General features: G+C 56.0%; 1 protein-coding gene across 13 annotated transcripts; it reads right to left on the bottom strand.

Moving 5' to 3' along the window:
• Positions 1 to 76,717: 76,717 nt before the first annotated feature.
• Positions 76,718 to 253,630, bottom strand: TNS1 (tensin 1). Of its 13 annotated transcripts, XM_070489750.1 has the most exons (35): positions 253,516 to 253,630; positions 242,234 to 242,271; positions 187,607 to 187,648; positions 175,035 to 175,076; positions 174,243 to 174,293; positions 168,464 to 168,513; positions 166,038 to 166,209; positions 163,768 to 163,818; positions 162,567 to 162,689; positions 162,076 to 162,140; positions 160,492 to 160,575; positions 157,589 to 157,701; positions 157,125 to 157,185; positions 156,825 to 156,900; positions 156,099 to 156,228; positions 154,378 to 154,443; positions 153,123 to 153,239; positions 120,599 to 122,200; positions 114,745 to 114,831; positions 109,666 to 109,862; positions 108,640 to 108,715; positions 105,115 to 105,207; positions 104,494 to 104,517; positions 103,956 to 103,994; positions 96,954 to 97,152; positions 92,957 to 94,098; positions 90,305 to 90,391; positions 89,444 to 89,575; positions 88,960 to 89,052; positions 88,186 to 88,263; positions 86,334 to 86,405; positions 85,921 to 86,089; positions 85,099 to 85,167; positions 84,624 to 84,656; positions 76,718 to 81,423 (listed from the first exon to the last, which is right to left on the bottom strand). In XM_070489750.1, exons 7-35 carry the CDS (start codon positions 166,203 to 166,205, stop codon positions 81,279 to 81,281), a joined length of 5,391 nt encoding a protein of 1,796 aa, XP_070345851.1. In that variant the 5' UTR covers positions 166,206 to 166,209; positions 168,464 to 168,513; positions 174,243 to 174,293; positions 175,035 to 175,076; positions 187,607 to 187,648; positions 242,234 to 242,271; positions 253,516 to 253,630; the 3' UTR covers positions 76,718 to 81,278. The 13 variants fall into 13 exon arrangements, with proteins under 13 accessions (XP_070345851.1, XP_070345858.1, XP_070345860.1 ...); XM_070489757.1 differs by lacking the exons at positions 242,234 to 242,271; positions 253,516 to 253,630 and adding an exon at positions 209,903 to 210,110; XM_070489759.1 differs by lacking the exons at positions 114,745 to 114,831; positions 242,234 to 242,271; positions 253,516 to 253,630 and adding an exon at positions 209,903 to 210,109.
• Between the last annotated feature and the right edge of the window lie 31,302 nt (positions 253,631 to 284,932).

The raw sequence follows: 284,932 nt of genomic DNA, 5'->3' as shown, positions 1-284,932 counted from the left end.
ACCTGATCAACCTTAATCATAGGCCGTTAATAGAAAAAAGAGAGTAGGAAGGAGACAAGAGGAGTCCATCCCCGTCAAAGAACAAGAATTAGAAGGAACGTGAAAAGCAAGAAATCCCCCCAACGGGAGGAGAGGAGGCATTGGAAGGTGACTTTGGTTCTGACAATTTGCTGGGCCTTTGCCAGTTGGTGTCTGGAATCGAGAACTCTCAGCGCCATCCACCGTGGCAGGAAGCCATGTGCCACTGGTTGGTCTTGTAGCCCAATTCAAGGGATGTGTGTGCTCAACTTGCAGACTGCATACACTTGAGCACAGTCGTATTTGCTTGGTCTACCCAAGAAAAATGTTGGAGATACTCAAAGGAGAACTGAGCTGTGTCCTTACCTAATATGGGCCGCCAGCCCTTCCATTGATTAGCAACTGTGTTAACAACACTCCCAGAACTCCCAACCCCCAAATACTAAACAGTTGTTGGGCCCCAGGTGAAAGAAATGACAACATTTTTTGAAGGGCTTCTCCTATGCTCGTAATTTTCTTTCTTTTGCATTTCCCATGCATAATCTCTTTTAATTCTCACAACAAACTTTTGAGGGAGTTTTCACTATTTTTCCCACTGAACAGATGAATAAGCTGAAGCTCAGAGCACCGTGACAAAGGCAGAACTTGAACCCAGGTCCTCTAATTCCTACCTCATGCCCTTTACACTATCATCGCCTGGCAGGGTCTGTAGTAACACGACTCGCTTCCAGGACTGTTGGAGCGAAGTTCAAACAAGAGTCCAAAGGTGGGAAAACTTCTTGTGGCACCAGATGAGAAAGAAAACAGTAGTGTGGTGACAACACTCAAAGTCCCTTTCAAGTTCTGGGCACAAGAGAAGGGTATCTCCCTTCATAGGAGAATAGATCAGATGCTCAAAGGACTTCTGAGAGATGCTGAAAATCAATCCCTTTTAGACAAGTTAAGTTGGAATGAATAACACCCAATCTGCTTCTCCCTGGAAAAGCTCATAGCAGGCCCATATGGCTCAGGAGGAGCGGCTTAGAAATCGTAAAGATCATGTAGGAACACAGGATGCTCACACAAGACACCCATCATTTGGTCTCCTCCTTTCCAGAGCAGCTGCCCTCCAGGAGGCGGTGAGAAGGTCACGGCCACCAGATGTTGCTGAGGGTAAGGAAACTGGTGCCTGAGCTTTGCCAGAAGCCCAGCCCTGACCCTGCCGCACCCATGGGGCCCCCTGACCATCCCTGGGGCTCACATCCAGAGCAGCTTCTCCGCTACTTTCGACCAGGCTCAGGGCTCAGGGGGCGCGACAGAGAGACGCAGATCATCTGGTGGGAAGTGTTTGTCGAGGCTGAGCTGAGTCTGGTATGCTGGTTTGAGGGCTGCTGTCTGAAACATCAAAGCAATGAACAAATTAAACAAATAAGCCATTTTAAGATGTTTTCCGAGGTGGGTGAGCTCTCATAAGCAAAAGCTGGTAGAATTTTCTCATCCCGACTTCCTCTCCTTTTGCCCTGCTCTCTGCATACTTGGCTGGCTCCTCTGCTGTCAGCCTCTTTCAGCCTAAATTAAACTTTCTAGATGGAGCTTCAAAGCGCTCCAGCTCCTGCCTCCCCCTTCTTCTTGAACTTCTTTGAAAGGACCATAAAACACCACCTCCACTCCCACAAAGATGAATGCACACGGCTCCACTCTCCAGCCTTCCAGTCCTTTCTCAGACCATCCCACATAGAGCAGAAGTCCAGCTTCCGCTACCTGAAGTGCTGGAATCAGCCTGAACCCCCAACTCTGGGGAACGTTCTCAGATACTCCTGTATCCCACACACCCACACCAGCTGCCCTTACAACCACGCACTCGAGCTCGCATTCCAGGACAGGCGCTGACCGCAAATGCCCCGGAGCCACATCTGCTCATCTACAGGCTCACACATCACATTGCAGGAGCTCAATTACTTTGCGACTCAAATCCAGCTCAGAAATCTTCTCTGCATTCAGTAGATGCTCTCTTCCTCACTCATCAAACTGCTTCCTTCCAGCAGATTCTGAGACCCTCTATGTTCTAAGAACTCAGAGATCCTCCTTAGCTCTCCGGAACAATAGGTAGGTTAACTATCGTTACCCGCATCTTACAGGAGAACAAATTGGGGTTCAGAAAGGTTGAGTGATTTGCCCAGATTAGCACAGCTGGCTGGAGCCTGCCCGCTGAGATTCCAGCTCAGATCTGTCAAAAGCGCATCTCGTCCTCTAGGAACTACAGCCTACAGCCCAAGGGACAGGCCCAAGATCATACCATTGTTCAATGCGGTTAGAAAAATACAAACAAGAGGAAGATGGAGGCTCGAGGAAGGGAGTGGCAGGACGAGCTAAGCAAGTAGCCTTGTTGTCAAGGTAAATAGTTGGAGTTTTATATTATGGGCAGTTAGCCACAGCACTTTTTAAGCAGAAAAGCAAAACTAGGCAGAGGAGGGGAAATTTAAGGAGAAAGTAATCTCTAAAAATCATTATGTCCAGGCCTCTAGGAAAGACCTTCCTTAAGCCACCCAGACCAGGCGGAATGGCTTCTGGGAATCTCAGTTGCTCCATGCCCGTGTGGAATGAAACCCCATGCAAACCCAGGCGGCCCGAGCCCGAGCCACGCCCCCCCCCCCCCAGCTGTCCAGTCTCCAGCCGCCCCAGGACGCTGGGCTGCAGCAGCGGTGTGGTGGGCAGCCCTGGCACAAAGCACCCAGCTGAGCACTTCCACTTGGCTCTCAGCCCAGACGCAGGGCCTGGCTGTGGTTCTGGGGGAAGGCCAGGGGCCCTTATACCAGGCCACACCAGTGTGGGATGAAGCCCTCAGAACCTCCAGCCCAAACCCGCAGCAGGACCGAAATCTGGATGCGAGCACCCTGGGCGGTTCCTGGCCAAGGCAGGGCTGGGCCTCGGGCACAAGTTCGCCCAGAACTCCCAGGAGCTCAAGTACCCACAGGTCAAGACCCTTATGGCTGGGAAGCCAGCTCCCCTGGTCCCACTGGCCAGGCCGGCGCTCCCTTCCTGGGGGGGCCTTGTTGTGGCCGACAGGACTCTCTGACCAAGAGTCAGAAGACCTGGGTTCTTATCCCGCCAGTCACCAACCAGCTGTGGAACCTTGAACCAGGCCCTGGCCTTCGCCAGCTCGGCTCCCCCATGTCAGGGATACCAGCCCTCCCTACCCTGCAGGGCTGGTGAAGCAGCAGGTGAGAATATGGACGTAGACTCATAACCTACTTCAGGCCTTTTACATTCCCCGCTTGGCGGGATACTGAGAGAGAGAGAGAATATCGTAGATTTCTGGGAACGATGTGGATAGAAGATATTCTTCCTCAGACACCTCACAAACACATTCCTACTTATAAGATGGCATGTCCTAATTTCTGGTCCAGAGAACAGGAAAAATAATCCAATCCCGAACAGACACAGCCTAGAGGAGTGAATAGGGAGGCTTGCTTTGCAATCCTAACTCTACCTCTGGTGTTCTGTGTGACCTTGCACTAATTATTCAACCTCTCTGGGGCTCAAGTTCTTCATCTGTAAAATGGGAATATTGACAGTAACACCCGGTTGACTTGGCCCCCAAGGACGGTGGTTGGTGACTTTATAAAGGAATTCTGACTGTCGGGCTCTCTCTGAGCTGCTCTTGTCCTCCCGTTGCTCCGGGACCACACGGCCCAAGTGCATCTCATAGGTCTGACACTGGGTGTGCCTGGGAGAGTTCACCTCTGCCTTTGCCCAATGTCCACCTCTTGGAAAAGAGCTGATCTCCCGAGACAGCCATAGAGATGCTTGTGCTGGGCTGTAAGGGCTGCTGGAGAGACTGAGCAGAAAGAGCGAGAGCCCTGGAGGAGCACGCTGCCCACCCCCCACCACTACCCCCCCCCACCGCCCCCCCCCCCACCCCCCGCACCAGCATCTGACAGCGAGCTTCCAAGTGCTGGGCTCCAGTGGGCACGGCTGCTAACTGTCATCCGTGTACACTGACACATGGTCCACATCGCTTGTCAGCATGAGGAATGACCCCGTGTGGTTCATCTGACTCCCAAGCCCTGGGAGACAAAGGCTGCGTCACCGCATGGAAACAGCCAGTTGAAATGTCAAGAGTTTGGACAGACTCATAATTCAAATTCCCATAGCGCCTCCACCCCACTGCCCTTCGAGGTTTTACTCTTCAGTTCCATCAGCTGACTTGTAATCGGGGACACAGCCCAAACATGGGACCACGGAAGGTCAAGGTGCCAAGCCACCTTAGAGACCTCATTTTCCTGATGGAGAGAGCAAATCCCAGAAAGGAAGTGACCAGCCCAAGATTACATGGTTGAGCAGAGAGCAGCCCAAGAGTCCGGGAGGGAGGAGAGGCATCCTCTCACTTCTCAATTTGGAGAAACGGAACCACGCAGACGGGGAGGGTCCTTCCGGAGTTGGGGTGGTGCTGGTTGAATTTCGGGGGCACCACAGAGCGGTGGAACGAACACCAGACCCAGGGTTAGAAGATCAGGGTCCCTGATGTGTCTGCCTCTCCCCAGCCTCAGCTGTCACTTACTACCCTGTGCTGTCACTCACCTCTCCTTGGGGCTCAGCAATCTTTCATAAAATGGCGCACCCTACCCTTTCTCAGAGCTGTTGAAAGGAGTGGATGAGGACGTGTCTGCAGAACTGTAAGGCTCTGCCTGTGTACAACCGACTTCTGCCCATCTACACAGCCACCGTTAGGATTTGGGTCGGGTGTAGGGACCAGGAAATAGGCAGAAGGTAGGCATGCTCTCTGAGCAGACCTAAAGCTGGGGGGCTTCTCTCAGCAAAGGGGACCAGAGCACCAGGCTAAATCCACGTCATTCAAGCCGGGCTCAGGCTGCGTGTGTCCAAGCAGCTTGGGTTTGAAAAGCTTAGGAGCGCGGTGGGGCGGAAAGGAAGTTGACGAGGCAGTGGAGTCCCGCCTGCAGTACCACACTGCCCCCTGCAGGGCGCCGGGGAGAAGGCACCTGGGCTGGGGAGGTCGGGAGGATTCGATTCAGACCGCCCGCCCGCCGAGGGTCGGGGATCCATTCCCCGGCCTGCGCAGCGCAGTCCTGTCCAGGTTGAAGCCCCGGCCCTCGCCCCAGCAATCTGTTCTGCCTGGCCCGGATTTTTCTCGGGTCCTGATGCTCCCCGCCCTCCCACCTGCCCTTAGCGTTTCTCACTTTGAAGCCAGGGAAGGTTCTGGGAAACAGAGCAGCCTCTGGCTCCTGCGCGACTCGCTGTCTCCTCTCTGCACCAGAATACAGTGAGTTCTCCATACTCTGGACGTATGCCAGGTCTTGGGGAAAGCCCCCTGAGCTGAGGGAGTCGTGACCTCCCTGCATCCAGCGGCGAGCCGGATCCCTGCAGATTTCAGGGGCGAACCAGAAATTCATGACTCACATCAGACACAGACCCCGCAACTGGTCTGGGATTTGGAGGGAGACATGGGTACCCAGCACCTGCACCGTGAGCGTGCCCTCTACGGCCCCTGCTGGGCCAGACCTTCCCCCACCCCCACCCCTACCCCTACCCCATTCTCCATCTTTTCCCCGCCTGTGCGGTTCAGAGCAGGGCACCCTGCAGCTGGTGACCAACCCCCAGGCGTGGGCTCGGGCCACGCTCCCCGTGTGCCCTTGTGTGGACCGGGCAGCCGCTGCAGCCGGCCCAGCCATGTGACGTGAATGATTCACACACGCAGACGCCCAAACCAGCTTCTCCATTCTTCCTCTCCCAGGCCATCACAAAAGGCACAGTCTCGGCTGCTCGGGCTGGAAACCCTTCGGCACAGAGCTGCATTGTTCCCAGGGTCAGGAGGGGCTGGAGGCTGAAGGGAATTAGGAAGACTGGGGCCGCGCGGGGTGGTTTTCCAGGCAGCATATGCCCCTGGTGCGGCCAAGCCCACTTCCTGCCTTGGCTCCAGCCTGGGAGCTCGGGTTTACCTCTCCCTCCTTTAGAACTGACTTCGGGTTGCGTTGTTGGCTTCTTTTCTTTTCCACTCTCTGCACGTGTGCATTTTTTTTTTAAATATGCACGTGCTGGTTTTTTTCCCTCTGCAACACACATCGTCCTTTACAGACCATAATATGAATTTGGAGCCCAGCAACCCTTGTCTTTGGGGGCAGCTTCGTCCTTTCTCTTCTGCTCTCTACCCTCAACCAGAGCCCAGGTGGGAGGATGGGACTGAAGGGTGTAATTATGGGTGACAGGGACAGAGAGGAACCTGGTCGGCATTCAGGGGGTGACAGCGGGGGAAGGGGACGTGGTCAAGATTGGAGCTATCAGGGATTTGGGGAATTATTCCAGTTCTTCTGATTCTCAAATTATGAAAATCTTCTACTCCAGGTTGTTGGAAATAAGTTCCTAGTAAATAAACTGTTGGAATTGGAAGCATTTGGGAGGCCAGGGGGTCCTGTTCTGATCCCATGAGAGGTAATCCTTCGTCCAGAGCAAGCCCATGGCAGGCAAGTCCATCTGTCCCGCTGCTGGGCGCCTCCGACTCGTTAGAAAGTTCTTCTGAGTAATATCGAGTCAAAATCTGCCTCATGTGGCAGACCGTAAAGACGGCCGCCATTCTCCACTCCTGCTTGTTTCCATAAGGGGTAATCTTTAAAGGGAGACGTCCCTTTAAATATCATCCAAATAGCCAGTTCTCATTGCCTCTGAGCACAAGAATGGCTCTTGGGGAGGTCATGCATGCTAGCCTCTGCCTGAGGGGCAGACCACACCCCAAGGCGTCCTTTGCCACTTCTTTCCCACCCAGAGCCAGCCCCAGGAGCTGCAGAAGAAGCTCTTCACAGCTGGTGTGAGCATCCCTCGGCAGCCTCCTGCTCACTCACCAGGGACGTGGAGAGCCCGGGCCCTCAAATATCCTGGTCCTTCCAGCACATCTCATTGTCACTTAAGAGAAATTGAGAGATGGAGCTGAGGAGGGTGCTAAAAGTACAATGAAAATACTCAAATTCAATTAGGTTTCCTGAAGCCACTTCTGACCCAAATCTAAACTGCCAAAAAGCCTCCAAAACAAATGTCCTTGGCAGGTTTCCGGTGCAGCCCTGGCTCCTGGGCCACAGCAGTGGGGGGGGGTGGTCAGACGCTGCTGGCTTCCAGAATCGGCCACGTGGAGCGAACAGCAAATGCGCTGCACTTGGTCTTGGGGTCTGATGGGGAAGGTCACCATCCCTACCACAGGAGACGGATGGGGCCAATCGCAGCCCCTGTTCTTAACCAGACACGGAGGGAAGTGGTGTTGTGGGAAATGGCCGCCATCTGTGGATTTTCTGGCTGAAAACTTTGCTGCAAAGTTTGCCAGTTTCCAACGAGCCCTTGCAGCCCGGCTTCCTGTTTTCCATTTGCGCTCCCCACGTGTCACAGCACAATTATTCTGGGACACGTTCTCAAAATGGACGTGGTCTCCAATTTTCCTTCCCTAATAACAGTGCGGGATATAGGGGTGAGGAAGGCAGAGAGAGAGAGAGAAACCCCAAACCTCAGAAAAGGATGAAAACACTTCTAAACTCTGTTTCAAAAATGAGAAAATCAAATTCGCCAAATCACAGTACACAACCCTCTTAGCTGGGCAGGCTACGGGAGAGGAGACACTTTGGGGAAATGAGGAGCATGAGGACTTTCATGGCATCAAGAATATTTTGAAATTTCCTCCCCCAGGAACCTGAAAACCATCAGCGTGGCACCAGTGGCAACAGGGTCAAGTGGCTGGTGGCAGGCTCCTGGAAAGATGCTGTCCACCAGCAATTATTTTTCAACCACCTGAATGATACTGGCCACGGCTCAAAGTAGAACAAAGAAAGGGCCAGTCTCTTCCAACTCTTTTCTGTCTTCCACCAGACAAACACATCGGTCCTAGACCCCAAACCCATTTTATTCGTGGCCATGACTGAAGTTCGAAGTCTAGAGATGAGTAATTTAAAGGTCTTCTGAGCTGTCTTGCTTTGGATTTGGGTTTAAAAAATTAGGATCCGTCTGTGTGTCTCTGGGTGGGTGTGTGTGGGTGTGCCTGTGTGTATGAGCCTGAGTTTATCCTTGCTTTGATCCATGTGCATATGGAGATACATTTGTGTTTGTGAGAGTGCCTGCCAGTGTGTGAGTGTACGTTTACATAAATAAATACACCCGTAACACGTAAACTTGGAACAAATGCCTGTTTGCTCCCGGGAGTGCACACCCTTGTTCGCCAGCATGTGCATGAAGTTGCACGTGTGTGTGTGTGCATACAAGTGTGTGCACACTCCACACGTATTTCTCCCCAGCATGTCTGCAGGTCTGTGTTGGAGGTGAGGTTGCATGCATGTACATGCATGCCGGCCTGTGAGAAGGTGTGCCTGCGTGCGTGAATGTGTCCTTTGCACAAGCAGGGCCCCTTGCCGGCCTCATCTCCTCTTTCCTTCCCATGAGCCACAGTGGCCTTTGTTCGCCTTCCTTTGGGATCTGCCAGCTAATGGCAGGGGTCCCTCTCCCAGGAAACAACACTCCTCCCGCTCATTTGTGTCTCATCAGAGGGCTCCAGGCTCCAGCCCGTAAATGGCAGCCCACGACTGCAACGGACAACGTTCTTAATTGCCCATGCTGTTTGTGGGCACAGGCAAATGGGACGGTGGCTATTAGGCTGCGCGGCTGAACAGGGCTGCATTTTGCACCGTGTGAATTTAGTGTTCCTGGGAGCTGAGAGGCCAGAGCGGGTTAGAGCCACCGAGAGGCTGTCATTATGGCCTGGCATGGGCCTGCCATTAGCTTCTTGAGGCCCCGAGGCGACTTCACCACACTGCAGAATTGCAACACCCCTAGGCTTTCCAAACCAGGGCACCCCTGTACACATGCTTTCTCTTTCTCTCTGTCTCTCTGCCCTCTTCTTTTTCTTTCTCTCTCTCGTTCTTTCTCCTGATGTCTTTCTCTGTCTCTACCTCTCTTTCCCTCTCTCTCTCTTGCTTCCTCCCTTCTCTCTTCTCCCTTTCTCTCCTCTCTCTTTGCCTCTCCTCTAGCTTGGAGCTCACAGCAGCAGTCTTAAAGCTGGGCAATGAGAGGAGCATCAGCCCCCACCCAGCTGCCTCTTCTCTTTCTCCTGCCTGCCCCACCCCAGCCTCTCTCTGCAGCCCCCACCCAGCACATTCCTTCAGAGCTCTGGATCCCCAGGGGAGGTTGTTATTTACACTAATCTCCAAGGCTTTGGGGAGGTCGGGGGTGGGGGGGGACCAGCAAAGGGCTGTCTTGTTTCCTTATTCCCCTCTGCTCACGCCCTCCCAGGCGCCCATGACAGCAGTGCTCAGCCCCTCATTTCATGCCTTCACGGCTTCAGCTCACATGGGGAAAGTGAAGATCCGGAGAGACCCAGAAAGTCAGAGGAAAGGCTGTGGGCACCCGAACTCTTGGCTCCCAGGTCCGCAGCTTGAGGCACAAACTGTTCCTCCCTCGGCACAGATTGGAAGGGCATAGGTTTGAATCCTCCAGTTGTGGCGTCTGAAGGATTTGGAGCAAAGACAGCAGACTGTGGATTGCCTCCTGAGAACTGGGCGGAGCGGGTCAGGGAAGAGCTGTAGGCGCGGTTTCGTAAATGGCTCTAAGTACCCTCATTCAGATGGTTCTTCAGAACATGTTGCTTGGCTCAATAAATGTTTACAAGAGAGTGAATGAATGAATGATGAGTGAGTGAGTGAATGAATGAACAAGTGAGAGGCTACTAGCTGTCCCTCTCTAGAGATTCCTGGGGACTACAGTGATACGAAATCTGGGTGATCTCTCCTCAAAGTAAGGGAAGGCATGAGGTGACATCAACAAGGTTTTCCAACAGGAGGGACGAGCAGTCCTGGGGGAAGACCCCTGCCCTCATTGCACTCAAGTTTCCACGTCTATGAAATGGGCCTCCTCTGATGATCTCAATTGATCTTCCCACCAACAAAGTCTTGGAGATGAGGAAGCTGTGATGTTGTCAGGTTGAGGGAGTTTCGGACTCTTTCTTAGTTTTGATCCCATGAACACAGCATCCTCTGGTCCTCATCCCAGGCAGGACCACTGGCAGCTCCCAGATGGCCCTGCTCAGCCTCCTCCGCACAGCTGTAAGAGCGTGGAATTGACAATGCCGATGCCTAGTCCTATTGCCCTCCCCGTTTTGCTCACCTTGCCGGGTGTGGGGCACATGATCTGACCACTTGGAGGGGAAGTAAGAAAGTTTGGGTCCCTTCCTTCTAGTTGGACAAACTCTGAGGTGTAACTCGCTTTCCCTCATTCCTAGGTGGGATCAAGCTAGAGCTCTCCTCCACGAGTCTTTGCCTGGAATTCCGTGTTCGCTTGACTCCTTCCCCTGCTCTGTCCTGCATGCCCCATGCCCTCACAAGTTTCTCCCGGGAGCCCTTTATTAATGGGTCACTTTACACCAACATTCATCTCAGGGGCTGCTTCTGGAAAACTGATCTCAGACAACAGGTGCTCAAACTAGAAGGCCTACAGTTAGAGGAAGTAAAAAGGCGGAGAGGCCCCATCCATCCAATGAGGCTGGCCACTCACCACTGCTCGCTCCCAGCAGGAATGGCAGCCACGCTGCAAGATAGCCTGATTTTTTTTTTAATTTTTTTAAATAAATCCATGGTTTGGCATGAGCTCATTATTTTTAAGTGTGAGAAACATCTGAGGTCATTTTTAAAACACTGTGCACAAGCAAAACACATCCACAGACTGGATTCCACATTCCGACTACTAGATGCCAACCTCTGATCTACTGGTTCAAGGACTCCAGTGAAGAAAGGGTTGGAGGTGACTTCTCTATCCAGCTGAGACGGCATCCAGTCAAAAATCACCATGTATTTAAAAGAGCAGGAAAACATTTCCCCATAATGAGAAGATCAATAATTTATCAAACCAATCTGGAACTGACACAGCTGTTAGAATTAGCAAACAAGGAAATTGAAACCATTATTATAGCTGATTCTGTATGTTCAAAAAGTTCAGTGGAAACATGTAAGATATCTAAAAAGACCCAAATCAAACTTTTAAAGATGAAGACCAAAATATCCGAGATGAAAAATACACTAATTAGAATAAATGGGCAATCAGGCATTGCAGAAGAAAAGATTAGTAAAGTTGAAGACACAGCAATAGGAACTGTCCAAAAGGACAGAGAGAGAGAAAAGATAATTTTAGAAAAACGAGCAAAGCATCAGTGGGCTATGGGACATCTTCAAGCAGCCTCATATGTGTATAATTGGAGTCATAGAATTTGGAGGCGAGAGGACAGAAAAAATATTGGAAGCAAAACTAGCTAAAACTTTTCCAAATTTGATGAAAACTGTACACCCACAAATCCAGGAAGCTCAATGAATGCCAAGCAAAAGAAACATGAAGAAAATCCCGCCACATAATTAAATTACCAAAAGCCAGTGATAAAGAGAGGATCCTAAAAGCAGTCAGAGAAAAAAGACACATTACATACAAAGAAACAAAGATCAAGATGTGAACAGATGTGTCATCCGTGACAGTTCAAGGCAGAAGGTGGTGGAACAGCATCTTTAAAGTACTGAAAGAAAAAAACCAGAATTTTATACCTAGCGAAAATCTTTTTCAAAAAAGGTGAAATAGGGGCCGGCCCCATGCCTGAGTGGTTGAGTTCGTGCGCTCCGCTTCAGTGGCCCAGGGTTTCGCCGGTTTGAATCCTGGGTGCGGACATGGCACCGCTCATGAAGCCATGCTGAGGCGGCGTCCCACATGCCACAACTGGAGGGACCCACAGCTAAAAATACACAACTATGTCTATATACTGGGGGGCTTTGGGAGAAAAAGGAAAAATTTTTTAAAATCTTAAAAAAAAAAAAAGGTGAAATAAAGATGTTTTCAGGCATAAAAAGTTAGAAGAATCCATCACGAGCAGACTCACACAAGAAGAAATGTTGAAGAAAGTCCATCAGACACAGGGAACATGAAACCAGATGGAAAAAGGCTCTCACAAAGGAATGAAGAGCAGAATTATGACCTTGCACCATACAAAAACAATTAACTCAAAACAAATTATGGACCTAAACGTAAAACCGTAAAACCATACATAGAGAAATCTCGAAGAAAATGTTTATGATTTCTTAAATCCAATAATAAAAGTACGAGTGATAGAGCAAATCGATCCTCTGGACCCCATCAAAATTAAACACATCTGCTCTTCAAAATCAGAATAAAAAGAGAAGTCACGTGCTGAGAGAAAATATTTGCAAATCATCTATCTGATAAAGGCAGATTTATACAGAGAACTCTCGAAACTCAATAACAAGAAAATAAACAGCTTCATAGATAAAATGGGTGAAAGATTCAAACAGACGCCTTCCCAAAGAAGATATGTGGACGACAAATAAGCACGGGAAGAGAAGTTCAACATCATTAGTCATTAGGGAAGAGCAAATTAGAACCACAGTGACGTACCGCTCCTTAAGTGAATTAAACATGGACGCCGTTAGACCCAGGCGGCTCTCGTGCCCTGGCGGCCTGTGTAAGCAAACCAAAGTCTGGGCCTGTAAATGCCTCAGGGTTGTGCCATTTAAACCTAAAAACCACCTATCACAAATAGCCAACCAGTCTTAAAGCTCGAGCCAGTCATTGGTGCTCTGACTTAACTTCCACCTTTTCACTATAAATGTCTCCCCCACCCCCTGTCAATGGAGCACTCCTAACCACCTCCGGTTTGGCACAGCCCAATTCAAATCCATTTTTGTTGCAAAAAATTCTCAAAATTTTGAATATGCCTCAACATATCTTTTAACACACTGAACAGCTATTAGAACAGATAAAGTTAAAAAGAGTGACCACATCAAGTGTTGGTGAGGATGAGGAGGAATTGGAATTTCCATGAACTGCTAGAGGGATTGTAAAATAGGACAAGAACTTTGGAAAGCAGTTTGGCAGTTTCTTAAAAAAATTAAATAGGGGCCAGCCCAGTGGCATAGCGGATAAGAGCATGTGACCTGCTCCAGTGGCCCAGGGTTCGTGGGTTTGGATCCTAGGCATGGACCTACACACGGCTCATCAAGCCATGCTGTGGCAGCACCCCACATACAAAATAGAGGAAGGTTGGCACAGATGTTAGCTCAGCAACAATCTTCCTCACACACACACAAAAAATTAAATATATACCTACCATAGGATCCAGCCATTTCACTCTTGAGTATTTACCCAAGAGAAATGAAAGCATATGTCCACACAAAGACCTGTACATGGATTTTTACATAGCAGCTTTATTTGTAATAGCCAGAAACTTGACACAATCCTTCAACAGGTGAGTGGATAAATATACTGTGGTATATCCATTCAACCGCACACTACTCAGCAATCCCCAAGGAGTGAACTCTTGATATGCACTACAACATGGATGAATCCTCAAATAAGTATGCTGAGGAAAGGAAGCCAGACAAGAGAGTATGTAATGTACTATTCTATTTATATAAAATTGTGGGAAATTCAAGCGAACCTGCAGAGACATGAAGCAGATCAGTGATTGCCCGGGGGAGAAGAGCAAGAGAGAAAGATTACCAGGGGGCCCACAGAGAACCTTGGGGGATTGTGGACAGGTTCACAAATGGATGGTGGGGATGGTCTCACAGGTGTATACACGTGTCAACACCTGCCAAAATGTACACCTTAAATACATGCAATTTATTGTATGCCAATTATACCTCAATAAAGCTATTTTCAAAAACAATGTCTGGCAGATAGTGGATGCTCAGTAAATATTTGTTGAATGCAAAACAAAAAGAAAAGTAAAGGTTACAAAGAGGGAAGCGTTCCTCGCCAGGACCTCCAGGAGGAGGAGGGGGTACCGCTGCCCACGAGCCAGCCCCCTCCCCCCCATCGTCCCTAGGTTCACTCATTCCCTCTGCACACGTCTTCCAGGAATCCAGCTGACAGTACGTTTACTCATTTAATTAATATTCGTGAAGAAATGAGGATGTGTGTGAACTTCCACCAGGGGCCAGAGCCGCATCAACTCTTCATTTTGTATAATCCATATAAAAGTTTGTCTTTTATCCAGGCGTAATACCTTACTTAGGCTGAAAAAAAGTGCTTATCCTTTAGAATAGAAGCATAAATATACTATAAGCCAAATAGGACGCCTGAGTGGGCTATTTGTTCTTAACTGCTCTGCACCATGACCTTAATTATTAAGAACCTAATAATAATTTTTCAATATATTTCTATTAACTGCATTTTCCTCTAGGAAGAAACCCTCAAATGGCCACTTCAGGGTCCAATTCATGACCCTGTAGCCAACAGCGACTTGATCTGTGTTCATTTACATTTACAGCAGTTCCCACCATCAACACTTGTTTCTTATCTCACAAGGATTCTCACAGCGCCCCTGCGGGAGCCAGTGGAGCAGACACATCACCCGTGCACACAGAGGAGAAAGCCCAGGCACAAAGCGAAGGGATTGCTCTGTGTGACACAGCCCGTCCCAGACGGAGCCGCAGGTGCCGGTCCACATGGCGTCCACGTGGCCTCCCAGCGAAGAGAAGGGGAGGAAGTGCTGTCTGAGCCAGTGCCTCAGTGGCCATGACCTTCACCAGCACCCTGGGGTCGGAGGTCATCCATGGGAGTCCCAAGGCCTGAGTGTCCCAAGCCCTATCAGCCACAGCGACTGACCCCACCGCCTTTACTCACTCATCAGCTGAGAGAGGACATGAATCTGATTACCGAAGGGGCCAGAAGAGTCCATGGGTCTGGAAGCCAACGTGGATGCCTTTTGTCCAACTCATCTCTGTGCCCAGAGCCAACAGCCAGTTTAAAGAGCTCTCAAATGGCAGCTGTGCTGGGAGCCAAGGTCAGGGGCAACTTCCTACCTCCCGTATTCCACCGCCAGGAGCCCTGCTACGTAGGGTGGGGTCCTGACACAGGAGGCAAAGGGGGGCGGGGCTTCTCCAAGGAGAAAAGGGAGAATGGAGGGCTGACCCCTCAGCATGAGCCCGGGGAAGCCCCTCCCCAGCCTGCATTTCAGTATTACAGCTTCTCTCCCCTAAAGTAAGGCCACAAGCCCAAGAGGTCAGTCAAAATGCCAAAGGCCAGCAATTAAGTGCCAGACCCCTTATCTCCAAATGGCTTTAAAATCAACCAGCCAGACACCAACAGGGATCTGCGGCTCCAGAATTCAAGATTGGGAAGTAATTTGGGAAGCTGATGGAGTGTGGTGGTGAACGTCAGACAGACCTGCTTTCAGACCCAGCTCCTCAGCTTCCTCGCTGTGCAACCTCAGGCAAGTTCCTTTACCTCTCTGAGCCTCAGTTTCCTCATTTAAAGAATGAGGGTGATGGAAATTCCTACCTCATTGGGTCGCCATGAGGATTAAATGGGTTAATGCACATAGAGAGCTTAGCAGAGGGCAGGGTACACAGTAAATGCCCACTCAGTGCTAGTTGCTGTTGTTATTATAGTTCCGACTGGAGACAGAAGAAAAGGAAGGGGAGAGGCTGGCCTGTGGGAGGTTTGCCGGGTGGGTCCCCATGGAGGAGGGGTAGAATGAGAACCCGGGGGACCTGAGGCAAAGGGAGCAGGAAAGAGCAGGTGGATGCTAAAAGAGGACACAGGAGGCCGCCAAACCCTCTGTCTCCTTCTTCTGTTGTCTGATTATTGTTCTCATTTGACAGATGATGAAATTGGACTCAGCTGGTTGCCTGGCAGGAAACCCAGCAGCTCTAGTTTCATCATGGGCCCTGTTCCTGTGGTCACTCTGCCACTCTTTGTCAGGACTGGGTCCCTTCCCATCTGGAGAGCCAGTGGGGACAGGATGTGCCTTTCAACAAGGCTCTTCCAGCACAGCTCAGAAAACAGCTGACCTGCCCATGATCACTCGTGGCCTCCGTGCCGTGGCACTTGTGGACACGCATTGTGATGCTGCACCACGAGACCCTGATGAGTGCCACCCTGCCACAGGGAGAGCCCCCCACGCCCAGCAGCCCACCTGCCTTGTGTTAGAAGCAGAGGACACAGACTTTCCAGCCTTCATTCCACCGACGTGTGTTGCAAGCCAGACCCAGGCCTCTGGGCTAAATAAGCCCTCGGGATGAGAGTGTGGAAAGGTGCTCAGAGATAAATCATTCAGGCCCTACTTACTGGGAGAACAAACACCACCCAAGTCACAAGGCTGGCTGCGACAAATGTCTGAGAGGCTGAGGCACAGATGAAAGGCCCTGGGAGTTGCAAGAAGGGAGTGGAGCCCTCCAGCTGGAGGGCAGGGAGCAGCCATCTGACCCAGGTGGCATTTCTGAGCCCCAGACAGCCAAATCCATGGGGATTCAGCTCCCGACTTTCCCTGGTGAGGCGCGGGAACAGGTGCTGGAGGCGGCTGGGAGCGCCTCTCTAAGACCTGGAAGGGGAGCCAGAGCCGAAATGTGGGCCCCTTCCTCCAACCCTGCGCCATCCTCAGGCTCTGAGACATCCCCTGCAAACACCTGGGAGCAGCCAGATAGAGCCTGGCTGGATCTGCATGCAGAAAGGTGTCACTCAGAATCGGCGGGTGACTTTGGAGTGGGCGTGACAAGGAGAGAGCTCTGAGATCTCGTCCCTCTCTGCCCTCAATTCACCATGAGTCCTTGGGCTCTGGGGGACCTCGCTCATACCTCCCTCATTCAACAAGCATGGACTGCATCCCTCTGCTCCCCAGCACCGAGAAAAGGGCTGGGAATGACTTAAGAGATAGAAAGGGATGAGGTACGTAGGACTGGACGGGAAGCTCAAACTTCACCTCTCCCTGAAACCTCCAGGCTTCTCGAATCCTCTTTCTTTCTTTAATTCATTCACGCATTCATTGATTTAACAAATATTTATCAAGCCCCTGCTAGGCCCATGGTCCCTCCCTCCTTTCACAGTTGGCTTTCTCTGCAGCAATCCTTCCCCACTGAGGTGGGTTGACCTTGTGCGGCAGAAGCACGAGGCGGGTGTAAGGTAAGGATTTCTGAGGACTCCTCTCACTCCCACCCCTTATGGCATCAGAATTGCACCAGTAAATCTAGGTTTTAGCTGGTGATTCAGGGGATTCTGATGGACATCTATGTCCTAGAGCCACTGACCTAGAGCCACAACTTAACTCAAAACTTAACTCTTTCTCGTTTTGTCCTGTGTTGTTGTTTCTCATTTCCATGCAAGATGATTCTCCATCCCAACTAAACTCAATGTTTCCGCAGGGCAGGGACAGGGTCCCATTCTTCTCCTTCTGTCCCAGGATACCTCACCCTGAACCTGACACATTTCACCCGAGAAGCAACTGAGAGACAAGAGTGAGGGTTCTAAAAGTATTCTGGGTCCCCAAAAGGAAAAATCCCTGGGAAAGCCTGAATATTCAAGTAGCTGTTAACATGCGATGGAGGCCAGGCAATGGCCAATCAGAATGGAGCCCAACACAAGCAATGGTTCACCCAAGTCCCACTTCCTGGACGTGTGGCCTGGGCAAGCTCACGGGGCCCTGAACGCAGAGAGGCCCATGTTGGGTTGGATGCTCTGCTGTCACCATCCTGAAAGTCTTAATTTTATGCTCGTGTTTTGTAAGTGAAGTCCAATGGGACACTGGAGCACGCACAGAGGCATTATGCTTACGCTATTATGGGCATTACACTTGTTCACCATTCTTTAAGCCGCCATATGCAATACCCATGAATGCACGACAGTTTCGCAAGACCCAAAGAGAGTCCAAAGTAAGTGCATTACATCTCCGAACTAAGTAACATGGGAGCTGACAGCCTCAAGAAGCTACGTTTTCCATTCAAACCAGAACTTGCTTTGAAGACAGAAGGAAATGGCTTCTAGGAAACACAAACCACCAAGGAACCTATCACATCCTTTCTTCCTTGTCTTCATTCCTTATGTGAGCCAACCATTTATTTATGCCGAAAAGGATGTCAGAGAAATCAAAGGGGAAGATAGAGCAATTCAGAGATGCCTTTCTTTCCGTCTTTCCTTCCCCATCAGTGAGCAGAAGTAGAGAGTGCTGGCAGACTGTGCGCACATCTGAAGGTGAAAGAAAAACAGGAGGGTTTGTTTTGTGAGAATTTCCACTCTTCATGGATGAGCTATGAAATACAATTGTGTAATTTTGGTAGTTCCACTAGTTAAACGCTCTTATATTTCCAGCCAAAACTGGCATTGTGCAATATAAAGAGAAACAGTAAAATTCATGCTAATGATTTTATTTTTAAATTTTCATTTACTTAGAACTACGTTAAAGAGCAAATTAAAAACACACTGAGAGACCTTGGAGGAAAGCAAAAAGCTGTATGTTTTAGTAGCTTTAACAGCTTTTTTCCGTGCCATTTGAACAGGGGGCTGCGTTTTCATTTTGCGCTGAGGCCCACAAATTGTGTAGCCAGCCCTGGGTGCACCTGGACAGGCGCATAGCAGATGAATGTACAATAATGTGCAGCTGGACAACAGAGGGAGCGTTGTGCAGGTGCCAGAGTTAGAAGCATCCATGTGCTCGACTGGGTCTTCCAGCTGGTACCAGCCCTTAACAGTCACTTGGGATCCCAAGTCTGCATGCAACAGGACATCATAGCTTGCCATCTGCCGTGGCAGCAGTATTTACACCTTAGCAATGAGCAGATTGCTCCAGATCAGGGCTTTTTTTCCAGAGAGCTGATGTTAAACTTTTACCAGCACAGGACTGGTCAGAGGCCATCTGTCTCAACCTTCTCGTGATACCAAAACCCAGAGGCTGTGGTGGTTCAACGTCCCACGGCTCCTAATGAGGGTTTCTGAGGTCCTGACATGGAAAAGAGTGATCCCAGAGAGTCCACTGGAGACCAAGGGCCAGATCCTGGCAGATACCCCCGTGCCGGGGATGGTGCAGGCTCTCCTGGGGTATTATAGGGGTTAACTGGGACTGGCTGTGTCCTCCCTGGGCTGTCCTGTCACCAGGCAGGAAGGGTAACCTTTGTTTATAAATGCTGAGTCTCGCTCCAGAACATGCCTCCCGGCCCATAATTACTCTCAGAGCATGCTGTTTCCACTTCGGGAAACCTGAGCTTCCTTCCAAATGGCACCGGGCATGACCTGAAATTATATGTTTGCCTTCCAAAATGGACACACAAGTCAAGCCCGCTGCCCTCAAGTCAAAGCGGACTAGGATGCAGGAGGCGCTGGAAGGGAGCTGTCTGAGGCACGAGAAGCCACAGCCCCTGGGGAAGCCGAACTGGAAGCAGGGCCTCCTCCGGGCTCAGCTGCAGCGCAGAAGCCCGCGTGCATCCCGTCCATCGCCACCCCTGCCTGGACCCACCCAGGGTGCGGCTCTGCTGCCTGGGCCACCAGGGGCTGCTCAGTGCCACTCTCTGCCTAAAGTCTTCATTCATTAATGCAAAACGCATTTGCCAATCGCCCTTCCTGCAGCAGGCCATGGAGATGGAATCCTGAATGAAGCATTTATCCTGTCTTTACGGGCCTCACAGTCCGGTGAGGAAAACAGACATGGAAGCAAATAATGACAGTTTAAAGGAGACTGTGATGGGATCCTCGAGAGAAGGAGGAAATGTTATGGCTATTTCAGCCCAGCAGGGCAGGGTGGGGTCCAGGGTGGTGTGTCAGAAAAGATGATACTCGATCTTGACATTGCAGGACGGGCGGAATTAAACACTGCACGGTTTCAAAGCACTAGCGTGAACATGGGTTGATTTGATTCGAATAGCCATGCTATCAAAGAGAACAAGAAAGATAATACTAGCTGCACTTTCTAGAGGGGGAAATTAAGGCTCAAGGTGATTTTCCCATGATCATATTAAAAGGGAAGGAAGAAAAAGGCTGAAAATAGAATGGATGGGAAAAGAGGTTAGACACCAGTTCCTATCCAGCAGGAGGAGAAGCCCATCCTGAAACGCACGTGAGAGAGGGCTGGTTCTCATCTCCCCAGATCCTGGTACAAGGGTGTCCTCTGTATTTTTCCCACTGGCAGTTACTGCCTCTGACCTCTCTCCCACTCCGGCTTCTCTCTTCTCCACATTGCCCACCCAGCTTCTGGCCACTAGCAGCCCCTGGGTCCTGAGCCCCCTCCATCCCATTTGCCCTCCTGGCCACACAGCATGCTGGACAGTGTGTGGTGTGGAGCTGGATCCTGGATGGAAGCCCAGGGGCTCTTAGGCACAATCCAGCAGCTCTGTTGGCTCCATCCACAGGGGCGCCCTCTCCCTCTGGGCACACAGAGCCCCCTGAAGAACCTGTGAAATGCAGAGTCCTGGGCCCCACCTCTGGTGACTGGCTCAGCAGGGCTGGGAAATCTCTATGATTTTTATAGTCCCCAAGCTACAAATGAGAGGCGTACACAGATCAGTTCCAACTGTGCTGTTTCCTCTAAGCCACACCTGTAGGAACAAGGTGTTCACTGGAGTGTTTGGCCTAATCATTAACATAAAAGGGGAATGAAAAATTTATAAAGCCCTCTAAGTAATCTGATATACCCAGATCTTGGAACTAGTCTTCAGGCTCCTGGGGGTCACTTACCCGTCGACTCTGTCTTCAGGCAGAGCGGCCCTTTTGTCAAGCCTCGGAGACTGTGGCCCACTTTTCCTCCAGATCTCCAGGGAAGAAGTGGTGATGGGCGTCCTCTCCCCTAGGTCCCCGTGGTCTCACCTCCCTCCCTGGACTCCCCTGCATCCCTCCTTCTGCACCTGCATCCCTATTGTTGATGGACCCCTGACACCAATGAAGAGGCATTTCTTTCTATATTTAAGGGGGGGTAGAAGTTTGAAGAGTTGAAGGCACAGAAGTGACAACAAATTTTTTAGATGAAAATAATGCAGGGCTTTGACCTGAGTTTGCTAGGGTGATACAAGAGTGCATTGGGAAAGAAGAAGGAGAGGGGGGAAAAGGAATAGGGATGCTCCTGACCCTCCATGATGAGAAGAGACATTAGGCTAGGGCATTCATTGCTTGGGCTGGAGGTGAGAAGTGGCAAACCAAGGAGTTGGCAGGGTTGGCTCCTTCTGAGGACCGTGAGAGAGACTGCGCCCCAGGGCTCCCTGGCTCGCAGATGGCCATCTTCACATCGTCTTCCCTGTGGGTGTCTGTGTCCAAATTTCCCCTTTTTATAAGGACACCAGTCATATGGGATCGGGGCCCACCCTAATGACCTCATTATGACGTGTTCACCTCTGTAAAGACCCTATTACCAAATAAGGTCACATTCCGGGGGACTAGGGGTTAGGACTTCAACACAGGAATTTGAGGCGGACACACTTCAACCTACAACACCAAGGTAAAATTTCATCTCTTCTTTCAACACCCGCTGACCCCCGTCCCTCCGCCTAGGGCAACACTGAGGCCGAGGCCCCGCACGCCGCCCGTCCACTGGATCCACAGTGAATCATCGGCAGGAGCCAGAAGCTGGGTCAGCAGCCTGGCCTCCCAACCCGGAGTGGTCACCACAGCCTCTTGTAAAGAAAGCCAGAAAGCAGAGGCTTCGGAACTGGAACCCCAGTCCATCCAACGCCGTGTGGTTTCCTCGGGGGGCCTTTTACTGACTTTAAAATACAGATGCGTAGAGAGCTGCATGCCCTCCCGCATGTGAAACGACCTCGGCTCAGATGAGCCGCAAAACCCCAAATTGTCCCCATTAGGTTCCCAGGAACTTCTTTGCTGAGCACAACTGGACCTCAAACCCCACTTTCTGGCCGAGTTCCAGTTACTCATTCCGGTCACTCTGGAGTCTAAGATCCCTCCCATGCCCCCGTCCCTGCCCAGCCTTTGCCACATCATCAGAATTCACTAAGTCAGCACTCAGTTCAAATTCAAAAATATTTTCCTGCTTTTTTTCAAAATCCTGAATGATCTCCTAGATAAGAGGAGGCACTCACGTCCCCGGTGTCCCCAAGGTCCTCTGACAATTCAGAGACAGGAATTTAGGCTGGACACTGGGGAGAACTTCCAAGTGTGCCCAGCATCGCTCCAACAGCTCTGAGCAGCCCAAGCGGGGCTCCAGGAGATGCTCCCCTCGGCTGTGCTGGAAGGAGATTACTGGCTGTGGAAATTCTGAGGCTCTCCCTGGTTCTCACCGCGGCTCAGTCGAGTCCCTAAGTAATAAACTCAACTTCCTGTGGATTCCCCATGCAGGTGTAGAGGCATTAAAACACCTACTAGGAGAACCATTCCTCCTAGGGAGCAGGACCTCTCAGGGACGGCCAACACAGCCGCTGTCGTCGCCGGTCCTTTATGAAGAACTTCTAGGGTATGACACAGTACCCTTTGGGGTTCACAGTCAAAAGCAAACACAGGGGAATAAACTGACTCTTTGACCACCAATATGTCGGCCATTCGCCTGTTTGCTCCCGCTCTCTGGCTCCGCTCTGCTCTGCTCTGCATCATAGAAAACTTCATTCCCAGGCTCCTTTGCCCTCTGCCTGGGGACAGCTTTGACACGGAGGCATGATAGAAGGCTGAGGGGCAGAAGGAAGAGTGAGCTCACACTAGTCCTGCCCCTCTCTTTCTGCTCTGGGCAGCATCTCAACAGTGGCCGCCTCCATTCTGTGGCTCTAGTTCCCATCACGTGGGCTGCCCATGGTTTCAGCTTCTGCCGGGTGGCCCCAGTCCTGGTTGTCAGTAATGCCACTGCCCCCTTATCCCTCCAGCTCCAGGGGGGTTAGCAGCTCCCTGGTGTTGTTAATTCCTGTTTGGTTTCTCAGCTCTCTCATCTCTGGGCAGCCAGTTCCCTGTGTTCAACTCCATGTAAAATACTCCTAGTGGCTTCTGTGTTCCATCTGGACCCTGACTAATACGGCAAATGATGGAAATCCAATTCAAACGAGCCAGGAAAGAGGAGGAATGTGCTGCCTCACAGAAGGAAGCCGTGGACAGGCAGGGGTGCAGCTGGCTCTCAGGAGCAGTTGGACGCAGAATGCTCTCATTGCTCATCTCTGCCTCTGTCTGCAGGCCAGCTTCCTGCCCCCAGCCAGATTCCTCCCTGTTCCCTGGGGCTGGCCCCCAGCTGTTCTCAGGCTCACATCTTCAGGTTCAAAGACTGTTCCTTCAGTCCCAACTAAAAAGACACCAGGTAAGGACTTCCAGTGGCCTCGCTGGGGACACATGCCCACCTCTGTGACGAGGGAACAGGAACTGGTTGACAGAGCCCATTAGAATCACGTGGTTGGGGGCACCCAAGACAATGAGGCGTGAGGCACCCCTTAAGCAATCAGGCTTGTTGGGAGGTGCAGTCTTGAGGCAATGAGAGTGCGGGAAAAGGACAGAAGGACAGAGAAGAAAAGGAAGCAAACACAAGGAGTGCAGCACCATGTGGTCCACAGCTTCAAGAAAGGTTGTAGCCAGGTTCTTATTCGCATAGGACATCGACACATCCGAGGCATAATCACCATGCTGAGAACATCTCACCAGACAGAGGAAGGGAGAAAAATGTATCTGCTGCATCCCCCATCTCCTTTCTCTCATAGGTCAAACCGTCCACAAGAGGCCTTACCTCTCCCCACTTCTGGGCTGTTGCATCACTTGGCGTCTCAGGGAGCCCCTGCTGAAGTCAGATGCCGTGCTCTGCTGTGTGGTCCTTCCTCAGAGACCAGAATGGGGGGAAATGAGGGCCTCTGGGGATCAGGGCTGGTCAGATCCCTCGTGGCAGGAGTGAAGGAGGCCATGTTGGAGCCCAGAATTTGTCCCAGGGGAGGGAACCGCTGGTCGTACTTGTAGCTGTGGCTGCAAGGGTGAGGATCTCTATGAGCAGGGGGTGAGGGCCTAGGAGAGAGGAAAAGCCAAGCAAAGCTGAGGTGACGCAGCCATGAAGGTGATGGGAGGGGGGTGTGGACAGATCCCAAAGAAGGAAGCGCTGTCCCAAGAAGAGGGACAAAACAATAGATTTAGGGATAGGAGCTGCCAGTTTGAACAACGAAAGGATGAACAGATACAGGTATTTCTATCACACACATGAGGGCAACAAGAGGTACGGGACACGCAGAGAGAGACTCAGGGTTGAGCTCTCTGGAGCTCAGCGTGCCCTACAATTCTCTCCACGTGCTCCACCTTCTTCAACGATGCTCCTCGCTCCTTCTTTCCCTTTTCTGAGCACCTGCTCTGGGCCCCATACCATTTCAGGTGACGAATACGTGGTCTGTGCCCACCTGCACAACCCTGAATGCAAGTACTTCTCACCTCCTGCCCCGTGACCAAGCCGTCGCCATCTCCCCACCGTTCTCCCATGGTCACCTCCTAATGCTTTTCTGTCTTGGTTTCTCTTCTATACACAGCCACCAGATGGTCTTTTTGAAACCCAAATCAGACCGTTTTTGCTTTGTCCCCGTCTTCAAATCCCCCAAAGGCTTCCCATCACACTTCAGACAAAAGCCATACTCATCGCGCCCCCAACGGGATCAGACTGCGAAGCCTCCACCTCCTACCGAGGCTTCTCCCCTTCTCCTGCCCCAGCTGCAGTCGCACTGGCCATTTTGCTGTTCCCAGAGCCCCGCCGGCCAGCTCCACCTCAGGCGCTTTGCCCTTGCTGTGCCCTCTCCATGAAGCACTCTTCCCCGAGTGCTTACATCTCGGCGCACGTCTCGCTGCTGGCAGGTCTCTGCTGGAAGTCACCCTCCGTCATCACCTGAGCCAACACAACACTTCTGCTTCACGTGCTTATCACTTTCCCACGTCACACTGTGTGTGTGTGTGTGTGTGTGTGTGTGTACTTCTCCTCCCCATTAGAATGTAACCTCAGGCAATTAGGGGCTTTGTTACATTCCTACTGTAGCTAAAACCATCCCCGGCACGACCAGGCTTCCCAATAAATATCTGTGCAATGAACAGACCGATCCGGTGGGGGACAGACTGATCACCGTGGCATGTCGAATGCTAAAACAGACGGCAGAACAAGTGGGCATCACCACGAAAGCCTGGGGCTGGTTCTCCAGCCGGAGGGGTCTGGGAAGTCCCAGAGGCCATCAGCAGCTGGCACCCATCCCGCCTGCAGGTTCCAAAGGAGTTCAAGGACGAGAGAAGATGCTGACCAGACAAAGACGGCTGGCAGAGAGAGGCCGGACGGCCCCAGTGTGGGGCGGCTCAGGGCGAGCACAGCAAAGACACTTAGGGCCCCTGCTTAAAGCACTGCTTATTTTCTATTCTTAAAACGATTGTCATAGAACATCATCGTGGAAGAGGAGATGGAAATCATCTCGGCCAGCTCTCCTGCGACAGAGGTCAGGAAACTGAGTCTCAGAGAAAGTAAATGACTGCTCTCCAACTGACACGGTGAGTTGGTGGCCAAGCCTGTTGTGACAGATCTTCAGACACTCTGGGGCTCTCAGCTGCTTAAAGAATTTGGTTCTAGGGACACTCCTCCTTTCGGACGGAAGACTCTGAGAAACGTCACCCCACTTATTGCTAAGGGGAAGCTCGGCTATTAAAAGTTTCATTGCGTTTAAGTTTAAAGCATCAGAGTAATATGTCAGGAGAGTGAGGACTTTCTTACTCTTAAAAAAGTAGGTTTTGTCAACATCACGAGGGCCAGGACCACACTCGCCTGCTTCACCATTGCATTCCAAGCACCAACCAGGTGCCTGGCACGTGCCCGACACTCAGTAATCGGGGCTGACTTAATGGGCTAAGGAGACTGGGAATTGATTCCTCCAGAGGAAGAGTCGGGCAGGAAGTTTGGCATTCTCTCCACTCTGCGTCCATATGGGGGGAAGATGCGAGGGGGTTTAAATTTCCGACTGGCGGTGGGAGTGTTAGAATGGCAAACCAGGGGATTTCTCTGATTCCAATAATTCAGTTACGGATTGAAAAGCAACGACAGTCACCACTCAGCACTCAGGATATTTTCTTTCAATTTAGAGAGTAAGAAGAGCTGGTGTGAAACTTGGGAATTATTTGTACCCTTGTCGAGTGTGACCTCTGTGGGTAGGTCACAAGAAATGGCCTACTAAAGCTTCAATTATGACATTGTTGACATTTCAAATTGCCATCAATATTAGGGAGAACGCTACCTCATTGTACTTTGGGGTTGTCTCTTTTCAAACTTGCTTTTTAATACTTCAAGTTACTCATAATGGCTTTATTGAAGAGTTCTGCTCACTTCCAACATGTGGGGGTCAATCATGCATAATAAAGGACCGCCAGGGCCACGTGCCCGAATGGCAGCCCACTTCTTCTAAGACATGAGCAAGCTTCTCACCAGCTGAGGCAGCAAAGATAAATATATGCCAGACAGCAAGTATCGCAGAGGAAGCTGGGGACAGTACCACCCTCATGCCAGGCAAGAGGGACCCCACCCTAGGCCACTCTTTAAAGGCCCTATTCTGGCCTCAACGTTCTCCACAGGGCAAGGATGTGGGGGGCAAAGGGAATATGCCAGCGCAAACACCAGCACTTCCTTCTGAACCACACTCCGGGTGTCCACGCAGGCCCCTGCCCAGAGTTCCTCCTCCCCGGACTGGACCAGCCAACTCCCCAAGCAAGCACACCCCAAAGCTTGAGAGGTGGCCGAGCTTGGCTGCACACGCTGGTGCGGACCCCCGCATGCACACAGGAAGGCCAGCAGGTTGGAGCTGGGGGCAGGAAGGGCAGGTGGCGGGGAGTGGCCGGGGGCCAGGCCTCCCTGCCCCGTATGTCCAGGGCGGGCCTCTGAAAAGTCTGAAGCTGTAAATTAGAAGCTGCTTTCCAGGTTGTTATAAAGGCATTTTGTTTGTCAGGGACGGAAGAAAGAAGATACGTGTGCACAGCTCTGTTTGTAACTTTTGAACACTTAGCCCCGCACCAGATGGATCCCCGTCTCTACTCCCACCCGGGGCCCCACCAACATTAGGGCTGGGCCCGGCTGAGAAGGCATTTCTCCCCGTCAAGGCCCTGGGGCCCACTGCTTTGGGGTATAAGGCCTGCAAGGGGGGGACTGGAGAGCCCAAACCCCAGGGCAGCGAGCACTTCCTCAGGATTCAGCCCTGAATTCCAGCTTCCACCTTCCTGTGACAGATGGAAAAGGAGACTTTTCTTGGGGTGCAATGAGTTACCAAGGTCCCCGCAGTCGAGTCAGCCATTCCCGAAGGGGGGACGAGACGGAATCAAAGAACTTGTGCTGGGGCGAGGGGAGAGGGGCTAAAGGGACTTTGAAAGGGCCTGGACAGGCTACTTTCTCCAGAGTGCAACTCTCTACAAGCCTTGGAAGACTGTTGAGAGATGGGGAAGAGGATGAGGGAAGACGGTGGAGGCAATCCAGGTTTTCTGGAACCCCAGAGCCGGGTGGTGGAAGGAGCCGGGTTCCACTCTACGTCAGGCGTCAGGCGACAGCAGGGTCAGCTGAGCCCGGGGAAATTCTGGGAGCCCGCGAGCCGCACACGACGGCTGCCGCATCGCTTACAGCACTGCAGGGCCAACTCCTCCATTAGGCTCAGCCCACACTATTTTGGAGGTCTGTCCAAAATGTTTTTATGTTATTTTCTTTAAAATTCACAAGACAAAAATGAATATACAATCGTAAATCCAGCCTGAATTATATTTGTCTTTATACCAATTTAGCCATAAAATATAATTTTGAATATTTTTCTAAGAAGGAAGGGGCCCACGAGGGTAAAGTGCCCCAGGTCCGCAGAAATCACACCGGGTCCCCAACAGCAAGAGGCCCCGAGGGGGCTGCAGCCCGTGGGGAGACAGGACCAGCTCTGAGGACCTCCTCAGTGTTGGTCAAGCCCACCCAAGCCAGGAGCGGAGCAGCAGTGGACCAGATGTGGGAGGGAGATCACTTGGCGGCAGTCGGACACAGAGAAGGCATCAAAAAATATCAGGACTTCCTGGTAGGTGCTCGTGTCCACCGGCCTGAGAGACAGCTGAGCGTACTATTGAGAGCAGACTCTGAGTCAGACAAGACTAGGTTCCAATTCCTGCTTTGCATCTCACCAAAGGCATGACTTTGGGCAAGAACTGTCCACTGTGGAAAATACCCTCAGAGGACAGCGGTAGCCCACCCGTCAGAGCTGCTCCGTTCACGGTAACAATGAACACGGACCGTTTCCGGACCAGAGAAGAGGCAGGTACCCACAGCGTAAAGGAGAGGCCGCTCCTGTCTCAGAATCCACCCCTCCCTGGTCTGTCCCTCCTGTCTTCAACCTGCCATTCAAACTCTTGTTTGTGAAAAGGAAGACCCAAGCCTCAAGGACAAGACAAGACAGTGAGCTTGGGGACAAGCGATGTGGGAACTGGTGACCAAACCTCACAAAGCCTATCCCTCAGCATCCTAAAGGCACAAAGAGCAGTGAGGGAGGGCCTGTGGAAGAATCCGAACAGACTCCCGATCCAGGATGGAGAGGAAAGGGAAGAGAAGGAAAGAGCTGAGAACCCCGCCCCCAGGGAGAAACAACTTGTGCAGCCTCCCATCCGGCAAGCTGGAGGCTGTAATCTTGTGACTTGGCCAGATAGGCTGGCTCGTCTCATCTCCCTCTTTGCATTGGAATGACCCTCCGGAGGTCATTCCATCCATCCCTCTGCCTCCGGGCAGAACTAATCCTGAGGACAGCAGGGCATCCTCTTGCTTTTAGGGTCTCTAGGAAAGGGGGACATCGCAGCCCCTTCCTCTCTTCCTGCAGATTTTAGTTCACAACTGTGTCTCAGAAATGGTGTCAAACCCACAGAACTTCCCGGCCATGGGAAAATCCCACGTTGGCCCCTGTGTCCCACTTCTTTTCCTCTTCATCTGACTTGCACCTTCCAGCTCCCACCTACGGAAGACTCTCTTAGCAGGTGCTTAATTCACAGAGGCCATTTTGCAAACCTTTTTTTTAATCACCGATTCGTCTTTTTCACCATTTTATGTTAGAGCAAAAACAAAAATCAGCTATATCCAGACCAACAACCTATCTTTCTAAAAAATTACTTTATGAGACTAAAATCAACCAAATGCGTTGTTTTCAATTTCCCAAACCAAACAACACGTGCAGATCCAGCCTCTAAGTTTCATCCCCTTCTCCCAACCAGCCCACCCCTGAGGCAGAAAACAAGTAAAACCAAACCCAGAGGAGAGGTCCTTCCAGGCCAGCTGCCTGATTCCATGAGGCCGAGCCGGAGACTTCTGTGGTCCAGACACACGGCTGAGGATGATTTGGAGGCTGGCAGGGCTGCACAGGCATCTGCAGAAGCTAGAACCTTCTGATGGCTGCCCACACATGGAGGGAAGCAGGACTCATTTCAAACAAAAATCACATCATGAGACTGAAGCCCCGCTCAGCCCGCATCAGACCTGTGCCTAAAGAACCTTAGAAATTATTTATTCAAAGGATCCAGCTTTAGAAATTAACGAATAGGTTCAGAGAGATAAACACCTTGAGCAGCGGGGCCGTGCGGTGGGACCCATCCTAGCCAGGCCTAGAACCCAACGGGTCCCCACCCCCCACCCTGAGCTGTTTCTGTGACACCGCTTTCCTCCATCGCCCCAGTTGAGACCCCGAGCAGCCAAGGGGAAATTCTTTCATTTGAAGTATCAAAAATAAGCGGAAGCCAGATTGTCCCCCCCACCCCCTTCTCGCACTCAACAACAGCTAAATGAACTCAGATGAAAGCCTCCAGAGAATGTGACTTTGGGGCCAAGCCCAGAGATGGAAACTTTTAGCCTGGGAAGCAAATGTAGCAGGAAGCAGAACAAGTGAAAACAGAAGGGCCGAATTAGGAGGTAATGAGAGGGCCATCACAGCTTCCGCACATCCGCCCGCAAGGCCCAGCAGTACCTGGTCCAACCTGCAGTTCTCCCTCACGCAGGGCCTGCGATGCCGAGTTGCAGGACGTGACTACAGTGCCCTGGCAGGTCGGCACTGGCCGCCTACCCCTAGGGCCTGAGTAACGGGGGCTCTGGCCTTGGTCCTCTGTACCGGGCCAGCTCACCATCACCCTGGACCTTTTCTTTTGGAGATATCACTGAGCGCTCTGAGCAGGGCTTCCTCTGGGGGCCTACCCAGGCCTTACCTAAGGTGGAGGCCACTGGTGGCTGCAGGAGGGGGTGCCGGGGGTCTACAGAGCCTCTCACTGGCCCCATAGGAGACACTCAGATGACCAAAGCCTTTCAGGCACGAAGCCCCCCACTAAGTGGGAAAGATGGAACTGGAGGGAAATATCATTTCTGGGCCTCCAGATGTCCCATTCGCACCTCCAAATAGACTCAGCCATCTTCCCTTCCCGAGAATGCTTCTCTAAAGGAGGGTGAGAGCCCACAGCACCAGCCAGGGCCGCTGGCGGAGCCAACTGCAATCGTGCATGTGGGGCGCTCACTCAGGGCCTGGCGCTCGAAATCGACCGCCGACCACTCAGATGAAAGCCTTTGAAGGCGGGGCGCCTTCCGGCTCCAGATGCCCGGTGCCCAGCACTCTGCCTGGCACACAGTGGTGCCTAATTAATACTAGATGGACATGCAGTCACACGCTGAGAGCAGGCGAAGTGCTGGGGTAACCGGGAGGACCAGCAGCCAGGCCCCAGGAAGGTGTGGGAGACAGCGCATCTCTGTGACACAGAGGCTGCGTCCTCCAAGGCTGGGGACCCAGTTACCCAAGGGACCCCCCAAGGCTGGCAGAGAAGAGCGTCCCTCAGGGGTCCCGAGCAGGGGGTGGGCCGGTTCAGAGTTCACTGTCGGGTGCAGTTTCAGAAGCCAGGCCGAGGCCAGGAGCTCCACACTCTGACTTGCACGAAGCCCCTGCACCCCAGCCTCCACCTGCAGGAGTTAGAAAAATCCCGTAAGGAGAGTGCTCCTTCACCCGGGGCCCTTCCAGACACAACCCATCAAGCGGCCAGGACACGGCTGTGGAAGCACAAAGCACCCCACAACTGGCCGGGGGTGTTGTCCTCAGTACAACCAGCAGACACACATGTGATCCCCATCTTACATACAAGGAAACTGAGGCACAGCGCAGTCACTTGGCCAGGTTCACGGAGCTGCTGGGAGGCAGAGTTTGGGTTTGAGCCCAGCCTGCCCCTCCGGCCCCAGAGTTTAGGCGCCTTGTCACCATACTCTTCTGCTCTAAGAGGATGAGAGCTGAACTTGATGGCAGTTGGATGGATTCAGTGGTCTGCCATTGGCTTAGCCCAGAGGGCTTCCTGGAGGAGGCAGGCCCTGATGAGTTCTGAGAAAGCAGAGGGGAGTCACTAAGGAATCCAGGAGGGAACAGGCTTCCTGGAGCAAAACCCTCAGAGACAATGGCCAAGAGGAGATCAGACAGCCCATGACCACCTTGGGATGAGGGAGAAAGACTTGGATGTCCGCCAAACGTCACCCACAGGCTTGTCCTCATGCCTAGAATGGTCCCACTTGAAAAAAGACAATTCACTTTCCTTGAGGCCCAGGACAGCAGTATCCTCGGATCTGAGGAGAGAGGAGAGGTTGGCCCTTCAGCCATCAGTCTGGCCCCCAGATCTTCAGAGCTGTCAACTGCCCTGGCTCAGTCCCCCGGGGCCCCACAATGTGGCCCCCACCTCCCTTTCCAGTGTCGTTTCCTCCGCTCCCCCAGCTTCCCACAGTCCAGCCACACAGAGGGACTGGCAGCCTCAACTCTGCGTGACTTCACACTCTCCAGGCCTTTCCTCCTCCCCAGGAGCCTGAGCTGAAAACTCCTACTCATCCTTCAAAGCCCAGCTCAGATGTCACCATCCTGCTCTAGACAGACTTTCTAGTCTCCCCTGGGCTTCCCAAAAATTCTTTCTCAGGGCTAGAGTGAGTCTTTAATACGTAGCACCGTGGTTACTGCTTACACATCTATTCCTTGTCCTAAAGTCCCTCCAGGACTAATTCACCTTCACGCCCCGGCAGGGCATGAGCACTTTATTGTGAGTGTTCCTATCTGAGTGTCTCCATGAGCAATTTTTTTATTGATTTTTTTTTTAATTTATGCCTTTTTTTACCGTGGTAAACTATATATAACATAGCATTTACCATTTTAGCCATTCGTAAGGGTACTATTCATCGGCAGTTAGTACACTCACGTCATTTTCAACCATCACCACCATCCGTCTCCAGAACTTTCTCATCACGCCAAACCGAAACTCTGTCCCCGTTCAACAGGGACCCCACCCGCCCCCAGCCCAGGTACTACCATTCTACGTCCTCTCTCTGAATATAACCACTCCAGGGACCTCCGATAAATAAAATCGTACATCTGTCCTTTTGTGCCTGGCTCATTTCATTTATCATAATGCCTTCAAGGTTCAGCACATGTCCGAATTTCATAATATTCCATTTGTATGGCATATTAAATAAATATCATGCATATAATATTTATAAATATTATAAATAGCACATTTCCTTTATCCATTCATTCATTTCTTGGTGACACGGGCTGCTCCCCCCTTGTGGTTGTTGTGACCAGGCATGCTACACACAGACGCACAAGTAGAAAGGCAGTTTCTGAGGAGGAGGGGGCACTCGGGGCAGAGGGCCGAGCCAAGGCAGGGAGCCCCGACCTCAGGGCCGGGCGAGGATGAGAAGAGGCCCCACGGGACCCTGCTGTACCTGTCTTCCTTGGCCAGCTAAAAGGAACGGGCTGTGACTACAGAGGGTCTAACAGCACCGCCAGACACACGCCTAGACACAGAGGAACAGGACACGTGCACAGGAACAAAGGAAAACATCACGGGAAGCTTATTTCACGCCAGATAACGGTCCAACCACTCTACGCATGTGAACCCCTCAACCTTCGCAGCAGCCTGCTGTGCAGATACTACCAACGTGCTCTCTCCGGGGAAAGAGCACAAGGCACAGAGAGGCGAGGCGGCCGCCCACATCGCCAGCTAGCAAGAGACAGAGCCAGCATTAGATCTCAAAAAATATGGCTTCGTGTCTACACTGGGGACCCTTACAGAGACCTCCTTTGGGACCAGGGGGCAGTGGGGCACAGAGGATGGGGAAGGAGAGGCAGAGAAAATGTCCTCCTGCCCCGATCTGCTTCAGCATCCTCCCCAAACAGAGAGAAAGAGCAATTGGAGGTGAGGGATGGGGGAAACTGGCGGAGAGATGCCTGGACCGCCCGGGCTGGAGTCTTGAGGGGTTTAAGAAGTTGAGGGCTGGAGGGGAAGGCTGGTCCCCAGAGGAGAAAGGGTGCAATTCTGAGGCCCAGAGGACTCCTGGATGGGGAGCCCTCTTGGCAGCCTGGGTTTCTGCGGGCCCCACTTGCCTTGGGAACCACAAAGCCAAAATGTAAAGGAATGTCTTTTCTAAGGAAAACACATACTTATACATTCTGAGTAATTTCCCGTGGAACTAGGAAAAAATAAGCACAACACCCCAAATGGTTTTACGCTAACAAATGGTTTCAAGTAAAGAGAAGTGGGAGAAGAAAATATAGGGCGGGGGGAAACTCTTGCGGGTTCCAAACCTCAGACACAGCCTGGAGGCTCGAGGGGCCGGAGGGACAAGGAGGGAGGGGTGGGGTGGGGGTGAGGCACCCGGCCCGGGGGCTGCCGGCTCCCGTTCCAGGAACTGCTCACCCACCCTCAGAGGACTGGTGACTCGAGTCTCACACACGCAGGGGGTTGCCAGCTAGAGGGGGAGACGGAGGAATCACAGGCCATGCGCTCCAGACTGGGTTCGAGGGCCAAGTGCGTGCGGGAGTTAGCCAACCAGCGGTGGTGCGGGCAGGATACAGAGGGAAGCAGGGGTCGCGTTGCCGTAGACGGAGGGTCAAGGAAGAATGGGCTGGGGAGGGCCCGGGGGCTGAGGAACGACCGTCACGTGGCACAAGCATCACTCCAAAGAGATCAGGAAAGAGGGAATGGCGAGTAGAGGACAGCGTCATCCTGGACCAATCCTCCACTTTCCCGGGCCTCGCTCAGTCTCTCCCGTGAAACAACGGGCACACTCTGATTTCTAACACCCCTTCCATAGAGCTCCACTTTAGCCAGGGAGACGATGTGGGAGGAAGATTCATGGAACTGGGAGCACGGAGTAGGGGCCTGGAGGAGGGGCAACGAGAGCTGGGACAGCTTGGAACAGCCGAGAGCCCATTGCGCTGCAAGTCAGACCCAGGGGGCCATCCTGACGGGCAGGGGTCCCGGGTTATTGAAAGTTTGGCAGCTCCAGCGTTCTGAGCAGGTGGCCTGGATCTGCTCTAGCAGAAGATTCACACCATGTCAGGATTTCGGGGCCCCAAAGGCCCCATTCTCAGGGACACCCTGAGAGCTTGCCTTCCCCCAGCCAGCAGTGACTTCCCTGCTCCGTCTATACAGCACTTCACTGGTGACAAGCCCTCGGGCCTCTCAGACCTCATGTGACCCTCACACTGGTCCGCTGAGGAGGGATGAATTCTCATTCCCACTTTACAGATGAGGAAACTGAGGCTCAGCCCAGTCGCACGCCCAGCAGAGGCAGGAATGAGCCCAAGTCTGCTGCCTGCTTCCCAGAGGAAGCACCTCAGGGGCCCGTGGAGGGGTGTCATCATCCTCAGTGAGCCTGGTTGGGGGCAGAGCACCAAGGGCAGGGACCCATCTCCTCCTCTGCATAGCTCCCAACTCTCTTCCCAGGGCCCACTGGAAGGTGCTGGAGCCAGGGAGGCTCAGCGACAAGAACACCAGTCTGGGGCCCAGAGACCTCTGCCCAAGGCTATCTGCCCTTGGGCAAGCCACTTTGCCTACCTGAGCCTCAGTTTCCTCATCTGTAAAAAATGGGGATTGCACCAGGTGAGTAGTTTGCAATATTTTAAAATCAGATCCTTGCTTTTCTCTAAATGAATCTTTCTCTAAACCCCAATCTGAAAACAGAAAGCAAGGCCATCCCAGAGGAATCAGACCAGAGGCTGGCAGGGTAGCTGCCCATCAGCCTGCATGTGCCCCCAGAGGCCCCTCCACAGGACCAGAGACAGCGCAAAACACAATCTGAGAGCCATTTCTCCTTCTCCGGGGGCCACTAAGGGAGGGAACTGCTCAAAGCCCAATCTGGGCCTCCTCTCTCTTCTTATGTCTTCCTGAATGTTCAACCACCATCGAAATGCTGTCAACATTTTAATTCCAAACCACAACAGATGCCTACCCAACACCTCCCACTGGCTGTCTGTATTAGTTACCTACTGCTGCGTAATAAGTTACCCCAAAACTTGGCAGCTCAAAAACAAACATTTATCACGTCACACAGTTTCTGAGAGTCAGGAATCCAGGAGAAGCTTAGCTGGGCGGTTCTGGCCCAAAGTGTCTCATGCAGTAGAAGTCAAGATGTCAGCTGAGACTGCAGTCATCCGAAGGCTTGACCAGGGCTGGAAGATCCGTTTCCAAGATGGCGCACTCATATGGCTGTGGGCTGGAGGCCTCAGCTCCTTGCCACACAGACCTCTCATGACATGGTCAGTGACCCAAGGGAGAGTCACAAGATGGAAGCTGCAATGCTTGTTATGACCTAGTCTTGGAAGTCACACCCCATCATTGTCATCATAGTGTATTTATTAGAAGCAAGTTACTCAATCCAGCCCACAATTAAGGGGAGGGGCACCAAGCCCCACCTCTTGGAAAGAATATCAGAGACTTATTCTGGATATCAGAGAATTCAAAATCATATAATCTCTCATATCAGAGAACATCATGGACTTATTTTAAAACCACTACACTGTCCAAGACGAGACTTGTGAACTCCTCTCCTAAGCCTGGTCCCATTCATCTGGCGCCTATTAGAGTAAGTGGTACCCACTAAACAAGCCAGGAGCCTGGCACACCTCCTCTTCTATGCTAATACATCTCCACATCCAAGTGAATACCCAGTCATCTCGTGTTCACCCGGCCTCCACAGAGCGGCCAAGAAGAGCTTTGCAAATTGCACATTTGATCACATTCAACACCCACCCTCCACCATCACTGCTTAAAAACCTCCAAAAGTTTTCTATTGCTCTCAGGATAGAGACAAAAGCCCTACTCTGGCCTGCATGGCCCTACACGGCTGGGCCCTCGCCTGTAGCTCCAGCCTCCTCCCAGGCTCTCTCTCTGCTTTTGAGCTATTCCTTAAATGCACCATACTCCTGCCCACCACAGGGCCTTTGCCCCTGCTGTTTCCACAGGAGGAAAACACATCCTCCCTCATACCACTTTCCCTCACCAGTCAGAGTCTGATTGTCCTTCCACTCTCAACTCAAGTGCTGTTTTCCAAGGAGACCCTCCCTGACCTCCGAATTTCCTTAGAACACACCCACGAATCTGATTACTTGATCAATTCCTCCCTCTCCCGCTTGACACGGAGCTCCTTGCCGGCAGAGACCAGACCTGCCCTCCTCACCACTGCTCACCGAGCTCCCGAACCAGCGCCTGGCACTCGGTTGGTTTTCAGGAAGTATCTCTGAAATTAATAACTGGAATGCTCTCTCAGGTTCTGCAGCAAGGGTTCCAAGACCCAGGGACCGGCTGACAGAAAACAGGCCACGCTCCTCAGCTTGCCTCACCCTTCCTCGCCCACCCTGAAGATGCTGACCTATCAGCTTGCCCCCTTAGCTGGACCATCCGTCACACCCTGAAGCCTGTACAAGCGTAAACAGATCCGGGACCCCTTGTGGGAGCACCAGAAGCGGGGCGTCCTGCCTCCCTCTGGGGCTGGCTGGGGCTCCACACCTCCAAGAAGGTGCGGGATGGACTTCAGCCAGGTTTCCTTGGATGCTGGGAAAGGCTCATATTTGCCCGGCTTCCTCAAGCCTAGAGCTCCTGGCGGTCCAAAACCCTGGTTCCCACTCGGCTGCCCTCCCGGAAAGCGGGGCCAGGAAGCACGGTCTCTCTCCATTACTGTCCTTCTTTGCTCCACTTCAGCCACATTGCAAGGATGCTTTCTTCCCCCAACTCTTCCCCCCAGGTACTTTGAGAGGCAGCGTAGGGTGGCAGAAAGAGACCGTCACCTGCGTTTCTGACCAGCTGGCTTGTGGCCTTGGGAAAGTCCCTTCTTTAACCTGAGAAAATGCTCTGACTCCTGCCTGCTTCCTCCACCGCCAGCTACTCCTCCCGCAGACACTCAATGCTCGGCGTCTGCAATGATTCCCGGTCGCTTCATTCATCCCTTTCCCCAGCCATCCTCTGGTGCTGCAGACACTCTCTGTCACACAGAAAGCACTGCTCCTCCCTGGAAAGACTGTGCCCTTGTTCCGAGCTGAACACAGAAACCCAAGTGAGGCCCACGAGAGAGAGGAGAGCCGCTTCCCACATCACAAGAAGACCCTCAGTTTTGCCCACGGCCTCCACCACTGCCCTCTTCAGCATTCCTTGTCCACAGAGCTGACCTCTTCATTTTGGCTCTCTCCACCCCCATGCCTGCTGATGGGGTGCCCCATGTGAAGACCTCTCTGGTTCCTACTGTCTGAGGCTCTCCTGTTGCCGCCACTAGAGTCACGTGACCCCCACCTGCAACTCACCTTGTCCCAAGTCCTACAATGAATCCTAACAGGAAGCCAAAACCAGAGGAGCTTGAGCCCCTCCCCTGGGGACACAGCTTCCTGTGCAGCCATCAGCGCTGCGTCGCTTGACCAGGTCTGCTGGCTGGCCTCTCTCCTGCCTCGAGCCCGCCCTGAGCCCGTCTTAGCATCCTGCTTTGAAAGCAGCCCAATGGCCCAGAGCCCTTGCCTCACTCTCGCTCCTGCTCTTTCCCCAAGGCCCTGCTGTCAGCTGGCAGATATCTCTGGACCACCCGAACTTCAGAAGCTCACCTGCCCCAGAGCCCCAGGAGGTGGGTCGAGCCCCCGTGGTGTGAGAGCCAACTCCCTACCCTGGTCCTCTCTCCACGCACCTGGACCGTGACCCTCTATCACTGTCTTCCAGCCTGGCTTGCCCCCAGCGCATTCGACCTGCAGTTTTCTCTCTGCTTTCTCCCTCAATTACAGGCCTCCCTCAGTTTGTTCCCTACGGTGGAATGACTCAAAATATTCCCCGAAATACCCCTCAGGAGCATTTCTAGGACCCCAGAGGAGAATTGGAAGAGACTTTTAGCTCTTTCTCTAAGATATAATTCTCTTTTCCTTATATCCCTGTGCTCAAATTACTTATTCACTCAACAAACTTTTTTTTGAGAACCTAATCTGTGCTTGCCTCTATTGCCTCGCACTGGGGTTGAAGCAATGAACAAAATAGACAGGAGCCCCTGCCCTCTGGGGTTTGCATTCTAGTGAAAGCCCAGCAGAGATGGAGCCCAAGTCCAAGCAGAGAATTCCCTCTGCCTGGTCCTGAGGGCCCTCCACTTACCAAGTGGAGTCAACCTTTCTGGTGCCGCCATCTTGGGTCCCAAATCATCTCGCCCATTACTGTCTCCTTTCAAGCTCAACTCGAGTTCTAGCTGTTGTTGTCCACGGCCTCCCTTCCAGGGAGGGACAACGGTGCCCCCTTGGACTCTTTCAATATCTCCATTGTTTTTCCTCCCTGTTTCCTGCCACCTCCCCTCTTCCTGGGTCAGATTTACTACTCAGCATTTTTACCCGAAAGGGGCTGTCCCCTCTCCAGTAACCCACCCCCCTTTTGTTTTGTCTCATCAGCACGTCTAGCCTGCTCTGCCCTCCACGAAGATCTTCTCCTCCCCAGAGGCTGCTGCTGGGGTCCACAGGGACAGGGGAGCCGGGCCTTTCCCAGTCACTGCCAGCCCTCAGCAGAGCTTGGCCTGGGGCCCAGGCCAGCATCTCAGGAGATGAAAATCAACTTTCCTGGACCCAGCCCTGGCTTTCCAGTGACAGCCCACAGCCTCCAGAAGCCTCTGGCATACCTTCTCGAAAGGACATATGGGATGGTAAACAGGACCAGGTATGTCCTGCAGCCTGCAGGCTCCACGTGGCAAAGGCCTGGCCCTTTCCATTGGAGTGGCCCTAAACACACACTCTGCCTATGGTTCCCATGTGAACTTGGTGAGTACCCAACCTGGACCAAGGTATCGCCTTTGGGACCCCTGACTCCCAGGGGAGTCAGAGGAGTTCTGAGGGCTCTGAGGCTGTGACAAGGGCTGAGACCTGCAGTGCCACATACCACGATGCCCTGTTCCATTGGCTCCTCCCTCCCATGCGGGGAACTCTCCTGTACGGCCTGACCCCTCAGGGTCATATGGCCCTGGCATGGACAATAAGAAATTGCATACTTCCACCCTCCTCCTGATGCACACTCTCAAAATAGAGTCACCCACACTCATAAGTCAGGCAACCAGCCAGATGCCAGTTCCCAGGTGAATGGGTCGGCTGGGGCCAGCCTCGCCAGAGTCTGGACTTTCTTAGGCCCCTCTGCTATGTCAGGGCCCTCAGACTTAGTTTTGAACCATCACTAGCATCTGGCTACCCTCTGCAGGGGGCTAAGACCCCATGTGGGTGGAGAAGACAGGCTGGGCAGAGAGGGGTGCCTCTCCCAGTCAGTCACGAGAACGCCCCACAAGTCAACAGTTGGGTCAAGGCAAAGAAGGGCTACAGAAATCTCCGTGGCCCTCTGCTCCTGGGGGTCAAACTCGAGCCCGTGGAAGAAAGCCTGTCTGAGGATTGCATCTTCCATCAGCAGGCTTCTCCTTCCCCTGCAGAAGTTTTGAATGAAGGAACGCGGGTTAATTCCAGTGCAGACCAGCTCAGAGCTATTACCCAGGGTATCTCAGAAACATAAGCTAAGGAGAGAACAGCAGCTTTAGGAGACCAGCTGTACTGGCAGAAAAAAGGGGCCAAAAGTAAAATAATGATGCTCCCATTGGCCTTGGGAACCTAGTAAGACTCTGGCTGAGATAAGGCTGCCAGGACAGCAGGAATGGTATTCAGAAGCCACAGCTGAAATGATGGCGGCTAAAGCATTGGAGGCGGGATTTAGGAGGAGCTGGTGAGCAGGCATCATCTTTCCTGGAGATCCCCTGGAGTGCCAAGGGGATCACCATCCAGACGGAGGAGGGAGCAATTCCAGCTTCCAGACTCCAGACTCGGGGCCAGAGATGGTCGGCGACTCTGAGAAGCCTGGCAGCTCTCCCTTTAGCAGAGAAGGTCCCACCATGGAAATGCTAGGAAGGCGTGAGGACCAGCTCAGGAGGAAAAAGAGTCCAGCCAGCTCTTCTGCGTTTGCCCAGACAGCTTAGGCCTTGAGCCTCAGCAGCCCCCAGCCCTAGCAGAGGGGCCCCAGCGGTGGCTCCCAGAAGAGGAGCCACTGCACAAAGAGCACAGGCGAGTGGACAGGATCTGAGCACACGGCTCTGAATGAGCACCGTCACCTGGAGCAGGGAGGGGTGGACGGAGATCATTGTTCTTCCAGCCTCCCTACACACATTTCAACAAGAACGCTTTACTTTCATCTTTTTTTTTTTTTTCATCCAGTGGCATTCCATTTTAGCTTTCATTCAAAGAAAAAGTTACATGGCTGATGAGAATCTCTGGACCCAGTGATGCCCCAGGACCCTTCCATATCTGAGTGTGTCATCTCCCTCTGCTGGGCCCCCCCCCACCCCGCCCCAGCAGCCCCAGGTCCTGGGAATAAGAGTTGACCAGCTAAACTGGCCCCTCCCCTAACATCCACTTTCACCAGCAGCCGTTAACCCATCCTGGAGGGTTTGCGCAGGGCCTCGCCGTGGCTGCTAGGTCATTTTCACAAAGGGAGCACACTGCCATGCCTCGTGGCCCTTTCCAGATGCCCCGGAAAAAGACTGGCTGCGGAGGCTCCTGGGAGCACAACAGGATGCTCTTGGCACAATCTTGGGGCCAAGTTTAGCCTGCTCCCCAAGCTGGAGCAGACGTCCCTGATCCTGAGCCCCAGCCAGTCCCCAGTGACCGGGGAGGGGCCCTCCCTTCTCTCTGGCTGTGAAAATGAGGGATTTGATTAGCAGTATTCCCCAGAATATGATCTGAGGAACTCTAATCCCATTAGACACTCCACAGAAAGAGGCTGCCCTGGACAAACAATCCCAAGAAGGAGGAGCGGGAGGCATTGGTGGTTCAGTGGTAGAATTCTCGCCTCCCTCCCCCCCAAGAAGGAGGGCCACAAACCCACCCTCTTGGAGCGTCTGGTTCCCCTTAGCGCATCCAAGGCTTCGGAGATCCTACTGCGAGGAGCGGGTGCAACTAACTTAGCTTCAGGTGATGTTTTGTTTGTTTGTCTTATTATTATTATTTTACTGAGTCACATTGGTTTATAACATTGTGTGAATTTCAGGTGTACATTATTATATTTCCGTTTCTGTAGAGGCTGCATTGGGCTCACCACCAATAGTCTAGTTTTCATAAGTCACCATACATATATGCTCCTTTACTCCTGTTGCCCTCCCCCGAACCCCTTCCCCTCCGGTAACCATGTGTTGGTTTATCTTCCACATATGAGAGAAATCATACAGGGTTTGTCTTTCTCTGTCTGACTTATTTTGCTCAGCATAATACCCTCGAGGTCCATCCATGTTGTTGCAAATGGTACAATTTTGTCTTTTTTATGGCTGAGTAGTATTCCATTGTATATATATATATATATATATATATATATATATATATATATATACCACCTCTTCTTTATCCGTTCACCCACTGATGTGCACTTGGGTTGCTTCCACATCTTGGCCATTGTGAATAGTGCTGTGATGAACATTATCTACAGGTCTCTTTGAATTGTTGATTTCATGTTCTTTGGATAAATACCCAGTAGTGGGATAGCTGTGTCAAATGGCACGATTTCATCTTTTTTATAGCTGAGCGGTATTCCATTGTACATATCATCAGCTCCCACGCACAGGTTCTGCTCTAAATGCTTTGTCTCCAACCCTTTGGGGAGGCACCACGATTAACTGCATTTTACAGAGGAAGAAACTGAGGCACAGGTTTTCAGGTTTTTAACGGGCAGAAACACCAATCCTGGCAGTCTGGCTCCAGAGCGGGCACTCCCAGCCCCCACTCCACAGCGCTGAGCTCGCTGGTGGCCAAGTTGTGAAGTGGGACAAACGTGGCCTGAACAAATGTGGCACCACCACCTGGGGTCAGCTCTCTTTTCCCCAAACCGGAGGGACTGGGGCTTCAGGCAGAAGGTTATGCTCTTTCCACTCTCCAAACTCGAACATTCTCTGATGTCACCCTCATGGTCAGGCTCTGAGACAGGCTGCGAGGGAGGGGAGTCTGGGGACAGGTGGCCTATCTGGGCACCTCTCAGAGTCGGTCCAGGCAGGTGACTGCTGCTTCCTCCTGCTCACCGTGTGGCTGTCACTAAGGCGGCACAGACACAGAGAGGAGACCAAACAAGCCCCTTTGAAGACAAATGACCTGGACGAGGGTAGGGTGTGAATTCAAATGCTCCTGAGTGGTAATCTCTGTGTCTCTGGGGCAGGTGGGGGCTGGAGCTGGGGTGGGGGTCAGAGGCAGGAAGGTGGGGAATGTGAGTGGGTGGGGGAACACCGGTTCGAGGGGAAGGAGCATACTTCTGGTCAGCCCCGGTCTCGGTCTCCTCGGGGAGCAGCAGGGGCTCCCATCCTCCTCCAGTTCTGGCCCTCGGCCTCCACCCTGACTGCTCCCCAGAGTCCAGAGCCCATCCCATAGGCAGGGGCCAGAGACCTCCCGGCTCCCACTCAGCTGCCTCCTCACCCAGGCCCAGGGCTCACAGAATCCGACGGACATGACGATGGACTTGTCTCTTCTTTGGGGGTCCTCCTCACACGGCAGGGGCACAGCCACCCCAGCCTGGGGAGCAAAACACACACTCAGAGAGGGTACGGGCTTGGCCCGGGCCAAACCTGAGAGGCCTCCCTCTTGTCCCCTTCCTCTGCCTAGCAGAGCTCCACTGCAGGACCAAACTACCCCAGCTGGGTCTCTGTGAGAGCAAAGGTGCCTCCCTCTCTGTCTCTGTATCCCTCAGTCTCTCTCCCCCCATATGTCTCTCCATCAGACTCTGTCTCCCTCAGTCCCTCTCTCTGTCTCTTCTCTAATCTCTCTCCCTTCATCTCTGTCTCTCAGTCTCTCTCAATCTCTCTCACTGGTTTAACGGGGCCTATCTCGTGGGAGGCCAGCCGCTCGCTGGTCTCAGTGATGCTCCTGTTTGGGCTCTGGAGCTGTGTTCCAGAATGTTTGTAAGTGTCTTATGACAAGGCTCCAGCTTCACGCCCACCCTCTGGGCAGCTCAAGGCAGAGAGGAGCAGCTCCGAGCCTGCACGGTGGTTCCTCCTGTGGGCTCTGCAGACTGCTGGCGGCTGGTGCTGGGCTCCTCCCTTTCTTTTCTGCGCCTCCATGGTCAGAATCTTGTCAACTGACAATGAGCATCTAGAAGGTCCCTCATCCGTTTGTTGGGTACATTCAGTAAGATGCATCGCAGTCACTTAGCACATGGCGTTCCATATTAGTAGCTCTTGTCATCCTTCTGATTTTAGGCCAGAGGAGGCCTCTAGGCCCCAAAATAGTGACCATACCATCAGCAGACACCCCGGCCTTTGTGGTCTGGCCCGAAGACAGTGAGGAGTGGTGCAAACTCCAGGCAGGCAAGAGAGACATGTGGCCCCATCACCAGGCTCAGGGGAGACCCTCGGGGGCAGGTCCTTCTCTATCCTCTTTTGCAAATGAGGAAACCAAGGTGAGAGCACCAAGGTTCTCAGCCAGCTGAGCTCTACCCAGCCCAGTGCTCTTGCCGCTCCAGCAAGCCGAGGTGGAGTTCAGCAGAAATCACCAGGGGATGCTGCTGATCACGGCCTGGAGAAGGAGGCAGGAGGGACTCAGAAACACCTCTGTGGTCCCCGGGGTCTCCACCTGGTTCCAGGCCTCCACACTGACCAGTCCTGTGATTTCCCCAGCTTTGGGTTTTTCTGCCCCTCTCCTCCCCCTCCCCTGGAAGCCATGGCAGGCAGGCCTCTCCCAAGCCTCCGTTTACAAAATTATAAGCTTCCTTTGTCCCCAGACTCCTCTGGTTACAATAATACGCATCAGCTCTCCGGAGCTTTCAGGGGCATGGAAAATGTGACTTCACTCCTCAAGGATTTTCAGCTTTAACAAAATGGCATTGGGGAAAGTAAAAGAACGTCTCTGTCCATCCTTGGCAGAAAAGGCACCGGGGCTCCGGCCTCCCAGCCAGGAGTCAGCACCAGAACCCCAGAGGGTCCTGCAGAGATGGACAAGGGACCCTCGCTGTCCTGTGGGCTCTAACGGGAGCCGAGAGAAAGGGTGACTAAAGAGAAGTGTCAAGGCAAGACATAAACTTGGCCTGCCTGCCAGGCCCTGAGTTACCAATTTATTATTTCTGTGCTTAGTTTTTGTTCAATCAGTCAACTGCTTACTCCATCCAGGTGCTTCAAGGGAGGTGCCCTGGAGTCCCTCCGCCCAGGTGAGCATCCGGGCTCTGCCACCTGCTGGCTTCCTTTCTTTGGGTGACGGACTCCACCTCTCCAAGCCTGTTTTCTCATCTGTAAAATGCAGACAACACAAGACCAACCTCACAGGGCTGTTGTGAGGACTGAGGAGATAACTTACTCAAAGGGCTAGAAACACACCCAGCAGGTGGTGAGCACTCAGTAAACGGTGGCTCTCCTTATTGTCATTCATTCCAGCATACCTGTCCCAAGAAGACCAACGGTCCCATGCTGGACTGTTGGGGGTACCAACCTCAGTGCCCCTGCAGTCTAGAGATTGCAGCCCCGGACCTCCTGGCCACGCCCATCCTCTAGGCCCTGAGCGTGGCTGACGCTGCTGGGCAGGCCGGCAGATAATGACAAGGGCTCGGTGAGCAGCTGCTGCGGACAGGCTGTGCGGGAGCCATGGGAAATTCAGAAATAGCAACTATAAATCGTCTCCACTATTTCAGGTGAGCAAGAAATGTTATTTTTAAAAATGTCTTTGGGGGGCTGGCCCTGTGGCCGAGTGGTGGAGTTTGCGTGCTCTGCTGCAGGCGGCCCAGTGTTTCGTTGGTTCCAATCCTGGGCACAGACGTGGCACTGCTCATCAGACCACGCTGAGGCGGCATCCCACATGCCACAACTAGAAGGACCCACAACGAAGAATATACAACTATGTACCGGGGGGCTTTGGGGAGAAAAAGGAAAAAAAATAAAATCTTAAAAAAAAAAAAAATGTCTTTGGATCATGTTCCGTCTGTCTCTGAGCCCCGTCTCTCCCGGAGGCAGGAGATCCAGTCTCCATCGCTAATGACGCCCACCTCTCTCTCCCCAGCGTTCATGGGGACGGGAGCACGCGTGGTCACTGTCCACTTGTCCCCACTGGTCACTGCTGAGACATCTGCTCCAAGGCCACACAGTCCTCCGGAGCCCAGAGGCTCTGTTTCCAAGCCAGCTGGAGCCGGACACACCACACAGACCAGCCAGAGCTCCAGCCCGCCGTGGGCACTGCCGAGGGAGAGGGCACCGGGCCTCGGGCCCTCTTCCCTCAAAGGGCTCACTTCTTAAAGCAACTGGGCTTCCAGGGAAAAAAGAAAAAGCCAGAAAAGACCGGTATCTGTATGCAATTCCTGCTCCCCGCCCCACAGCAGCAGCATCCCAAAGCAGAGCAGGCCGTCGACGCGGGAGTTGGGGGCCCCGCAGAGAAGACTCCCGCGAGAACAGAGAGGAAGCCCCTTTCTCACGGAGATAGACCACATGGCCCCACCTCCACAGAGGTGGCCTCCAGGGGACTGACATCCGGCCCCCTCCAAGCCCCAGCCCTTACGCACCGGCAGAGGAGCGGCATGCCGCGTGGTCCCCCCGGGATGGGATTCCGGAGTGGAAGCCCCCCAGGAAGCCAGCCAGGCCCCCCTGAGCCTTCCTGAACACCTGCACTCCGCTGTCCCGTGAGCTCAGATGTTCTGGAAAGGTCTCTGCCAAGTGAGACCCGTTGACTTTTCACTGTGACCTGGCGGAGGTCAGGGGGACAGGGCAGAGTGCGTTTTGATCAGGAGGCAGAGCCGGTCCAGGGAAGGAACTTGGACTTTATTTAGGACCTACTGGAGACCAGAGGTTGCCACAAACACCCTCCCTTTTCATCGCAACTGCACAAAATGAGCACCGTCACCCCCTGTTGAGGATGAGGAAACAGAAGCTCCCCCCGGAGAAGGGTCAAGGTCCCAGAGCCATAGGATCACAGAGCTGAGCCTAGAACACTCAACCAATACTTAGGAACAGTGTAATAACGCCACGACACCCGTTGCTATGACTACTCCCATCCTACAGAGGACACCCGGGCCAGTGATGAAATGACCAGCGAGGGTGGGGAAGGCTGAGCCGGCTGCTGAGCTCTCCACCACTCCTCTGTTCTCTGGGTGAGAGGCACTTGGGTGGAAAGTCCCAACAGTTCTGAGAATTTTGGTGGGACCAGATTCCTGACAATGAGGAGAGCTCCATCCGAGGGCATTAGTGCCTCTGCATAGGACTTACAGACTCTCGTTATTTTGAAATAGAACTTCTGTGAAAATGAAAATATGGATTTTTTTTTTTTAATCAATTAAAGCATTGCTTTTGGGAGCAGAACACAAACCCTCTCCATTCCTCTGTCTCTCCTCCCGACCCTGACCCCCGCCTCAAATCAGTGGCTGGAATCCTTAACTCGTAGATAAGCACAGAGATTCCCACAGAGACGGCCCACCGGGGCTGAGTGACACGAGAACAGAGACTGTGAGAGGGAAGACCCCTCTGTTGGGCAGATGAGGAACACTGAGGTCCAGAGGACGGGAGCGACTTGCCCAGGGTCAGGCACCTGGGCACACACGCGGGTGCACACACGCAGGCAGTGCACCCTCGGGCTCTGGCTGCACAGCCCACATGTGCCCTCCTGCACGTATGCAGGACGTCACCCTCCCCTGGAGCCCACCCCTCACCCTCCCTGGGACGCCTGTTCTGCTCACACATGGGTAAAGACTGCCCCCTGGCGGGCATCGCAGCCGTCTCAAGACCTGCATTCAGGTCCTTCTGAAATAAACCCCAGGCCCTGGAGCCAGGACCGAGGCTGCTCTGAGAGCTGGACCTCCACCAGCGTGGGTCAGGGGTCTTAGCACCAGGGTAAGAATGAAGCAGAGCCTTGACATGGCAGGCCAGGTCTCCTGGGAGGTAGAGATGAGCAAGCAAGAAGTTTGTTGGGGACCTTTTTAGGGATCAACCCCTGTGCGGAGGAACCAAGCAGGGCTGGGCTTGGGGACCGGCACCTGAAGACCTCGGGTGACCCGGCGGGAACACTAAAGTTGACATGACTCTTCAGGAGGGCTACCAGATTTAGCAAATAAAAGTACAGGAAGCCCAGTTAAATTGGAATTTCAGATAAGCAGTGAATAATTTTTTAGTGTAAGTGTGTCCCATCAAGATGAGGAGGGTTTCTGGCCAGAAGGGGTGGGAGTTGAAGAGCAGGAGTGGAGGAGATGGGTTACATAGAGAGACGGACCGAATGGGGCATATGCTAAGGACAATGGGAGCCCAGGGTCTCAGTATTGGAGACCCCGCAGGAAATATGGAAAGACAGAAAACAAGAATAAACCCCATGGAATTAGAGATATTGATGGGAAGTCAGCTTTCAATATATAGAGATATAAACATAAATATAGACGTAAATGTGTGTATGTGTGTTTCACTATAGATGTAACGTTCAAATATAGATAAGTGAGTGTAGAAATGCATATATATATATGCACATATATGTTAGGTTTTTTGAATATGGTTAAAAAGATAAACTGAAGGGGTGGACCGTGGTGGAGTGGTTGAGGTTCCGTGGACTCTGCTTTGGCAGCCTGGGGTTCACAGGTTGGGATCCCAGCTGGACCTACTCCACTCATCAGCCATGCTGTGGCAGGGACCCACATACAAAATAGAGCAAGATTGGCACAGGTGTTAGCTCAGGGACACTCTTCCTCAAGCAAAAAAAAAAAAAAAAAAGGGGAATTGGCAGCAGATGTTAGCTCAGGATGAATTTTGCACGTACATGAAAGAAAGATAAACTGAAGCACGTAGAATTTTCCAGAGTTTATCTGAGCACATCGACTGGACCCCACCAAACTGGAGGTGGTCCAGAGCCTCTGCCTGCAGGAGCTGGGCTGGGTGTTTACAGAGAAGACCAGACCCAAAGTGAGGACACTGATTGGCTGTGGTGGGCTGATTAGGGAAAGCCTAGTTGGCTTTGATTGGTTGTTCTTAAGTTTCATTTCCTCGGATTTGAGTGTGTTGCCTCTGACATAGGTTTTGGTTTGCTTATGTGGGCTATCAAGGTATTAGAGCCCCTCAGTCCCATGGCCTCCCAGTTTAACGACTTGAACAATGTATCTACATGTGTTCCTACCTCCAGCGAGAAGGCTTGGAGAGAGCAACACCCCAACAAATGCGAGCACCCAGGGCTCCCTGCAGAAATGGCCACTTCTAAGACCAGAGCAGAAAAAGGACTGTCCATTACTGAGTGCCAGGTGTTAAAACATCCATCCCATTGTCACGTGAAAGTGCTGGATGTGAAGCTTTGGATTGCCGAGGCACCCATTTCAAAGACATCTACCTCGAATAAACACATTGCAGGTGTATAACATGGCTATAGCGAAACAACTAGATAAGGAACCAGGCCACCCATCCGTGAAGTTTCCCTTTTAGAAAGCCCTGGATGATCTATATGACTGACTGACTGAGTGACCCCACTTCTCCCTTCCCAGGCCTCATCTCTGCTCTTATGCTTTAAAGTAACCAATAAAGAGTGAACCCATGAAACCCTGGACACCCGGCCCTTAGATCCTAATAAAGGCAGAGCCCCAGGTCCACACTCCATCTCTCGATCTCTGCCTGAGACCTCACCATGTGGCCCTTGGGTGTTCCCTGTGCCCTCTAGGACCTGTGAGTCATAAATCTTGATCTTCAAAGTGCTTTGATGGTCTTGCTGAGGTGCATCCAGTAGGAACCACAAGGGCCAGTCCAGTCACAACACTGGCCCTGGTTGGTGGGTTGGGGATGTCTGTGGGTCTTGCTATGAGTAAATAAGGGCCAAGGTGAGTGCCTCAGGCCCCCTTGGCCAAGAACATCACTATCAATAGACTGAGACCTCCATAAGACCAACGATGATTATCTATTTCTCCCTTTAGTTCTATGACTTTCTTCTTCATGTATTTTGAAGCATTGCTATTAGATATATACACATTTAGAATTGATATCTCTTTTTAATGAATTGACCCACTTATCATCAGTATTAGGCAGCTAGGGCTGCCATAACAAAATACCATAGAATTGGTGACTTAAACAACAGGAGGTTACTTTCTCACGGTCCTGGAGGCTGGAAGGCCAAGATCAAGGTTCTGTCCAGTTCGGTTTCTGCTGCGAGCTCTCTTCCTGGCATGTAGATGGCCACCTTCTCGCTGTGTCCTCTCCTTGGGGCATGAAAGTTGGGGGAGGTAGGGGGAGTAGAGGGAGAGCGAGCTCTCTGGTGTCTCCTCTTATCAGGACACTAATCCTATCAGATCAGGGCCCCACCCTATGACCACGTTTAAACTTACTTACATCCTAAAAGCCCCACCTCCAAACAGGGTCACATCGGGAGTTTAGGGCTTAAACATATGAATGGGGTGGAAGGGGACACAATTCAGTCCACAGCATGAGCCAGAAAAATAAGGCTCAATAAATTTTAAAAGATTCAAGAAATACAAAGTTTGTTCTCTGACCACAATGAAATTAAATTAAAAATCAAAAAACAAAAATAACTAGAAGATCTCCAAGCATTTGGAAACTAAATAATGCATGTCTAAATAATCCATGGGTCAAAGAATAAATCAAAAGGGAAATTTTAAAGCATTTTTAATTGAATAAAAATGTAAGGTAGCAAAATCTATGGGATACCACTAAAGCAGCATTTCGGAGGAAATATGTAGAACTAAGTGCCTATATTAGTATCAAATCGAGGACCTCATCTTTCACCTTAAGAAACTAGAAAAGTTCATTCACCCCAGTGTAAGAAGGATAAGGCAAATAATAAAGAACAGAGTAGAATTGAATAAATTAGAAATTAAAAAAGCAATGGGGAAAATTATGAAACCAAAAGTTGTCTGTTTGATACTATTAATAAAATTAACATACCTCTAACAAGGAAAACGGAAACAGAGAAGACACAAATTACCAATATGAAGAATGAGAGGGTGACATCACCATGGCATTTACAGACATTAAAATGAAAATAAGGGAATATTATTAACAACTTCATGCCAAACATCAACAAGATAGATGTAATGGACAAATTTTTTGAAAGACATAAACTAATAAGCTTCACTAAAGGAGAAATAAATAATATTTATGCTGATAGCCTTACATTTTTTAAGCTAATTTTTTCTTCTTTTTCTTCCTTTTTTTTTTTTTTGAGGAAGATTAGCCCTGCCCTAACATCTGCTGCCAATCTTCCTCTTTTTGTTGAGGAAGACTGGCCCTGAGCTAACAGCTGTGCCCATCTTCCTCTACTTTATATGTGGAATGCCTGCCACAGCATGGCTTGCCATGCAGTGCAGATGTCTGCACCTGGGATCCAAACCAGTGAACCTTGGGCTGCCAGAGCAAAATGTGAGAACTTAGCCACTAAGCCACTGGGCTGGCCCCTTTTAAGCTAATTTAATTTATCATTTAAAATTTTGCCACACAAAAAAAAACCCTCCAGGTCCAGAAAATGACAAAGGTAAAGGAACTTCATAAAAAGTGTTTAATATAAGAAATTATTTCCAAAATTATTTGCAAACAGATTAAAAACTTAGAAGAAATGACTAATTTTGAAGAATTTATAATTTATCATAATTGGCATGAGAAATGAGAGAAAGTTAAAATAAACCAGTTTCCCAAGAAGAAATGAAGTAGTAAAATATTGCCCCTCCCAAAAAAAGTCACAGCCTAGAGAGTATTCCAGAGAGATTGTATCCAAATTTTAAAGAGGAGATGACAAAAATTTTGTTTAAAATGTTCCAAGACATTAGGAAAAGAAGGAAATTTTTCCTTGTTTGAAGAAAAAATTTAAAAATTCTTTTTATGGGTGATGTCAGCAATGTGGCAGAGTGAGGTGTTCCCTTTATCTCTCTCCCTTTGAATTGCAACTAAATGGAGATTCATTGATCCACAGAGGACGCCCACACATCACAGCAGGCACCTGAGAGACCCACGCAGCCACACACCTGAAGGTGGATGGACTGGGTCCCTGGGAAGTGGTGGAGATGGGTGAGCACTCCCCTACCCTTCTCTAGCAGGCCTGCACATGCACATGAACACTTTCCCAGCAGGCAGGAGTGCCCACAGTGCCACTGCGGCCCCACACATGGGAATGCACCTCAGCACAACCATAAGAAGAGGTGGCAGCCCTGAGCCCACATGTGAATGATATCCCGGCCAGCAGGAGCACCCACCATGCCGCTGCACTCCCAGTGAACGGCCCCAGCTCGGACCCTGCGAAGACCCACCCACCAAGCACAGAGGCTGGCACAACCATCAGAAGAGGCACAGCAGCCCTGAGCCCACACGTGAACGCTTTCCCAGCCAGCAGGAGTGCCCACCATACCCACACAACTTCCAGCAGATGGGGTGGGATGAGAACACAGCTCCTGCTTCCCCCCAGCTGTGGCAGGTGGAATCTGAACCTGATATTACATAAATGTGCCGGCAAAGGATCACTTCATCCAACGCCAGGAGAAACTACAGCAACATTTCAGAGCAGAAGGAGAATGACGAGTCTCCAGAAACCAACCCTGAAGTCACAGAAATTTACAATCTAAATGACAGAGAATTCAAAATAGCTGTCATAAAGAAACTCACTGAGGGGATGGCCCAGCGGCATAGTGGTTAGCTTTGTGCCCTTTGCTTTGGCAGGCCAGGATTCACAGATTTGGATCTCAGGTGCAGACCTGCACATCACTCATCAAGCCACACCGTGGTGGTGTCCCACATAAAATAGAGGATTGGTACAGATGTTACCTCAATGACAATCTTCCTCAAGCAAAAAGAGGAAGATTGACAACAGATGTTAGCTCAGGGCCAAACTTCCTCACCAAAAAAAAAAAGAGAAACTTAATGAGTTACAAGAAAACTCAGAAAGACAGTTCAATGAGCTCAGGAATAAAATTAATGAGAAGAAGGAATACTCACCAAAGAGATGAAAACTATTTTTAAAAAGCAAGCATAAATTCTGGATATGAAGAACACAATTAATGTGATAATAAATAACCTAGAATACTTTTAAAATAGAGCTGACATTATGGAGGAAAGAATTAGTGATTTCGAGGATAAAAATATAGAAATGCTTCAGGTGGAGGAGGAGAGAGAACTAAGATTTTTTTTTTTAAATGAGGGAATTCTTTGAGAAATCCCAGACTCAGTTAGGAAAAGGAACATAAGGATTATAGGTATTCCAGATGGAAATGAGAGGGAGAAAGGAGCAGACAGCTTGTTCAAAGAAATAACAGCTGAGAACTTCCCAATCCTCGAGAAAGAACTGGACTTACAAATACATGAAGATAATAGAACTCCTAGTTACATCAATACAAAAAGACCTTCTCCAAGGCATATAATAGTAAAATTGGCAAAAGTCAATAACAAAGAAAAAATATTAAGGGCAGTAAGGTAGAAGAAAATCATCTACAAAGGAATTCTTATCAGGCTTTCAGTGGACTTCTCAGCAGGAGAGAATGGAATAATATATTCAAAACACTGAAAGACAAAAACTTTCAGCCAAGAATACTCTAGCCAGTGAAACTATCTTTCAGATACACTGGAGAAATGAAAGCTTTACCAGATAAACAAAAATTGAGGGAGTTCATTGCCACTAGACCCCCCTTACAAGAAATGATGAAGGGAGCCCTCATACCTGAAACAAAAAGGCAAAAATCTGCAAAGCTTTGAGCAAGGAGATAAAGAGACAGACAAAATCAGAAAATCACAGCTCTGGAGCCAGCACCATGGCCAAGTGGTTAAGTTCGCACGATCCGCTTCGATGGCCCAGGGTTTCACCGGTTCAGATCCTGGGCACAGACATGGCATCACTCATCAGGCACTGCTGAGGCAGCATCCCACATAGCACAACCAGAGGAACCTACAACTAGAATATGCAAGTATGTACTGGGGGGCTTTGGGGAGAAGAAAAAAAAATTGGCAACGGATGTTAGTTCAGTTGCCACTCTTTAAAAAACAGAAAACCACAGCTCTCTTTCAGAACGGGGTAGCAAATATTTAATTATAACTTAAAAGATAAAGGGAAGGAAAGCATCCAGAGTAACTATAAACACTGAAACTTAATCACAGACTCACAAGACAAAACACAATAATTTGTGACAACAGTAACTCAGAAGGGGAAGAGAAAGGGGATGGAACATGCTTAGGCAAATGGAGACAAGAGGCTGTCAAAAAATGGACTATCTCACCTACAGGATCTTTTATACAAACTTCACAGTAACCTCTAAACAAAAAATCAGAGCAGAGCCACAATTCATAAATAAAGAGAAAAATGAGAAAACCACCAAACTGAAATGGCAGTCAGAAATAAAAAGGAAGAGAAACAATGGAAATATAGAACAATCAGAAAACAAGAGATAAAATGGCAGCATTAAGCCCTCATATATCAATAATCAGTCTAAATGGAAATGGATTGAATTCTCCAATCAAAAGACATAGGGTGGCTGGATGGACTGAAAAACAAGACTCAACAATTTGCTGCCTCCAGGAAATACATCTCAGCTCTAAAAACAAACACAGGCTCAGAGTGAAGGGATGGAAGATGATACTCTAAGGAAATGGCAAACAAAAGAAAGCAGGTGTTGCCATACTTACATCAGACAAAGCAGATTTCAAGATAAAAAAAAGACAATGAGAGACAAAGAGGGGCAGTATAATGAAAAAAGGGACTTTCCGCCAAGAGGACATCACACTTATGAATATATATGCACCTAACACATGAGTACCAAAGTATACAAAAGCAACTATTAACAGACCTACAGGGAGAAATTCGCAATAATAGCAGGGGACCTCAACACCCCAGTTACATCAATGGATAGATCATCCAGACAGAAAGTCAACAAGGAGATATGGGATTTAAATGAAACACTTGATCAGGCGGACTTAACAGATATATAGAGAGCATTCTATCCAAAAAACAATAGAATACACATTCCTCTCAAGTGCACATGGAACATTCCCAAAGATAGACCATATGTTGGGAAACAAGGCAAGCTTCAATACATTTAAGAAGATTGAAATCATATCAAGCATCTTCTCCAAACACAATGCTATGAAGCCAGAAATCAAGATCAAGAAAAAAGCTGGGAAAATCACAAATGTGTGGAGACTAAACAACACGCTACTGAACAACCATTGGATCAATGAAGAAATCAAATGAGAAATTTAAAAATACCTGGAGACAAATGAAAATGAAAATATAACATATCAACTCTTATGAGATGCAGCAAAAGTGGTTATAAGAGGGAAATTCATAGAATAGAGGCCCACCTCAACAAAAAAGAAAAGTCTCAAATAAGTAACCTCAAACTACTCCTGACTGAACTAGAAAAAGAAGAACAAAGCCCAAAGTCAGCAGATGGAGGGAAATAATAAAGATTAGAGCATAAATAAATGAAATAGAGATTAAAAAACAGTAGAAAGGATCAATGAAACTAAGAGCTGGTTCTCTGAGAAGATAAACAAAACTGACAAACCCGTAGCCAGGCTCACTAAGAAAAAAGAGAGAAAGCTCAAATAAATAAAATTAGAAATGAAAGAGGAGAAATTACAATGGGTACCACAGAAATATAAAGAATTATAAGAGAATACTAGGAAAAACTATATGCCCACAAATTGGATAATCTAGAAGAAATGGATAAATTCTTAGACTTATACAACTTCCCAAAACTGAATCAAGAAGAAACAGAGAATCTGAATAGACCAACCACAAGTAAAGAGATTGAAATGGTAGTCATAAATCTCCCAAGAAACAAAAGTCCAGGACCAGATAGCTTCTCCTGAGAATTCTGCTAAACATTCAAAGAAGATTTAATACCTATCCTTCTCAAACTATTCCAAAAACTGAAGAACACGGAACACTTCCTAACCCACTAAAAGCAGCTATTATAACTAGCCTCAGTTGGGCAAAAGAAAATCTGCTCAAAAGAAATGAAAAGATAAGGAAGCTCAGAGAAGAAACAAAAGAATAATTAAACCAAAAAGAAATTTTATCTGAAAAATTCTCCCCAAAGTTGTCACTTATGGAAAGATTGATTTGTTAAATGCTTTATTCTTTCATATCAGAAGTAGAAATGATAACGTTTTATTTTTAATGTGCTTATGATGTTTGCTAACTTTTCATTTCAGATTTGGGTATCTATATCCATAAGTGAAACTGACATGGAATTTTCTTTTTTTGTGTTCCAGTTCTTCTCAGGTTTTGATATTGATGTTATACACACTTCATAAGAAGATTTTTTTCAATAATTTTATTGAGGCCATAATGGTTTACAACAGTGTGTAATTTCAGTGTACATCATTATTTATCAGTTTCTGTACAGATTGCATCATGCTCACCCCAGTAGTCTAATTTTTATCCATCACCATACATATGTGTCCCTTTAACCCTTTTGCCCATCCCTCAGCCCCCTTCCCATCTGGTAACCACTAATCTGTGGGGGTACACAAACATTTGGACCATAGCAGATGATTAATATTTAATGTAATTATTGATATCTTGGGATTTGGGTCTACCACTTTATATTTGTCTTGCCTATTTTTTGTTCCTCTGTTCCTCCTTTTTCTGTTTTCTGCTGGATTGTTTGAGCATTTTTTGAATTCATTTTAACTTACCTATTGACTTTTATATTTCTTGATTTTTTTTTTTTAGTCATTGCTGGAAGGATTACAATACCCTTAACTTTTCTCACTCAGCCTATTTAAGACTACAATGGTGCTACTTCACACAAAACATAGGACCCTTCAATTGTATGGATCAATTTACAACCTCACCCACCTGTATGTTACAGTTATTGTATGTATCATATCTAGATACACTGTAAACCCCACAAGAGAATATCGGAATTTTTCTTTGTTCATATATATTTGAAAGAAATGAATAGAAAAAGTTGACCTTTATATTTACTCAGATATTCAAAATTTCTGATGTTCCTGATTTCTTTTTTTTTTTTTTTTAGAGCAGGAGTTTTGTGTTTTTTAGTTTTTTTGTGTTTTTTTTGTCCTTAAAGATTGGCACCTGAGGGGCCGGCCCGGTGGCGCAGCGGTTAAGTTCGCACGTTCCGCTTCTCAGCGGCCCGGGGCTCGCTGGTTCGGATCCCGGGTGCGGACATGGCACTGCTTGGCAGCCATGCTGTGGTAGGCGTCCCACGTATAAAAACTAGAGGAAGATGGGCACGGATGTTAGCTCAGAGCCAGGCTTCCTCAGCAAAAAGAGGAGGACTGGCAGTAGTTAGCTGAGGGCTAATCTTCCTCCCCAAAAAAAAAAAGATTGGCACCTGAGCCAACAACTGTGGCCAATCTTTTTTTTTTTTTTCCTGCTTTATCTTCCCAAATCCCCCCGGTACATAGTTGTATATCTTAGTTGTAGGTCCTTCTAGTTGTGGCATATAGGATGCCGCCTCAACGTGGCTTGACGAGCGGTGCCATGTCCGCGCCCAGGATCCAAACAAAAGAAACCCTGGGCCACCAGAGCGGAGCACGCGAACTTAACCACTCGGCCACGGGGCCGGCCCCTCATTTCTAAAGACAGGAATTTCCATCCAGTCTCATCTCCCTTCAGCCAGAAGAACTGACTTCAGCGTTTCTTGCAGCACAGGTCTTTTGTCAACAAAATCTATTGCTTTCGTCTGAAAATGTGTTTTGTTTTCAATTTTGAAGCTTGTTTTCTCTGGATTAGAATTCTGGGTTGATAGTTTGTTTTCTTTTCACACTTTAATGATGTTATTTCCCAACTTCTGACCTCCACGATATCTGAGAAGCCTGAGATGGTTCAGACCGTTGTTGTCCAACTGAAAATGTAATATTTCCTTTTTCTCTGGCTATTTTCAAGATTTCCTCTTTTTCTTGGATTCAGCAGGTTGACCATGATGTAACCAGGAATGGTTTTATTCGAATTTATCCTGTGCAGTGTTTGCTGAACTTCTTGAGTCTGCACATTCATGTATTTCACCATATTTGGGGAGTTCCCAGACATTTTTCTTTAAATAGTTGCTTTGCTCCGTTCTCTCTCTCCTCTCCTTTGGGAACTCCGCGACTATATGTTAGACCTTTTGAAATTGTTCCACACATCTTGGAGGCACTGCTCATTTATTTCTCTCTCCTCCCCCTTCTTCATCAGACTGGTTGATTTCCTCAAGTTCACTGTTTCTTTCCTCTGTTATTTCCATCCTGCAAGTAAGCCCATCCAGTGAATTTTTTATTTCACACGATGCACTTTGTCTTTTTTTAATGGTTGAGTAGTATTCCATTGTATATATATACCACATCTTCTTTATCCATCCATCCATCCATAGCAGGGCACTTGGGTTGCTTCCATGTCTTGGCTATTGCGAATAATGCTGCAGTGAACACAGGGGCACGTAAATCTCTTTGAATTGTTGATTTCAAGTTCTCTGGATAAATACTCAGTAGTGGAATGGCTGGGCCCGATGGTATTTCCACAATAAGTCTTGTACAGAAATATTCATCGCAGCTTTATTCTTACTAGCCAAAACACTGGTAACAACCTAAATATCCGTCACTTAAGTGAATGATAAACAAAAATGTGGTATCTTCATGCAAGGGAATTCAATACAAGGGAATCAGCAAAAAAAATGGAGCAAACTACTCATGAACACAAAAACGTGAATGAAAATCAAAATCAGTGTGCAAGGTGAAAGAAGACAAAACAAGAGTACATAAGGTATTACTTCATGTATATAAAGTTGTAGAAAATTCACACTAATGTATAAGGATAGAATTAGTGGCTGCCTGAGAGTGGGGGCAGGGGGAGGGGGTGTATTATAAGGGGCATGAGGAATCTTTCAGGCTGATGGAAAAACACTATGTCTTGATTATGATCATAATTTCACAGCTACAGACAACTGACCAAATAGTATACACTTGGTGGATTCACTTTATTGGGTGTTACTTATACCTCAAAGTTGATATTTTTAAATTTCAGCATAAAAAATTAAAAATATGCTCAAATGAGACTCTTCTAGAAACACCAGGTTAACTTGTTAGATATGCCATTAATGCATTCATCACATTTAAAGATGATTAAAAATATGTGATTATCCCTATAGACTCTGGAAAGGCTTTTGACCCCATTCTAGACCCATTCTTGATTTAAAATGTTTAAATTAAATAAAATAGAAATACATAGATATTTCCTTCACACGATAAAATATCTTTAATAGAGAGCCACCGAAGACATTGAGGATTAAGTCAGCAATAAAGCCAGTGTTACTATATTCACTTCTTATGGCTGCTGTAAAAAATTAGCACAAACTTCATGGCTTAAAACAACACAAATTTGGGGCTGGCCCTGTGGCCGAGTGGTTAAGTTCACGCACTCAGCTGCAGGCGGCCCAGTGTTTCCGTTGGTTCGAATCCTGGGCGCGGACATGGCACTGCTCATCAAACCACGCTGAGGCAGCATCCCACATGCCACAACTAGAAGGACCCACAACGAAGAATATACAACTATGTACTGGGGGGCTTTGGGGAGAAAAAGGAAAAAATAAAAAATCTAAAAAAAAACACACAAATTTATTATCTAACAATTCTGAAGCCTGAAATGAGTCACACTGAGCTAAAATCAAGGTGTCGGCAGCTCTGCGTGTCTTCTGAAGGCTGTAGGAAAGAATCCGCTCCTGCCTTTTCCAGCTTCTAGAGCCTGTTGCAGTCCTGGGCTCATGGCCCTCTTCCATCTTCGAAGCCAGCAATCACTCTGACTTCTGCTTCCGTCCTCACATCTCCTTGTCTGAGCTTCTTGCCTCCTTCTTATTGGTCCCACCCAGATAATCCAGGATAATCTGTCTCATGATCTTTAACTTAATCATATCTGCAAAGTCCCTTTCACCATGTAAGGTAACACATTCACAGATTCTAAAGACTAGGATGTGGACATCTTCAGGAAGCCGTTATTCTGCCTACCAAACTTAGCAAATGCGTTCTCTGCAGACCAGGCTTCTGATGATTAGGTGGACAAGATGATCTGCTCAGTGGATATCAGCCAGCCTCTTTATCCAGACACGCCAGCAATTACTCAGTGGGCTCATGAACAAGGCGAGCATACAGCAGGTGGATGCAAGCTTTCCGATTTCCCTTCACCAAGATTGATTCAGCTTCCTCCTCTACTGAGCACCCAACAGCAGAGACCAATACACCCAGTACAATAGTTCACCCTCTACCAGACACCTTTCATCATGGAAGGGGAGGCAGCTTGTCCTCACTAGACTAGACACTTCCTGGAACATGGATTTGCCTTCTCTGCCTGTTGTACCTCTGCCAGCAGCAGCATCTACAGACTTTCTGAATACGTCCCTTACCCTTACATTATCCCTCTCAGCATTTTTTCTGTCCAGGAAAATTATTGTAGACCAATAGATTATAGTCTCTTTCCACAGGATACACTGGACTTCTCATGGATCTCATCACCGCACAGCAGCTGGAGTAATAGAACAGTGGGGTAACATGTTGAAGGTTTAATTATAACTTCAACTTGGAGCCAACAGCTTATGAGAGTGGGGTGTCATTTGCCAAATGCAGTCCATGCTCAGAACTGGGGACTAAGAACTCTTGCTCTTATAGCCATAAATACATATATGTAGGAACTAAGGGATAGAAATAGGAACGGTGCCCCTCACTGTTAACCCTAATGGTCCCTTACACTTTTTCCCATTCTTGGGCTCAACTGACATAGAGATCTCAGTGCCCAAGTGAGAAACACTTCCTCTAGGAGACCAAAGTGGATCTGCTAAGCATAGTAGTAGGAACCAGTTCCCTAGCCTCTGGGGTCTTTCTATGCCATTGGTCAATGGGCAAAGACATAAGGAGTGAGGCAAAGAGGGAACAGGGTTGCTATACTCTGTGTGGCAGCAGGGAGATTATGTCAAGAACCCAAGAGATCTTCTGGAGCATCTCTAAATATGGTCATGTTCAGTGGCAAAATGGATGGAACGCTATAGCAACCCAATAGGGTCAAGACCATCGATGACTCAGAACCCTCAGGAGTAGTCTTGGGCCACTCACCAGGGAGATACCCAAAAGACAACTACAACCTCAAGACCACTTGCATAAAGGAAGACTCTAACAGCAGCCTGTATTCTCCGGCTTGTTTTATTATTTAAATAATAATAATAATAATTTCCTGTGTTCCCCTTTTCCCTACCAGTTTTGTTGTTGTTGCTGGCTCATTCTTTTTTAATTGAGATGTAATTGACATATAACATTATATAGCTTTCAGATGTACAACATAATGATTCAATATTTGTATATATTGTGAAATAATTGCCACAGTATGTCTCATTAACATCCATCATCATACACAGTTACAAAACTTTTTTCCTTGTGATGAGAACTTTTAAGATCTACTCTCTTAGCAACTTTCAAACATACAATAAATACAATTATTAACTAAAGTCATCTTGCTGTACCTTACCATTTTTAATAGAATGTGTTTTGGTGGTTAATTTTATAATTTAGCCCACGGGCTATGGAATATCAAGATGGCATTGCCACTAAATAAGAGGGGGAAGCCTCATCCTCAAGTGATGGCTGAAATAACTAATGGGACTTTGGGTGTCTCCTCAGCTTTGGGGGAGATAAGGAATGTGTTTCAGTTTTTTATAAGAGATGACTATATTACAGTCATGTGTCACTTAACGATGAGGATATGTTCTGAGAAATACATTGGTAGGTGATTCATCATTGTGCAAACATCAGATAGCGTACTCACACAAACCTAGGCGCTATAGCCTACTACACACCTAGGCTCTATGATGCTAATCTTATGGGACCACCATCGTATGCGTGGTCCGTCATTGACAGAAACATCATTATCCGATGCATGACTGTACGTTCAAAAAGAGACTATTGTTGCTGGTGAGGTTGTTTGTAAATTTAAGTATGGGTGAAAGACTACGCTCAGGCAAGGGATGGAGTTTGATAGACGGCGTGGGTTGGTGCTCAGTCTCCATTGCCCCCTCTCTCTAGCATGCTTTTCTGCGTGGCAGAGGCTAGAAAACTGAGCACTACATTTCCCAGGCTCCCTTGCAGCCAGAGTTTTAGATGTCACTTATGTTCTGTCAATCAGATGCTCTCAAGGTTTTGGAAGCAGAGGTGGTGTTTTTACTATTGGTGCTCTTTCCGGCTGGCATACACAGCGGTGGACGCACTGGTTTTCGGGGACAGCATTAATAGAAGTCCAAGTATCCAACCAGATGCTCCCAGAGCGCTGAGGCAGGGCTTAGAGCAGTCATGTGTCTGGTCCACTTAGAGCCGCTCTGTGTGGTTCTAGAGCCAGCAGTGGTGGCTTCCTCCTCAGGACAGCATCCTGTTCACAGAATTGGCCAGTGCGGTTCCGGAGATGGCAGCTCCCTGACCGTGGGAGAGGCACAGGTATCTCAGGGACTATTTCTGAAGCAGTTCCTGAAATCTTAACCCAGCATCTGTGTTTTCAGCCCTCCTGATAACGTTGAAGTCTGTTTAATAAATTCCTTCCCACTCAAACTGGCTACAGTGGGTTTGTTCTGCGCCAGAATCCTGACCATACGGTTGTGTTCATGTAAACCCTGGACATTGATTTTCAGCTCTTAGAATCAACCTGTAAATAAATCACTGAAAACAATATCAAGACCACAAACTCAATGATACACGAGTGAAGAAGACTCCGGTTATTAACCAAAATTAATTGTATTGTTTTCCTCTCCTTCCTGGGCACCTAAGTGGACTACACCCACAAACTCCCCGGCAGTGAAGTGTGTCCACACGGCTGGGTTCTAGCCAGGGGCACGGGAGTGAAGTGATCTGTGCCACTTCCACGCCGGGCCCATAAACACCTCCCAGGTGCTCTTGTCCATGGTCCTCATTCTCTCCAGCTGGCTGAAAAGCAGATTGTCACCATGGAAACCCTATCGATTTATCGTTGAACTCATGAGGCTTCCATCGGACTAAATCAACTGACTTCCAACCTGTTCTGCTCCCAGGGCTGTTGCATGAGCAGCAAGCAAACTTTTATTGTGTCTGAGCCATGTTTGTTTCAGCATCTAGTTTTTGGTAGGGAGCAGAAGGCAAAGGGAGGCGATTACATGAGTTAGTTCTCATCCATCATAGCAGAGAATGACTGGATAATCTCTAAAATGATAATCAAGCAACAGGAATATATCGCTGAAGTGAGAATCACAAAAAAAAAAAAAACCCAGAAAGTTAAATCCCATCTGGTTAAGGGGCTTGGGAGAAGGGAGGGTGGAGGGGGGCTCGGCGTCGGCATCATGAGCTGTGAGCTGTGCAGGTGCGCAGGGCCTGCACCCAAAAGGGCCTCACACTTATTTAGTGTTCTGCTGTCAATGTCGTGAAACTCTTGATGAGTTTATCTCTGAACTCGCGTTTTGTAAGTGAAGTCCAGTGGGCCAGTGCAGCATGGCCATGAGCGGAGAAGATGCGGCAATGAGCTCATGCACGCTCCTTTGCCACCCACGCACATACAGCTGCTGGCAACGCCCTGTGAGCACAGACTCCAGCAGATGCGCTATGCGTGGGAACGAGGCAAGGCTCAAAGTGAGTACAAGGCAAGCGTGTTGTATCTACGAGTGGGTAAGCAGGACACTGACAGCCCACAGAGGCCACACTTCCCATTTGAACCAGAACTTGCTTTAAACTCAGGAAAAAGGCGTCAGTGTTCTAAGAAACACAAACAACCAAGGGACCTATCACATTCTTTCCTGTTTGTGTTACTGTGCTGTGTTAGCCAGCCTCTTATGCTGAAAACGATGACACAGGAGGAAAGAGAGGACGAGAGAAGAGCCCCTCAAAGCCGTTCTTCATTTCTGTTACTGTGTTTTCTATTTCTAGCATTTCCATTTGATTTTTCCAATACTTTCCATCTCACTTTTGAAGTAACACTTCAACACTTCATGCAAGAAGTGGGATAAATTTCAAAAACATTGCTAAGTGAAAGTAGCCAAACTCAAAAGGCCACATACTTTATGATTCCATTTATACGGCGTTCTGGAAAAGGCAAAACTAGTAACTCAGCAAACAGATCAGTGGTCACTAGGTACTGGGGGTGACAGGAGAGGAGTGACCATAAATAGGAGCAGGGAAATTCGGGGGGGGGGGGCGGGTGATAGAAATAGTATATATTTTGATTACAAAAATGTATAAATTAGTGAAAATACATAGACCTATATACCTAAAATAGTGAATTTTACTGTATACAAATAACTATCAATAAACCTTATTTTTTTTTAAAAAAAAAGGGCAATAAAATGTCTGCCATTACACATACTCCAGAAGAGCTAAAATTTAAGAAACTGCCAATATCAAGTGTTGGTGAAGATGGTGAGCAATGGGAATTCTCTTGCACAATCGGTCAGAGTGTAGATTCCTACAAGAACTTTGGAAAATCACTTGACAATATCAACTAAAGGTGAACATATGCATACCCCATGACCCTGCCATTCCATCACTAGGTTTATGCCCAAAAAGAAATTCATAAGAACGAACCCCAAGAGACATGTACAAAAATGCTTATGGAGCTTTATTCATAGTAGCTGAAAACTGGAAACATCATATAATTGATCATTCATTTAGCTCTATGCTTATATATATTTGTGCTGCGTGCATTTTTCTGAATGGATTTTGTGCTTTTTTACACTTTATAGAAACATACTCCATGGCAAAGTATGCACAGCCCTTCATGCTTGGCCCCACCCACCTCTACAGCCTGATCTCCCTGTTTCCAGCCTCTGCCCCAGACATTCTCATCAGGATGCTCCACGGCCTCCCACCTCCATGCCTTTGCACACCCTGTTCCTGCAGCCTGGATGTCCTTCCACATGTCCCACTTTGACACACTTCATCTGCATGGAAATCTCCTACTTATACTTCAAAACCCAAGTCAGAGATTACCTCCTTCCAGAAGCCTTCTTTAAACTCCCACTTCACACAACCTCACCCCCTCAAGGCTGAATTAGAAACATCTATTTTAATTTCACGTAACACCCTACCCTTTAGGTCAGAGTTTATCAACCAGGCACTATTGACATTTTGAGTTGGATAATTCTCATTGTGAGGGGCTGTCTTGTGTATTTTAGGATCTTTTTAGCATCCCTGGCCTCTACCCACTAGATGCCAGGAGCACGCCCTGCACCCCCAATTGTGACATGTCACTGGGCAGGCAAAACCACCCCTGGTTGAGAACCACTGCTCTGGGGCTTTAGAGGACCAATAAATAATACCTTCTTTCCAAACCCAAACTCAGAAACAATTGGGAGATTAACCAAAGTCAGGAAGATGAAAAGCAAATGCAGTGATAGAGCTGACAGGAGAATGTGACTTTAGAGCTGTGGCCACAAGACCTTGCTCAGACGTCACTCAAGATTAGACCCTCCATCCCAGAGATGAGCAGTGCTGAGCAACCACAGGGCTCTTGCACAGGACAGGCCCCCGGCCACATGGCAGAGAGGAGATGGGGATGCACATGTCCTGAGGCCATGCTGGCTCTGAGGGGGCAGAGGGCAAGCAGAAGGAGCAGGACAACTTGCTCGATTTCTCCTTGCAGACTCCCCAGCCCGATGAGTCACTCCTCCTGGGATGAAAAAGTGGGAGGGGGTGAGGAGAGGGGTCAGGGTGTTACTCAGGAACCCCTCCGTGGGGGAAATAGCCGTGCCCCTGACACTGTGTCCCTCCATCCTGGAGATGGCTGCGTCACTGTCACCTGCCTCTCGTCTGAGTCCTGCATAGACCGTGGAGGGCGTGGGCCAGGTGCTGCTCATGTATGCTTCCTCACTGGCCAGCACAGGCCTGGCTCACGCTCGGAGCTCAGTGCATGGCCTTTTGTTCTTCTAGCCCCCGCCATTGCCGCTCCTGTCGTGTGCCTGGGACCCTCAAGCCCCTCTGGAGAAAACGACTCACAGCACTGAACCCTGAAAGCTGCTCCATCTCCCACGCACCCTGCGCCTGGGCATCACTCACAAAGGGAGCCTGACACATACCAGGAGCTCCAAAGGGTTTCCTCAACTGGGACCACTATGACTGCATCCAGCACTCTCTCTGGTCCTCCAGCCTGGGCTTTGCAGTATCACGACCACGGCCACAAGGGGGCGACATCCCCCTGCCAATGTCTCTACCAGCTCCATCTTTAAAGGCAACCACTTCCCGGGACCAGGGCTGCGGTGGGAAGGAGGCAGAATGCCCACTTCCCTCTTTTAAAGGAGGGGTGGGATTCCAGGCCCGGTGACTGGCCTCGCTGGCCACATCTGGACGCCCGGCGGACCCAGATGCTAAACCGTGACGCCCTTGGACGCGAGCTGCCTCTCTGCAGCTTCTTCTCCCCTCCTGGCCTGCATTTGCTGGAGGCTGGTGCTTTCCTACTGACCCAGGAGCTCCCAGCCGCTCCAGAGCCAGGGGAGGTGACCCTCCCCTCAGCGCTGCCTCGGGTTCTCCCAGCTCTGGCTGGGCAGGATGGCCCCATACCAACCCTGAGGCTCCCCACCACCTCCTCTTTGAGGGTGCCACCACCACCTCTGCAGTCCTGCTTCCCTGTGCCGTCATGGCCAGGTCCCCATTCTTCCCTGGAGATGCATCCTGGAGACCATGTCCTGTCTTGTCAGCCTTTGGTGACAGTTCCGGGACTGCCCATTACTGATCTTTGGAGCAGCCAGCTCTAAGAGGGCAAGTGACCTGTGGAAAGTCCCTTCCCGCTCCAAGCTCAGCTGTTCCTCGCAAAGGGAGCCGAGATGGTCACCAGGTCTCAGGAGCCCCGCCCTCTCTGAGGCCTGTCTGCTGCCTCCTTCCCTCCTGTCTTGCCCTTCTCCCATCTCACAGGGACTCCTGGCTTCTAAGGACCCCACCTTCAGCAGGCTCCTGCCTCCACCCCATCTACACATTTCTGGATACACCCATCGTCTTCAGAAGCAGACAGATGTGGGTCCAATCTTTACGCTAGCTCTTCTGAACTGAACTGTTACCTTCTCCCAGCCTCGGTTTGCTCCTCTGTGAAATGGAGTGATAATGAGCAGTTTGCTGAGTTTTTTGTAAATGAGGGCCTATGCCTCTCACATTGGGCCTGGCCCATCGTAGGCAGTCAGTAAACGCTACCTCCCTCCCGATTCCCCCAGGCTAGACAATCTGCACATGCAGTCCCTAATACTCACAGGACTTTGTCAGTTCGTCATTGGCATCCCATTGCACAGACCAGGAAACTGAGACACAGAGCAGTCCAATAACTGACCTGCGGTCCTGAGCTTTGGTCCCGCCTCTGCAAAGGGCCCTCCACCTCTCCTTTTCAGGGAAAAGAGGCTTATCCATGTATTTTAATTTTCAATCCGATTCAGCCTCTCTTTCACAAAGCCCTGGGGCAGCATGGTGAGCTCAGAGGCCTGAGAGTCCTCAAGAGAAATGTGCGTGTTCGTTCCAGCTCTCTCGTGGGGGTCACTGACCTCGAAGGAGCAGGAAGTAAACTAAGTGGAGGAATGCAGCCATCTCAGGCCCAGATCCCCGAGGGCCGGAAGCAGCTGTTCTCCATCTCTGTGGGGGCTGCTATTGGGGGGGCGGGGCAAAGGGTGAGCAGATGGAATTTGCAGAGTGTCGGGTCGTACTAACGGGCAAGGGGTCCTGAACACTGTACTGTCCCCCTAGGAGACGCTCTCCTGCCCTGCCAGCGTGATGGAGAGGCTGGCTGCAGGGGATGGCCAGACTGGCCTTGCAGACCCAGGGAGTGAGAACAGGGGGCTGGAACCCTTGGGGCTGCGAGTGGGCACCCAGAGACATCATCTGTCCAGAGGCCTACGGTGGAGAAGGGGACACGGAGGGCTTGGGAGGGAAGTTTCTTGGCCATCCCTAGTGCACCCCTCCTGCTAGTCCAGTGCCCCTTCCACTGAGCCACCCCCTGGAGCCAGGCCCTCACGGGTGCCACTGCTGCTGGCCACCCAGGCAGACCACTGAGGAGCTCTGGACCAGCACCAATCCGCCAGGAAGGGTGATTGATAATGGGAACAGAGGGTGCCAGATCTCTGTCCCCATCACTCCCCTGGAGCTTTTAATAAGCAGCATGCCTCTAAGTGCCCAATTACTCTCAGCTTCCAGCTCTCAATTAACCGTGTCTCTCAGGCCCTTGGAAGCTGGCTCAGTCCGCTGCCCGCTGTGACCTCTAGAAGCCATGACGGGTGCCTGCAGTGCCCCTGTGGGCCACTGGAGGGGGCCTGAGGCCCACGACGGGATGGAAAGCTGGCGGAGAAAACCACAGCTCACAGAATTCCAGCCGGGTCTGAACCTCCACAGTCCTCCCTTAGCGCCCACCCCACACCTGCGTCCCTCCTGAGCTCCCAGGCGCCCTGGTCGCCATCCTTTGTCAGCAGCTGCAGCCTGTCTACTGCTGACTCCTCTGGGTGGGGCTGGGGGAGGCCATCCCAGAAACATCAAGAAAGCGATGAGATGGGAAGTCACGGGACAGAAAACAGGAAGGAAGAGGGAAAGAGCGGCTAGGAAAGGAATGGTGGAGCAGCGGGACAGAGGAAGAGCAAAAGAAGAAGGGAGTCCCCCCCCCACCCCCAGAAAACCTTCCATGAAAAATCCAGCCCGGCCTCCTGCAGCCTGCCCCCTGAGGGTCCCAAACACCCGCCAACACCAACGTGGGGCGAGGCCCTTCTCTGGTGCCTGCGTCCGCCCCCCACCTTGTCTGCTGCCCCGCTGGTCTCTGTACCACCCCAGGACCAGGGTTATCAGAGGCTGGGCCACAAGCTCTGGGAGCAGGAAGTGGAGATGAGGAAGTCAGGGGAGATGGCAGTAACGTGAGGCCAGGACGCACAAAGGCTACCACTGCCGCTCTCACCTGACTCTCGCCTCCTTATCTGCCCTGGGGTAGGGTTCCATGGTCTCAGTCCGTCTGAAGGTGTGTCATTCAGACAAGGCCTCTCCCAGCCGCAGCCGACACCTGCTGATAGCTCAGAGGAGCAGGAAGGATCGGGTCAGGTGGCACAGCGCCCTCTGAGAGGCCACCCCCAGGGGGCCTCAGATTTCCAGGACAAATCACCTTCTTTCCTGGTGCCCGCCCACCCTGGCCCGAGCTCATGCAGGTGAAACCTAGGCCAGCATGACCGCCTGACCATGGAGAGCGGGCTCCGGGGAAGAAGTTCACAGCGTGGGTAGCAGCCGAGGTTTTTGAAAGACTGTCCACACCTGCTGTCCCCCTTCACCTCCTTCACTCATCTAGTCATCCAGTCTCCAAATCTTCTGAGTCTTTTTGAGCCAGACACTGGGCTAAGCCACTTCCTGCCACCCACTGCCCCCATCACTCAGCTGTCACCCTTTTCCCAAAGGAAAAAACAAGGATGACTTCCTTGTGGTCACATTCGATGACCTTCTCCCAGGGCTCACGTGACTTGATCCCAAGGGGGTGGCTGGACTGTTAGCCAGGCATTCCCTTCTTCCAGAAGCTCTCGCTCCCCTTGCCTACCAAGACACTGTCCTTCCAGGCTCTCCTCCTTCCTTTCTGAGGACTCCATCTCCTTCACAGCACCCTCTCCCTCTACTCCCCTCCTGCCCCACACACTGCCGCCCGCCTCCTCCCATCCCTGACCCTCGCCTCTCCACGATGCCTTTCCATCAGGATGCCTCTCAACCCACAAATGCAAACAATCTTTCTGTGACTCCACTTATTTTCAAAGTCACACAACCTTCTCCACTGAAGTTGCAAGAAACTTGAAGTTGTGTTCGGTCCTTGGAGGTTAGGTGGTGCCAAGGCATTGAGACAGGCCCATCTGGACCTCAAGTCCCCTGTCTCCAGAGGTCATCATCTGATCTGAGAGGTCCATCATCTGGTCTGCGTGGCCCCATGAGGTAGAGTGCTCTCTCTGCAGTTTCCAGCCACACGTGGAGCACAGGGACCTCTGCCTGCTGCCCCGGTCCTCGTCCTCTGAGCTGAGACACAGGACAATCCTCTCCTGTGTCCTGTCACCTCTGTGGAGATATTGTTGAGAAGCCCATGCAGCCGCCCACTTTCTTTTCTGCTTTCTCCAGGCCAGGAAGAACTTGGACTATCCCAGCTTGAGTCAGATACTCACCCCTGGCCAGCCTGCTGTGTCAATGGGGGAAGAGGGCAGGGTGCCCCACACACAGACCTGCCGCTGGGGCAACTTGTATGCCAGGCCCTGCCTGGAGAGGGGACCACCGGGCCATCAGCCTCCCGATGTGGTATCTGCTGTGACTCCCCAATCCGGCCTTGACCCTTTGCTTCTGATTTCCAGGGGAACATTCCACATGGAATTCCCCCAGATCCTTCTCTCGACATCCCCAACTCCAAACACACCCCTTCCGCTCAAACCAGGACTTCTCAGTTCAGCGCGTTCTCAGTGTGCCAGCAGCCACCTCAGCTCTTCCTCCATCGCCCCTACATCCGATCACTGATGGAGCTTCTCCAGTTCCACCTGTGCAGCAGCCCTGAGTGAGGCCCCAGAAAGAAGCAGGTGTCGGTCCCCGCCTCCCGCCTCTGCAGCCCCGGGGGGTCTCCTCCCCGCTGGCCCGGAGCGAGCCAGAAACTAGCAGTTGCTCCCAATGCGCACTCCCCCTTCCTCCTTTAGTAATAATTCCCCAGTAATACGGTCGGGCTCGTGGCTGCACAGTATAAAGGTGACACTTCCTGGCAGTTAGTTGAGGCCATGTGACAGCCTGGGCCATTGCAATGTGAGCAGAAACAATGTGCACAATGTAAACAATGTATTGTGTCCTTAAAAAGAAAGGTATGTCCTGGCCGGCCTGATGGCAGCAGTTAAGTTCGCACGTTCCGCTTTGGCGGCCCGGGGTTCCCCGGTTCAGATCCCGGGTGTGGACATGGCACCGCTTGGCAAGCCATGCTGTGGCAGGCATGCTACATATAAAGTAGAGGAAGATGGCACAGATGTTAGCTCAGGGCCAGTCTTCCTCAGCAAAAAGAGGAGGATTAGCAGTGGATGTTAGCTCAGGGCTCATCTTCCTCAAAAAAAAAAAGAAAGAAAGAAAGGTATGCCCTTCCCTTCCTCTTCTCCTGCTTTCCACTGACTGGAATGCAGTTGCAATGGCAGGAGCTGGAGCACCATAATGGACTGCACGTTGAGGATGGCCGAGGAACAATCCTGAAGGACCCAGGGTTCCTGAACAATTTCATGGGAAAGCTGCAACACAAGCCAGAGCCTTTCCCCAAGAGAGAAATAAAATTCCATCACATTTAAGAGTTTGGTAAGTTGGAATTTTGTTCTAGAAGCTGAACCAACATTCCAACTGATACAGAGCTAAAGAGATCATAAGTCCATTCGTCCAGCATTTTCCCGCTCTGAGATCTCGGGCAAACTACCTACTCTGTATAAGCTGTAAGTTTCCTTAGCTGTAGACCTATTTCCCAGGGTCATTTTATAAATAAATAAATGAGATAACATTCCATAAAACACCTAACACAACATCTCACACATAGTCGGGGTTCCACAGACGTTGAAACAGACACCCCAGTCGTCTTAGCAAAATGCCAGCCTGATCCCACCACCCTCTTGGTTAAGAAGCTTCAAAAACTTCCACTGCTCTTACAACAAACACCAAACCCTTCGCATGACCCAAAAAGCCCGTCTACCTCCCCTGGCCCTCTAGCACAACACCCCCCACCGCCCCCCCACTCCGGATCCCTTCCTCCCTTGACCTTGGAGTCACCTCCCTCCTTCCACAAACTATCACATGCCAGACCCTGTGCTGGGGCTTCAGGTGCAGACCTGGGTCCTTGCTCTTGGGGACTTTATAGTCTAGCATGAGAGGGAAAAAAAGACCAAATAAATCAATAATAAGCATTTATTGAGCATTTACTATTTGCCAGGTGCTGTCCCAAGCTGTTTTCACTGGTCTAGACCCTCAATTCGTCCAACAACGCCCTGGGTGAGGTACCACCATCACCATCCCACACTTACGGATGTGGGAACAGAAGCAGAACAAGGTCAGGCATCGTGCCCAGGGCCACACAGCTTGAGGGGATGGAGCCAGAATTCGAACCCAGGCAGTCTGACTACACAGCCCAACACTGAACCGCTATTCTACCCGGCCTTCAAACGAATGTCAAAGGACAACTGTCAAACGTGCTACTCAGCAAGGTACACGGGGTTCAGACATGCCGTGCCCCTCCTGCCCCTGGACCTTGGCACGTGCTGGTCCCTCTGCCCAAAACACCCTTTCTTCTCTCTGCACAATCAACTCCTGTTCACCCTTTGGACCCTAGTATTTCAAAAGTGTCACTTCCCAGGGGACACCTTCTCTGCCCTCCGCAGACCATCCAGATCCATTTACAAACTTGCTGCAAATGTACCTTCCTCCAGGGCACTTATCACCCTGTAATTCTGTATTTGCTGATTCTTTATATATTTTCCCTGCTCTCCCTTTCCCACTGCCATTAGCCCAGATGCTGCCAGAGACACAAACACCCCATTGCCCAGCGCCAAGCACAGTGCCTGCCATGTCGGTGCTCAACGTATCTGGTGAGTTGATTGATGGGTTCACTTTCCAAGGCAGCCCCGAGTCTCCACCAGCCTGAAGCTCCATGGCTGTAGGGTTTTCTCCGTCTCTCCCTGCTGGTCTCCTGCCCTCCCCAAGGACCCCTGCCCACGTGGCCCTGCTCCTGACATCCCCACCCAGCCCAAGTCCCCTGAGGGACGGGTCACAGTGCCCCAGGTCAGATTCTGCTCATGCAGGATATGGGGCTGGGGGATGGCAGGCGGCTGGTGACCTCAGGGTCACCCCCTGGCTTCCCAGGACCCCCGCCCCGGGAATGGGAGGTTTCCTAGGACCAACAGGGGAGTCAGGAAACGGAGCTGAGGCTGAGAAGAGGGGCCCAGAACCCGGACATCCTGTCTTGATGGCCAGAGATGATCTTGAAGCCCCATAAAAGCTGGAGCCGTGGAGGCGGCCGCACCACCGTCCCCACGCGCTGTGGTCTGGAGTCAGGAGCTGGCGAGATCGATATCGTCCGGGAGCTTTCAGCTACAACTCCTCTCTGCTGCCAAGTCTCCCCGGAGGCCTGGGGAGATGGTGGGAGGAAGCGAGGGGCCAAGAAAAGGGAAGGAAGTGCATATTCCCGAAGGGCCTCAGCCCAGCAGGAGACCAGGGCCGCTGGGTGCTGGGTGGTCTCACTGCTCACACCGGCCCTCCCCTCCGGGATAGCTGTTATCTGTTTTACAGATGAGGACACTGGGGCCCAGAGAGGGAAAACACTTCCCCGAGGTCTCAGCAAAGCAGAAGCAAACCAGGGGGTGCCTGTTCTGAGGCGGGCACTGTCCAGGGCAGGCCACACCGAGGGGGCTTTGCTGGGGTCGGGCCCAGCCCCGTCTGCACTCTCTGCTCGGGCCGGGCTCTCCCAGGCTGTGCCGGCAGCCACGCCCAGGATGGAGGCGGACAGGTCTTCTGCGGGCCTCCTCTGACACCTGCAGGGACGGGAGCTCACTCCTCCCAGAGCATCCCTCTGACCGCCGACCTCCCTGCAGGCCTCACCGATGTTGGTGTGGAGCCCAGAGAGTGCTGACTCTCTTGTCCACGAGAGGCCATGGGACCTCGGAGAGCCAGCATCCCATGCTCATCTGCCTCCTCTTCTCCAAGCCAGGCTCTCCTGGGGCCTTCGGGCACTCGAGGCTCCAGCCCATAGGCCCTTTTCCACCGACCCCAGTTTGCCCACGTCCTGCTGGGTCCAGTGTGCCCCAGGCCTCCAGTGGGTCTGACCCACAGGACCCCCATGGGTGCCGTCTCTGCTCCTCTGATGGTGCTGCTTGCCTAATTCATGCAGCCAGGGGTCAGCTCACCATGGGGGCAGCTCCGCCCATAGCTGGCCTGATGCCCCTGGGCCTGAGTCAGCTGGCTCAACCCCAGAATGTGGGCAGGAAGAAGGCAGGAAAGCAGACGCCTACGTGGAGACACAGCACAACCCAAGGGGCTAGATCTGTGCATGCGTGCGTTTGTGGGTATGTGCGCATGCACGTGTGTTTGTGTTTACGTGTGTGCATGGACCATATACACACACACATGGATGCATTTGGTCCATACCTACTGTCTGTGTTTTAGAACCAGCCGCATCTCCGCACATATTGAACTTCTTAGAAACTGTTGAGACTAATAATCAATGGATGAGGAAACCCCAGTTCTTCAAAGGGGAAGGCAGAGTTTCATTTACTCCCCGTGAGGAGACAGTGCAGAGCTCCGGGAGTTGGATTTTCCAGGACCTTCCCTCCCCCACTGTCCCGTCTACAGGCCCCGTGAGAGAACCTTAGCGAGACTCCCACAGCTCCTCCTCCCCAGTGAGCTCTGCCCTGGGGGTGCTCGGGCCAGGGCCCCGCCTACGTGCAGGAGAAGGGACCTTTGGGCTGCTGCTGAGGCAAGAAGACAGCATTCTCCCCCAACAGGAGGAGAGACAGGGGAGGGCTGGCGTGGGGATGCCCCAGACAATCCAGAGGGCACTTCTTCCGGCTCTGCCCTCCTCCTGGGCCACTCAGCCCTGGCCCCCTCCAGTGGTGTGCACGCACCCCGCCCTGGGAGACTCGATCTGAAGAGAGCTCTTACCCCGTCGCCCTGGGACCCTGGGGAGAAGTGAAAACTCCCGGCGCCCTGGCTGGACGCAGACTGATTCCCTCGGATGCTGGGGTGGGACCAGGCCTCAGGACTTTGGTACCTTGGAGCTGAGTGTGAGAAGGAGCCAGAGACTTGTCCCCTCCCGGCCCCAACCCCACCCCTCTGCCCCACCTGCCCTCACTCAGCGGATGCTCCTGCCCCTCCCGGCTTGGACGCTGCTCACATCCTGCACATCTGCTACAACCAGAGTTCCTGCTCGCCAGAGCCAGGCCTCGCCCCTACCTGGCCCTGGCCGGCCTGGGCTGCAGACTCTGAATCCCATCAGCAGGATGGGCACCCAGGTGAGACCCAGGCCCCCCATCTCGGCACTCCTACTCAACCAGGTGGTGCTGAGGCAGGCCCTGGCCGAGCAACTGGCCCGCGGGTGCGGGTCCCGCTGTGCAGGCTCCGCAGGCTGGCTACCCTGGCTTCAGGGCACGTGCATGCTTCCTGGGCTCTTGTCAACGTGCAGACTCTGAGCTGTGGGCCCGCGCTGGGGCCAGGGGCTCCATCTTTCCAGCAAGTTCCCGGGAAAGGCCGATGCTGACTGTGCGGGGATCACACTTTGTGCAAGAAATGAGAAGGTCCCTTGGGTTTCTGGTGTGGAAGGTGTGTTGTGAGCACTCACCTCCGCAATCCAAGGTCCTCCTGCTGCAGCTCTGGCGCATGTCCTCCTCTCAGGGCCCCGCGGCACGGCTGGCCCCCGCCCCCTCACTGTTTAGTCCCTCCAAGCCAGGCAGGATGAGCCCAGCTCAGAGGCCCAGCCTGGCTCTCTCGCCCCCTGCACCAGGCCCAGCCCAGGGCATCCACATCACTCCACGCCGGGTGGCATCACACACCAGGAGCCCTGGTCCACTCCCCAGGAAGCCAGCCTGACTGGCAAACCCCCTGCCCTCCTGCCTGACTGAAGCCATCAGTCTGGCCTCCTGCCCATGCAGCACTCATCAGAGTCTTTCCCTTCTAAGCAAACCCTGAGCACAGAGGAAGGGGTGCAAACCAGGAAGGGCCTGGGCGGGGAAGTCGGCTTGCCTGGGTTCCTAGCCTGGCCCTGCCACTTACCAGCTCTGTGATTTCGAACAATCTCAGAACCTCTCTGAACCTCAGTGTCTTTCTCTGTTAAACGAGGACAAGGACAGCTCCTGTCTCACAGGGTGCATGTGCATGAAAAAGTACACACGTGTGCTCAGCATGGTCTCTGGCACTTAGTGGGTCTGCTAAATGCCAGCTGTCACAGTAGTGACAAGCACAAACTCTGCAATTAGAAGCTGTGACCTCTCACAGCCTCAGTTTCCTCATTTGTCACTTGGGCATAACACCCACCCATGGCTTTACTGGGAGATTAGACGTGACAATGCCCAGTGCACAGTAGGTGTGGGACACGTGTCACTCCTCCACCACAGGTGGGGTCTGTGCTCCCCATGTCTCTGTGTCCTCTACAGTAGCAGTTCTCAAACTATGGTCTGGGGACCCCGGGGGTCCCTGAGGCCCTTTCATGGGTCGTGTGAGGTCAAAACTATTTTCTAAATACTAAGCTGTCCTTTGTCTTCTCCACGCTCATTTCTCCCGAGTGTACAGTGGAGTCTGCAGGTACCCAGCTGAGCCATCATAACAGGTGGGTGCAGACGCAGACAGGAGAAGTCAGGCCCTTCCGTTACGCCAGGAAGGAAAGAGCCTTCCAAAACATACAAAACAGAGCCGGCCCTGTGGCACAGTGGTTAAGCTCAGTGCACTCCACTTCAGCAGCCCAGGTCCACAGGTTCAGATCCCAGGTGTGGACATACACCACTCATCAGCCATACTGTGGCGGTGACCCACATACAAAGTAGAGGAAGACTGGCATAAATGTTAGCTCAGGGCTAATCTTCCTCAAGCCAAAAAAAAAAAAGAAGACTGGCAACAGATACTAGCTCTAGGCTAATCTTCCTCAAGAAAAAAAAATGCAAAACAGCATTACCCTTCTCACTCACTCTTTTTTGTTTTAGAAAAATATCATCATTCTCCATAAAAATGGTATTTATGTTAACATGTAGTGAGGTTATTGGTGCTATGGAGGTAAATTGATAAACATGTCTTAAATGTCCTCAGTCTTACTTTATAATATGGTAAAGATGGAAAGATAGAACCCGTATGAACGAAAGCTCTTTGCGGTCCTCATCACGTGTAAGGCGTAAAGGAGTCCAGTAACCACAGTGTGAGGAGCCGCCCAGGTGCTCACTGTACTGGCTGCATGGGGGACTCAGCTCCCGCCTGCTCCAATCAGCTCCTAGGGGCCTCTCGCCAGCTGCGCTGCAGGCCCGATGGGGCGCTGGAGCCGTGTCTGGTGAGCAATCCAGATCGCCCAGGGAACCCTGTAAGGCACTAGGCACACCTCAGTGGGCAGCCCCCCAACTTCCTGAACTGCAAAGATTTCACCCAAGACCACTGGCCTGGTGTACAGGTGAGCTACACACGTGTCACCTGATGGGCACCCATAGATTTGCCAGGAAGCCTCTATTCCCCCTTCCTCTGATAAACCTCACCCGCTCAGGGACCAGCCACGGCCCCATTCTCAGTCTCCACAGTTCAGAAGGCTCCGGAAGCAGGCATGTGACCCAGATCCAGACAGAATAGTTGGTTCAGAGTCGGTTATACAACCAAAGCAGGGTCTATCAAAGCCAATGAGCATCTGTCCCAGGTTTTTGTTGAAAACACTGGGGAAAAAAGGAGCTCTCTTTCTACTGGGGCTGCCACGCTGGTAGGAGAAAGCCAGGAGCATCGATCGGGTGGCCACATCCTGGAGCATCTGGTGGGGCCACCACTGGGATAGAGTTTGCCTGAGAATCAGGCCAACGCAGAATCAAGTGATGGAGACAAACTCCTGCTTCTCCCATTTGAGCCCCTAGATGCAGCTGTGCCTGCCCTTCTTGGCCACATGTGAAAATAAATTCCTTTTTTATCTTAAACCAGTTTGAGTTGAGTTTCTCTTCTAGCTGAAAGGGTCCAGATAAAGAAGTCATGGTATCAGAACCACGACCAGGATGGTGGGGAAGCTGCTAGGAGCATCTGGGGTGAGTCGCCCACCAGAGGCGTCCCTAATGCCCACCACGTACCTGGAGCCTGGGCGAGGCCCCTTTTTGCCCACCGGAGACCTGGAAGACCCCTTTCCAAACAACACAGCTAGATAACAGCACGGATTTTTCTTTCACTTTATCATTTATAAAGCCATACAATGGATCGCAAAGAAACAAAGCAGCTGTACAGGAGCGACACAGCCTCAGTGTACAATACATTCGTATCCAGGATAAGGAGCATACACCAGGGTTTATACAAGGTGGCAGAGGTTATAGGCATGATGATACAAAATAGAAAGTATATTTCCATCTATATAAATACACAGCCGGGGGCAGGGAGGATGCTGGGGGAGCCTGCTTCTCCTGCAGAGGGCCTGGGAGACGGGGTGGGGAGCGGTAGGGAATTCCTTACACTTGTTTCGAATGACACGTCAGAGGGAGGAGAGAAACGCAGCGTGCACACACCGAAGGGCTTTCTCTCTTACACACAAACCAAACATGGACACACAGGAGAGTCTCGAACTGCTTAACACTGCCTGGGAGGCAAACCTGGGACGTCCCTCTGCAATCCCCTCGCTGCTGGGAAGAGCCCGGGACGGGGAAGAAACAGAGGTGCTCCCACACTCCCGACACCTGAGGTCAGAGGAGCCCCACCCCATGTGCCCTATCCCCACCCTCGCCATCACCAAGATTCCACCAATCGGGGGCCCTACAGGCCTCGCCTCCTGATTCCTTCTGCTGCTGGGTGATACTGAACTTGACTTCGCGTTGCCCATCACCTCCAACCCAACCCCTCAGTTCCCTAAAGAGACAAGCAGATACACACACACATCCACACTTGCACAGGCATGCACACACATCCTGGGTTACCACTGGCCAGGGGACTCTAGTCTCAGGATTCCGGGGCCTCCAGGAATCCGCCCCCCCACCTGTCCAAGGACCCCGAGTGTGGGGAGATGCAGGGACGGGAAAGAGCCCCCAGATGGGGCATTGGCCCACTTGATCTCCTAAAGCATGTCCTGAAGCTGGGAAAAGCTGAAGAAGGGGAGGAGGCCAAGGAGGTGGGAGTGGTGGACAAAGGTCCGTGGCACAGATGTTCCACTTACAGACTCCTCCACACCCCAGATGGCATGAGGGGCCTGTCCAGTCTCTGCTCGGGCCACCAGGTGGGGCAGAAGAAGGCTCCCTCCTAGAAGCCCCTTTATAGAAGGATCGCCCTTGTCCAGCCGCTGCTCCCTGTCACGGTCACGCGGCCACCAGGCTCCACCACCCCTATCCTGCCAGCCTCTGACATACCAGGGATTCCTCAACACCCAGGCAGAGGAACCCTAGCAGCCCGCGAGCCTTTGGAGCTGCTGTGGGAGAGGCTGCTCCAGTGAGGACCAGGGTCCTAAGGCCTTTCCCAAACTCAGATGGGACGTACGGCTGGCTAGATGAAAGAGCCAGAACACAGGACCGCACGGCAGAGACATTCCAGTCAACTCCAAACAGCTCACTTCCTCCCCATTTCCCCTCTGGGGTCACCTCTCCATTGTTCCCAAGCCCAGTCCTCCCCGCTGGTTCCTCCTGGGAAAAGCCACACAGACCTCACTGGGCTTCCCTTCCTGCTGATCAGAGAGATGTCACTTCCCAGCTCCGTCCCTCCGGATGCCATCCAGAGGCCCAGCTGGACAGCTAGAGGCAGGCTGGCCTGGGGCAGGGACCTGAGCCTACCCGGGGCCTGCATCGCTGCATCGCAAGCCCGCCCTACCTCTTGCCCTTTCCCGCCAACTTCTCCCAGACACTCCCTGCCCGCCTGTTTTCAAGACCAGTCAGCACTCTCCTGGCTGACAGACAGATTCAACAACAAACAACAGCAAAAAAGGTAGAGGGAGGGAAGAAAGGATAAACATTTATACAATAATAACAATAATTATTAAAAGTGCTTTCTTTTAAAGGAAATCTTTGGCAAGAATATACTGCAGTGCTGTGGGGGGTGTGTGTGTGCGCACGCGTGTGCATGCGTGCACAGACCTAACCTGCGAGACCCGGGAGGGCTACGCTGTCTTCCCAACCAGTGTCTGACGCAAAGGCAGGGCCGCTGTGGGGACGGGGGCACCCTGCCCCATCGTTCTTTGGAAAGGCCAAATTCAGGGAAACCACTCCCTCCAGAAGGATGCTGGGGAGCGAGTGGATGGGCTTCCCAGCACCCCTGGGTCCTCCCCGCAGGCTCTCGCCCAGCTCAGGCCTGAGTGCAGTGGGCTGGCCGTGCCTGGGCGGTGGGCTGCAGGTGGGCGGTGGGAAAGCATGTGGGAAGGCTGACCCCAGACCTGGCCCCGGGTCTGGCTGCCGGAGGTCTGTGGCTCGGCCCGGCCTCAAGCGTGGAGAGGGCATCCAGACCAGGAGGAGAGAGGCCGGGCCATCCTGTGGGAGATTGAGACATTCACAGAGGAAGCAGGGGGCACCGCCTTCTGTCTGGGAAGAGAGTGGGGTGAGGGAGGGAGTGAGGAGAGGGAAGATGGGTGTCTGGCTTGAATGCCTTGGAAGGAAGAGCACTCTGGATAACCTTGGGCACCAGGCACAGGTGTCAATCTTTGGGAATGGGGGGCTGCTCCCCACCTTCTTCAGACACTCTCCTTCCCAACTCCCTGATGTCCACACTGATACAGCTTCTTGGAGGTGAAAAGACAGAGAAGTCGCACATGTCACCCACGCCCGCCACAGTCATGCACGTCGCCCACAGGCTCACCTGCTCCCTCGGACCCACGGTGAGGGGGCGGCTCCCCTCTCATCTCTGGGAGCTGACAGCCAGGCTGGGCTTGCCAGGAAATAAGGGGGCCCCAGGGGAGGGACCACGGGGACCATCCCCACTGAGGTCCAGAGTCTAGGGCAGGCTGAGGCCCAGGTGAGGAGCCCCCAGCTGCTCCAAGGACAGAGGCCCCCACATTTCGGGCCTCACTTATACATATAAAGGGAGTGGGGATCAGCTTCTGCCCAGGGAGGCAATAAGGCAATATGGGAAACAATAAATACTTCTTGTCAATTTACCTATTCTTTTTTTAACCTTTTCTTATATTTTATTAGCTTACAGATTCTGTCAGTATGTCTCACATATATATTATATATATTTATATATCAGTACAAGGCCTCTCTCTAGGGGACCCCCACAGGCCTAAGAAGCTATGCAAGAATGGAGCCCGGGTGAATTTTCCCTGCCAGCTTAGACCCTTGCCTGGCGGGAATGGGGTTTCGCGACTGCCCAAATGGACTCAGCCGTTTGGCCTCTGCTCCACGGGCAGCTCGGCTCTGCTGGGGAGACTGAGGCAGAAGGGGGAAGAGCAAAGCTTTGGTATTGTCGGCAAGCCATATGGGGTACAGGTGGCAGCCCCCAGCACTCTGCTGATGTCACCCTGGGCAGCCCAGCAAAAGTCAGACCCACAACACCTGCAGAGGGAACACAAGGATGGGAGGCGTCTCCCCTGGGCCTCACCCAGCAGGCTCCCCAGGGTAAGTCCCGACATGGGGAGCCTACAGGACAGCACAGGGCAGGGCAGGGCAGAGCAGGACAGCTCGATGCCGAGCAGCCCCAAAGGCATTATGCAGATGAGCAAGTCTGAGATAAGGCCGGTCGGGGCCCAGACCTCGAGGAGGCGCTGAGGGCTGGGAGCTGGCGGGAGCCACCTGCCCACCTGACCGCAGGGCCACACACTTGGGGAAGACACCCGGAGCTCAAGAGCCACTCTTGCTGATGGTTCTCATCCCCAAGGCTGTGGACACGCCTGCCCCCATCTCCTTGAACCAATGCTCCAGCCTCTGGGTCAAGGCAGAACAGGAGTAATGCTGCAGAGTGGCCAGACCCCACTGGGGTCTTTGCGGAAGAGAAGGGGCTGGTGGCACCCAGGGCCACAGGTGCAGGGACCAAGAGAGAGTCTGCCACCCATAATCTTGGGTGTTCCTGGGGAAGAGGGCTTATGTCCCTCTCTGCTGCCCTCTCACCCCAACTCTGACCTTCTTTGGACAGTGTGCATGTGTGTGCACAAACACATGAGAGCTGGACATGTATATCTGTTTCTAATTCTGGCTGAGAGGCAGACACAAATCAGTGTGTGAGCAGGTGGTGCGGACATACATATACCGCATACATACACCCACACGAACTATGCACTGGAGGCAGAACAGAGACACGCAGGGGCCTCGGGAATGAGACACTTCCAACAGCAAAAGCTGATGTCCCCTGCTGGCTCTTTTTGGTTTGGCAATCTACCCTAGAGGTGGCCAGAAAAAGACTCGCTCAACTTGATTTCTTCTTGCAAAGCGGTTAGGTTAGGGGGACAGAGCTTTTCCATTTCCCCCCAAAATATGGACCCCCAGGAGGCTGGGTCTGTCTCCTCGGAGGAGCTCGGCCTCCCAGAGGGAGAGGGGGAGCTGGGCGGACCTGGTTGGTCTGGAGGCTTCGGGAGTTTCACAGTGTCCATCTACCCAGGGGAATCCGAGTTATTCTCCTCCGTCTCTTTCTTTCTCTCTCTCTCTCTCGCCCCCTCCCCTCTGCATTTCACTTCCCTCTCCCCACATCGCACTTTCTTCTCTCCTTCTCCAAAATTGGCCCAAAGTCCTCCTTCTGGATTCAAGGGTGGTCAGGATTCATGGGTCCCCTCCCCACGTGCCCCATCCCCACGGCCCTGGCCCGGGGCCAGGGACGGGGCTCATCTCTTCTGGCCGGCGCTCAGCATGACCTTGGAGACGAAGTTGACAATGGCGGAGGCAGGCTGGTTGGGGTCAAGCTCAGCGAAGAGGTGGCAGGCGTTGTCCGTGGTGCTGCCCTGCTTCCGGGCCACGAAGCCGAAGAGCCTGCAGGGGCAGGAGAGGGGTGACAGGCATGAGGGGGCAGCAGGGACCCCAGGCCTTGGAGAGCCGCCCAGGTGAGCGAGCTCATCTTCAGGCCGCCACTGCTCCCCGTCTCTCCAGTCTCCCTGAGCGTCGGGGACTAGGGTTGGAGTGGAAGAGAGTCCTCTCTTTTGCACTGACAAGAAAGCCAAGTCCTGGAGACGACAGTGTCATCTGTCTCAGGGTGGACATAAATTCCTCCCTGGGGGCACAGGGGGAGGAGGCAAATGACAAGACTGGACAGTAAGAGGTGGGGATGAGACCAAAAATAAAACAGGAACATTCTTAGACGAGTTTCTCAGTCCATCCCAGCCCCACCCCTACCCCTCGGCTCTTACCCAGGATGCACAACACAGGAATAAAATGCTGCTTGCCTGTCAAAGGGCTTGGCCTTCTCACACACCGGGAGAAGGTCAGGGAGACAAAAGGACAAGGGGTCACCACCCCCCAGCACACACAGACATTTCTCTGGGGCTCCAGAGAACGGGAAGGGGAGGGGGGCCTCACACCTGTTCCCCCACCCCCACTGCCTCCATCGAGCTACTGGAGCGACCTGGCATTCTCTCCGTGCAAAACAGAGTTAAAAATATGAGAGCAGAGAACAGAATGTGAACTCGGGTCCCCTCCCCGCCGGGCACGTTGCTAATTAGAGCGAGATGGGGAAATCAGGACAGCTGGAGATTCCGATGGAAACCCCTGTCCTAAGACTTGACCACAACAGCTAAAATTAGCAAAGGTGGGTCCAGCTTGCCACAGCGTGCCCCCATGCGTGTACACGCACACACACACTGGGCTTCCTACAGCGTTGTCTCCCAACTTGGTTTCAGGGACTGCCTGGGACAATCCTGTCAGAGCCTGGGGTAATGGTCTGCTCAAGACCAGCCCCCAGAACCACCTTCCCATGGGGCTTGCTTGGGCTCCTTGGTGCAGTGACAAGCGATAAGGGTGGAAGGAGGGAGTGGCTCCGAGCTGCCTGCGTGACAGCACCAACCCTGGCTGCCTGGTTCTGCCAGGATGCAAGCTTGCCAGCCTCGCCGGCCTAAACACTGCCCGCCTGCCCTCCCCTGCAATGTTTATTTCAGCTCCATGCTCCCAAGGCCCGTTCAACAATAGCCAAGTCCTTGCTCTGCTTGGGGGAGTGGATGCAGGCAAGAAACCTCAGGCTCCCTGGGCAGGAGGAGCCTTTGCAAGAACCTGAAGACAGGGGCTGGCCCCGTGGCCGAGTGGTTCAGTTCACGCGCCCTGCTTCGGCAGCCCAGGGTTTCGCCAGTTTGGATTCTGGGTACAGATATGGCACCACTCATCAAGCCATGCTGAGGCAGCATCCCACATGCCACAACTAGAAGGACCCACAACTAAAAGTACACAACTATGTACCGGGGGGCTTTGGGAAGAAAAAGGAAAAATTAAAAAAATCTTTAAAAACAAAGAACCCGAGGGCAGTGCCTCCTTAAGTTCGGCTGAGGCGTCTCGCTGGCCTCGCCCTGGTCCTGGCCCTGAGCTCTCCTGAGCCGCCACCACACCCAGCAAGGCTGAGCATCAGAAGGAACTCAGCACAAAACCCACTGCTGAACGTGGAGCAGGCTTCCAGGCCTGGGAGCACCCGACTCCTGTCCCTGACCCGTCTCCCCGTCTCTCTCCTCCCAGTGGTGAGTGAACTTCTGCAAGTAGGAAGCTCCGGCCCCCTGGCTGGTGGCAGGGACTTGGCCACCCTAATGACCCCGAGAGCCAGGAGAAGGCGGAGGTCAGTGTGAGGCAAGGTTTGAGAGGCTGGACGCCTGGGTCCTCCTCTCAGCTGGGCTGCTAACCCTTACGTGACCTCAGGGAAGGTGAGGTGCCCTCATCCCTCTGGACACCCCCAATGCTCACTGTGCTGACAGCTGTCAGTCCCATTAATTCCTGACTCAGGTGGCCTCACTGTGCGTCCTCCTGCCTCTCCTCCCTGCCTCCATCCTCTTGTTTCTTCTTTGGACAAGTATTTATCAACCCCAGCCATGTGACAGTCCCGCCCTCAGGGAGTCTGGTGGCCAGGCCTCCCGCCCCCTCGAAATGGTCTCTCTCCTGCCCCCACACCCATTTCTACCTGTCCAGACAGTACTTTTAAGACCCATTTCAAACCCAAGTCCTTTCCCCAATCTCGCCCTGCCCAGCCGTGCCCCCTCTGTCACACCCACACACGTGAGCTGTCCCTCTTGGCAGCGCTCACCCAGCAGCAGTTTTAATTTACTTTTTTAATAGTGAAAATTTTCTTTTTCTAAAACAATCTTATATATAAAGTCTGCATATATAAAGGTGAAATCAGTATTTATGGCTCTAAATGTACCAATTCAGCAGCATAACATCCACCTATTATAAGTCAACCAGTGAGAAAAATGGGCTGTTTGGAAGAGCCCAAGAAAGTGCTAGAATTATAGACAGTAGGGACAGTCTATGTCAGCTTCAGGACCCAGGTTATTCCTGCACTTTGTGTTGTTTTGTGATGTTGAAAAAACCCTGGTTCCTACTGATAAACAACTGCAGGTCCTAACAGGGCTTTTCCTCCCTCTTTACAGCTCAGGTGCAGCCTGAGGACCCAAGGGTTCCTTGGGACACAGTCTGAAAACCACTGTAGCACGTCAAGTGCTGCTGACACGCGTGCCCCACCCGCTGTGCCAGGGTCAGGCCCCACTCTGAGTCCTCCCGGGGCCGAGTTCTCACAGGCACTTGGGAAATGCCAAACAGATGGAAGAGTCGACCAAAAGGCCCCAGGGCCGCCCCTGGAATTTGGACTTGCTGGGCTCCCGGCATCCTGAGGAAGAAGTGGAGCCCAGCCACACCATTCACAGAAGCCCACCCACAGGGCAAGAACACAATCAAGGAAGCCAGGACTGGGGCAGAAAAGATCGTCTGAACAAGCCCACTGCTCTTGCCTCCAGTAAACTCGGCTTTCTGTCCACTTCCTCAGCTCCCTGCCGGGCTTGTCCTGGGAGCAGGGAGGTGACAAGACCAGAGGCAGGAGACGGCAAAAGACCTGGCTGCCTGTCAAGCTTTTCTCCAAAGCTGAGCGACCCTCAATGCCCTTTGCCTCCCCCATGGCCCAGTGCCAGATTCTAACCCTGACCCCGCTCCCCTGTGCCACAGAGCACAGAGACCTGCCAGCTGGGTCGGGGAGAAGCCACACTTACTTAGCAGGGGCACCTCCGTCCGTCTTCATCCACCTACAGAGAGAAAGACGGCACAGTGTAAACTCCGCCTTCTCCTCCAAGCCCAGCCCTGGGTGTGCCCAGACCTTCCGGGGAAGGCGGGGGAGGCCCTGTTCCAGGGGGATGGGAGCCTCCGAACCACGGGGGGAACCCCAGGTGGAGAGAGAACACTGTGTCTGCCCCCCAAGGAGCTTTCCCCAACATGGAGAGGAGGAGCAGATTCCAGGGGGGGGGACACAGCAGAGCGAGTGGAAGCAGGCATGTGAGTCCCTGGGAGGAGCTCCAAATTTGTGGCGGGGAAAACTCAGAAAGATGCCCAGTATAGTTACTCAGAGTCCCCCACACTCAGGCAGATCTTCAAGCTGAACCAAGACTACACACATGCACACACACAAGCTTGCACACACACAGACTTCAGTGTTCCAGAGCCAGCTGGTGGTGTTTACAAGAGACTTACTTTCTCTCCTGTGGATCCAGGTCACAGAAGGTGACAGTGTTGAGGGGGTAGTGTCGTCTGAAGAAGAGCCTGTGGCACAGACATTAGATAAACACAGTGAGTGCTGGAGTGACTGCTCTTCTCTACCTTCCACCTGCAGGTCAGGCCACCATCTGTGGCTGTCATAGGTTAGCCTGGGCTGCTCACAGTGGGAACATAATCAATGCACAGGAACAGAGAGATGTGTCATAGAAACACGTCCCAAATGCTGGAGGCTAGTAAAAGAAGGAAGAAACCGGCACTGAGGAAGGATAAATGGGAGGGAGCCCGGAGGAGGAAAGACAGGGGCTGGGGGACATGTTAAGAGAGAGCCTGAGAGAAAAGGCTCTTCTCTAGAAAGCAGGTGATTTTATCAATTGCATTTGCAGGTGTATACTCAACAAAGGCATGTCTGTAGAGGGATGGATGGATGGACGGATGGGAGACTGATGGATGGATGGATGGGTAGATGGATGAGTGGGTGGATGAATGGGGGATGGATGGATGGGTAGATGGATGAGTGGATGGATGGATGAGTGAGTGGATGAATGGGGGATGAATGGATGGGTAGATGGATGAGTGGATGGATGGATGAGTGGATGGATGAATGGGGGATGGATGGACGGATGGCTGGATGAGTGGATGGATGGATGGATCACTGGATGGATGGGAGATAGATGGATGGGTCGATGGGTGGATAGATGGGTACAAGGGATGAATCAATTGGTAAAAGAGTGGGTAAGTGGATGCATAAATGGGTCACAAAGGGAGAGCCCAATACAGAAGCAGGCAGAAGAGTCTTACTTTCTCTGGTTGTCAGTCAGTGTAATTCCCTGGGCAGAAACTTTGAAGTGAACAATAGTGGCGGTTGGTGTGGGGTCAGCAGCCAGTGTCTCAGAAGTGGCTTTGGAGATGGCCTGTGGCCCAGTGAGTGACTCCATGTCCACAGAGTTGATGAAGAGCACGTTGCAGGCTGGAAGAAACCCACCCAAGGAGGAGTCATGGGGGCTGAGTAGGTGGGGACAATCCCCAGGTCCTCTCCTCAGGAGAAGGAAGCAGGTCAATCAGGCTAGCCTCAGGCCAAGGCATCTGCACACAGACATGCGGACTGCCCAGAGAGATATGAGTCTGGGTGACGTCCAGCCTGCCCCTGCAGGAGGGGACAGGGTGGGGAAGAGGAAAGGCCTGGGTGGGGACAGGCTGGGGCGGCCACTCACCTGCCCCTTGCTTCAGCAGGTCAGTGGTGGAGTTGGCGGGGCCTGAGCTATCTTTGGATTCATCTGTGGGATCTGAGACAAAAATTTAATTCAGCTGGTGATCAAAACTCCAGAGCTGGAAAGAAGGACAAGCTTGGCCGGGCCTAAGCCCGGCTCTGCAAATACTGTGCAATGGATATGCTTTTCATAACAGGCCTGGCGGTCGGCACGTGCGCGTCCAGTCTGAAGGTTCAGTGATTAAGTCCAGCACACTGGCTGGGAGCTCTGGAGTCCAACAGAGCTGGCTTCAGACCCTTGCCCCAGCACGCGCTAAGTCTCTATAAAACGCAGAGGATGATGACAGCACCCATCTCACTGGGCTTTTGAGATGCTCCACGGCCAATGTCAGCCCGGTGCTCGGCATAAAGCAAGCCTTCAAGTGACAATTGCTGCTGTTCTGCATTGACGCCTCTGTGTAGAGGATAAACGCCCCGGTTCGGTAAAGCATTAACACAGCACAACCACAATTTCAATATTAATAAGAACTGAGCACTGTTTATGCCAGTGTTTCTCAGTATTTGGCATGCAGGCTTATTCAAATACAGGTGGCAGGGCCCCACCCCGAGTTTCTGATTGGAGGGGCTTAAGAAGATCTGTATTTTCAACGAGTTCCCGAAGGTGCTGATGCTGCTGGCCTGGGGACCAGACTTTGAGAACCACCGGTTTCTACAACGTAAATATCAAACAGCTTTATAATTGCTGAATTACTTTGGTAAAGTCCATAGAAATACAATTTAATCAGTGCCTAAATTGTGTGGTTAATAATGCTATTTAAGTTGCATTTGAACTTTTAAGCTAACAATGGTGGTCAATTACCATTAATAATTCAATGAATTGAATTGGATACATAGAAACCGTCAAATAAGCTTGGAGGTTTTATGTGTGGGCATAACCCCAGGAGCTCCAAGGGAGACTGGAAGAACGTCTGAGGGCCACTTCCGAGTATCCCATTATTGAACAGAGAGGGTAGGGAGAAGGCATCCCAGTTGCCAGTTCCTAGACCTCAAGTTCAGGGCTGGACATGTTCCCCCGGTGTGGGCGCTGTGTATCCAGGGGCTGGGCTGCAAAAGGCTGTGCTGTGAAAAGTTTGTGGCGTCCATCTGCCACGCCCCAAGGCTGGGACACCTCTCCGAGAGAAGCTAAAATCTCCTTTGCAGGCCCTGCTGTCTCACTCGAATTTTCGCCCTGTCCTGAGGCTCTTGGTTTCCATTTTAATTTCCCACAATCAAAGGAGGGCTTGCTCATCCCCAACACCTCCATGGCCCCTCGGTCAGGGAACACCGTCTCAGCCACGCAGACCAGAAACTCCAGAGACATCTTGGCACCCCACTTTTTCCTTCCCACGCCATACAGAGCCCCCTCTTCCTCTGAGAGCTCCCTCCTCTCCATTCAACCAACCTCCAACCCCTGGGCACCCCCATCACCCAAATCCGTCTTCCCTCCCCCCTCCCTCGGCCCTGTCCACGGATGCCCAGCTCATCCTCTGGACACGATCCTCCCCGTGACTGCCTCCTACTTCCAGTGCATCCTCTGGGATGAGGCTTATTCTGAGGATTCAGGATCAGTTTCTTAAAGCCTCCAGAAAATGTTCCAGAACAATCTGGCAAGTCAATTATGTATGTTCCCAGAGTCAAGCTTTTAAATGAACTTTACCCTTTTTTTTAATAGAAAAAAAAAGAGAGTGGTTTTGAGTTTCCCCAGATTGGCAAAATGATCTGTGTCCTCCAGCCCTGGCCCACGTTCTGGAGCAGCTGGCAGGGCTGAGACGCGGATCCAGGGTGCGCTCGCGGATCTAGGCGTTTCAGGTTCCTACCTCGGTTTGGAATGACCAGCCTACAGGGCAGAGCCAAGGGGATGATGGAGTGCTGGTAGACCAGGGCGGACAGAGATCCTGCAGGAGGGAGACGGCACGTCAGGGGCAGCAGTACCGGGAGCCGCCCCACCCCACGCTGCTCTCCAGAACCTTCAGCCACCTTATTACCTTGCCCTCATCCCACTGACGAGCTGAAAATCCCTCCCTCTTTGTTGGAAGGATCCAAGGGAGGAGACTCCAAAGGCTCACGCTAGTCCTAAGATCACCTAACCACTTCCTTTGAAGGAAAGTTCCTCCTGCCATCTCTCCTACGTCTCTCCCGTGGCCGGGGCCCCTCCCGGGACAGTGCAGGGAGGCCTCAGAGAAACGTGGGATCGAATCCCAGCTCCGGCACTTACTAGCTGTCTGTTCTTGAGTAAGTCTATCTTCCATGAACCTGTTTCCTCATGCGCAAAATGGGACGATAACACCTACCATGCGGGGTTGCCGTGAGCCCAGAAGTAACCTGAGGTACCTAGACAGTGACCTTCACAGGGTGGGTGGTCAAGAAAGGCAGCTGTGGTTGCAGATGTTATTCACATTGTGAGGATACAAGTCTCAGTGAGCGGGACCAATATAGGGAGGAACCTGGCAGAGCTAAGGAGCCACCGTGCAGAGGAAGGGAAGCCACCGTTCCTCTTCTCTGCTGCGTCTATGACGAGGGGACTGGCAGAACTGTGACAGCGGATTTGAGATGGGCCTGAGACACCGGAGACAGGCAGGGGGACAGCTCACCGAAGTTCGGCTCATTGGGGCACCCTTTGAGCTTGACTCCTCTGGGGCCGGTCTCTATCAGGAAGTGCCTCACCAGCTCATGGGTCATGTCCCCTGGGATGAAGAGAAAGACATGAGGACTGGTCACGTCTCATGGCGTCCTCCCACCACCTCCCAGACCGCTTCATAACTTCCCCAGGGCGGGGTTGTGATGGGAAAAGCGTCATAGGGGTCACGTGGCCAGAAGCCTGGAACACGGACACCACCACTCCGATCCCACCCCTCAAGGAAACACAGTCAGAATCCCAGTAATCTTGCTTCCCTGTTCTCTGATCCCAACCGTCACCAAGTCCAAGACTTCCTTATCTGAAGACTGACTTAGCAAGGACCAGCCCCCGCGACAACAGAGCCCTGCCCAGCCTCTGGGTCCCTGCGGCACCCCAGGGTCTGAAGAGCCTGCACCGACCGCCTAGTCCCAAGGCCCCGCTCGAGGAGACAGCGGTACCTTTCTTATTCTGCTGCATGATGGTCGGAGGCGGGGAAGACACTTTCATGGCCAGCCCATAGGCTCCTCGGAAGGAGTGGCTGTCCCGGATGATGAAGGCTCCAGGCTCCTGGTCCTTCAGGAGTGCGATGGCTGAATTGGGAGGGGGGCGGGGGGAGAGAAGAGAAAATAAATAAGCAATTGATGGCCCTGGGTTTACTTAAGTCTCACCAGGCCCATCAGATTCTCTAAATTCAAACTCTCCTCACTTGGTAAACTTTTTCCATAAATAGCCACATAGTAAATGTTTCAGGCTTTGCAAACCATGCAGTCTCTATTGCAACTATTCAACTCTGCCGCGGCAGCCTGAAAGCAGTCACAGACAGTGTGCAAACGCACAGACACGGCTGCGTTCGATACAAGTATTCACAAAAACAGGCAGCAGTCAGGACTGGGCCCGGGGCCATGTCCCCCTGTCCTACACTACTTTCCCAGGGTCCTGAAGCTGGCCTCTTCTCCATCCCCACAATCCCAACTTTGTTTTTTCTGTAAAATATGCAACAATCTCCCACGTCACGCAGATGGAGAGCCGTTTCCTATTATCTTGGCTGATCTTTTACTTTGCCCTGGAAAACTGAGTCTTTCTTGCTTTTAAGGATCTTTCAAAGGGGCATCTACGACCACTGCTTCTGCTCCCCACGCCTCACTGCAGGGAGGTGCCTCCTGCTGTCTGACCTTGATCCCAGGCCCTCCCTGTGACCGCCACCTACAGGGCAAAGGGGAAGGAGCCTGCTTAGGATCCTCGCCCAGGGAAGACGCGGCGGCAGCAGCCAGCTGTGACCGCGGAGGGACCCCAGGACCCTGGGTGCGCCCGGCACTCACCCTGCTCCCTGGAGATCTCAGGTTTGTACCAATACTTGGAAGTGTCCTGGACGAACTTCACCTTGGCCCGCGTCTCGGGGCTGTTGTCTAAAAAACAAGGCAAGGAAAAGGAAGTGTTATGGGTTGAATTGTGAACCCGAGAAAGATACGTTGGAGTCCTGACCCCTGGTACTGTGACTGTGATTTTCTTGGGAAATTGGGTCTCCACAGAGGTAACCAAGTTAGGATGAGGTCATGCTGGATGAGGGTGGGCCCCAAGCCAATGTGACTGGTGTCCTTACAAGAAGAGGGAAGGAGACAGAGACACACAGGGAGAGCGCCGTGTGAAGGTGGAGGAAGAGATGGGAGTGATGCGTCTACAAGCCACGGGACACCACGGACAGCCAGCGACCACGGAGAAGCTGAGAGAAAGGCCTGGAACCGACTTTCCCTCAGAACTTCCAGAAGGGGCCAACCCTGCCAACACCTTGATTTTGGACTTCTGGCCTCCAGAACTGGGAGAGAATAAATTCTGTTGTCATAAGCCACCCAGTTTGTGATACTTTGTTATGGCTGTCCTAGGACACTAGCACAGTGTCCTCGTGTCCTCAGACATCAGAGCACGGCTGAGGGGGCCTGAGTAGCTTCCTCATCCTCTCCCTGTCTCCTGCCGACCACCGTGGGTCACGGAGCTGCTCCTGTCGGAGGGCCTGGCACAGCATTCTCCCTGAGACGACTGAAGCCCTGCTCCACCCCATCAACCCTTTCTCCAGAAGATTCAGCTAAGCCCTCCCTGCAGCTTCCCTCCCACAGGCCTAAGCACCCACCTCCAGCCTCTTCTCCACAGGCTGAATCTCCCGACTTTATCAGAACAGCCTTGAGGATGAGGGCAGAAAGATGCGTTTCTGTCCACTTCCCCCAACCCCCTCCTCACTCCCCTTATGGACAGCCCGTGTTCTGCATCACCTGGGACAAACTGAGGAAGGGCTTGCCTAGAACCAAGAGGCCATCTACTGCGTGTCATGCACCCCACTTTTGGGCAGACACCCCCAACCGAGGCCCTTTGCAGACCAGGGATGCTTCACAGAACATCAGCTTCCGGAAGGAGCTCGGAGAGCTTCCGGTCCAACTGCTTAACTTCACAGTGAGGAAGGTGAGGTCTGCACATCTCCTCTCCTTTCTGCAGAGAAAGGCTGGAGCAGAGGGAGCCTGGCTGACGATGCTGCAGAGTTCAGGGAGCAGACCAGAGATGGGCCGGGCTGTGTGTCCAGGGCCCAGTCAACTTCAACGTGTCATTTACACTCTGCTTGGATTCTGGGATGTCTCTGGAGCTAGTGAGGGGGGAGGTCAGCTCCTTTGCTGGCAGCTGTGCATGGAAGAGGGCCTCCAGGCGAGGCGGCGGGGCCGTGCGACTGCTGGGAGCTGCCTCTCTCTGCTCTGAAGCCCCAGGCCCCAGCTCCTGTTGGGACCTGTGTCATGAGCTGCCAGAGGCGGCTGCAGCCCCATGTGCTTTCCTGTGTTGACTTCAATAGCTATTTTAAGCAAGGAAGATGGTGGGAAACAGGAAATGTCCCCACTCTAGAAGTTTCGATCCTCCAAGGAGAGAGGCTGGGAACCAGATGTCTCTGGTGGGCAGCAGGAAGTCGGGGTGGGCGGGCTGGCTCTAGGTGTCCCAGTTTCACAGGCCCAGGGCAGGACCTGGGAGGGACACACTGAGAACCAGGCAGCCTGGGCCCATCTGAGGCTAAACACTCTACATCTTCCTCAGATGCCTCCGGGCCCCATGCCTGCTGTGCACAGTCAGGTTGAAGTCTGGCTGAGAAGCTGCAGACCAGCTGAGGCCCCGAGCTCTGCGTTCAGATGCTGAGTCCTCTAAGGGGGGCAAAGATGCCAAGTTCCGGTGGTGAGTGGAGTCAGGGTGCGAGCCTCACGGGCTTCGGTGAAGCCAGGTGGGTAGAAACCAGACTCCAGAGGAAACGCCCAACCCCTGGCCTTGGCCCCTAGCACATGGGGCTGCCAGACCCATTATCAGCGATGTGCACACAGTAGGGAGGAGAAGGTGGGAACAAAGGGCTGGCAAAAGGCATGGAGGTCCTGGTTTGAAGGCATATTTTCGAGGTTACGCTAAATCACGATAACCCTCAAGATATGGAAACGTGATGAGACAACCCCAATAATGCTTGAAGAGCACTAGCTGAGGGTGGCATGGGCCTGGACTGAAGCCCGGCTCTGCCGTTTCTTATCTGTGTGACCCTGGACAAACGGTGAGCCTCTCTAAACCTCAGTTTGCTCGGGTGTAAAATGGGGTCATAATCCCTACTTTGCCAGGTGGCATGGGATGAATGAACAGTGCTTAGCTCAGAGCCTGCACACAGCACGTGCTCAACAAGGCATAGTGGCTAATACAGCGAAGATAATCATAACAGTAACGCCACCATTATTATTACTTGCAGCAGCAGCAGCATCCACACCCTCATCACCTACCACAATCACTGTGCATCCACTTTGAGGATGGCTCCAACTCTCGTAACACAGAGAAGGAAACAGGCCCAGAAGCCAGTGATCCCCCCACCATTGCCTGCCAAGCAGATGTCAGAACAGAGACCAGGACAGACGGCCTGACTCGTGGACCTAATCCGTCAGCCAGAGAATGGAAGTGGAGGAGGGGCCCACCTGGCATGGAGTACTTGGAGAAGTCAGGCAAAGTGTGGGAGAAGGAGACGGTGCTGCCTCCACTGGGACTGGACATGCCGCTGGCGACAGGCGAGGAGGACACCTTCCCGTTGACCGTGGCGTAGTTGGGGAGGCTGCCCGCTCGGTCTCCCACCGACATCCTCCGCTTCTCCGGCAAGGCTGGTGTTGGGCTCCCTTGCCGGAAGGCTGCTGAATCCGGCGACGGGGAGGTGGCAGGGCTGCTCAGGCCGGGGTAGAAGGCAGGGGACACAGGGAAGGAGGGCGTGGAAGGAGCCTGGTAGCCGGAGGCACTGCTCTGCCGGGACAGCGTGGGTCTCCGGTCCTCAGGGGTAGAGTAGCCGCCATAGGCCACGTGCCGGTCCAAGCTGGGGCTGCCGGGAACCACAGACCCAGAGCCTCCCAGGTGCCGGCCCAGGCTGGGGCTGCCGGGGCTGGCTATGGCACTGCCATGGAGACCGGAGGCAAGGTTGCCTTGATGGGCCCCAGGGTGCCGGCCCAGGCTGGGGCTCCCTGGAGTGGTCACCACGTTGCCATGGAGGCCTGAGGCCTGGTGGGCCCCAGGGTGCCGGCTCAGGCTGGGGCTCCCTGGAGTGGTGGCCACATTGCTGTGGAGACCTGAAACCTGGTGGGCCCCCGGATGCCGGCCCAGGCTGGGGCTCCCTGGCGTGGTCGCTGCACTGCCCTGGGGGCTGGAGATGGTGTTACCATGGAAACCAGTTCCTGGTGGACCCATCACCTGGCGGTGGCTCAAACTGGGGCTGCCAGGGGCAGCCATGCCAGAGTTGACGGCCCGGCGGCCGAAGCCAGGGCTAGGGGGCGTGTTGGTGCCCACTGTCCTGTGGCGTGCCTGTGGGCTCCCGGGCACCGTGTGGACGCTGGCCACGCTGAACTGAGACGGGGCCTGGCTTTCCGGGGAGCTGAACTGCTGAAGTGAGTAGTCGGGGCTGCTGTAGCTGCTGCCCACGGTTGCAAGAGGAGAAGGGCTCTGGAAGCTTCTCTGGGCTGAAGGGCTGGGCTGGCCCAGGCTGCCGGAGCGGAAGCCAGAATCCAGCAGAGGCTGTGTGGGTGTCCGGCGGCCCTGGTCACTGCTCTCGCCTGATGGGAAACTCCCCACTGAAGTGCTGGAGAGAGGGGGCAGGTGGAGATGTCAGCAGACGGCACCAAAGGAAGGAGAGGCTTTCCCTGAGCACTCGTCCGCCCCCAGCCACCAATGACGACAAGAGCTCCATTCACATGCCTGGGAATGTACATTACCTTATGGAACCATCAGAAGAAGAGACTGAGGCCCAGAGAGGTTAACCAACAGGCTTGCAACCACACAGCTCATAAAAGACCAGGGTTTCAACTTAGCTGTGTCTGATTCCAAAGCCCACGATTTTCCCACTGCACCACACTGACTCCTGAACCCCAAGGAAAGCGAGAAGGTCTCCTGTTGAACTGAAGGTGGCTGTCCGGTTGTCACCTCCAGCATCACAGAAACTGAACACTGGAGAGGAGGTCGAACGACTTGGATCCTGTTCCTATTGGAAGTAGTCCCACCTTGACTCAGTTTCCCCAGGTGTGCCGACATCATCTTTAGACACTGAGAGCATTAGACTTGGGCTTTCACTCCTGGGTAGCTCCAGAAAGCAAAGACAAGGCGGTCTTACGGGAGGAGATTTCGGCCTATTCTAAGGTTCGCTTTCCAGCCGCTGTATCTGGCCACTGATGGAGCAAGCTGCCTTGCATGATAATGAGACACCCGTCACTAGCAGCATTTAAGCAGAGGCTGACCAACCTCTTGACCTGAATGTTGTGGAGGGAATACCTTGAACCGGGGGGTTAGATTAGATGGGCTCGGAGATCATTCCCAATTCTAAGACTGATAAAATTCCATTCAGAGAGGACTATCTCTGGGGAAACAGCCACAATGACAGGTTCTCCTGTGAAGTTAAGGACAAGTCCTACAGCAGGACAATGCAACGGCCTGTGAGGTGGGAAAGCTGGATTTTCTGCTTGTTAAAGTTTTCCCACAGGGAAAACGAGGGGCTGGGTTAGACGACCCGGATTCCCTCCAGATGCAACCTTCTAAGCATGGATGAGATAGCAGGAGACACGACGGCAGCCAGGGCCTTGCCTGAGCAGCAGCTGCAAGGAGGGAGCAGCCAGGCTCCGCACCAGGAGGCCTGGGGAGTCCTTACACGAGGCAGGGGCCAAAGCCTGGGCGGCAGGCTGGGAGAGTCTCCAGGCCGGCCGGCCCCACCCTGGATGCGTCAGATCAGCCCAGGGCCCCTGGGTGGTGTGAGGGGTGCATCCAGGCAAGAGCCAAGGGCAGGGAGAAGGTCAGGGGCCGCAACTAAGTCTCCCTCGCAGCCAAGAAGGGGCCAGAGTGGAACGCCACTCCTGGGTCCAGAATAACCTGGCCCCTGAGGAACAGGGGGAAACTGAGATGGAATTCTGGAAGACAACCCCGGAGGGGGAACAGTAGTTTCCTGAGTCCTGAAAAGAGGCGACACGAGGGCAGGAGCAACCTGAGTGAGAAAGAGCAAACCCTTCCTAACGCCAGGGCCCCCAAGCCTCAGTGGGGGTGGCTGGGTGGGCAGGACGATCCCCTTTTCTTACAAAGAACAGGCTCTCCGCCCAGAAGCAGACCTCCCGGTCCGGAGGCTGGGAGGTGCAAGGTGGGCTGGGGGCACGCTTGGCTTGAGGTTTCAGAATCCTTCGAAGCCAGAATAAAACTGCCCCTGCTGGCCCCGCCCCCCCCACCCTGACCCGGGGTGGGGCGCAAACACCAGGCAAACTCAGCCCCCGCGGCCTGGCCTGCGGGAGTGAGAAGGGGGCTGGAGAGGTTCCGGGCCCCAGCGGATCCCAGGCTAGCGAGGGCAGCGGACATGGGCAGGGATGGTCAGCCCAGGGTCTCCCTTCCTGGGGGCAAGTTCCAGCCAGGGCAGGCTACCTGGGCCTCCTCCTGTGCCTGGCGCCCTGCCTGAGCTGATCCCAGCCTCCCCCTCCGGTGTCCTCTTCTCCTTCCCTGTCCTACAGACTACACCCCAGTGAACAGCTCCCCACTGCACCCCAAACATGGGGCCCTCTTTGGAGCCTCCTCCCTGCCAATCCAGGGCCTTCCTCTCCATCTGACCCACTCAGAAGGCCAGCTGCCCAGCCACCAGACACACCTCCTCACACCCTACAGCCACTCTTCTGCAGCTGCCCGCCCTCGACCCCACACAACCAACACGCCACTCCCGGCCCTCTGTCCTGGCTGTGCTGTCCTGCCAGGATGTCCTCTCCCTCCTTCCTCGCCTTTCAACATCCTGCTCATCCTTCTGGCCTCACCGCAGATACCTCCAGCCCCCAGAAATCCCCTCTGCGTCTCTGGCCAGAAATGAAGGCCCCTGCTCTGACTCCAAGTCCTTCGCTTACACGTCCGCACTGGCACCTCTCACTCTCATCCTGGGACGGGCGGGACCGTAACGCAGTTCTGGGGGCTAGATGCGTGGGCCCCAGAACCACACACCTTTGGTCTGAACCCTATTTCTGCTGCCATTTAGGACTCTGAGCAAGCTACCTCACCCCTCTGTGCCTCAGTTTCCTCTTCTGAAAAGTGGACATGACAATAGGACTTACCTCAGAGGATTGCTGTGAGGATTAAATAAAATAACCATACAAAGCATTCAGCAAAGGGTCTGGCGCACAGGAAGCACTCAGCACAAGGCAATTACTGCCGCCAGACTTTGAACTCAGGGGACAGACTGCGCCTGGTTCATCTTTCAGTGCAGTCCGGATGACGGAATTAAATTCGGCCTGGGAATTATAGCTCATCCATCCCCATGTTCCCCAAGGGATTGGGCACTCGGGGGATGCTCCCTCAGTGTACCCGGAGGAGCCGGTCTCCCAGGGCCAGCAATCTGGATGTGACGAGGCAGGTCCCAGAGGCCTCACGCATGCTGTTCCAGGCCTGATTCTCATCCCCCATGCATCCCTCCTCCCCACGTACCTGTCGGCGCTGAGGATGGGGCTGCTAGTGGAGAGGGGGCTGGGGGACACAAAGGAGCCGCCCAGGGTCCCGTTCCTCAGGGGCGTCTCGTGGCCATAGGCCTGAGCGGCGGGGGCACTAAAGCTCTTGGGCTCAGGATCCTGAACTCGGGGCCCAGCCACTGCCGTCCGCACCACCGACTCGACATAGCTCCGGGGCTCTGGAAGGGGCGAGAGGACAGAGACTGAGCCTGGACCCTCGCGGCTGCAGTGTGGACCCCAACCAACTTGCCAGGGAACCACCCTCCCAGAGCCCACCCTGTGGAGACAGCCCCAAAAGGACAGCCAAGCATGCAAAGGCCACTTCTCCTGGGGGTCCAGCTGCCACACCCACCCCTCTTCCCAGGGTCCCGGAGAAGCTGCGAGAGCCCCCACAGCCCCCTCTAACCGGGCCTTGCTCAGCAACGCTTCCCAGAAATGGACCCTGCTCTGCCTCCGAAGGTGGCCGTCACAGAGTCTTGCCTCCTAGAACTGGGACGCCCGTCGGTGCCTGGCACCCCCATTAGCTGCTTCTTTCCTTTGACGACCCAGCCCCCCAGACCCTCCTAGGTTCCCTGGCATCCTGGAGCCTGGGCTCTTCGTGGACCCAGAGCCCCAATCCCGGCCTCAATGGTGTCTCAGGACAGCACTGGGGTTCGTCCGAATGCCTCCACCCACAGCCAGGACCCAGAAGCAGGCCTGCTGGTGAGTCACGCCCAGACCCTTCAACTCCAAGACACACCCACCCCCCACCCCCACGCCTGACACACTTAGCATTCCTCCCGAGTCTGACACCACTGTGCCCGCTGGGTGTTCAGAGCAGCCGAAGAGGAAGGGAGGTGGGGGGACAAGTGCCGGAAAGGCCATTTGACACATGGGGACACCAAGACCTGGAGGACCAAACGACCGGAGGCACGGCCGGGACCCGACCTCCCGACTCCCAGCCAGGGCTTGTGCACCGCTCCCCAAGGCCAGCCCTGAAACTAACTCGGGATTCAACAGGAAGAAGCAGCAGGCACCCTGGGCTTCTCCAGGGGCGGGATCCGGGAGGCGATCCTTCCTGCCACCTCCAGACCCGGCACTGCCTCCCCCAGGAGGGACGTGACCCGAGCGCGGACCCACACTCTGTCCACAGTTAGGGCATTGCGGGAACCAGCCTGAGAAACTGAAGAGCCAGGAGTCTGGGCAGCTGTGGGGAGCCCGGTCCCCTAGCCTTTGCTGGCCAGGACGGTGCCGGTCACCAAGTCAGAGAACAACCTCCTCCTCTCAGCCCAGAGGAAACCTGATTTTGGGAGGACCCCATCGCCAGGGCATTATCCGTTATCCCGCACAGCCTCCCGGGTGTGGCTTTGAAAGTGACATCCTGCCCCCAGGCCTAGAGGTCTGGACACAAGGAGAGGACGGTCCGTCTGAGCCGGGCCCCTCACAAGGTCTGGAGCCTGCGCTGGGGTCTGTGTACAACTCCAGCCAGAGGCTGCCAGTCTATCCTTTAGTCCCACAGAAGTCCCTCCAACCGACAGCAGGGACAGTGGGTGGGGTGGGGCAGAATGCTACAGTCTATTCCAGGTACAGGGCGCAGGGTGATGGAGAACCCGCCACCTCGGCACCCAAGGCTGGAGCCCACGTGGGCAGAAGCCAGCAAGGCCTTCTGAAAAGCCCCCTGGTCCAGCCCAGGCCACTCGCCCACCTCAGGGGAGCCCCAGGCCACACGCACTCCAATGGTGCTGCTTCTGTGCCCTCTGTGCCCGAGGCCCCACTGGAGCCAGAGGAGGCTGTGGAGATCCTCTGACGGGGGCAGGCATGCTGCTTTGTAAAGGACCCGATAGCAAATATTTCAGGCTTGGTGGGCCAGCCTCTGTCGCAACGACTCAATTCTGCTATTGTCACGTAGCCATAGACAACACATAAACAAATGAGCATGGCTGTGTTGCAATAAAACTTTCTTTACAAAAATAGGCAGCAGGCTGGATTTGGCAATACTTTGCTGACCCCTGATCTACCCATCTCTTCAGCCGAGAGAGGCGGAGTGACTTGCCCCAGAACACACAGCCAATCAGCAGTCGTGGATACTAGCACCACAGTCTCCTGACTCTCAATGCTGGCTCCAGATGACCTACACAGGGGCACAGGCTCATGGGGACACCCACAGCTGGCTGCTCCAGCCCATCAGCCAGAGCAGAGCCAACTCCATTGGGTTATTAACAACGATAAAAACAGCAAACAATTATAAGAGGACAGTAGAATTTGGAGAATGTAAGGACCTTGCCCGGGGCACACAGTGGCAAGTGGCAGAGTCAACCTAGAAACCCATACAGCTGGCCCGGAGCCTGCCCCGGGGCCACTGCACGCATGGCCAGCTGGAAATCAGGGAGCCGAGAGTCTCCATGTGTCTTCAGTCTGGGGGGCTGGTCTGTGCCCCAGGGTGACCATTAAATGGGGCCTCACACCCCCGGAAATGGCAACTGAGACCCGAGGCCAGAGCACCTATCTGCTCCCTGGCTGCCCTGGGCTCCCCGCTGACCTGCACTGGGTCCCTCACGTAGTGCCTGGCACATAGCAGGCCCCGGATATGCATCTGTCCCACAAGCTGTTAAGTGCACGAGCTCTACACTCCAGCCACACAGACTCAGAGGTGTACGTTGGTTCGTCTCGTTCCCTGGAGTCCTTGCTGACCTGGAACCCACATGGATGCCCCTGACGCCTGGCCCTTCTCCCGCCCGCAGTGTCCTCCTGACCCGGCCAGAGGGGAGCCCTTTCACTCAGTCTCTGCTCCTCGGGAACCCAGAGTGGGAGGGACCTTTGGGAAGTCATCTGACTTTCTGAGTCCATCTCCAGAACTGTTCAAAACCAACCTTTGGAGCCAAAACATTAGTTTTCTCAAGGTTTCAGACTCAGATTTCTCTAAGGAAAATGCCTCCTTTGTCTATTCATCTCCTCTTCACCCCTCCCCATCTCAGGACCACATACGACTCGTGGGCGCCCCCTTCTTTCACTTACTGGACGGGTGACCTGGGACAGGTTGCTGGATCTTTCTGGGACTCAGTTTCCTCATCTGTAAAATGGGAATGAGAACGCCCACCTGCCCAGCCAGGATGGAGTGATAACAGATGGGAAGTTCCTTCCAATTCTTTCTCACCCGTTCCAGCGCCAGCGCCTCTAAGCAGCCCCCCGTTGCCCGCCCATGCCCCGGCCGTGCCTGCTCCTGCCCCCTCCGCTCTTCTTTTACACAACCCTCCCTCCTCCCCTCCAATCCTGGAGCAGCTGCACCCAGAGGACTTGGAAAGAGCAGGAGAGGTGGGGCCAGGGAGGGTGCTGCATGGAGAACATTCCAGGCGCCCACACCCATTCCAAGTGGCTGTTGGCGGCTGAGAGCAGCTGGAGGCACAAGAGTGACTTGGCCCCACCAGGCCCAGGGCACCGTCAGCTCTTCACGGGCACCGGAAGTGCATTTTCTGCCTCCCAGCAAAGGCTCTCTGCCTGGAGAGAAGGCGCTGCCCACTCCAAGGAAAGTGAAGACATGGGGGTGGGGAGAGGCAGTCCAGAGACCCCCAAGTCCCAATCCAGGAGCCAAAAGTTGGAATTTCAAACCTTAGGTGGGGCCACACCCGCTCAGCACTTCTCCCTCACACTGACGTGACCGGTGGTGTCTCGCCCTCACCAGCCGTCTGTGACGTCTTTATCCCCCAGTGCCGAGCACAGGGCCTGGGACAGAGAGGTGCTCCACACACCTGCACTGCACAGCACTGCCTGACAGCCCAGAGGCCCAGCAAGCCCATCGCCAGGGACCCCGGAGCAGGAAGAATCCCAGAGGGGCCATTTCTAGCAAAGCCTCCCTGAAGCGTAGACGCCAAGTCTGTCTGCGCCCAGCCACCTGGACAAACAGACCCCAACCTGAACGTCCCCTGTCCCCTTCTCCCAGTCCCTGCTCCACCACCAGGAAGACATTCTGCTGCTGACCCCACGTCTTCACAGCTGCAGGCTTTCTTCCTCTGCTTACTTCACGCGGAGGGGTACCTAGACTCCGCGCCCAGTCAAGACCGCATTTAGAGGTTGTGCCCAGCACCATCACATGGCAGGGGCGGCCTCCACATGCTGATTGGGTGCAGGCTCTGGGCTGAGCCCCTGACGGACTGTGCAGGCCTGGACAAGTCATTTAACTCCCTAAACATCATCTCCTCACTGATAAAATGGGGTCCTACCACCTTCCACTCAGTGCTTCTGTGATTATCAAACAAGAAGATGTGGCAATGACCCACACAGACCCACTCCCGCCTGCTGAACCCCTCTCTGTACCATACTCCCCCTCCTCCAGCCTTCAGCTCCCCTTTGCTCTCAGCCTCACTGATTGCAGTTCCTTGAAAAAACATGCTGCTCCCTCCAACCCCAGGGCCTTTGCACATGCCCTTTCTCTCTACATAGAATGCTCTTCTCCCATGCCAGTTTCACCAAGTTACTGTCACTCACCCTCACATCTTAATTCTTCAGCCAAGGTCAGGTTCTTTGCCGTAAGATCTCATAAAACTGTATCCATTCCCTTGGGAGTACTTATCTCAATATGTAATTCTGAGTGATAATTTAATCCTGGCTCTAGTTCATGCATATGCGCCATGAGATTAGGAATCATATCTCCTACTGCTCATCATTATATCCCCAGAGGCTGGCACAGCGCCTGACACAGAGTCAGCACACAAAGTATTTACTGAACCAACGAATCAATGAACAGCAGAATGAATGAATGTAAAGCACGTAGCACAGGGCCCTGAACAGAGCAGACGCCCCTAACATCTTTTCCTCTGGCTGAATATTCTGCCTCCCATCTCTTTCCTCAAAGGCATCTTTTTCTGAACTTGCTGTCAAAGTGGGAAATGGAACAGAGCTTCAGAGAGGCAGTAAGAATGTGCTCTGGTGTCCCCAGGGTGGGGGCGGGTGCACAAGCCAGGGACCACGGAAGGGGCTGCCCATGGCCCATGGCCCATGGCCCAGGCCATGACAGCAAGGCGGGCCCCCATGCTGGAATCCAGGGCACGGCGCCCGGCGACAGGAGGAGGGCTTGGAAACGGCCAGCTGACTAGGAGACAGGGGACCCACGGGTCCAGTCTTGGTCCTCTGCCTTCTGTGACCTCGGACAGAGCCCCCACCCCACCCCACAACATGGACCTCGGCACCTGTGAAAACGATGGGTGCAGCTGAGCTGACCCCTAAGAACCTTCCCTCCATACCCCATGGATCCGGGACAGACGGAGGCAGGTTGGAGGACTCGGGGCCCTGTAGGCCGAGTCATTCGTGGGCCGCGAGGGGCAGGTCTCAGTTCAGTTCTATCCATACTCGCTCCTATGATGTGTCACCCCAAAGTGAGGAAAACAGCAGCCAAAGCAGCCCCCCAGCCTGTGGGGAAAATCTAGCCCTCACACACACAGCCCACCCACCCCCCGCCCCAGGAAAGTGCTGGAGGCCTCGCCAGCCTAGCTCAGTCTAGCAGCCACAAGCAGAGCCAAGAGCACTGCGCGGCTGGTTCCGGGCCCCAGCTCCTGCCAGACGCCTGTCCCAGCCTCACTGCCCTGGTGGGGACCAGCAGCCTGGGGGAACCCCCTTCCCGGGCATGAGGCTGGTGGGCAGCAGCAGCCAGGAGTGCTCGGATATGCTGCTGGGGCCGCTTTGTTCTGGGCGCCCCAGGCAGCCTGGTGTGGTTGCCTGATCTCTGGCTGGCTGAGGTGAGCAAAGCCTTACGGGAAGCTCAGCCATCTTCCCTGGGGTGGCAGATTCAGAGGGCACAGCCCATGCCTGCCTTGGGGGTAGAGAATGAAGGTATTGAGCGCAGAAGCAAGTGAGAAGCGGGCCTAAGAAAGCCAGACAGAGTCTTTACAGAAACCAGGCTCTACGGAGCCAGGGCCCAGGTGGGAAGCCAGAACACCGAACGTGTCAGAGCTGGAAGGCGCCTCACGCCACCTCGTCCATCCCTCCTGGTGGAGATGGGGACTCAGATGCCCAGAACGACACCAAGGACACCCTGGCCGGCACCCTCTTTGTTTCACCTGCTGCTTTGAGTTATTGTTGAATATACTGAATTCTGTTCCCAGTGAGTGAAAGGCCTTCAGCCAGATTACGTCCACCTCCCCCCGCACATCCCCCCACACAACGTGGAGTTCATCTAAGTCAGAGGGGGGATGGGGAGTAAGCTGGGACACACACATGCTAAACCCTTGAAACGCTTTGTCACAATTCCATGCATGGGTGCCCCGATGCATCTGTGGGGGACGGGTCCACAGCTTTTCTGAAACGCCCGAAGGCATCAAGATCCCAGAAAGACAGACGTCCTACCATCCCTGCTGACATGAAACCAGGGGAGGGCTCCAGGAGGGCACCTGTGACTCTAAGACAACCACTCTGCACTGAGGGGGACTGTCCCCCCAGGCGACATTTGCAATGTTGGGGACATTTTTCACTGTCATGACTATGTACATGCTGCTGACGTGCAGCAGGCAGAGGCCAGGGACGCTGCGAAACACCCCACAAGGCACAGGGCAGCCCCACAACTCAGAGCCGTCTGGCCCCAAACATCAGCAGTGCTGAGCTGAGAACTCTGCTCTGTGCTGTGTGTGGGAGCACACCCGGGAGACGAGAGACGAGCCCGCTCCCTGGGTGTGAGACCTGCCCTGCCCTCCGAGCGGCTGCTGCGCCCAGGCGGGCTGGCAGACACGCCGCAAGGGGGACGTGGCAGGAGGGGCCTTCTGTCAGCAAGGTGGCACCACACCAGGGCCTGGACACTAGACCCATGCCCTGCGGCCTCGAGCTCCTCTGTCAGGACTCAGGGGGCCTCCAGGGTGACAGTTCATCACCACGGGGTGGGGCCAGGAGGCTCCGTGCCTGGTCACTTGAGACCTGGCCACAAAAAAGCACTGTCCCCGAGGCAGCCAGGGCAAGCTCCGCACGCAAGCCATCCCCAGCCCAGAGCGCAGACGCGGCCACACAGCAAACCCGCACTCACCTGCGGAGGCCTCCGTCACCCCCTTCCCCTCCTCTTCCTCTGCGGGAAGATGAGGAACAAGGCAGGAGGAAGGAGAGGCAGGAGAGAGGGGCAGGTGGTGAGCAGGAAGAGCAAAAAGGAGAGAGAGAGACTGATTAACAGGGCTGAGCTCCTGAGAGAGAACCGGTGAGCAAAGGCTGGTGGGAAAGCAGAGGGAGAACAGGGCAGAGGCGGGCTCTCTGCAGAAGAGCGGGGCGGGCACGGCCTCTGACGGACCCCGGGGCTCGCGGGGCGCTCGAGGCCCCGGTGAAGGAGGTTCTGGCTCTCAGGAGCAGCAGGCCCGGCCGCACGGCTCCCGGCTGGCCCCTGTCACCACCCCCGCGCCCAGGCCTGCACAGGCCGCGTCTCAAGCAGGAGTGCGCTGGCCTGGTGAGGGGCAGCCCCCACTGCTTCTCCCCGGTGACTCGGTGTCCCTGACCATGCAGACACCTCCTGAGTGGGAGGCTGTGCCCGGCCGCGTGTCCGTGTGGGCCACACCTGCATGCCCGTGCCCTCCTACCTGGCTGGATCAGTCTTCTGGTGACTAAGGAAAAGAAGTAAAGTTGGCCCCCAGAGCCCAGCCCGGCCCTAAACCAGAGTCTAGGGAGCAACTTCCTGGGCTCAGCCTGCTTGAAAGGGTCACCAAGGACCCAGGGCGCCCCTTTTCTGCTCCTCCCGCAGGAAGGAGAGATGGGAAATGTATGGAGGAAGGGGGAGGTGTGAATCTGGGTGTGTGCGTGCATGTCCGCCTGTCTGTGTACACAAGTGCCTGGACTCTGGGGAGATGGGGAGCCAGGCTTCTGGCTGAGAGCTGACCAACTCCAAGGAGACTGAGGCCAGGCCTCCAGATCCCCGAGGCAGAGGATGCTGGGAGTGGCACTGACCCCACAAGTCAATGGGCAGGAAGGCTGCAGAGGGACCTGTCCCCCTCAACCCCGTGCAGAGAGCGCCACCCAGACCTGACGTCAGTGTGGGCACAAAGCCAGGCTGCCACATTGTTTCCAGGAGGGTCCCGAGAACCCACCACCTCGGGGCGTTTCTGCTCAGATCCCTAGGCCCGGCCCAGGAAGGCAGGGTCCTCTGAGCCCCGCTCCTCCCGCTGGCCTCCCCCACCACCTCCCTTTCAGCCAGTCTCACTCACCGCCCGTGGGGTGCAGCAGGATGTCTGCTGGGTTGTGGGGCTTCAGGCCCAGAGCAGACAGGGGAGTCTTGGCCAGACCTGGAGGGGAGCGCACTGTGCAGGAAAGAAGAGGGGAGACACGGGGGTGAGCCACGGGTGGCGGAGGCCCAGGGAGGGGGAGGGGGCGGGGGCAGCCACGAGTGAGGGCGTGGGGGACAGGTGGGTTTGGGGACCAGCAGAGAACCAGCTCCCGTCCCAGGGTGCTGCTCCAGCTGCACCGCCCTGTCCTGTCTCCTGGCTTCTCCACACTTTAAAGGGCAAGCGGAAGAGTCAGGACGGGCACTGCCTCTCCAGCCTGACAAATAACCTCTGTCCAGGGGGCCCGAGTTTCTTCGCTACGGACCCCTTACATCGGCACATGCAGGGTCCCGGGCTCTCTCTGACTCTCTCTGCACTGTTATCTTGCCCCTCCCACACACACATACAGTCTTTCTAAGATGGATAGAGGAGAACAAAAGAAAACGGAGTGTGAAGATGGCGCTCCCGCAAGGGACAGAGGGAGAAGAGATGCCCGGCAGCACCATGCCAACCCTGAGACCCCAGGCCGGCCCTCGGCCAAAGGCCTCTGACCCCCAGCCAAGCGTGTCCCTTATAAACCCCAGGAGGAGAGAATTTCTCAGTGTGGGGGGGCTGTGTCCCCCAAACTTCAGTGCTCTGGAAGAGGGGGAAGCCCAATCTCCACAGTCCTGGGCCCAGACCACCGGCTCCCTGCACCGACCCCAGGGCCCTCCCAGCCGCCGGCCAGGCTACGAGTGTCATGTAACACACAAGGTCAGAAAAGCTCTTGGGCTCTTTCCCAGCAGCCAAGGACGTGGCCAGGCTCCGAGCTGACCTGCAGGGCGGCGGTGAGGCCCAGTCATGAGATGTCTCAGGGGCGGCTGCCACATCTCCTAGCACACCTCCGAGGAGAAGCAAAGAAATGAGCTCTGTCTCCTATGTGGCCACGGCCTGAGGACACACAGCCGCCCAGACCAGCCAGGGTCCCAGGTTGCCTGCCCCACACCAATGGCCTCAACTGACCAGCTATAGCCCTCGGGTGCCCAGGATACAGACAGCAGCTCCAGGACCTGCCCTGGCCCCTCCACCTTTCCCAAAAGAGTGAGACCTACAGGAAACCAACAAAAAATATAATCTTGCAATGCGAGCAACATACACAAATTACTTGCGCACGTGCAGGTGTGCACAGAGGTGCACGTGGGGATAGAGAGACATCACAGGGGTCCAGATGGGTTGCCCAGCCCTGCACTCCACCCTCACTCCATCCTTGGGTGCCCAAGAGACAGATACAGTGGAGGGCACACGTGTACACACACACATCCAGGTACGGGGTAGGCCTAGGCCTGCGCGTCTGTCTGTCCCTCCCCTCTCTTGACAGACACACACACATGCAGATGTCTTGCAACAGACTCTCATCGAGCATTTACTAATGTCTAGCCAGTGAATGGATGGTTGAACGTAATTAACTATGCAAGAAGGAGCCCAGCCTCCGAGACCGCTATCCATGGAATGACCGTGAAGGCCCCCAGCCCACACGGGTGCATATGTTTGTCCGACGGGTGCAGCAGAGGCACACGTGCAGAAGCGGGAGAAGGTGAAGGGGACGAGGGGACAAGAGGCGGTGGGAGGTTTCCCTCGGCTCCTCGTCAGCACCTCCAGCTCCCTAACGGCTCAGGCCCCCTGCCCCCAGGCCTCTGGCCCTTCTGCTGGGGCAGACGAGTGGGTGGCCCTGAAGCCAGGCAAGGCTTTTGCTTCCTGAGAGAAGAATTCCTCACATTTTTCCGCCTCTAGCCTCTCCCCCATTTCTGTGCATTGATGAAACCTCTGACTTACTCTCCCTGCTGGGCCCCACCCCCCCGGGGCTGGCCAAGGGGTGGGAGAAGAGAATAGGAACAGGAACACGGGGCACAACACAACTCGAGCTCCGCCCAGAGGGCTTCCATCCCAAACAGGGTGATGGCCAAGATCCTGGCTGTTGGGACCGACAGGGAATTGGAGCAGGTGTGAAGGCAGAGGGTTAAGACCAGGGAGAGAGACACCACGGAGTCATAAAAGGCCACGGAGCTGCCTCTGGAGCAGACTGCCCTGGACGCACACTATCCAACATGGTACCACACATGCCTACTGAGCACCCACTGTGTGGCCAATCAGAACCAAGATGTGCTGTACGCGTCAGACACACTGGGTGTCAAAGATCTGGTATGAAACAAGAACGCAAAATACCTCAATACACCACTACATGTTGAAATGACAGTATTTTAGACCTTTGAGGTTACGTAAAATCTATTACTAAAATTAGTTTAGCGGATCTCTTTTTACTTTTTTTAAAAGACTGTAAATATCTCATTGCTATTTTTATATGATTTACCTATTGAAACCATAATATTTTGGACAAAGGGGTTAAATAAAAAATATCATTAAAGTTAATTTCTCCCCAGTTATGGTTTTCAATACAGCTACTAGAAAATTTAAAATCACAAATGTGGCTCGTGTTCTCTTTCCACCGGACAGCGCTGTTCAGGGAGAGCCATGGCTTCCAGTCACGGCTTCAGCCTCCACGAGCCCAAGATGGCAGCCAACACAAGTTCTGCTGGCACAGGGGCCAGGCACTGGTGCCACATTCCTCCCCTCCGCAGGACAGTCAGCCACCAGGAGGACGCACAGCCAGCTCCAGCTCTCCTGGCCAACCCTCCTCCCTTCTCTATATGGGGCACGTGGAGAGCTGGGGCTCGGCCCAGCCAACCGACCCCGGAGCACCAGCAGCCTCTCCCTCCTCGGTCAACCCAGGCCTCTAAGAGAAGGACCTGAGTCCTTCACAGCCTGGGAGTGGTCCATCCTATGGCCTCCTCCAGCAACTCCTCCTGTCTCTTCTACCACAAAGGAACGCTGCCCGACGCCTGGGCTTATCTGGGTCTTCTCTTTGAGTGGAAGCACCTCTGCCCTTTAAGGGTCTGCCTCTCCAGCGAGCACATGCTGTTGCCTGGAGGCCAAAATTGGAGGAGATGGGGACTCGGGCAGTCTGAGCATTCTGGACCTTTCTTTCCTCGGTGGGAACTAAATAGAAACGGAAGAGGTGCCTGGACACAGACAGAAACGGGGTCAGAAGCAAGAAGGTCGGCGTATCTCGGAGACACTTGGCCAGTCACAGAGACTCTCTTTAGGATGGGGGATGCTTTACACGCAAGATGCAGAAACTCTCAGCAACTGGGGAAACTCCGTAATAAGGGAGCCCAGGGGCCCCACGGTTGGTCAGTCCGGATCCTAAGACCGTGGCTGTTGCCTCCTTAGATGTGTGAGCATGGACAACGGATGAGAAGAAGCGGGGGAGGGAAGGTGAAGTGAAATGAGATGCAGGATGAGAAGCCGCAGACTCTGAGCCCTGCCCAAGTCTGCCTCACGCCCCCCAAGCCTGGGGTGCTTACACAGACCAGGGTTGAGACAGGGGCTGGAGGGAACCCGGGGAAGGCAGGCTTAGTGGGGAGCTCTTACCCCCACTGGGTGGTGGGCTGCTCGGGGAGGTTCCCTCCATCTCCTCGAAGGCCTCCTTGTAGCTGTGCAGATGCGGCTGCAGGACAAGAACAAGGGGAGGGAGAGAGGGACATCCACTGTGGCTGTGCCCTTGAGAAGGAGGGGTTTCCCAGCTAACCAGCCCACAAGCCCCTCCCCAGCCTGACCAGCGCCCCCTCCTCAGGAAACACAGTGGTCCAAGCTGGCCATTCGCAGCTCCAACAACTCCTTGTGGCTGAGAGAATGGGGAAGCGGCTGTTTGCAAGGCCACGGTCCAGCAAGGGTAGAATTCAGACCTGCCTTGGAAATATCTCACTACAGGGCCAAAGCAAAGGGGCTGGGGGCAGGGGTCATGGGTCCTGCCAGAAGGCAGGAGAGAAAAGATGTCCTAAAGCCACTTATATCCAGAATGACTCAGCCTGGATTTTATCGGACATGGAGTATTTGGATCAGAATCTTCCGGGGTGCACACTTAAGACGCAGCTTCCTGGGCCCCAGCAGGATCTAAGATGCTGGAATCTGGGGAAGCTATATTTTTAACAAACTCCTGCTGACAGTTAAGCTCACCAACATCTAAGAGCTCCTGCCTCCAACTACCGAAATATCTCAGAATGCAAACATTTTGGCATTGAAATTAGATCTGCCAAGAACACCCCCTATCTAGAAAGGGCTCCAAACACCCTTGTCAGTTACAAGATCTGGACTGGAGTTTAGAAGTGTGGTCACCTACATCACACCAGGCTCCTTACCACCCCACTCAGGGGCGCCCTTGAGCCAAGAAGGGAACTTCCACCTCAGTGTTAATGTAAGAAGTGGGTGCCTAACAGCTATTTAGGGAGGAAAACGGGCTTCCGATTCCACACAGCAGAGGAGACCTCGGGTGAGGATGCAGAGAGGGGAATTCCTGGGTTCACTGACAGGTCAGTGCCCCAGCTGATCATCAGGGTCCTAAGAGGTCAGGGGGCTCTGCGACCCTCTGTGGCCCTAGGATGTGGCCCAAGGACTCACCTCTTTGGGCCGCCCTCCAGGATTGAGAGCGATGGTGAGAGCCAGCTCCGGGGAGACGCACTGGACTGGCGAGCGGACCCCAGGGCTACGGGGGGATGGGGGTTCTGGAGACTGGTTCTCATACTGTCCATCGCTGGCCGCCCGCCTCCGGAGAGGGGCCGGGGGCTCTGCAGGCTGCTTCTCCCGAGCCTGCACCCCTGGGAGGAACGGGGGCATAGAGTGTGATGAGCATATTGTGCAAGAAAGCATCGATCAGGCCTAATTCCCCCAGAGAAGGCAGCGCATCTTAGCTCAGGAGCCAAGCCCGGGCTGGGCCTGTCTCCCGCAGCCCCGCCCCCAGCCTCCCCCTGCCCACACCCCGGGTTCTCTGCAGGGTGGGGAGATCTGCTTAGGTTGGGCCGGCCTCCACCAGGAATCTCTACTCCGCACAGGGTTGGGGCCCAGAGCACAAAGGACTGATACAAGAAACAGATGTCAACTCCTTCCAAGCCCTGGAGGCAGAGGGCCAGAGCTTCCAGGCAAAGGAGGGAAGGTGGAGGGAGGAGAGACGGTCTCCAAGGCGACCTCATCAACCAACAAGCAACATCAAGGCCCATGGGGAAGAACTTTTGGAAAGAGCGAATAATGCATCATCTTGCAAACAGTGGTCCGGAGAAGAAGCAGAGGAATGGCTAAGGCTCGTGAGGCAGCCCCAGCCCCGGCAGGTCCTGGCATATTGCTGGCCTTCTCTGGGGTTCCAGCGCACCTCTGAAACCTCTTACCAACTTGCCTGATGCCGGCCCCTCATCTAATCTCACCTTTTCATGCCCTAAGGATGGCCCAGGTCCCCACCTGGGCGCTCCCAGCAGAGCAGCAGCCCAGAGCCTGAAGTCATGTGCTCCAGCTGTTTTTCTGTCCTTCCCTTCCACTCCACAGGCCTGGGGATGCTGTTAACCTCACCCGCCTTCCTCCCCACTCCCTCTTCCCACAGCTGGGCTGGGGCACAGAACCCATGGCCTCATCGAGCTGGCTCCAGAATCCTAGAAAACTCACTCCCTACATCCCAGAAGCCGAGACCCAGCCTGAGGGCGTGCTCCTGGCCCTCATTATCCTGCAGGAGGAGAAGATTCTCAGGCGGCCATCGCTACCACCCAAGGGCAGATTAGGTGAGAGGAGGTGCAGGGACTTACCAAAGTTCACGGGGGACCCTGGCTGTGCCAGCCTCATGCCGGCACATCTGGGAACACTGTCCCCTGGCACATGTACACACACACACATGCACACACTCACTGCTGGCCCCCAGGAATGTGCCAGGGCAGCCAAGCAGAAATCACCCTCATTCAGACCGAATCACCACTGCCATTTCCAGGGGGGTCTGCACGCCCCTAGGTGGCCGCCAGCTCCCACCTGACACAGCCACTAAGGCTGCCATGCCCAGCACATGCTGGGAAGCTGTTCTACTCATCATCAACAGCCGGCTGCCAAGTCTAGAGACAGACACACAGAGTCACTCCGGGACACGCGTTCACACTAGCCCATAACTAGGGCCCCTCTGGAGAGCAGCACGACTAGCCGGCAATTACAACTGCAGCAGGTCTGGGGCGTGTTCTGAGTCCCCACTTACTCAGAGGCCTACCTGCCACCTCAACCTAGAGAGAAGAGCCCGAACGAGGACAGTAAACTGGACTCCAACTGCTTTACTTAAAGCAAATAAGTCCTTCGCCCTGAAGGGTTTTTCCAAACAGAAATGTGGGGATCGCATCACCCTAACCAGGGGCTGCATGAGCAGCACCCCGGAGGGCAGACAGGGCTGGGCCTTGGAAGGGCTGGGCAGCAGCCCTACAGCAAGCCAGACTCTCAGTCCTCAGAGAAGGGAGCACCTGCACCTCCCACCACACCCGCCACCCCTGCCCTCTGCCACCTTCTCCCACCACCACCGACCCCCGTCCCCTCAGGCCTCCTGAGCAGCCTGGTCCAGAGCTGCTGCTTGTTTCACTCCTGGCAAAAACATTAGAGAGAAACAGACTTAGCCATTGATTTTCTAATAATAATTGTGACAAAGGAGGCCCATTCGGGAAAGGCTCTTGGGGTTTGGAACCAAGTTCAGCCCCAAGGTTAACAGAAATGCATTAGGCCCGGTCTCAGTTCCGGCTCGCCCAGCCCCACAGCCTATTTCTGGCAGAGCCCCGTGCCTTTGCAAGGGGTGGCCAGTTTCCCTGCTTGGGGATCTGATGTCTGCCCTTGAAAAGTGGGTTTGTTTCAATTTAAGGCCCTGAATCTCCCAGGGGGACAGAGAACATTCTCCCCAACGTGCCCAGAACAGCCTCCACATTCAGGTGCCGCAAACAGTGGCAGCTGCCCAGAGAGGGCGCTGGACGGCTGGAGGGGCTTCCCAGCTGTGGAGGATGCGAGACCCTGGCCCAGGGCAGCAGGACGTCTGAGAGCGATCACCCCTCCTCCAGTCCCCTCTCTACCGTCACCAGACAGACACAGGAGGGTAAAGGAATGACCTCCATGGAGCTGGGCGCTGCAGAAGGGGGAGACCCCACATTCCACTCCCACGGGGACAGCTCCACCCTGTGCAGAGCGCCCCATGGCACTGGTGGCCAGCCAAGGCCTCTCACATTCTTTGAACACAGTGTCTCACTGTTGTCCCCCTTGGCAGGCCCAGATCCGCCCCGGAGCGCCTGGAGAGCCATGTTCCGTCTCTCTTGTCTTTCTCTACGGGCGGGGAGATGGGGGACGGCAGCGGGGAGAGAAGAGAGCCCCACTGTTCCGCAGCCAAGCTGGGACTTCTGGACACAAGCTGACAGCCAGTGTCAGAGAGAGAACACCCCTCCCTCATGTCCCAGAGGCTGACCGAGAATAAAAATAGGCCTGCTCCCCAACATGCCCCCCTCCCCTCCACCACCCTCGACCCCAGCCGCTCTCAGCTCTCAGCCCAGTTTTCTCTGTCTCTCAGGGCTTCTGTTTCTACGCGCTCTGCTGCCTGCATGCACAGGCACACACATGGGCGCACATACACATGTGTGCACACCCCCCCCCCCCCAACAGGAATGGCAGTAGGTCAGAGCCGCCCTCAGAACCTCTACAGTCAGCCCCCACCCAGCAGGAGGCCACGGGGCTGGCGGAGGCTCACGAAGGAAGGAGGAAGCAGAGGTGGCCTGGGGTTCTGGAAGGTCCTCCCTGCGAAGCCGACCGGCCAGCCTGCCAGCCCCAGGAGAGTGAGGAGCCGGAGGCCCTTATGGCAGGAAAGCGGCCGTGAGGATAACAAGACGCTGCGCTCAGAAGCCCTTTCTCATCCCCTGAGGGCTCCTCACACACTGTGGGCATCGGCCATCCTCGCGGCCCCCAGGGAACACGGTCACCTCAGCCCGTGCCTCCAGACCCAAGGAGCAGGGTGCCACAGCGGCCCTTTCCTGAGGTCCTCACTCTGCCCCCCAGGATGGTGCTGTGCTTGGGGAGCAGCTGGTTCTGAGGCTCCCCTTCATCTAACACACACACACACACACACACACACAATTCTGGGGCTGTAGCCTAGCGCACGCCAATACCCGCATTTTGGCAGACACAGCCGCCCACCACCCCTGGGTCTCATGAACGAATGCCCTGGGGTCAGGCCTCACCATATGCCTCCCCCACACCCCCCAGACCGGCCGCTTCCACCCCACAGACCCAGCTCTTCTTTCCAGCCTTCCAATTTCCAGCTGAGACTGGACTCCTCAGCTCCAGGTGGCAGGGCTGGGTGTCCGACTGCACGCCTGGGGCTCCGGAAGCGAGGGGATCCAGGAGGCCACCTGCTGGGCCAGGGCACCAGAAAGCCACACGGCGATCACACTAGCAGCCCCAGGGCAAGCCATGCCAGCTCCCCGCAGGACGGGCCCACCTCCCCAGAACTGTCCCCAAACCCCCAAGGCCCAGCTGAACACTGCGCTCCCCACCACTGGGCCGAGGAGAGGGTGGAGGAGAGGGGAGGAGGCAGACAGGGGCATTCTGCTCGAGCATCTCCCCGTTATCCATGGACTGGGAGCAGGACGGGCCATGACGGCACCAGATGTTGCCATTGGGAGTCAAAGCTCCCACCACGCCCAAGGCTTTCCGGGAACTGCTCAAGGCCACAGCTGGGGCCAGTCTGAGCACATGGTCTCAGAACCGGGCCTCCAGGCTCCAAGGAGCAGGGAGAGGATGAGGTGACTCCCTCCCCAGAGCAAAAAGCCTATAGGCCTGTAGGTCCAAGAGACCAGGGCAGACATCAGTGACTACCTCATCCCAAATGGAGCAACGTGACCCTTGATGAAGGGGCCACCATGTAGGGGACATGAAGCCACCATGCAGGACTATGACCCCTCCATTGTTCACATTGGGACTTTGAGCTCTGAGTAATTAAGAGAGTTGCCCAAGGTCACAGAGGTGGTCACAGCAGAGCCAGGACCACCCCCAGGGCTTCTGACTCGTGGCCATGGGTCCTAGGTTCAGAGACTCAGAATGAGGTCAGGGGGGTGCTCTGTCCCCAGGGAGGGCCGGACTCAAGAAGGGGAGCAGCAACTGCTGGGGAAGCCCTCTGTCTTGTGCCTGGTGGCCCACGCAAAGCACAGCCTGGCTCCTGCTGAGGCCCTGGCCCGGCAGCCTGGGGGGTCTGGCCAGGGTGGCCGGAGAGCTGGGCTGTCCCACCCTCACTGAGAACCCTCATGGCAAAGGTCTGTGTGTCCACACACCTAAGACCCTGTTCCCAGCAGGTAAGGCCAAAGCTGGAAGCATCAGGCCTGTGTCCATGCGGAAGTGGGAGCACTCGCTCATGCAGAACGGAAGGAGAGAGGGTGTGCAGAGAGGGAGGAGGGAGGGGGGGCAGGGAGAGAGAGTGGGGCAGTGAGAAAAGGTGTGGGGCAGAAGAGGATAAGGAAGAGATGGAGAGAAGAGAACAGAAGAGGAAGAAGAAGAGAAGTGAGGAGGAAATGGAAAAATGAGGAGAGGGGAAGGAAGCGGGCAGATGTTTGCAAGGAACGCACATGAAGGAGAGAGGGAAGAGAGAAACTGAGAGCTAAGGTGAGGGCCAGAGAGTGATAAGGGCGGCGGGGTCGGGGTCGGGGAGGGGGGACCAACCAGAGAGGGAGGCAGATCGGAGCCGGTGGGGAGGAGGGTGCCAGAAGCTGCCACTGCGCCCGATGCCCTCCAGTTTAGCATTGTACGCTGCCCACCCCGCCCAGGGGAGCCGGCAGGGGCGAGGCAAGCAGGATGGGGAGGCAGGGTGGAGGGGAGGACACCAGGCAAGGAAGGCACCACGCCCACGGCACATGGGACAGATGGACAGGGACACACAGAGAACGCAAGGGACGAGGCATTCCACAAGACAAAACGAAACAAACACAAAGAGAAAATCAAGATTAATCGGTGTTCTGAGTCTGGATCTGTCCACACTCGGGAGGGAGGTAGGGAGGGTGTCAGACAGGAAGGGAGGGAGCACCCCACTCTGCTCCTCAGGGCAGGTGGGCCTCCCGCTGTCTGGCCGGACACCTCGTCTCTCTTTCTAACCCCGGCATGGAGGAAGGTGCGGGCCTGGGACCAGGAGGTTTCAATCCTGGAGCTCCACACCTCACCCGCGCCCTCTCCGCTGATGGTCACCTGCCTCCTCCTGGCCTCGGTCTGAGCCCCAGGGTCACCCTCCCTAGCACCAGCTCCTCTGCTGATGCCCCCTCAGGTCTCCAACCCCTGAATGTGCGAGGCTGCAGGATTCCATCCTGGGGCCTTTCTCCGTCTGTGCTCAGCGCCCGGGGCCGTCATGCAAGGTCGTGCTCTCCATGACACCCAGGCACAGACAACGCCCACACTTCTAAGCCCCGACCTTGCCCCCTTGAACTCCTGACTCACATATCCAATCATCATGGATGTTTCGTGGACATCTCAAATCTAATGTGGCCAAGACCACACTTCTGATCTCCCCTCCAAGCCGGCTCTTCCCACCAGAGTGAAGAGCACCTCCCTCCTTTAGTCACTCTGGCCAAAAACCCTGTCTTTTCTTTCTCTCACATCCCGTGTCTGGTCTATCTGTAAATCTTGATGGCTCCACCTCCAAAATAGGTCCATAATCTGAGCACTTCTCACCATCTCCACAGATACCAGCCTGGTCAATAGCAGCAGCCCCCTAACTGGTCTCCCCCGTTCCACTCTGGTCACACTAATCCTTTTAGAACAAGTCAGATGACGTCACTCTTCTGCCCATATCCTTCCTAAGGCTTCTCACACCACGAAGAGTAAAAGCCAAAGTTCCTATGATCACCAGGCCCACTGCAAGCTGGCCCCCATTCTCATCACCTCTCTGACTTCGTGTCCCACTACACTCCACCTCAGGGCCTTTGCACTTGCTGTTCCATCTGGCACGTTCCCTCACCGCCCAGCGAAGCTTTTTCCCTGGCCACTCACCCACCTTCAACCCCTCACTGGCACTTCACTGCGTTATTTTATCTCCAAGGCACTTATCACCCATCTGATACACTATATATGTAGTCACTTATTTGTTCATTCTCCATCTCCACCATGAAGGCCAGGATTTTTCACCTCGTTTGCTTACCTCCAGAACCTAGACCAGCATGTAGCACAGGTTGGGAGCTCATGTTGAATGAATGATTACATGGGCCTTCATCTCATCCCCTGTTTCCATAATAGAATGTAAACACTGGGTTTTCGAGTCAAGCTCCCGAAGCTTGACACTGCTATCCCCTTATATCTGTCTCCATCTTTATCCTCATTTCACAAAGCCTCTTACCTCCTGGTGGGGCCTCAATTACCCACCCGGAGCCCCATCCCCTCTCACCTCCTTAGAAAACCTTATTCTATCAATTTCTTTCTTCCTGTTATATTTTTTCTCCCTCTTCCCTCCATATTCAAGCGTGCTCTCTCTTCTCTAAAAACATTCTCATGGTTCCTATATTTACAAAAAGAAGTTCTCAATAGCTTGCTGACCTCTTTAACTACCATCCTCTCCCCTTTTATCACAAAACCACTCAAAAGAGTAGTTGACATGTTGTCTGTGCTCCCTCTCCGGTCACTCCTCCCTCCCTCACAGTCTGGCTTCTGTCACCACCACTCTGCGAAAATATGCCTTTGAAAATCACTGGGGCCACCTAATTGGCAAGCTCAATGAATTTTTCTCAACCCTCCTCCTCACGATCTCTCATAGTGACATTGCAACCCCCGCCCCTCCTGCTGGGAGCCCTTTATCATCCGGCCTTCTGTGATGGCCCACCATACGGGTCTCTCACCACCCTGAACATTGGTTCTCAGTCCCCTTATGGCCTCCATCCACTTCCGGTCCATCTCACCCCGTGTTCTTTTCTCTCCGTGCCCTCTGGCATGTACACCTCATCCACGCCCAAAGTTTTAACCTTCAACTTTTGTGAGGATGACTCTAAAATCCAGAACTCTTTCCACTCTGTCAAGCTCCAATTCCAGATGGTCAACTGCCTCCCACACATCTCTGCCTGGAGGCTGCCCCGTCACCTCAAAGTCAGCATCTCCAACGCGGAGGTCTCCACCTGACACCAAACCTGCTCCTCCTCCTGACTCCTGGTTTGTTCATGGAACCAGCATCCTGTTTCTTTTCATGGAGCCTCAGAATCGTCTTCGATGCCACCCTCTCCTTCAGCCACCACATTCCATCAACTTGTAAATGCAGCGTTTCTACTCCCACAGCGTCCTCGGCATCCATCTCCTCCTTTTCATTTCCACGGGCAGCACCCCGACCCAGTCCCCATCACCTCGGCTAACTAATAAGCTCCCAGCTCAAAGTCTCTCCCTTCTTGCACCCTTCCTGCCTAGACCCACCAGATACATCTTCCTAAACAATCGTGCTGATCACGGTGGATTCTCCTGAGTACAGCACACTGCTTCCTACATCGCCACTAGGAAAGGCTCAAGCTCCTTAGTCCGGTATTGAAGACCAACCCGAGGCAGGCCCCAGGCTACCCTCCTAACTCTCTCTCACACAGTCTGTGGGCTCTCAACCTGCTTCATTCTTCAAACATGTCCTACGCCTTCCTGTCTTCATTATGAACCCTCTCTCTCCAACGACCCCACCCACTTTCAAAATCCTCCCCATCGTCCAAGGCTCTGTTTAAAACCCACCCTCAGCACAGAGCCTCTCCATTCTCTGCTGATGATGATCTCTCCTTCTTCCTCACTCCCACAGAAACTTATTTCCATACCACTCATGACAAATGACCTCATTTTAAAGATCTTGCTCTCTTTTTTCCTCACCAAACTCTAGACTCCTTAAGGACAAGATTCACATCTATTTCCAACATGCATTGAAATCTCTACCTCTAGAGACATCTGAGACCAGGCTGGTCACAGAATAAGGATCATAAGATAACTGAATTGGACTCACCAACACCAACTCCTATTTCTTTTTCTTGTCTTATTGCACTGGCTGGGACATCCAAGACAACGTTAAATGATGGCGGCGATAACAGGCATTCTTATTTTGTCCCTGGCTATAACAGGAATTCTTCTAAGGTTTCACAAGAAGGTATGATCTCCTACAAGTTTCTGGTACCTAGCCTTAATCAAGTTAGGAAAACTACCCCTAAACTCTCTGACATCTAAGCTGAAATAAAACATAAGGAGTGGTGGGATCAAGGTGGAATGAAGCAGGAACAGAGTCCTGAGATGGAGGAGAGCCAAGAAGGAAAAGGCAGACCTGAGGGAGAAAAGCCCAGAGAGGCCAGATCAAGTCCATGGCCATGAATAGGTTCTCTCTCAGACCTGCGCTTCCTAGGTTACTCATGTTGAAGCTTATGTTCCAGCTTCTTGCAGAAGACTGCAGAACAAGCAGAAAGAGGAGGTACAGGAAATGTGTGCTCCCTGCCTCCCAGACTCTGCTGCACACCGATCCTGCCCGTGCACCTTTATCGACACAAGCATCGCAGACACCCTGAAGGGCTCCTAAGAAGTTGCGCAAGCAGGACCTGCTGATGGAAGAAATGCTGTTCACGACACAGCATGGGCCAGGGAGGCCCCTTTATAGCTCTGGGAACCAAATATAACTGTCTCCTCTACACATCTCATCCCTTCTCCTGACAGTCACTTACAGCTGGTGGGGGAGAGGGGAGCAGGGATGGGGAACGGAGACATTGTACTAACAATATTGCCCCCTTCTTATGACTTCTTGGCAGCCAAAGACTGAGCGGCTATAGGTTATGGAAGTTGACAATCAAGATCTCAGAAGCTAGTAGGAGAAAAAAGGCTGAGAAGAGATCCACTACCAGATGGAGATCGTTCCCAGGCCACGCAGTATGGCTTCCTCTCAAGCAAGCTGCAGGAGAGCTATACTGAAGGGTTCTATCTAGTAAGGGGAGGAAATTCCTCCTGCTCCCCCAGAGAAAGGCCTGCTGGATTCTGCCCATCGTCAGGCTAGAATGTCACTATTCCTCAGGCTGCCACCCCAACTCTGTAAATCCTGAGAGGGCCCCATTCCTCTCCCTTCAACCAAACCAGGAAGAAGAGCATCTCTGGTGACAAAGAAGCTGGGGGATTCTTATGTCAGGGGCCCAGACGCGGGAGAAAGCAGAACACGGGAGCCCCATCGGGACCACCCCACAAAGCCTTACAGAGTTACTCTGCCTGCGCTAAGACTGGCAGGTGAAAGCACTGATGTGCTGCTGACCAGCTCTCAGGGGAGCTGAAGCCCTGGCGCCCATTTCCACGGTGTAAATACTTCCATTACGGCCAACTTCAAGTCACCACTAGTTGAACTGGGGACTATGCTCTGCTCTGAAGTAGGGGAGCAGGGCGTCCACGCCCCACACCCAGGTCCTGGGCCCGGCCCAATAGCCAGCTGGCCTGCCCCCAGCTACTTCCTCAAGCCCACCATCCATCCCCAGGAGGGCGTCTCCCTCCCTCCCTGCAGCTGGCAGGGAGACTCAGCTTCCCCCACCCTCCGGAGAAGGGGTGGAGGGCAGGGGCAGCTGCCGGGCACCTCCTCCTCGCCTCCCTGAGCTCCCACCACCCTGTCAGTCTCTGGTCCACCCCTGCCCGGGCCCACCTCCACAACTAAACCAGCCCATAGGATTTCCCGCCATGCGGCTGCCCCCGAGGAAGGGTCACAGGCTGCGGCCAGTGGGAGGGAGGGGAGCTCTTCCTGTCCCTCCCAACATGGCCCCGGACACGCTGCCATTTCTTGCCTCAGTCAGCAGCTCTGGCTGCCCCACTCTCTCCTCTCTCCAGAAAGACCAGTCCGTTCTCTGACAGGAAATGCAGCTGCGTTTCCCTGGGCCTGCTTCCCGTGCAGAGCTGGTCCTAAAGCATGGACTAGCAGGACAGCTGAGCAAAAGGGGGAACCTGGCCTCCCCTGAAACACAGAAATATCTGGAAAGGACTCGCCAGGGCCGAACACTCAGATAGAGCCCACGGGCTTCGGGACACCCTCTCAGGCTTTTTGTCATGCCTCTGGGAGGGCCCAAGAGGGAATTCGAGTCTACAGGTGCCTCCCTGCAGCCTTCCCCAAGGACGTGAAGTCTGAGCACAGAGAGCTCTACAGGCAGTTGCACACGGCCTCTCCTCTCTGCCTAGAAGGCTGGGAAGTCACCACTTCCAGGAAGCTTTCCCTGACTGCCTTAGGTGATAAGCCTTGCTTTCCCCCAGGCTCCACGGCTTCGGCCCCCAGCTCTGTTGTCTCACACACTGCACAGTGTTAGAATTATCTGTCTGTGTATCTGTCCCCTCATTAGACTGTCAGGTCCTTGAGGGCAGGAACTGAAAGACACTGATCTTTGAATCTCAATGCCTGGCTTGGAGCCTAACAGACAACGAATGCAGGAAGGGATGGCTCCTGACAGTCTTTTCCCCACGCCAAAGCAACGCCTACAAGGCATGATGGCTGGGCCTGCACTTGCTCCCACCAAAACCAGCCAAGACCAAAGAGGAAAAAAGGAGGCACCCTGCACCGATGGTCCCTGCTTACCTGCTACCCGGTGGGCCACCAGCCCCTCCAGGTTCAGTGGCTCCTCCTCCGGAGTTCTGGATGGGTCTGAAGCCACCTCCTTCGGTGGGAGCTGAGGCTGAGCGGTGAGGCCAGGGAGCGAGGCCGGGGGCTGCTGAGGCCCTGGAGGACCCTGGGCAGTTGGAAGGAAGGCAGACGAGGAAGACGAGGAGGCTGGGCTCTTTGGACGGAAACTCTGGTTGGGCCCAGCTGGACACGGCTGATAATCATAAGGTGAGTAGGGTCTGCCAGGAGGGACGGACTCTAGAGAGGCCCGTGGGGCTGGCTCAGGGGTTCCCAAGGAATGCCCACTGGGGATGTAGCCAGATCTGGACTGCGTCAGTGGATGGGACTGGCAGGAGGAGCCGGAGAAGGGCTGCGAGGAGAGCGGGGAAGCCCCCGGCCAGGCCCCCGGGACGCTCTGGGACTTGTGCAGGGGGGCGGCAGCCGCGGCTGGCTCCAGATCCAGCATCAGCATGTCGAGGGTTTCGATGGACTGCTCAATTTCCTGCTGGGAGGCCGCCCTTGGGAACTCCGGGAGGCCAGGCGTGGGGGTCTCTGCCAATGGCTGGGGGCTGGGCCTGCTGAGCCCGAGACTCTCCAAGTGGGCCCTTTCCTGCTGGCGAAGAGGTGGGCGAGGCTGCTGCAGCGGCAGCTGCTGCTGCTGCTGCTGCTGCTGCTGCTGCTGCCAGGAACTCAGGCCCCTCTGCACAGCCTCCCGGCTGCTTCCCCCTCGGGCTGGAGCTGGGGGCAGCTGGGGCTCAGCTTCTGGAAAGGACTGAGAGCGGAACATACCGCTGGGGTCATGGCCATAGGGAGAGGTGGTCATTGGCTGAGACCAGGCTGGGTGGGGCCCCTCTCGCTGGTAGCCAGCTAAACCCTCCTGTGTGGAGTAGGAGGGCCGCATGGGGGCCGTGTGGCCAGCATGGGCTGGCACTGCCCGGCTGGCAGACTCATAGGGGTAGCCCCCACCATTGACCATAGGTTCCACAGGGTAGGGCTTGTCCAGGCCGTTGGTGAGTGAGGACATAGCCTCTGGGTAGCCCCCCTCACTGGTGTTGGTGACCCCGTCCAGGGAGGACAGTGTGCCCATGCTGCCCACGCTGTGCCCATCCTGGTTGGGCAGCTCATCGTCCAGGATGTCTGTCTCCCGCTCAGATGCCAAGGCCCCGCCGTTGACGTGAACCTGGGCTGGGACGACGTGGCGGCCAGAAGAGGGTGCAGCAGGGCGCCCTGCCGGGCGGGACCGGAGATGCTGGGCGTGGTACATGGCGCCTTGCTTCTCCCGCTCCAAGCCGAAGCCGCTGAGCAGGCGGTCCAGCTCACGCTTCTCCTCGGGACTCAGGGCAGCAGGGGCACCGGAGGGGCCGGGGCCAGGCTCATCGGTCTTGTCTGTCTTGGTGGAGGCTGTGGAGTTGCCCGAGTCACTGCTCACGGACAGGGTGTGCTCCACGTGGTTGGGGGTGGCCGACAGGGCCGGCCGCGTGGCGTTGACGGCCCCGGTGCTGCCGTGCAGCGAGTCCTTCTTCTTCACCTTGGCATATAGACTCCCGTCCAGTGGCCCCTGGGTGTGTCCCACCACCTCTGCAAGAGAGAGCAGAGGGCAGACAACAGAGTACAGACGTCAGTGCGAGGCACAGACATTTGACGTCTTCTACTCTCTGAGGAAGGGAGCCAAGGGCTTCCATTCCCTAGATCCTAAAACCTCCTTTCAGCACCCCAAGGTCAGGGAAAGGTGAAAGGACGAGAGGACCGTCTCCTAGGCTTCTGGGCAGAGCCCTCTCCAAGACCCAGCTCAGGGCCGGGCAGTGGAGCCTGAGATTGGGCGGGGGGGGTCCTGGGAGCAAGACGCCCCAGTCCACAGCCTGGCTCTGTCATTTCACCAGTGCCCCAAGGACCGGGAAGTGCTGGGCCAAGATGGGGCTCAATAAAGCCAGTAGGCCCTGTGTGGAGGGGATGCACTGTCCCTCTGAATGCTGGGGCCCATGGGGCTCTGGGAAGGGGGTTCAGGGACCGGGGGAAGCATCTTAGGGACGAGAACGCAGAACTAGAGGTTTTCATGAGAGAGCGGTGTCCCCGGTGTCATTCTGTCTGCAGACAGCTCTTGGGACCCCGTGAGCAATACTTTCTCTGAAAGGAAAAAGTGAGCGCTCGGTGGCTCAGGGCCAAAGGGCTGACTCAGGAACGGAGAATCTCCCCCGCCCAGAGGAACTCAGTGATTTCACACCCAGTACAGTCAGCAGCCCAGCTTCCAGCCCCGACACACACAGGCGCACATGCACACACGCACACTCGCATCTCCGCTCACTCCAAGGTGGGCCCCTGGTTGGCGAGAAGAGAGAGCACCCCCTCCAACACAGCATCAATTCCAGCCCAGACACCAACGGTCGCACACACACACTCACACACAGAAAGCCAGACACAAAGACAGCCAGAGACACACACGCCAACCAGAAATCACCCAAATCGGATACCCAGACACACGCACGCACGGGGCACACCAAGGAAGCTCCCCGGCAGAAGTATGGGTGTGGATACGAACATACAAACACCCATCACAACCCCCCACATGCCGGGGAACGCCTGCCACGTGCCAAACGCTTGCCAGGCACTTCACACATACGTGACCTCCCATCCCGTGGGCAGCCTGCCACGCCTGTTTTACAGACGGACGAACAGAGGTCTGAGAGGTGGAACCATCTCTTTGTAGACACAGTACCTGGTAAAGCTGGCATTTAAAATCGGAACAAATTTAAAACAAAACTAAATTAAAATCAAAATTAATTTAAAATCAGAACTAAAGCGGAATTTCAAAGACCATACAACTTTTACTATTCTACACTCTCTCATATCACGCACACACAAACACACACATTAAGTTGAATAAACACAAAATAGGCAGCAATACCCCAAAATAAAGTTAAAGCCACAGACATTTCAGAAAATACAAGCTCCTACCGTGCCCGAGGATCAGCCCTCGGGCCAGAAGTGGCAACCTCTAAAAATAAACACTCACACAGAAGCCCATGGCCAAGAACAAGTGATCAGACAACCACAAAACAGGAACATCCTGATCAACACACACACACAGACCACAGGCCAACCAGAGGACCGGAGAGCCAGCACAGAGATGCTCAACAAAGCGCATCGGCCACACACCCCCTGGGGGCGGAAGCTCTGCCCGTTCACTGAACGCTCCAGAACCATGTCTCTGCCCCCTGTTTCCCCTGGGGTTTGGGACCTCAGCCAGCAGCAGGCCTCAAGTGACAATGGGCCACTGTGGCCGCAGCCCGGGGCTCACAGGGATGAGGCTGGTCTGAACTGGAAAGAGGTCTTGGCTGAGATGGGTCTGGATCTCAAACAGCCTGCCCCTTGTGCCAAGACCCCTAAAGGCTGCTGAGATGCAGTGGCAGACATGCCTGCCTCTCCCTGCTGGCCTGTCACGGTCCCTAGAGGGTCACGCTGTCGGAAGAGAGAGGCTGCCATGTGCCTCCAAAGAACCGGGCTCCTTGCTACACAGAAAAGAAGAGAGCTCAGCTGGATGTTTCCAGAGGGAAAAAGAACAGTCGTGTGTTGCATAACGACGTTTCAGTCAACGCTATTTCGGACCACATATACAACAGTGGTCCCATAAGATCGGCAGCACAGAACCTGGGTGTGCAGTAGGCTGTGCCATCTAGGTGGGTGCAAGTGCACTCTGTCATGTTTGCACAATGGCGAACTCACCCAATTTCTCAGAACACACCCCTGTCATTAAGCGACACACAACTGTGCTGAAGACAGGAGCGCCCATCCACTAAGATTTCTGGGGGTGGTTCCCACGAGGATGGGCCCCTCAGACCAGCTGGTGAAGTCTGAAGAGCTGTCCTGCCTTCTCACTGTGCCTGGAGAGCCACTGGTCCTGGAGAAAGCAGGCCCTTTCTGGGGCCCTGGGTGCACTCCGCAGCCCATGGCGTGGGATGCCGGAGCGTCCCTCCTGGGCCAGGGACCTCCTCCATCCCCAGACTCCCCAATCTCTCATGTCCATGCCCACATGGTCTGGAAGCAGGGGAACAGCAAAGCAAAGGATGGTGTCCAGTGGCCTCCCCATTTACACCAGACAGAAGGCAACGAGAACACTGGGTGCAAACTAGTGCCAATCTGAGTGTTCTTTCCTTCCAGGAAAAAGTAGACCCACTCCAGCATCTCACTAGGTTCCTTTTTTTTTTTTTTTTTTTATTAAGGTTTTACCTTTTTCCTTTTTCTCCCCAAAGCCCCCCAGTACATAGTTGTATATTCTTCGTTGTGGCGTGTGGGACACTGCCTCAGCGTGGTTTGATGAGCAGTGCCATGTCCGCGCCCAGGATTACAAACCAACGAAACACTGGGCCGCCTGCAGCAGAGCGCACGAACTTATCATTCAGCCACGGGGCCAGCCCCTCACTAGGGTTTTAAAAGAAGAGCTTTTGGCAAGGGAGCTAAGAAAGCATCCCCCAAGGAACGGAGGGAGAATTCACACTGATTACCGCCACCTGATACCTTGGCCCTTCTGGCCGGGCCCCATGCTTCATTGATTTTGACAATGTCAATATTAAACGGATTCTGTCATGTAATTTACCCCCACATGGCCAACTGTTTGTAGCCACAACATCGGGAGCAATAACTGCCCGGCCACTAAGGCTTAGTAAGAAAATCAAAGAAGTGTAAATTGTTTAACCAAATCCTGTTTGCTAAATATAAATGGAAATGTCTATTGCTCAAAGAAGGAGCCAGTGGCTCCTGAGCACCCAGTGCTGGCTGCAGCCTCCAGGCTGTTCTGCATCCTCAGTGGCCATCTTCCTCTTCACGACAACGGGAGAAACGGGACACTCAGGCCCATCCCAGGTCTGTCCAGCCCCGGTGAGGGCTCTGCTGAAACCTCAGAGTACCGGCCTGACCTGAGGGGAACGCACCTCTGCTCCTCCCATGGGAGATGAAGGGAATTGCCCCCACCCCCACACCGGCACACACGCTCACGCGTCATTCCCCTCTCCCCATCCGCCACAGCCACATTAGGAGCTATTACCAGGACCACAAGAAGCCGGAACACAGTGTCGGTTTCAATCTATTAAGGCAGGAAGGGCACAAGAGAGACGCCAGCAGAGCAAGGAGGAGGAGAGGGGCGTGGAGGGTGAGGGCAGAGGGCTTTCATCTTACGCTGAGAGCCACCAGATCCATCTCGAAGTCCCAGCAGCCTCTTTGGCACGGCCAGTTCAGATAAACCACCTCAGATGAGAAGGAGTTGGACGCCCAGTGGGAGAGGGGCAAGGGACAGAGGGAGGAACCTGCCTCACTGGGGCCTGATTGGGTGGGTGCTGGCCTGGTGACAACAGAGTAGAAGGATAAACTGCAGGGACACCATAAGTTACAGGCAGCCCAGGGTGACAAGTCCCCAGGCCCCAAGCCCAGGCCAGCCTGGACATCCTGTCTCGTGGCCCGTCTCTCTGCCTAATTCCCTAGGAAAACTGAGAAGCCCACAGTCTCTTCAAGGTCCCACTTGCTTTGTCTGCATCTGTCTCCCCGCTCTTTCCAGCCGCGGCTCCAAGCCCTGGACTCCACCCTTGACACTGAGCTCGGTTGCACCAAGGGGCCCTTATTCCACGGCGGCCGTAATCCAGATGTGCGAGTCATGCTTTTGGAAAGCTCTGAGGAAAATCCCCAGCTGACTTGGACATGGACCTACTCCCTGGGGCTCCCTCCAGGAAGCCACAGAGGTGCGAGTGGTGCATGAAGTCCAGCACAGGCCAGGACGCAGGAAAGGAAAGCCGTGCCCATCCCATCCTCTTAAAAAAGAACGAGAGACAGAAACATGGGACGCTGCGGTGATGTGGGCTTAGGGCCGCTGTTTTCTGATCTGATGTTCCTAAGAACCTCCTCTGGGGATGGTTACAAAGGCAGACTCGGGGGCCCTCCCCTCAAGAACTCTCACACATAGGTCTGGGGTGGGGCCAAGCACCGGCATTTTAAGCAGCTCTCCAGGGATTCTGGCCAACACACACAGGTGGATAACTCCTGGAGAAGCCCTGACCCAGGGGGTCGGCATTTTCTAAGATTAAGGGCCCCCGCTTCTCCAACTAATGTCAACTGCGGAGATCTCACTTATTTAGGTATCAGGACAGGCGGCCCAATCACGAAGAACGACAGGTGCCAGCCTGGTTGACTGCAAGAAAGTGACTCCTTGAGAGACCCGCTCCGTCCAACGGCGGGCCTGTTCTGAACAGTGAATGATTTATTAAGGTTTTCAGGATGGGGCCCTTCACGCTAAAAAGTCCTTTGGGTCCACGTCCAGCAGAGTAGTGATTCATTAAAATACATTACCCGGGGCAGTGATGATCAACCAACGTGGAAGAGGATCAATGCACAGCCAATAGGAAGAGGCACCATGCCCGCCCGCATACGGCAGTGTGGGGGCAGAGCGGGACCCCGACAGCCGGAATCTCAGCTCCTTAAACTCGGGAATGGGGCATCAAAGGTCATGTGTGTCTGGGAGGTAGGTGGGCTTCGACAAGAACTGAGGCTTAGCCAAGAGGCAGCCAGGAGAGCAAGTTTCTGGACGTGTTAACCCTTGAGCCACGGACTATCCCCCAGCCACTTGGGGAGGCAAGGGTTGGAGCTAGGGCTGGGGCTATGGAGCAGCAGCCAGAGGGTGGGGTTGGGCACCAGGGAGGCCACAGGGATGTGGTTCTAGAGAGGAGACAGAGGGGAAGCGTCCCCTCCCGATCCACCCCTGCACCAGACATATCCATCACTGAGAAGGATGGTCCCCGTCTTAATGGCCAACTCAGCTCGCGTCAACCACTTAAGGTCGACGTAGGCCCTGGCCTCCGAGCCTTTCAGGGAAGCTCTAATGCTTCCTTGCAGGCTTGCTGAGTGACAGGATTCAGGAGCTAAGTACCATGAGCTGAGCCTGGCACACCCACCACTCTGCATTCTCCTCTCTCCAGGGCAACAGCTCCCATCGCCCACAGAGTGAAGCCCAAACGCCTGCTGGACACGCTGGGCCTTTTATCCTCGGGCCCCTGCCTGCCTTCGGAAGCCTCATCGTCACTGTCCTCAACACTCCCAACCCCGTACTCCACTCTTACTACTTATATGCTCCTTCCTACACTGTGCCTTGCATATTCTGTTCCTTCTCCTGAAAGGCCCTTCCTTACCTGCCCCGGCAACTCCCAACCTCCCTGGCCGACCTCCTCCTCCTCCCTCAGGCTCCGTTTGAACCTCCCTGGGAAGTCTCCCTGGACACGCCCCTTTCTGACAGTCCTCCAGACTCAGAGAAACCTCCTCCCAGGTCCTGCTGCCCTGCGTGGACACCTTCTGTGACACCCATTGCCCACTGGACAGTCGTCACTGATGCCACGTCTGTCTTCCCCACTAAGCTGAGTGCTCCTCGAGGAACGGCCTCTGTCTCTCTCTCTCTGGGTGCCTGGCTCCCAGACAGCAGCTTTCACAACACGGCCCACGTGAACCGTGCCTCCTGGGGTCTGACCCGCATAGCTACACAGCATAGCCCCACAGAGCACGGCGCCCGGCATTCCGGAAACGCTTGCTGCACCATAGCCAAGAGCCCAGAAAGCTCCATAGTGTTGTCAGCCACGGAAACAGTCTTCTTCCCCTGACACCCAGAGCAGTGAAAACTCAAGGGTTCAAGGTGGACCCAAACTTCTCCCAAAGGGAAGAGAAGAAAGAGGCTCTGCAGAGAAAACATCACAAGAGAGGGGATCTCTACATGGTCGGGAGCTCAGCTGGGCACAGTGGAGGTCCCTGGAAACCGGTTGAGGCACAGCCCACCCCGTGGTGCCCCCACAAGACTCCCAGCCACATCCCACCCAGCAGACACGAACTTTCTTAGGCCAAAAACCCCTTGGGGCATCTGATGAAAGCCTAGACTCATTTCCTAAAAAAACGCACAAACATACACTTTGCACATAATATCAGGGAGCTGATGGTCACCCCAAAGTCCATCTATGAATCTTAAGACGCACACATCTAAGAGTTCGGCTGCTGCTCCTGGGGAACCCCCTCTGTCACCCGGGACTTCTCCGAGGAAGGCCAGTCTCCATCAAGAAAACGGGAGAACACCCAGAAGAAAAACCCTTCCAGCTGGAGGAGCGTGCGAAGGGGCTCAGCCCAGAGCCACCACTGGGTCTTAACCTTCCCAGGGGTGGTGAGCGCGAGGCAAGGATGAGGATGGAGGGGCCATGGAGGACCTCAGCCCCATGGCTCAAGCATGATCTGGGGTCCCCATGAGACACCTAGCAACGGTGGCAGGGACCTCCTGTGGCCCAGTCTGCGACAGGCCCAGCCTCCACCCACGCCATCCTCCCACCTCACAGCCAACCGAGGATGAGGCAGCCCTCTGTGCATCACAGCTTGCAGAGAGTTCTGGAATTTCTCTAGGGTACGGGACTTCCTCAGGGGCTTGGAAGATCAGCAGAATTAGGCATTAAAAAGAAGTCCCCGAGTCTCTGAAGGGGACCCACACAGAGGAGACAGCCTTTGAGATGGCAAAGAGGGCAAGTGACAGGTATAGCCCAAGGGACTTAGGCAGCCAATGGGAGACGTCTGCTGTTCACAGTGGGAGATGTCCGCTGATGCCACACTGACAGGCACGGGGCCTCGGGCCAGGGACAGGTGAGTCCAGGTGTGGCAAAGAGACACCTGTCTTTCTTCCTGTTTAATAGCACTCAGGGGACCCACCACATCTCAGAGAGTAGACAGAAGAGAACAAGGTCCTTCCCAGGGCTGCTGTCAGTCTTTTCACAGACACTCTGTCCTCTGTACAAGTGACCTCACCAGGGTCACCCACACACCTGCCCCCATGGACCCAGGGAGGGCGGGTGCCAAGCGCCCCACCCTCAGCCACCTGCGCCATTCCACCAAGACCAAGAAAGAAAGAGCGAGGCACAGGCCCAATGTCCACATGGAGCCTGGTCTGAATGTCGGCCTGTGGGCCTTGGAGAGACTCAGCACACCCGTCGCAGTGGCCACAGAGGCCCCTCCCAGCATCCTGCACTCCTATGCCCTGGCTCGGGGCCCTCAGAGGCAGCAAGACTGAGCTCTGAGAGGGTCCGGGAGGTCGGCAGAGCCAAGAGAGCTGCTTAAAAGCCATGGGGTTGTTAGAGCTGAAGCGGCTTAGGGGACCACTTAATCCCCTACCCACCCATCATTTTACAGGAGGACAGCCAAGCTCAGCAGGCTCAGGGGACCCCCGAGGTCACCCAGCACAGAAGTGCAAATGGCTTCCTCTTCCCAACTCCAAGTGGCCCGTTCTTCCCCCAAACGGCGCTTCAAGGTGAAGATGGCCAAAGAGCCTGGGGATGGGGCCCTCCAACTACGGCTGCAGACCAGGAATGCCACGATTTAACAAACAGGCTTCAGTCAAGTGATGCCCATGGATGTGTCCCCAAGCCCTCCTCAGGAAGGAGCCGCTGCCCTTTCCACAGATACTATCTTGCCTGAATTCCTCCAGAGAGAAGGAATGGGGGCAGAGAATCTGATGGTGACCTTTATTTCAGACCCGAGGGACCAGGGCCCGGAGGGTGAGTGACCTGCTCAGGTCACACAACAGTCCATGCCTGTGGGGCAGCCGCAGACTTGCAGGGCCAGCCTCCTGACTCCAGCCTGGCCTTCAGCTCCCACACCAGGCACTCGACCCAGAGCCTGGCACTCCCACCCCCGCCCTCGGCCTATCCGGGCACAGACCTCACAGGCACATTCGGGACGGTAAAAATAGCTTGCAAGCCCACAACAGGCCAAGTCCTTCTCTGCCAGGCCGGGGTACCCGCCTGGACATGCCGAGATCCCTGGCCAGGGGGACAGTCAAGCCGCCAAGAGCCCTGACGAAGGTGGGAGAAGGCCATGAAGGGGAGCCCGCAGGAGGCCGGCAGGGGAATGGTCAGCACTGGGGGTGCCACCAGGTTCAGACCACAGAATGGGGGGCTGTCTTGAATAGACATCCCACTGGGAGTGTGTCGGGGGCTATCCATGTCTTCACGACATTCCCTCTGCCCCCTCCCCCATTCTCATCCATCAGGAACCATCACCCCAAAAGAGTGAGGCTGGCTCAGACACTCTGTCCACCACCAGCTCAGCCACTGAGGCGGAGGCTCTTACAGGTCCCAGGGCGGCAAGTCCAGGAGGGAGGCAGCCAGGGCCCAGGTCCGCCACATCCACTTCCAAAGGCAGCGCGGCCAGCCACAGCCCCGCACAGCCACACGCCCTTCCCGGGTCTGGGTCCACCACGGCAGATCCAGCCCCCCGGCACAGGAGCCCCCCAACCCTCTCCCCAGGTCCAGCAGAGAGCCACACAAGGACACACGCAGGAGAAACAGCTGCCCAGAACACACTTACCCTCTGGACGGAGAGGAAGTGCGGGGAGGGGAAAGAACCACTGATTCAATGTCTGCTCCTCGTGCCTCAAGTTTCAAATAATTCCTCCATGGCTGCAGCTCCCAGCACTGTCTGTGTCCTGCTCGGGCTCCCTTGGACTGTCAGGGGTGGGAGGAGCGAGAGCCGCCTGCCCGCCCATATACACACACACCCCTCCCTCCCTCCCTCTCTCCTGCTCGCTCTCTCCCCCTCTCGGCTCCCTCTGCCTCACTCCGGTTTGTAGGAAGCCAGTGGGATAAGACTCTGTCTGTAATTTCAGCCAGCTGGGTCCCCAGAGCTTCACTTATCATCCTGTAGCTATGCAGCTCTTGAATGACATCACAGTGGCTTCCCAAGACCTCCGCATGGAGCGAGGGGAAGCGGCCGGCCCAGCCCAGCCCCAGCCCCAGCTCGACCCAGTCCCAGCCCAGCTCAGTCCCAGCACAGCGACAGCCCCCGCCCGCCCGGCCAGTCCCAGCACGGCACAGCCTCAGCTCAGCCCCAGGCCCACCCGGTGTACCCAGAGGACAAGTGGGAAGAGAGCGCCCAGGAGCGAGGTGGCGGGGATGCGAGGGAGAGAGAGGGAAGCGCAGAGTTCCGATGGGGGCACTGGGATTTATTTCCCCAAATTTTTCCACATTTTTTTTCCATTCTCAGCAAATGAAAGGCAGAACAGATGACAACAATTTTCCAGCTGCTGAACAATAAGGTGGAAATCTTTTTTCCCCTCTCTCCCTCTCCTTCCCCTCCATGGGGCAGAGTCTAGAGGCCAGGATACTTCCTTGGCTTATAAAAGGCAAAAAAAAAACCAAAGTCCCTGTGCTTCCCAGAGGGGGCCATGGGGCCTGAACAGAGGGACTGGGGTGTCAGCCGGCAGGCCTCTGAGAGGGCGACAGGAGCCCCGAAGTGAGATCCTCAGTGCAAAGCTTTGGATGTTGGCCCACAAACCTGGACAGTTTTTGAGGCCTGACTTTGCAAAGGCCGGTGGGCGTGCGGGCCCAGATATTGACCCACCAGGCCACCCAAGATGCCTCCAGTTTAGTGGCTACCGGTATTCAGTTCTTTCTCATCGGTTAAAACCATGAATGGCAGAGAGAGAACTTTTTGGAGCGTCAGTGGTTCCACTCTCAGCCCAACCACCCAGGGCTGAGTGGCCGGCTCAGCCAGAAACCACTCGAGCTGCCCATAAGTGCCCACCATCATCCTGGTGTCCCCTAGAAAGCGCCAGGAGTCCCTGCCCTGGGCCCAGACCTGTCCCACCCAGGTCTGCACTGCAGCTCTGGAGGGGCGAGGCGGGTCACGTACAGGCCACATACTTTACCCTCCTCCCAGCAGAACCTCACCCCTGGCGCCTCCCCACTGCCAGCATCCCTCTCTGGGGCTTCCTTCTGAGAGTAAAGAAGAAAAATAAGAGGAAGAACAAAAATGGTACCCAGTGCCCTGCTCGCTGGCCCCTGCCCTAGCCTAACTGCATTCTCACTGATGAGGGGGGAGGCCCCAGCCCAGTGACAAAGACTTCACAGAAACCCTAAGGACAGGGAGTGGAGAAGAGGGGCTCCATGCCTCCAGCTCCAAAGGAGGACTTCCAACTTGCCCAGCACAGGACCACAATTTGGACGAACTACTGTAATTATCCTTTCCCACCTCCATGGAAACTTCTAGAACCAACCAACAAACTCCAGCTCTTAAAAGGGTTGAGGTCACCCAGTCCACCACTTTTCCCTACCCCATTCCCCCCACTAGTGTCACCCTAGATTTTATTTGCATACAACCTTCATGTTGATCCGCACATCTGAATCCCACCTATGTTATTATTTTGCAAATTTCTAAAATAAACAATTTAGGTTCAACTAGGTCTAAGCATCAATATCCATGATACCACGGATTTGGTGTGTACCAGATACTTTTTCTCTAACACGCGTGAAAATAAATACACCTGAAATCATTTCCTACATAATCGCCAGTCTGGCCCACGTACCACACTGGAAAACACCATCATCCAACCGGCCCTAGAGGCAGCAACCCCATCTGGGGTTCTCTGCTCCCAGCAGGGACTGGCTACACCAGAAGCCCCCAGGGAGTTTTATAAAAACCTCAATCCCCTGGACCCACCCCAGACCTCCAGAGGCCGGACTGTCAGGGGCGGGGCCCAGGAACGTGAGTTGCACATCCCTTCCCAGCTGACCGTGCCGGCAGCCAGGTGCGGCAGAAACGGGGCCTGGCTGTCCTTAATTATTCTCGGTTATGAGGATCTCCCTACCTCCCCAAAAGCCCAGTTCGTCTTTAGATGCCCATAACACATGGGTTCTGGCACCCTGTCTCTTCCAGTAACTGGCCGTCTGGTCCCCATGGGGAGGCTCTGATGAACCGAGTCTCTGCCACGTGAGAACGAATATGGTGTGCGGGACCTCCTGAGTCCCTCCCTTAACAGCCCCCCCGGGGGGTCCCTGAGCATCCATGCTAACCCTTCCCTCGGCTTCCCTTCACCACTGAGCACTGAAGCAAGGGACCCACAAACAACCACGTGGGCTCTCTGACCTACGAGGAGCACCACAGGCCTATCACCTCCCACTCTCTGGAAACCACACCTTTGAGAATGCAGCCTAAGGTTATACCCAGCCCTTCTCACTCCTTTCACTGCAGCACCTGCCAAGAATACGGCAGCTAAGAACATGGGTGTAGGGATCAAGCAGACACTGGTTTGAATCCAGACGCTACCACTTACTAGCTCAGTGCAACCCTAGGCCAATTACATAATTTTTCCGAGTGTCAGTTTCTTCATCTGTAAAACGGGTATATTAATATCTCTATCTCAGAAGGCATTGCAAAGACCAATGCCACCCGGACAGCACTGAGCACAGAGCACAGCACACAGAAGGTGCTGGAAAGGAGGCAGCATGTGCACACCACCAGCACTGCAACGTCCTCCTCCTCCTCGTCCTTCCCTGACCTGGCCGAACCCTGACGGCACCTCTGCGACCCCAGCTCACCGGCCCGGGTGTGGCACACCCAGTGCTTAAGCTTCACGACATATCGTTTGACCTGCCCTTTCTCTGTTCAGAAATCATTACATCAAATAGTCCAGCGAAGAGAAGAGCCTCGTGAAAGAGCTCGGATTCTGAGGTTGTTCAGTTAGCCATTCCTGAGACCATCCTAGCACCAGGGACATCACTACCAACAGGTGCCCGAAAACGCCACTGCCCCTCCCATCTGCAGAGAAGCCTGCAACAACAAGGACCACGACGAGCGAGGCGGGGGCAAGACGTCAGTGGCCTTCGCACAGATAGGAAGGACTTCCTGGGGCAGGGGGCAGGGGGCAAGGGGTGGCAGATACGCTTCGAAAAAGGATACACTCAGTTTTACCATACTTTCTACTTGAAAAAAAGATAATTTTTTTTCCTTAAAACAAACTGCAGAAAATAGCTGGGGCAGAAATCTTTCCGGATAAGGGATGAATTAAGCTAAGCTTGAAGGGTGAAAGTATTGTTCCGTCTTCAGAGGCAGCTGGGTGTCCCCTGCCCCCTGAGACAGCCCCAAGCAAGGCAGTTTCATGAAACACTAGATCCAGAGGCAGGGACACGGACCTGGTGCGCTTCTGGAGCCCCGCAGATGCCCAGGATTCGTTGAGACCCCAGATTGGCCGTGTGAGGCCCAGCCGTGGGCAGCCAGCACAGGCCACTCCCCAGAGAACATCTTGAATTCATCGGCCCAACACACCCACCCCGATTCGCTCCATCAGACTGAGGGAGGGGAGGAGGCCCCCACCGTCACAGATGGTCAGTGCTGGGGCAGAGGCCACCACCCAGGGCCCCCGACCCCCAGAAGAAGGCCCTCTCGCTGTCAGATCTGGGGCAGACACCATAAGGGGGATGCTCAGAAGAGCAGTGGCAACCCCATCACGTAAGCACCTCAGATATCTCCAGGTCTAACTGCACAAAGAAAGTGGAATCATTGGGGGTGAGTCTACAGCCGAGACTCCCACATGCAGGTCACTCGAACGCTCCATCCCCTCCGGGACGTCCTTTGGGCCAGCAGACCCCCAGCTGGGAGCCCAGCCAGGTGAGGGCATCTCAGTCACACGGAGGGATTCTCCACGGAGGACAGGAGCCCGGCCTCCCTGGGTCCCCTCCTTCAGCCCCCTTCCTGCCAGGTTCTTTCTTTTGCTTGGCAAGTGCGGAAGCATCTTTCCAGACCTGGCTTTTTGCTCTTTCTCTTAAGGAACAAAATGGCCGAGCGTTTTGGTTTCCAAGCAGCCCAATCATAGAACAGAAGCAGGAAGCAGAAAAGAGCGTGCCCAGTGAAGGGCAGCCTCACGCCGTGCAACAGGGAGAAGTCAAGTCCCAGAGACAAGGGGCCGAGAGGACAGCCAGATTAGTGGTCCTCCCCAGGGCAAGGGGCCCCCCAGGGAACATGTGGCAAGGCCTGGAAACATTTGGGGTTGTCACGTTAGAGGAAATGCTGCCGGCATCTAGTGGGTAGAGATGCTGCTCAACAGCCTATGACACACAGGCCAGCCCCACAACAGGCAGGGACCCGCTCCGAACACCAACAGGGCCACAGCCGAGGAGCCCTGGGCCAGACCGAGGCCACAGGGAGTCTGGGGGGGTGGGAGGCAGAGCTTGGGATGATGACTCAGAGTCCCGGATCCCAGTCCCAGCTGAGCCACCAACTCGCTTCTTGACCTTGGGCAAGTCACTTCCTTTCCCTGGGCCTCAGTTTCCAAAGCAGTAAAATGAGCGAGAAGAACCAGATGAGCTTTGAACTCTAAAACATCCGGCTCTAAGCAGAACCCCAGGGTGTCCAAGTGTCAGGATGTCAAAGATCAGTGGGAGAGGGAGGAGCTTGGGAGAGGCCGGCTGCCAGGCTGGGTGGGCACTGTGGGTGCCGCGGAAACTCGCTGGCCTCCAAGGGACCCCCTCCCCGCCTTCCCGCCAGTGTGCAGGGCTACAGGGCAGGGCAGGCTCAGGGCACTCGCGCATGGCCACGGCCCCCAGGGCCCCCAGGGCCTCCACACGCTCCCCCCCGGAAGGCAGCCCGGGGCCAGGCTCAGCAGCAAGTTCCCTGAGAGCAGGGCATGAGCCGAGCACCAGAGGATTGCCCAGGAAGCAACCGCCACCTCCCAGGCAGACGTCTGAGACGGACAAGGGGCGGGTACACCCACTCACCTCCCTGCCACCTCGCCCCCCTCGTACACCTCCCTGGGCATGGACACCATCTGTGGCAGTCCTCACCCAGGAAGGATGGAGGGAGTGGTGGGAGAGGGGCCCGGGGGCTCAGGGAGCCAGGAAGAAGGAGTGAGCACAGAGAATAGGGCGGGCAGGTTGTGAAGGAAGCGCCTGCCGTTTAACGCACATTCTCCCGTCTGCTTCCTGTCAAGGGAGACGTCATCGTGCCCACCTTCCTGATCAAGAGACTGAGGCTCAGAGGCCGTGGCTTACTCAAGATCCCACTGCCAGTCTGACTCTGACGCTCAGGTCCTCTCTGCTTCCCGGGAGGAAACAGGAACAAAGAAGGAGCGGAGGCCAGGGGTGAGAGCCCAGAGGATCCAACAGGAAGAAGGGGTGCAGAGTGACGATCATTGCAACCTGCCCAAACCTGCCATCCAGGGAGCGCTGTCCCCTCCAAGGTGGCCCCCCGGGGAATTTTATGCATTTATCCTAATAAGGCTTCCAGGGCTCGAAGCATGTCTGGAAACTCAGAACTGGTTCACAGTTCACACACATGAACCCATCTCTGCACTTAGGGTCGATCCCCATTCTTAACCCAAAACGGGTCCATTAAGCACCACACAGAAGTCCTGGTCACCAAACTGGCCGTGCAGTTTTACATTTCGGCTGCATCACTGCCCGGGAGTGTGCGGTGGGTGGAGGGCTAACGGCTCTGTGCACAAGCAGGCGTGGGGACGGGTACAGGTGGAGGATCAGGGTGGGCTCCGCCTCCTGTCCCAAATGGGTCCCTCTGTGCGTGAGGGAAGGAGGCTCATGGAGGCCTCCCCTGGGGGTCTCCAGGGCAGGTGTGGGCAAGCTCACACACGCGGGCAGGCGTGGGCCAGGAGCAGGAAGTCCCTGCTGCAGAGGGACAAGCCGGAAGGGACTCCTGCTCCATAAAAGCTGCAACACCACAGGGCACAGGCTCGGACAGGAGACGGGAGCCAAGGCACCAGCCCCGGGCTTCTTTCCATGCTTATGTCACGTGAAGATCGCCTGCCTCATTCTGGAAGGTTCTCACGCAGCATACAGACCAGGGGGGAAGGGAGGCAGGAAGGAAGAAGGAAAGATCTGAGAAGCTTTGAGCTTTCATATCAAAATCTGATCTCACTTCTCACTGCCCCTGGAGAAGGAGAAGAATAAACACCAAGGATCACTTGGCTGCGAACAATTTTTTTAAAGCAATCAAAGCAAGGCAAGAGGGAAGTCTCTGACAAGTGCCCGGCCACTGACGGGCCGGGAGGGTGTGAAGGGCACTTCGGATGCCAGAGAGAGGGGCAGGCAGAAGCTCCTGGCCCATCCCTTGCAGCTCTGGGCTGCTTCCCAGAACAAGGCAGCGCCCGTCTGCAGCACTGACACAGCGCCCGGGGGGTCGGAGGGCCCGAGAGCCATCCAGCAGCTCTGCCATCCGGGACCCAGCGGGACAGCGCGTGGGTGCAAATGACACACAGCAAAGAGAGGGACGGGCAGGAGGAAAGGGAGTGTGGGATTAGACTCCCGAGCCCCGTCTGCACACAGCACCTGTCGGGGCCTTGTCAGAGATTTCTAGAAGGTGCCTTGTTCTCCCATTACATGCACCACGGTCACACACCCCATCTAAACAGAGGTGTGGGAAGGATTCTCCTCAACCCCAAGAAAACCCAGTCCTGCCTCCAGCTCCCCTTTCTCATACCTCTCGAAGGCAGGACAGTTCTCCTGGATGTCAGCCCTCCATCTCTCCTGCTGCAACTAAAACCCACTCTCTCTAACTCTGCCCTCAAATGCCTAACTGGCCAATAGAGAGACCTAGAGAAAGTGTTTCTGGCAGCAACAGCAGTAGACTGAGAGACAAGGGGCCAGAGTACTAAGGACTGAGCCTAGATGGGCCTCAGTTTACTCCTCTGTGCAATGGGAGAGTACAACTAGCTGAGCCCTGGACTCCGGCCGGCTCTTGATGCACAAGGATCCAACTCAGAAGACGCTCAGCCAGGCAGTGTCCGGATCCCAGAGCCCGTGGACTCTGTGGGCCTGATTCTCCACTCCTGCCTGGTCCGGCCTGGAGCGCCCCAGGCTCCGAGCTCGTCCGAGGCTATTTGTGCAGCAGCCGCAGAGCCCCTGGGGGCTAGGACAGAACAGGGACTTACAGGAAGTCTGGAAATACAGGCGGGCTGCAGAGGCTCCGAGGGCCGCGCAGGGCAGTAAACAGGCTCATTTATTTTCATCAGCGAAATGCCGAAACCCAATCTCCGAAGCAAGCTGACCCAGCAGACGGCGGCGGGAGCTCCTGCCTGGAGCAGAATTAACTAGATCGCAGCCTCCCAGGTGTCACCATGGGAGGGGACAGAGGGCGAGGCCAGGCTGGTCAGCTCAGCCAATGTGGCTCCAGTTCCCTGGGGCAGGCCTCTTCCCACCCTGCGGTGGCCTGCAAGGGTCTCCAGGAGGCAGACGCAGCAGTGGGCAGAGCTAGGCAGGCAGGCTTTCCATTTTAACTTGGACCCTTATCCTCAGGGTCTCAAACCCCAGGCTGCGGGGTCCACATGCCTCCTTGCATGGGGCAGAGAGGCAGGGCTCCTCAGACTCCTGACCTCATGGAGCCAGGGTGAGGGACGGTGGGCATCAGAATCCCAGCTCTACATCCACCTGGCTGTGTAAACATGGGTAGATTACTTAGCCTCTCTGTGCCTGTTTCCTTATCTGTGAAAGAGGAACAAGAATACTCAGCTCACAGGAGTCATGAGGCTTAAAGGAAATAACAGGCATCTAATAGTATGTCACACAGGGAGGGTGTATACAGAGGGAGAGGTCGCCTTTCCTCTGGGCCCCTAACCAAGCTGCTGGCTGGGAGTGTCAATTAATACAACCTTCACGGAGGCAACTTGGCACTATCAAAATTATTGTGCACATATTCTCCCACCCAGCAACTCCACTTCTGGAAATCCATCCTAGAGATAGACTCGTCCAGATGAAAACGGTGGACAGACAAGGTTATCCACTGCAGCATTTCTGAAAACAGCAAAAGAGTGGCAACAACCTGAATGTTCCTGTTACGTAAATGCAGTGAAATAAAACACAGTACACGTGTATGGTGGGACATTATGCAGCTGAAAAAAATGAGATGGCTCCTTACATGCTCTTACAGGAAGATCTCCACAATATGTTATTAGACGAAAAAGCTCGGGGTCTGAGCCAAATCCTCACAGGGACTACCAGATCCTAAGCGATCAGGTCCCTGTTAGCTCTCACCCCATCTCCTATTACAACCTCCACTGCAGTCACACTGGCCCCTTTGCTGCTTCCCAAACATTTCAAGTGGGCTCCTGCCTCAGGACCTTTGCATGTGCTGTTTGCTCTCTGCCTGCAATGCTCTTCCTCAGATGTTTGCTTGGCTGACTCCCTTACCTCCTTCAATTCTTTGCTCATCTGTCCCCTTCTCAGTGAAGCCTAGGCTGACCAACTTTTTAAAAAATCTCACTACTCCACTCCACCCTCCGCCAATCTCCCTTACTCTGCTCTATGTTTTTCCAGGGTATTTACTGCCTTCTAACACGCTCTCTCATTCACTTCTTACGCCTGTAATTTTTTTATCTGTCTCCTTCCACTAACATAATCACGACAAGGAAAGGATGCTGTTTGTTCACTGTTACGCTCTCAGCATGGAGAACAGTGACTGGCACATGGGAGGCACTCCATAAATACATGCTGAATGAATTCGTGAACGTGACTGACAACAGTCCATGTGCCACAGAACGCAAATGGTTTTTCTTTTTTCTTCTTCAGTAGAGCAGATTCAAGGTTGCACCTGTACTCATGTCGTCCTTACTCTCCTGCATCCTGATATGTTTTCTCAAATGGAGGAGAAAGCGCAGCTCCCTGTCCAGGAGTCACCACACCCACAGCCTGGCTGTCACAGACGGCCGGCGCCAGGGAGGCAGGATCCCTGGACCTTAAGACCCTGGGAGATCGGCCTGCTCTGCCCCTGACAATCTGGGCACCTCGGCAAACCCCCCAGCCCTGAGCAGAGGGAGCAGCTCACACTGGGGATGGAGCCTGGCACTGGGATGACGCCAGGAAAAGGGCCAGACACACACCTGCTCAGTGTGGCAGGAGAACACTGGCCGCCAGCCGGGGGCCCAGGTTCAAAGTTCAGGTCAGCACCTGGAGGATGGAAGGGAGCTGACTGACACTCGGGGAAGCATTTGATAAAGCACTGCCCGGGTCGGGGAGCAGCAGCAGTGACAGCTCACGTTACCGATGGCTCACGGTGGACAGGCAGAGCCAAGCACCCACAGATGACCTTGTGCAAGCCGCAGCCCCACAGGAGAGGTCCGATCCTGCCCGTTTCACAAGAGAGACTGAGGCTCGGAAAGGCTACACCACTTGCCCAAGGTCAAGAGGAGGCAAGAGGCAGGGCGGGCTCGACCCCAGGCAGCCCAAGTCCCGAGCCCACGCTCTCAGCCACCACGGCGCCTCCACGGCCTCCCAAGGATGTGGGTTCTGTCCTGTCTCAGGCCACCCTAAGACACTGTCCCTCTTAACCTTCGTGGAGACTGCCCCGTCCTGAGGGTGTGAGCTCTGTGACCTAAGCAGGATTTTAGCAGGTCTCCTGCCAGGGAGAGGGGCACAGAGAAGAAAGAGTCACAGGGATGAATCACCCATGGCAGCTGGGAGAAGAACCATGGAAGGAGGAAGGACTGAGCCTTCTCCTGATCCCAGATCCGTTCAAACCTTTTCCCATAAATGGCCTCAGAACTGTCCACTGGACAGGAAGCAGGGACTGGCGAGTGGACCAGGAAGGAGGGGCTCTGTGTCCCGTGGAAGCACACCGGCCGGCAGGCAGGAGGAATGGCTAGACACAGAGGAGCTGCAAGGAGGATGCTGCCTCTGGAGGGCTGACGGAGGGATGGGCCGAAAGCCCGCACACTTGGTGAACGGGTTAACCTTTGCCAAAGAGCAAACCAGCCTCAGCTCGCACCTGCGAGCCAGGCCGGGCCAACTGGCACAGCCTCTCAAGGCAGGGAGGAGCGCCCGGGGCCCAAAAAGGTCCAGCAAGGAATAATCCGGAATAATCCAGAAAGACAACCCTCACCACCAAGGGCTGGATGCTGGGGGCTGAAGCGGGAGGCCAGAGGACGTGCAGTCTGAGGGGAAGGAGGTCCATCCTGGGAACCACGCATGCCCACAGAGCTGGGGGAGGTGGACCTGCCGCCTCGGGCTGGAAGTCTGCACGGGCGAGGGGAGGAGAAGCACCAGCCAGCGGCCGCGCTCCCTTGAGCGCGGTCACCCCACCACCGCTAACGGGCAACCAGTCCGGGCTCCAGGGCCTCATCCACCACAGGGTTCCAGGTATCGTCTTTTCTCTTAGTCCACTGGTTCACTCTCCTCTCCTGGACCCCGCGTATGCGGCTCGGGGCACTCCCTCACCCGTACGCCGCCTTCTCCAGCATTCCCCCCACAGCCACACCCCAACACAGGGGGCCAGCCGTCCCCATCTGGCGGCTTCTCTCTCCGTCTGCTTTCTAGACCCGGAGAGACGTCGTGATGCCGCCTTCAGATCTGGAAAGCAATTCTGCTTTCAATGCCCTCTACCATCCCAGGCAGGGTACAAATGCAGCCCGTGGCAAAGCCAGCCCCCTCTGACCACCCCCCAAACCCCAGAAGCTTCTCCCCTGAGGAGCCGCGGCCCTTGGCCGAGACCTTCTCCAGGTGGCTGTGGGGGGCGGTGGATGGTGCACTTGTGGATCTCGCCGCACCCCCTCCCCGGCCCCACTGCAGGCAACTCCAGGGCACAGTGAGGGCCAGCTCGGTGCCCCCCACCTCATGGGTGATCTGTAAGTCTTTCGGGAAAGAAAGGAGAGAGGGAAGGAAGGGAGAGAGGGGATGAAGGGTCAAAAGCAGCCTTGGTTGGGTAAGAAAAAATTCTTGATTGCTGAGAGCTTGAATTTCTTCTCTTGGACGTGGTTAGGGTTAGTATCTGGGGTCTTGCCGGGTTTAGCTAACTGGCACTTGTCCACGGGTCCAGCAGGAGAGGAGGGAGGGAACGGGGCTGCTCTGCTCTTCCCTCCCTGGAGCCTGACATTCGAGCACAGCACGAGGGCAGACGTGCCGCTCAGGCCGCTGGCCAAGAGCTCTGCGTCCCCTCTGAGGACGGCTCCAGCCTCCCACCTCCCCGATGGCAGAGATTACGGAGGACCAAAGGCACATTCACGCGGGAGGGTGTCGGCTTACTGAATGTTCCATGGGCAGACACCACTCCCCAGGCCTGCCAGCTGCCTGGCAGAGCAGGGCCAGCTGGAGGTCCGAGGGCACTGGGACAAGCCCCGCCCCACCCTGCCTTGCCTGATGAGGAACAGCGCTGAGCAGGTGGCCGGGAGATGCTGGGTCAGTGGTGTCATCTTCTCTACCCACAAGGTCAAGCTGACCTTGCATGTGAATTCTCCACACTGATTATTCCAGGAGGTCAGGAGAGGACTCCCCTCTTGGGGGAGACAAAGGTCCCCAGATCCTCCTCAAGAAGCCATGCCATGCTGCCCCTGTCACCATTCCTATGCAGATCACCCCACACAGAGACCATCTCTACTGTTCCTCAGCATCTCTGCCCGGGGGAGCCAAGAAGTCAGGGACCCAGCCTCACTGCCACAGCTGGGCCCCCCTCTCACAGTCGGGAAGTTCTCCCAGGGAGCTCACTCAAACCCCTCCTGCTGTAGTCTGCACCCTTTGTCCTATATGATGTGACAGAACAGGGACAGAAGCTGAAGCTTCCAGTAGCAGCTTTGAACTTCTCCCTTCCTGTCCTCGCCGGCCCCACCTTGATGCAACCAGAAGGGCTGCCCTCCACGGCAGCCAGGTCAGGATTTCCCAACGAAAGTCAGTTTGGCACTGAATCCCAGGTTCTCAGCGCCCACGCTTAGAAAATCGCCCCCTGAAGCCCTCTGCTCAGAGACAAGGGCAGATGCACCACTCTAGGACCCCTGGGCCTCTGCATGAATTATTTGGGACCGCCTGCAATCTTGCGCTCGCCTCTCCTACCGGTTCCCCTCACATCGTACCCAACAGTGCAGAAAGCAAGAATGTCAGACCTGGGAGACTGTCAGGGGCACACATCCACCATGGTGCACAAGCGCCGTCCCAGGGGAGCCCGGGGGCTGCGCTCCACACTGTCTAACCGCCTCGCTCCCAGCCCAGAGGGTTGCCCTCTGCCACCCTCCCTCATCCTGCCTGGCCCTGGAGACGAAGGGACACAGGGCTGTGTGGGGGGCTGAGCAGCGGAAGGCAGAACTCGTGGGCTCTGTGCTGCCTGCCCCCCAGGGACCTGAAACCCGGCCTCCGTCTCTGTGCAGCGGGTTTCCAGGCCAGGCCAGGCACCAGTTTCGGGGCTGGAAAGAGCTCAGACCAAGCAGCCTGAAGTGCTCCAGGCCACAGCTGAAGGATCTTTTAGATGGAGATGGTAAAGTGACAGAAGCAGTGGGGACCCCTGACTCTGGCTCCGACCCCCCAAACTGGAGTCCTGCCCCCGTTTACTCAGGATATTATCTTGGACAAGGCTCTGACCGCCCTGTTATGGCCTCAGTTTCCTCATCTATAAAATGGGGACAGCAGTTGTAACCAGACATTAATATGGACGTATTTGGGTCTCCACTGCGACAGGGGCCCCAGGAAAGTGAATGCCACATTCCAGAAGTCAGGCAGGAGGTCACCACACAGGACTGGTAGAAAAGATGGCCAACGTCAAGAAAGTGAAGAGACAACCCACAGAATGGGAGAAAATATTTACAAATCGTGTATCTGTTAAGGAACCTATTTCCAGAATATGTAAGGAGCTCTTATAACTCAGTAATAAAACACAAAAAACCTGATATAAAAAATGTGCAAAGGACGTAAATAGACATTTCTCTAAAAAAAGGATATATAATAGCCAATTAACACCTGAAAAGATGTTCAACATCATCAGTTCTTAGGGAAATGCAAATCAAAATGACAGTGAGATGCTTCATGCCCACTAGGATGGCTGGAACCCCAAAGACACATCACAACAGTGTTGGCGAGGCCATGGAGAAACTGGAACCTCACACATCGGCTGGGAGGAGCGTAAGAGGCTGCAGCCGCTTTGGAAATCAGCCTGGTACGTCCCGAAAAGAGCTCAAACGGAGTTACGGTGTGACCCAGCAATTGCACCCCTAGGTGTCTACTCAAGCAAAGTGAAAAGATGTGTACGTCAGCATCCATAGCAGTGCTCTTGATAATATCCCAAATGTGGACACAACGCACATATTCATCAACTCAGGTCTCTATAAACAAATACGGTCTGGCCACACAGTGGAATGTTATTCAGCAATAAAAATGAACACAGTACGGACACAGGGATAAGCCCTGAAAACATTATGCTAAGTAGAAGGCGGCCACCCAAAGCCACACGCTGTATGACTCCCTCTGCATGAAATATCCAGAAGAGACAAGTCTATGGAAACAGAAAGCCAATGCAGGCTGGGTGGGGGGGGGGGGCAGGGCCGAGATGGGGGGGTGACGGCTAATGATGTGGGGTGATGAAAACGCTCTAAAATTCCATCGTGGTGACTGTGTATGACCCTAAACACACTAAACCCACCGAATTGTACACTTTAAACAGGTGAAGTTACGGCGTTAAATTATGTCACTGTAACATTATCTGTTAAATTTTTATATATGTCAACATTAAATAATATTAGCTGTTAAATTTTTAAACTATTTTTAAATATATAGAAACATATATAACATTAGCTCTTATGTTAGCTGTTACATATATATACATAACATTGGCTGTTAAGTTTTTTAAAGAGAGCGGGCGCTGTGCACGGCCCCCCACATCAAGGGAGTGCACCTGAGAGGGTCCTGGAGAGATGCTGTGGGGCTGCAGTGCCACCTGCTAGGGGCTCCCCCTCCTCTCCGTGAGTCTGCTGGAGCACGGAGAACACGAGGGACGGGGCCCGGCTCAGGCCTGGAAGTCTGAAGGGTGAGAGGCCGGTCTGGGAACAGAGAGAGGGGCTGCCTCAGCCACCTCCATCCCAGGCTTTGCTGAGGCCAAGAGCGTGTAAGGGCCACCGTGGACCGAGGGGAGAGAGTGCCGGCTGGGGCTGCCCAGACCCTATCCAAGGGGGCCCCCTGGAGGGCTGAGCCAACCCCCGCAGCAGGAGGCTGAGGGAGCGAGTGAAGGATACCTGGGCCGAGGAAGGGACGTAAGCATCTGACTGAGGTGCAGTCACCCACCTGAAGGAGACAATGAGTGAGAGATTTATGGGGACTGGGGGGGGGGGTCTCCAAAACACCCCACGAAAGAGCTGCAGGAGAGAAAACAGTTGGCATTCGATGCCTCCAGAATCTTCCACCAGCAAAGAGCTCAGAAATCGTATCACCAGTGCCTGTCTCACACAGCGCCAGGGTGCCGGGCAGGCCAGAACGCTCAGGGCCTTCCCCCCTTTCCTCTCTTCCCACAGTCAGGAAAACAGAGAGAAAACCTACCCAACCCCCATCTTCCTCCCACACACACAGCCGGAGGCCAGGCAGGAGCTGACGAGGGGGAAGACGTAACTGATGAAGGACCAAGGTCCCCGGCTCTGGAGCCCTGATCACCGACTGAGGGTCCTCTGTTACTGGGAGTGACTAGAAAAGGCACAGGCCTCGCCCTCATGTCGCTCGGGGCAGGGGAAGCAGAGGACAGACTTAAAGGGAGGGTAGATAAAATCAAGTGGCCCTCTGACCACAGCCCACAAGTTCTGCTTGTAGTTCTAACAATAGTTACAAACTACAATAATAGTTACAAAACAGTAGCCACCTAGGCGTTTGGGGAGCAGTGACCAAGAGAGCGTATAGTCACGCCCGGCCCAGGGTAGGCACACAAGGCCAGCTATCACCTAGCCATCGTCACTGTCAACCTCATTTCGTTGTGAGGGGTTAGGGTTTTAGACCTGGAAGTCCCCTTGGGAAACCATCCTCCTCAATTCACTGATAACGGAAACCGAGAGCCAGAGAGGGAAATTAACTTTTCCAAGGTCACAGCAAGTCGGTCTCAAAGGTAAGTCTCCTGCCTCCTGAGAGTGGAGGCCCCAGGACAGAGCCAGCTGTAGACAGCAGAGCAGAGGGGCCAGGGACCTGAGGGCGTTTTCTCAAGAAGAGAGGGCGCGTACACCTTCAAATCCCACCTCTGTCTTCTCTCCCCCAGCACTTCAATAATAGTAACAACAGGCATGTATGATTGCCAGCACAGTACAGACCAGGCACGCTATGCTCACCTCTCACACACGTGACCTCGCTGGATCTTAACCCCACCCCATGAGGAAGGTACTGTTATTGTGCCCATCTCACAGATAAAGCACCTGGCTCTCAGAGGCAAAGTGACTTGACCAAGGAACATGGAAACAAACCACAAAGCCCGGAACCAGACGTTCTGACTCTAGATCCCACAGCCTTACTCCCTTTAGCAGACATCAGTCTGCTCAACATTGAGTCGGCTTTCCATCTTCCACGCTCAGCTCCAACCGCCTGCTCTGAAGTTAGGTACAGATGTGTGACTTGTTTTGGCCAACCGCAAGCAGAAGGAAAGTGTGTCCTTCCAGGCAGAAGCAGTGTGCAAGTCCACGAGACGACGCCAGCAGCACCCAGAGCAACTAAGAAGAGAGACCCCTGCCAACCCACACCGGACACGCAGCATGGACAAGAAACATGCTTTTTGTGGGTTAGGCCACTGAGCATTTGGGGCTGTTTGTCACCCAGCTTAACCAAGCCCCTCCTGATGGACACAACCACAGAGCCACACTGCCCCCAGTCCAAGCTCCTGAGCGGGAAGGCCTTGGAGGGAAGCCGGGCAGGCCCGTCCCGGCTCCTCAAAGTCACCAGAAGAAATGATGACTGAGCTCAAAGAAACGGAACAAAGCACTACTCCAACCTCCTCATCTGACCAGAAACAAGGAGGATCTAAAGGAAAGGAGTTACCAGAACCCAAATCTCCCACCTCCGAGGCCCATGTCTGTGTGTCCGTCTCTCCATGAGCACCTGCTCCTCTCTCCTTCTCTCTGCCTGTTTGCTGGGTCCCTCTCCCTCCCTCCTTCCTCTCTCTCAGAAAAGTCGGAGAACCTTCGGACAAGCCAGCTCCCCAAGTCACCACAGACAGGGACTCCTGGCTGCCATCGGGAAGGCGTTCCCCAGTGAGGCCCAATGCACTCGAGGCGGGCGGGCGCCCTGCAGGGCTGGAAGCCCCACCCTGAGGAAGCGAAGGCCTCTGCTCACACATGCCGAGGCTGAGAAGCGTGGGCACACAATCAAGCCCCCTGTCACCAGCCCCTGGCTCTGGTGGGACTGCCCACAGAAACACAAGAAGGTCTGAGGGGCACCACGCAGGAGGAGACACCCAGAAGCAAGGTGGCTACCAGCCCCCTCACCACTCCGGTGGGGCACTTCTCCCCTCACTCCGTCTCTTGGCCCCAAGCAATCTTGTGCCCTTACCCAGCACCCGCCCTTAGTTTCCAATCCTCTCTTTAAGTCACGAGAAACTCAACAACTCAACATCCAAGGAGATCCGAGAAGGGTGGGAGCTGACGGGTGGGCAGCAAGGAAGCTCAGCCCTGGTTGACCTCCAGGCTTCTCGGAGGCGGAAGACACCCCCATCCCTTGGTCTGGGACTTGCTTCCGAGAAGGCCTGCCCTGGAACACTCTGGAGGAATCTGGAGACGGCTCTCTGCAGCATAGGCAAAAAACCAGCCCCGCTCCCACCACGGGGAGCTGGGAGCCGGGCACGGGGCTTCAGAACTCAGGCCAAAAAGCTAATGGGGCTTCTGGAGACTGTGAAACATGGTGTCAGCCAGAGCGCTGAGCTGGCAGGCTCCAGACCAGACTGGAGAAAGACAGACACGGCCCGAGGAGGCGGCTGGTGGGGGACCAGGCCACCCTCCCCTCCACCCCCCGGGGCCTTCCTGTCCCCCCCACTCAGGACCACAGGCAGCCAAGAAAACTCCTTCCCAGGTGTTACACTCTGTACCGTGTGCTCCCTAAAGTTCGTTTGTGGAAGTCCTAACCCCCAGGACCTCAGATGTGACTCTCTGGAGACACGGCCTTTCAAGAGGTAAAGACGTTACAACGAGGTCACACAGTTGGGTTAGGGCCCAAACCCAACCTGCCTGGTGTCCTCACAAGAAGAGGAGATGAAAACACAGACACACAGCAGGAGGACCACGTGAAGACACAGCAAGAAGACGGCCGTCTACCAGCCAGAGAGAGACCTTGGGGACGCAAGCCTTTCGACAGCCTGACCTCAGACTTCGGGCTTCTGGAGCCGCGAGAAAAGAAATGTCTTGTTTAAGTCACCCAGGCGTGGCATTTTGTTGTGGCCGCGCCAGCAGACTAAGACCCCAGGCCACGGGGTTCACCAGAGGGTACTGATCCCAAAGGAGGGGTCCCCAAGATGGCAGGTGCTCTGCTGCTCCCCGGCCACCTGTCCCAAGGCCTGGAACCTTCTCTGGGCAGAAAGTTCTTGATATGAAGCTTCCACTTGACTTTTCGCCTTTCATCACTTCCCCATCCTTCCAGTCTAAGCAAGGGGAGCCACAGCGTTCCCCAGGCACCACGGTCACTGCACAGAGGCCACTCTCCCTGTTCCCCCTATTTCTGGTTCTGTTTCCTGGACCCATCCAACAGGACCAGGGCTGCCCTGTGTGGGAGGGGGCGTCCTGTCATTTGAGGGTGAGGAGCCACCTGAAGTCAGGGTGTGGGGCGGGTGAATCCGCAGACCTCCCAGGGAGGCGCGAAGCAAGGCGGGGTCAGATCCCTGGGTTCACATGTCCACTCCACCTCTCAGGTCCTGACCCGGGTGAGACGGCGACCTCCCACACTTGCGTGTGGTCACTGGCACAGCCTGAGCCGAGATGGTGCAAAGGTGGTCCCACACGCGAGGATTTCCTCCCCTCTGGCCAGTCCCCCTCCCTCTCCAGCCTCAGTTTCCTCATTGTGGTGGGAGGGCATCAGATGGGCTCTGTGATGGGCCCAGGCCACCCCTACCTGGGAGGTCGGCCTACAGAACAAAAGTCCCCATATGGATTTTTCTCCTTCATTTTGCTGCCCAGATGGGTCAGCAGCATCCTGAGGGAGCGGAAGAACGTGAAGCGCCACAAGGCTGCACCCCTGAAACCTGAATCTGGACTCAGAGGGGCTGGGATGCAGGCAGCGAGGAAGGGGTTCCACAGAGCAGCTCCTGACAGGAGGATGAAGTCAGGGTCTCCTGGAGGGCTTCCTGGGGGAGCAGGAGCTCTGACCCCAGCACTGAGCACCCTCACTGCAGGGAGGGGGTGAGTGGGGCCCAGGTCAGAGATGATCTCTGCTCCCAAGTGCCTGGCTCAGTGCCCCCACCCTCCCTCCGAGGCGCCCAGTGGGCTCCAGAGGGACTGGCCTGGCCTCTCCTCTCCCCTCCCCTGGTGGGTGCTTCCAGAAATGGTCCCATCTCACCTTGGACACACTACCCTCTACCTAGTTTGAGAGGCCAGCCCCTCAGCAGAGGCATTCCCGAGGGAGCAGCCCCACACCCTCCAGGGGGCGGAGGGACATCAAGGGATGTGTCCTAGCGGTTCCCTGCACTGAAGTCCTACGGGGACCTTCTTGCGGGGCAGGGCAACCGTCTCCGGGTACCACGCCCGGTGCACCACCCCACCTAGCCCCTCCCTCAGCCCTATGCTGAGGGACAAGACAAGGGTGATCCGATCTGTCCATCAGTGAGAGGTCAGGGACAAAAGGGCAGACACTCACCCAAGCTCAGGGGGGACCAAGAGATTGCCACAAGATCAGATGCCCAGGAGAGGCCCCTGGGGATGTCAGCCAACCCAGGACTGCCCAGGGGTTAGCGCTGGGGTTCCACACCCAGATTTGCTCTTTACTAGCCAGGCAGCCTTGGGCAGGTTACCTTCGCCCTCTGTGCCCGGTCTCCATCTCCGGGCATCACAATAGTGCCTGCCTCACAGAGTGGCTGTGAGGTTAGACAAGACAGCCACTGTAAAGTGCCTGCAGCATGGACGGCGTGGCAAAGCCGGAGCTGGCTCCCAAGGCCAGGGGCCCTCTCCCTCGGCCCTGTCTGCAGACCTCTGAGATGCCCCCACAGCCACTACGGACGCATCAGAGACTCACGAGGAAACAAAACAGGCAGCCCCTCCATGGCTGCTGCTCCCCAAAAGGGGCCCCAAATGATCTGTTGGCTGAACCCCCAGGTTATAGCTGAGTAAACCGAGGCCCCAGGAGGAGGGCATCTCGTCAAAGGATCTGAACCGGGTAGTTTGGCTCCAGAGGCCACATTCTTAACCCCTATACCAAGTGCCTCCTGTGAAAACTGCTACGATAGCCCAGGGACATGGGTACTGTTACCGTCCCAAGTGTAGATGAGGAAACTAAGACCACAGGCCGGCGAAATAACAGCCCAGGCGTAAAGCTACAGAGCAGAGAGCCGGGCTCGGGACCAGGCCGTTGGGCTGGGAGGCACACAGCCTCACCCACTAGACCACTGCCTCTCCTGGTCAGCTTGCCTCTCCTGGTCCAGGACGTCCCCGGAGAGCAGGCAGAGCCCCTGGGACACCACATCACCCCGCAAGGCCGTCCCCCAGCCCTAGGACCACTCCAGGGATGCCCAAGCCCCCTCCCAGGCTCCAGCTTGAGCCATCTCCTAACCACCCGTGGTACTGGGGGTTAGGCGCCCTTACTGCAGCTAGCACATGGGGAAACTGAGGCACAGGGACTTGCCCACAACTAAGGAGACAGACACAAACCTCCTGCTTCCCTCTCTTGACCAGAAGAAAATTCTTCTACCTCTGGGCCTCAGAATCTAGAACCTTCCAGAAGTGCCCCCAGTCAAGAAGAGAAGCAGGATGGGGAGAGTGATGACAGCTCTTGCCCCAGGGCTGGTCTCGGCTTGCTTTCCTGTCCTGGGGGAGGCAGCCCGGCGGCAGCAGGGAGCACACCATGGGACAGGCGGGGTCTGCCCCGGTGACCACAGCACTGCTGGGCTCCAGGCCCCAGGCAGGCGAGAGGACACAGGGCCATGAGCTGCTCCCCCTACCCTCCCTTCCCGCCCTTCAGGCACAGGGCCAGCGGCTCAGCCTCCAGACAGGAGCCCGCCTGTCCCCGCAGGACCAGCTGACCTTTAACCGACGAGAATGTCCCTCTGGCTCCATCTCCTGCCTGGGGGAGCGGATCGGAGGAGAGAGGTGGGGACAGGGGGCAGGAGAAGAGTCCAGAGCCCCCATGGTCTCCCCTTCCTCCCTTCCCTGCCCCTCGCTGTTCTGTCCCCTCCTGCTCCATCATCTGCTCCCTCCTCCCCCTACAGCCGACCACGTCCCATGCCCCGTCCTTCCGCAGCCCCTCCTGCCCCTTAATTACTGTACCTTTTCTTGGCTTGGCACTTTATCATCTACCAAGTGTTTTTACATTTACCATCGCATTGATTCCACACCAGGGAGAGATGGGGAGACATTGAAAATTCCTTCAAATTGCCAAGTGTTCTTGTTAAAAATGCAAACATCCCCGGCCCGATGAACAATTAGGCTGGCAGCCTCTGGTACCTCGGGACTGCTTCATCTCACCCTCGGCCTCCTCCTCAGCCGCTCAGCACAAGCAGATGGGGCAGTGGGAGGGCCCCAGCCCCGGGCAGGACCGAAGGTAGCTGAGGACAAGCCTTCAACTTGCAGCGTTGCCCGTAAACAACAAGCTCCCATCGAGCCCTAAACTCTCACCCCTCATCCCCTGCGCTCTGAAATCCACGCTCATTCTTGAGACTCCAAGGTCAGAGGGAGAATCTTTGTGCAGAAAAAGTCTGAAGGTCGTCCAGGCTGGACTCGGCAAACCCAAAACCTTGGAGAGGGAGGCAGGAGGCAGGAGGCAGGAGAGGGCACCTGGCTCTCCCCAACCCCGCTCTGCCACGTGGCCCAGGGTCCCCGGGACAGCGCCGCCTCACCCCAGGGCCAGCCTCGGCTGCAAGGAGAAGCCCAGAGGTTGGACACTGGTGTCCTTGAAAGGACACATCCTGGGCATGGAGGGAGGAGTCAGGAGCCCCCTCCTTTGAGGGGGTCCATCACCCCAACTAATGGGGATGGGCCGATGGTCCTGAGGTCCCCCCTGCTCCCACATGCCGTACCCAGGACCAAAGCAGGGAGATAAGCCTGTGGCCAAACCCCACACAGGGCGTCTCGAGAGTTCCTGGACTCCCGGGAGGCTCCCTCTCGGAGGCCCTGCCCTGCGCCCCACCACACATATTCCAATGAAGCACGTAAATAAATATAATCCATCCATAACTCTCGAGAGTTGAACTGAGTCGCAGCAGACCACCTGACATAATGTTAGGTTTTGTAGCTAAATTCAACATGGATTAATTTCCATTCTGCAGTTTTCTTTTCAAACTTTGGAGCCTATCAGTTTGTTTCCAGCTCTCAAACGTTTTTGTTGGCCAGTGATGAAAGTTTGTGGGCCCTAGATGCTGTGTCTACATTTCTAGCGCTCTGACCCCAGAGAACTCAGGCGGCAAGGCTGGAGAAACGCAGCAGCAGGTTTAACAGAAATCTAACCAATTCTGTTTGCAGCACTGGCAGGTATGTGAAGTGCCACCTCCTCCAAGGAGCCCTCCCAGACCTCTCCAGCTCTCAAGAATCCCTCCGCCACCAATCTCAGAGCCCTCCCTGTCCGTGGGGCCCGTTCAGCACCAATGGCACACCCTCGTGTGGCTGCTTGGCTGCATTCTCTGGCTCTGAGTTCATTATTTAACACATTCATGTTGTGTCTTATCTTCCCCCACTGAACTGTGAGCTCTCCAGATGCCCTGGACTTGTCCTCTCCCTCCTCTTGGAACTAGTATAGTGTCGCAGCCAACCAAGAGAGCCGAGGACACGTGAGCAGGGGCTGTGCGGTATGGAGAGGGGCTGGAAGCCAGCGGTTCCACCTACCCTCCATGCCATCATCCCGAGGGCCATTGAAGTTGTCATATGAATCCCAGCGGATGAGAGGGTCAGAGGTGTTATAGTCCACGGACACGCTCGGCCCGTTCTCCAGGTGTTCCATGCCTAAAAGGAACGGGAAAGGGCAGCGGGACAGTGGAGAGAAAGAAAAAAAGAGATCAGCCAGCTGGAAAAACAGAGGAAGTCAACAAGCTCTCCACAGATGCTCCCCAAAGGACTTCTCAGTTTCTTGACCATGGCAGGGTGGGACCAGTGGCTTAAGTTGGATGGAGAATCCAGGGGTCTGGTTTCTTGCATTCTTGAAAAGGCTCATACCAGGTCGTAGGGGTAAATCAGGTCAGGAGCACTGAGGAATAAAGATACCCCTAGGAGAAAGCTGGGGGGCCCCCAACTGGGTGTCTGCCTCTTTCTCGTACGTCCCAGGGGCCCCTAGCGCAGTGTCCAAAGACCAGAGGGTCTGCCCCTGGAGTGAGCAGGAGTGTAGGAGAGGCTTGTGATGGGTGGCATGGGGTCAAGGACAGCAAGCAAATCACAGCCCTGAAATGGACAGGACACATGGTCATCCCAGCCATCCTCCCGCCCCCACCCAAGATGCTCTCTGCTCCAAGCAGAAATCTGAGGGGGCGGCAGACTCTCCGACACATCGGAGAAAGCCCAGGATGAAGACGCACAAGCTGCCAGTCAGTCCTTCTGGGGCGAGTTACCCTCCTGCCTGGCAGTCCTCTCTAATCTACCCAGAGTCCCTCTCTCTGTAACCTAACTTCATCTCCTCCCTTTCTGTTCTCAAAAAAGATGGAGAACAACTGGTCTCCACATATAACCAGTCTAAAGGCTTAAAGACTATTATTAAATTGGCCTTCTCATCTTCAAGTTCTCATCTCAGTTCTCATGAACGCTTATCGTCCATCCAGCATCTCTGAGTGTCCCCTCAGCCACTCCCTCCATCCATCATGGCCCTCAGTCTCTGAATATAATAAGATGACCTAATCGGTCCAGAACAGTTTATCCAACCCAGCGCCTCCTGGTCTGCTTTTTTATTTTTATTCTCCAGAGATTAAGTCACTGGTTCATGTTTAGCTGGGGGTCCACTATGATACCCAGATCCTTCACTGCTGGTCTGCCTGTCAGTCACAGGTAACCTGATAATGGTAGAGCAGATCAGTGGGAGAGCGTGGGGGTGGGATGGGGACAGGTCAGGATGGAGGGAAGGAGGTGGAAGAATGAACTCTAACTTAGCTGATACCTTGAATTTTCTCTGGTCCATAAGAAAAGACAAATTCCACTTTGCCATATTCTGGAAATCGATCATCTGAAAAAGGAGAAGGAAAGACAAAACTGGGCAATTAATTCCCAAAAAGGACTCCCTAAAAAGTTTTCTTCTAGAAAAGATTAAAGTAATACATGTATACACGCTTGACAACATAATTAGACATACATACACAATGAAATAAGTCCTGCCCCCCTTTAGCACCACTTCTACCTGCCTGAGGTAACCATTTCTAACCATTTCCAGTTCTCGTTCTACCAACAGTTACCTCAAAAAATCTAAACAATACCCATGATTTTTACGCCACTATTTCTAAATACACCAATTTGAAGTAATCTCCATTGATTCACGACTAGGAAGATGAATAATTTGGCTCACTCCTACTGCCACCCCCTTCTTCTTAAATCTAGTATTATCATTATCATCATCATCATTTATTCTACTGATTACCTTTGAAACTTTCAATACTAGAGTTAAGCCTCTATTCTTGATCTGTCCGTTTTCAAAGGTGTCTCCTGACGCCCCCCCACCCCACGTAAGAGGAGGAAATTTGTGCCCTGCCCGTCCCTGCCGCCTCTCACCAACGCCACCTTCATTTGGTCAGCTATTCCTTTATTTGTCCTTGTTAAGACTGATAACATTAACATTCTGTTCTGTAACTATACCAGCATCTTCTGCTTCTGTCCCCCCCCCACACACCCAACGCCCCCCTCCCCGCCCCCCGGCGCCAGTGCAAGGAAAGCTCATCATAGAAACATTCTTCTTCGGGGCGAGCCAGACTGTGCTGTGGGGCTCAGGCCCCTCCTCCCAGCCCCGGCCCCACTCTCTGCTCTCTGCCTGAGCCCAGTCCAGATGCAGACCACCATCCACCGCTTGTAGGAAGAGAAGCCACAGGAGGGCTGGTGTCCACTCCCTGGGGTGCCCATCAAGCCTGTGTGTGTCTCCCTTACTGCAGGCATCACTTCATAGTCTCATGTTTGTACGTCTCTTTCTCCTGTGAGACTGAGAGCTCCCTGAGGGTAGGGCCTTACTTCTTCCTCTTTGTACCCCCAGCGTCTAGCACATACAGACACATAAGTGACGCTTGGTGGACAGATGGGTGGATGAATGGATGTATGGATTGTTGAATGGGTGGGTAGACGTATGGATGGATGGATGGATGGATTTGGATGGGTGGGTAGGTGAATGAGTGAATGAGTGGATGGGTGGATAGGTAGATGGATGGATGGATGAATGGATGGAAGGATGGATGGACAGACGGAGGGACAGATGGATGAATGAATGGACTTGGATAGGTACGTAGCTGAATAAGTGGGTGGATGGATAGGTAGGTGGATGGATGGATGGACAGGTGAACGGATGGATGGATAGGGGAATGGATGGACGGATCTGGATGGGTGGGTGGATGAATAGGTGGATGGATAGATGGATGGATGAATGGATGTGGATTGGTGGGTGGATGGATGGGTAGATGAGTGGATGGATGGATGTGGTTATGTCCTGGCCCTGAATGTGATACCCATAAAACCTCAAATGGATAGAGGAAAGAAGCAGAGGGAGATACCTCTCTGGCCACCTCCCCTTCCCTCAGATAACGCTTCCCTCTCCACTGCTGCCACAGCCCCTCTATTATTGCTCTTCTACCCTGTGGCCTAATTATTCCTTGCTAGGTCTGCCTCTCCACTCAATGAGCCCACCTTTGAAGGCATCATCAAGGTCCTCCTTCCCGAAGACAACCCCCAGGTCATGGATGGCGCAGGTGTGGAACTGCACACGGAAGATGACGTCTCGGGCTGGGCTCCGGAACTTCTTGTGGTAGCACTTCAGCTGAGGGGGGAAGAGAGTAGAGCCCATCAGGGACCAGGGGATGGGAAATCAGGTCCCAGGGAGCCTCCACAACAGGGGCCCTGAGGCTCACTCCAACCCAGTGAGGGAGAGGTCACCAACACCAAATAGCATCTCAGAGCTCTCTGAAGAAACTTCTAGAAGAGCAGAGAGTTGAAGGTCAGTCTTGCCCTTAGGGGACAAAGCTGCCCCCCAAGTAGGCACTGTATACAGGGTGGAAAGGAGAAAGCAGGAGTGGACTGAAATCGCAGGAGGAACGGCTGTGGTCAGGGCTGAGGGAGTCCTGGTCACCAACAGGAAGCCAGGAGGCAAGAGCTCATACTGACATATTTCCCAGGAGATGGCTCCAGAACAAGAAACAAGCCCCTGGGAAGGGATGTCCAACTCCGAGGCAGGGGAACAGACAAGGCCTGTCTGAGGCTGGAAGGCCTTGCAGGAGCCCTGAGAGCCTATGACCCCAGGGCTGGTGGCCCACCAGGAATGACGGTCTTGTCTGGAGAGGCAGGAGGCAAGCAGGAGGAGAGAAGAGAGCACAGACAACCTGGGAAGCGGGGGCTCGAGACAGAGGGGGCGCTCACCAAGATGTCTCCCTTCAAGAGCAGCCCAGGCTCGATGGTGATGCAGATGCTGGTCTGGCTGTCTCCTTGGACGTTGCTATGGGAGACAGGCGGGCAGAGGGAGACAGGACGGCTGAGGGGGCGGGCGGCGCGCTTTCCCCCTGCTGCTCCTCTGCCACAGGGCGACTGGGAAAGCTCACCGACTCCATCCCTCAGCCCTCTCCTGGACGAGGTTCTAGACAGCACCCACCCACTCTCTGCCCCTGGTCCTGGGCCTCAGCCTCCGGCATCCCTGGCCTCTCACTCCCGAGGAATACCTACTAGATGCCAGATGTGTAAACGGGCTGCATGGCCTGGTAGATGCGGAGAAACGGCCGACACCCTGTAAGGGAGGGGTGGTGTTAGTTAAGACAGGAGGAACAGGGCAAGGAGGAAGGGGGAGAGGAGAGAGTCAGGAAGGACGAGGAGGAGGAGAGGCAGGAAGAGGAAGGAGGAAAGGAAGAAAGAGGAAGTGAGGAAGGAGAAATGGAAAGAAAGAGGAAGAAATACTAGCTTTTCATTTGAAAGGCATTTTAAGCTTACAAAAACACTGTCACATCCAACATCTGGTGCCGGCAGGCACCGAAAGCACGAAACGCATTTTGCACAGGAATAGACGGACTCAAAGAAAGCTCAGGAAGTGGTGCAGTGGAAACTCCAATCCAAGCCCACATTTCTACCACCCAAGGCTGCCTCTTAGGAGAGGGAGATGGAAGCCACGGCAGGGAGGAAAGCCCAGCAGGTACCTCCTTTAGACTCGAAGTTGGGGATGCCGTGCATGATCACGTGGTGCAGAAACAAGGGCTTGTTGTTCATTTTGATGGAGCCAGAGAGCAGGCCGCTGAAGTAATGCACGTACCTGGAGCAGGGGGAGGGGCGGCTTCAGCCAGGGGGCCTGCACTGGAGCAGAGCCATCCCGTTCTCTTTTCCCCCAGACATTGCCCTAGGTAATGTAGTGTAGCCCCTCGCTATCAACCCCCAGGCCTCCTGGCGGCCGATGTCGCAGCCCCAGCACAGTCCTCCCTTGCTGCCTGGAGCCCTAGGTAGGAAGGGCCAGCAGGTCCCACTACACCTGGAGCTGGGTCAAGCCAAACCTCCCACTCGGGGTTCTCCAGCGCCCCCTGGTGGTCAACATGAGCATCTCATTCCTGCTTCACTCCCAGCCCGGGAATCTCCTGTTGGACCAAACTTCCTCCCACACATTCCTGGCAGGCATCCTCATCAGTACACAAGGCAGGCTGATCGACCACCAAACAGCTTGGCACCCTTATACCAAGCCCAAACCAATTTTACGCCCCTGCTGTGCCCCAACAGACCCACTAGCCACACAACAGGCCAATAAACAGTAAGAGCTTAATAAGTACAGCCCTTGACTTTTTTTACATCACGCTGAAGTGTATAAAGTTCCTCTATATCGTTTCATTTGGTATTTGAGGATATCTAACTTCCATTAAGCATGTCTATCCCTGGGGTCAACAGCCTCCAATTCTTTTAACAAAGATCTCTTTTAACAACGATTGGAAGAAGGCAAGGAGTAACGCATCTCCACTCCTCCAGAAAAGATGGAAAACTTGGTCCAGAAACAGTCACTGGCCTTCTAAAGACACACAGCAAGAACACACAAAGCTGGGAATGGGTGGGGAGAAGGGAAGAAGTCTGAGCCCCAGCATCTGCCAGAAGGAGAAGCATCCTTCTGCCGTCAGTCGGTCGGCACTTCCTCCTTTATTGGCAGAGGATGCCACGCTGGGTCAGCTGGACCAATCAGAATGCACCCTGAGACCCAGGGAGCCTACTGGGCTCTTTGAGGTAGGGGAGACCAAAACCCACAGGACCATGACAGTGGCCCCCTCCTCTCTCTCAGCTCCTCGGCCTGCCTCCAGGCCTGTGGGCCTCTGTCCCTGGGCCGGGGTGGGGCCACCTCGGACTCCCCATAAAGATAATCTGATGGGCAGTGCCAGCTCCCATTCAGGCCCTGCCCACCCCCAGCCCCATTACTCAAACCGGAAACCTGGAATGGCGAGTTCCTATCAGATCTTCTGATCATGCCAACAGGATGTGTCTGTGTGCTGGGGACAATGAGTCCGGGGGTGGGGTGACAATGAATGGGGGAGCCGCGGGCAAAGCCCCTCCCTCCCTGCCCTCGACTCCGCCAACCGCTCCATTCCCTGAAAGAGCCACTGACAAGAAGGCGGGCACGCGGCAGTGAGCTGGCAGCAAACCCACAGTCACACGTCCACATCTAGGCACCAACAGAATGACCACCTGCAGGCAGATGCGGCTGCAGACATGAGGGGCGAGGCCAACACAGACCGTGTGAACACACGCACACTCCCACTGCATCCATGAGCACTGTGGAGTCCCCGAGTAACCCTTCCTGAGAGCTGACAGTGCCCCCGTCATCCAGGCTTCCAACTCAGAGATGAGCCTGCTCTGTCCACCCTCTCCAAGCCACACTGTGCCATTGTAGCGTCACACTCCTCCAGCAGGTCAAGGTCAAGGGCCAGTCCCATGACCAAGGCCACCAGCCACCTGTGGCAAGCTGGGCACTGAGAGGGTGTTGGGGTGATGGTTCTTTCCTCCCTGAGACCTCTCCCCTGGGAAAACTCTCACTGATCCACAGCTGCTGCGTCTGGTGGCCCAGCCAGAATTTTCTGCACATAAAGACACCCCATTTCTGATCACTGACCCCGAGGCTGGCTGCCGGTTGTTTTGTGCCAACTGTAAGGCACTGGGTTACCTGAGGACTCACTTCTGCTTGGGTTTCCTGCTACAATGGTGGAAACAGCCCCAAGGGGTGCCAGCACACTTCTAGCAAGGCAAGCAAGGAGGGGGTGACAGAGTGTAAGTCGAGGACCCCCAGTATGGAGAGTCTGGGAAGCCCCAGGACCTGCAGCTAGGGGGTCCTGCTTGGCCAGGCAGGGCTCCAGGGCCTGGGAAAGCCAACCCACTGGATGTTTTGGCCTCCAGCCTGCATACTTGCTATTCCCTCTGCCTAAAACCTTTACCCCAGATCTTCCCTCTCAGCCCTCACCTCATGTCACCATCTCAGAAGGTCAGGCCGTTGGAATCAGCCCCTCACGCCCCCCTCACTCTAGCCTACCACGTTCTGTTGAGTTTTTTCCTCCAAAAGACTTCTTGCATGTGAATGACCTTGATGGCTGTGTCCTTGGGTATCATCCACTAGAAGGTCCCCGCAAGACCTTGTCTGAGACTCAGTGCCATGATCCCAGGGTGCAGAGCAGGGGGACACATCATAGGCAGGCATGGTGGCTCCACAGCTCTGGCCACACACACACACAGGAGCTGGGCCCAGCCCCACTCTCCGGTTCTCCGCTCTGGGCCCAGGATCCCACCATCTGACTCGCACTCCCCCAGCCTCCCCCAGGTGCACCTGGCGCTGCCACTACCTGTGCTGTGGATCAGACACCACGAAACAGCATGTTACTCCAGAGCAGAATCTGGGGCAGCCGTCGGGACAGTGGGCAGCACAGCATGAGGACACTGCATGGCCCAAGTTATAGGCTCTCAGACACATTCTAGCTCTGTCACTACCCGCTGGAGACCCTGGCCATGTTGCGTCCCCTCCTAGGCTCGGGCTTTCCATCTGTAGGATGGGCATGCCCTGGAGCATCAGATGATAGCTCATCACCTTCTCTGGGATGGCTGGCCAATGGGCACAATCTTATCCTCGTAGAACCGCTTCATTGCAAACCGGTCCAGGGCCTGGTTGGCACTGTGAAGAGAGACAGGTGGTCAGAGGAGCCAACTGCCACATCCAGGAGCCCCTTGTTCCTCCATCCCTGCCCCCCAAGACCTGCAGAACCCTCCAGCCACCCTGTGCCGAGAAACTTTCAGGAAAAGAGTGCCCCCACATCCCTCCATGCTGTGTGCTGCCGCGCTCAGCACGGGGCTCTGAAGCCAGCCGGCCTGGGAGCCCATCTCCAGTCTCCCACTCACTTCTCAGACCTGTGCCGTGAGGCCGGTTACATAATCTTTCTCAACCTGATTTTCCTTTCCGGTCAAATGAGGCAATAATCGCGCCTTCCTGCAGGTTGTTATGGTGGTCATGAGATAACATCTAAAAGGAGCTCGGCCCGTGCAGACACATAGCAGGTGCACAGGAAGTGCTCACCGTGAAGCAAAGATGGGGCTGAGTTAGGTTTCTTAAAGTCATCAAACCAGCGTCCTACCGGCAAGCCCTCCACAGAACATTCTACCCATCCTCAAAGAGCACTGGAGAGACAGACCACCCGCCTCCTCCGTTCTCGACTCTCCAAAGATGTCCCATCACTCTTAGAATCAACTCCAGCATCCTCAACACGGCCTACGAGGCCCCGCGATCTGCCTCACTTCCTGCTCCTCATCCCCCAACTCACCCAGCTCCAAACAGGCCAGCCCCTCGCACCCCACTGCAAACCTTTGTTCTTCCTCTTCTCTCTGCCTGGAAGGTTCCCCTCCCAGACTTTACATGACTCAGCCCTTTCCACCTGCCCTCTACTCAGTTTCGCTCTCTACGCAAACATCATCTCCTCGAGAGGCCTCCACTGACCACCTCTCATCTTCCTTCTTTCACAGGACTTAGTGCCCGCTGTTACTGAGGTCCTTGTTTACTTTTTTAAAATCCGTGAGGGCAGTGGCCGGGCTTTGCCCATAGCTGCCTTGCCAGCACCCACACACAGTGGCTGTTCCATAACCACTGTCGAATGAAGCAACAAACGAACGGATGAAGCCCTCTGCTTCTCTGCAAGATGGGATCAGAATGGGGTGCATCCACTGGGTGTTTCCTATTCTTGCTCCAAACACCTAAGTGGGAAGAGGGCCCTGCTGGCCAGAGGCATGGGCACAGACAAGATAGCTTCTAGATGGTTCTGTCGGACCCAGATCTGATCCAAGATTTCTTTCTGACTCCCTCCCTGCTCACCCAGGGAAACACAAGACAGTTTGGGAGGGAAAGTGGCCCCAAGAAGCTGGCTGGATGGGGTGTCCATGACTGACACCGTCCAGGTGCCCCGACGGAGGGATGGAGTCTCCTCGCTGCTGCCCTTCGTCCACAGGCTCCTGCCTCAGAGCTCTGGGCAGGCACCTTCTCCCTTCTACCGGGTCCTCCACCTCGTCTTCAGCACCTCGCATCCCTGTCTTCACCTCCCACCCCAAGGAAGGGAGAGGCCTGGGTGGAGGGGGAGGGGGGTCCCACTGTCAATATTCAGAGAACAGGGGCTGAGGGGCCTCTTACCTGGCAGAAATGTTGCTGTAGTGCATGTAAGCCGCGATGACAACACCTATCCTGCCCCGGTTTCCCTGAAAGAGCCCGGAAACACAAAAGCCTTTACTTCTAAGGCCGGCCTCCTGCCCCAGAGCCCACGCAGAAGCCCTGGAGGAAAGGGGGCAAGGGCTGGAGAGGGGGTTGTGGTCCCAAGGAAGAACAGGAGTGGGGAGGGGGGCAGGGGAGGGAAGCGGGTGACAGCTGATTCTCAGGGAGAAGAAACCCAGCTGACCATCCACTAGATTTGAGGGCCCCACAAGCTGGTACCCCCCATTTCCTGAGGGCATCCCCTGGGACAGAATCTATTATGCCCTAGAAAGGAGAATACACACAGCAGACTTACACACGCACACAATCCAACGAGACAGGCAGGTACATAGGCCATCCAAGGATACACTCAAGCATGGGGGTGCATGCACGTGCACACACACACACACACCCCATGCAGGCCCCCTGCCGACCTTGTTGTGTAAAACGACGACATTGTGGGGGTCTGCGTTGAGCCAGGTGTCCATGGCCTTGCAGACACTGCAGATCTTCTCCAGGGCTGGGGTGTGGAGGTCAGGCCAGCCAAAGTCCAGGACCTGTGGCCCAAGCCGTGAGTGAGAAGGGGCAGGAGCCCTGGCGAGTCAACCAGGGCAGCAGGCAACACATACCTGTGTGCCAGCTCCAGGGCAGCCGGGCCTGGGGTCCTGCCCCGCCCATCAGCCCAGCCAGGAGGCAGGGGAATTCAGGGCAAGGGACCCTGGCCTGGGACCAGAGACCCTGGGCTGAGTCTCTGCTCTGACACTGACTCACTGTGGGGCCTCAGTTTCCTCTCATGTGTGTAAAACAGAGGCTTGGAGCCGAGGATCCCAAGGTCCTTCCACATGACTCTGACCTCAGACAAGCAGGGCCCCCATCATTGCCCCAGGCTCCACCCACAGACGGCCCTGAGGCCTGAGGCCTGGCTCAGGCGAAAGAAGGAAGGAGAAAGGCTCCCTGCTGGTCGAGGTTTTTCCAGGCCCTGGACACACAAACCACCGATTTTTCAGGCCAGCCAAGAGAAGCCTGAAGGGGACAGAGGACAGATCTGAACAGCAGTCCTCAGGGTCCTGAAAACATTTCTAAACCTACAGAACCTTAAAAGAGAACTTCTGCTTGGAAGGGCCCAGACAGCACATCTCACCCAGCCTGTCCACTTTCAAGGGGGCAAACTGAGGCCCAGAGAAGCCTGTCACCTGCCCAGGGTCACACAACAACAGGCACCAGAATCCAGAAGCCAGAGTAGATGTCCATGCAAAGCACACAGCCCACTGCGCAAGCGAGTGAAAGCTGGAGCAAGAACGTCCACATCGGCGCGTCCCAGCCAGTTTCAGCTCAGAATACTTTTCAATAAAACTAAACCCTCACAGCTCCAGGCTCCCCCGAGAGATGCTACAGGTGCCCCAGGGGGCAGACCTGGGAGGTGGTCACTGTATGGAGCTTTGCTTTCTGTAATTTGTATTCTGGAAACAATAAGTAGATTGTTTTCCATTTTCCAAATAGAAAATGGCTTTGAATAGGCTTTTCAAACTGTCACAGCACATCCCCCCAAGATTCTAACATGGGAACCTCGAGGAGAGGGGGTCCGGCCATCCTTCGGTCGAGGCAAGGAGGCCCCCACAACAGGCAGCGGCTCACCTTGGCATGGAGCTTGGCGATGTCAGGTCTCCGCTCAGAGAGGTTGAAAAGCTAGAAGGAGAAAAAGGAAGAGATGGTGAGAAGGTTCGCTCCCTCCCCTGTGACGTTTTCCCTACGTGAGCACACTGAAGCTCTGCAGACGCTCGCTGACCAGCGGGACTCAAGTGCAGGCTCCCAGGAGAGAGAGGTTCACAGACACTCAGCCACGGCCCCCTCCGTGAGCCAACAGACATCCAGAACTGAGGACCAGAAGGGGACGGAACCTGTCTCGGGCCCCACGTGCCACCCCCGGGGTGGGCAGCTCCCCATACTGAATGCGAATCGATGGTGTTCAATGAGAAGTTCTCGGCCAGCTCCGGTTTCCACTTCATGCGTCACCTTTAGGACCTCACCCCATGGAGACACAACGGCTATGCGGTCACACACCCTCCACCGGAGGGTCAAAGGTCCTGGGCGGGCCCTCTCAGGCCCCTGACACCCCTCTCCCAGCAGGTGCGCCCCAACAACAACCCACATGCCGTGGGAATCTGCCAATCTCTGGGACTCCTGTCTCCACCTCCGGAGGAGGCAGGCAGAGCTCCCATCTCCTCCTCACCACCGGGGACACGCCAAGACCACGGTGCTGTCGCCCGTGGAGAAAGCGGGCTGCACAGCCAGCACAGGCAGGATGGAAGGAGGGCGCCAGAGCTCAGAATCCTGGACTCCTGGACTCCTGACATCAAGGAGATCTCAGACGGCTTCTAGGCCACTCTTGGACCCCGTAAAGGAAGACCCTTTATTAGGTTAACAACGGCTACCACTCAAGTGTCCCCAAACTGCCAGCCCCGTGCTAAGGCTTCACATCTAACAGCTGGCTTAACTCTCGCAACAATCAGAAGAGGGAGATAGTGTTATTAGACCCATTTTACAGATGGGGTCTCTAAAGCTCGGTGAGTCTAAGTGGCCAAGATCAGACGGTCAGTAAGAGCAGAGCCAGCATTCGAACCCAGGACTCACTGAGGGTTAAAGCCAGGCGCTGAGCAAGGCCCAGCCCAGCTGACAGACGGGCCTCTGTGGTGGGTTGAATAGCGTCACACGAAAACCCACGTCCACCTGGAACTCCAGAACGTGACCTTATTTGGAAACAGGGCCTTTGCTGACGTAAGTAGTTAAGGATCTCGAGATGAGGTCATCCTGGATTTAGGGTGGGCCTTACAAGAAGAGGCGAGGACACACGGAGAGGCCATGTGAAGAAGGAAGGAAGGAAGAAAAGGAAAGAAGGAAGGCCATGCGAAGACAGGGGCAGAAATGAGAGCCACACAGCTACAAGCTGAGGGTCACCAAGGACTGCCGGGGCCACCGGAAGCTAGGAAGAGGCAAGGCAGGATCCCCCAGTGCCTTCAGGGGGAGCACGGCCCTGCCAAGACCTTGATTTGGACTCCTAGCCTCCAGAACTGTGAAAAAATAAATTCTGTTGTTTTAAGACAGCAGGCCTGTGGCAATTTGTTAGAGCAGCCCTGGGACTAACGCGGCCTCCACACCCCACCTCAGCCCAAGCATCCCGGGGCAGCCCCTCGGGGTCGCACAGTCTGGTCCACGGGTCCAGCCCACATGTAGCTCCCTGCAAAGTGGACCCGAGCCCCGCTCCAGGGCAAAGATAGGTCCAACCTCCCAGGCCAGCCTTTCCAACGTTCGGGGAGACCACCAGCTGCCACCTCATCCACATCTGCTCCGTGACTCTGCTGGGCCACGTATGATCGCAGTGCCAGCAACACAGGCGCCAGCAATACAAGGTCCCTTAAGACGCACACTGCCACAACGCTGCCCTAAGACTCCTCAGAGGTGCCGACAGCGTGCCAGCTCTGCCACTTTCTGACACTGTGACCTTAGGCAAATACGCCACCTCTCTGTGCTCCAGCCAGGACTGCTTTCCAGGGCTGTTGTGAAGTTAAATACGTGGAGGGCAGCTCGAACGCGGCCTGGCTCACACAGGTGCTTAGTCATACGAGCTCTTGACGTTATTCGCTCCTCCTGGTCAACACGCTCACACACGTACACACAGACACACACACACACACACGACGCAGCTCCAGATGCTGCATTCCCGCTGCAGATGCACTCCGTATAGCAGAGCTGGGCTGCAGGGAGTGGAGACTTGAGCCACGACAGATGCCCGGGGCCAAGGGTGGGTGAAGGATGAGAATAAGAAGAGCTGCCCAAGGGCGGGGGGGGGCAGGGACACAGCAGGAAGGACGGGGCACTGGACCAGCAGGCGAGAGGCCCGTCCTCACCAGGTAGTTGCCTCCGTGTTTGGACTTGAGCATCTGGGCCACCTCGCGGAGGTTGCTCCGGAAGTTCTCCTCATTGGCTGTGCTGGGGAAGGAGACGGCAATGATCCTCTCCGTGACGTACACCAGGTCCAGCTCGCAGCTGTCCTCAGGGGTTCGGCTCACACTCATGTTTCTAGGGAGACAACGGTGGGGAGGCTGTAGATCAGAATCCCTTCCCCCAGGGCAAGATCCAAGTATCCGCAACCCTACACACCGGACGTGGCCCCCATACCCAACCCAGGGGCTTGACAGCTCCCTGACCCAGAGCCCAGGCCAGAGGCTTCCCCTGGCCAGGCCAGTGCAGCCAACAGGGCCGGCCTAGGAATGTGGGGAGCGCAGAGCTGGGCAGGGCAGCAAGGATCTCTGGCCATGTCAGAGACGAACAGAGGTGACACCAATCCTACGTGGCCATCAGTCCTGCTGGCACGGCCTTCATCCTAGCTCCTAGAGGTCAGCACCAGGGCCAGAACTGGCCAGGAACCCAGGAGTCCAGCCCTGCCTCCAGACACACTGTGGCCGCCTGGTCTGGCAAAAGTCTCTGGAAGGATCCTAAGACGGCTGTGGAAGAGGAAGGAGAGCTGAGCTGGGTGCTCTCCAGCCTCCCAGAGCTGTGCCTTCTGCTGCCCTCGCCTTGCTCCTGAGCCCTGGAGTGGGCGGGGAGGCCTCTCAGGGGAAGGGGCAGCTTGGGTGACATGCACACCTGGGCTGCAGGTAAGCCAGACCACAGTGCACATGCCAGACCTCCCCGAAGGCAGGCTGCCACCTGACCTGTGTTCCCGGCTCCCTCCCCACCTCTGGCAGCTCCCACCGGCTGCCAAAGCTCCTTCTTGGCAGCGGCCTCCCTGATGTCTAAGGGCCCAGGAAGCAGAGGGTGCCAGGCCTTCGCCACTGCAGCGGGAGGCGGCTCCCAGACACCTCCTCGGAGATGTGGGGAGCCCCGGACTGGACTCAAGGCAGGGGGAGACACAGGAGCTCACATCTTTACCCCTCACCAGCTTCTCCTCCAGGGGTATGGTCCAGGGTGCCCACTGGGGAGCTGACGGGAAGGGGAAACGAGTCTCGGGACACTGGAATTCCATTCTGAAGCCCACCCATACCTTCCAGGGGCGCCTGCCACCCTCCCACCCCCACACCTTCCTACCCCGTAGCCAGCCTCCTACAGTCCTGCTCCGTCTCTCTAGCCAAGGGGTGCAACCCTCACATTTCGTTCTGATAGCCTCTCACTACCGTGGGGTGAACTTGAGACTGGAGGGGCAGTGGGAGGAAACCACCAGGGTATTTCAACGTGACCGGGCGGCACCGGGGAGGACAGCCCAGGACGCCGAGCAGCGGGGAAGCATCCAGATCCCCAGCAGGGTTGATGGTAGCCCAGCTGTGTAGATGGGGCTTGGAGATCGGGGAGCTGAGGGTGACATCCAGTTTCTCCATGGTGACAGAGACAGGGAGCACATGTGAGAGGGGCCATTAGGTTGCGGTAAAGAGCCCAGTTTGAATCTGACCTGCGAGTCCTGGCCACTCCTTGTCCCTATGAGAAGCTTCTTACCGTGGCCTTTGAGGGGGGAGTCCTGCCTCAGGCCACTGCCTGCCCGTGGCAGAACAGCGCCACCGCCTGGACAACATCAGCATCGCACTCGCTACCCCGACCCACAGGGTCGGGAAGGACTGGGTCTTCCAAAGGACCGCTCCGTCTGCTGCGGGCAGCGGGCAGCTGGGCCACAACCTGCCAGGAGCTTCAGCTACACACGGGCCCTCTCTGGCTGGGGTTCTGTCTCCCCGGGGCCGGATTCTCACTCATCTCGGGAGGCTCGGGGGTAAAGGAGGCAGAGAGGGCGTGGCCCACGCCAGAGAACCTGGACACAGGGATAGAAGGCTCCCGAGCAGCAAGGCACCGAGTCTCCTGTGCATCCCCTTTCCCCAGCCCCCGCGGCCCAGCCAGATAGAGAAGTTTCCTCTCATCGCCAGCCCTCCGACGCCAGACAGCCCTGTGTGTGGAGAGAAACGGGATCTAGAACAGGTCTTGAAGCCAATCCCAGCGCTGCCTCTTGGGGTCGCGTAACCTTTAACAAGTCACCTCATCTCTCTGAGACTCAGTTTCTTCATCAGCCAAATGGGAATAAAATACTTAACGTGCAGGGTTGTTGCAAGAACTAGATGAGATCATACAGGTCAAGAATCCAGCTCAAGGCCTGGCTTCGAGCTAGAACTCAAACCATGACCGTTTCCCAGTGGCATCTCCTGCATCCTCTCCGTGGCTTCATGTCTGCCCATCCTCCCTACCAGTGGCTTTAGGACTTCGGACTCAGAGACCCAAAGGCATGACTTGCCAGAACATCCACAGTGACCTCACCACCGGTAGCCGCCCCCCCCCCACCACGGCCCAGACATACCTGATGGGCTGGGGATGGGGCTGGACACTGAGGGGGACTCTGGCGGAGCCCTGGGAAGGAGAGAAGAGAAGCAGTGTTACGAAGGAGGCGGGCGCAGAGCCGTCCATGGGAGCGGTCAGGGCCGTGGGCAAACAGACTCTCTTCTCCTCTCTCTGCCAGCATTCCAGCACAGGGACCCTAACGCCCCGGCAACACAGCAACCCAAAGCCAACAGCAATCAACGCCCATTCCATGTGAGTGTGCCTATGAGCCCCCAAAGCGGGCTTTCCCTCCCCAGGCAAGGAAGAATCCTGAACGCTGGGAAACGCACCAAGCGCGGGCTGGTGCCATCAGTATTGAGTACACGCTCAACACAAGTTACTAAAGTGATGGAAACACATTTCATCTTGACTCACTGGATGTCGTAACAGTAACCCTGAGTGGAGAATACAGACTGGAAGCACAAAAGAAGGAAAGCTGAGCGATGGCACCCTCTGTCCAGCTCGGCACCTTTCTCCTCTGACCACCGTCACCCCACGCTCCTCCCCTTTAAAGCAGCAACACGGAGTCATTATCAAAAGTTCTGAGATGAGAGCAGCCAGGTGTGGCATGTAGAACCAAGACCAGGCTAGGCAGCAGATCGTGCTCCTAAGGACCACTGCCCCTTGTCTGCCCTCACTCCAACTTCCAGGGTTGTCGACATGCACAAAATTAGGCAAACGGACCCAACTGGTGTCCCAAACCCCCCAGGGCAGCCCTATGGTGCAGTGATGAAGGCACAGGGGCAGTGCCCTCAGCATCCTGCCCAGCATCCTTGCATTACTTCACGCTCTGGGCCCCCGTGATGTCACGTGTCAAATGGGGAGACAATCCTCCTGCGGCTGTTTGAAGATTAAAAGGAATTAGGCAGACAAGGCCCTTACGTGCTGTTCCTGTTGTTACATCACGTACAACTGAAAGGGTAGCGGTAGAAACACACCAAAAGTCAAACCCTGCATCCCTCTACCGCCAGCCACCCATCCTCTCAGCCCCTGCACACGGCGCAGGATCAGACGCCCAGCTCCTAGACTCGCAGGCTCAGCAGAGCCCTCTGAGCCTACTGGCACCTTCCCAACACCCTGTGCCTCCCAGTAACTGGCCTCTCCCGACCACCGAGCGGCAACCGCCTCTGGGAGGAGAGGGGACCGCAACCTGCCAAAGAGAGGAGAAACTGAGGCTCACAGCGACTTACCCCCAAGTCCCGGGGAAGCTGACGACTGGCAGGATTCACCTCAGACTTGGGGTTTGGCCACTGGGGCCCCAAGAAGAGGAGCCCCTCAGCCTTCTGCAGGCCCCGCAGCACCTCCATGGCAGCGGTGGATGGGCCGGGAGGTCCGGCTCCCAGCTGGGCCCAGCGTTAGCGCAGCCCCACTGACAGGAGGACTCCATCCGGCTGCCGTGACAGCCGCGCCGGTCCCTCCGCCTGGGCCGCCACCCGGCTCTGGGCAGCTGAGCCTCGGCGGGAAAGAGAGCACAAAACAGCCAGTGTGGCTGCTGGGCGGAAAGTGCCTCAGTCTGCACAGCCCTCCTGGCCCCAGGACTTGGGTTTGCATGAGTCAGGCGAGGGGGGCGGGGGGAGGGCGGTAAGGAGAGGTCGTATTTGGTTTTCAAGCCCCAAGCCAGGCTGTTCCAAAACTACCCACCCAGAGGAAGGCAGAAACCCAACACTTCATCCATCTCTGTGTCACTGGTCCCAGATGAGGAGTCACCGACCCTCCCCAGGCCCTAGGCCCTGTTCCAGGCCCCAGGGCCACCCTGCTATAAATAGACCCTCAGGGTTTCATCTGTGGCAGATCCACAGCCACTCCTGCAGGAGGCCACCACCGCTGCTTCAAACAACTGGAAGCCACCATTTACCCAAGGCTCGCGGTGTGGCCAGGACCCCGGGTCCAGGCCCAGGGAGCTGCGGGGAGACAGTGGGACACTGAGACGGGCTTGGCGACGAGACTGGGGGACAAGAGAAGCCAGGAGCCCAGGGGCGAGGAGGAGGAGGAGCGGGCGGGAGGACTGGCTCCTGTTTCTCTACCCCCCTTCCCAACGTTACAACACTCCACATTCCTCGGCCTCCCCACCCCAAAAAAAGCCAGGGAAGATAAATAAGAACTTGGCCCCCACCGAGTCTGGCCATGCCGCCTCCAGAGGTGATAAGACAAAGTCCAGCCCGCTCAGCTCCACCGGGCCGGCTGTGGAAGGGGAAGCAGGGAGAAACCGCCCAGGACAGTGACCCCACCGCAGAGAGGATGGACGGACAGCTGGACAATCATCCCCTGATGAATCACTGAGCTGCCCTCTCACTGACAGGGCTTCCTGTTTTCTGCACAGTTTGGGGGCATGTGACACTCGCTGGCAAAAAGCAGACATGCACAGGGGACACGTCCGAGCGCTGGTGGACACAGAGCCACAGGGAGAACCGGAGACCACAGATGGGCTGGGGGGGCGTGTCAGCAACACAAGCTAGTGCTCCAAAACACACAGGTGAGCTCACCCCCAGGGCTAGCACAGCGCCTCCTGCGGCTGCTGCATCACGCTGGCCTTTTCACGAGGCTGGGGGTAGGTGGAGAGATGCGGGCAACCCCACTGTCGTGTCCATCCCCTCATTCATAACTTCATCGTGCACCCCGGCATGTGCCAGGCAAATGTTCTAGCCCCAGAGACCAGAGGAAGCAAAGTGCCTGACCTCAGAGAGCTTACACGCTATGCAGGAAGATGCTCATCCATGGAGCCCATAGAAGAAGCAGCCGCTGGGTCCCACTGACCCATCTGTAAAATGGGTACAGCTCAGTGCTCACGGGGTTTCGGTGATTTCACGCAATTCACCTGGCCCCATTTAGAGTCCCCAGGGGAATGACCAGAGGGCTTTACGGAGAGCACTGCTTAGGTCTAATTCTAAAAAAGAATCTAAGCTCTGGTCTGCCTGTGATCCCATCCTCGTCCTCTCTGGGGCTCTCAAAGCCCTTTACCACACGGCTTTGAACTTCCTCCCTGCTCCTCCCAAGACACAGAGCAATAACAGAGCTTCTGATCCAGTTCCCTAGGCGCCAAGACTTCTCCTCTATCACTCCTAGAACACAGTCCCTCTCTGGCTGAAAGGAAGCCCCACAGCCCCCCCAGCAGTGTCCGACTTCTCTCACCATCAGGAAGTTCCCCCTGGATCTAGCCCTCACCCTTCCTGATGCAGATCCAGCCAACTCTCTCTGCCTTGGTCCTCACGGCTGACAGCCGCTCGGATACGCCCGAGTGGCTCAGGGTGTGCGACCCCAGGCTCCATTACTGGCCACCTTCTTGGCCACGCAGCAAGGAGCGGGCACCCCCGGACTTGGGCGGGGTGGTTCAGATTCAGAGGACGCCTGCGTGGGAAGGGCCCTGCCTTCCTTTGAGGTCTGTAGACCAAACACAACAGCTCGGGACCAAAAGAAAAGCGCTTCCTGAGCCCAGTCCCGAGGGGGCAGAGCCAGGAGGAGGGTCGGTAAGGAACCGGGGCCACATCAGGCAGCCAGCGACTGCTGACCCATCTCCGTCAGGGGCCCAGCCCCATTCCAATGGTTCCCCTGGGGGCTCCAGCCACCCCCTCCCTCCCACACCGGCCCCTCCAGCCACACCCCTTCCTCTCTCCTTCCTGCCCACCAGCCTGGATTTTTCCAAAACAAAGTGCAACACAGCACACCATCCACAAACTCCGCTCCACACCAGCCCCGTCGAAGGAAAACAGCCATTCCTGGGCCAGAAACAGGAAAACAGCTCACAAACAGGCACGTCACCCCAGCAGCGGGCCCAGGACAGCAACCGCGCCGCCCGAACACGGGTCTCCTCACCGGGCACACTGCAGGAGGGCCAGGGCTGGGCAAGGGCCCTGGGGTCACCCCACCTGGGACACGTGTCTGGGAACCTTAAAACTTAGGCTTTTTCTCCTCCTTGGCAATACGTAGCCCCTTCTGGAATCCACTCGCTTGCCCATCCTCTCACACACTCCTTTAACTAGACTTACTAGACCAAAATTCATCTCGTCCCTCCTCCCATATCGAGACGAGGCACCACCCTCAGGACTACATTCATCCCAAAGCAACAGAACTTTCTCCTGAAAAAAACCACGGATACCTCTCCTCCCCAGGACCAAAGTCATACACAGCCTCGCAACAGAAAGTTCTTCATGATGTCTATCTTCACTCTCCCTTGCTTCACTTTCCCTTGCAGGATCCCTCTGGCCCAGGCTGGAGTTGTGGGGAGAGCAGTTGTAGGACTCGGCTCAAAAGAGTGTCCAGACCATTGGCTAAAAGGCTTGGTTCCAGCACCATCATCTTGTCCCCCAGTCAAGGGTTGGGAGCCATAGATAACAGCCATCCCAGGAAGGGATGCGGAAGGCATTCACCAGGTCATTGAGCCCCTTCGAGCTTGTTTCCTGATCTATAAAATGGGTCCATAGCATCTGCCACGAGGGGTATCATGAGACCAAAAATACCTAGCCCAGCTCCTGGCCCTTAGACAAAATAGCAGCAACAAGAACGGCTGGTATTTATTGAGCATATACTGTATGCTTTGTGTGCATTAAGCTAGTTAATCCTCCGTAGCAGGTACACAAAATATTAATTTCTCTCCTGCACTCCAGCCCCAGAAACATCACAAACTTGGACAAGGGTCCCTCCCCAACAGGTGTACTCCACGCCCGGAGGACCCGCGCATACCTTGATGGGAGCCTTCCCCACTAACTGGAGAGCCATGCTCCCGCTCTTCCCGGAGGGGCCTGTGCAGTCCCCAGGACGCGTCCCCTTGCAGGGCTGGCCGTGCAGGGCTGCCCGCAGCCAATGCGGCAGTGGCAGTGGGCTCACCACAGAAGTGCAGCCGCCTGCAGAAGCTGCCTCCTGCTCGCCAGGCCCTCCCTCTGGGGCCCTCCTCCCCGTGGGTCAGGCAGCTGTCAGATGATAGGGCCTCATGCCATCAACAGCTCCCCCAGTGCCAACCGCCAAAACCACTCCCTGTTCCTCTGCAGTGAGGGCGGGCGAGGATGGAGAGGCCCGCACGGGGGCACTGGTCGGAGCAGGGCGAGGAAGACACAGAGAGGCCAACTTTGTCAGGCATCTTTCCCTGGGGTGTGAGGACCAGCCCAGACACAGGCACTGCTCAGAGCAGAGTCCCGGGAGAGCCCCTCTGCCCTCCTCTGGGTCCCTCCATTGAAGGAATTTGCCCATTGCCCCCACCAAAAATGCATGGCAGGGGGGACCCAGGGGGACCTACTGGCCCATCTCTCAGCTTCCCCCCGAATCCAAGGCATTGAGCCATACAGAGGTTTTGCTGTTTTCACAGACGCCTCTCTCCAAAGAAGCAGAACTTGCAATTCCCCAAGGTCTGCAGAGCCTCTAAGAGCCCGGTCCCTCTTCTTCTCTGCCCTGAGTCCCTCTTGCTGCGGTGTTGCCCACTCCCCTCATCCTTACCTCGGTCACTGCCCACCACCAAGCCAGGCCCCGCAGAGCACACCCTCTCTCCACCCTCTCCGCCCTGGAGCCCTGAGGTCTTGCAAAGTGATGGCAACTGAGCTCTGGATCCTGCTGAGACCGAGGCCAAAGCCAAGACGGAGGCCCCCTGCTTGCCCCGCCAGCCGTCTTCCCTGCCCCCCTGCTCAGCAAGGGGGCTGAGCAACCCCTGCCGGCCCTTCCAGAGAGGAGGCAAGGGAGCCCTCCAAACACAACAGGTGGGGGACACCATCCACCTCCCCCCAGCCCTGGGCACCCGGCCTGCCGCATCTTTCTGCTCTGCTGCCCATACTTACGTCTTCTTCAAGGCTTTTCCGTGTGTTTCCACCCCGGAAGACTCCTTCTCCCTGGAGAGAGAGAAAAGGCAGTCAGAGAGCGGAGCCCAGGAAAGTCACCTGAAGGCCCCAGGTGTCTCACCTGCTGCGGTCAGCAGGGGTGGGGGCAGGGAGCTGGGAGGGGACTCAGTTGTTTACCTTCTTCCCAGCCCCTCCGAGCTAACCACAACCCTCATCCGTGTCTCAGGACCACTCCTGTGGGAGATCTTGTCATTCCCATTTTGCACATAAGAAAACTGGAGCACAGAGAGGCTCGCAGCCTGCCTGTAGTCACACAGTCAGAACCCTGGGGGAGTCAGGCTTTGAGCCCAGGCCCCCCATCTCCCAGCCCGTCATTCCATGCCAGGAGACACCTCTCCGCTGCCAACCTCAGTTTCCCCACTGCAGGACCCACCCGCTTTCTTCCCTTCTTCCTCCACGCAGCCTCGAGGAAACCTGTGTCCCTCTGCTAAGTCAGAAAAAGCTGTTTGAAAGATCTGCCCGGCCTTCTGGCAGTCTGCATCTCAACTCAAGAGGCCCACGTCTAACCGCGGCCTCTCCCTCTCTGCCCGCCTCCCTCCCCAGCAAGCCACCTCCGAACACGCAGGGGTGGCAGATCCAGGCTCCTGACGTGACCCACATCCCCCCACCACGTTCCCCACATCAACCCCAGAAGGATGTCCCCAAACACGTGTCCACTTTCCCCCAAAGCCCCCTTCTGCTGTCCAGCCTCCCAGGGCTGTCCCCCACCACGCCCCGCCTGCCGTCACTCACCGTGTCCACTACATTCTTTGGTGCACTCTCAGCGTTGACGGGCTGCGGACAAAGGGAGAGGACTGAGTGAGGCCTCAGGGCAAACGTCCCCAGGTTGGCCCCCTCCCCACGGCTGGTGGCGGTGTCGGGCAGAATGCCTCCTGAGGCAGAGCCGATGACGCCAACCCAAGACTCAGACAGAACCTGGCTGGCCCGCGCTTGGGGAGCAGAGTTTGGAAAATGACAAACAATCTTATTGATACTAGAACCATCCAGGGCGCCAAGCTCACCAAGACCTCTGGCTCAGACAGTTGCTGACCCCAGAGCAAGGAAGAGCTCCTCTTGTCCTGCACGCCGGGCATTTTCACTGCCAGCATCTCATTTATCCACAAGAACCCACTTAGGTCGCTGCCACTACTGCCTTTGAGCCCCACCTTACAGATAAGAAGTTAAATGAGAGGCCCCACGTCATCGACTACTGATGGGGACAACAAGATTTGAATCCCACCTTGGGGCTCCACGTGAACTCGCAGCAGCCCAGGATACGAGGCCTGCTGGAGTCCTGACTCCTCAGTCGGCTTTCACGGCTCCCACCGCTGGCCCTGCCCCCTTGCAGACCTCCATTTCCACACCCAAAAGCTCTGCTCCATCCAGACCTGCCCCAAGACGCCCTTGCTTATTCCCACATCCAGGCCTTGGCTTGCGGAATGGCTTCCCCTCTTTACCTACAGGCTCTCCTCCTCCATGCAGCCCTCCCTGAATTCCCCAGCAAGGGGGCCTCTCTCACCCACCTTAGCCAGTAAGCCAAGTGGTCTGTGCCACTTATCTGCTCCTTCACGTGTAAAGAACCTCATGGTGGGAATATGTCTTATTCCTCAGCTATTATTTTATTTGTGATTCTTACCCCACCTGCCTCCAAAACAGATTCAAAGCAGCATTTTCACCAACTCAGTCATCACATCCCTCCTGCCGGGGACTGTGATCCATGCGTAGTGGGTAATCAACAAACACTGGAGTCTGATCCTGTCCAGACCAACAGAAGTGCTTCCTACTAAAGGCACCCCGAAAAGGGCTCCTCGGACACCCCCTAAGAGAGAGGAACTCCCATTCCAGGCCCACCTCCTGGCCGCAGTCACCAGGGCTCCGTCCCAACTCAGTGAAGTGGTCAGAGGGGCCCTGAGTCATGCACCAGGACATGAGCACCACTGTCCAGTCAACACCTTTGCAGAGATGAGCGTGGACCAGGGTAAGAACCAGAAGCACCTGCCCCGACCCCACCCGCACCTGAGGGTGAGCTGTTCGCGTCTGAAGATGGGGGAGTGGCCAGAATGACCTCCGAGAGGTTCTGGCACCTGAGGGGTGAACAGAGCCACAGGGGCACGGAGGCAGAGCGGGGGCTACGCGGAGCACAGGAGAACTCTTTCTGGAAGCAGCCCAGACTTCACTCCTGCTGCCTGGAAGACGGGGGCAGAGGCCGGGGGGAGACGCCCCGAGTGGTTCAGGGCCCAAGCAGCTTGGGAGGGTTGAAGAAGGACGAGGTAGGAGGTGGGGAGGCATGTCAGCTGGCCCCCTAGAGTCTGAGGATGGTCTGGAGGAGGAAAGATGCCACACTCTGCCCCCACCCCCAGCCCAGCCCTAACCCTCATCCAGCCACCTCTCAGAGCTCCCACTCCTGAGCCGCAGGCCACTGGGCAGGGGGCAATGAGTACACTGGGACATCCCCGGGGACCCCTGCCTCAGACGGAGCTCCAGGAGCTGCTGGCTCATTGGGACCAGGTTCTCCCCTCAGCCTCCACCCACCACCCAGCTCCACCCAGGGGAGTCCTCGGCAGCAGTGTCTGCCCACCCCCACCTCTGACACCCTGCCACCCCTGCCTCTTCTGGTCCAGGGCTCTGGAACACTCCCGTGGAGCCCCGGGGTTGGGCAGGATGGAGCTGTTCTGGCCTCCTGTGGGGAGGAGAACTCCCGGAGGGCAGATCGCAAGGACCTTCCAAGTACACGGTCTACACGGCAGAACTGAGATCCGAACCCAGATCTTCCAACTCCGAAACCATCACTCTTAACAGTCTGCTTAACCAGCCTCCCTAGACAGGGAAGGTCAGAGAGGACAGAAGTGGGGTGGGACGGAGAAGCTGGAGACGAAGGACCTGCCCCAGGTCCAGGGCAGGCCCCGAGGAGCCCTCGCCCTGCTCCAAGCACAGCCTCTAAGAGACCCCGACTCTCGGCAGAGCAGCGCATGAGCCAGGGGTCTCGAAAGTGCCTGTGCCTCAGAGTCAGCTGCAGGGCTGCTGACACACAGGGGCCAGCTCTCCCCAGAGGGTCTGATCCTGTGGACTTACAGGGGGACCCGACAATGTGCGTTTCTCACAGGTGTCCAGGCCCAGGGACGGCCCTTTGAAAAGCACTGGTCTAAGCGGCCAGCACTGGCAGGAGACACCGGACCGCATCCCATCTCCCCTCCCACGAACCTCGAGCAGGTCCCTTCATCGGTCACTCTCCAACAGGCCTGCACGGTGCTGCTCTGTGAGAATCCAACAAGACAGACGCAGAAAGCATTTAGAGCAGGGCCTGGCTCTCAGGGAGTCCTCAATAAATGTGGTGGTGTTTATCATCACCGCCCCGCCTCCTCCCAAGGCCCAGGCCCTCTCCGGGCCCACCCTGCCCCACCCCTCCCGGGTCTGGCACATGCCGCCCAGGGAGCCGGAATCAATATTAGAAACCACAGGCCTCAGCAGTGCAAGAAAAACTTCGCTTGCCAGCCATCAGATGAGCACCAGCCCCTCTACCCTGCTACCCCGTGCCAGCTGGAGGCAGGCCACAGGGCCAGCCATCAGATGCCTTCAACTTACTGGTCTAGAAGCTTTCTGAGGAGCTAAAAATTTCCAAAAACCTCTCCTGACCTGACCCCCGGCTGCAGTGTTTGCAAACACAGCCAGCATGCCCCCGCCCCTCCGGGGCTGCCATCCTGCTTCTCCGTTTCCCAGGCGCGGCCAGCTCTGGGGCGACGGGGAATGAAAGAGCCAGGGGACTGGTAACAGGAGGGCTGCCCCAGGCCCCCGGGAGGCTTGGGTCTGCCACAGGAAGCTCCCAGGCCAGCCCGAGCTGTGGCCCCCCGAGGCAGCAGCCCCAGAGCTCCAGCGGCTGGCGGAGCCCCACCAGGCCTCGGCGGCCCCCTGGCATCAGCACGCAGACGCACCCACACTTTTCACCCTTTCCCTAGTTTATTCTTCTTCTTAGAACTCATCATTCTCCAAAACACTCTAGGTGTTACTTTCTTACCTGGTTTAGAGTCCGCCTCTCCCACTAAAACTAAGTTCTCATAACCCCCAGAGCCCAGAACTGTGTCTGACACACCACAGGCCCTCGGAAAACATCCCCTGAGTGAATTACCCAAGAGAGCCCCTCACTCTCTTCCCTGGCCCCCTGACCAGGCTCATCATCGACAATGCAGCGGGCACGCCAGAGACCCGCGGGAACCAAGGCCCTGGCCTCCATCTTTGCTTAGATTTTGGCCAGGACCTTTATACACCCACCATACTGACACACACACACACCTCCCATTCTTGCACACCGCTCCGCAGAACATCAGCTCTGAGAGAGACTTCAGACACCATGTCCTCCCTCCCCACTTCATGGATGGGGAAAACTGAGGTGCAGAGAGGTATGACTCGCAGGCCTCTCACCATGAGTCTCAGGGCAGGACTGGGGCTGGCACCCAGGCCCTGTACAGCCCACGCGGAGCTGGCTGCCCCACCCCAGTCCCCAGCCGCCTGCAGGCAGGGTTAGCTGGGCTCCTCCCTGCGGCCACCTCTCCCCCCGCCCCCTTGGGCTTGGCTGCAGGGGATGCAGCAGACGGATCCCAGACAGGGACAGGGCGGGGCGGGGTAGGGGGGCCTCCAGCCCCGCCCACTGCCCAGTCCCAGCACCAAACTGGATCCTAAGGACCCGGCTTCCCAAAGCTTACAGCAGCAGCAACTCATAGAACCACCAGGGGTCTTCCGGAATCCAGCTCGCCCCCAGGCAGGACAGCCCAAATTCAGCTCCTGAGCAGGTGGCAGGGTTTCCATCTAGCATCACTTAACAGCCAAGCCTTGCTCTTCCTCGTGATGACTCTGCTCTAGGGTCTCAAACCCATGAGCCTGGAGGAGGGCAGGGACGAGGCTGAGGCACTCAGGGCAGGAGACTTGGGGAGGCATTCCCTCTGAGGCACCCGCACAACCCTGAGAGCGACGCCCCCTCACATCTGCCCCCTGGGTGCTCCCCTGCCTTGCCTTTTCCGACCCCGCCCTGGCCTGCAGACACCTTTTCATAATGTTAACACAGTAATGACAACTCCTCAGTAGGAGCTAAGGATGCCCTGAGCACAGTGTTGGGCTCCGCTTCACGGTGGTCAATCCACAGAACCACTGCGCACAAGGTAAGCACCACCCCATCTCACAGCCGAGGACTTGAGGGTCCAAGGGACTGAGCAACTCGCCCAAGGTCGGCCAGCTAGCAGGTAGGGGGCTGGATCTGAACCTGCCCCTCCCACCCCTGGCGTCTGTTTCCCCTCCCTGGAGATGTCTCCACTCAGTCTTCTTATTCTTAACCAGAGGCCCTCCTGTGGGGAAGGAGCTTTCTGCGACAGAAAGACTGACGGTCTCAGGTCCTCAGGAGGAAGATCGTGGCTGGACTTCCACAGGAAGAAGAGGGAAGGGCAGCGGTCGAGGCTGCACGCAGACCCCGGAGAGAACTTCCTGAATGCGAGGGGCTGCGAACCACAGGGCGGATAAGGGAAGCTGTACATCCTTTCCTCAATTTTTTTTTCCAAAAAAAGACATGCATGCCCTCTCCATGCATGCATGTACCCCCCGCGGTGTGGGCCCAGGAAGGTCCATTCTGCAGGGGCTGGGGGCGCTGGGAGGGCTGCCGGAGGTTCAGGCAGTAGGACACGTCGGTGGCCTGCAGGGAGGGTGGGCTGGGAAAAAAATGTATCCGTGGGCTGCTGTTTTGGAGGAAGGAAAAGGCAGAGGGATGGCGGGTGGGGGAGGTGCCCAAGCCCGGGGCTGGGGGGCGGGGGGCTGGCGCAGAATGTGGACTCAGCCTCCGGAGGAACATTCCGTCCAGAAATTCCTCGTACCCTCCCCGCTTCCCCCCTCCAGCTCTCCCCACCCTTGCCCCCTGGGAGGCCTGGAATCCGGGCAGTTTTTCAGGCCCAAAAGACCCCGTGACATCACATCTACTGCCATCTCCACAAACTGTGAGGTCACGGTCGAGCTGCCTATCAGGAGGGGAAGGGAGCTGGAATGTCCTCGGGCCCAGGACCCAGAGCAAGTTATTCCAGGCTCGCTTGTTCCAAAAATAGAACCCTAAGCCAATGAAGAAAGGGGGCTGAAAGCAAAAGGGCAGGGAAGCGCCACTTACAGGGCACTTAGAGGGGGCGTGGCAGGGACCACACATTACAGACCCCACGGGCCCTCTGGGGGGACCATCAACATGATGCTCTAAAAGCAGAGACAGAAGGAGCACTTAGAACTCCTTTTGGCAAACAAGGAGACGGAGTGTCAGGGATGGGGGTTTGGCCAGCTCCATTCGAGCTCAGGTCTGCTCCTCAAAGCTTGTGTCTGCCCCTGGCCCCTGAATCTTTGCCCCCATCCCAGGAAAGGACCTCCGCACAGAGGGCGAGGGGCAGGAGGGAGGGAGAGCACTGAGCAGGCAGGGCTGGGCCCCGCCAGGGTGGGAGGCAGCTGGCAGCCTGGGTCCCCTGAGTGTTTGAGCGAATTTGCTCCAGGGGCCACATCCTCTCCCGGGCAGGCCGAGGCCACCAGAGATAAAGAACAGGCTGGATGTGACTAAGTGGAATGTGATGCCTGATTTTCCCCGCACCCCCTGGGGAGGGGCCTGGGCAAGCCCACTCCTGTCCTCAGACCACCCCCCCAATTCTCCCCGAGGGACTCAGCACCCAACGCCGGGATGAGGCTGAGCAACTGTGGACACCCTCTCCGGCTCGCATGCGCTCACCAGGCCGCCCAGCCAGGCTGGACTATCTCGCGTGCTGCCCCCAGATGCTGTCCTCCCTCCCTCAGCCAGGGTGCTGGGCAGCTGGGCTTTCCTAGGCCCTTCCCCATGCCCCTCTGGCCACCCTTGCTCAAATCCTCTCCACCACAGTGAGCACCTGCACCAGCCCCGTCTGTCTACCAGCCCTCCTCCTGGCAGCCCCTTGCCACCGAGCCACACCCTACAGCTGGCAGCAGCCTCCCGGCTCTCAAGCCCTGCTTTGGATCACTTCCCTACTCAAGGACCCATCAAGTTCAAGGTCCCCAGCCTGGCTTTTGGATGCCTCCTTTCCCTGGCCCCTTCCTCCTGGGCAGACTCCACTGCCCTGCCCTCTCTCCTCCACCTGCAGCCCCTGCCCACATCCCACCGCCCACTCCGCATGCCGTGTCCAGCCCGCCTCCATCATGAACTCACGCTGTTCCCACCAGCACCCCAGCCAGGGCCACCCAGGACGTGCTCCCACCCGGTGAGACAAGATCACCTGGCCCCCTCATCCCCCCAGCAAGGACCAACTAGCCAAAAATATTTACACTGGATTTTCCCCAGCCCCAGTCAGGATTGGGAATTTGCACCAAGGCCCTACCCGCCTCAGTTCCAGCCCTGCCGCCTTCTTCCCTTCTCTGCCATTTGTTCAAATCTTATTAAACTGGTCTTGGAACAGGAGACGGACTTCCTCAACCATCACAGCACAAATGATTGCTTCCTTCCCTGGACCCCAGAGCTACCTCTGGTCAAAACCCCCGAGGGGAGCACTGACTGCTTTCCACAGTATGTCCTCTCTCGTCCCCAATGAATGGGCTCCCTGAGGGCAGGGCCCCTCACCTGACTTGGGCCTCTCCCAGTGGGGGACCCAGGGGATGCCTTGACCTCTTGGACCATGTCCTTTCACAGCCCAGCCCAAGGTCAGGACCCCAGTGGGCCAGGAGGACTGCCACCCAGGACTCACAGGGAGGGAACCTGCCATCAGCGTCACCTTACGTTTAACAGGTGTGGGCGGGCATGTGTTCCAGTGGCAGATATTGGCTCCCCTAGACAGCCCTGTTGGGCCATATGCGGTACCAGAGGTATAAAGCTCTTCTTTACACCCAAATCTCCTCTTTTTCATAAGAACCTCCACCTACCAGGTCCTACTTTGGAGAAAATCAGCCAATTTGCCCTTCAACACGTGGTCAGTCCCCTTCTGCCCCCCACCCTGTATTCCCTTCTCCGGACTAAGCTGCCTGGGTGGCACACAGTGGGATTTGCAACCTCCCTCACTGGTCTTGGACTCCTCTTCAGAAACCTCTTTGGAATGCCATGTCCAGAGTCTGCCCCCCCCCCCCCCCCCGCTTTGAAAAGCAGGGCTCTCTCAGGCTCATCTCTCCTGGCATTGCTCCATTTTCCAGGAACTCCCAAAGATGGCCACACATGGCCCGCTCAATGCCCTAGCAGGAAATTCACCAGGGCCTGGAGTTCCAACTAGCCAGAGCGCCGACTAGCCCATCTCCTCGAGGGAGAGCAGGACAGCAGCGTCAGGGGATGGGCTCCGCGCTCCCCTGTCCCAGCTAACATCCCCTTCTCTGCTTCCATGAGCCCAGACCTGACGCCGGGGAACCTGGAAAAGTCATACAAAACCTCAGGGCCACCACCTCACGCCAATCAGGATGGCTACTATCGAAAAAAAACAGAAAATAAAGAGTTCTGGCCAGGATGTGGAAAAATTAGAACGTTTGTGCACTATGGGTGGGCATATAAAATGGTAGAGCCGCTGTGGAAAACAGTATGGTAGTTCCTTAAAAAAATCAAAAATAGCATTACTGTAAAATCCAGCAACGCCACTTCTGGGTATATACCCAAAAGAACTGAAAGCAGGGACTCAAAGAGATACTTATGTAACCATCTCCATAGCAGCATTATTCACAACAGCCAAAATGTGGAAGTAACCCACGTGTCCATTGACAGAGGAATGGATAAGCAAAACGTGGTCTATACATACGACGGACTACTCAGCCTTAAAAAGGAAGGGATGCTGACAGCTGCCACAACACAGACGAACTTTAAGGGCATTATGCTAAGTGAAATAAGCCAGCCACAAAAGGACAAACACTGCATGAGGAACTGAGAGTCGTCAAATTCATAGAGACAGAAAGTAGGCCGGTGGCCGCCCAGTGTGGGGGGAATGGGGAGTGACTACATAAAGGGTACAGCGTTTTTCCTTTCACAAGATGAGAAGGTTCTGGACATGGATGGGCGATGGTTGCACAATGACACAAATGTACTTAACACCACTGACCGTGCACTCGAAGGATGGTTAAGATGGTAAATTCCATGTTATGCATATTTTACCACAATTTTTAAAAAATGAATTGAGAGTCAAAAAAACACATATCTCAAGGCCTCAGTTCCATTACCTGAAAGGAGCAGGGCTGGACTAGATGGCGTCTGAAGTCTTCCCGCTCCTGTGGCTGCATGCCTCTTCCACCCCCACGAGCCTTCTAGAAGGCCTGGCAGCGCCAGCACTAGAACCAGTTGGGCCCTCAGAAACGTTTGTTGGTAGGATGGATGCGGGCAGGTGGAGGATGGAGCCTCCTCCGTATCCCAGGCCCGCCAGCCAACAGAGAAACTAGCGGGGTGGACCCGTGGGTGGCACTGTTTAGAAGGGGAAGTCGGGAGAAGTCCACCTGGCTGCATCAATACTGACGTCAGCAGCAAGCGCTGAGGGTGTCCAGGGAGAAAGCAGAACCAGGAACCCAAAGCCCACTCCTGACCCAGCCCCCCACTACTGTGTGACCGTGAACCAGGTGCCTGCCTTTTCTGAGCCCTAGTTGCTCCTGTGTACAACGTGCTCCTCCTGCCTACCCAGGATGGGCTCCCACCCGCCCAGACCTCACCATGGGCTCCGAGTGGCCCAGTGTCAGGGGCAGGCCTTCGAAAACCCCTGGGGCTGTGCAGTTGAGGGTGACATTTGTCATTATCAACGGTTAGGAGGGTGGACCCTGGGGCCCGACGCTGAGTCAGAATCCCAGCTCCCCCTCTGAAGAGCTCTGGGGCCCAAGGCCTCAGTTCCTCGTCCGCGATGCGGGTATCATCACAGCCCCTGCCTCTCTGTGCTGTCTGGAAGAATAAAAGGAGTCTATCTGTGCAGAGCTTTCAGAACAATGTGAGCAAACAGAAAGTTCCATACAAGGGTTGACGTCTCCCTATGGCTCTGATGACTCTTACGGCTGAAAGCAGCCTGGGGCTCCCCTTCCCCATCCACCTCCTCCCCCTGCAGACTCCCGCTGACCCCCGACGACTCCACAGGGACATGAGGAGCCCCTGCCCCAGGCCGGCCCCGAGAGGAGAAGCTATGCACACACGCGTCTCTGCCCAGGTCTCCTGGGTGCCAGGCCACGTGCACAGAGGGCTCAACGTCCGGCCAACCTCGGGGGCCACTCCACTTGGCTACTGCCCTCGGGAAATTCCTTTTGACTCTAATTTTTCAGAAGTTGAGAAAAGCTGCTTCAGCTCTTTCCAAGGATGGGGAGTGGCCATGGCAACAAGCCCCCGTCCCCTCTCCATCCTGCCCCCACCAGTGGACCCCACAGGAGGAAGGTGACCCTAGCACCCTTCTACCCAAGGCCTTGGGCAACGTCTGTTGAGCAAGATGAAAACACGGGTTGAAGATTAAGCCAGTTGCCCTGGCCGGCCTGGCACAGGCTCGAAAACGTGTTTGGCCAGCAGAGCCCAGAGACTGGGCAGAAATCCTGGGCCCGGGATGGGGGTCCCAACCCCAGGGGGTAGGATTTAAGCGAGATGGGGTGAGAAGGTCAGAGGGAGAGCTGGGGACATGGAAAAAACTGGACAAACAGAGAGAGACAGTGTGAGGTGGGGGAGGGGGCGGGAGGCCAGAGCCCAGCCCCACAGCGGCCGAAGGGCAGCGGCAATGGAAGAGGAAGAAGAAACAAGCCGCCCTTCCTCCCTCCCGGGACTGCTCAGCGCCCGCCCACCTGCCCGCCCGAGGAAACAGGTGCCGAGGGCTCTCGAGGAAGCCAGACTTTCTCCCGGTTTCCCCTGGGCCACTTTCCCACTCCCTGGGGACAGCGGCAGAGCTCCAGTGGGAGGCCGGCCCCCCCATAGACCGCCACCACCCATCAGCGCACCAGGGAGTAAGAGGACGGCAGTCCTGCCTACCAAGCACCTAATCAGCACCAGGCCCACGGCAGAAGGCCTTTCTTTCCACCACTCAGTAAGCATGTATTGAGTACCTACTGTGTGCCGGATAGTGGGTATACAGCAAAGAACGCAGACTAAAGCCCTTCTCATCATGGAGTCTACATGCTGGCATGGGGGGAGCCTCTTAAACAAGATAAGTAACCACCTAATGTACCAGATGGAGATATGCGCCAGGAGGCAAAGAAAGCAGGGAAGGGACATGAGGTCGCTGGGGGAAGGGAAATGCTGGCACTTGAGTAAGACCCATGGAGGAAGGGTCTTGCAGGGATCTGCAGGAAGAGCAATCCAGGAAGAAGGAATGGCAAGTGCAAAGGCCCTGAGGTAGCATCGTGCCTGGTATGTTCGAGGACCAGCAAGAAGGCCAGGTGGCTGGGGCAGAGTGAGCGAAGGAGAGAGCTTCTAGAAGGAGATGAGGTCAGAGAGGAAACCTGTCCTGCAGGGTTGTGCAGGCCTGTCAAAGAACCGTGGGGTCTCACTCCAAGCGAGGGGGGCAGCCATTGGAGAGTTCTGAATACAGATTAATTAAATGGGTTAATTTGCTCTTTTTATTCTTTTAACAACCTGTCAGAGTAGGTACTATTATTAACTCCCAATCTGAAGAGGGGAAACTGAGATGCAGAGAGGTTAAGCAATGTGTCCAAGGTCACACACCGAGGGACGGAGGGACGGATCCAGAGGAGCGGTCTACCTCCCTCGCTCAGGACCGCTGCTGGGGGCAGGTCCTGACTGGGGAGGAGGGGGGTGTGTCTGTGCACAATCTCCACCACGAGGTGGCTGATCCGACGTCCGCGAAGGTCTGAGCCCCCCGCACAAGTGGGCACTTCGCAGAGCCGGGAAGATGCCATGACCTCGCTCAGGCAGGAGTTCCTCCAGCTGGAATGCCAACCTAGTCCCTCCCGTCCCAACCTCTGACCCTCCTCATGTAAACAAAGCTCCTGCCTGGAGATCCCTGACCCGGACCCCCAGCCATCCTAGACCAGCCAAGGACATTCTGTTCTCAGCGGTGAGGGGCAGCGGGGCTGGAACGATGAGATGATGCTCGCCCCTCCTCACCCCTCCCACCACCCTCCACGGTGTCCCTCCACGACCCCAGGAGATTTCTCACAGCAGCTCCAAGACAGGCCTGCACTCCGGCCTCATCCCCGCAGCCCCCCGAGCCCCCGCCGCTGTCAGATGACCTTCGACTGGGCTCCTGCGAATAACAGCACCCATCTGGAGCAGCACAGCTGGGCAGAGCTGGGGCCCAGAAGGAAAGGGAGGAGGGGCCACTGCAAGGAAAGGAACCAGCTGGGCAGGACCTGGGCCAGGAGGCAGAGCACAGCCACACAGCTCCGGTCCCTGGGGGATCCATGTCACAAGCACTGCTGCACACTTTCATTCTTTCCTCGACCCTGAATGGAGGGGATGCTTGTCAGCACTGAGAAGGCCTTGGGAGCATCCAGCGAGACCCCTCGCTTTGAGAAAAGGGGAAACTGAGGTCCACAAAGAGGACGGGACGGGCCCCTTGTCACACAGCAAATGGATGTCGAAAGAAAGCAGGAGAGCAGGTGGCCTGTCTGAGATTCCAGTGCCCAAGCCGAGCAAGTCACCGCACACACAGGTGTGCAACGCCTGCAACTGCCTGGGCCCTGTGACACCTGTGCCCCCTCCTCCAGACTCCCACCCTCCTCAGTGTCACCACAGGCGCCTCTGCACCGCCGGATGGACTGTGCCCACAGGGGCCCTCCACGGCACAGCCCACACACGCACGTACACGCCCACGCCCACACCTATACACGCGCAGACCCCGCCCCTGCAGAGGCAGGAGGAAAAGCTCCTGACATTCTCGTCAGCCCAGCGGGCGCCTCTTTTCTGGAAGCCTGACTAGGGGAAGGAGGGAGACGTGGGGGACACGGAGAGAGAGCAGAAAGCAAGCCAGCCAAGGAGCTGGGAGGCGGAACAGGGCCCCTGAATGGGAGCAACCGCCCAGGGAGATGAGCATTGTGGCCAGGCCATCTGTCCCCTGCCTCCGGCCGATGGGTACCTAACCTGGGACCAGGCAGCGGGGAGGAGATGCCATCCCCTGGTCCTTTAAGCCCTGGACGACAGGCACCTGGCCAGGCCTCAAGACACGCGAGATGCCCTTTTATGGGTTTTTCCAAGGCCTGAAGTCTCGAGATTGAAATAGGAGGCCCTGCATGTCCTCAGAAGGGACCTCATGACTCACTTCCTCCCAGGCCAGCGTGAGCCTCGGGACGCAGCCCCTCCGCCTGCTCACCTCAGGGCCCAGAACCTTGGGGGCTACCAGCAGGCTCGCCAGCCGGCGGGGGCTGAGGAGAGAGGGGAGGCGGGGCTGCAGGGCAGGGAGCCAAGTGTCACTCACCACCAGTTCATGGCTGGACGGAGGAACGCAAGGGGCAGCCACCTGTGGAAGGAACAGAGAAAGGGCAAGGTCAGCATCCTTCATCCCCACAGAATACCAGGGCCTCCCAAGACCATTCCCTGGCCCCCGGCTCCATCCTAGACACCCGTCCCTCAACCCAACACATCGGCACCCCCCAGTCTGAGACTTCGAAGAAAGACTGCGAGGCAACATGGAAAAACGCTCAGGCAGTAACGCTCCAGCGGGGGGGGGAGCAGCAGAGGGCAAAAAGGAGACGCACGTCCCCGTCCTTCAATTCTGTAAGCGGTAGGCAGACGCTGACAGACTGGAGGTCAAGGCACCAGGATTTTAATAACTGTAGGTTCAACGGTAATAAGAATAAGGATTTTTCTTTTTTTGCTCTGTGTTCTAAATTTTCTACAATATGGTAAGATTGGTTTTAAAGTTCTTAAAAACGTGTTTAAGACCTCAAGAAGAGGAAAAGCCACCTCCCCCATACTCCCCAGTGTCAAGGTGTCTCATCCGAAGGTCAGAGCTGCAGGTGGCTGGCACGGTTTCCCGGAGCACACGTGTGGGAAATGGTGGTGAAGGCCCTGCTGGCTCTCCGAGAGCTGTAGGTCACTAACACACACGGAAGGCCTTGGGCGAGGCCCCCTCGTGGGTGAGCTATTTACTTCACTCATGATCCTCTGGGATGCGGGTGAGGGTGGCAACTTGGGCCTCCAGACAGAGGGGGTGGGGGAGGGCTGGAGCACCCCCCCATCCCAAGATAACATCCTCCCCCCCCAGGCCGGGCAGCCAAGCAGCCCTGACAATTAGCAGGGCCTCTATCAGAGACTCAGAGTGTTCCTTATTTCTAGCCTGGACACGTTTTTCTTGGAGCTCATACCTCAATCTTGGCTCCAGTTCCTGACCCGAACACCAGGCACGGGGCCTACAGAGGGGACGGGCGGGGGCAGGGCTCTCTCTCAGGCACGAGGGTGTCTGGGCACGAGCCGTGGATGGCCAGAGAGGGTGGCTGCCTTCTCAGACAGTGGGCACCCACCCCACCCCGGCTGCCACCCCAGTGGGGCAGCGATGGGGACAACCCACAGCCTGGCTGGAGCTGCCTGTTCAGAGGCCACCTTCAGCTGGGCCCTCCCTCCACCCGACCCTGTTCTGTCACCTGACCAACCCAAGGGACCCACGGCTTGACACACCACCTGTGGGACAGCATGCCCCGCGCCCTGGAAGCGGCAGAGGCTGGGAGTTCGCATTCCAGTTGTGTTACAGGCTCCCTGCCCGGCTCATCTTAGCAAAGAGGCCTGCGCTGAGTCTCAGCATCTATTGCCCTGTGCTGAGCATTACTCCAGGACTCCTGGGAGAATCACACATGTGACCAAAAAAGGGGGAAAGGAACAATACCTAGCACTTACTGCATATGTACAGACAACAGGCACTGTTACGAGTGCTTTACCCACGTCAACTCATTTAACCCTTTCAACAACCCAATAGTTAGGTCCTATTATACAAGGGGCGCAGAGAGGTTAAACAACTTGCCCAAGGTCACAAGCTGATCAGTGGCCAGGGGTGCAGGGGAGGGTGCCAGGAGAAGAGACCAGGAGCAAGGAGAAGGTCCTGGAGGTGGCTGTGGCCCTCAGGGCACCCTGCCTGCTCTGCCCACAAGACAAGGTCTCAGCCACAGGGGGCACTGATGTCCCTGCCGGGCACCTTCAAGGCAGGAGTCCTGCACCCAGCAGTGGTCTCCTGCCTCTGTCCCCTGCCCCACAGCCCCAAACCCCACTCTGGGCTTATACGTTTCAACCTCCTGGGGCCGGGTCCCCAGTGTCTCCCCTCCCCCCCGCCGATCTCCCGTGGGTCCCTCAGGCCAATGCACAGGACAGCGCCTGGCTCTGCTTCCCTCTTTGGAGCGGGGACTGCGGAGGGGCTGGGACCCTGAGGGAAGGACTGAGCTGCGAGAGAGGGGGCCGCTGCAGCTACCGGCACGGCCTCCCAGACGTGGGCAAGTCCCAGCCACCGCCATCGTCCCCCACTCTGTTATGGGAGGGTGGGCTTCTGGTCTCCATTCAGGACTGGGGTTGGGGAGGTGAGAGAGGGGGTTACGGGCACATTGTGAGGGAGAGGCAGAGTGGACAGTGTCCCCCGAGACAAGTGGCAGGGTCTCTCTCTCCCAGCACCACCCCAAGACAGTGGACAGAATGGGGCCCCAGGTATGCTGACCCCAGGCCCCTTCCCTGTCCCCTGAGGCAGAAACAGCCCCTAAGGATACAGATCTGAGGGGCAGCTGTGGACCCCAGTCAGAGTCCCTGATGCCTGGTGCCCCCTCGTGGCCTTCTGCCCCCAGCGGCTGCCTCCACCGGCCGCCCACAGCTGTGCATTCCAGGCCAGCAGGCTGGCCAGCCCACTAACTTTGTTGTGCGTTTCAATGTTTCTTGTCTCTCTCTCCTTTTTTTTTTTTTTTAAGCAGAGAAATGTTTCCTTAAAAGGCTCTCTCCTTCCCTCCGGCACCCTGGCCCCTGGCCACCCTCTCAGGAGGCTGGAATGTGCCAGGGAGAGCCAGGGCCCCCTGCCACTCTGTGGCCGGTGCCCTATGGCCTCATGCTCCCGGTGTCAGCAGCAACCACTCCTCCTGCTCCTTGGGGACACACGCTAGGCACCCTCCCTGTGCCGAGGGGGCAGGCTCTGGGGTGCCCACAGGGGCCGTCAGCACAGCCCTGTGAGCCACTCGCCCACCCAGGGCTGGCAGCTCAGAATCCCAGGGCTCAGCCTCCAGGAGGCCTCCTTCCCCGGCTGTCCCTCCAGCGACCCATCTGCACCTCGGGGGCTGAGCGGGCCTGACGCTCAAACTTTCCACTCTGAAAAACACAACAGCAATCAAAGCAGCAGCAGCAGCAGCAGCCACAAAGCCTCCCGTGGCCCTTGCCACATGCCAGGCACCATTCTCGCACTTTGCGTAAATTAACGCATTTACAACGACCCTGAGCATCCCGCTTCGTGGATGAGGACACTGAGGCAGAGTGGTTACTAAGCCATCCAACAGAGGCACAGGATGCACACGCAGCAGCCTGGCTGCAGGCAGCGCCGTGCTCCCCGCCGCTCTGCCTTGCTGACCCCCTGTAAGCACTGCCTTCCAGAGAGCCGACTACACCACAGTGGCAGAGCTCCTGGAGCGCAGCTGTGTCGGCAACCCCTGAGCCCCTTCCTCAGACTCATTTGGTCCTAATCAAATTCTCTGGGGTGACACTGTGATTACCCCCATCTCACAGATGAAGGAGCCAAAGACAGAAAGGGCAGCAATCCACCCAAGGCCACCGCAGCAGCGCAGTCCAGTTGTGGAGCCCGCGAGGCAGGGAGCTAGGGGTGCAGCGGGAGGGGAGTGCGCCCAGCCCCGACCCGGCAATGCCTGGCATCCATCAGCCGCCCCTACCAGCATCTTCTGAACTTCAAAGGCCCCTGGGCACAACGCCAACAGCAGGGCACACCCTTGGAGACTCCCCCAGGACACAAAGGTATAAAGCGCCAGACAGCAGCCCAGGCGGGAGCTCCCTGCACCACGGGCCCCTGCCCTCCTCTCCCATCATTCTGCCCCCATGCCCCGCGTGCAGGCCCCAAAGCCACATGAAGGGGTAGGCCCCTCTCAGTGCTCCCAGCACACCTGGCTCTGTTCTTCCTCAGGGCCTCTGCACTTGCTGTTCCCTCTGCGTGGGTGGCTCTTAGCCCAGCTGCCTGCATAGCTGGGTCCTTCCCATCCTTCTGGCTTTGGTTAAATGCCACCACCCCAGAAGGCCCTCCCCGGCTCCTTAAGTCACACACACGATATCCTCTCTCCTGGGCTCAGCTCCTCCTTCGCAGACCTGACTAGAATCCGTAACGTAGATGTGTCTGGCTCCGTATCTGTGACCTGCCTTCCCCTGCGGGAAACAGACGCCATGAGGCAGGCAGCTCGTCTCGATCACCACACTGATCCAGCACACAGTAGGTGCAGATTACATATTTGTGGAAAGAATGAAAGAGACTCTGGCCCTGAGGAAAGGAGGCACCTGTAACCACAGTGGGGAAACTCACTGCCATTTGTGAAGCACCTACTGTGCGCCAGGCACATGCCTGACTCTCGGAGACCCTCCATCCAGTAGGGTCAGTGACGTTGCTCCCATTTTACAGATGAAGAAACGGAGGCTCAGAGAGGTCATGAACTTGCCTGGGGCCAGTCAGCTGGGAAGAGGCGAGCCACAGATGAAGTCCTGGTCCCTGGGGTCCAGCTGTGGCTCCTTGTAGAGCAGGGGAACCCAGCACCCGCCTAGCACTGCCCCATCACCTCGCTACCTGGCAAGTGGCAGGGCCTGGGCCCAAATAAGCAACACTCCCCCCCTCAGATCTCAGCCCTGGTGACAGAAAATCCCAGACCCCTACACTTGGCCGGCCCTCCAGAGGGGCTCCCCACACCCATGTCCACCTGGCGGCTGCGGGGCACAACCAGCCTGGCCCACAGCCCAGAACAGACCCACTTGAGTTTCTGATTCCAGCATCTCATACGATACCGAGCAGAAGAGTTCTTTTTTTTTTTCCATCTCTTGCTAGCCCCCCTTTTTTTATTGCAGGAAAATGTACACACAATAAAATTTACCATTTTAGCCATTTCTAAGTGTACAATTCAGTGGCATTAAGTACATGCATGATGCTGTACGACCATCGCTACTACTTGTTTCCAGAAGTTTCCATCATCCCAAACAGAAGCCCCACATCCATTAACCACTGACCCCCTCACCCTCCCCCCAGCCCCTGGCAGCCTCTCCTCTACCCTCGGTCTCTATGAATCGGCCTATCCGAGGCACCTCACAGAAGAGTACTCACACAATACTTGCCTTTTTTGTGTCTGGCTTGTTTCACTTAGTGTTACGGGCTGAATTCTATCCCTCGACATTCCAGGTTAAAGTCCTAACCCCGGCACCTCAGAATATGGCTATATTTAGAGAAAGGGCCTTTAAGGAGGTGACCGAGTTAAATGCGGCCATTACGGTGGCCCCAATCCCATGACCACTGTCTTATGAGAAGAGATCAGGACCCAGAGAGTGACTGGGGCACACGCACAGAGGGAGGACCACGTGAGGACACAGGAGGAAGGCGGCCGTCTCCCAGCCACGGAGAGAGGCCTCAGAGGAGACCAGCCCTGCCAGCACCTGCGTCTTGGACGTCCCGCCTCCAGAAGTGCGAGCAAAGAAATTTCTGCCGTGTGAGGCTAGCGTGCGGAGTTTGGTCACGGCAGGCCCAGCACACACTCAGCACGCTTTCAGACTCATTCATGATGAGCAGGAATCAGAGCTGCCTCCTTTTCAAGGCCGAATACTACTCCACTGTGGGAAGACACCACATGGAGTTTATCCAGCCAGCCACTGACGGACACTTGGGATGTTTCCAGGGAAGTTCTTGCCGACACTCACCTCACATCCCTGCCCCAACAACGCCAGGCACCCACCCCGAATGACAACAAAAGACACATGGAAGGGAAGGAATCTGGGTTTGCAGGGCACCTATTGTGCCTCACTAAGCAGGGTGCTTTATATACATTCTTTTATTTAGACTTCTTGACAAGTTTTTGAGTGAAATAGGCTCAGAGAAGTTAAGCAACTTGCCCAAAGTTGAACAGCTAAAATTAGTAGCAATAGCAGAAGCAGAAGCGGCAGTTGCTAAAATGTTGGCCAGCTCCCTGTGTGGCAGGTCCCTGTGTCTATCACCCTTCCACGCCTCATGATGCCCAAGGTAGGCGACAGTACCTTCATCGGACAGGATCTCATGCAGCCCCCTCAACAATCCTGTGAGATCAGAGATGGCACCACTACTGGGTGACACTGCCGGGACCGCCACCTGGGCCTGCTGACTCCAACACCCAACTTCCCCAGCATGCCACGCAGCCTCACGGCCAGACGGGGTGCGCACTGCAGCAGAGTGCCCAGGCCTGGAGAGCACGGAGGGCACTCGGGGTACCAGCCAGGCCCCGCGAGGAGGAGGCCTGAGCTGGGCATCCGGGACACACAGGGTGCTGTGTGTGTCCCCTGTGTGTCTCTCCGACTCCCCGGGCAGGCCCCGCGAGGGCAGGAAGCACACCACCACTTCTGTGGAGAAGCCTTCTCAGAGCCGGAGTGCACAAGCCACGTGGACAAGGCTTGAAAGGCAGACCTGGGAGCGGGCACTGCAGGTAGCAAGAATCACAGGAGCAGGCATGGAGCTGGAACAGGTCCCCTGCCAGAAGCTGCCCCTGTGGCTGGGACACAGGACGGGGGAAGACAGGGCACTGACGGGAGTACTGAAGGAGAGAAAGGAGGAAGACCGGTGCACGCTCTCTTTCCAGGCTGGACCATGTCGACTCTGAGTATCCAGAAAAGGTCGTCACACTCTTGACTGCTGGCACTGGGGAGCCATCGAAGGCACATGAGTAGGAGAGGGACTGGGGGAGGTGAAGTGGGGGGAGGTGGAGGCATGCAAGAGATGTGCAGTCACGTTAATAATAATGAGGGGGGGAAGATGGAAGGAGGGGCCACAAAGCCCAGAGACGGGGCAATCGGGCACCCTAACCTAGGGACCCTTCCCCCCCCCACAAAACACACATCTGGACAGTGCTCCCAGGCCTCCACTTCTCTTCCCCCCTCTAGAGCATGACGGCACAGTCCGCCACTCCCAGGGGATGGGTAGTCCCCAACTTCTCTTCAGAGAACCAGTGGCCAGGACACAGCCATCTTCTGAGCCCTGGTCACTGAGGTGACACCAGAGGGTCAAGAACAATCTAGACAAGGATCCCTGAAGGATCCAGCCTGCGTGGCCCGTGACTGAGAAAAGAGCCAGACGCCCCCTCATCTGTGGCCAGCCCAGCACCTCAGAGTTCACACGACGAGTCCACTGGGCTCGTCCTGAAGGCCCCAGCTGGCCCCTGAGCGCCGGGCAAGGGCAGGCTGGGAAGCCCCGCCAAGCGGACCAAGGGATGGCTTGGGAGCCAGGTGGGAGGCGAGTGTGCACCCCGCTCCAGGACCTGAGGGTGCTCGACAGTCAGGCAGCTACACAAGGCCACGGGCACAGCAGGGGGCAGGGGCCCACGGGGCAGAACCACAGCACGGCTCGAAGACCTTGCAGGCTGAGTCTCAGGCCCTGGGCAGGGGCATCCTGGGAGGTGTGGCCACGGCCCTGCTCCCTGACTCCACTTCCTCCCGGCCTCTGTCCTCCCCGCCAGGCCGCCTGTCCACACCAGAGCCTGCTCGCGGCCTCCCCGGCCGTTTCCTTCCCTTATATAGAGTTCTGTGGAGGATCAGGAGAGGAAGCACACGGAGTTCCTGGAGGCAAGAAGGGGCCTGTTCCCAGGGACACCTCGAGCTGAGGCGGGGAGGACGTGGCTCAGCCCAGAGTCCCCTCCAGGGCCAGGGGGCCAGCAGCGGGCAGGGAGAGGCCTGGGCCTTCCCCACCTAGCACAGGCTCCCACTCAGAGCCCAGGCAGAGGAGACGTGGTACTGCCCCCAGGCTCTCAGCCCTGCCCCCTCCTCAAAATCCTCTGGGCCAGGCGCCTCTTGGACACGGACCCAATCAACCTGCCACCAAGCTCCAGCAGGGCACCCCCTCCCCAGTCCTCTCTCTTGTCTCAGGACCCCCTCTTCTCGGGCCCCCCTCACTGGCCTCTAGGTCCTGCAACACACTCAAGCCAGTGCCCTCCAGGCAGGGGAGCTTCTCTGTGCAAACACCTCCTTGACCTCTAGCCACACCCACACGTGGCCTGACCTGCGTTCCAGCCTGACCCTCACAAGGGGAGAGCCGGGCATGCCGACCGTCCACTCTTGAGCCCAGGAATGCGACTTCTCAGAACAGCCTTCAGCCAGAAGGTCCCAGTAACAGCAAAGGGGGTGGGCCGGGCCTGGCAGAGCATGCTGCAGGACCAGCAGGCAACCCCATGGAAGCTGGTCCCCTCTGAGCCCTTCTGGAGGATGGCCTATGACCTGCCCACGCCGGAGGCCTCGCTGGCTGCAGAACATCTCTGAAGACTTGCCTCTCCTCAAACCTAAGGTGATACCCCGGCTCAGGAGCCACACTCACCCACACCCAAAATCAGTGACTCCAGGAGGGCTGAGGTTGCGCCCCAGGCCGGGCTTCTTAGGATGAAACCCTAGCGAGCTGGAGAATCACAGAAGCTGAGTTCAGCAAACCCACACCAAGCGCCTACTATGTGCCAGGCCCTGGGAGCAAGCCAGGGGTCAGAGAGGGGCCGGGCAACAGCCACAAGACAAGGGTGGGGCTCGCGGGGCCACGGGGGAGCACCAGCAGGGATGAGGAGACAGGCTGGGCCCAGGGCTTGACACGGGGCAGCATCCTGGACGTAGAGCCCGCCCCACCCCACCTCCTCCTGGGCTCCCCAGCTCAGCCACTGACACCCCACTCCCCGCTCCCCCACCACCCAAAGCTGACTCTTCCTTCCCATCCCACCCCCAGCCCAGGCCTGGACAATTCCTCCTTCTAACGTCTCTCCTAGCCACCCGTCCAGCCAGGGCCCTTCATCACAGAGGTGACTGCAATGGCCTCCTGGTGCGCCTCCCCGTGCTCCGCCGTGGCCTTCGAACTTGCTCTCCACTCTGCAGCCAGGGGCTCCTTCCAAAACGCACCTCCCGTCATGTCACTCCTCCATCTGACGTCCTTCCACGCTCCCAGCTCCACGGGAGCAAGTCCAAAGCCCTTCTGTGTCCTCACAGCCCCGTGGGACCTGGCTGTGGCTCTCTTCTTGGTCCCATTTCTCACCTCTCAGCCCCAAAGCCCTGCCTCCATTTTCAGAGTCGCTTTTGTTCCCTATCGTACGCTCGGAGGTAGGGTTATCAGCCCATTCTACAGATGAGGAAATGAGGCTCCGAGGTCACACACCCAGCCCAAGGTCACCACCAGGAAGGAATGGAACCAGAGTTGCACTCTGGCGGCACCCCAAGCCCCCGCTCCGCCCAGGACCACACCCCCTTGCCCAGTTCAGGGCACAAGAAGGTTTCCTGGAGGGCACAGCCCCTGAGGTGGGGGGTGGGGAAGATGTCAAGGGTAGGAGAACAGAGAACAGAGCAGTCGGCTGGGTGCACATAGCAAAACGGAGAAAACAGCACAGAGAGGCGATTCACGGCCACCCTGTGCACGGCCTGGAGGGCTGGGCCACAGCAAACGTCCAGGGCCAATGAGAGAGGGCACGGGCGAGGGGCAGGGCCGCAGGCCAAGAGTCCAGCCTGGAATAGGTGACTGCCAACAAACTAAGAAGAGGTTCTGAGCTGGGGAGAGAGGTTACCGAGAGAGCTCCAAAGGGACCTAAGACGACGGAGAAGTCAGGCACGGCTGCATGGCCCGGCCTGGGGGACGCGGAGGAAGCAGGGCCTCCCTTATATAGGTAGAGGCACTGACCAGGCGGCTGGACATGCAGACTGAGGGCTGCCTCCTCCTGAGGCCCAAGGAGCAGGGGGCAGCCCATCGTTCTTCCCACCTGGAGAAGGGCCATTGTTCTGAAGCAGCAGGGGGAGTGACACCGCCTGCAGCACAGAAAACACAGCCTCTAGGAAGTTCCTAGAAGAATCTGGTGAAGGAAAGGGCTGTGGTCTGTGGTCAAGGTTCTAGTGGGACCAGGGGCCGGGGGAGGGAGGAGGATGAGAAGCAGGACCCTGCATCCGCTCAGCACTGGCTGAGGGCCCCTCGGTGCCAGGTTCCCAGCCACGGAGACAGAGATGAACAAGATGACCGGGCCCGGGTGGTGGGACCTCATGGCCCAGCGAAGGAGACAGGCATGTAAACAGAGAATTATAAAAGAGCCCAGCGGCTGCTATAATGGTATGAAGAGGGCTATTATTTCCCTGAGATTCAAGTCCATCTGTTTTTCCAGAAATTACACCCAGAGGGAGCCTGCCCACCCCACCCCCTCACTCCCCACCAAGAGTTTCTGTCCCTAGATGAGAACTTTAAGGGACAAAAGTCTTTGACCCTAAGTTGTGCTAGAACAGTAAGGCAGGAAGGATGCATGGGAAAAAAAATCTAAGAGCAGGGGGGAAACCCAAGAAGGCAGAGGGCTCCGGAACTGCTGAGGAGCAGCCAGCAGCCAGGACGCCGCAGCGGAGGCCAGGGGGAGGATGTGGGAGAGGACGGGGCTGAGCCAGGCCCCAGATTGAGAGTTCCAGGGCTGGGGGCCACACTCGAACCCACAGAAACATCAGAGGGTCCCCTCGCTTTCTTCAACTAGACCAGAGTCTGCTCATGGGCCAGGACAACGGCCGACAGGCCCCTCCATCCACACTGGCAGGGTGCCCTTGCCAACAGCAAGGGTTTCCTGCCCTGCTTCCTATCTCAAAGATGCCATTGATGGCGGCCGGCCCGGTGGTAAAGTAGTTAAGTTTGTGCACTCCACTTCTGTGGCCCTGGGTTTGCAGGTTCGGATCCCAGGCACGGACCTTAACACCACTCATCAAACCATGCTGTGGCAGGTGTCCACATATAAAATAGAGGAAGATGGGCACGGATGTTAGCTCAGGGCCAGTCCTGCTCAGCAAAAGGAGGAAGACTGGCGGCGGATGTTAACTCAGGGCTGATCTTCCTCAAAAAAGATGCCATTGACTGCCTGAGGCTCCATCCATTGGAAGCAGCTTCTGAGGAGGAAAAATGCTACCCGAAATGCACACTTCGATTGTAAGATGCATTCCAATTTCAGAAACATTAAAAGGTAAAACCGAGACATCTCAGATTTGAAGAAATGCCTTAAACTTTTGTCAGTTCTCCAGGCTCCTAAGCTGCCCTGTGCTGCTGCTGAGGAGGAAGTCCTTGCCCGTGTCCACCTACCTCCTTTCTTACAGATCAAAGGCTTGCCCAAAGAAAGAACAAGGCAAAAAGCACACCCCACCCCATATGACCCAGGAGAAAATCCCAAATCCTCAAAGCCCATCTGTGGCCTTTGTGTTCCCTGGACCCTGAAAGGTCTTTTTGTCACATCGCCAGACTCCAAACCGTTCTGAATCTAACCAAATCTGGGAGCTAGGAGCAGGTTCTGAAAGACCATTACACCTTCTGTTGATGGATCCGTATTTCCAAATTCCTGGAGACACCAAGAGGCCATGAGTTTCCAACCAAAGGGCAAGAGGAGAGACAGAGAACGTCAGGCACGGTTCAAATACCAGTTTGCCATAGACCACCTTATCGGATGTCCCTGAGTCTGTTTCTTCATCTGTAAAATGGGGGTAAGGAGACCTACTTTGCAGAGTGGTTGGAGCACAAATAAAGCTGACTGAGTTGACACAAGTAAAAACGCCTGGAACAGCACCTGCGTGGGGAGCGTCGGCTCCTTCTGCTCGAGAGGATGCAGTGACTGCCCCTCTGGGTGCCCAAGCGTCTTCTCTCGCAGAGCAGTGACCCGAGACGTGCATACGACGGGTCGGGCCCCCTTCTAAGCCTTTTCTGTGTCTCAACTCAGCTAATCATCACTTCCACCCTGAGGTAGGTTCTCTTCTTATCCCGTTCCACAGAGGAAGAAACTGAGGAGCAATCACAGAACAAGAAGAGGCAGGCGAGAGCTAAGGTCCCGGCGAGCTGAAGTTAGAGCTTGGAATGGCATAATCCAAAGCAAAAGAGTCCCATCCAAAAACTCCACGTTTTTTCCCTGCACTTTCTGACTCCTCCATGGCCTAAGCTTCAGTGATCTGAAAATTCACTCGTGTGGACAACTCCTGGGCCGTGGAGGGCTGCGACAGGAGCCGTCCTTGCAACAGCGCCACACCATCAGTGAACATCAAGGGCTGGTGTTCTGGAACCCCATCCGCTCTGACGGACTGCGCCAGGAGCCCCAGAAGCAGGAGGTCTCCAGCGCAGGACAGCCCAGTCCATGCTGCTCCTTTAAATCCATCTGTGGCCCAGTCGCAGGAAGGCCCCTCTCGCTCCCAATTAGCGGCAGCAGAGACTTGAAGCAACGCCAGCACTGAAGGCCAGCGGAGGCCTGGCTGTCACTGGCATTGTTCGGCTCCATCTGACGCATATCCACCCCCCTGCAATGTTTCCTGGTTCCCCGGGAGGACCTCCAAGATGCACGCATCTGAAACCAGGTCCGAGGGTGGGGGGGGAAGGGCGGCGGAAGACCTGGCTCCATCTGGCTCGGAAAACACAGGCAGATTTTAAACAGACAGGAGAGAGAGCTCACATCACATACAGCCCCGGTGACCCAGAGACACCGCGGAGGTGCACACACGGCTCAGACGCCCCGAGGCACACACAGAGCGCACAGGCAGGACCACTGCCAGGTCCAGATGCAAAGTCACTCCCTGGTGCTCCCAGCCCCACCCCAGCAGAGCGGCACCGACAGGAACACAGCAGCACGGCCAACACACCCCCTGGCAGGGGCAGTCTGCATGGCCCTGAACGCAGCTGATTTCAGGAAACAGGAGAGGACAGGACCCGTGCGGGCAGACTGGGAGGTGGGGGTGCGATCCAGATGCTCACCCAGATCTCTGAGGGTGTTCTTTCAAAGTGCCCACAGGACCCATGGCGGCCAGGCAGGTGACAAATTCCCCTTGGACTCGTCTGCCCCTCCTGAGCCCTGCCCATCCTTCTGGAAGAGCAGGTGAGGGGAAAGGCACAGTGAGGGAAGCGGGGTGGGAGGCGCCAGAAACAGGAGGGCAAGTGCACAGCCTACGGGGTGGACCTGATGGGAGGATACACATCCTAAAGATTACGGGATGAAGACATGGGAGCAGGAATGTTAGGGGTGGAGGTGGTAAGGAGGAGGAAAACAGAGTTTAGGGCTTGTGGGACAGCCATATTCTGGGAATACCTAGGATGCGCTGTCTACATCGGACACAGTCCCATATTTAACCCTTTCAACCACACACACAACAGGCAACGCTCCCTTCTTCCATATGGGGCCACTGAAACTCAGCGAGAAAAAAGTAAGTTGCCCAAAGTCACACAGCTGTGAGCAGCTGAGCTGGGACTCAAACCCAGGACGGCCGGACGGCCAAATCTATACGCCTGCCAGTTTGGGGAGCGATGGGGCCGAGGGGTGTGGAGGTATAGATGGTGGGAGGGGCTGATGCGGCGGGGCACAGAGAGGCCAAGGGGCATGCGGCCTGGACCCCCAGCTCCTAAGGATGGCAGGGACAGCAGAGCTCAGGCTGCAGTGACTCAGTGGCTGGGCCTCCGTGGAGCATTTCCGGAGCCCCAGACAGCTGTGCACAGTCTAGGAGCCACCTGCCCAGCAGAGACACTGGGCTATTACTCACAACTGTTACTCACTCTCCTCTGCGCCCCACTCCCCCAGTACCTCACTCACTCCCGTTCTGCTCCCTGAAAGTGGCCAAGAGGGAGCCACAGATCTGTACGGTCCCCTCCCTCACTTTGCAAGCTCCAATCCTGCCAGCGCATCCCACCTGAGTCACTAGGACAGAGAGCCAGGGACTCTGGCCCTCTCCACCCTGACCAGCTGTTGCCCTCTGCTCTGTTCCAAGAAATGGAGCTGCCTGGAGGAGTGGTCACCAGGCAAAGACCGGTCCAACCCCAGGGCTGGAAGGGACCTTCCCAGCATCTCAGCTGGCTTCCCAGCAGATGCCTAGGACTCCCAAGGGCCCCCACCTCCAAGCTGGATGGCTCTCCCAACAGCCCCAAGAGGAGGAGCCTCTCTGTTCAGAAGGATCATGGACGCGCCGCACTTCAGCACTGGTTACAAAGAGACAATGCCCCTACTCCAACCGCTCATCTCGCAAATGAGGAAACCGAAGCCCAGAGACCAGGAGGCATTTGCCCAAGGTCACACAGTGCCAAAGAGGGCTAGAAACAGGCCACAAGACCCCCCGCACCACTCCCTCCACTGCACTGCATAGCTCCTTCCCATGCCTGAGTCCGGGGAGGCCCCTGAAGTCTACCCTCACTCCCTCCTGTTGCAAAGCGAAGCTTATCCCACGACTCTGGAGATGCGAGATCTGAACACAAGATGAAGAGGGAAGGAAGGAGTGGCAGCCAGACGGCGGTCAGTGTAGAGAATCACTTCCTAACAGTGAAGAGCCATCAGGAACAGTCTGCCAGGGAAGCAGGGAGATGAACCACAGGCCTTCCAGAGGCCCTGGAGCTGAAAGGCCAGGCCCTCTGGCGAGAGATGATGGAAGGCATTCCTGGGGTCCCAGCAGGGGACTTGGGAGAGTCTCGGCCTCCCCACCGCTCACCTCTGCTCCCCCCACCCTCGCCCCGCTCTCGCTGGCCCTGCTCCCCCAGGGCTCCAGCCTGGAATCCAGCCTGGCCTCCCCTCCGCTCCCACGCTCAGAGGCACAGCCCCCGAGTGGTGTCGGAGGCAGCTCCTAAGGCCCCACCGATTCCTGGAGGCCTCCAGAGGGGCCTCCTCTATCTCTCGCACTCCCCCACCTCCCTCTGGGCAGCTGCATTCACCCCTGCCGAGAAGCCCCTGCCCCTCTCTCCCCTGCACCAACCAGAGCAATGACAAGAACAGCGATGACAACCAAGGGTCACACAGCACGTCCTCGCATTGGACTCAGTTCTATTTGCTCCCCACATTTTACAGGTGAGCAAGCAAGCTGAAGCACTGGCAGATCAGGGAAGTCATCCGTGGCCACAAAGCCTGTGGAGTGGGGACAGGACTCAGACCCAGGCAGTGTGGCCACCGAGTGTGTGACCTGGACGCCCAGGCCACACTGCCTGGTGACAGGAACTGCTCCAGGAGGTTAAAGCTCCTGAAACCTCTCCCTGATCCACGCAATCACTGAGCACCTGCGACAGACCAGCCACCTGGCCTTCCGACACCCCACCTTCCTTTGGGCTCTGGACTGGCCGCCCCCGTCCAGACACTCACCGGGCCACCTCCAGTCAGGCCGGCACCTGCCGCCTCCGAGCAGGCAGGCTCCTCCACCCTGCCTAGGGGACACTCCTGGTCATTCATTCATTCAACAAACAGTGAGGGCCAATTGCGTACCAGATGGTGAAGCAGGCCCCCGAGAGAAGCCTCTTGATTCCTTAGAAATGCGAGCTGCCCACGGGCTGCCCTCACTCCCACCTGCTGCAGCAGACCATTCTAGCCTCCCGTGTGAGGCCTCCCCACTGAGGGCTCTCCTCTGGCCTGAGAGATCTCCCAGGAAGGAGATTTCAGGGCCTCCTTGGCCTCCCGATCCGAGAGAGGAGGACAGCAAGTGGGAAGGAAACCCAGAGAGATGAAGTGACTCGGGAGAAGACTTCCCAGCCCGGGGCTGTGGAATTTGCACACACACTCCAGGGGCCCTGGGTGTGGGCTGTCCCCAGGTCTCCCTGGCCCACCACAGCCTCCACAGCTGCCCAGATCACCCTCCTAAAGAACATACTCATCACAGCTCTCCCCTGCTGAAGCTCTCTGCCACTCCCCTCTTTAACCTGGCCCAGAAAATCCCCCAAGCAATAGCTCCAGGCTCCCCCAAAGCCAGCCTTTCCCACACACGCCCCTTACTGTGGGCTACCTTTGTCCCGGGCACTGGGCTAAGCACTGCACAAACAAGGTCTCATCTCTTCCCCACCATGACTCCATAAGGTGGGAACATCCACCCCATTACAGATGCAGACACTGAGGCTCGGCCCGAGGTCACACAGCTAGCAAGCAGCACAGCTAGGAGGGACCCTCGAGTCTGTCGGACTCTCACCCAGGGCTGGAGCCATTATTTTATCCATCCTAAGCACATGTCACCGTGCCCGGGTGCAGGCCTCCCCCCCCCCCGGGCCTGCAGAAGTCTTTGTCCCTTTTCCCTCCTGCAGAACTCCTCCTCAACCTTCAAACCCATCGCAAATGGCACCTCCCCTGCAAAGCTTTCTCCACTCCACCAGCTTGTGCACCCTGCCTCCTGCTTGACGTCCCCCTGCACTTTGCAGAAAGCCCCTGGCTGCTCCCCTCTGTCTCCCCCTAGATCGTCCAACCCCAGACCCCTGGCACCTTGCCTGGCCTATGGTTGATGCCCCAAAAGGCTTTTAAGTGAATAGTCAGGAGACTGTGTACCCATCTGGACTCAGCAGCGGTCACACAGCCTGCACAGCAGGTGCCCGGGCACCGCCCCTGGCCCGATGAGCGGACCCCCAACCCCAAGCAGATGTCAGGTGCCCCTTGTCACAGCCCCATGCCCCAGCTCCAGTCCCTGGGTGGGGGCTTCTCCCCGTGCCCACCCCCCTTCCTGACCCCACTGCCCCTCTCTGCTGAACTAGCTCAGTGGTTTCTGGGAGTCTCAGCTGGTGATTAGGGCGCTAATCAGCAGGACTTCCTGCCAGCCACCGCCAGAGGTGGGGGTGGGGCGGGGAGTGAAGCAAGGTCAATCCAAGGTGAAGTTCACAGCCTGGGAGGGACACGGGAGGGGTGGGGGGGGGATGGGTGTGTTGGGGAGGGAGTGGGGTGTCCGGGGAGAGGGGTGTGGCTCCTCCAGCCCAGCACCTCTGCAGCCCTTTGACTCACAGGTGAGGACACTGAGGCCAGCGAGGGAGGGACTCATCCAGAGTCCAGGGACAGAACAGGCACACTCTCTCCCCAGCCCTGGCCACAGGAACCCCAGGGCGGACGCCCTCTCTGACGCTTCCCTCAAAGCCCTCCACCCCGACCCTGTCCTCAAGCCCAGAGCTGAACCCAAAGACTGCTCCCAGTGAAGGGCTGTTGTAGACCTGTTGATTGCTCTCCTCTGGTCAAGGTCAAGGGTCAAATGTGAGCCCCTCCTCTGGCCTAGAAATGGGGTAGAGTGAGGAGGGGAAGCGAGGTGGGGCTGGGCAAGCTCAGGAACCCTCCCCAGCTGTCATCATCATTAACCCAGGCCCATTCTTTCTCCCAAAAACAGCTTAATGCCTTTTGCAGCTGCAACTGGGCGGGCCAGGGGTCCGGAAATGGAGCTCACCTCCGACCCAGAGCCACCCAGGCTCCCTGGGTGGGAACCAGGGCTAGGTGGAGAGCGCAGCTTGGCAGGCCCGAGGGCTGACCTCTGCTAATGAGGAATGTCAGGGGCACTGGAAAGCGGAGACCGCAGAGAGCAGAGGCCTGGGATGGAGAGCGAGTGTGGCCAGGAGGCCCCCATCACGGGTTCAAAGCTCCCTCTATACGGCCCACAGGAAGGGCTGGGCAGAGGTCTCCCCACCTCCTACCAACAAGGGGCTGAACTGAAGTTGCAGCAAGAGGGATGCAGGTTAGACTTCAGAGAGATTGAGAGGGTACAAGACACTTCTTTGGGGATCCCACCTTAAAACACGGAGGCCACCCCTATGGGCACAGCCTGCGGTCAAGAGCAGCCTGCCAGGCCTGGGAGTCTCCGACTCAGGGACTCTCATCAAGGGGTGGGATGGGATCCCAGAAGGGGAGCTCGGACTGGTTTACAATAACGCATCTTGTTTACAGTGATGGCAACTCTCTCCGAGTCCTCCAGAAACACACATCCACATCGGCTCCCTGGGCAGACGAGCCCCCATCAGAGAGACGGGCACACTGGCGGAGTCTCTTCTCTGGGCTTTGATGCCAGGACCCCTCGAGAGAAAGTGACGCCACCATCTCCTCCACTCTCTGACCCTATAACCCTCCTATAACCCTTAGGGATGGAACAACAAGATAAGAGAGAAAAGGGTCAACCCAGAGTCAGACCGCTGGAAGAAGCCCACCACCGCCATCATCACCAATAATAACAATTACTAACATTTATGGAGCACCGACTATGTGCCAGGCACGGTCGGTTCAAGGCGCTTTAAACAAACTAACTCATCTGATCCTCACAACCACATCAGGAAGCAGGTACCAGTATTCTCCCACTTCCCAGCTGAGGAAACGGAGGCTCAGAGAGGTCCAGTCACTTGCCAAGGCCACACAGCTAGTAAACATCCTGAGTTGAGCCTCAGGCTCCAGAGTCACATTTTCTGCCTCACTCTATAGACCTCTCAGTGAAGACAGCTCTGTTTCTAGTTCTAGCAATCCTCCCCAGGCCCCGTCTAAAACCGTCCCCACTCTGTCCCTCCTAAGTCAGTCAGTTCGGCTTAGCAGCACCCTGCAGGCACAGCAAGGATCAGCAGGGAGGGGAAGGGAACAGGCGCGCCCTCAAGGAGTTTGTAATCCAGCCAGAAGACAGGTGAGCACACGGGAAGCTTGCCAGGGCCTGGAAAACTGAGGGGTCCAATATCTCTGCTGGAGAAGGCCTAGGAAGGTTCTGGGGGACCTGGACCCGGGACTGGACCCCCCATGGTGGCAGAGGGCTAGGATTCCACTCAGTCACTCCTGTAACCCCTCACGCCCCATCAGCTCCCTGGAACCCCGCCCTTCTGGGCCAGTCCCTCCTGCCTCCCGAGACACCCAGGCCTGAGCTACAGGCTTCCAGCCCTAAAAAGGCAGGGATGACAGAGCCCAGACTAGCCCTGGGGAGGCAGCGCCAGGGACCGGCTCCTGCCCCCCTACCACCCCTACTCCACCAAGCTCCAACTCCGAGCCCAGCCACCCTTCCCGAGGGAAACGAAGGAGCGGACAGGTAGGAAGACGGCCCAGGCCACCAACCTGGGCAGAGGCAGGCAGGGACCCAGGCGCACCTCCTGCGGCTCCGTCCTTGGGTGGGAAAGTGCTTCAGGCAATTGGAGAGAAGGAAGGAGGGAGGGCAGGGTGTGACCGTGCATAATGGAAGGGGCACTGGGGAGCCGGGCCTGGCCCACAGGGCTGGCAGCCCTGTTCCAGCTCGCTGGTGCCCACTGCTCTGCACGCCTAACAGCTTTGAAGTTGCGAGCCAGGGCCGTGGGGGACAGCACTGGGGACAAAAGTCCCTCCAGTCTCCCAAAACCACTCTCTCCCTCCCCCAGCACCACACCCATTTCTGACCTGCTTTTCCAGGGTCTGGTCAGTGGGAGGGCTTTGCTCTGCCCCTCTCCAATACACATCCCACACCAGGCCTCAGTTTCCCCTTCTGGAGTGAAAGAGACTCGCGGCCCCAGAAATAAGCTAAGGAGCCAGAAGCGCCTGCACCTCAAGCCCTTGCCGGGACCCCAGCTCCGTCCCGACTTCTCCGGGCTCTGGGGCCTCAGCATGTCACCTTCCTGCCCCTCTCGCCCAGTCTCTGCCAGGCCAGAAGAAAGAGCATCCTAATCATGCAGCTAGTCCCGGGCCCGAGATAAGGGACCGAAGTTAGACATCAGAAAGGACTTCACCCTCAGATGGAGCCAGGACTGCGCGAGGGGCTGCCCTGATGGGAGGCAGGGGCTGACTCGGGGTGACCTCAGACCCCACTCCTTCACCCTCTCCACTGAGGGAAAAGGGGTCACAGGGCATCCACCCATAGGGAGAGCAGGGCTGGCGCAGGAGGCCCAGCGTGGCTCCTGAGCCCACCCAAGAAGCCCACCTTGACCAGCACCACGGGAAGCCCCAGCCTCCCAGGGTTTGGGGTGCAGAAACCTTTGCCCCCACCCCCACCCCCACCCCGCCTCACCTGGCCTCTCAGGCCACCCCACCTGGAGAACAGGTCTGGAGAGGTGGTGGGGGAGGGGGTGACCTGCTCCTCCCACACTCCTCCTGAGAGGCCCTCAAGACCAACGCCCTCCCTCTCATACCCACCCCCCCCACCCACTAGTTACACAACCCACTTCTAGCTGCCCTGACGACTTAATGTTACTTTCCATTTGGAAACTGAGGCTCAGAGGAAAGCGCCCCTGGGCTTCTCTGCATCTCAGTCTTGGCACTGCTCCTCTGTCACCAACTCCAGGCCGGTTGGGGAGGCCCCTTTGGGGGCCAAACTGGGCAGGGGCTTGAACTGCCCAGCCTCAACGCGTCCCCCTCCTCGCCCACTGACCCCAAAGCAGCCCCTCAGCCAGGAAACGGGCTCTGACTGCAGCGGCCCAGGGGCGAGGTCTGTGGTGCTTCTGTCCCCACACCACGCCACGCAGCCCACGTCTGCTCCAGCCCTTGTGGGGTTAATGGTAGGGCCAGGCAGGGAGTGGACAAGAGGAATCGGAAGAAACTCCGAATTTTTGCAGGAAGCAGCTGGGCAGACCCGGTGGGCGGTTGAGCAATGGGTGCGAGGGCAGAGCGTCAGGCTGTCGCTCTCCAAACACTGGCGGGGAGGTCCTCTCCGTGCCCACGCCCCAGGCCAGAGGCCAGCGCCTTCCTGCTCCCCCATCCCGGGTGTCAGAGAATTCCCGGACTCCAAGAATCCCAGGACCTCAGCATCCCAAGAGACCTTCAAGGTCATCCCTTGTAACCACATCCCAGCTCAGGAATCCTCTTAAGCTGTTGTCCAGCCTCTGTCTGAACTCCCCCTCCAGGACGGGAAGCTCACTCCTTACAAGGCAGCCCATACTCCTGCTCACTGCCGGGCTCGTTAAGAAGCCCTTCGTTACCCCGTGCCGAGCTCTCTCCACCACCGAGAACCCATTCTGTCCACCTGCTCCTGCCCCTGCGTCGGGAGAAACAGGGCACTGAGAGTCCCCAGACTCCAAGGCCTCGGCCGCAGTCCACGAGCAACCAGAAGAGGGTCACCCAACGGTGACCTCGTCTCTGAACCCATCTGCACCCACCACAGGCCACTGCACCTGGCCACCAGCTCCCTGTTTATAACTCCGGACACCGCAGCCCCCATGGGAGATTCTGAACTGGGGCTCTGAGGGAAGTGAAGTATGAAGTATGGGATGAGGGACCAGGAAGGGGAGCCAGAAGGGTTCAAGGCCAGGGATGTGGAAGCAGAAGCTCCCAGGTTGCCTCCTCCGCCACTCAAGAATTCTCGCCTCTGGATCAAAGTCCTGGCTCCCAGCTCTGGCGGTCCTGTGACACTGGCTGAGACCCCCCCCACCCCCACCCCAGGCCCCAGCCCACTGTCTCCAGCTCCCTGCCCTCTGTAGGCAGCAGAGTCGAGGCCGACCCTGAGCTGGGGTCCCAGCACTGATGCCATGTAGAGCTCTCCCACCCAGCCCCCCATCCAGAGCCAGGTCCAGGTCCTCCCTCCCACACGCCTGGGCCAGGGGGTCGGGGCAGAGGGTGCCTCAGCTGTAGCCAGCTTTGAGGTCCTGTGGGAAGCGAGGGTGGGGAGACAGGAGCAGCCGCCAGCTGGCAGGGGCAGGAGCGACTTAAGGCCAAGTCTGAGCCACAATGGTCCCCACCCCACCCAGGCAGCTCCAGGAAGGGGCCCGGCAGAGACTCTAGGAAAGAGAGAGCTCCCCACACACCCTCCTGACGCCCTTGGCTTGGCTCTGGCACCTGGAAGGGGCGCTGGAGCTTCTAGAAGAGAAGTCCTGTCCCCAAAGACTCTGGGACCTGTTTTCCAGTTCCCCCTCCTGACCTCACCCCACAACGGCCGGTCCCGTCCTCCCCTGCGCAGCAGCCCCCCATCCCCTGACCCCTCCCACCCCCGCAGGACATCCAGCTTGGGAGCACACCAGGCTCCTCTCTGTCACCCCCTCCCAGTTCCTCTTCTAGGACAAGGGCCAGCCTAGAAACATCTGGGCAGGCAGTCCTGGCCCTGGTCCTGAAATGGGGGCTGGGGGACAGCCACCGAGGTTGGCTCTCCAGCTTGGGAAGGGGAGGCAGGCAGGGCACCAGAGGGTCAGAGGAGGAGACGAGGGGTGGGGAGAGAGGAAGGAGAGGGGGGTGGAAGGCAGCTGCGTGTGTCTGTTCATTAACCACCTGGATTAGCCATTCCTGCCCAGAGGGGTGAGGAGGGAGCAGGAGCTGCCGGCTGTGGGAGGGCGGCATGGCACTCATGCCAGGCTCTGCCCATGGGCAAAGGAGCTGGACCCAAGCAGAACAAGGGGCACAGTGCCTTTAACTCCAACCTCTCCAGGCCTGCCAGACCCTCCCGCAGCCTGGTCCTCTGGGAGACGAGCGGTGGGAGGAGCAGAGCCCCAGGGAGAAGGGTGCCCAGGAGCAGCTCCAGCGGGTGACGGGAAAGAAACGAAGAGGAATAAATGCCGCACCCCTCTCGTGGTCCTCCCAGGAGAGAGCCGTGCAGACAAAATGCCCCAACCTCTCCCCTCTGGGTCAGTGCGTCCCTCCCCACTCGCCCCTGCCGGCCTCAGTCTCAAGCAGCCACTGACACCAGCAACTGCTCCAACAAACAAAACTCCTTCTGACGGGTCTCTCTCAGAGCAGGGACACCACACTTCAGACATCCCTGCCAGAACCCCGCACACGTCTGAAGGCAGGGGAGGGACTGACAGGGCGGCCTCCGGGGGTAGCCTAGCCACAGACAGGTGACAAGGGAGGCTGACCTCCCCCTCCCAATTTACACCCTCATCAGTGGTCCTGGCAGCATCAGTGCCCACAGTCCAGCAGCCCTAGTAGGCTCTAGGCCCCCTACAGAGCCCCCTCAACACACTCACCTTTCTGGCAGAGGAGCTACTGGGCAGGCTGGGTGTCTGGGCTCCAGGACAGGGGCAGTGGGCAGTGACGGGGCCGCGGCGGTGGCTGGCAAGAAGCTAGTGTCAGAGAGGAGGGCGCAAGTGAGCCTTGTGTCCAGGCAGGGAGCGGGTGCAGGGAGAGGCACTGGTCCCAGGGCCACCGCTGGGAGCGACTGAGCGAGGGCGCAGTTCGCCAGGCTCCCTCCCCCCGGCGGCGGGCGGTGTGCACCGCCTCCTTCCCGGAGGGCCACCGCCTCCTTTAACCCCTGAAGCCTCGGCCCCCGCGGCACTCATGCCCTCATGCCCGCCTGGCTCCCTGCTGGGCCAGGCTGGCAGGGCACCTAGCCCAGCCCGGGGCTGCACGCCAAGAGGAGTGGCCTCTCCCCTCCTTAGCCACTGGCCTCCCTGAGGACCCACAGCTAGAGGCCTGAGGGCCTGGAAGGCCTGTGGGGAAAAGGGGCAGGACCCCATGGAAGGGACACAGCTGCAGAGAAATGGCCCAAGGGCTGCTGGGTTGGAAAGGACATCCGGTGAGACAATAATAATAATAATAAATAGCAACTCCCCACTTTTGCAGAGCACTCTGCTTTATACTGTTTCCAACTCATTTTGTGACTGGAGCCCTAGAATCTCACTTTCGACCCTGTTTTTTCCTTATCTATCAAATGTGGGGTGACAACGCCTGCTCATCTCTCTGGGCTGAGTCGGGACATGTGTGACCATATATTCCAAAGTGACTTGAACTGAGCCCTGCTTATGAAATGCCTGCCTCCACTCTCTTTGACACGCATCAGAAAACAAGACGGATTGATGGATGGACAGATGGACAGAAATGGGATACAGCAAATAGGACAGCGCTCACGGTAGAGCCCAGGGAGTTTGCCATCGGTCCCTTCGACTTTTCTACATGTACTGAATTTCTTATAATTAAAAATATTGCGGAAACGTGATCTGGAAAGTTCAGAGTACCATACACGTGGTGAAAGTGAAGACACAGACAGGATTATTTCGAGCGGAAGGGAAAGGTCACGTGCTGCACACTCATTGTATAGCAGGCACTTAAAGAAGTCTCTCACTTAATCTTGGAGTCACCCTTGTTATTTTAGCTGAAGAAAGTGACCCTGGAGGAGTCAGGAGACTTGTCTAAGACCACCAGGGTGCAGAGCGGGACTCGGACCAGACGGGCTGGCTCCAGAGGCCAGCTCGCAACCACGAGGCCCTCCAGAGATTGCAAGGCCCTTCCCGATCCGGGCAGCCTTCCTGCAAAGTCCTGGGTCTCTCTGAGCCTCAGTTTGCCCTGCTGTACCATGAGTTTGGATCCAAAGGTCTTCAAGATCTTTTTCAGTTCTAACACTCACTAATTTGATTAATTCAGCACAACCCTTCCCCAAGCGTCAATTTTCCAAAGAGGTAAAATGACAGGGAGGCCCAGGAGAGACAAATGGCCTCAGGAAAGATTTGGGGGCGTCTGGGCCAGCGTCACAGGAGGTGGTCAGCACCTTGGAGGACTGGTCCCCCCCACCGTCAGTGACAACCCTTGACGATGAGGGGAAGGGCACCTTCGCAGGACCCTACCTGGGGAGGGCAGAGACAGAAGCGTCACTGTACCCACCCCCCCCCACCCCTCCCACACCCCTCCCCCCACACCCACCCCCCACAGTCCCCGCCTCCAGAGCAAGATGACCTCAGCCCTTCCCAGGTGGGAAGAGTCTGATTCCCAGAGTCACAAACTCCAGCAGCTCAGAACCTGCCAGCCGTGCCAGCGGCCTCAGTCTGCGAGCTTGGGGCTGCGGACCAGACCCGGGAAGGACATGGCCCCAGGGACCGAGGGAGACTGAAGGACTGCTCAGGGAAGCCCGGCCCAGCCCTCACTGGCCCCAACTCTAGGGCAAAGGCAACTCCAAGCAGCTTTGTCCCGCCTGCGCCCCTGCCCCTGCAGACCGAGGGCCACTCAGGGACTTGGATCCGCCCTGGTCAGCGGAGGGAAGCGAGAGGATTCCAGCTCAGCAATCTCGGCTCCTCCAGAGGCGGAGGGAGGTGTCCGCTGTAAATGTGGAACCTCTCTTCCCCCTCCGGGGTCACAGAACAGCAGAAATGCCATCCTCCCCATCTCCTCCTTCCAATCCCCACCACCGTCATCCCGATTGACATCAAATGGTCCCTACCTCCCAACTGCCTGCCACATCCAGTCTCTGCTCTGCAGCGGGACACTGGAGGTCTGAGCTTCCCAAAGCATCAGTCAGGGCTCAGTTCAAAGGCCGCCCCTCCGTGGTCCTTCTCCAACAGCAGCATTTGGTGAGCACTGTCCCCTCCTCTGGACGCCAAAGCCTCTGGCTCATGTACTAAAGCAGTGTCACACACCTGCTGGGTGCATTTCTGCATCTCCCATGAGTTGAACAGAACCGCACGCATCCTTTTACCTCCCCTTTCCTTGTTCAGCGCCTAGCACAAGGCCAACAGTGGAAATTCTCAATAAATGTGGAATGAATACGTGAATGATGGAGTGATGGATGGAGAGATGGACGGATGGATGAATCATTGGTTAAAAATTGAATAAAGGGCACTTTTAAATGCTAATTCTGCACAAGGCTGTACCAAGACAATTGTATGCAGACTTTCATCTTTGAAGCTATGTAATCGCAAACAGAAAAACTGACTATGCTCAGACATGGAGACCATCAGGCTGATGAGTACGTCCCGGGTGCATCCCACCCAGCCCAGGACAGTGCAGACCCAGGGGGTTCTGGGAGCCTATCCTCCAGCTGCTGTCAAGGAGCCTTTGGAGGTGACGTGGTCCACGCCCCACCCCAACGTCACCCTCTCTTCCCCAGCCTCCCTGCTCGGCACCTGGGCACAAAACCATGAGTTCAGCAAGTCTCTAGAAACCACACAGACAAGAAGCCAAGAACTAGAGGATTTCAAAGAAGAAGAGCAGCCTTCTCCTTTATTTCAAAGAGCTGTCCCACAGCCATCATCCACCCCCGGCTTTCCCCAGGGTCATCCCGTCATCACACACACACTCACACACACTCACTCACACACACACTGAGAACTGCTTTCCACAGAGGCCTGCTCAGCCCCTTTTCTCGCCCCTCCCAGCCAATGGAGACTCAGGATTCCCAGGGTTTCCCCTTCCCACCCCCCACCCCACCCCCTCCTGAGCAGCCCCTGCCCTTCTCTCTCCTCCCCTCCCTCCATCCCCAAGTGCAGGACTGCACATCTGGTTCCAGTTGTGGTTGGTCCGTTCAGGGGTAGGCCTGGGGGGGTTCTCATAAAACTGAATAATACCAGTGTTGGAGCCCGGGGGAGCTGGGGGAAGGGAGGGTGGGAGGCCGAAGGGGGCGGGAGGGAGAGGAGCCGGCAGCAGGGAGGCAAGGAGGGACCCAGAGCGAGAAAGGAGCAGGGCGTGCCTGGCATCCAGGGAGCCTTCAATGGATGCTTGTTAACAGAAGACAGAAGCTGGAGAAACAGGGCAGGAAAGCCAGGAGGAGAGAGAGTGGGACAAAGACGGGGTCAGAACGGACCAGGAGGAGGCAAGAGCTGGAGCTGCGGGTGGTGGGGCAGCCACAGAGAGGCCATTGAGAAGAGAGGGCCATGAACTGTGTGCCTGTGGGGCCAGGTGCTGACTTAGGCACTTCCACTGGGAGAGGAGGGGATGTGACCGGGAGGCGGACAGAGGGACACAGAGACAGAGGAGAAAAGGCGAAGAGAAAGTCCAGAGAAAGATGGGTCAAGAGCACAGCATCGGGATTTCCCCGCTTCTCAGCCCCCCCAGGTGGAGGTAGGGGTCAGCCAGAGCTGCTCTCATTTCTCCCCTCTTTTCATTTTAACCAATATTTAAGCCAACCTTTCCCAGGTGTTTTTCCATGCAGGCCGCCTTTAAGACCCAGTCTTGGACATGGACTCAGAGCAGTTAAGTGATGTACCCCAAATCACAGAGCAGCTGATGAAAGAGACAGAATTTGAGTCCAGGTCTTCCACTCCAGGCCGTGTCACCAGATGACACAACTGGGGATTCCAGGTCCCAGCGCTCCCTCCGGAGGTCATCATGTCACATGCCCTTACTCTTGTGGGGCCAGACTCCCGGGTTCTTAAGCCACTAAGGGAAAGCTCCTCTGAGCTGGGCTAAGAGGAGACCACAAACATCCAGCAGGCAGGGATCTTCCTAGGATGGGGAAACGGGGTGGTGGGGGTTGTGGGGGGGTTGCTGAAGCTATCCCCTCTAGCACCACTGGCCCCACTCTCTTCCTCCCTCTCCACCACAGGGAAGGCAGGGCCACACACCCAGGTGCCAAGAGGAGAGGTCCTGGGCCTCAGAATCCTGCTGAGCCCATCACTCAGCTGGCCGGGAGCCAGGCCCTGGGGGGTCACCCTGGGCATGTGCTCAATGTCTGTGCATTTAGGCTGCAGCCTCCCCCTTCTGACCACACTCCTCCCACCCCCCACAGCTAGAGATGAGAATGGGCTATCCCCCAGGATGCTTTCATCTCAGGGTCATCCCATGGAACCCCCCTCACCAGGGCTCCCCCCAGAGCTGATCCAGAAGCCACACCCCACCCGGCTGCCCCAGAGCCCCTCTCCCTCCCTTCTTTCCTGACACTGGGCTCCACAACCCAGGTCTCGGGCAGCTTCTTTTTCTATTTGTCATCCTTAACACCCAGGCCAGACTTGGGGGGGCACCCCCTCTCACCGCTGGTCCCCTATTTGCATCTCATTTGCATGCATTCCCATCATCTCTCCAAGTGCGGAGATGGACCCAGCCTCCTGGGGCCCTTTGCCACACACTCCCCCAGGGAGGAGACTGAGCCTTCCACATTCCAGCTTCCTACTCTCAGATCTGCACCAGACTCAGAGGGCAGAGGGTCAGAAGGGCAGGGAGGCATGGGGAAAACAGCCTGCCAACAGCTTGTCCCCAAGACACACGCTGGCAGCCCCTCCCTCCTCTGAGCCTGCCTCAGTTTCCAGGCACTTGGATCTGACACCAAGAGCCTCAGACGGGGGGTCAGGGCCTCGGGTTCCAGCCCTGCTCAGCCACTGATGCCTTGGTGGCCAGAGCTCACTCTCGGTCCCTCCTGGCTTCCACCTCCTGATCCGACAACCTCTAAGGTCCCCTCGAAGACGTTTCCAGGCCGATGTGGGTCCTCGGTGGCAGGTCACCTTCGGCACCAGTTCACAGCACCCAAACGGCTGTCACCTGAGAAGCGCGATTTCAAGGCTGGAGGGACCGGGATGTCATGGGCTCCGGGGCGGGATTCCGCTCCAGCCTCCTCCCTCACGGAGCCAGATCCCCATCCCAAGCCCATATTATAAGGCTCCCAGAGCTGCAGGGCAGGCGGGCGGGGAATCCCCCAGACCTATACTATCTGGATCTCAGGAAGGCGTTGGCAGCATCGCCATGAGCGCCCGGAGACAAGATAGAAGCTGAGCGGATTCCCAGCCAGCAAGCCGGGGGGTGCTGATTAATAGATCAATGTCAACTTCCTGGCTTGCCAAAGGGCTCTGTCCTCTGCCCTGGCTTGCCCAACACACTTATCAGCAACTTAGGTGAAAAGTTAGAACAGAGGCTTAGCAAGTACACAAAGCAAAAAAAGCAGAAGCAAGAGCTAAGACCCTGAACCAAATCGAAATGCAAAACTGACTTTATAAACAGACCAAAATTAGCAAGGGAACATTTCTCTTGGGGTAAAGTCCTCAACAAAGGTTCAAAAGTCATTTAAAAAAACTGAATTAGTAAAAGTTCATGTAGGGAAAGGTCTAAGATTTAGTGAAAACAGAAATTCAGTGTAGCTGACAGTAGGATATGGCTGCCCCCAAACGGCATATGTGCTTTTTGGTTGCACGAATACAGGTATAGAATCCAGACCAAAGGAGGCGAGAGTTATACTCTACTCCATGCTGCTCACACACTATCAGAAATGTCAAGTTCTCTTCCGTGTTCTATAAACCAAAGAGCATCCAGAGGAGGACAGCAGTAGACACTCAATAAATATTTGTTGAATAAAAGTGCAAGGACGGTTCAAGAAATTGGGCCCAATTTTTATTTCAAATGATAAACAAAGGACACAACAAGCATCACCGAATACCTGAAAATCTGTCCTGGGAGAGTGAGCCAGGCAAACCCCAATGACCACATGCACCTCCCTTGCCTCTCTGCCCCTTCCTCTGTGAACTCCTTGAAGCCTGGGACCACTTCCCACTCACCTCCGAATGTCCACAGGGCAGGAACAGCCAGGGGCTGGGCAGCCGCTGAGGACGGGCCAGCTCCCGACAAGGCCAGGCTGTGGGCGCTGATGAAGGGAGCGTGCTGGCTCCAGCAGGAGCTGATCTTCAGCCAAGCCAGCGGCCAGGCTGGAGGAGGCGACGAGCGGGCTGGGGGCTGGGCGTTTGGCTGGCGCAGGCTGGCCCGCGTGCTGGTCAACAGGCCTCCCTCCCCTCCAGACTCCCCTCTGGCCACTGTCAGTAGCCCTGGGGGACTGACCCCAGCCAGACACCCTTCCCGAAGTCTGGAGCTGCCCACAACCGAGGTCCCGCCATCCCTGGGTCCTCTCCCTCCTCTCTGTCACCCCCTGCACGGCCTCTCCCACCTCCTCGCTCTTTGGGCACCTACCCTCCTTCCCCCCACCCCTCCCCTACCCACATCTCACCGTCCCTTCTCCCTAACATCCCACCTCATCCTCCAGCGTTCCTCTTCCGACTCTGTCTCCCTGCCCTGAGCCCCGTGGCAGTGGGCTGCCCAAAATGTCCCCTCGCCCTGCTCGTACACTCTCCTCGTAGTCTTTAGGTATAGAGCCTTTTAGGGTGGGCGAGAGCTGGAGACTTCCCTCCTGAGGACTCAGGGTGCACCCCTCTAGACCACAATGATCACTTTGCCCCCTTGGAATGAGGTGCTGTCCCTCGGGGCAGGAGAATCAGAGAAACCTGTCCCCGCCCTACCGAGGCCCAGGCGTGCAGGGGAGACCGCCCCACTCACTGGCTGTGTGACCCCAGGCAAGTTACTTATCCACTCTAAGCACGGAGTGCCGAGTCTGGCACAGAGCAGCCCTCCATGCGCATATGCCCCCCCCCCATCCTCCTCCTTGAGAGACGCCATCGCCGCCCCCACCCCGGATGCCCCCACCCCGGAGTCACCATCCATCTCTCCTTCCGGTCTATCTCTTCGACCCTGTTTAAGAAATGCTCGAATTTTCAGACAGCTTTCCTGGGCCGGGTGCTGTTCTGAGAGCTGTGTGGGTGTCGACTCGCTTTAACCCTCCCTGCAACCTTAGGGGTCCTGCCCATCGTGAATCCCACTTCACAGACGAGGACGCTGAAGTTCAGAGACGTCGCCGCCGTCACCGTCCTCCCCTCCACCTGAAGCAGCAGCCTGAGCGGCAGCGGCCGCAGGGCCCGGCTAGCGGACATCCTGCACCATGCCGGGCTCTGCTGTGCCGGGGACTCCAGCCAGCCTCCGCCTCAGAGCTCACTCCATGCCGCGGCTGCTCCCTCCACCCACTGGAACCTGCACCCCCCGGTACCGGTACCGCTTCGGAGAACAGATCCCTTCAAAGCTTTATTCAAGAATCTCACACACACACAGGGGCTCACAGTCCCCCAGCGCAGCCGCTTCCAGGCTGGACACATCCAGTCCTTTCTCAGTTTCTGGACCTTTCCACATTCCAGGTGCTCAGTGGTTTCTCTGGCCCTGATTTTTTTCCAGTGGCCCCTCATTCAGTCAGTCAGTCACTCACTCATTCATTCAACAAATGCTGTTTGCAAACACGAGCACACCCTGATGGAATGCCTGCCCTCAAGGGGCAGTGGCCTGGAGGAGACACTGCAGAAGAGCACACCGCACACAGAGAGGGGTGGGGGACAGGAAGGGACAGGACAGGACATGGAGGGAGGGATGGCTCGGATCCCAACAGCTCGTGTACACTTCAGATGGGCGGCCCCGGGATAAGCGTGAGCTCGTTCCCTGCTGCCCGCAGCCCCAGACAAGATGTCCCTCTAACCCAGCTCCGTACAGTGGGGGAGATCAGACGGGGAGGCGAGGCCACTTGCCCAAAGTCAACAATCCTAAGACAGCGCAGGGGCAGTGGCACCAGGAGGAGCCGCATTTGAACACTAGCCACTGCGCCATATTGCCTCTAAGAGCTTCAGAGAGGGTCCTGACGACCCAGCTCCCAAACTGATGACCCCCCATGCCAGCAGCAGCAGGACCACACCCGTGTCAGGCTTTCATCCGGGTCTCCCAGGGCAGCACCGGCTTCACCAAGACAACGGGCACCCGAACGCCTCCAGACCCCCTGCCGGTTCGCCCACTGGACGCCACCTTCAGACCTTTGACCTTCACTCGGTCAGCTTCGAGGCGGCTAGAGGGACTGTCCAAAGAGATGCACGTGGACCAACGGCCAGCCCCTCCCAGCAGCGCTTGCTCGAGACGCGGCTCCCAGTCTCACCGATGGGACCAGGGAGGGGGCAAGAAGGACTCCACACTCCGAGTACCAACCCCCAGCCTCTCCCCAAGACTCACAAAACGTGCGCAAGAATTGAGCCAACCGGCCCAATGCCATCCTCGTAGCAACGTGGGAACTGAGGCCCAGCGAGGCCACATAGGGAGTCCCAGTGTCACCCTAGAACCAGGTGTCCAACTCCCAGTGCAATGCCCAGGCGAGCCCCCAGAAGAGCGAGGGCCGCCCCACCTGTGCGGGGATGGCAGCCGGAGCCTGTCACTTAACCACGAGGAGGGAGAGAGCAGTTCAGCCCCGGGTGGGGAGGGCCCACAGAGCCTGGATAAAGGATGTTTGGGTCCAGGTGCAGCACGGTCCTGCTCTCCGCCAGATGACCAGAACAGAGGCTGGACTGGGAAGGGGACAGGGCGAGGAGCAGCCGCTGGAGCCCTCCGCTCTGGGTGCTCCTCCCCAGGGAGCCCGCGGGGGCCTGTTTCCTAGGAACACGGTGTTCATGCTGTGAGTCTTGGCCCCAGCTCCCTCCCTGGCACACCTCCAGCGGCCTGTTTAATAATGTACAGCCAATCGGCCATTAATGGCAGATTCCAAAAGAAAAAAAAGTTTGCCGGTGGTTTTTGTTGTTGTTGGTTTCTTCTTTTCCTTCCGGGCAGTCGGTGATGTTGTGAAAAACAAGTCTTCTCTGGCTGGCACCCAGGACAATCACAGGCTGCCCAGGCTGAAGGATCCTGGCAGATCCCACCTGCCCCGTCCACCCCCGCCCACCGTACCCAGGCACCAAAGTGCCCGCTCCCACCTCCACACTCCTGGCGACACCCCGGGCCAGCAATGCCGGGGGGGCCAGCCATCCTGGCACCTGCGAGCTCCAGGGAGGCATAAGAGGGCCGAGGGAGAGGATGTGGGGCTGCTGGCGGGGCAGAGGGAGGGCAGGTGGGGGGCCCAGCTCTACATGGGCCCTGCGCTTCCTAGGAATTCCACTCTCGTCTGGCCAGAGTGGGAGCAGAAGGTGGGGCTGGAGCAGCCCAGCCAGGTATGAGAACTTCAGTCCAGAGGTAGAAGGCCAGCTCTCCTGGGCAGGACAGGGCAAGGGAGCAAGCATCCAGGGCCTGGCCCCCTTGGGGCTCCTCTCCACCTGAGAGTCATGGTAGGACCAGGGGAGCTCAGAAGCAGAAGACTCATAGGAGGGCAGTTAGAGGAGGCAGTGGGAACTCAGTCCTGTAGGAAGCCACATAGTGGACACACAGGCCCGGGCTGTCCATAGCAGCTGGCCTGGAGGAGAAACCCAGCCAGACTCTCCTCACCTTTCCAGCCTGGCAAGGCACCGCCACCCCGAAATACGAGCCAGACCTGCAGCGTGGTGGCAAGAGGTGCCAGGAGCCAGGGGGCTAGGTCCTTCTGGTTCCAACTGGCTCCCCCATGACCCTGGGCCAGTCTTGTGCCCTCTCTGGGCCTCTATCTCATCGCCATGCCACAAGCGGAATAAGCTGGGGTTCTCCCGTCCTGCCTGGGGGTTCTGGACCGAGAGGGACTGCCAAGGCGAGATGCAGGGTAGACAGAGCTCCATAATCACGACGACAACGGTGATGATGACGATGGTGATGAAATGTTGTCGTTTATGGAGCTCCTAGCGTGTTCCAGGCACAGTATTTTTTTCTCTAATTTTAACTCTAACAGGCAGGGACTGATTGTCACCATCATACAGAGGAGGAGACGAGGCTGACAGAGGCGAAGTCACTTGCCCAAGGTCACAAGCCAGTGAGTGATAGAGGCCAGCTGACCTCAGGGCTCCTTCCCCCGCTGCCTCGGAGATTCTAGTCAAGGGGGTGGCCCAGACCCCAAGCGCCAAGAGCCCCAGGAGCCCGTCCTGCATGCTGTCCCCGCCTCCCCCACGCAGCCCCCAACTTCTCATCAAGCCTGGTGGTCATCAGCCTCCTCTCCTCCTTTACTTTCCTCCTGCTCCCTAGGGCCCCCTGGGGCACCTGCTTCCTCAGGGCAGGGGCACACACAGACACAGCCACACAATCACACACACTCACACTCAGATACACACACAGTCGTACCCACACAGGCACATGCCCACAAACACATGCACACATGGATCCATGCACACATACACACACACAGATCCATGTACAAATTCCCAGGCACGCACACGCACACACTTGCACACAGGCTCACGCGGGAGTCCCAGCTGGGGGAGGCTGGGCGCAGACACCCACAGGGCGTCTGGGCAGGCGGAGCTGGACAGGTGTCTGCCACGCGCCCCAGGGCTTGTTCCAAAGGCGCGAAGGCTGCCGGCTAATAATACCACGGCACATTCCTGGCCCGAGATAAGCGGCCTCAAGCATCCTCGGCACGTTCCGGCGCCGAGTCTCAGCCCTGTGGATGCCACCCACCCGCAGCGCCGTCCTGGAGGAGCCCCAGGAGCCGGCGCCAGCAGCACACATGCCTGGCCAGGGCCTGCCGCTCTCCCCGCACTCTGTGTCTCCCTCTTCAGGGACCCCAGGCCTGCTGTGGCCTCACTCTCCCTCAGAGACCCACGCAGGAAAGAGAGGAGGTCTGTACTCATCCTGAGAAGTGGGCTAACACACAGCTGCCCCCCTGCACCCAGGCCCTCCTCCCTGGGCAGACACACACCCCACGCCGCCTCGGGGACCCTGCACGCACGGCCGGGCAGAGGCTGCAGGCAGCTCCGAGCCCTTCCTGCAGGGTTCCGGAGTCTCCTCCCCCGTCCTACCACCAGGCAGTGACAGCATTGTCATGGCCACCATCCCACAGGGGCGAGGACTGCACTTCCCTGAGACCCCACGGCCAGAATCTGAACCCAGGTCTTCCAACTCCTACCCGGGGCTTCCTCCAAGACCTCCAACCATCGCCTCCTGGCTGACTCTTAGAATCACAGATTTTCAGTGCCACTGAGTCGATCGGGGTCATTCTCCTCAGGGAAGAAACTTGTGTTCATTACAGGCTCGGGCACAGGGCTCTCAGTAACACACACACACACAAAGGGGTCAGGCGTTCGGGGGGTGTCCCAGGGCATCAGCAGCTGCCTCAAGGAGTGAGGGGTGTCCCTGCAAGAGGGGACAGGAAGACACGAGCCCTCCATTTCCCAAGTCACTGAGGGCTTTGAGAAAACCTGGGAGCTGTGAAGACAGACAAAGGGGGTCCCCCAGCCCTGCAGTCAAGAGGGAGGGGTCTTTGGATTTTAGGGCAGCTGGTCAGGACGAAGGGCTGGGACTCAGGGAACAAGGCAGGACCCTGAGGATGACACGAACGTTCAGTCCCGAGGGGCAGAGAAGAAAGGAGGGAGGAAGAGGAACAGAGAGGAAAGTCCGGCAGGAAAGAGGAAGACGCAAGATGCACAGACCGGAGGGGGAGCCTGAGGCAGCTGAAGGGAAGAGGAGCCGGGAGAGGAGATGTGGCCACAGTGGCAGCGGGGCGTCCTGCTGGACCTGGCGATCCCGGGCAGCCCTCACTCCAGTCTCTCTCTCACCTCCCAGCCTCATCCGTGATCTAGGGTGCGGTTCTAAAGTCTGTGTGCACACACTCGCATGCACACACAGTTAAATCTCTAATGTCCTCTGAACTGCTTGATCAATGAGGTCAAGAGCTGTTCTGGGCATTTTTCAAATGAGAACAGAGAAGGGCTGCGGCTTCCCGAAAGGAGCACAGCACAGGCTTTCAGGGAGAAACCAGGAAGAGGAACCAATTTCCCAGGAGGCCAAGAAGTGAGGCGAGAGGCCTCAGAAGCAAAGCAGGAGAGGAAGGACGCAGGCCCCGGGGACTCTGGGGCGTGACTTTCCCAGCCCCAGGGAGAGGGGATCTGAGAGGATCAGAGCCGCGTCCCAAGCTGGAGACCAGGCGCCAGGGCTCAGAGAGGGCAGGACCTTGGCTGGCAATGAAAGCCAGAGGGCAGGGGCCCAGAGGGTGGGCCCACAGTGGGAGCGCCACTGAGCAAGAGGGTGTGTTCCCACGAGGGCCTCCCACCCGGTAAGGCAGCCGGGCTTCCCAGAGCCACGTGACGCACGGCCAGCCCCTTTGGAGCTGCCTGCTGCCCCGCTCAAGCCAGCAAGGCGGCCTTACATGGACATCTCAGGGACTCAATATTTATCAGGTGAGGCATCGAGAGAGACAGGCGCGTGAGCCTTCCCGTCCCCTCCCAACTTCACCCCAAGGTGCCGCTCTCCCCCCACCGTCTCCCCACACGCACACCCAGAAGCCCCAGAGCCCCACACCTGCTGAGGGACAGGGCAGGGGGTTAGGGGGGCAAGGCCAGAGAGGGGAAGCTGGGAATGGGAGGGATATTGAGCTCCTGACTTCACAGCCAGACAGAGACCCCAGCTGGCATCCTGGAAGGGGGCAGAGAGGGCTGGAAACCACGGAAATCCGGCAAAGGGGACCACACTCATCAGGTGAAGAAACAGAGGCGACGATCCATGTAGATACATGATCATTCTAGAAACAGAGAGGCTGGAGCGTAGTTTCCAAGTCCACCTGCCTGATTCAACCAACCCACCGACACGAGACACGTTTGAGACAATCGGGAGAACGGAACACAGAGTGGGTAGCAGCTGCTCCTAAGAAATCATTAATTATGTTGACTGTGATAACGGCATTACGGTAATGTTAAAATTAAAAGTCCTTCTCTGTTAATGATACATACTGAAGTATTTACAGTGAAATGATATAACGTCTGAGATTTGCTTTACAAACACTCCAGTAAAAAAAAAAAGGGAGTGAGGGGGCAGACGACACAGAAACAGCACACAGCGGACGGTCGCTGAAGCAGGGGGCGGCTGCAGGGCGGTTCATCCCAGCCCTGCTGCTTCTGCCTGTTTTAAATCTCCTGCAACAAAGAACGGGCAAAAAGCAAAGCACACACGCGGAGAAGTTCATCTATCCACGTGGCCTAAATGTGGTCTTTAAGATGATTTTAGTTGCAAATATGGCTCAACAATTTTAATAGTTTTGTATTTAGAAAGAAATAAAAAGTATATAACTATAGATTAAGCCCACAGATTCTATCACTTAGAATGAGAAAAAGGTTAAAAAAGCAAGTCATTTTTTTGAAAAATGAAGTAACGGCGTAGGATGGTGATGACCGACGACGTGGTGAAATGAGAAAAGGGAACGCGTCTGACGGCGGCCGGGAACGAGCTTACCTGAAGCCCCAGCCCCGCACGGCAGCCTGCTCCTCACTCCCCGAGCCCAGTGCGGGAGTCAGGCACCCTCCGCCCAAACCCTCGTCTGCATCCTGAAGATGCAAGGACGCAGCTGTCCTGAGACATCGCCCGCCACGGGGAATGAACCGGGCTAAGGCAGCGGTGGCTGGGACGGGGAGCGAGACAGTGAATACCCACCATTGCCCTGTCTATCAAGGGCGGCGCTGGCCTGGCTCTGACCCCCACTGTCTGCAATCCCCACACAGCCCTGGGAGGCAGACATCACGACACACATTCTACAGATGGGGAAACTGTGACCCAGAGAGGACACGTGACTTCCTCAAGGCCCCCAGGCCAGGGGGTGGCAGAGCCAGGATTCCAACTCACATCTCTCCGACACCCAAGCCAACTAGCTGAACTTCGAGGGCAGGTGGATAACCAGCCCAGCAGGAGCCCGAGGCCCAGCACAGAGCTAAAGTGATGAAAGAGCCGGACAGGAAGTCCAGAATGACATCATCCGCAGGAGGGAGAGGATGGAGCCGAAGGCCAGAGGGCCGGGCCGCACGATAGGTTTGGGTGACCGGAGAGTTATTACACGGAAGCGGCAGGAAAGATGGCAGCAAGCTGAACGCAGGTTAGACCGTGAGGGCACTGGAAGGCGGAAATGGAAAGCTGTGAGCCTTGGTCAACATTCCACAACACCACACGTCTGAGCTTCGGGCTGGAATTACACCAGCTCAGGGTGGGAATGTAGATTACTCCAGGCCTCTGGAAGTTCTAGTTGGTAGTCAAAATGTGTTTGATTAACAAAAATGGGGGAAACAGGGTACTTTCTCAAAATGTGAGGTTCATGGGGGAAAAATTAATGACAGGATGTTTTCCCTGTCCCTGCAGAGCCTGAAACAGGCCTGGAGGCAAAGGGGTGAGGGTAGTGCCTGGGCGGGGGGGGGGGGGCACTGTCTGCTCACCCTGGTGTCTTACTTTACACCTCCAGCAACTGGCGACAGAGTGACAGGGGACACAGACCTCCCCCTACAAAGCTCTCAGCACCCAGGAGACGCCCGTCCGTCCTTCCTGGCAGCAGAGATGCCCCAGGGAGACCCAGGCCCTGAGTAAGTCTTGCCTCCCACTCTCGCGTCGTCTGCTCTCAGGACCGGGGACCTGCGTCCTGGGTTGAGACAGACTGACTGAGCCTGATGCTGCTGGGGGTGGAGGGGGCACTGGGACATCAGCAGCACAGGGTTCTGGCTCCACCCATTCATTAGCTGTGTGAGGCTGGGCAAGCAGCTTGACCTCTCTGAGCCTCAGTTTCCCCTCCTCCCCATCTTCCCCTCCCTGTCTGTGGTAAAACTGGAAGAACCATACAGCAACTTCCTCACGGAGCTGTCCTGAGAATTCACTGGCACGATCCACAGAGCGTGCTTAGCATGGACCCTGGAGCCTAACTGCTTAAGAAATGGCATCCACTATTATCATCATCATCATTAACTATCCCATCTGAGAGCCAAGTCAGGCCCTTTGGCTTTCAAGGTCGAAGACTGGCTGGAAGGAAGGGGCTGGTGGGCAGCAGCCGCAGGACAAAGGAGACGGCAGGGGCGAGGGGCAGCAGCTGCGCCTCCTCCTCTGTGGGAATGCAGGGCCGGGAGGGCGGGGGGCGAGGGGAGATGCCTCGCCGCTGAGGTCAGGCCCTATTCGGAGCTGGCAGAGTGTTTATCATCTTCACGTGTGAGGGAGGAGGGGCGGAGAAGCAGCTGTGGAGACAGTGGGGGAGGGACCCAGTCCTGCGCTGGGGTCCTGGGAGACCACCCCCCGCAGCCCCTCCACTAACCCGCCTAGTGGGTGGGGGTCCAGCTGTGCATAAAGGGGCCCCCACTCATCGCCCTGGCCAGGAACAGGACATCCACCCCACAATGTGCACCATTTCCCAAGCTTTTGACAACAACCTAGATATGATCTTCATTATCCCCACGCTACAGACGAGGAAACTGAGGCTGGCACTGGTCAAGCTCACTTCCAAGGATGCTCAATGACCCCCGTCTCATCTCCTGGATCTCATCGCCGCCCCAGGGGCTGGGCTCACAGGGGTGGGTGCAGGGCTGGTATGAGGACAGACGTGCCCTTAAGGGGCACAGCTGGCCTGCGCTGTTCTCCCCAGGTGCGTGCAAGGCAGACTGGGACCCCAGGACTCTCCTTCCACGTTCCCGGCAGCTCAGCTCATCCTCCAGCCCTGCAGACCCACGCCCCACCCGCACGAAGGCTCGGCCCTGCCCTGACCAAATAGCCACTTCCACTCTCGAGATTCCTCCCAAGGGGTCCCAGCTGCTCCTTCGGCGCCCAGTGCCCCTCTCCTGGCTCCCCCCACCGGAAGGCACCTCCTCAGAACTAACCCACTCCCTCCAGCTGAGATCTCAGCCCAACTCTTCCTAGGCCGTCCCCACAAAGACCAAGCAAATCATCTGGTTACCCCAGCGACTGGGGCTGGTACCCACTCCCCTATCCTCTACTGAAGCCAGAACCATCCTGGGCCTGTTTCCCCTTACGGAAAGAAGGCCAGCTGATGCCCGGGAAGGAGGAAGGATGCCAAGACCCTATCAGCAGGGGAGGTCTTCGGGACATATTCAGGGTTTTCCTCTCACATGAAGGCCCCTTTCTTCCTAGTGTCCACATCTCCGTCCCCAATTCTGGGAAAGCCAGACGTCTCCCTGCACCCCATCCCCGCCAACAGCCTAAAGAACCTCAGGGAGCCCTGGCCCGTCAGAGAGCCTTGCTCAGCAGTGGTATCTCTCTTGCAGATTCAAGTGCCAGAAGGTCTGCCTGCATCTCCAATCACTCCCCATCAGACCTCAAGCCAGCACGCAGGCACATGCACAGGCACACGCGCACGCCCGGAGCCGCAGCTCCTGCCTGGCTCTGTGGCTGACCCTCTGTGGTCTCTCTGGTACCCTCCCCCACACTGATCAGCTCAGAGGAGAAACTGCTGCTGCCGACACCACCTTAGCCTCTCCCAGGAGGGACGGGTGCCCAGGTGTCCCCAGAAGGTTGGGTGCAAGTCCTGGAAGGTACTTGAAGCCAAGCCCTGTGGAGGGGGCGTTCCCACCCAGGCTTCCAAGGCAGGTATTTAAAAATCCTTCTTCTGACCCCCCCACCCACTCCGGAAGAACAATGACTCTCCCATTTTACAAACGACAGGAAAGATCCCCTGAGCTCTCACAGAGGGCGGGAATCAAAAGTCAGATCTAGAAACTAAAGAGGGCTGGACCAGAACTGCGCTCTCCCATCCCGAATCAGCCTGCCGGGACCCCTGTGTTCCCCGTCCCCCACCACGCTGACGAATGGAAAGCTAAATGACCTTCATGCTTCCTATAGAATGGGTGCGTGTGATGGTTAGTTGTCCGTGTCAACTTGGTGAGCCTATAGTACTCGATGATTTAATCAAACACAATCTAGTGTTGTGTGAAGGTATTCTGTCATGTGGTGAATATTCACAATCAGCTGACCGCAAGTAAAGGAAATTATTCTCGATAATGTGGGTGGGCCTCATCCGATCAGTTGAAGGTGCAAAGAGCAAAATCTGACGTTTCCTGCAGAGGGGGAAATTCTGCCTGAAGACTGCAACATCAACTCCTACCTGAGTTTCCAGCCCGCCATACAGACTTCAGACTTGCCACGCCAATTCCTTAAAATAAATCTCTCTCTATATATCTATATCCTATTGGTTCTGTTTCTCTGGAAAAACCCAGACTGACACAGCTGACACACTGCTGTGTCTGTGACTGACAGAGTAAATAAGAGGGGTCAAAACCATGTGTTCTGTCAAATTAAAGGACCTCCTAGTGGCCATAGCTGGGTCAACTGGATCCAAGAAAAATAATGACAGCATCGGATTATAACCCATAAAATGAAGGGAATATTCAGGTTCCATACCGACATAAATAAATAATTGAATAAATAAGCAAATGAGGGAAAAGGAACAGTAGAATTCCAGTTAATATGTGAAGAAGGAATGGTGGAAATAGGAAATAAACCTGACCTGCGGACACTCTAAAAACAAAACAGCTGCCCAGCACTCTTCAGAAGTGCCCAAGTCAGAGGAGCCGCGGGCCACCGGAGGGGCCGCCCCAGCGCGGAGCGGGCCAAGGAGACCTGGAGACGACAGACAGCGTGGGATCCAGAACTGCCTTCTGGATCCGGACAGGGGCGGCAGCGGAAATGGGCCAAATTCCACTAAGATGCACAGACGGCTTAACAGCATCCGGTCGGTGTCGATGTCCTGCCCTCTGTAAGACGGCGACGTTCAGAGAAGCTGGGTGAAGGGTATATGGGAACTCTTTGCACCATTTTTGTAAACTCTCTAAATCTAAAAGCATTTCAAAATTTTAAAAAATTCTTAAGTGGGTCCTAAAGAAGACACAGACAAGGGGTGAGAATGAGAGCCAGAGGACAGGCTTGGAACTGTCCCCGACCTTGGAAGGGGCGTGGGGTTCAAGCTGGGAACGTCCCCAGACGGCTCGGGGACACAGACGGGGGATGCTGAGACGAGGAGGGCAGAGGGGAAGAAGGCGGACTGCTCAGGAAGCACAGCAAGCCGACCCAGCCGGGGAGAAGGTGACACAAGCGGAATGAATACAGGGGTATTCCAGCTCTGGGATTGTCACCCGGAGACAGCCAGACTCAGCATCTAATGAAAATAACCATAATGTGGCCACCACAACACAGCTGTCACAAATCCTTAGCTACTGTGCAGCAGGAGCTGAAAAGCACCTCCCAGATCTAGTTAATCCAATCCTCACCACAACCCCACAGGAAGGTCTGTATGAGCCCAGTTTACGGATGAGGAAACTGAGAATCAGGGCACCTCAGGAAGCTGTCCAAGGTCACTCAGCTGTCAGCAAGGGAGGCAGGAAACAAACCCAGCTCTGACTCCCAAGTTCCCAAATCTTAGAACAAGATACCCTGACTGCCCCAAGTCCAAGCTCCCTCCTCACAACGCAACATGGCTGCTAAGAGCTCACCATCTCACAAGACAGCCCAGTCCAGTGGAGATCGTTCTAACTGTCTTCCCTGGAGGTTCAGGAGGGCTTAGGAATGCAGAAGGTCCACCCTGACGCAGCCTCTGTCCTGGAACCCCATTCACAGGGGAACGATGCTGGTAACTGCTGGTATTTATCTATGGCTCTAAGCTCTTCATATGCACTCACTCACTTCATCCTCACAATAATCTCAGGAGGCCGGGACAGATCAGGAACCCAAGCCACAAAGAGGCGAAGCTCCTTGCGCAATTACAGAGAGAGCGTTGAAGAAGTCAGACAGGGGTCAGGCTTCCCGCCCTCCCACCTCTGGGTCAGACTCTCTCCTGAGCCTCCCCGAGTCTGGGCTCAATTCCTGGGCCCCGGCTCCACCCCTTCCCGGCCGTGTGAGCACTGCTCCACCATCTCAGCCTGCTTCCTCCTCCAGGTCCCAGGGGCTACACCAACGCCTACCTGTTAGCAGGGCTGGGAGGGTGAGACTAAATGGTCCTGTGTGGGCAGGGATAGAGGATCGATTCAGGCCCGGGTGGCTTTCCGAGGAGGACGGGAGCAGCCCTGGAGTCTTCCCTCCCATCACGGCTGACCCACGAGTGACCTTCCTCCACCGCTCCCTTGAACAGAACCCGGTTTGAACACAGACACCTCTGGACACCTTCGCTTGGGTGCCCCGGCCCAGCGGGGGGAAACAGGCGGGGGGTTAATCTGTGACTCGTCCCCTGCTTCGCTGTGCCCAGGACACACCCCCACTCTCCTCCAATGGCCCCCCGCTAACATGCCACCCGCCTGCCCACTGCGGGGGACGGTCGGCCGAGTCACTCATCAGCCAGGGGCCAAAACTCTGAGAGAGAGGGAGCAGAGCCTCACAGGTCCCGGGCAAGGCAGGGGAGAAAGGAGGACATGGGGCCAGCGGGCGCCCACAGGCGGGGGAATCAATGTGGGGGGTGGGTAGGGAGTGTGGGCCATGGTCATTCTTGTGGAGCTCGCCGGGCCCTCGGCTGTCTGTTATCCCCGGGTCTCAAAATAATAGAGTAAGAGTTACCATCTGTTGAGAAAGAGCCCATCCCATGCCAAGCGCCCACCTACATCTTCTCTGATCCTCACACCGACCTGGCAAGGCTGGCTGATGCCAATGTCACCATTTCTATCCCGATGGGGAAACCAGATTTCGAAGCCCGAGCGACTGTCTGCTATAACACAGCTCACATAAACCGCAGAGCCAAGGCCCCCCCGAAGCCCATGGGCAGGGGGCCCCAGCTCCACCAGGCCCCACCCAGGACACCCCGGCTCAAGAAGCGCAGGAGGTCAGCGGCCGGCTCCTGGGCAGGGCCGAGCAGGAGACGACGCTGGGTTCTCGGGGGCATCTCAGGGCCAGCAGTGTCTCTCAGGCAAGGGCACGGGGCCCAGGAGGTAGGGCTGGCAGCTTCCCCAGGCCCCAGGAGGGGAAGCCCAGCTCTCCCTCACTCTCCCCGCTTAGCCGGCTCGAGCAGGCACTGCGGACCCCCAAGCTAACAGCTAGAAGCAGCCAGGGAGGCTGGCATGGACCCGGGGTTCAGAAGTCACCCCCGACACACATCGCTGACCGGACCCCTGACCTGCGCCAGGCCCTGTGCCCTCTCCTTGTGCCACAGACCCAGCCCTCACCAGACCCCTCACACTCTGTGTGGGCCCGCCAGCCTCTGCTCCTTCCTGCCTGTCTCACCACTCGTCCTTTCCCAGCAGGACCCCAGGATCTCCCTCTCCCCTCTCCCCTCTGGCTCCAATTCTCCATCTCCCATTAGCTCTTCTCTCCCTGCTCCGGGTTCCTCCTCCCCCTTCCCAGCTCCTGCCGTCTGTCTCTCAGATGCAGCGAACCCCCATGTGATGTTTACACAGCCCCAGAGGCAGAAACGCTGAAAAATATGAGACCTTTTGGGAGCCACATTCCAGGAAAATGAGAAGCCTGTCACAGCTCAGTGTCACTTTCTCCCCCAGCCTTGCCCCCTCGCTGCTGATGGGGAACAGGGGGTGTGTGTGCATGTGTGTGTGTGCACACGTGCTAGCTGACTGCTTATGACACGCTCCAAGCCTACATATTAACCCCTGAAACTCCTGCGCTCTGTTACCTCAGACAGAACTTTAGGAAGATGGGGAGGGGGCGTGTTACAACTCCCTACAAATTTTTATAAAGCAAAAAGGAACTTGCTTCCCACCCAAGGCTTCCCTCATCTGTGACCCGCACCCAGGGGAAGGAGAAGGCAGGACGCAGAGGCCAGAGGAACCAGCGGCTTCCTGGGCGCCTGCACGCAGTGGAGGTGAGGAAGAGCTCCAGGGCACACACGGGTCCCTCGGGCGCTACCAGGAGACCCCATCAGGATCACTGGGGTGTCAGATAACGCAGGTCCCCCGGCCCAAGCCCAGACCCACGGAACCAGAACTGAGGGTGGCAGGAATATGCCTAACAGGCTCACCAGGTGCGGCTGAGGCCCAGGGAAAGGTGAGGCAAGGGAACTGCGACCCCCACTCTTCCCCTTAGAAGCGACCAAATGAGCCTCAGAAGCAGGCAGCACAGGCCGAAAGTGGAACAGAGGAAGCCTCCTCATCCGGCTTCGGGGCAGACGCTCAGACCGAGCCGGGCCCCGGATCCACCGCCTGCTGACGGCAGACTCGGGCAAAGCACCCCACCTCAGCTCTCTCGCTGGACACTGCGGCCAATTACATCTGCTCCTGTGTGCTTCTTCCAGGATCCAACGAGACGAGTGTCGAGTGGCCACCACGCAGAGGACACTCAATAAACAGTGGCTATAAACTAAGCGATTACAATGAAAAACCCTGTAGAATAAGAGAGAAAGTAGGTTCTTTGAAAAGGCCAACAAAGTTGACAAGGTTTTTAGCTGTACTGACCAAGGAAAGAGAGAGAAGACGCAAATTACTGGAATCAGAAACAAGAGAGGGGACATTACTACCGACCTTACAGAAATGAAAAGAATTATGAAGGAATACTATGAACAACTGTATGCCAAGAAATTCAATAGCTAAGACAAAACGGACAAATTCCTAGAAAGACACAAACTACCAAAACCGACTCAAGAAGAAACAGAGAATGTGAGCAGACCTATAGCAAATAAAGAGACTGAGTGAACGTTCAAAAAACGACCCACAAAGAAAGGCCCAGGCCCAGAGGGCTTCTCACGTGAATTCCACCACGCATTTAAAGAAGAATCAATATGAACTCTTTACAAATTCTTCCAAAAAGTGGAGGAGGAGCAAACACTTCCTAGCTTACTCTACGAGGCCAGAACTACCCTGATACCAAAACCAGACAAAGATATTACAAGAACAGGAAAACTAAAGACTAGTATCTCTTATGAGTAGAGATGCAAAAACTCTCAACAAAATACTGGAAACCGAATCCAGCAACATATAATAACAGAATTACACAACATGACCAAACGGGATTTCCCAGGGACGCAAAGTTGTTTCAACATCTGAAAATCAATCAGTGTCATACACCACATCAATAGAAGAAAAATACGAAAACAACACGGTCGTCTCAATAGATGCAGAAAAAGATGCGACAAAAGCCAGCACCATTTCCTGATTTTAAAAACACGCAACGAACTAGACACAGAAAGAGATGTCCTCAACCTGACAAACAGCATCTACAAAAAACTCACAGCCAACACCACACTCAATGGTGAAAGACTGCACACTCTCCCCTGAGATCAAGAACGAGATAAGGATTTCTGCTCGTGCCACTTTCAGTCAACGTTGTACCGGAAGTCCCAGCCAGGACAATTAGGGAAAAAAAAGGAAAAAAAGAAAAGGCATCCAGGTTGGAAAGAAAGAAGTAAAACTCTCTATTCACAGATGACATGACCTTGTATATGGAAAATCCTAAGGAATCCATTAAAAAACTATTGGAACTAACAAATGAGTTCATCAAGGTTGCAGGATAAATCATCAATATACAAAAATCAATTGTACTTCTACATCCTGGCAATGGGTAATCTGAAAACAAAATTAAGAAAACGATTCCATTTAAAATAGCATCAAAAAGAACAAAATACTCAGGAATAAATGGAATAAAAAAGCACAAAACTTATACTCTGAAAACTATGAAACAGTATTGAAAGAAATTAAAGAAGATCTAAATAAATGGAAAGACATCCCATGCTCATGGATCAGAAGATTCCACGCTGCTAAGATGGAAATACTCCCCACATTGATCTAGAGATCCTATTTAATCCTTATTGGGATCCCAGCTGGCTGCTTCGTAGAAATTGATAGGCTGATCTAAAACTTCCGTGGAAACTGAAGGGACCCAGAATAGGCAAAACAATCTTGAAAAAGAACAAAATTGGGAGACTCACACTTCCCGGTTTCAAAACCTACCACAAAGCAACAATATCAAAACAGCATACCTGGTCCTGGTGTACGGATACACATCCTTATTCCACTCTCAGTGGAATACAACTGAGATTCCAGAAATAAACCCTCACATCAGCGATCAGTTGATTTTGGGCAAGGTTGCCAAGATCATCACGGCCAAGTGGGCAAAGAATACCTTTTCAACAAATGGTTCTGGAACAACTGGGGAGGTACACACAAAAGAATGCAGCTGGGCCCTGACCTCATACCTTAGATACAGATTAACTCAAAATGGATGAAAGACCTAATTGTAAAGCCAAAACTATGAAAGTCTTAGAAGAAAACATAGGGTTAAATCTTCGTGACGTCAGATTTGGCGATGGATTCTTAGGTATGACACGAAAAGCACAAAGTAAAAAGAGAACTCACAGAACGGGAAAAATCGATCTCAAATCATATACTTGATAAGGAACTTGCATCCTGAACATATAAAACACTCTTATAACTCAGAAATTTTAAAAACCTAATTTTTAAAATGGGCAAAGAATCTGAATAAACATTTCTCCAAAAAAGATAAGCAAATGGCCAATAAGCACATGGAGGATGCTGGGCATCATCAGTCGTCAGGGAATCAAATCAAAGCCACCGTGAGCTGTCCCCTCACACCCACTAGGACGGCTGTCCTCCAGGATCAGATAAGTATTGATGAGGATGTGGAGAAATCAGAACCTCCATCCACTGCTGGGGAGAATGTCAAATGGGGCAGGTATGTTGTGGGTTCAATTGTGTCCCCCCAGAAAAAGCATGCGGAAGTCCTAAGCTCCAGCACCTCAGAACATGACCGTCTTTGGAAGTAGGGTCTTTAGAGAGGGGACCAAGCTAAAATGAGACCATTAGGGTGGGCCTTACCCCAACAGGTGTCCTTACAAAAATGTGGACACAGACACAGAAGAAAGATGCTATGAAGACACAGCGAAAGTACCAGGTGAAGATAGAGGGTTGGAGTGACACATCCGTAACCCGAGAAACACCGAAGATTGCCAGCAAGCCACGCGAAGGAGGAAGGGGCCACGAAAGAGTCCCCTACAGGTCTCAGAGGAGCGCGGCCTGCCGACACCTTGATTTTGGCCTTCTAGCCGCCAGAACTGCGAGACGACAAATTTCTGCTGTTTCAAGTCAGTTTGTGGCCCTTTGTTACAGGAGACCTAGAAAACTAATATATGCTACTTTGGAAAACAGCCTGGCAGTTCCTCAAAAACTTAAACATAGAGTCACCCCATGGCCCCACAACCCTGCTCCCAGGTTTATAAACCCGAGAGAAGTGAAAACACACGTGCACACAAAAACTTGCACGTGAATATTCAGGACAGCATTAGGCATAATAACCAGAAGGTGGACAAAACCCAAATGGCCATCAGCTGATCCAGGGATAAAGAAAACGCAGTATGCTCATGCAGTGGAGTCACATTTGGCCATAAAAAGGATGTACCTTGCAAACACCACACCAAGTGAAAGAGGTGCTCACGGAGACACACACTCCATTACTCCCGCTATATGAACTCTCCAGAAGAGGGAAATACGGAGAGACAGGAAGAGACCGGTGGCTGCTCCGGGCTGGGGCAGGGGTGGGGCAGGGACAGAGGGATGGAGGAACGAGAGTTAAGGAGTACCCGGCTTCCTTTCCAGACGATGGAAATGTTCTAATGTTGACTGCGGTGATAGTCGCACGACTGAATATACAAAAAAATCACTGTGTCGTACACTTTAAACAGGTGAAGTGTACGGTATATGAATACACCTCCAGAAAGTTCTTATAAACAAAGAGCAAGCGAGGCCCCTGACCTCAGAAGCAGATGACGGATGTGGCACCGCGCTCAGCGCTGACCACGCTGCCAGGACAGAGACGGCTCTTCAGAAGCTGGAGACCAGCCGTTCTCAAATTTGGCTGCAGAGGAGACTGGCCCGGGAGGCCTTCTCTAACTCAGCTTTACCGATGTCATTTACGTACAATAAGCGCATCCCTTTTAAGACCGTAGTTCAACAAGTCTGACAAATGCTTACCTGGATAACCACCACCACAAGCAAGGCAAAAAAGCATTTCTAGGGGCCGGCCTGTGGCCGCATGGTTAAGTTTGCACGCTCCGCTTCGGTGGCCCAGGGTTCACAGGTTCAGATCCTGGGCACGGACCTACTCCACTCATCAGCCATGCTGTGGAGGTGTCCCACATACAAAAATGTGGAGGAAGATTGGCACAGATGTTAGCTCAGGGCTAATCTTCCAGCAAAAAGGAAAAAGAAAAAAAAGGCATTTCTATCACCCAAAAAAAGTTCCCTCACGCTCTTTTGCAGTCATTCTCCCCCAACCCCCAGTCCAGGAAACTACTAATCTGCTTTCTGTCACGAGAGTTTTGCCTTGTCAAGAATTTCATTAAAATGGGATCATCCAATACGTGCTCCTCTGGGTCTGGCTTCTTTCACTCAGCACAGGGCTTCTGAGATTCACCCACAGTGTCGTGAGTAACAACAGTCCATTCCTTTTCCTTGCCAAGTAGTATTCCACTGGACCATTCCATCAGTGTGCCCATCCACCTGTGTTGAATATTTGGGTTTGGCTGGTTGGGGTCTATTGTGAATCCAGCTGCTGTGAATATTTCTGTCCTAATTTTTTGCAGACACGTTTCCATTTCTCTTGGGTAAATAAACACGTTGGAGTGGAACTGCTGGGTCGTATGGGAAGTGTACATTTAACTTTATAAGGAACAATCTTCCAGAAGGGTTGGAACATTTGACACTCCCCCCACTGGCTGGCACTTTAAAAAACCCCAATGCCCAGGTCATGCCCAAACCATTTAAATCAGAATCCCTGGGGAGCAGGACCCAGGCGCCTGCGTTTTTACAGCACCCAGGTGATTCTAATGCACCCACAAGGTCGCGAACCCCTGCTGCAGATCTCAGTGCCCGGAGGCAAGCAAGCAAACGACACGGTGCCCTCGTCTGCATCATTTCCTTGCTCCTCCTTGACGATGCAGAGAGAGAAAAGCAAAACATATGCCAGGATCTGGTCTCAACACCAGTGCCCTCAGCAAGCTGTGCTGGCCTCTCAGATTCTGCTCCCTTTTTATGAATTAGGAGAAGGCAAGAGGAGTACAAAATAATAAATATTAGCAAGTTTTTGACCACTTAATTTTGAGCTTGGCATTTTAGTTGGGTTACATTCTCAGTGCTCACAAGAGCCCTACAGTTAGGTCCTACTATAATCCCCAAGTTACAGATGAGGAAACCAGGGCTCAGAGAGGTTAAGTAACTTGCCTGAGGTCACACAGCCAGTTATTGATATAGTCCGGATTTAAACTCAACAGTGTGTCTCCAAGGCCAAAGAGCTTAAACATGCCACTGGGCTCTCGATGGGTCCTGGGGCCGTGAAGCTCCCCCAACCCAGCTATTCCTGGGAGCGGGAGAACACAACCAGCCTCCAACACAACTGTGAAGGAAGCTGCAGGTGTGTTTATGAGAGGGCGGGAGAGGCGGTGTGTAATGTGACTGAAAGGTGGGGGTTAATTATGGGATTTCCTTTCCTTTCAAGCTTAAAGGATGGGATTTAAAGCCCTTTGGGACAGGGGAGGAGACCAAGGCAAGGCTGCAGCCTCCTCCCTCCACCTCCTGGTGCTTAGGATGGGGAAGCGCCGGGCCAGGGCGGAGGGCAGCAGAGAGAAAGGAAGCGAGGTGGTGGAAGGACTGCTTGGGGCTGAGGCCGCCTGGTTCTTCCCCTGACCTGGAACGGACAGCGGGCGCAGGCTGCAGGGAGCGCTCTGGTCAACAGCAGCTGCTATTTCAAAACAAGGGGCCAATCAGGAGTGGAAAAGAGGTTTCTCAAAAACGTGTCTGGGGATTAGAGGAAACGGTGTGGGCTGCACAGGAACTCTCCGTATTATTTTTACAGCTTTCCCGTCAATCTAAAAGGACTCTAAAATTAAAAGTCTCCTTTAAAATAATAAATATGTAAATAAATACAGAATTCCACAACCTGAGGTGGTGGGATCATCCAGCAGGGCAGCGAGGAGGAGAGCGAGCCAGAAGACATACCAAGCTGTGTGCACGCACACCCAGCATGCGCTCGAGGAAAAGTGGCAGGCAAATCCCAGGCCATTCACTTTAAATCCTCCACAGGAGAGAAACAATCAGGGACAGATAAGGACCCAGGAGACACAAGGGTGGGGACTAAGAGGCTTAGAATCCACTTCCTTCAAGTGATGCAGGGGAGAGGCGGAAGGCGGGGTTTCCAGGAACCAGCCCCCTCTCTCTGTCTGCTTCTCTCGCTGCCCTCATCCGCTCTTCCCCTCTCACCTGCTCCCAGCCTCTGTCCCAGGGTGTAGACGGCCTCTGCGCCCATGCCCTTAGCCAAGCTGGTTACCCTCCTTGGGCCTCAACTTTGGATCCGTAAGATGGGGCTACCATGCGCCCCGCCCACCTCACAGAACTGAGAAGGTGCGTGAAAATGTTCCGTGTATTACAAAGCTCCCCATAGATACAGATGATGAAACGTTCATAGCAGGTCTGTTTCTAACAGTCCCAAACTGGAAACAACCCAAGTGGCAATCAACAGCGGAATGGATAAATAAATTGTGGTTGATTTATATCCCGGAATACAATGTAGCAATAAAGAAGAACGAACGGCTGACACCCCTGAGAACACAAACGGGCCTCCCAGACATCATGTTGCGAGAAATAAGCCAGACACAAATGTAAACACGCTGTATGATTCAATTTACATGAAGTCAAAAAAAAAAGGCAAAGCTGATCTCTGCTGATACAAGTGAGAAGAGCAAGGACCCCTGGGAAGCCCTGAGCGGGAGGGGAGCGCACCGGCCCTTCCGGGTGCTGGAAATGGTCTAAGTCTCCATCTGGCTCATACGCACGCACGTGCTGATTTATCAACTTGTGTACTGACAGTGAGAAGTCACACCCCAACTGGGAAACGCAAATGATAGAACCCTTACTTGGAGCGTGTCTGTGTCCGGAGGAAGGAGGGCCCTTTGGATGGGAATTTAAAAATGGTTTCGCTGCTCCTCTTTCCAGCTCTCTTCCGCCCCCTCAGCCTGTCCTTGTATAGGAAACCCTTGTTCCTCAACCTTCCTCCATTCCACCCCTTTACTTCTTCATTAGAACCCCTACTATGGGCCGGGCGCTATTCTAGAAGCTGAGGATGCAACATCTCTCTCAACCCTCCCTTGTGCAATAAACGTGTCTTTAACACCTCCTCCGAGCCGGGCACTGAGGCCCCTCCTCCACCAGCACTGAGCTTTCTCTCTCCAGCAGGTCTCAGCAGGAAAGAACTGGGCACAGAATATCTGGGCTCCTTGCTGGCCTTCGGCTATGGTTCCGAGAAAGGAGGAAGGCACCTACTATGTGCCAGTGTGCATTAAACGCCCTACAATCCAGCTCACACAGCTGGAAGGCAGCAGAGACAAGTTCAAACCCAGGTACGTCTGATTCCCAACGCACTCGCTCGGCCTCCCACGTGCCGGCTCAGCCTGGCCCTCTCTCTGGCCTCCGTGGTGGGCAGGCTCCAAGATGGCCCTCATTGACTCTCACCTCCAGCTATTCACATCCTCACACGGGCCCCTCCCACACTCACTGGGGACAAGGTGTGTAATCAACAGGCTATTACACAAATGACTGTGTTTGTCTTCCAAGGCTAAGATACAGAAGACACTGAGGCTCCACCTTGCTCTTTCTGGAGTCACCCACTCTGAGGAAGCCAGCCGCCATGACGTGAGAGAGGTCCATGGAGCAGGGAACCGAGACCCGCCAACAGCCAGCCCTGACCCGCCAGCCACATGAATGGACCACCCTGGAAACGGGTCTTCCAGCCCCAGTGGGGCCTGCAGATGACTGCAGCCCCGGCCAACATCTTGCCTGCCACCCCTGAGACTCCAGGCCAGGGAGCTAAGGCACTCCCAAACTTCTAACCCACAGAAACAGTAGGAGAGGAGAACATTTGTTGCTGAGTGAAGTTATACCTGAGGGGCCTTTGTTACATCATAATGCTATGGATAAATACTACAGCCTCCACAGAGCCAGGGATCCAGGATGCAGCAACAGTCTGGAAGGGAGCATCTTAAGGCAACCAGAACCAGCCCCTTGCTAGAGGGATGGCGACAGTGGGCTGAACTGGCGAGGGCAGGAGAGGGTCAACATCAGCATGGAGTCCCCAGTCTATACGAGAAGAACTGTGAAACAAGAGACCCAGCAAAGCAGAAACCCTGGAGCCCTCTTCCCTGGAAATTTCTCACATACCTCATCCATCTCTGCCAATGGAGCCACGTGCACCCCGCTGATCTGGCCAAAGACCTGGGAGTCATCCTTGAGCCCATTCTGTCTCTCACACCCAACACCCCACCCATCAGCCAGGCCCCGGCCTCAACCCCAGAATGGACCCCAGACCTAGCCCTTTCTCACTGTCTCTCCTGCAAGCACCATGGACTAAGTCCTCAGCCCCTCTCACCTGGGCAACCTCAGCAGCCTCCAGGCCCACTGCCCCCGGCCTGTGCAAGGCCAGAGTGGCCTTCTCCAAGTGAAGATCGAGTCACACCTCTTGTGCTCAGAGCCCTCAGTGCTCACTACTCTCCAGCCACACGGCCTTCCTTCAAGCATGACAGGCTCATCTCACCTCAGGGCCTTTGCACCTGCTCTTCCCCCGACATCATTTGGGTCTCATTCACACAGCGCTTCCCCTGAGAAGTGTTCCTTGGCCCCCCAGCCTAATCACTCTCCGAGCCACTGCTCTAGCTCGTTTCTTTCCAAATCTGTTTGCCTGTTTATTGTCCATCTCCCCGATGAAATGGCAGTCCCATGAGGGCAAAGGCCTAATCTGTCCTGTTCTCCTAGAGCAGTGTCCAGCACATCGAAAGAGCTCGATAAACATGTGTTTAATGAATCCTGTCTAGAGGCAGGGGGATGGGGAGATGACCTCCAAGCTGATGGGGCCATAAAATCCAGAGAACAGAGCTCTGCTGTGTGCTTGGGGCGCACCGCCCTCCCAGCAGGAGAAGGCAGGCGGGAGCAAGAGCTGTGGTTTTAGGGGAGAGACCTGCCGGCTGGGTGGAGCTCATACCACCGGTGGGTCCCATTTCCTACAGAGGAAAATCCTATAAAAAGTCCCATCTGTCAGTCCGGCCGCTGCCCTGCCAGGCCACGGTCTCCCCTCTCAGTTGGCCTCCTTGGTGGGCAGAGCAGCACGGCTGCAGCCTGGGGCGTTCGGAGCCCCCAGCACACGTGAGACCTGCCAGGCAGGCCACGCCCCCCAGAAGTCCTCTCTGGGCTCCCTCTGCCTCCACACAGGAGGCTGCTGTACTGCAAGGGGCCGTCTTCTGTCACACTTCTCTGGGGCCCCCATTTGCCTTCTCAGACCCTTCCCTGCCAGTAAGCTCATCCTCTTATCCTCTCTGAATATGTCTGCTGCTGTGAGAGATGGAGGCAAAGGGGGAGGGGCCGGGGAAGACCAAGACACACCTCCTGGTGGGCAAGAAGGGACGACCAGAAGGCAGTGCAAAGGCCCGGGGACAGAGATGGTTGGGAATTCCACCACGAGACCTTGAGAGAGTCATTCAACCTGCAGGTGCCAGGGTCTCCTTATTTGTGAAACAACATGATCTTTTGGCTCGTTTCACGCTCTAATGGAATTAAGAGAATAACATCAGATAATGCATGTAAAGTGCTTTCTAAGGCTGAAAGCGCTGTACAAATGTTCATTGTTATTAAGAGAAACAGGTGCAGGAAGCGGGGAGGAAGGAGGTAGACTGGGGAGGAGCAAGGACGCCGGGCGGTTCTGGGGTTTGGGTGGAAAAACTCCACTCTGGGTGGAGAGGGCCAGGAGGGAGATGCAGGGGGAAGCAGAAGCTCACGCCCCACCTGGGAAGAAAAGGCTGAGGGGCCAGAAGAGCAGAAGCTGGAAGGGGCAGACACTGTAGAGATGTGGCCGCCGCAGGCCAGGCCCCCTGCACCTCCGCTGGCGGGAGAGCCCTCACCCTGGAGCTCGCCCATCGGGAGCGCCCAGCAAGGCTGCGCACTCTGCTCCAGCAAGGTCCCTCGGGAGGAAGTGGGGTCCCGGCAGACCTGCTGCTCCCAGAGCATCTCCTCCAGGGGAATACCCAGCCCCTGGAGCCACCGGAAGATGAGAATCCATCCCTATGTTCTAGAGCGCCTACCAGTAGTCAGGCGCTGTGCTGGGCACTTCATACACACCATCCTGCCTCATCCTCCTAACAACCTCTTATTCCTACATCCTCGAGGATGAGACAGCGGCTCAGAGAGGTCACATGACTTCCCCCAAACCACCCAGCCAATAAGAAGCAGAGCATGAGATGCACCAGAAGATACTGGGCCTCAACTGCTCAAAGCTCCTTTTGGAGGCATCCTCCCGCCTCCTTCCGTTCAGGGAACTCCAGCAGGCGGGGAGGGGGGGGCGGCCGGGGGGAGGGGGGGGCGGTGCAAACGGTGCAGAGACCCACTGCCTATGACGGCAAGGCCCAGCATTTCCACCTCCAGAAAGCTGAGCCCATCCAGCAGAACAGTTTCCTTCCCCAATAATCCATCACAATGCATCCTGGTGTCATCGCTCCCCTCCACCCCCATGACCCCCAAGCAGCAGCCACCTGCAGATCCATCACTCCTCTGTCCAGGCCTGAGAGGATGCAGCAAGGGCCCAGCCAGCCTGGCCAACCAGGACTCAGCAGTCCCTCTGGCTTTCGCGCGGTTCTCCTCTCCCACCAAGACCAGCCAGGAAACACCGTGGGGAAACTGAGGACCAAAGAGGGACCTGGCCAATAAAGAGCGGGATGGTCGCTCAGGAGTTTCCAGGCCCAGCACCACCTCGTTTTCCACCTCATTCCCTAACTGCCCATCCACTCCTCCTGCCCTCGGGGTCCCGCGGCTGTGGCCTCAGGCCGAATTTTTCTAGAAGGGCCCGATCCGCGCGGCCCGCCGGGTAATTGAAATGCATCCCCCTCCCCCTCCATACCCCACCCGCCTTGAGAACCCGGGGAAATACCTTCAAAGGCCCCTCTCTCGGAGCTCGGGTGCCGCCAGCCACCTCCGGTAGCCGCCGAGACTGCGCGCCGCGCCCCCCGCTCCCTTCGCTCGCCCACCCCGCCCCCGCCCCCGCCCCCGGCCCTCGCCTTCACCTTGACCTGCGCACGCTGCGGGCCCCGAGGCTTTGCATAAACAAAGAGGAGGAGGGGACGCCCGGGGCACCGCCCCCGCCCGTCCCCGGGACCCCGCACCAGCCCCGTCCCCGAGCCCCCCGGGGCCCTGCGGCCCGCGGCCCCTTACCTTGGCCTGGCATTTCCGATGACAGGAGAAGCTGCAGACTGCGAGAGGGCGAGACACAGAAAGAAAGTTTAGCCGCGAGGTATGAAATGGAAACTCGGCGCAATCTCCTCCCACCCCGCCCGCACCCGCGCTGGGGAGGACGGAGGGAAGGAGGGACGGAGGGAAGGAGGGGAGAGGGGGGAGGGGGGGACGGAGGGGAGGGGGCGGCGGGGACGCCGGGGCCTGGGACCCGCGGGCGGGGAGGCGCCAGCCCCGCTGCCAGAGCCCCCCGGCGGGCGGAGAAGGTGGGAGGAACGGGGAGTGGGACCGACGCCCCCGCCGCAGCCCCCCCAGGGGCAGAGGTGGCCCGGACCCAGGCCCCACGCCAGCCGCGCCTTCTCCCCTTACACACACACCCGGCAGGCAGGCAGCCGCCCGCGAACCACCGGCACACTTACTGCCCCCCAGAGAGACACACAGCCCCGATTCATGGTCCAGGAGAGGACCCGTGCACGCCACATGCACATTTACACGCGCACAGCCACACAGACGCTCACCCTAACCGCTCACACTCGTACTTTCAGCCGTACGTGCACACATAGCCGTATACACACGTAGAGCCTTACACACACGCACACTCGTGCCCGAGGAGAAACTTCTGACTTGGGGGCACCCATACGCACGCAATTTCATGGAAGACCCTCAGAGCACAGGCTGACACAGATACGTGGACATGGACACACAGATGCTCACACATACTCACAAACTTCATGTGCATGAGTTGAAACACACACACACACACACACACAACTTGCTCTGCCCTCCCACTACCAGAAGCTGGAATCAAATTTCCTATGGGGTTCCCTCAGCCTGGAATGTTCCTGCCCTGCCCGCCCCACCCCGAGGGCCTCCACCCAGGGGTTTGGTGGTCCCCCCCATGTCCCACGGATGAGGTGAGGGGTCTCCTGAGCCCAGCTTCTGCTCTGATTTGGCCATGTTGGCCACCCAGGGCCTGCTGAGGTGGGTAGGTTAGGGCACTGGTTAGAGAATGGGGGAGGGGGAGGTAGGGGATTTCATACCAAATCCTCCACAGCCACAGCCCCCCACCACAGCCCACTGCCCGCGCCTCTTGGCTCTCTAGTTCCCCCAACCTGATTCTAGCAGAACGCAGAAGGGGAGACTGAGGCACAGATGGATGCTCAGAGCTGCCAAAAGAGGCCCCAGCCCCCCCCCCCCCCCCACTAAGGCTTCTGGCTCAGCCATGGGGTGAGGGAGAAGCTGGGAGCCACGCTGGGTGGAGTCTGGGCTGTGACCTTGGCCACTGGCCCTGCCGGGGACCTTGCTCTCCCAGAACTGAGTCCTGGCCCCAGCACAGGCCTGTGACTCAGCCGGCACTGAGCAAGGCTTTCCCGACCCCACCAGCCACCCAGCCCAGCTCAGGGACATCTCCACCCCTGGCCACCCACGTCAAGTCATGCCCATCCGTCTAGCCCTTCAGCTCCTCTTTCTCCCCACCCCTGCTGCCCCAGGTGGCAGCTCTCCTCCAGAGGGTGTTTCCACTCTGACACCAGCAGCCTCCCCAGCCCCACCCCCCATGCCTTCTTTTCTGGCCGTGGGATGTGGAACTGAGAAAGCCTTGGGACGAGCGGGTGCCCCATGGGGCCACGGCCTCCACACAGAGGGGGACCTTCCCTTCCTCTGCTAATCAAATCCCAGGCCTTCCCAAGTAAGCCCCAGGCCCCGTCCTCTGGGGCCTTGCCCACTGTTCCGTACCTGGACCTCCTTGCAGGTTATCAGCAGAGCGCACCATCACATATTCAACTGAAAAGGCAGCCCCAGGTGTCCACTCCAGGCCTCCCAAGCCCAGTCTAGGCCCTCGGCCTCCAGCATCCTCCTTCATTCTTTTGACAGTTCGCAGAATGCGCTGAGCTCCTTCCTACCTTGGGGCCTTTGCACTTGCTGTTCTGGATGCCTGGAGTGCCCTTCCTCACCCCAGCTCTCCATCATTCACAAGCCAAATCCTTCTACTTCTGGAATCCACTTGAAAGCCACCTCCTCAAAGAGGCTCTCCTTGACCACCCAAATCGCGTAGGCTCCCCCATTATTCTTTCTCAGCAGCACCCGCTGACTTCCTTCTTAGAACGGCTCACAGTCTGAAGGCATCCTGGGTACACTCTGTCCCCCACACTAGACTCACGAGGGCAGGGGGCACGCCTGTCTCATTCACCTGTGTCCCCAGCAAGTAGAACAGTGCTGCTCCAGGCCCACAGCACCAAACACGGTCTCTGTGCAAATTAGAAAAAGTGCCCCCCCAACCCAGGCAGCCCAGCCTGGCGGGCACAGAGCTGAGGACAGCATCTTAGTGGGAATGACAAGAAGGTGCCCTTTCTCCAGGCAGACCCAGCGCTGTGCCTGGGCGCATGGCTGGGGGAGCGAGGCATGGGGCTGATTCCGGCGCCCTCTCGGACAGACGCCCTCGGCAGTGGTGGCCTGCGTGACCCCACAGGGCCGCCCCGCCTGTCGCCCAGCGGGCAGACACTCCACAACGCCCTTGAGTGCCACTCGCTGGGCAGCTACCGTACAATGAGCGCAGTGCCGTGCGTGCTGGAATGCAGCAGCCTGCCCTTGAGAGCTCCCGCCCCCAAGGAAGACCTGCCCTGGCCCCCGGGCCCGAGACAAAAGCTCCGCAAACTGAGCTCAAGAGGCAGGTCTCAGGCAGCGCTGGGGGGTGGCCAGGTCCCTGCCGAGGGATTTTTACACCTTCACAAGCACCTGACCAACCCCAAGGAGGCCCGCTGGCCCCGACCCCCTGCGGAGGCCTCCTTTATAGTCTCAGCCCCCTTTCTCAGAGGCCGGTGCTTCCTACTCTAACCTGCACCCTTCCTGCTGGAATTTGGAACCTGGGCATGCCATGCTGCTGGCTTCTTGCTTCCCAGATCAACAGCCCATTCCAGCGTGTTCCAGGAGGAGAAAGTGTGGCCCCCAGCCTCCAAGGTGGCCCCAGGGTCTCTCACCTCCTGGTCTGCACACCTCCTGCAGTCCCCACCCACAGTGACGAGGAAGGTTTATGTCCCCCGTCGGGTGTTGTGGAAATGACGGTGTGCGACTTCTGAGGGCAGGCGTCCGAGGCACTGCGGCTCAGCCTCTCTCCTTAGATCCCACTCACTGTGGGGGGGCAGGCCCCATGTCCTGAGGACCCTCAACCAGCCCTGCACACGGCCCTGCGGGGAACAGCTGAGGCCTCCCGCACCAGCCAGCGCCAGCCAGGCTGGCACGCAACCGAGCCACCTTGGCAGTGGATCGTCCTGCCCCTGTCAGGCCCTCAGATGACTGGCATCGTGACGGCCATGTCATGAGACCCCCCAGAGTCCAAACCAGCCAGCTCGGTCACTCATGAACCCCTGACCCACGGAAATTACCTGGGAGAATTTTGTATGGGTGTTAAACTGCTCAGCTTTGGGGTAATTTATACTCGGCTGCAGATGACTAATACAGAGACTGGAGCACAGGACCCCTCCGAAAGCAAGAGGCCAGAGAGCGATGCTGGAAACTGAGACCAGAGGCCATCTCCGGGGTCCCTGCTCGCTCCCCGGGTACCTGCATGCTCCTCTCTGGAGCTCCCTCCCTTTTCTTACCCCAAGTAATTAGTCATTGGCTCCCAGAAAGTACCTCCAAAGAGGGTGCTGAATCTCAACCTTCCTCCCTAGCCCCCACCACTGCACCAGTTCAGACCAGTTCATCCTGCCCTGGGCCGCGTCTCCCCAGCAGCCTTGTCCCACTTCAATCCACAGAGTCACAGACCACTCTCAAGTGCACACTGATCACATCCCTGCTTAGAACCTTCTATCCAGCTCCTCAGCACACTTATAAGGGCCTGCATGGCCTAGTCGTGCCTCCGTGTCCAGCTGCTGCCCCCAAAGGGATTTGTTCCTGCTTCACCACACTCCCCAAATGGACTCTCGAGTCCACAAGGAGCAGGTCTGGAATGGTGAACTCATATGCATCCTTCAAAGCCCAGTTCAAAATGTCCCTCCCTAGATAAGCAGGCATTCCAAGATGGTCCCTCCCTCTTCTCTGTTCCCAGAATCCTCAGCTCACACCCCTTGGAAATTTCTCGTCACCTTGAAGGACTAAGTATTCCTTTAGGATGTGTTCTCCCCCACATCCAGCTGCCTCTCTAAGGCAGAAAGGAGGTCCTGTTCAACTTTGCAGTGTTGTATCCTGCCCCTTCCCCTAGCACAGCGTCTGCATACAGATAGGGCTCAATGAATGTGGAGTCGAGTTCAGACTGGAAGGATTCTCCCCAGCTGAAACCCCTGGAACGGGGGCTGACGTTCTGGGGCAGCGGAACAGACGACAGAGAGAGCAGGCGGGTGAGCCCCACTCTTCAGCTGCGGCCCCTCCTGGGAGGGCCAGCAGGGGCATGGTCAGTGTCCTGAGCGCTTCGGTACAGACACCACCTGCGATGGAGCTTGGTGAGGGGCTGGGTGCACTTAGGGAGTTACTGGTCCTTCATCCACTCGCCCACTGGCCCTGCTCTCCATGCACCCACTTTGCTCCCTGGCTGCATGGAGACTGGCTCCCAGCTCAAATGCAGGTCACGCACTAGCTCTGTGACCTGGGGTGACTCACTGAACCACTCTGAGCCTTTATTTGCACTAGCTCTGTGACCTGGGGCAAGTTACTGAACCACTCTGAGCCTTCATTTCCTCATCTATAAAATGAGGGTAAGAACAGCATCTACCTCCCAGGGTTGTCCTGAGAAGGAATGAGCGAAGATATGTGGTTGGCCCAGAGGATGCTCTATCGAAGGGCTCGCTGTCACCAGCAGCGTCGTCGTCACCTCCGTCATTATTATTATTGTACGGAGGAGCCCCCACGTCCTAGTCAGGAGACCTGGGTTCTCCTCCTGACTGCTGTCATACAGCTGTGTGACCTGAAGCAAGTCAGTCCCCCTCTCTGGGTCTCAGCCCCCTGCTCGGGAAATAAGGCAGTCAGCTGGCAACCTCCAGGATGCACTGGGCCTGCGCCCTGGTCTTCGTGGGCTGGCTCAGTGTTTAAAGTGCAAAGACTTATTTTCTTATTCGGAATGCCTTTCCGCAGAGCAGCTCCCTGCAGTCGCAGGGTGCCCCCCACGCCCTGCTGTCTCACACTGGCCTGCGTTTCCGCGAGGGCCCTGGGGCAGAAGGCCTCCAGCCCTCCTCCAGCTGTGAGAGCCGGCGTGTGATGAGCCAGCCTCTGCTTCACAGGCACCACCCTCGGTCCCCTCCCTCCAACCCGGAAAGGGGGGACACCCGGGTCCAACCTGACGACACCCCAAACGCTGCTGAGGACACACCCGGCCTGTGCTTGATGGGGATGCCCGCCCCACCATTTCTCACTCCGGGGGAACAGGGCCAGGAAACCCCAGCCTCCGTGTCCCGGGGCCCCTCAGATGCCTGAGTCCGTGGGTCACCTGCGGCTGGAGAAGTGCACCCTGACCCCAGCCCCTGGCCAGCCCCCACCTCGCTGGGCTGCCCGTCCTCCCTCCTGGGGTGGCTTCCTGCCTCTCGGAACACAGGAAGCCAACATTGTTGGGATCTAAATGGCCTTTTCCTCCCGGCCTTGGGTCGGAAAATGAGCACATAGCCTCGGTGTGCACCTGACCCCGGCGATAACCGCCCGCGCGCCCGGCCGGCCGCTGCTCCTTCCCCAGCTCAGCTGCCCACCTGCCCACTGGACCTCAGCCCTGCCCTGCCCTGCTCACCTCCACGGCCTGGCCCGGAGGCGTGTGATGGTTTATATTATGTGTCGACTTGGCTAGGCCACGGTACCCAGATATTTGTTCAACATTATTCTAGATGTTTCTGTGAAGGGCTTTTTTTGGATGAGGTTAACATTTAAATCAGTAGACTTTGGGAAAAGCACATTACCTTTCATAATGTGGGTGGGCCTCAGCCAGTCAGTTGAAGGCCTGAATACAAAAAGACTGATCCCCCCCAATAAGAAAGGATTCTGCCAGTGGACTGGTTTTGGACTCGAACTGCAACCCGCCCCTGGGTCGCCAGCCTCCTGGCCCACCCGGCGGATTCTGGACTTGCCACGCCCCCCAGTCACATGAGCCTTAAATACGTATCCATCCATGCACCCCATGGGTTCTGGTTCTCTGGAGAGCCCTAACTGATCCAAGGTGTCTCAGGGGCAATGAGCAGTGTGGCTCTGAGCTTGGAGCTAGAAGAAACCTTCTAGATAGTCCCATCCAGTCGTTTCCAAACTTATTTTTGCAGCAAACCCTTCATGCAGATGGACCCCTGCGTGGAATCCCAGGGATGCTGGTCAGCGTTTGCCGGGCACCTGTTCCATGCGGGCTCTGTGTGAACACTGTGTGTGTGTCATCCCCTTTAATCCCCACAGTCGCCGGGGAGGGAGGTTTGCTCTGTGCCCCATTTTAAAGGTGAGGTGACTGAGGCTCACGGAGGTGAAGCCGCCTGCCCACGTTCTCACTGGAAAGGGGCAGAGCTGGGGTTGGAATCCAGGACGTCTGAGCCCAGTGCAAGACCACCGCACCATCCTGCCTCCTGATACATGGAACTCCTGAAACCAGAGCTGCTCTGATTGGAGCGGGCAGGGCCGGGGCCCCAGTGCCCTAAGCCTTCCCTTGGATTTCCTGTTTTCCCCCTTAGGCCCCTAAAGCATCTCCAAAGAACCTTACAGCTCCTTTGGAACACAGTATAGAACCTCCGATCTAGTCCGACTCTTCATTTAAAGAAAGGGGAAAGCCAGGCCCAGAGAGGTTAAGTGTCTCACCCAAGGTCACACAGCCAGGCAGGAGCAAGCCAGGACAAGAACCCAGGGTCTTCCCACCCTACCAGGCTGCCTCTGAGGACTCCTCAGAGGTCCTCAGACACAGGGTAGAAGCTGGGATCCCTGAGGAAGCAACAGACGAGAAAGAGCTCCCTGAAACAAGGTCTCCCTAGATCCAACCAGTGAGGGCTTCTGGGTAGGCTTGCCCAATAAGAGCTGAATTGTCTTCCCCAGGGGCATCCCACTCAGGAAACTGCAGGTGACTGTCCCCACTTCCAGGCTGACCAGAGGCATGGAGAGGGGAAACAGTGTGAGTCTAGGCCCCAATCCAGGCCCAGACGGCAGCCCTTGGGCTCCTGAGGTGGCATTCTGTTCTCTTCTCTGGGGCTTCAGCCTAGCAGGAGGCTAGAGACCCCTTGGGCAAGGCCTCCACTCCCTAGAGCACTGCCCCAGGGACCTGTGGGAAACCCACTGTTGGAACTGAGGAACTCCTACACACCCCTCAAGACCCAGCCTACATATGCCTTCCCTGCTGAAGCCCAACAGGAAAACCTCTGCAAAGTCAGAGAAACCTCTCTGTCAGCTTTGCCACCACGTTCTGTGATTGTCTGATGGCACGTCTGTCTTCCCCGGCCAGGGGTGGGCCTTGGCACCAGCACTTGCCACAGCTTCCAGTCCAGAGGGAGCTCAGTTCATGATTGTCAGATGAATGTCCATGTGCATGCAGGAGGCGAAGTGGCAGCCTACACTGGGAGTGCTATCTAGCCTTTGCAGACTCCAGCAAGGGAATTTTCCAGGCCCTCCCACGGTCTGGGCCTCAGTGAACACTGCCGGCCCAGCCCCTTATCTATAGATCGGGAAACTGAGGCCCCAGTGGTGAAGTGATTTATCTGAGGTCACAGGGCCTGTGTGGCAGAGCCCAGGCACCAGCAAAGGCACTGGGCCCTTTCTCCTCCCACTGTCCCATCCAGCCCCGTCTCCCCCAGGGAGCCTGAGTCCCTGACACCAACACTCACAGCCACACACAGAGCCTCAGTGTTCCTCACAGCCAGCCCCTGAGAGACGCAGGCAGGGGTTTATCATTAACCCCACGGCACACGGGGAACAGGCTCGGCGAAGTAGACGGCTGGCCGGTGACCTCTGCCTCTGTATCTGTCACTGTCATGCCTGCACGTCCCGCCACCTCAGTTCTTTGTCTGCCTCATTCATCCTCAAGTCTCCCAGAGCCAGGACTCGACCCCAGTTCCTTGCCTGCCTTCCCACTCCCACCTTCCACCCCCCGTCCCCCCAGCCATATTACAGTGAATGGCGAAAAGCAGAGGGCAGGGCCTGGAACTGTCCCAGCTTCGGGCAGGGCAGCCAGAGGGGGAGGGGACAAATGCCCGGTCCCTCTAGACCCCAGGAAGTGTCTTCCCTGCCCCCTGCCTGCAGCAGAAGTTCCCGCAAAACTGCAGGCCCCGTGGAGCCTGAACACAGAGCCCTGATGGTCCATACAGCCCACCGTCCCCATCCCCCCCAGCCATCAACCCTGAGGGTCATCTTGAAGACTGGAGGATGGGCCAGAGAGCCAAGCAAACCCTTTGGGTTGGGCTTGGTGAATAAAACATGGCCTGGACTTTAGTCCACAATGGCCCCCTCAGCCAGAGAACGACCTGGACAACCATCCCTGATGGCCCTCGGTAGATGGGTGGGTGGGTGGATGGATGAATGGGTGAGTGGGTGAGTGGGTGGGTGGATGGGTGGATGGATGGATGGGTGGATGGATGAGTGGATGGGTGGGTCGGTGGATGGGTGGATGGATAGGTAGATGGGTGGATGGGTAGGTCAGTGGATGGATGGGTGGATCAGTGGGTGGGTGAGTGGATGGGTGGGTCGGTGGGTGGATGGGTGGATGAGTGGATGGGTGGGTCAGTGGGTGGATGAGTGGATGGGTGGGTCAGTGGGTGGATGGGTGGATGAGTGGGTGGGTGATGGGCGGGTGAGTGAGTGGATGGATCAGGGAGTCTGTCCATCTCATGCCACCATGGCCTCCTGATTCCAAAGCACAAAGAGTAGGTCCACTCCTGCGTTTCCCACCAGTAAGCCCAGCAGCCCCAACGCTGCCCCCAGGCCTGATGACCCCAACCCTCTTGCTGAGGGTGAGCATGTGGCCTGTGGAGTCTTCCCTCCTCCCTTGCTGGGCCCGCCCCTGGTCCTTCTATGACCCAGTCCTGACACCTGGTGGTGCCTCTGGAGTGTGGCCCTGGCTTTCTTCCCTCTAACTCACCCAGAGCTGCCAAACCAGCCTGGCAGCCCACTGGCCGCCTGCCCTCCACTCCAGTTCACACCAGCAGGGCCGGCTCCCAACCAGGTGAAGCCGGGGTCACCTTGGGCACCTTCCATTCGCATGGGGTCAAATGCCTCCTCAACCCAGGCTCTCCAGTCATGTCAACTGGAGAACCTAGGACCAGAGACTGTAACAGAATACGCGGCCAGAGATGTGCCCAAGGTCACCCAGTGAGCATGCCAGGACTTCCTCCTGCCCCTGCCCGGTGCAGCCTCCTATCAGAGTAGCACAGGGGTCACTGGGGTGAAGGGAAGGCCGGCTGGGGAAGGAAGGAAGGAAGGAACTGGGGGAGGGCCAGAGGCTAGCCAAGGCAGGTCCACGGGGCGGGCAGTGGGGGGCAGTGATTCGAGCAGCATGCAGACCCCACCCGCAGCAGTTCCTCCAGCTCCTACCCCCGACCGGCACCGGCGCCAGCCCCAGCCAGACCTGCCGGGAGGAGGGCGACACCCCGCGGCTAGTTTTGGTATTGCAACGGTTCCTGCTGGCCCTAAACTCAGGCTGGGTGTCCCAGCCCTTTGGTGGAAGACCATAAACCTCTGCCCTTTGCCCATGGCAGGCCTCGTCTGGACCACCCTCCCACACTCACTCCCTCTCCTCCACCCACCCATTCCAGCCCCCACCAGCCAGCTGTAGCTCCTCGTGCAGGAAGCCTGCTCTCCGCCAGACAGCACACACCCCGAAAACCCGCTCCGACCCAGCCGGCTGTGTGCCTTGGCAAGAGCTTAACTACTCTGAGCCTCAGTTTCCTCCTCTGTAAAACAGGGGGCAACCCCAGCGGCCCCGGACACTGCGAGCATTGCATGAGGTCGTGGGTGTGAGCGCTTTAATAGTCAGTGCTTGAATAATTGCTCCCTAGCCTCTGATGCCCTGCTTCCCAGCCCCACTGGGACCATGGCATGGAGGGAAGGCAGACAGGAGAGTCCAGGTGGAGAGAACCGCGTGAGCGAAGGCTCCAGGGCGCAAGAGCCCAGCCCCTTCTGCATGTTTGACATACTTGGCATATTTGGGAAAGGGTGAGGTGCAGCTGGTTTGAGCACGGACTTGAGGAAGGGGTGGGTCCCGCCAGGCCTCGCGGCCCTGGGAAAGGGTCTGTGCTTTGTCCTGAGGTCGTGGGGCCCCCAACGCCCTACCCAGGAGACGACAGAGCCGGATCCACATGGAGTCTGGCTGGAAGCCGGTGTAGACGGCGGCTCCGAGAGGGTGGGCCAGGAACAGGGGCAAAGGGGCCGCGGTCAGTCCCCAGGAGAGAGATGCCGGCAGCCTGAACTGGCCGCAGAGAAACTCAGAGAGTCCAGCTGTGCTGGGGACCCAGCGACTGAGGGGGCGTGGGGGTGAAGGAGAGCGAGGCCTCTAGCAGGCCGACTGAGGGGTGATGGCATCAGCCACCGAGGCTGGGTGTGGGGCCTCCTGCTGATGTCACTGTGTGATCCGGGACAAGACAGCGACTTCTCTGGCAGCAGCGACAGCTGACCGCCAGGCCATTCCAGGAGCACGAGGACGGTGATGGGAAACACCCAGCGGCCAGCAGGCGCCCCCACAGCTCTGACTAGGGGCCTCTTAAACACACCCCTAATCAGCCGCTAGGCATCTTTGCAGCACTCCTGGTGCCAGGCACACGCCACCCACACACCTCCCACACTGCAGCCACACAACCTCCATGTGCCATCTACATGCCCTCCACATGCCACCCACACACCTCCCACGTACCCTCTACATGCCACTCACACATCCAATAACACCTTCTGCACACCATCCACATGCCCTCCACGCACCACCACACACTATCCACATGCCATCCACACATGTTCCACATGCCAACCACATGACATCCACAGGCCAACCACACCCCACTCACAAAATCTCCACACCCCACCACATGCCATCCACACACCCCACCACATGCCATCCACATGCCATCTGTATGCCATTCATATACCTTCTTCATGCCGTCCACACGTAATGCCAGTCACCCACCCACAAACTACACGTCATTTCCATGCCACCTGTCGCCCACATGTGCCATCCACATACTTGCCATCAGTGTGCTCAGCATCCCCTCCCAGATGAGAACCCCAGGCACCAGGTTGGGACACCAAGGACATCCGCAAAGCCGAGTCCCAGGCTGGGTGGGCCCCAGGCCGTGCCTTTCCGGTGCAGACGCGCTCCCAGCCCCGTGGCCCGACCAGCTGCTCACCTTTGCAGGTGCAGCCCTCGCGGGTGATGGCCTGTCGGCAGATGCCACAGGGCTTCACCTTCTTGAAGGTCTTCACCTTGAAGTGGTGCGTCTTGGGGGCGTCCAGGTCCTCTGGCTGTGGGAGGAGAGGCACAGTGATTAGGTCTGGGCAATGGCCGGTCCTGGGGGAGGCGTCGGGGGGCTGGGGAAGAAGTAATCAAGGACTGGGGAAGAGGCGAGGCAAGAGCCCCTTCAGGGTGAGAGGCCGGAGCCCATTTCTGGGAGGAGGTGCCCAGGGAAAGAGGAAGCTGTGCGTGTGGCCCAGGCTCCCAGGCTTGGGTGGGGTCAGCATCCTGGGGCCCAGAGCCCCCGCATCTGGATCACAGGCCCGGCCAGGGCTTCTTAATCATTTTTTCCTTTTATTTACTTTATTAGCAGACTGCACTCATTTTAAATGTACTGCTTGATAGAATTTTACACACGTATGCCCCACGTAACCACAGCCCAGGAGGCTCCCCATGGCCGTCCCAGTCAGTATCCCCAAGGTAAATACTACTGTGACTGCTATCACCAAAGAGTCGTTTTGCCAGATTTTTAAACTTCATGTGACTGGAATGGTGCAGCGTGTCCTGTAGTGCCTGGCTTCTGTCACTCCGCATTCATTGGTGAGAGTCACCCATGTGGCTGCACAAAGGAGTGGCTCCTTCCTTTTCATGGCTGTGTAGTATTCCATCACCTGAAGGCAGCTAATTTGTTTATCCATTCCACTGCCGATAATCCTTAACTTTTTCACCCATGTCCCCAGAGTGCCATGTCCCTCGTTCTCTCTCTCATCCTCATTACCACCTCCTGCCCCAGCCCAGAAGGACTTTCCATCTTTATTTTCATTTCCTACTCTTTGTATTATGGAAATACTAATATGTTAAATATCCTTTTAAAACCTCACCACCACACATGAGATGAGAGGTAGGCTGGCAGTCCTTCTGTGTGACCTGCCATGAGCCCCTGGGCCAGTCACGTCCCCACCACCACCATGGGCCTCAGTTGGTCCCTCCAGACCGTGCAAGGTTGGGCAGCACATCCTCGAGCTCTGACGGTCTGTCCTCTGTAACCGTGTATGGGAATGCCTCTAAGCCCCAAAGCCCCTCACCTACTCTGCTCAGGACCCCCTCCGCCCTGGGGCCCCAGCCCAGGCGCAGGCTGGCGAGCTCCGGCACCCAGAGGAGGCCCCAGGGCAGCCGTCCCTGCCACAGGCACTGCTGCTCTCCAAGGCACCTCACCCTGTGTCCAGCCTGGTTCATTCCCCACTCCGGCAGCAGGGGCCAGCAGAGCACAGATGTGGCAGCCCCTACCTTCCACTCCCAGGCACAGAGCTCTGTGAGCTCTCTCTGCACACACACGACACAGAGACACAGCCGCAGGCCCTGCAGCTCCTGTGGAGAGGACTCTTGTCTTCCAGTCCCCTCCTTGCACCCTGCTCCGGAGCCTCCCAGCTCTGGGACAGCGGCAGGGCGCCACTCGTGTGTTCAGAGGAGGAGGGTGGCATGTCCCACAAGCCAGCATGTCCAGGACTCCTGTCTGAAGACACTTGTGGTGGGTCCTGGGAGAAAGAGACTGAGCCGTGAGAGACACAGACAAAATGAGAGAAAGACAGAGAGATAAAGAGAGAGACGGAGACAGAGAGACAGACAGACAGAAAAGCAACAGAGTCGGACAGAGGGGAGGAAAAGAAGAGCAAGATAAAGGCAGAGACAAAGACAGAGAAGAGGACGCGCCCACAGAGAATGAGAGATCAGATCAGATCACGCAGAGACTGTCCAGGGACCCACAGAATCAAGGGGCACAGACAGACAAAAGGACATGGGAACCAGCTTGAAGGGGCCTCCAAAGGCTAAATCTGGGAAGATCTGAGCATCAAAATACACGATGATAGAAACGGGCTAACTGAGCCCACACTGGCATGTGAAATAAGTGAATCAATTGGAAGTTTGATGAGGAACAGGCTATTTACGAGTTTCAAAGCACCTCCCACATCATGCTTCTAAATTACAAAGGGGAGAAACGTCTGTTTCCTGCAGACTCACTGTATCCAGCGATAAAGCGACCGTCACCAGCAGCACCGTGCGCCGGGGGAGGCCAGGAGCGGGCATCGTCCCTGCTGGGCCCGCCGGAGAGCCAGCGAACCCGGTCACGAGGAGGCACCAGACCGACCCAATCGAGGACAGTCCCCCAGTGAAATGGCTTGTAAGCTTCAAAAGCAGCAAGGTCACAACGTCAAGGAAAGACCGAGGAAACTTGCAGACTGACGGCCGATTCTGAGCCGACCCCCCCGCGCCCCCCCCCTTCCCCGGGCCAGCCTCCAGCGGGTCCACGGTGGGGGGCGGGGGCCAGGCACGGCAGCGTGCGCCTGGGACGGCTGCGCTGGGTTAGCAGGAGCATGGGGGAGTGTTTTAGGGGCGGCCCCAGCAGTGGCCCCTGCATGCGAGGCGGGGCAGCAGGGACTGGGTCCCCGGAGTCCCAAGGGCTGGGTTCTGGGAGCTGAAGCTGGGAGCAGGGGCAGGGCGGCCCAGCTCTGGACCTCACTCAGTGTCCCCCATCCCACGAGGAGGGGCAGGCGAGTCCCCTCCTTTTCTGAGGTCTCGCCTCCCCTGTTTTCCCATCTCAGCCCTCAAAGGCTGGTGGCCTCCTAGGTGATCTGTCGTAGAATTCCAGCGAGGGGGCCTGACCCCAGTCAGCGGCAGCAGCCCAGGCGGGAGGTGGGAAGGGAGCAGGGAGGGGACCCCGGGTTCAGTTGAAGGCCTGTCTGGGGAGGCAGGCAGGAAGCCACGAAGCCCCATCGTCCCAGGCCCCTCTCACCCCCCGAGCCCGCCTCTCCCACCCCACTGTCAGACGGCACTCCCCATTCCAGCTTATCCCAGACTTCTCTGCCTACACCCCAGATCCAGCCCACCCCGCAAAGCCCAGAGAAAGAGGCCTCCTCCCCAAAGCACGGTGGGGCAGTGGGATCTCCCGGAAGTGGGCCGTGGCCGCCCAGTGCACAGCTGGGGAGCAGGGAGAGCCTTCTGGACTGATGCACAAACGCTAGCCTTCTCCCGGGGCCTGGGCTTGTCCGCCCTGCCTCCCCAACCCCGTAACATCTGGGTTTACAGAATCTCTGCCCATGTGGGATGGAGGGCAGGAGCAGGTTCCAGATACTCTCGCTGGCCTCGCTCGTGGCCCCTCTGAGCAGCTCCTGGGCAATGGCCTGGCATGCTCTGGCCCCTACCCCCACCCCATCCTGGCTCTCTGGCTGAGGGAGCACTCAGATGGGAGTCTAGAGATGTGCTTTCTAGGCTGGCCGCCTTGAGAACATTAATGGCCTTGTCTGGGCCTCATGGTCCTCAAATGAAAATGAGGGGTCTGGACAAGGTCATCTGCATGTAGATGAGTAGGGCAGTCTAGTGGTTAAGATTAGGCACTCTCACTGCCACGGCCTGGTTTGTTTCCCAGTCAGGGAACCACACCACCTGTCTATCTGTTGTCATACTGTGGTGGCTGTGTGTTGCTGTGATGCTGAAAGCTATGCCACCAGGATTTCAAATACCAGCAGGGTCACCCATGATGGACAGGTTTCAGCAGAGCTTCCAGACTAAGACAGACCAGGAAGAAGAACCTGGCCACCCACTTCTGAAAGAATTGGCCACGACAACCCCGTGAACAGAGCAGAGCATTGTCTGATGGAGCACCAGAAGGTGAGAAGATGGTGCAGAAAGATCGAGCAGAGTTCCGCTGTCCCAGGGCGCTGGGAGTCAGAATCCACTCAAGGGCACCTCCAGCACCAAGACAGAGTAGGGGAAAGAATGGGCCAGTCTGCCACGAAGGGACTGGGGGAGCTGGGAGCGGGATACACTGACGGTTACAGAGATTGGGATGTTCATGAGACATCACCCCTCATGGGAGGCTGGCGAGCCCAAGGAGGCCTGCTCGACCACCCTTGGGCAAGTGGCCCCAGGCCATGACCTCAACTCTACCCGCAGGGGCCCCCCTCGATTTATAAAACAGGCTGTCTGGTGATCTTGTTGAAAGAGTCGTCCACACAGGTCGGAAGGTTTCCCAGGAGGATGGAGGGGAGGTCTGGGGGGTGAGGGGAGCCTCTGTCTACAGAAATCAAAACAAAACCAAGGGAGCAGCAGCTGCAAGGACACATGATCAGACTCACCGGGAAGAAGAGCATCCCAGGAATCATTTGTTAAAATCCAGACGGAGAAGAAACACAGGCGTCTGGTCTGCCCTGCCCTGGCCCCGGGTGGCTCTGCGGTACAGCAGAGGATGGGAACACGCCCAGCAAGTGACAATGATCATCATCTTCCCCGACAAGTGGCCTCACACAGCTCACCGGGCCCCTCCCCTTCTGGGTTGGCTCCTAAAGGACCTGGGGCAGGGGGGCACAGCCACAGCAATGCCCACTCCCTCGAGAGCCAGAGCCCAGGAAAGGTTCAGGGTCCCAGTCCGGAAGCCCATCTTCCCGGCTCCAGGTCCAGAGCCCCAGCCCTGCGACAAGCACACCCAGCCTCAGAAGGCTCTCCTGGCCCTCCGGAGGGATCCTCTCCTTCCCACCCCATTCTACCAGAACTGTCTGCCAGATACAGTCTCCGCCAGAGGGGTGGGCCCCTTCTGGCTTGGACAGCTCTGGCGGGACTCCTGGGCCCTGGGGTGGGAAAGCGCTGTTCACTGGTTCCTCCCTGCCCCATGGGGAAGAGGGGGGTGGGAGTGGGGGTGGTGATGAAAGGGGATTGATAACCCTAAGATCCTCCAGCTCAGGAACTCCTGCCCCCTCCCAAGAAACCTCCCCAGCCCCGCCCCCACTAGGCTCCCTGGATGATGTGGCAGAAATGAGCCTAGACAAGACAGCCACCAAGAAGCAGGCCTGGGACAGACCTGGAGGGTCCACCCACCCTCTCCCTGCCTCCTGGCCTTCCACCCCTCCCAGTCTCAGCACCTTGGTGGGGACGCCAGGACCTGGTTGGCATCAGCCGTCATTTCTATGGGGAAGACTCAGGCTCCAGGTGGAGCTGCAGGCTGGCATCTCGGAGTCCCCAGGCACCTCCAATGCAAGCTTCCCCAACGCCACTCACCTTCACAGACAACCAAAGCTCCTACCCCGCTCAGTCCCCCCGCCAGCCTCGCCATGCTCTTGGTGGCCCTAGTGGAAAACTCTGAGTCACTGGCAGCTCCTCCCGGCCCTCCACCCTCCAGTCCAGCCAGTTGCCAGGCTGTGGATTTTGCTTCCTAAACCTCTCTGGGCGCTCTCGTGCTGGTTAATCCCACTGTCTTTGCCCTACTGGAGGCCATGTCGCTTCTGCCTAGGGCCCTCGCAACAGCCTCCTGGGCCCCCAACACTGGGTCCCTCCTTCCCACACAGCCTCTGAGGAGCACCGCTCTGTGGGGTCCCCTCACCCCAGAAAGCTTTCATGCCTCTCCATGCATCCAAGATAAAAACGCACACTCCCTCCAGCCGGCAGGGGAGGCAGCTTCACTCCCCAGCCCCCGGCCCTGGGCCCACCTCACCCCGGAGCCCCTACTCTGCTGTGCCCTCTTCCCAGAAAGCCCTTCCTCCGCTCTCAGCCTGTCAAGCTCCGAGGCACCCTGGAAGGCCTCCTTCAAGCCTCATCCCCTCGGGGAGGTCTTCCCAGACCCCCACCACTGTCAGAAGCAGTCTCCAGGGGCTGGCCCAGTGGCACAGTGGTTAAATGCGCACGTTCCACTTTGGCAGCCTTGGCTTCGCAGATTCGGATCCCAGGTGCCGATATGGCGCCACTTGGCAAGCCATGCTGTGGTAGGCGTCCCACATATAAAGTAGAGGAAGATGGGCACGAATATTAGCTCAGGGCCAGTCTTCCTCAGCAAAAAGAGGAGGATTGGCAGCAGATGTTAGCTCAGGGCTGATCTTCCTCAAAAAAAAAAAGAAAGAATCAGTGTCCACTGCCAGCTTTTCTTCTTTTGAAAAGTTTAAAAGCTCCAGAGAAGATGAACATGCACACGCCCTTCGCCTCAGTTCCCCAGTCATGAACGTTTTCCGCTGGCACCTCCGCCCAACCCCCCACCCCCTGCCTCTGAGCCAGCCATAACCCAGCGGGGTCAGAGTTCCACACCCCCTGACACTATGGCTTGACATGCAGTTCACAGTCTGCCCCCCCCTTTTGCCCAGTAACATCCATTACAGCTGGGCCTCAGTTCGGGTTTCATTTCCGCCTCAGGGTCCCATCAAGGCCCTGCGTTGCCTGTGGCTGTGGGTCTCTGCCGTCCTCTCTAACCCGGACACGTTACTCCAGCTCCAGCTTTTGACTCCTCTTCTACGACACTGACGTTTTGGACGGGTCCAGGCTGTTTTGCAGAATGTCCCTCAGTTTGGATTTGTCTGGTCGTTTCCTGGTGATTCGATCCCCCCCCCCCCCCACCGGCGTCCCCTCCTTTCCTGGGCTGGACTGTCTTGGGCCCCGCCACCACCCAAGATGCCATCTGACTCGTCCCTGTTCCCCGACTTGTTGGCTAGGTGACCCCGGGCAAGGGCTTAACCCCCATCTGCCTCACTTCACTAATCTGTTAGCTGGGCTGTAACAGTAACCACCCACAGGCCCCCTGCGAGGACCCAATGAGGGGGCCCGAAGGGCGGCGGGAGCAGCGCCTGGCGTGTGGGGAGCGCTCCCTTGACGCGGGCCGGGTTTCATGCCATTGTTCCTCATGCACACACTGGCCTAGCCCACGGGCGGCGCATGTCTGTGTGTACGTCTGCTCCACGTCCCTCGTGTCCCAGAACAGCGTGATCCCAAAGCACGTGGACGGAGTCACTGCCTCGGTTCCCTCTAGTGTAATGACGCTCCACTCCCACTGACCTGGCCTCGGGGGGAGAACGCGGGGTCACCCCCTTCACCAGCCAGGGACACCAGGTGCTGCCACCACCTGGCTGAAGAGCCCTGGACCTCCCCGGGAGGGAAGAGGGCAGAGAGCAGCAGTGACCCTGCCCTGGAGGGGAGGCAGGAGACCCAGGTTCTAGTTCTACCTTGCTATGTGGCCTTGAAAACATGCCGTCCTATAATAAGAGCCAATGTTTCTTACTGTGTGAGAGACACAGTTCTAAATGGATGCACATATTAGCTCGTTTAAAACCTAACAACCCTATTGATAGGTGGGGAAACTCAGGCACAGAGATGTAAAGCTACTGGCCTAAGGTCACACAGCTACCAAGTGGCAGGGCCAGGATCAAACCTGGACACTGCCCTCTTAGGCAGCACACTACGCTTCCTCGGGACACTGCAGGAAGCCGGTGCTATGTTTCTCTCCGCCTTTGTGCCGCACATTCATTTTGAAAAACTTTGCAAAAGGAGAGTTTTATTTCAGACCCTGGTCGGTCTCATGCAGCCCAGCCTAGCTTCCAACCCATGGTCAGGAGGCTCCCCGGTGGCCACAGCCCTCGACCAGAGCTCCGGAGAGAGTGAACTTGGGCTCAGCCTGGGGTCTCCGTGGCAGGAACTGTCCACCAGGAAACTGGGGGCTCACGAGGATCCTCTGATTAAATGTGTGCTTAGCACTGGGCAGGACACCAGCTCCAGAAAAGAGAACACTTCCTTGTCTGCGGCTGGTATCCAAGCTTCTGCGAGGTCCAGAAAAGTCAAGTGACCGGCCTGAGGCCACACAGCTTGCTCAGGGCCGGGCCAGGGCTTGGCCCTCAGCCCTGCCTGGTGGCTCTTTCAGCCCCAGCCTCATAAGCCCCGTCCCAGTTCCTGAGAACAGAGGGAACCTCCTGGAAGGAAGAGCCTGCAGCACTAACTCCATCGGCCAAACACCAAAAAGCCTCAATTAATAGGCATGTAATTATTTTCTAGATAAACCCCACCTGAATCTCTAATAGCAAATGGGAGCATTTGATGGGAAAATCAAGTTATGCATAATACATAGCTATGCTCCTCACTAATAAAATAATTTTTATCCCTAGAGCTCATTAAAACCATGCACAACAGATGTATGACTTCTTGCAGCTCTCCCGGTCCAGGAACATGGGCACACATAGGCACACATGCACCCACACGCGGCACAGACCTGTCTCCCCCAGACTGTGCCTCAGTTTCCCTCCCTGAGGCTGCAGACCCAGGTAGTTCTTGGCCCCAGAACAGCTGGGCAGAGTCAGAGGTGGGGCCCTGTCCCACAACAGCCATCCCGGGGAGATCCCCCCATCAGATCTGGGGTGCAGGGGGTCGCATGAGCCAAGCAGGAGGCGGAGAGTCCGGGGAGGATCGGCAGTTACAGAGCACCCGGGCGCCTGATCTTTTCGCAGACATTGTATCTGTCCTCACCCCAGCCATACAAGGTATGTATCATTCTCCCCACTTTCAAGATCAGGACACCGAGGCTCAGGAAGGGAAGCCATGGTTGCCCATCTGGTAAATGATGGATCTAGGATTGGAGCTTAGCCCTGTCTGGTGTCAACGTCCACACACTTCCCGCCACCAGGTGCCTCTCAAGGCAGAAGCTGCCCCCTTGGCACGGTCTCCAGGCCTTTCCATCAGAGTGCCCCCTGTCCATAATTGGCGCCATCCACCGCTCCATTCCCTGCCGCCAACATACACCCCAGCCCTGCCAGGGCCCACCCAGAAGGAGGAAGGAGCTGTTGCAGCTGCCTTGGGCAACTGTGGGAGGTGAGGGGAGACAAGGACGCTGACGTGGCCGGGACTGTGCCCTCTGCCCAGCCCACTCACGCTGGCCTCTCCTGTTCCCATAGGCGAGTGCCCGCGAGGCTGTCCCACAGAGCTGGGAGGGACACAGCTGGGCTACCGGCAGAGACGCCAGGAAAAGGAGCGAGAGGAGCGTCAGGCAGCATCCCCACCTGTCGCTGGTTCCCAGCACCCTCTCCCAGCTCTCAGGGAGGGCAGTGACATCAACAGGATGCTCATGCCCCACTCTCTGCAACCGTTCCTCAGCCTCACCTCCCCCACAGGGAAACTGAGGCTCGCCAGGGTGAAGCACTTTTCCCACACCCTCTCAGCTGAAGTGGCCCTTCCTCCACCCACAGCAGCACATCACCCCGGAAGTCTAACTGCCATCCCTCTCACCGCAGGGCTCCCTCACTACCCGCCTCTACCCTCGGCACAACCCGCAGGCCCCTCAGAGCCCGTCAGAAGGAGCTGGAAGGGCCTGGAGGGATGGACTTGGCCAAGGCTCCCATTTTACAGATGTCAGCACCAGCCCAGCCAACCACCTATGCCTCCTCTGTGAGGGTGCCCCAGGCGCCTCCAGTCTATCACTCAGACCCATCCCCGCACCCGAGCCCCACACTCACACTCACCCCAAACCCCATAGTCCAGCCCCCCCACCCCTTCCCTCCTGGGCGCAAAGGACACCTGGCTGCCCAAAGCTAATCTCCCACAACTGTCCCCAGCCTGGGCTTGCCTGGGCCGAGAGAGCCTTCCCAAGGACTGGCCGGAAGAGGGAAAGGCAAAGGAGGGGCGGCATCTGGATCCCGGGCCTGAAGCCCCCTCCCCCAAACCAGCCATCACTCTCTCTCGGAGACGGAGACCGACATTAACCTCGGCCAGGGCTGGCTTCTGGCTTCCTCGGCCTCCTGACCCCTCTGCATGCCTTCGCCCAACCCAGACCGCCACGGAGCCCCTCTGGGGAGGGGGTCTCCCGCCCCTGCAGGCAGCCCTCTCCCAGCCTCCCCCTTTCCCAGGAACCTCTGCCCCTGACCGGACTCGAGACATTAACCCTCACCATGCAGCCCCCAGACCCTGCCCCCCCATCTCTCAGTCACCCCCACCCCCCCCCCCACACACACCTTCCGGAACCTGGGAACAAGAAGAGAGAGAGGAGGCCATGGCGCCCTCCTTGATGTTGGTGGGGGGGTCTTAGGAAGGATGGGAGGGCTAAGGAGGAAGGCAGGGATGGCAGCGGGAAGAAGCTGAAACAGGGTCTACAAGGGCTCAAAGTGATGGACTCCGAACAGAATTCTCTCCCAGCCCGGCTTTTCCAGATTTCACTCTCCAAGTCAACCTCCCCGGTTCCCCGGGCCCCTTCTGCTGCCCCTCCTCAAACTCAGCCTGAGTGACTGAGGGGGTGCAGAATTTTCACCCCAGTGGGGTGGGAGCAGGACAGGCTCCTCAAAGAAGCAAGCTGCTTGATGGTTTCCGTCTGCTTAGGGCTCCCGGCCCCCACTGGGGGAGAGAGCATCGCGAAGCGGTCCAGCAGGGCATTGCCCCAGAGAACCGGGCCTGGGCCCCGCTGATGGGGAAGGACTTGGCTGAGGGTCTGCGCAAGCCAGTCTGTCCTTCTGTCCATCAGAGGCAGAGGGGCCCCCCTCCTACACTGTCAACACTCCCCCTCCACACAGGAACTCAGCCCAAGGGGTGAGGGAGTGCGAACTCCCAGCGAAAGCAGGCGGACCTACCCAGAGCATGCAGGACAGACAGATCCACGTCATCTTTGATGGGCCCTGTCCCTCAGGCCACGCCTGGGCCTGCCAACAGCCCCCGAGGTCACAGCCCCCACAGAGCAGGCAGAAGGGAGCTCTGAGTCCGTGGCCACTGCTCCAGCTCAGCCAGCATCTGTCGGCCTCTCAGCCTGCCTGTCTCCAGCTCCCTCCCTCTCCTCCTCCTCCCCTCTCTACCCCCTCGTCCCAGCCTCCAGTCTCCTCCCTCCTCCCAGGCTCCCCTGGTGGCATTGGGGGTCAGAAGCCCTACCTTGCAGGGGGCGTGAAGGAGACAGGGCAAAGGGAGCGTGGCTGGAGAGAGGGCCCCCAAGTCAGCCCCCAACCCTGCACCCTCCCCCAGACACACAGCCACTGTGAGCCCCCAGGGCCCCTCCAGTCTCGGGATCTGGTGCTGGCTGGCCTGGAGTCTGCTCCCCTCACTGCAAACCGCCCCCCTCCTGCCACCACTGAGGGACAGACAGACAGGCAGGCAGGACAGCACAGTCTGCATCACCTGGGGTTCCTTGGCCCCATCCCATCTCAATCTCGAGGACACACTCATGTCCTCCAGCCCTCGGAACACACACTCATTTGCACACACACTAGGTGGGTCCCGGGACCCTGCCTGGGACTGTGGGAGAATGGCCCTGCCCCCAGGCTGTGGGTTTCGTTCCCATTTTTTTCCTGCTTCTTTTTTTTTCCTTCTTTCTTTCTTTTCTGCAAACATCTGTCCCAGCCCTTCCTGCCTTTCCTAAAGGCAGCCCCGCTCTGTCCCGCGAGAGGCTGTTTTTCTTGCCTGTACCCTGGGCCAACATTTGGTTTGCATTTCTCCACTTCCTCCTCCGCCTCCCGCTCCCCCTCCCAGGCCGGGTCTTCACCTCCCACCTCCCACACGGCACTTCTCCCCCATGTCCAGCCCCAGCCAGCCCTCTCCCCGACATTAGCCCAGGGGCAAGAGTTTGGGGTCTAGAGGGAGGGAAGAAGAGGGGGACAGATTCCAAGCGTATTCCCAGAGAAAGCAGCAGGGGGAGCCAGCAAAATGCACCCGAGGCCCTCATTGTCTGGCTCCCCACCCCCAACTTCCCCAAAATTTTCCTCTTTGAGCTCTGGCCAGGCTGGACCAAGGGAGGTGGGTGGGGCTGGTGAGTCACCCGCTCCGCTTTTTGGAGGCTTCCAGCGGAGGGAGCCAGCACCCAACCCCACCCCCTTCTGTAGACGCACACACCAGGACACACAGTCCAACTCACATAAACACACAAAATGCCGAGGACAGGGCCCCACCCAGAGCCGGCGCTCCAAGACCATTTTCCTGGATCAAATAACTTGGCAAGAAAGTCCTCTTGCTTGAGCCTCTATGCACAAACACAAATGTGCTGTACATGCCCAGGGCCACATGTGCAAAGGGTGACATATCCCCCACCTCTCTCCCCCATCACCCAAGAGCATGCCCTCGCCTCTTTCTGGCAGCACCACACACAGCACAACCCCAGGGTTCAGGCTCCATGACTGGCCTCTCCCAGCAGGTGGACCTGCCCAGCCAGGTGTGCTGGCTCCCAGCCCACAGTCCAGCCAAGACATCCACCTGGGAAACCCCAGAAAGAAAAACATTCACACTTCAACTGGGGCAAGGCTACCACATGCGGATGTGCAGGTTGCGCACTGGACAAGGTGATTCTGAGAAGTCAGGGGAGGACACTGAAGCAAAGTGTCTAATTCTGGTCCTTCCTGGAGCAGGTGCTTCAGTTAAGAGTGTTTGTTCTGATAAAGGAGATACGGTGAGGAATCAAGGTCCCTTCTCACACCTCTCCAAGTCCTTCTTCAGAGCTATGGGGCTGAGAAAGTTTCTGCCCTTACCCTGCACCCCCTGCCAGAATCGCGGTGCCCCTTGGCACCCCCTGCAAGCCTTCTGGGGCTCAACTGACAGTTGAGCCAACACGGAAATGGACCAGTCTTCCACATGTGGCTGGCCCTGCAGCCACCAAGGGGATGTCCATAGACAGAGACGCCTGCAGACCTCCCTCTCTCCAAAGATGCAGTGAGGGCAAGCAAGAAGGGATTTTCAGGAGGCCTTTCTGAGAACCCCGAGCCCAGTCCCAGCCCCCCTCACCATCCCTGAGCCCATGACCCTAGTCCACATTGCCAGCCCTGAACCCACACCCCAGCGCCCATCGCCAGCCCTGAGCCCATGCCCCAGCCCCCATCGCCAGCCTTGTCACTCTGCGACAATTTCAAGGGTTGAACCAGCTAAGCCCTGACACCCCAGGCCCCTCCCACCGTCGTCCCTCCTTCCCCCCCACCCCCCCACCTGCTCCCACAGCCCTCTGCTGCTGGCGGCTCTGGAAGATGCGCCTCCCGGCAGCTATCTGGGGAGTTCTGAGAAGTCGCCTTGCAGCTTCCCAGAAACGCTGGAAAACAAGGCAGAAGACCAAGTCACAGCGACACCAACTTGTCTGGCCTCCCACGCAGCCCAAGGAGGCCCTGTAGCCCCCAGGCCAGCTCCCTCCCCAGGCCCCTCAACTGGGACTGAAGAGGAGAGTGGAGGACCCTAGTGCTGGGGGGCTCCTTGGAAGAGCCCTGCCTCCAGAATGCCCCGTCTCTCTTTTGAGGGTCTCATCTATGGGGATCTGTCCTGTATCTGACCTCTGACCGTCGGAAGTCCTTTCTGCTACCTAACCACCATCCTCCCTGTTGAATGTTAAATTCTGCCACCCGAGGCATCTCTGACTGTACGTAATGACTCTATTCCATGCTTGTTACCTACTGTTCATCCTTCACAGCCTGGTGTCCCCTCCTCCACTCAAACATGGGGAGGGTCACAGGGCAAGGACACATCTCATGTTTTGTGTCCCCAGAGCCTGGCAAACAGCAGGTGCCAGACATGGCTGCCGAGGGAACGAATCAATCCATCAATCAGTGGATCCTGACATATTTGCCCTACTTTGAGCATCTTCCGTCCCCTTCCCACACCCTCCTTCTCTGCCGCTCCAGCCCCCCGGGGAAAGGGCCTTGGGCATCCCTTGCCCTCTGTGCAGGCCTGTGATACCCTCCCATCTTCAGCACTATCTCTTCCCGCCACCCCCTCGCCTCTGAGCTCTCTCAGGCTGCAGACTCTCCAGAGGCCGGAACGGTGTCACTCATCCTGGGATCCCCACCCTGTGCCTGGACCAGGGCTCACACGCAGCAGACTGCCGGTATGTGCCGACGGGCTGGCTGGGTTTTCTGAGCTGGGATCCCAAAAGCCTTTCCCCGCTATCCATGGCCATTTCTGCAGAGGGTCTGTGTTCAGCTCCACTCTCCCCTCTGCACGCAGAGCCCTTCCTGCTCACCGCCTGCTGCCCTCCAGCCCCATGCAGTAGCCAGCTGAAGAAACAGTCAGGACTTCGGCCCCGGGCTGGCGGTGGGCCGGGAGGCAGGCGGAGCTGAAGCAGGGGGGAGGGGGAGGGCAGGAAGGAGCCTAAGGGGCCTTGTGAGCCTGAACCTGGCACTCTCCTCTCCCAGCCTCAGTTTCCCCACCCGCAAAATGACCAATGATGGCCTCTATGATCCCTTCCAGTTCCACATTCTCTGATTCACAAATTTCCCAGGCAAGGCCCCAGCTCCCTCCAATCCCTTCTTCCTATCCTTGACACTGGTCCATCAAGGCATTCTTCCTGTTGTCCAGCCTGTCTCCTTTGGAGGGATTGAGCCTGTCCTCTGTCACCACTGGTCACAGAATCCGAAATTCCCGGAACATCGGAGGTGGACAGACCTTCATGCTCAGTCGGCCCAGGGGTCACAGTCAGAGGCTTCCATGGCCCAAGAAACGTTAAGTGAGAGGAGAGGAGGGGTCTCTGGGGACCTGGAGAGGCAGGTCCAGTTAAAGGGGACGCCGGCTCCTCCGTGACAGCCACTGTAGCATCAGTGATGTAAGCCCACACCGTCAGATCTTTTTATCTGTCAAGAGAAGTCCTAAATCTACACTATCATACAAGATCTTTTATACAAAACATGAAAAAAATGCAAACTTTAAAATGTTGGCTTTTTCTCTTTTTTTAAACCATTCTGCCAGCCAAATGAAGCACGTCTGCCAGCAGGGTTTGGCCTGAGGGGCCCTGCTCGCCTAATCCAGCCCTCTTGTCTAACAGATGACAAGGTGACATGGTGAGGGAGGAAGTGGGACATGCCTGAGGCCACAGAGTGGGGCAGGAGCAGGGCTCCAGATCCGTGGCTCCCGAACCCAGATTTTTTCCTAAGCACCCTGCCGTCCAGTCCTCACCAGACCAGAGTCACGCTCTCAGCTTCTCCTGCCAACACTGCAGCCCACTGTCTTTCCCACTGGGACCACACACACCAAAACCCTCCTCCCAGCCAGGCCCAGGGGCCTCCCATCAAATAGGGGGGTGCAGAGCCGGCACTGGGATTCCCCTCCAACGTGCAGCTGCGGACCCCAACAGTATGGGACACAGGAATCTGACACCAAAGCCCTCGGCAACTGTATCTGTAGCCTTTTGTCCCCTCAGACTCTGCCACTCCACCTCCAGAAAAGATCAATATTAACTAACCAGGCACTTAATTGTAGTCTTGCATTTAAACCTCCTACCAGCTCTCATTTTACAGATGCAGAAAGTGAGGCTTCAGCAACTTGCTCAGAGTCACACAGCTAGTATGTGTGAGAATAGAATCCAAGGCATCTAATTCCATATCTCATGGGAATCAAGAATTTTCCTGCTGCTCCTGTGGCAATACAGTCACCAGGGACCAGAAGTTATGGTTCCACGCTGAGGTGATGTGTTAGCTGTCCTCCCATCTCCTTATCCAAGGGCTGCTGCTGCGGGTCCAGGATGGGGGTCAGCTGCCCAGGCCCAGGTCTGGCATGAGTTGGGGGAGGTGAGGGTAGGGGGAACACACAGAGGGAAACAGCTCAGTGCTGCCACATGGGTCAGGATGAGACCGACTGGCTCCATAGTAGCTCTGGAAGTGCCAACAAGAAGAGAAAAACCGCGGTCCTAGACAGCCCTGGGGCCTGGGGCCTGGGTGAGGACAGGGTCTGGCCGCTACTGCCCATAGGGTCTCCTTTCAGGTAAGCCAGGCGACTCCCCTGCTCCCCACTCCCATACACACTCGGCCTTGGAGTTCTGGGGTGCTCAGAGCCCCAGCAGAGCCTCCGCGTACCATTGCGCAGGACATAGACTGCACAAGATGCAGCCAAGGGGCAAGTGGGGGCTGTAGTCCCACCCACACTCCACTTACCATGCCCTGGCGTGAGATGCAGCAGTGGGAGCAAGGAGTGCTTATCATCAAGCCCACCCAGGCACCCTGTGCAGAGAGGGTCCTCCCGTCGCCCTCATGCCCACCACCCCTCCAGTGTGACACTGGGGTCACCCCTTGCCCTCCAGAAATCTGGAAGCTCCCTGGGAGAGAAGGTGAGGTTCCAATCAGGCCCTGTCTGAGCCTCAGTTTCCCCAGCTGACACAGGAAGGAGCATCACCCCCAGCCCCTTCCCCCACCTCCCCTCCAGCAGCATCCTGGGTGCGGACAGCATCTGGACTCAATCCCAACAATGTTTAATAAAATCCTTCCCAGATCTTCACTCAGTAATCTTGATCTCTCCCCCAGTTCTAATTTCCTGCCTGACTCAGGCCCCTCGGAGGCTGGAGGGAGGTAGCTGCAGCTCGGGCCCGGCCCCTCACCCCCAGTCCCCAGCTCAAATCCTGGCGCACGAAATGCTCAAGTTACCTTCCACCTCTGCAGAGGAGGAGCAGGAAAGGCCAAGCGGCCTGGGGTCCAACTGACCTGGTCCTGGCTGGCCATTTCCCGCTGCAGTTGCCTTCCCCGGAATCTGGAGCCCGGAGTCCGCAGCATCTGAACTCAGAGCCCAGGGGAATGCGGACAGGACTCCGGGCCCGTGGTCCCCAGCTGCAGCACCTGCCTCCCAGCCAATCTCTGGGGACAAGGCATTTTGCTGGAAGATTTCAAAGCACATCTTGGGTGACTGGGGCGAGAGCCTGCTGGCAGCTTTCCCCACTGCGGAGTGGCAGAAAGGGAAACTGAGGCCCAGAGGCGGCACCTGGGAGGAGGAGCTGAACACTTGAGCTTCTGATGGAGTGGAATGGGAAGAACGGATGCTGGGAGAAGCCCCTCCATCCCCACACCCCCCGCCCAGGCCCACCTGAAGGTTTCTAAGGAGGCGGCTCCCTGTCAGACACCACAGTAATAAAAAACATAATATTCCTAATTTTTATTGAACACCTGCTATGGAGTAGGCACTTCAGTAAGTACTTTAAAAAATGCATTACCTCATGGGATCCTCACAACAACACAATGATGTGGGTATTATTTTAATCTCCATTCTACATCTGAGAAAACCAAGGTTCGGGCAGATGGTCCACAGCTAGTCGGTGGCAGAGCCAGATCTCAAAGCCAGGCAGACCAGCTCTACAGCAACGCTCCTACCCAGTGTGTCCTGAGCCCCCTCCCCCATGTGACAGGGGTCCCTTGGGCTCCCAAAGGAGTGGACAGGGGATCAGACAGCCAGGCCCCCGTTACAGGACCCCCAGTCCCTGAGGTCCTTCCCCTCACTGGAGGTTTCCAGGGGCTTGAAGTCATTCTCTTGGGGTTATTTCTGCCCCGCCAAGGAAGAATTTAAGGTTACATGCCATTTTTCCAGTTCCCTACTCTGCTGGCCACCTCTGACCCCCGTCAACCTGCCCTCCCCCCACCCGCCACACGCACAAGCGCACACACCCTGAAGGCCCTGCCAGGGATCTTCTCTGGGAGGACCCCAGGGAGAAAGATGCTCAAGCAGGACACGCCCACCCACAGCACTGCGGGGTCCCACCAGACCCCTCCTCACCCACCAACCTGCTGCTGCCCGGCCCTGGAGCCCCAGCCCCCAGCCTCTCCCTGTCGGGTTCCCTGGTCCCTCCACCCTCCTGAATAGACGGGAAATCCCTCCTGATGCCCACTAGCCGCTTCCCTACCCATTTCCATCTCACTCTGTTATAGCCCAGCCTTAACTCTGGGTCCTCTGAGCCCACTGAGGGGAAAAAGAGACTTTTCCGGGAACTCGCCCTCCATTCCCACAGAAACTTGGGAGGGATGCTTAAAACCCCCAGAAACGTTCCTCTGTACCCAAACCTCCACTGCCCTCCCACAGACTGGGGGCTATCCTTCCGACTTCTGACCCAAAAACCCCAGCCGCCTAAGGCTGTGTGCTGGGGGAGGGGCAGCCACTCCGCCCTTGTGGATCAGCGCGGCACGGGCGGGGGCTCCCCGAGAGTCCCAAAACTCTGACGAGAGCCAGGATGACATCGGTCACGATGATGTGTCCTTGGGGCCGGGAGGGGGACAAATGGGACACCCCGAGGAGACGGAGGGAGGGGAGTACCCGTCGGGGAGGGGTAGGGCAGCGCCAGGTGAGGCGGACTCGTTACCTGGCTGCGGAGGCAGAAGCGCAGGGGCAGGAGGCAGAAAAGGTACTTGCCCCATCGGATCACGCAGGAGAAGCACCAGCTCAGCCGCGTCATGTTGACCCCAAGAGTGGGCGCCTCGGCCGTGAGGACCGGCTGCTCCGGGCGCAGAGTTGGGGGGATGAAGAGGAAGGAGAGAGCCCTGCCCCCGGGTCTCCCCGCAGGAGCAGCACGAGCGTCCTGCCCCCTCTAGCGGGAGGAGCGCGGCGGGGACCCCGCGGCGCGGCCCCGACGTGGCTCCATCTCCCCGGAAGCCCCCCGCGGGAGGCGCGGGCCGCTGCAGGGCGCTTCCACCCTCCGGGACTTCCTCCGGCTTCTCCCTCTCTCCTCCCCTCGGCGTGACAGCCTCCGCCTGGCTGTTTCCCCGGCGGGCTGGGGGGCGGGCGCAGGCACCTCGGCAACTCCGGAGGCTCGGGGATCCGCGCGGGAGAGGCGGGTAGGGACCGGGCAGAGGCAGCGCCAGGCGCCGGGCGGCCACCTGCGAGCAGGGCGCAGCAGCGGTGGGAGCCAGGGCGGCGGTGGCGGCAGCATTGTGCTCGAGCTGCAGTGAGCGTGTGAGTGTGTGAGTGTGCGTGTGTGCGGATTCCCTCCAGACCTCCCTCCAATTCCCATATTGCTCCCCAGAGCATAATGTGATTAACTTAAACGGAGGCCACCGGCTCCCATGACTGAAGCAGACACATCCATGAGTCGGGCATGCACATGGGGACACTGAACACAACCTGGGCCAGCTGTCCCAACTCACTGCCAGGCTCTGACCCTGGCCACACCCCGACTTCTCTGCTTGGATCTCTCTCCAGCCAACTAGAGGAGGGAGCCCTGAGCATCCCATTGCCCCTACAGGTTGGAAGGGACCCCTCCTCCGAGGCTAACCCAGCTCGGATGGGTCAGAGCTGGACAGGCTGCCTCTGCTATGGCCGAACCTCCTCTCCAGGGTTCGGGGCCCTCCACTCCCCTTCCTCACTTTCTGTCCTGCCCCATGGCAGCCACCGGAGGCCGGGGACCCTTCTCTGCCTCTGCTGTGCTCAGACGTTGTGAACGGAGGATGAGGTCCTCTCAGGGTCGCCAAACTGTGTGTGACCCTGGAACTAGGGAGAGGGAAGAAGAGAAAGGCTAGGAGGAGGTTCTGGACTCTGGAGAAAGGGAGAGAGAAATAGAGACACAGAGAGACAAAGGCAGAGAGAGATAGGCAGGGGACCCACAGACAGACTACCGAGAGGTGGAGAGGCAGCCTGGAGCCTTGCCCCTAGTTCTGTTGCTGCAGAGACACAGAGAGGGCAGGCAGCCGGCCAGCCAAGCCCAGAGAGAAAAGGGGCGGAGGAGCTGTGGCCGCTGGCAGGACCCTTGCCAGGGCCTCTTCCACAGCAACAGGCCCCTGGAGCGCCAGCCAGGGTCCCCTCCCCCACGACCCTCACCGCCTGCATTCACGGGCCTGGGCTTCTGGGGGCACCATCTCAGGGCCATTTTTCCTGGCAACGCTGTCTCCCTGGTTCCTTCCTCAGGGGAGGTTGGGGACACAGGACAGCATCGCAGGGGTTCCAACCTGGGGCTCCTTCCCAACAGGCAGCCTGAGGACCTGAGAACCTCTGGGCTGGCTCACCCCTGCCCCAAGCTCTCCTCTTCCCCAGCAGACTTCTCGGCCCTGCCCCATGCCCGCTTCAGCTGCTCCCTTCGAGGCCAGGCAGTGGGGTCCAGCGTTTTGGGGAAGATTGGGCAGGAACACCGTGAGGGAAGAGGAAGAAGTCACCGCTGGTCGGGGCTAGACGAGTGGGAGGGGAGGGACAGATGTTACGGCCCTCAGCCCCTAACAATCCTCAAGCAAGGGGACCATGGTCACTTCCCCACCATGAAGGCTCTGGAGTGGGGGGCCGGCCCGGTGGCGCAGCAGTTAAGTGCGAACGTTCCGCTTTAGCAGCCCTGGGTCCGCTGGTTCGGATCCTGGGTGCAGACATGGCACTGCTCATCAAGCCATGCTGTGGTAGGCGTCCCACATATAAAGTAGAGAAAGATGGGCATGGATGTCAGCTCAGGGCCAGTCTTCCTCAGCAAAAAGAGTATTGACAGCAGTTAGCTCAGGGCTAATCTTCCTCAAAAAAAAAAAAACAATGCCTCTGGAGGAAAGTCAGAGGGGGCAGCAGGGAAGTGGGTGGAGGTGGTCTGACCGTCCCCACTTCCCCACCCCGCAGAGGGAGCCCATCCCAGCGGGCCCTGCCTTTGTTCACACCCACGACCTCCAGCCAAGTGCCTGGCACCACTCCAGGCTGTTCCAGGCCTGTGGAGGGGGCCTTCCTCCTCTTGGGGGGCCTGTAGCCTCCACAGCCTCCCACCCTGGCCCCGGAGGACGGGGACAAGATGCAACACCCGAGGAAATGGGATTTAATCCTTTGCAAGTGGAACGAAGTTTAATCGAAAGGAGTCACTTGTAGAATTTTCTAAATGGCAGGAAGTTCTTCATATAGACTTGGTTACCGTGTGGCCCTGCCGAGACTGAGGGAGGAAGACGAGGTGACCTTGTCTTAAGGGGATTCTTCAAGGCTTCTCAGGGCGTCGGGCGTGAAAGGCACTTATCAAACACAGGAGGAAGGAAGAGACGGAGGGTAGGAAGAAAGAGAAGGAAGTGATGGCCAGCTGCAGCCCTTCCCAACAAGGAGATCCTGATGGACAGGGCTCCGAAGGGCGGAGAGCCCTTCACTGCCTTCCCTGCCCAGCAGGAGGTGTCCTTAAGCCACTGACCCTCGGAGAGGAAGGGACGAGTGTGCGGCTGACGAGGACACGAGGACACGAGGACACGCAGTCAGGCCCGTCACCACCTGGAGCTTCTCCCCACCCTCCCCTCCCACCTCCAGCCCCACCTCGCCCCACAGAGCTTCAGGTGCAGTGTCAGAACTCCTGAAGGTCGGCGTGATCCTGCCCCATGTGCACGGGACACGGAAATGTGTCCTGGGGAGTTTGGTGACTCCTGGGAAATCACAGTCCTCTGTTCTGTTCTCATCACTGGAGGAGAGCAGAATCCTGAGGATGGGAGCTGCAGAGCGCCCAGAGCCTCTGGAAGGTCTGAGCAAGGTCCCCTCGGCTTGCTCTTTCGCCCAAACGCATGTGTTTGGGGGGTTGGGAAGGGGTCCAAGCCCAAAAGTCTCTCGGCCTCAATCTTCTTTCTCCCTCAAAGCCCCAGAAGCTGCAGCCAGCACCTGGCAGGTGCTCAGGAAATCTTCTTCCCACCGTGTCTCCTTCCAGGCCCCAAGCGTCAGGGACAGAGACACATGGCTCCAGGGAGTGGACCAGATATGGATGCTCAGATGCCAGGGACCTTGTATTAGAGGCCAAAGCGTGGAGTGAGTGAGAGGGTTGGGGATGAGCTGGGTAGGATCTGAGACCCCACCGTGTCCACAGCCCCCATGTGGGTGCCTCGCTCCCCAGTGGAGCTTTTGAAAAGCTAGCCACCATCCTCCTGGCCGCTTACCCTGTCTGGGCTCCCACAGACTCCAGGCCTGTCTCCCAGCCCTGCCAACCCCGGGGACTTGCGCCCTGCGGCCCTCTCCCTTGGAACAATTTCTTCTCCACATCTCACTCTTGTTCAGAGTCCAGAGAGCCAGCCTCTGAACACAAGTCCGGGAGGAAACTCCAGAGTCTGGAGCGGGGGCGGGATGGAGGCCGTGCTTGCAGAGAGGGGCCGCTCCAGGCCTTTCTCCCCAAGCTTCTGCAGGATCAGGGCCAGGAGGCCCGTCCCCCAAGCCTGAGAAGCAGGAGAAGAATGGGAAACTTCCCAGAGACGGCCAGCGAAGCTGTCGGGGGAACAAGAGAGCAGGTCACAACCACCAGCCCCTTGGGGACAGGCCACGGGAGGATGGCCCACCCGGCTCAGGGTAGATACAGAGCTTCCTCTGTGCCCGGCCCCCAGGGCTACAGTGCCCCCGGCTGGTGTTGTCTGTAGGGGACAAAGGCACCCCTGTTCAGGAGAATGGCTTGGGCATCTGATCGGAGGCTCAGGGTCTCGCTTTCACACCCAGAGAGATGCACAGAGGGGGCTCCCCGGGGACCTTCCCGCCTTTCTCCTCCATCAGATGGGGACAGGCCCGGCTCTGCAGGTGCTCTCTCACTACGCAAGAGTTGAGTTACTCCACCCTCCCAGCCCCAGTGGTTCCTCCTGCAGCCCCAGGGGGCTGTCCCGCCGGTCCCTCTCCAGGCAGGGTTCCCAGGGCCCCAGCACCTCCACAGGGCCGCACTCATGGTCACACTGCCCAACCACATGAGGTCCAGAACTTGCACGCAGCCCCCAAGTTCTCCCGCCATGTGACAGAAGAGGGATCCCAGCTCCTACAACTCCAATATCACCTCCTAGGTTCTGGCCTTCTCCAAGCACACCATGGAAGTCCTTCCGTGCCCTCCTACCCCCAGACCACATGTGACAGCAGTGTGTTCATTTCTTCATAGCCCTTCACCAGCTCGCGCTGAGATTTGCTCACGTCTTCACCGTCTCAGCCCCTCCCTACCAGAATGCCAGCTCCCGGACGACTGTCAGTCCTTCACAGTCACTCCCTGGCAACTGGCACGGCGGCCGGCACATGGTGGATAAACACAAGTGGCTTGGTAGCTTGGCTGGTTGATTGCATGAATAAAGGAAGCAAGGAAGGAAGGCCATCCCCGCTTCCAAATCCACGGGTCCCTCCCCAGCCTGGCGTATGGGCCTTTGGGAGTGTCATCTTCAGGGTTCTTGCTGCTCCCGCAGCCAGGATGGTACCCTCTTTGTGCATCTCCACCCCACCCGCCCCTGACGAGGGGCACCATGTCCCTATTCGGAAGCAGCCCCCCAACATCCAGTACTGATTCCAGTTAAACTTGAAAGAGATCCGATGCCTTCTTCTGCCCCTCGCCCCAACACACATGCAATTTACACATGAAGACACTGAGGCCCAGAGAGCTTAAGTGACTTGCCAGGAGTCACACAGCTAGAAAGCAGCAATGCCAGACTGGACCGAGGCCCCCATTCCGGGTTCATTGCCTTTCCATAGCACAACATTACAAACAGAGGAGGAGGCGAGGGTGAGAAGAGGGAGGGAGAGGAGGACAGGAAATCTTTCCCCTTACACACACCCAAAGGAGGTGAGGCCGTAAATCCTCTCTCCTTCCTTCACCACCACTAACCCAGGCCTCTGACCCCCGACAGGCAGGAAGTTCCTCCTGATACCTAACCTCCATCCTCCTTCTCAAATTCCAGACCATTTCCTCTTAGCCTGCCTTGCTGGGGAAGGAGAACAACTCGGTCACTCTCTTCTGCACAATACATGGCTTCAGACACTGGCGGCTCATTATTCACGCCCCCATCCCCCACCCCCCCACCCCTCTGTATTCTGCAGCCTGAGAATCCTGGGTCCTCTGGGCCCCTTTCCAAATGACTTCCATCACCACCCAGCAGCTGACATGATAAACGGCGGTGGGGGAGGGGTGGGGGCAGACCTGGAGTGATGGTGGGTATTGATCCCGGGTGGGCTCCCTGGGCAGGCCAGGGCATCTGGGGGTGGAGAAGTAAGAGCAGGGGCCCTGAGGTCGTCCTGGTCATCCCTCTGCCCCTGGGGTGTTCGTTGCAGGGCCCAGAGCGGAGACTGCAGGCCCAGGAGCTGGGCCGCTGGGTCTGAGCCCAGGCTCCTGCAATGAGATTAAAGCCGGGACTGTCTAATTGATTCTGATGGAACCGGGAGAGGGAGTGAGATGAATGGAGAGTGCAGGAGGGGAGCGAGGAGGAGGGGGAGGCGGAGGACAGGGGAGGGCCCCGGCTGGGAAGCCCAACTGCATCAGAATGAGCTAATACAATTACCATCCACCCACTCCCACACAGCCCCCTCCCCTTCCTGGGAAACCAGCCCACTGACTGGTCCATCCCTGAAACAGACCAAGAAGGCAGCTGGGTGCAGGAGGCACAGAAGGAGAAGACCTGGGTTAGAGCCCCTGTCCTAGGAACCCAGATAACACAGAAGGGCAAAGATAGCGACAGGGCCTGGCAGACAGCTAGAGACAGCCCGAGACAGAGGCAGACGGACACGGATACAGACAGATGAGCAGATCCCCACCTACGCCCCCCGCCCCCATCCTCTGTCCACCCTCCCTCCATCCCTCACCCCTCTCCAGGCAGGGGTCTCACTGGGCTCCTCTCCTGGGTCCATCCCTGACTCTTGTTTCTACAGAGTAAGGAAGTGGAGCCCCAGGTCTCTCCAGCTCCCTACTCAGCCCAGGGCCCTCAGTCCGTGCCCCGCAGACGTCCACGGATCTGTGAGAAGGAAGGAGGGCCAGGAGGAGCCAAGCCACTGACATAGATCCTGTCAGAGACCAGGGAGAGCGAGGAGAAGGAAGTGAGAGAGTGAGAGGCGTGTGAATGGAGAGGAGAGACAGGAAACAGAGGGCAGGACGGGAGGGGGACGAGGAGACAGGGAGGAAGGTGCAGGGCTCAGGACCACCCCACAGAGAGCAGCAGGACAGGCCAGCATGGGGGCAGGGGGGAGAGGAAGGGAATCAACGACGAAGGAGAGAAAGCAAAGGGCGCAGCCGGCCAGCCAGCCAGGGAAACTGAGGCACAAAACAAGGCAGCATGGCCTCATCCCCAGGCTCCATAACCAAGCAGGGCCTGGGGCTCCCAGGGACTCCCACCACCCGAGACTCAGACCACTGAAGGGGGGAGACCTGGAAGGGAGTATGAGCCGAGACCTCCCAGGGCCCAGTGCAGCCCCTGCGCTCAGGAGCCAGATCTGGGCCCAGGCTCTCAAGCACTTGATTCCCGGCTAGGAGAAGCCACAGCTGGCCGAAGGGGGCAGGCCCAGAACAAGCTCCTGGGACCTCGAGCCCCCACAGATGCGAATCCTTCAGCACTTGGGAAGCCGGGAGAGACGGCCCCTCGTGCGCCCGGACTGGACTCCGCATCACACCCTGAAATCCCGTGTCCCCTCAGACCAAGGCTGGTGCTCTCCTGGGGGCTGCAGACTGCCCTTCGCTCTCCTGAGCTGAACCGTCCAGCGCAGCTTCCACCTGAACCCTGCTTCTGGCACATTCTGTCCTATTCTTACCCTGGTGGCTTCAGGGCAGAGCAGGGCAGGCCCGGGCCCAGGCCGACCAGAGAGAAGGAGGTCGCTGATGCAGCCTCCCCCAGGCACCCCTGCCCCATCCCAGCCCCTTGGAGCGATGAGCAGAGTCACGACGCCCGAGGGGCAAGGGGTCAGACCCGAGGACAAGAGGCAACACCCAGGCTGGGCTCGGGCACAGTGTCACGGGGAAACGGGTGTGGCAGCATTGGTGTTTCGGACCTCCTAGTGCGGTTGAGGGTACTCCAGGCAAGTGTCACCTCTGTTGTCCCCACTCTCACTTCCCAAAGAGAAGGACCCAGGTACAGAGCCAGCAGAGAACAGGGTCCAGATCCTGACCCTGACACTTCCGGCTATGTGACGTCAGAGAGATTATTTCCCTATTCTGAGCCTGTTTCTTTGTCTGTAAAATGGAGACAAGGATCCTAACCTCATGGGGTAGTTGTGAGGGTTAAATTAAATGTGAAAATGTCTGGCACCGGACCCGCCACATCAAGGCACCCTGGGGAGCTACTGGGCAAATAGCTCGGAACCTGGGGCCAGGAGGGGCCCCCTGGGGTGACGTCAAGGCCAGTCCACCAGCCCCCACCAGACGGATGCTCCCCGCCAGAACCCTCAGAAAGAGGACCCTGTCGGGACACACAGTTCACACCGCTGTCTGGGGAATGGACACCGAGGAAGAGGAGCCAGGAGCCCCAGCAGGATGAAGCCAAAACAGCACTGTTAGATGTTGGAAGCAGGCCAGAGGAGAGGAAGAATGGAGGCACATGAGCCCAGAGGAGGCTGGAACTCAAGAAGAGAGAGGAATTGGGTGATGCCTCTCGAGCAGAGAAGACGGCGAGGAGAAGAGTGGTGAGTTCCTGAGCTCCCCACCTGCACTGCAGATAAACATGAGGAAATGGGTCAGGACCAGAGCAAGAAATACTCAAGTTAGACAACAGGCAGAACTACCAATGAGGCACCACACTGCCAGAGAGCCCTTGTTTTCACCCTACTATTCCCCCACTCCCCTCTAAACCCCAAAAGAGGTTTGAGTCTTCAACTTTCCATTACTCAGCATAAAACCTCAGTATTAGAAGTCCCCTCTCACTTTAGCAAGAAAATAAGCCTGCCCTGCTCTCCTCAGTCTCACTTAGCCCAACCCCCTCTGTACGGATTCACTTGCAGGAGCCACAACCCGTTCCTACCATCCATGGCCATCCTAGAGGCCTGGGATAGGGGACCACTTCTCATCCAGACAGCTACCCCTTATCCCTCAGAGACCCCTTCCTCTTCCTCAACCAGGCCTTGCCTGGGCCCCTCACACCTGGTTTTCTCCAGCACCATCTGTTCCCTTCCTTAAGTGTCCACTCTCTGGGAGGCAGAGTGAAGGGTGCTCAGGCTGAGGACGGGGTAGGGGGTGATAGGACCCTGTAGCCGAGCAGCAGGGGACCAGGACAGGAGAGAACAGAAGGGGCAGGGCCGAGTACCCCCAGAGAAAAGTCGGTGCTCATGGACCTTTCCGGCCATTTTGGACCCCAAATGACGCGCAAGCCTGATGCGAGTACACAGACCGGGGTGCTGGACAGGGAGCTCTTTGTCTGTGTTGAGCTCGGCCATAACTGGCGTGGAGGCCGCCTGGAGGTGAGCACCACCCCAGTCCTCCCCGAGCCCCCATCTCCCTGGAGGAGGCCCCTCTGTCCTTCCGGCTTTGGGTCCCAGGGAGGGGGCCTTGTGAGGCCTCTCCCCACCATTGGGTCTCTTTCTAGGCCCCCAGAGCTCCTCATGTCTCTGCCCCTCGCACCCTAAACTTCCTCCTTCCACAAGGGGCTTGTCCCTTAGTCCCACAGTAGGGGGACCTGCCTGCCATGGAGAGAAGCTTTCTGTTGATAAACAGAGGAAGGGAGGCTGCGGAAGGAAAATCAATTCATCAACAACCGCGGGGACAGGTCAGGGGGCAGGGTCCGCTGGGGTCATCCCAGTGGGGTTGGCAGATCCCCTCCACCCCGGGTCAACCAGGGGCCCTCCTGGCCTTCAAGCTCTTTAAGAAGGGAGACCCCTCAGCCTGCCCAGATCAGCCTGTTCTCTGGCTTCACAGCCCTGGCTGCTGGGAAGTGCTTTCTCATGTCTGACCTGCTGCTGGCTTCACACCTCACCATCCCATCCATGGCCTCCAGCTCAGACCTAAGACAGTGACGGGGGAAGAAGAGAGTGGAGGAGCCCCTGCCTCTGGGTCCTGGGAAAGTGGCCGGATTCAGCCTCCTCACCAGGTGCAGCCTTCCTGCCTGCCCGCCTTGCTCTGCAGGCGAGGGAGCCCGAGCTCGTGGAGGTGAAGAGGATGCTTCCGGCAAAGCTGGCCAATTGAACACACACAGTCACTTTTTTGTTAACTGAGTTCTATTTGACCACACACATTTACTTTTGCTCCCTCTCAAACCCCCTCTAAAACAACAGTAAGGAGACTTTTTTTAATTAAGGCATAAAGCCTGGAGGACAGAAAAAAGAGAGAGAGAGGAGGCGATGGGAGAGATCTTCAGCCCAGCCCAGTTCCGTTCACCACGGCTGTTGTCTGGTGCAAAAGCCTTCTATTCCTGAGGACACAGCTGGTGCCCAGCCACCCTCCCAAGCTCCGGCCCCTCCCCTGGACCTGACAGGGCTCCTTCCCGGCCCAGGAGGGGCCTCAGGACGCCCTCCAGCCTCCCAGCACAGTCCCTAGGATCTTTGGTTAAATATTTTGATTATCACCCCTGACAACGATGTCAAAATTCCGGGAGCCAGAGAGCCAATGGCTGAGCAGGAACCAGGAGCCTGAGAAAGCGGAACCTTGAGCTGGCTGAGGACAAGCCAAGAAGCTGCCAGATCCTTCAGCACAGGACCCCCTGAAGGCTCAGGACTGGCAGCATCGGAGTACCCTTGGAGGAGGGGGTGAATGTGAACAAAGCCAGGAAGATTGGCAGAACATTCTAGATTTCCAGATCCTCTCCCTGATCCCCCGCAGAAGACAGGAGATTTATTCCCTGGAGAGTAAAGCAGCAGGCTCTGGCCTGGGGGCCACAGGCACAGATGAGGGCATGTACCTTCCCCCAGGCAGAAAAGTGGGAACTTCTCTGGGGATCTCACAGGCCCAAGAGGACAGACCCACAGATTCTGAGAGCGTCTCCCCCAACGCAGCAGCCCAGCCGGACCCCAGAGACCAAAGTCCTACTCCCAGGGCCAACAGTCCACCCTTAGGGTCTCACTTGAAAGGTAAGCTGAAAACCCAGGCTGCCAGGCATCTGAGGAAGCTGAGCAGAGAAGCAACAGAGACCAAAAGCAACGTGGAGAAAGCAGGTGGGATTCAGGGAGAAGGAAACTTCAGGAAAACCATCACCAGTATCCTCAGAGAGCTCAGAGAAGACAGTGCATTCATGAAACAAGAACAGGCAGCAATAAAATAAAAGAGATATTCAGGAAAAAAAGTCAAATAGGAATTTTAAAGGAAGGAGCCCAGACCAAGGCGGTGCCAGCCCGCACCCCGACTTCGCGCACTCCGCACACGTGGCAGAAAGCCAGGCTCTCCTCTCCAAGAAGCTCTGCAGACCCCTCAGGGCCCCAGAGTCCAGGATGGGAGCGATCTGGAGCCCAGAGAGGAAAGGGAGGTCCAGGCACGGGGAGGGGTCCAGAGGACCAGGCAGAGACGGTGGGTCCAGGGCTGGGGCTGAGAAGGGACAGAGGCCGCCAGCTTGGTGAGCTTGTGGATGGGGCCCCCGGAGCTCCGTCCACCCCTGCCCCCACAGAGATGTGCCTAGCAGGAGCCCCAAGAGGCAGAAAGCCCCACTTCCAGGTAGGAAAGCTGATGCTCACAGAGGGCGAGTCGTTGCCCTGAGACTCAAGCCAGGGAAGTGGAGAGCTTCCTTTCTTTTTTTTTTTAAATTTTTATTGAGATTATGATAGGTTACAACCTTGTGAAATTTCAGTTGTACGCTATTGTTTGTCAGTCATGTTGTAGGTGCACCCCTTCACCCTTTGTGCCCACCCCCCACCCCTCCTTTGAGAGCTTCCTTTCTTAACTCCACCGCTTGCAAGGAAAGCATCGAGGGCAGGAGCATCTGGGCCCGCAGCCCCAGAGTCTGGACGTGGGCTCAAGGCCTGGCCATCGACACTTACCGGCTGGGAATCCTGGGTTGATCCCGGCACTCAATCGGCCTCTCTCTGCCCACGCCTCACCCGCCAGCACCAGAAAGGCCCTCCCAGGTGTCGCTGGGGCCCACGGCCCTCCAACCAGGCTTCTGGCTGCAGCAGGGTGCTGGGGTGGCCCCAGGGCCCCGGCAGAATATGTCCCCTAAGGAGACCATGAGGGACTGTGGGGTGGACCCTGCCTCTGCCCAGACTGCCCTGAAGGCACACCAAGCATGGGTCTATTTTTAGCCAGGCCCCAGCGGGCAGCCAGCCACCCCATGTTATTCTAGACTGCAGGGTCATGAGGCTGGCCGGGGTAAAGGGGAGCCACGCTGAGGCTGCGGAGACAGCAGCCCTGGGAGGAGGCGCCCGCAGACTGAGTGGGGGCCGGAAGAGCAGGGGCCCAGGGCAGGGAGTCAGGGCCTGGGCAGGCTGAGCTGGGACAAAGTCAAGAAGAGACTGGAGTCCTGGGACGGCATGGGTGACAGGGCCTCCCTAGGCCCCACTCCTGGGGCCAGAGGGTCGCTGACTCTGCCTGCCATCCCATGCATTCCCCGGCCCCATGGCCCCTCCTCACAGTCACCAGTCTCCTTCTCCCAGCGGGGCCTCTCAGCCTTGGCAGAGGGACCTCGAGACTGCCGTGCATCCCTGCACCCTTTCAAGGCTCCTCCCTGCCCCCAAGTTACACAGAAAAGATGCCAGGCTGGGACACGGACACACACACGCACACACACACGTGCACGCATGGCCTCCTGGGAAGAGACAGGACAATGGAGAGGGGAGAGAGGTGTCCCTTTGTCCCCCTGCCAGGCCTTGGGAGCTCAAATCCACACAAAGAGCTTTACAAAGGGCCTCTGGCTCCCAAAGGGGGAGATAAATGGGGGAGGGGGAGAGGGGAAACCCCAGAGCTGGAAATGCCCAGTCAGTGGGTCTGGGAAGCAACGTAGGGGCTGTTCTCACAGCCATGGAGGCCACCAAAGAGTGTAGGGGGAGGGGAGGCAGGGAGTGGGGTATGGGGATCATGTGCTCAGGGGGTCCAGAGAAAGCTGGGGCCAGAAGTGGCTTCCTGGAGGAGGCAGGCAGAAGTGCCGACATGCTGGAGGCAATTGAGGGAATGGGAGCTAGGCTTCCTTGCCCAGCCTGAGAGAGGGGGCGACAGGCCAAGCCCCACCCCATCACCAATGAAGGTAGCCACAGACCCCCGCCCCCCCCCCCCCCCCCCCCGCCCCCCCCCCCCCCCCCCCCCCGTTGGGTCTGGCTGGGAGAGACGGGTGGGTGCCTTCAGGGCTGAAGACAGGCCCGGGGCGGGGGGGGGGGGGGGGGGGGGGGGGGGGCGGGGGGGAGGGGGGCTGGGTCCCAGGAGAAGGACTGATTGGTCAAGCAAGACAATGACTTCTTGCTTCCAAGGGACCGTGGAGCACAAGAGGAAGCGCTGCCTTTGCCCATGCCACATCCACCTCCTGTTGAGGGCTGTCTTACTCACTCTGCAGAAGGAGATGGCTGAGGCGCAGGGAGAAGCCAAGGGCAGCAGCCAGGAATCCTGAGACCTGGCTCGTGTCCCGACTTTGCACTAACAGCGTGAGACGGTGGACACGTCCCCTCCCCGGGCCTCAGCCCCTGATCTGTGAAATAGGGTAGCAACGTAGGCTCACATCACTTTCCGGGGCTGTTGTGAGCATCGTGTGAGGCTCGCCTTGAGGACATTTTTGGTCGTTTTTGCTAAGTGACCTCTGTCCTGTCTGCCAAGCCACAGACCCCGAGCCCAGGGCTCTCCCCCATTCTTACCCCCACTTTCTGAAGCAGGCTCCGAGGTGAGGCCCTTGGTCAAGCCAGCAAGTGAAGCGGTCAAACGGATGACCTCAAAGGCCGCTTCCAGGGGGAGGAGGGAACTGATGTGTTTTGAGGGCCTACTGCATGCTGGGAACTTCACCTTGAAGCCAACGGAAGCCCCTCGCTAACGCTGCAAGGTAGGTGCCCTCCTTCTCATTTTCCAGTTGAGGAAACTGAGGCTCACAAAGGTAGTCAATGGCAGAGCCCAGATTTGCAGCCAGATCAGCCGGACCCCCAGGTCCACGCTTTTCCAATACAAACTCTCCCTCCTTTTTTTGCCATGTGATATAAGCTCATCTTCCCCTCACCCAGAGCCCCGAACCCCATAGCAGCACTCCCCGCACCCACCCCCCGCTGACCTCAGGATTCAGGACTGCAGACTGCAGAGGGTGACAGAAGAGGAAAGAGGTGCCAAGGAGAACAGTGTGGACCGGCTGCCCGCCCGCGGTGCCCCAGAGCCTGGCACAGGCTGCGAAGCTGGTCTACACAGCCGCCTGGTGCGGCGGGCTCTCTCTCCC

The sequence above is a fragment of the Equus asinus genome, chromosome 19, assembly GCF_041296235.1.
Source record: "Equus asinus isolate D_3611 breed Donkey chromosome 19, EquAss-T2T_v2, whole genome shotgun sequence".
Classification (NCBI taxonomy): Eukaryota; Metazoa; Chordata; class Mammalia; order Perissodactyla; family Equidae; genus Equus; species Equus asinus.
The sequence above is the reverse complement of the archived record's forward strand: the minus strand, read 5'-3'. Positions and strand labels throughout refer to the sequence as shown.

Excerpts from the sequence above, each read along its gene's own strand:
- TNS1 (XM_070489755.1), bottom strand. The coding sequence starts at position 169,790 with ATGGAGGTGCTGCGGGGCCTGCAGAAGGCTGAGGGGCTCCTCTTCTTG. Across the intron at positions 166,210-168,463 it reads CCCCATCCCCAGCCCATCAG|AAACATGAGTGTGAGCCGAA; the intron begins GTATGTCTGGGC and ends TTGTCTCCCTAG. Across the intron at positions 88,264-88,959 it reads CCCCAATGAGCCGAACTTCG|GATCTCTGTCCGCCCTGGTC; the intron begins GTGAGCTGTCCC and ends TCCCTCCTGCAG.